Genomic DNA, 270603 nt, shown 5'->3' with positions numbered 1-270603 from the left:
CTAGAACCCAGTGTGCCGGCGCCACAAGGCGGAGGATTAGCCTAGTGAGCCGCGGCGCTGACCAGAAGCTTTCAACAGTAGTTCATAGTTTCACAGATCCACCCTCTCGTGTTCCTATTATGGTATATGTCATTTTCACACAGAATGGCGCCAATCCTTTGTGCTGAACTTGCTACCATTTTGTGTTTCTTGGAAACATTCACTTTACTTATTTGAAAGGCAGAGTTACAGAGAGGGAGAAGGAGTGACAGAAATAGTTCTTCCACCCACTGGTTCACTCCCCAAAAGGCCATCATAGCCAGAGCTGGGCCATGCCGGTGCCGGGAGCCTGGAACTCCATCCAGGTCTCCCGTGTGGGCACCGGGATCTAAGCACTTGGGTCACCTGCTGCTACTTCAGGTGCATTAGCAGGGAGCTGGATGGGAAGCAGAGCAGCCAGGACTCAAACCAGTGCTTGATATGGGATGTCGGGGTTGCCGGCAGCAACTTAACCCGCTGTGCACAAAGCCAACCTCGTATTATTATCATTATTATTTCTCCTGCCCTCCCGCCTCCTGCCTTCAGCGATGGGATGATGCAAGAAGGCCTTCCCCTGATTCAGCTGCCCCATCTTGGACTTCCCAGCCTACGGAAACAGGAGTCCAGTACAATTCTGTTTACTATAAATGACCCAGACTGGGTTGTTGTGTTGCAGCAGCAAAGAATCGGACTGCGACAGTCATGCAGTTTTCATCCTGCGGCAAAACCACCTTGACGACACTACTCCCAGGAGCCTGCCACTGGCGGAGGGCATTCTCCATGTCAACAGTATCCAGGGGTTGTGGCGCAGCAGGTACGACTGCCGCCTGCAGTGCCGGCATCCCATATGGGCACCGGTTCGAGTCCTGGCTGCTCCACTTCCAATCCAGCTCTCTGCTATGGCCTGGGAAAGCAGTAGAAGATGGCCCAAGTCTTCTGGGGAGACCCAGAAGGAGCTCCTGGCTTTGGATTGGTGCAGCTCCAGCCATTGCAGCCATCTGGGGAGTGAACCAGTGGATGGTTCAATCTCTCTCTCTCTCTCTCTCTCTCTCTCTCTCTCTCTCTCTTTCTCTCTCTCTCTCTGTAGCTCTCACTTCCAAATAAATAAATAAACATTAAAAAAAATATCCAGGGTCAAGTAGTATTTTAAATGACCCTAGGAAGCAGGTAGATGCTTCGCTGAGCAGCGTGGCATGGGAGGTGGCGGTGGATCAACACCCTCAAAGGCAAACTCAAGACACAAAAGTTGCCAACCTGCTCTCCAAAAAGGCTGGTCCCCTCAGCTGCGGAACTGTTGTTTTACTGATAACAAGGAAGTCAAGCAATGGATGAAGTCAGATGTGAGGAGGTCTGGGTTGTCCTGCATCCTGGAGCCTGGGGACTTTGAAGTCACATGGACCAGGCAGAGAATACAGAAGAGGAAAGAGGGCCCAGGGAGGCTGGGACCTGCCCAGGGAACAGGGCGGGGGACAAAAGTCCAAACCAATCCCAAAGCACAGCTGCTGACGTGGCCCAGAGGGGTTTAAGGATCAGGAATGGCTGAGCTTGGGTTGTACACTGCTGCCCGCGGGCGTGTCTCTGACCCCTCCTGCCTCTTATTTCCCTCCTGGTTAGACAGGGGTTATGGGTGCAGGAGGTAAAGAGCCATTCTCTACCAGGTGCAGAGTACCTGCTGTCAATAACTAATCACTGTCGGTGGTGTCCACCTTGATTGCCGGACCAAGGCAGTGGTTTCCAGGTTCCTCTGAAACTCTGCCCACCAGCGAGACACCTGACTCCTACCACCCAGCACCCACTCACCCAACTGTGCAATTCCACGTATGCATAGATTAAAATATTTTTGCCAAAATAAACTTTCATTCAATTTCCTACTTTTCTTGAAGTCCCCTCATACGAACATCACTTTCAATCAAGAGAGGTGTACCAGAGAGTCCCCAGGTCTCCCTGACACCAACACCAGGAAATGAAGGTCCAGCCACAATTTCTCAAGGGAAAGTCCTGCAAATCCCTCCAAGTTTCATTTCCCCATCTGTGTAACCTTGGCAGTGAGCGCAACCGTGTCTAACAACGGGAACTTGGGAAGTTGGTGTCAAGCGCCAACACAAAAATCTTGCTGAATTTTAGAAAATTTCCACCTCTTGGTTGCAAAAGTGGGTCCGAAGCTTATGCATTGCACCTTCCCTGGGGACGGCTTCTTCTGGTGGGGGTGTCTGGACGCTGGCAACCCCACCCTGTTCCCTATTTCACGTCGAGATGTGTTCGGAGTGCCTGAGCCTGGAAGGGAACCAGAGCTTCCACCCAGACCAAAGCAGAAGTCTTAAGTGAGCACTTCCCTCCCAGGAGCACACAGAACCTGACCACAGCGCGGCCAGGCTGGCCGCTGTGGCCGAGACCACGCACACAGCACAGGTGAGAGGGAAGCGGAGTCCAGCCATGGGAGCCCACAGCGGGGGAAGTTCTCCGAGCTGCTACTTAGCCAGGGGCGCCTCAAACGCTTCCAAGCACGCAGCTCATTCCTCCTCTTTCCCCCACGTCATCTCACTCTCTTGCTTCTGCTGCCAGACGCTACAGATGAGTTGAACAACCGAGCCTTTTTCTCTGTCTGGGGTCTTTATCCAGAGAGCAGAGGGCGGGAAGCTGTGATCAGAGATGGAGGACTGTGGGGTTTACCCAGTGGAGGACTTCACAGGGTCACGAGGGAAGGCCAGACATGACACCCAAAGGCTGGAGAGGCAGCCTCTGGAGGGGAAGTTAGGCAATGGTTTGTGAACAGCCAAATCTAGAATATCCACTTCGGGGTCGACTTTGTGATATAACTAGTTAAGCCACTGCCTTCAATGCCAGCAGCCCATATGGGCGCCGGTTCAAGCCTCAGCTGCTCTGCTTCCAATCCAGTTCCCTGCTATGCACCTAGGGAAGTAGTAGAAGATGGCCCAAGTGCCTGGGCCCCTGCACCCACATGAGAGGCCTGGAAGAGGCTCCTGGCTCCTGGCTTTGGCCTGATCCAGCCCAGACCTTTGCAGCCATTTGGGGAGTGAACCAGCAGATGGAAGACTTCTGTCTCTCTCTCATCTCTCCCCCTCTTCTCTGTAACTCTACCTTTCAAATAGAATAAATCTTTTTTAAAAAATAGAATACTCATTTTATTTATAAGCCCAAATTAATAGTCCCCTCTGCTCCAGGTTCCGCATACTACACAGCAGCCAAAGATGGCCCAAGTTGTTTGAAAATCACAGTACCGCACTAAGTTTTGAGCCCAGACTCTCGGAGGAGCTCCCTAACGTGGGATGGTCGCTGCGGCCAGTGGGACAAGGCAGGATACAGCAGAGCAGTCACAGGGAGGGAGCCACTCTCGGAGTGGGAGACCCGGAGCACAGGCCCTGCTGGCTCTGCTGTGCTGGGCGAGGGAAAGACAGACAGCAGTGCCCTGGGCTGCCCCCAAGGTCACGGTGGATGCCTTGGGCCCTTCCTCAGTGCCCTCCTCTAAGGACTCCTGCACACGTTTGGACAGGGACAGCTCTCCCAGGCGACATCCTGGAAAAACCGGCCTTGGCTCAGTCAAGAACACTGGCAGTGCCCACGCTGCGGAGCACGGACGCCTTCATGTAGTGTCTTCTCCCTGGAAGTGGAAGGGAGTCCACCCCTGCTGACCACGGCACCTGGCTTTGGCCGCTCACTGGCCTTTCATAATAAGCGCAAAAGAGCTGAGGGGCGTCGGGTCCCCGTGTGGGTCAGTACTCAGACCTGCTTCGTGTCCCCCATTCCTACCACGGACCATGGCACCCAAGTCCCCTCTCAGAGAGCCAGGACATTAACAGAGTTTCACACACCCAGGCCACTGCCTCGTCCTGAGTCTCCCAGTTTAATAAGGGAAAAGAAGAAATGCCAAACTCTGTGGTGTGCTTAAAATACACTACGGAGCTGAACAATTACTCAGGCAAATACCAAGTTATTTTCATATCTCACTCATAGCAAACACATAGTACGTTTCCAATTTGAAGTGTTTCCAGTCGCAGAACTGTTCATGGGTTGTTGTAAATGTTGTTTATGTTTTGAGGTATTGATTACCTAAAACAAAATACATTACTGTCTAGAGAGCATAACAAGGAGATAATTTATTCTTAAGAAAACTGTTGTGGGACTGGCGCTGTGGTATAGCAGATAAAGCCTCTGCCTGCAGTGCCGGCTTCCTATATGAGCACCAGTTCAAATCCTGGCCACTTCTGTTCCAGCTCTCTGCTATGGCCTGGGGAAGCAGTAGAAGATGGTCCAAGCCCTTGGGTCCCTGCACCCACGTAGGAGACCTGGAATAAGCTCCTGGCTCCTGGCTTTGGATCAGCCCAGTTCCAGCTGTTGCAGCCAACTGGGGAGTGGACTAGCAGATGGAAGACCTCTCTCTCTCTCTCTCTCTGCCTCTCTGAAACTCTGCCTTTCAAATAAATAAATAAATCTTTTAAAAATAAACAAATAAAATACACTACAATGCAATATAATGATGCCAACCCCAAGTGAACAGTGGGAAGCATTGTTGTGTAGTTTAGTCTATGGAACCTGAGCTTTAGTTTTAGAATTAAAATGTTTTTGACGTATCCATCCCTGTGACTCTACAGGTGCCAATCCCACTAGGAAGTCATCTCAACAGTTTAACTTTGAGACCCAGACAATTCCTTCTCCATCACCTGTGGGCTTTGCTGCCCAGCACCTCATGGCTGGGTCCCTGTGCCCCTGACCCTGGTGCCCATCAGGTCCCCAGGACCCTGGAGGGAGGCGTATTTTGGCCACAGGCCAAAATGGAGCTGAAGCTCAAGAAGATTCCAGTCCCCTGCCCCGGCAGATGGTTGAGGATGAGGCTAAGTTGGTTTTCAGTGGTTGAATAGTTACTAGTTGGAAAATGGTTGTACACTTTTTAAAATACATACATATATATATATATATATATATATATTTGAAAGGCCGACTTGCACAGAGAGCTCTCCTGTCTGCTGGTTGACTCCCCAGATGACTGCAACAGGCAGAGCTGGGCCAGAGGAAGCCAGCATGGAAGCGACCGGCAGTGTCCCGGGCGTCACCTAAGGAGGCAGCACTGGCTGTGCTGTGCAACACCTGTACCTGGGCCTTGGGCCAGGGCGAGAGGCTTGCAGGCTCTGGGCGGGCCTGGAGAGGAGGAAGGGAGCTGGCCTGCTGGAAGCCAGAGGAGAGGCTGCGCAGAGATGTGGACGAGGGCCTGCGGGGGGCAGCGGGGGCTGCGCTGCTGGGGAAGACACGGACCAAGAGGAGCACAAAGTTGGCCTCCAGCACCTGTAAGGCAACTGCTACTGTCTCACACACACGCCACGTGCAGGCGGCCACCGTGGGGCCCGCGGGGAGCCTGTTGGAGTCCCAGCTACGCCGGCTTCTGGTCCAGTTTCCTGCTAACGCGTACTCTGGGAGGCAGCAGATCATGGCCCAAGGACTCGGGTCTCTGCTACCCACTTGGGAGACCCAGGTGGAGTTCCTGGCTTCAGCCTGGTGCAGCCCTGGCTACTGGGGCTATGTGGGGAATAAACCAGCAGATGGCAGATTCTCTCTCTCTTTAGTGTGTCGTTCACAGGACTTTCCCCGAGGGCAAAGCTGCAGGAAGAAGGCAGTGCCATGGACCTCCCCACCCACTTGCTCTCAGCCTCTTTGGTGACTGGAAACTTGGTGGCCTGCTTACTGGAAGGCAGGAAAGCCCCTTTCTGTATACAGACAAGGTGGGAGGGGGCTGTATTTGTAACCTTTTTGGGCAAGACAGGCCCCATGCCTGTCTCTTGGCGCACACACTAAAACTCACACCAATGAGGAGGTGGGACCCAGGCGGGTGACCCATGGCACAGAATGAAACTCCGCAAGTGGGAGGAGAGGTTGCAATGAGGATGGAGACAGGGCTGTGGAAACATCCCACTTCAGGGCTGGCACTGTGGCTCAGCAGCCATAAGGGCACCGGTTCCACTCTCAGCCGCTCCACTTCCAATCCAGCTCCCTGCTAATGCGCCTGGGAAAGCAGTGGAAAATGGCCCAAGTGCTTGGGCCCCGGCACTCATGTGGGAGACCTGGCGGAAGCTCTTGGCTCCTGGCTTTGGCCTGCGTCAGTCCTGGCCATTGCAGCCATTTGAGGAGTGAACCAGTGGATGGAGGATTGATTGCTCTCTCTCTTTCTCTCCCCCTCACCCTGCCCACCTCCCCCGTTAACTCTTTCAAATAAAATAAATAAGTCCTTAAAAAAAATCTCTCTATCCCTCCCTCCTTTCCTGACTCCTTCCATCTTTCTTGTTTCCCTTTTTTCCTGTGTCAGACAACTGGAAAAAGACAGAGTTCTACCTCAATGCCTGCAGAAAAGAATTTGGTTGCATTTTCTTTCTGCACTGGACTGCAGCCAGCTGCCTGTCCAAGACGTCATCTCCTTGTGGGAAAACAGAGCACATCCAGGTTCTCTGAGCGAGCCTCCCCCTCCCGCGCCTCCCCCGCGTTTCAGACCCTCAGGCCCCCAGACCAGACCCTTCTGGCTACCAGATCACCTGCTGAACCAGAGCTCCAGTTGTTTGTACAATAAATACTTGTAGTGCAATTTTGATTGAACTGCCAGGAATCAGACTAGGTTCTGGGAAGTCAAGAAAGACTTAAATAGTGCCTCAATCTTCCAGGAGGTTGTGTGTCTCCACTGACTATGAACAGTGGCCCTGGAGCTAAATCCAAACACAGCTTCAGAATGGCCCTAGCCCTCGAGCCTCTTCTCAGGGTGGAGCCAGCCCCTTCTGGGAACACCGTATGGCTTATCTCTGCGCATCTTTGCCCTGGCTGCGCCTTTGGCTTAGTCATCGTCTCAGCTGTTTAGCCCATCAACCTTTTGCTGGAGCTTTTGAGTTTAACCCCATCCTCTTCCTTTAGCTTACATCTCTGTGCAATCAAGTATCCAAGCATGAGACCCAACTCTGGGGGCTGGTGCCATGGCACAGAGGGTTAAGCCACAGCCTGCAGTGCTGGCATCTCCTATGGGTGCCAGTTCAAATCCCAGCTGCTCTACTTATGATCTAGCTCCCTGCTAATATGCCTGGGAAAGTGGAGGATGACCCAAGTCCTTGGGCCCCTGCACCCACTTGGGAGACCTGGAAGAACTCCTGGCTCCTGGCTTAGGCCTGGCCCAACCCTGGCTGTTGTGGACATTGAGAGAGTGAACCGATGGATAGAAGATCTCTCTCTCTCTCCTTCTCTCTCTGTAACTCTACCTTTCAAATAAATTAGTAAATCTTAAAATAAAAAAGCCCTGTCACTTTTTTATTTTTATTTTTATTTTATAAAGGTCTTCCTTCCGTTGGTTCACTCCCCAAATGGCCACTAGGGCTGGTGCGCTACACTGATCTGAAGCCAGGAGCCAGGTGCTTCCTCCTGGTCTCCCATGCGAGTGCAGGGCCCAAGTACTTGGACCATCCTCCACTGCCTTACTGGGCCATAGCAGAGAGCTGGACTGGAAGAGGAGCAACCGGGACTAGAACCTGGTGCCCATATGAGATGCCGGCGCCACAGGCGGAGGATTAGCCTAGTGAGCCGCAGTGCCAGCCAAGCCCTGTCACTTACCTAAGCCTTCCTGTTCTAAGTTACTTTTTTTTCTTTTTTAAAGATTTGTTTATTTATTTGTTTGAAAGGTAGAGTTACAGAGAAGCAGAGGCAGAGACAAAGAGAGGTCTTCCATCTGCTGGTTCACTCCCCAAATTGCTGGAACAGCCAGAGCTGAGCTGATCCAAAGCCAGGAGCCAGGAGCTTCTTCTGGGTCTCCCACATGGGTGCAGGGGCCCAAGCACTTGGGCCATCTTCCACTGCTTTCCCAGGCCACAACAGAGAGCTGGATCAGAAGTGGAGCAGCTGGGACTTGAACTGGAGCCATATGGGATACCAGTAGCACAGGCAGAAGCCTAGCCCACTATGTCACAGCACTGACCCCTCCAAGTTCCTTTTTTTTATAAAGGGAAATTAACAGCTCCTGTCTGAGCGGTGCTTAGAGTTATTATAAAAAGCAAATGAAAAGTTTAAATAAATAAATATCAAGGGGGCTGGCACTGTGGTGTCACCGCCTCTGACACTGGCATGCCGTATTGGGTTGGTTCTGGTTCTGGATGCTCCACTTCCAATCCAGCTGTCTGCTAATGCACCTGGGACAGCAGTAGAAGATGGCCCAAGTGCTTGGGCCCCTGCACCCATGTGGGAGACCCACACGGAGTTCCTAGCTCCTGGTTTTGAGGCCATTTGGGGAGTGAACCAGTGGATGGAAGATCTCTCTCTCTCTCACTCCATTACTCTGTCTTTCAAAGAATAAAATAAACCTTTTTTTAAAAAAAAAAGAACAAAAATGAGATTGATTGTTTCAAAATCACTTTCCTTATATGGTGGGAACAGGGAGACAGAACAATAGAAAAACAGCCAATTGCTTACATGAGGTTATTTCAGGTAGCTTTTGGTTAATTACATGAGGCCGTCCATGGGGCTGGGGTCTGTGCACCCTGCAGACGTAGGTAGAATGTGCTCCCCAAGCAAGCTGTCAGCCCGCTTCCCAGTTCTCTGTCTCCTGTTTAAAGCTGACACACACAGCCACTGGCTCTCTCCAGACAGGGTCGAGCATCACTCCTCGATTAGCAAGCACAGCTACTAACCTAATCAGCCGCTGGACGCACTTCTCCCTACCAACAGCAACTGAGCAACCTTGGGTGGATCTGTCCCAGCGGTTACCGGACAAAACTGTCCCTCCTTAACCCTGTCATCCCCATAGAGCAGCTCTCATGCGAGGGGGAAGTGACTTCCTGCGTAGATATGGAAGGGCTATATTGTCATACTTCTATTTTTGGCCCATCAAACTGCAATAAAATCTTGGAGAGTAAAACTACAACTGTTCCATCAAGAGAAACAGCATGTAAGATGTTCCAGAATGGTGAGGGTAGAGATAATGTAACCCACACACATACAAAGGAACATCAATATCTTAGAAGCACCCTGGGAGAAGGAGGCACTAAGATTCCTAACAGTAAGGTAACCAACCTCCTTAACATCACAGGTGACCTAAGAACCCGGGCCAGGGGCCCAGAGCAGCACAAACCCCTCCGCCTCCCATGAGGAATGCTCTTTACGGGCTACGATGACCAGACTAAGAGGCATGGGGTGTAAGACGTCTGCACCCGGAAGACTCGAGGGTGCTGGGCTCTAGGCCAATTGATACCACACTCAGAGGAAATCTTTCTAAACCAAACAGTGATTGAAGAGACCTACCAGGCCCTCTCAACAACTAACACTAACATCAGTCAAAAGAGCACCAGGGGCCCTGATCGTGCTAGGCATTACCGCCTGGTGGCATCCTCGCTGGGCCGACGTATGGAGCGGTCAGTGCTCACCTGCAGGCCTCGACCATCACCGCCACTGTGGGTGATGTAGCCCAAGAAGCTGGCTTCAACTTCCGAGATTACAGAGGGCTCTGAGCTCACCAGCCAGATGGTCCTAGACCACAGACTTGCTTTGGACTGTGTGCTAGTCCAACAGGGAGGAGTAGGTGCGTAGTGAACAACTCTTGTTGCTTCTCTATCAACACCTCAAGAACTGTAGACCACAAGCACATCACAGCCTACAGCAGACAGTACGGTTAAAAAGCTGTTAGTTAAACCCACCTGACAGGTCAGCTTTGGGAACAACTGAAATCCTGGCTGCCATCCGCAGCCTGGGTACTTCCTCTGCGGGGCCCGTTCTGCGCTACGCCTTACTCGAACGTTTGGCCCATGCATCTCTAACTGCCTTGTCAAGTCTGTCTCTCAGAGGTTAGATCCATCAAGATGCAGATGGCCCTTCAGATGGAACCCAGTGTGGACACTGCATCCTGCCACAGCCACCTGGATGGCCACCCCCACTCCCGACCTCCCACACCCTAAGGGCCCCAGGACGACGACCCCATCAGCAGGAAGTAGCCAGAGCAACACTCTAGTCCCTACAGTAGTAGGGTGTGGATTAAAGAAGACGGGATATGAGGCCATTCAGTGGGGCTGTGGGCCCCTCAGACATCCTTCACAAACAAGCCGTCTGCTGTGGCTGGAAAGCCTGGCTCCAGACCGACCGGCATCACCCCCACCATAGCTCCTCGTGCTGCATGTGTGACCTTGCAGCTTTAAACCACACCTCCAGGGTGGGTGCAAGCTTTCACCCAGAGCTGGCAGGGGAAGGGGCTGGGCCCCTGGGGAGAGCCGGACCGGTTCCAGGAGATCCAGGCTATCTTGTGTGACCTTAAGGCTTTAAATCACACCCCCAGGGTGGCTGCAAGCTTTCACCCAGAGCTAGCAGAGGAGGGGGGCTGAGCCCCTAAGGAGAGGGACCGTCTCCAGGAGACCCTCCCACTATCTCCATGAGCCCCAAGCCAATTAAACCCCAAGACAATCAACATAGGTACATGAAACCCCCATGCAATGGGCACCCCCAATAGGATGATCCAAAGAACAGACAGTAATGCCTTAAAAACCCGGGCCCCTCCCTCAAAGCTAGCATCCCACTCGGGCACCCCGCCTGCTCTCCGCTCAGACCAGATGCTTTCTCCATCGCTTGCCAATCAAATACAAGTTTCTTTCCTGTCTAACAAAAGTTTCCGGCTCTTTGCAAATTATTTCCTGGCTGTTTATTTCTATACTAAGCTGAGGAAAAGAACCCACGAGGCTCTCTCCAGCAACCGCCCTCCCCTCAGAGACTGCTAACGTTAGAGCACAAAGAACCTTATTACCATGGCAGTCAAAATGAAAATGGAAAGCACCCTGGCAATTGCAACCAGCGTGCGTGGGAAATCCGGCTGCTATCTTTCACTGTCCTGACTTCTTTTTTTTTTTTTTTTTTTTTTTTTTTTTTTGCATCTGGCAAGGTGGAGGCTGTCCCTGCCCATTGTTCTTTTTTTTTTTTTTTAATTTTATTTAATGAGCATAAATTTCCAAAGTACAGCTTATGGACCACAATAGCCTCCTCCCCCCCGTGTCTTCCCTCCCATCCACAACGCTCCCCTCTCCCACTCCCTCTCCCCTTCCCCTTCACATCACGATTAATTTTCAATTGTCTTTATATACAGAAGATCAATTTAGCGTATGTTAAGTAAAGATTTCCACATTTGCTCCCACACCATAGCAAGAGTCTTGGGTGATTGCTGACGTCATAAATAAGAGTGCCAATTGTTAAATCAACAACGGGAGTCACTGGTTTCATGTCCTGACTTCTGAGGTCAGGCAGCGGCTCCGTGTTGGCTTGGTGAGGTGCAGCTCCAGCACGAGCCATCTCATTTCGATTTGGTCTGGTCTGCTGGACGCTTAGACACGGAGCAGGTCATTCATCCCCAAACAATGGCCTCCTGTAATGTCGCTGAATAACACCAACTCAACTCTAACCAGGAACTCTCCACTCCAACCAACCAAACGTGCTTCTTTATCTTGCTTCTGCAAATTCCATGTGGAAGTTCCCCCTTCGGCCCTTCCTGAGAAGACACCAGCAGACATCTGCATCTGGTGCTGCCCGTATTTGTGAATCACCGAAGGCTCAGATAAGCTCTGGATTTCCATGCGCTCCAGCTTTTCTTTCATCATCCAACACCATCTGCAATCCCCCGGAACAGATGCTAAGCAGGTGCGTCTTGGGTGCCGGCTTCAAAGCACAGCACCCAAGGTTGTCTCCCTTGTTTAGCACCAGGAAACCTGAGCCCGCCGACACGTCCTCCCAGTGGATCTGTTCTCATTCTAAAAGTCAGCAGATGGCACTGAAACCACATGACCACAACCAGATCACAGGAAGGGGAAGGTGAAAGGTCATAAGTGATTAAAAACGTGAACTTGACTCAGCGTATTCACATGATGCAGCTACAGAGAAAAGTCATCTCCAGGGTCCAGGCACTCGTTTGCATCTAAAAACTCCAAAGGGAACAGTTCTGATTCAGTTCTGATTCTTTTTTTTTTTTTTTTTTTTTTTTTGACATGTAGAGTTATAGACAGTGAGAGAGAAAGACAGAGAGAAAGGTCTTCCTTCCATTGGTTCACTCCCCAAATGGCCACCACAGCCAGCGCTGCGCTGATCTGAAGCCAGGAGCCAGGTGTTTCTTCCTGGTCTCCCATGCGGGTGCAGGGCCCAAGCACCTGGGCCATCCTCCACTGCCCTCCCGGGCCACAGCAGAGAGCTGGACTGGAAGAGGAGCAACCAGGACTAGAACCCGGCACCCGCCCATATGGGATGCCGGTGCTGCAGGCAGAGGATTAACCTAGTGAGCCACGGCGATGGCCCCTCTGATTCTTGAAATCATTATTTCCAATCCATTTATTTACATTGTAAATGCATCTCTATTTTATCAAACTAGTTTAGTTCTGTTTATTCCTAACATAATTAAAAAAAAAAAAAAAAACAGAATTCACCTCCTTGCAGCACCAGTTGTTAGGACCAACTCTCTAAACGCCATGTTGTTGAGAATAGCTTCAAACACCCAGTGAAAAGGAGTTATAATGGATGACAATTCACCTTAGCTTGACTTCTGGGCATGACAGGCTTATCACAGCTGGGAAAGTTGGTCCTCAGTTCAGGATACGTCTGCTATGCGTTATCACAGCAGGTGTGTCAATTGCTTCCACAGGTGAAATGGTAGCTGCATTTGACTCTTACTTTGTTGTTGTTTTATTTGTGTGAGAGGCAGGCAGAAAGGGAGGCAGAGAGAGGCAGAGACAGCTTGCTCCCCATACGCCAGCGAGGGCCGACGCTCGGGACAGGAACGCAGTCCAGGTTTCCGGGATGGGTGGTACGAATCCGGTCTGCTGCCTCCGGGCATCCACATCAGCAGGAAGCTGGAGTCAAGCCTGGAGCCAGCAGTGAGCTCAGGCACTCGGCTGTGCCGGGAGTGGCACTGAGCATGGCGGCAGCAGGTGGTAGCTGGGAGTATGCGCCGCACCGGCTTCACCAGGACCTATCACGTCTTAGGTATTGCATGGGGCAATCAGACACATTCCCACGTTTAACCCCAGGAGGAAGGCCCTAACATCACCCTCAGAGGCGCGTCAGCTCTCCCAGGGGAGATGGGTTTGATTCGGGGGACGCAGGAGTTAACCCCAGTTAAAACGTAAGCTAAGGATCTCACAGGGCAGAGGTTTTTAGATCTTTGTAACCCCAGCATCTGGACCAACATCAACATTCCTATGTGTTTACTAAACAAGGTTGTTGGGGAAGAAACCACTTGAAATAGCAGCTGGTTCTCCGGCTGCTGTGACCTGGGCTGTGAGACAAGTTACTGCCCTGTGGTTAAATACGGAGATAACTACAGGAGAAGTCATTTGCTGATGGCTAAGGCTGGAAACCCCGGAGTCATTAAAAATAGAGCACTTTTCCTTCTCTAAAATTTACCAATTTATATGTTGGAGAAATACCCAAGGAATCCTGAAACCACCAAACAACACAAAAATGAGAACCCTCATCTCACAGCCTCATACACTGCCGCTAGGAAAGAAAGTGCTTCTCGGACTCTGTGAGCCACCAGCACGTTATCAAGCCCGAAGGGAGATTGTAAGAGCCACCAGATCTGAGAGAAAGCGTGTGGCTTCAGCTTGTTGATTGCAGGAAGCCGTCAAATGCCTGTTTGGCCAGGCAGGATCTGAATCTAACGGAGTCCCTGGACACCACGTGGTATCACAGAATTGGTCGGCACGTGGAAGAAACCACCGAAGGGTTTTCATTCCTACTTACTGACAGCGTTGCTAAGTTTGTAGCTGTTTTTCCTTATCAGTCATGAGGACATGACTTGCTGTGCGGAAATCATGCGCTTTCTCTCAAAGCACCCGCGGGCTGTCCTAAGCAAGAGCTCAGCTCTCGGTGTGTTAATGTCAGGAGACGCTGAGCACCGTCACCTCTGCAGAAAGAAAGCACGGGGGGGCCAGTGTGTGGCACAGGAGGGAAAGCGGGGGTCAGGCTGTGGCTAGCGGGTAAAGCCTCTGCCTGCAGTGCCGGCGTCCCATACGGGCGACAGTTCGAGTCCTGGCTGCTCCTCTGCCAGTCCAGCTCTCTGCTATGGCCTGGGAAAGCAGTAGAAGATGGCCCAAGTCCTTGGGCCCCTGCAACCGTGTGGGAGTCCTGGAAGACCTGGGCTCCTGGCTTTGGATCGGCGCAGCTCTGGCTGTTGCAGCCAACTGGGGAGTGAGCCAGTGGATGGAAGACCTCTCTCTCTCTCTCTCTCTTTCTCTCTCTCTGCTTCTCCTCTCTCTGTATAACTCTGACTTTCAAGTAAATAAATAAATCTTTTTTTTTAAAGGAGGTAAAGTGGCTGCCTGTGACGCCGGCATCCCATGTAGGTACCCGTGCCTGTCCCGGCTGCTCCACTTCCGATCCAGTTTCCTGCTAATGGCCTGGGAAAGCAGCAGAAGATGGCCTCAGCGTTTGGGCTGGCCCCTGCACCCACGTGGGAGACCTGGAGGAAGCTCCTGGCTCCTGGCTTCGGCCTGACCCAGCCCTGGCCATTGCAGCCATCTAGAGATTGAACCTGCAGATGGAAGATCTCTCCGTGGTGTGTGCATGTGTGTGTGTGTGTGTGTGTGTAACTCTGTTTTTCAAGTAAATAAATCTCTAAAAAGAAAGCCCCTGCCTCCAAGCCAGTATCCCCAGAGTGAGCCTCCAGAACTGCATTAGCCACATCAAGGCACTGCTCCCGGCACCCCCACCCCACCCTCAGAGAGCACAGCCTGGAGGAAGACCCCAGCCGCAAGCGGCTTGAGCAGAAAAGCAAGCCCACGACTAGGTGTTGTCGGGCCTGGAGACACAGGGTGGCCGCACAAAGAGGTCGTTCCATCTCTCCAGATCATCCCTGCACCAAGAGGAACCTTGCTCTGTGGGAACAGAGCCAGCAGGAAGCCCCTGGGAGCCCCACTCAGGCCGCAGACCCTCGCGTCATTTGCTGCTGGGCATCCTCGGGCCCTCGCAGGCCCAGAGCCGCTGCGGGCTGCTGTTTGCTACACCCCTGCACTGCCTCAGCCCTGGTGCCCCTCCTGCTCAGGCCCCTGCTGCGTGGGCCATTTGAGACCCCACCCCGCACACCCCGGGAGAGAGGAAGGGAGGAAGGGAGAGAAAACCAGAAAGAAAAAAGAAGAGTGAAGAAAGTCTATAAGATTTACGAAGCGCCAGTAAGTTAGCAAACCTTTACCGGAGGGAAGTTCTAGAAGGAGAAGGGTAGGGAAACGCCATTCAATGGAATAATTGCTGAAAACTTTCCAGATTTTGGAAAATATACAGACATCCAGAAGTTCAAAGGACCCATAATAGGTGTGACTAAAAATTATACTTTCTGAGGCATGCTGTCGCCAATTGTCAAACCCATCAGCTAAACCGGCACTGCGGCTCCGTGATGAAAAGCCGCAGCCTGCAGCACCGGCATGTCCCAGCTGCCCCACCTCCTATCCAGCTCCCCGTTAAGGGACCCATGAAAGCAGTGGACTATGGCCCCAGTGCTTGGGCCCCTGCACCCCGGTGGACCCAGAAGAAGCTCCCGGCTTCTGGGTCCTGGCTTCGGCCTGGCTCAGTCTTGGCTGTTTTGGCCATCAGGGGAGTGAACAAGCAGATGGGAGGTCTCTCACTGTCCTCTCCCTCTGTAACTTTGGCTTTCAAATAAATAATAAATAGATCTTTAAAAGAAACAAAACTACAGTGAGAATTTGAAAATCTACAGCAGAAAAAGTGACGTGTCACTTACAAGGTTATACCTATTCGATTAGTGGCAGACTTCTCGGTTGAAATCTTACAGGCTAGGAGAGAATGAGGTTAAGTGTTCAAAGTGCTGAAACTGCCAGCCAAGAATACAATACCCAGTACAACTACCCTTCAGAAATTACAGAGAAAGAGACTTTCCACAACAAGCAAAATCTGAAAGAATTCATCATCACCAGACCACTCCCACAGAACTCCTTAAGGAAGTTCCACATTAGAAGTGATAAGGGGGCCGGCGCCATGGCTCAATAGGATAATCCTCCACCTAGCGGCGCCGGCACACCAGGTTCTAGTCCCGGTCGGGGCGCCGGATTCTGTCCCGGTTGGCCCTGCACCCCATGGGAGACCAGGAGAAGCACCTGGCTCCTGGCTTCAGATCAGCGCGGTGCGCCGGCCACAGTGCGCCAGCCGTGGCGGCCATTGGAGGGTGAACCAACGGCAAAAGGAAGACCTTTCTCTCTGTCTCTCTCTCTCACTATCCACTCTACCTGTCAAAAAAAAAAAAAAAAAAAAAAAGTGATGAGGGGCCAGCACTGTGGCGTAGCAGGTAAAGCCACTGCCTTGCAGGCATCCCATATGGGTGCCAGCTCAAGTCTCAGCTGCTCCTCTTCCCATCCAGCTCTCTGCTGTGGCCTGGGAAAGCAGCAGAGGATGGCCCAAGTCCTTGGGCCCCTGCACACACGTGGGAGACCAAGAAGAAGCTCCTGGCTCCTGGCTTCGGATCGGCACAGCTCTGGCTGTTGCAGCCATTTGGGGAGTGAACCAGCAGAGGGAAGACCTCCCCTCTCCCTTTCTCTACCTCTGATGCTCTGTAACTCTGCCTCCAAATAAATAAATAAATCTTAAAAAAAAATAAACAAGAAGTGAAGTGACAAGAACAACCATCATGAAGACACAGAAGTACGAATTTCAATAGTAAGGCAAATACACAAAAGAAAAGAAACAAGAAAATCAAATTATTCATATTTTATTTTTCCTGTCTATTTAGCGAAGATTATTTTTACCTGTATTGATTTGGACTATAGTTTTATAATTTTTCCTTGAATTCTAGTTTTTGAGATCAAGGATTATGATGGGTTTCTTAAAATGAGTTAGAGGCCGGCGCCGCGGCTCACTAGGCTAATCCTCCGCCTTGCAGCGCCGGCACACCCGGTTCTAGTCCCGGTCGGGGCGCCGGATTCTGTCCCGGTTGCCCCTCTTCCAGGCCAGCTCTCTGCTGTGGCCCGGGAGTGCAGTGGAGGATGGCCCAAGTGCTTGGGCCCTGCACCCCATGGGAGACCAGGATAAGTACCTGGCTCCTGCCATCGGATCAGCGTGGTGTGCCGGCCGCGGCGGCCATTGGAGGGTGAACCAACGGCAAAGGAAGACCTTTCTCTCTGTCTCTCTCTCTCACTGTCCACTCTGCCTGTCAAAAAATAAAAAAAATAAAAATAAAATGAGTTGGAAAACATATTATCCTTCTCTATTTTCTGAAAGAACATATTATTGTGTTTTTTTTTCTTTCTTAAATGTGTAGCAGTGAAACTATTAAGACTTTAGTTATCTCCACGGGAAGATTTTTAAAATGAATTTAATTTCTTAGATACATACAGGGCTATTCAAAAATTTTATTGTTTCCATGTGAATTTTCCAAATTTCTGTTTTCAAAAAATGTGTATTTCACATAAGAAGCCAAAGTTGTTGGCATAAAATTGTTTCACATCCTTTTAAAAAATTAAAAGTAGAACTATCCCATACAATGCAGCAATATCATTAGTAAGTATGTATCTAAAGGAAATGAAATTATTGGAATTACATTTGTTGAAGAGACATCTGCACCTATATTTTTTTTAAAACCATTATCACAATAGCAAGACATTGGATCAACTTAAGTATCCATCAACAGACGAGCAGATAAAAAATATGGCATAAATACATAATAAGACATTACTCATCCATTTTAAACAGCTGAAGCCTCATCATTTACAATGATGAACCTAGAGGACACTTTGTTCAGTGGAAGACAAATATCACACGATCTCACATATGGACTCCATACAGTTGATCTCACGGAAGTTGAGAGTAGAGAGGGCGGTGCTGTGGTATAGCAGGCTAAGCCTCCGCCCATGGTGCCTGCATCCCATATGGGTACCAGTTCACGATTCAGCTGCTCCTCTGCCAATCCAGCTCTCTGCTATGGCCTGGGAAAAGCAGTGGCGATCTGAAAGAAGCTCCTGGCTCCTGGCTTTGAACTAGCTCAGCTCCAGCCATTGAGGCCATTTGAGGAGTGAACCAGCTGATGCCAGACCTCTCTCTCTCTGTCTACAACTCTACCTCTCAAGTAAATACATAAAATTTTTAAATAAAAAAAGAAGTTGAGAGTAGAACTACTACCAGGGGGTGAGGAGGGGAGAGGCAGGGAGAGTGGGGAGAGGTAAGTCAATGGGTACAGCATCTCAGGAGAACAAATCCATCCTGGTGTATTATATATTTTCAAACAGCTAGGGAAGGATTTTTAATGTTCTCACCACAAAGAAATGCTAAATATTTGAGGTGATGATATGCTAATTACTCTAATTTGACCATCGGACAATACATATCTGTATTGAAATATCATAATAGACTCTGTAAACATGTATATATAATTATATCAAATAAAAATTTTTAAAAGAATCTACATTATTAAAAAAAAATTGAAATAAAGGCAGCTTCCCCCTCCAAAAAGTAGAGCAACTTAAAGGTTGCCCTTCAGCTTTCCAATGGGCAGCGGGCGTTCACCTAGGAACACACCCGCTCAGCTCCAAGAGCTCTCGCTTGTCTCAGGAGGGAGATGAGTGACTGAGAATCCGCACACAGGGAAAGCTCACGAGGCACACAGGAAGAGATGCGGCAGCAGTGTTGGCACGTGGTCAACGGAAGCCTGCCGCTCCCGGGCAACCAACAAAGAACGACAACGGCAACGTCTGATCGGAACAGGTCCAGCAGCGGCCTGAGCGCACACTCGAGTTAGGCTGCGAGTGAACACTTTATCTCAGTTGTTTGTGGCTGATTGATAAAAGACTTACAGAACACTTCGTGATGTCCCTGCTCTAGCCAGGAAAGCTGACTCATTCCCAAGAGTTACATGTACAAGGTATTTTGAAAAGGTCATGGAAAATTGAATTAATAGATAAGCTTATTTGGGGGCAGGCATTGGGCATAGCAGTTAACATCTTGCTTGGGATACCTACATTCCATATTGGAGTGCTGGTGTCTGTTTTGTGCTGCTATAACCGAAGTCTCGAGGCTGGGCGATATACAAGGAACAGAGACTGATTTCTTACAGCTCTGGGAACTGGGAAGTCCAAGGTCAAGGTCAAGGGCTTCACATCTGGGGAAGGCTCCTTTGCTGCAGCACCACCGGGCTCTCACCTCTGCTCGCCCAAAGCAGCCGGTTTCCGACAGATGAGCCCGCTCTTCCCGGTGCCACGGTGTGAAAGTGCACCCGGGCAGCTCCCCGAACTCCTGCCCGGTGCCACTCTCCTCTCAAGGGTTACAGCCTTGCACTGTCTGCCCAGACCCAAGAGCAGCTGCTCTGGTCTCTCCCAGTTTTCGTTCTCTTCGATAAACTCATGTGATCGCAGACTTTTTGAACTAGAAAATTCCCCAGAGATCATTTAACCTCTAGTTATATGGCTAAAGGACACAATTCTTTACAGTTTATGAGGCAACTGCACATCTGCATTTCACTGGATTGCAACCATCGCGTGAAACAATAGGTCAGGCTGATATTCCCTCTCTCTCTTCGTAATATTGATTGATTTATTTAAGAGGCAGAGTTACAGACAGAGAGATGGAGAGACACAGAGAGAAAGGTCTTCCATCCTCTGGCTCACTGGTTCACTCCCCAAATGGCTGCAATGGCTAGAGCTGCGCCAAGCTGAAGCCAGGAGCCAGGAGCTTCTTCCAGGTCTCCCACATGGACGCAGGGGCCCGAGTACTTGGGCCGTCTGTCACTGCCTTTCCCAGACCATTAGCAGGGAGTTGGAGCGTAAGTAGAACAGCCAGGAGTCGAACCAGCACCCACGGGCGACAGTGGCGCTGTAGGTGGAGGCAGAGCCTCGTACTCCACAGTGCTGGCCCTTCTCCCACCTTTCTAAGGCCCTGAGGAGTTCAGTGGTTTAGGACAACATTCGGTGTGATAGGAAACACCGCATGACTCCTATCAGCCAGGACAGGCTAGGTCTCACTGCAATAATCCCCTAGTCTCAGTGGCATCAACCCATAGAAGGTCACTTATTCCTCAGACTGTAGGTCCATCACGGGGACGTGAGGGGCGCTCGGGGCGCCAGGCCAGGGGATGCCGGCCAATCTGGATAGGCGGTGGTAGCACAGCCAAGGAGGCCATACTGTGAAACATCGGCCTCTACCAGCCATGCCCCAAGTCGCTGCCTCGCCCCAGTTCCCAACATATTCGATGCTGAAGCCGGTGCTCAGGCCGAGGCAGCAGCGTGGTGGACTGGGAATCTGAAGTGGACACCGAGGAGCCGTCCCAGCCTCTGTGGATCCTCACCCTGGGCACACGCCGCGCCCTACATCCCCTCAGTCCTTCCTCACCCTCCGCCGAGGCCAAAGCGAGCGCGCCGAGGGCCGAAACAAACGTCCCTCCCTCCTGTCCTCCTGTCCCCGGGCTCCGCCGGGCTTCCTGCGCGTCCCGTCCGTGCGCCGTGCCCGCGGCCGCAGATGTCATGGGCTGGCAGCCCCAGCGCAGCGGCCCTGCCCCTCCCTCCGAGGGTGGACGCTGCGGCCATCTCCGGCCGGACGCTGGGGGAGCTGCTGTCCCTCCCCAGCCCTCCCAACACCGCCCGGCCGGCGCAGGCCCCGCGGCCCAGGGACCCCCCAGCTCCTCGGAGAGCTCTCCCGCGTGGGAGGCCGGTTACCCTCGTCCGGCCCCCAGCCCGCCCTGCCCGGCCAGGCCCGCCTTCAAGTTTAAGGAAAACGAGGCGCACCTGCAGCGAGCACGGTGCAGTACCGAGCAGCTCCGCCGAGGGGCGCGCGTCTGGGCAGCCCCGGGGCGCATGCGCCGTGCGCAGCGAGGGGGCGCGACCCGGGTGGGGCCGGCACTGGGGTCAGCCCGGCAGGGCTGCGGGCGGGGCGTTCCGCCGGGCGTCCCCCAGCGCTTGCCCGAAACGCCCCGAGCAGGTCGCCCGGTGGCTGAGGCCTAGGAGGCGGGTGCCCCTGGGACGCCGGGCCCCTGGGAGAAGTGACCGCGCTGTGCTGGCCGGAGCGTGGGCGGTCGCTGTCGCGCGGACAGGACACCCTGGCTTTTCTGTCAGCGGACCTGGGGTGGCGCCTGCCTGACCGCTTCCCGCGTTGCTTGTTTGTTTTTCTCATAAACATCCACGGTGTCGGCGTTTCCGGCAAAACTGAAACAGAAGGAACCCCTCCTTGTACACAAGGAGAACAAGAAGGAAAAAGCGGCTCCTCGTCCAGCCAAGGATCGGGAAGCTGGCGTGCGGCCTCAACCTCACCTCCTCACCAAACCCAGCGAGGCTGTCGCTTCAGGAACGAGGACCGGGTCCCCGACGGTCCCACACGCAGAATGGCTGTCCAGGTGCCTGCGTGTGACCGCCCGGGGGGAAGGCCGTCCTGTGCATGAGCAGTCCTGCCGGACGTCGCAGGGACGGACCTAGATTCGGCCACGGGGTCGCGGATGGGGCGGAGTCCTGGGTATTCATAACGTAGAATAGAATTTGAAGGACAGCCACAACATGAGGAAAAATGCGACAGGGATACTGTTAACAGAAACCCGGAGTGAGAAACCCCCCTGGATCAGGGACAGCGGCGTGTGACCGCCAGTGGGCTCGTCTGGAAGCGGGCATCCAACCCAAGCCTCTTACAACATGGATAGGTTCATCAGCGCCATGCCTGCACTGTCAGCACTGGGGAGTTTAAACTGCAGCCATGTGATGTGTATAGGTTCATCAGCGCCATGCCTGCACTGTCAGCACTGGGGAGTTTAAACTGCAGCCATGTGCCTTAGCACCACGCTTCCAATGGTCGCTGGGTCCCGTACGCTTATAAGAGACACTGGGGCAGGTTTGTAGGACAGATTTATGATTGGAGTTACAGAAGCAGAACTAAGGACATCTTCCCTTGCCAGACAAGATAAGCGCGCACAGCTGCTTCCCCAGATAACTGGGAACAGCCACTTTTGAAGGTTAGTGTCGAGGTCTGCTTTCCTTTGTCTCTGGTGTTATTTCTTCTGTAATACTGCCTTTAATAGAGTTATGTTACAGTCAAGAAAACTGACACCCAAACAGAAAAGTACAATTCATAGGAGGGAGAATTCGAACACATGACAAAGCTCTCACCAGCAATCGAAGTGCAATAGGTGTGCATCCTTGTTTAATGCACCATGTGGTAGATGTTTATAGCTTCGATGAAAGAGGGACTGTATACCTCTCCCTGTCAGTCTCTTGCCTCTTCTGCCCATGAGCCAGGATGCACAGCCCGTTTGTACTTTCTGACTCCTACACAGTGCTCCAAAGTGTGCATTACATTTTCCTGATCTGTTTCATCTGAGATGGACATCAAGGTCCAGCTCTTACTGCTGCAGGTGAGGCTGAGGGTCCTAGTCCCTGTCCTTTCACAGACCTGTGCAATGCACCAGGAGAAGTGTACACCCAGAAGGGAGTCTGCTGGAGCCCAGCACAAACACCCACTCTCGTCACCGCCAGATCATTTCCTGGTTTGCTTGGATCAGATCACGTTCCCATGAGGCCTCCTGTTTCCCTACTTCCTGGCTGACACTGGGTGCTGTCCATCGTCCTAACTTGACACCCATCTGATGGATGTGGAACACTATCTCATGGCGCTTCTATTTCTCTGATCATCAGTTCACTACCTTATTCTGTTTGATTTGTAGGAGTTCTTTATATATCCCAGCGTTGATTCCTTATTATTCGGTGTCTACTACTTGTATAGATAGAATCTTTCCTTTTTGTTTCTTGTCAATACTATTTTTTTTCCAACTCAAAAACAACTACAGATGCTAGGACAATCAGATAACCACATGCAAAGAAATTAAGCTGGATTCCACCTCATATCATTTACAAAATTTAAAAATGGTCAAAAATCTAAATATGAGAGCCAAAACCGTGAAATTTTAGAAGAAACATAGAAGTTTATTCATGACATTGGGTTTGGCATTGTGTTCTTAGCCAAGACATTAAAGGTATGAGCAACAAAGGCAAAGAGAACTGGATTTCACTGAAATGGAAAGCTTTTGTGATGACTAGTATCAATAAAGTGAAAAGACAACAGTGGAAAATATTAACAAAAAATATCTCTGATGGGGATTTATTGTCCATAGTGCATATTTTTTAAAGAGTTATTTACTTAGTTGAGAGGCAGAATTACAGAGAGAGGGAGAGACAGAGAGAGGTCTTACATGCCCTGGTTCACTCCCCAAATGGCCACAACAGCCAGAGCTGGGCTGATCTGAAGCCAGGAGCTTCCATTAGTAGACACCTGGATCAGAAGAGCAACTGGGACACGAACCAGCACCCACGTGGGATACCGGCCCCACAGGCAGAGGCTTAACCTACTACACCACAGTGCCAGCCCTGACAGCCCAATTTTTTTTTTTTTCAAATGGGCAAAAAGCTTGAGATTTCTCCAAAGATATGGAAATGGCCAACAAGCACACGAAAAGATTCTCAAATTTCTTTTTGCTGAGACAAGCAGATCAAAAACACAATGAGGTATCACCTCATACCCACCCAGATGACAAGAATTTGAAAAAAGAAAATAACAAGTGTTGCTGATGTGTAGAGAAACTGGAAGGCAAACCCACTGCTGGTGGGAATGTTACAGTTTAGTCACTGTACAAAGGACTTACATCTGACTCAGCAATTCCATATGTAGGGGTACACCCGAAGAATGGGAAACAGGTATTCAAACAAAACATGTATATGTGTGTTCATAGCAGCACTAGCCACAAATAACTAGAAGGGGGAAACAATACAAATATCTACCAATGGATGAGTGGATAAATTGTGCTATATTATATCTATACAGTGGAATAGTATTTGGTCACAAATAGGAGTAAGGACTGATACATATTATAGCATGAATGAGCATTGAAAATATTACATTAAATGAAAGAAACCAGACACAAAAGGTCATATACTATATATTTCAATTTATATGAAATTTCCATTATAGGTTAATGCATAGAGAAAACAGATTGCTGGTTACAAGAGGCTGAAGGGGGGAGAACTGAGGAGTGACTGTTTAATGGATACAGAGTTTCCTTTTGGCATTAGGAAAACTGCGGACAGGGAGGGAGAACTGAACTGTGTCCTTTACAATGGTTAATTTTATGTTATATGAATGTTACCTCACTAAAAAAATTCACAAAAATCCACAATCAAGTTGGCTATATGCCATAATTTAAAGTTATATCACTCATATATAATCAAATTACTTATTATTGCACTATAAGTGCCACATTGATATGTAAGATGAATGTCAATCCTCAATGAGCTTAAAGTGTAGTTGAATTTAAGCATTACCCAGGGAGATTAATAAAATGATTATCATGAGAGCAGTGCCCTCAGTGTGCAGTGAAAGGTGAAAGATGTACAGCTGGCTATGGACAAAAGGAAAAATTCTGCATGGCCTTTGAAATGAAATCGATGCATTCAATAGAATTTTTACTGTTAAAATTGGAAGTGGGGAGATACTACAACATGAAGAAAGGTGATATCTTTACAAGAGGATCACATGATAAGTTTAAAGGCATCAAATAATCAAATCTGGCTGTCATAAAAGCCACATAAATTGGGCACAGGTTTCAAAGGACAACAAGGTGTTTTCAACTCCCAGCACTTAATGCAATGTTTGGCACATACTGGGTGACTGGTGAATGTAAAAAAAAAAATGCATCAAAGAAAATTTTTAAAAGTCAATGCAACAGGAAACTATAAATAGTAGCAATAATATCTAGCAACATCTACTGCCATTGAGACAGTCAGATTACGGGAAGTTTGTTGACAGATTTGAGATGCCGAGAAAGTACAATGTGATGAGAATGAATTGCACATGCAATGAGTGGGGAATGTATTTGGAGACCTCTAGGAAACCTTTGCATACCATTCTATGGAATGTGAACTACATCCTAAATACAGGAAACCCTATGGCCTGTTGCCGTAGGATATTGCTTTAGTAGTGGTAAGTGAGTGGCCAGTATGGGGAGAGCTGACTATGCAGCACCAAGAAATGGTTCAGAAGAATGAGGAATCTGCCTACGTCTCTGCACGTGGAGACGCAGAGGGGACCATGCAGACACAGAAAGAGGAACATTCTCGCGGGCACAGAAGTGCACTCCTATGGAGAAGAGAACCTGCCACAGAACAGGAGGCTTTTGGTTCTGTTATGCCTGATGAAAAAAAGGAAGGGGTGGTCAGCACGGAACACGGGTCCAGATTCCACGCAGCATTCAAGAACCACCATGGCTGAAGTTGCCGCGGCGGCCTCTGTGCCTTCTTCATTCACCTCCACAAAACTCCTGTGTACAAACTTGGACAGACACAGGTCTCTTTCAGCCGACATGGCTGACAAGTCGGACTTGCCCTGTTGGAAGACATCGACCATTCCCAACTGCTGAAACACCGATTCCATGTCGTAATTCTCTTGCAGTTTAAACCTCGGCAGGAAAACTTCAACTTCGGTACTCTTCATACATTCTGGCTTGGTCCAGGCTGTGAATTTCTCAAAAGTGAGATTCTTCTCCACCTGAAAGATCCAAATTAGACTTAAGGATTCAGACGTCAGTGGGTATCTCCAAGTGCACGCACTCCCATAGGCAGGCAGTCCCCTTCCGCTTGCTGATGTGTGTTGATTAGTCACATGGCACAGGGGCTCTTTCATCTGCCAGGAAGCTTGTGAGCTCTCTGACTTGTCGTGTACCCCTTGTGCTATTCCATACACGACTTCCTTACCAAGCAGCCCGGAGGCAGGAAGACTGGGCTGTCTTCTCTCTACCCAGCAGCTTCCGAGATACCTTTTACTCTGACAAGTATACATGACCAGATGGACGATGTTCTGTTTTCAACAATGCTTAGTTTTGAGGACAACCATTGCTGGTAAGAAAGACTGGGCTCTCAGTACAAGCCACCCCAGAAGGGAAATCTGCCCTGCATTGGTATTACGTGTGATTTCTGGAGTCACAGGAGGTGGACAGACCCCTCGGGTCAAGAGCTCCCATTGCTGGCCATTCGGGTGAGGGTTGACTCGACCTAGGCACCAGTCCTGACATGAGCAAGCAGGGGGCGGCACCAGGTTGGGCTGTCTCTGCTCCCTTCTCTGAGCAATGAACTCCATTCCTTCCTGGCCACCACCATTCTCTCCCCCCGCCTTGCTGGAACAAAAATGTAACATTTTTTCTTTCCCCATTTCTGATTCTTAGATTTTTTAAAAAAAAATTCATTTGTTTGGAAGTCAAAGTTACAGAGAGAGAGAGAGAGGAGAGAGGAGAAACAGAGAGAGAGAGTTCTTCCATCCACTGGCTCACTCCCCAAATGGTCACAATGGCTGGGGCTGGGTCAGGCTGAAGCAAGGAGCCAGGAGCTTCTTCCGGATCTCCCATGTGGGTACAGGCGCCCTAGCACTGGGGCCATCCTCTGCTGCTTTCTCAGGCCATTAGCAGGGTACTGGATTGGAAGTGAAGCAGCTGGGACTCGAACCTATAGGATGCCAGCACTGCAGACAGCAGCTTAACCCACCATGCCACAGCGCCGACCCCTGGTTCTTAGATTTTTTAAAAACATGATACTAAAAACAATGATTATGGTAATAATGGCTCACATATATAGTGGTTTGACATTTGTCAGTGTACTAAGCCTTTTTCCTTGAGTTATCACCATTTCTTTCTCTTAAATAACCCTATCAAGTAGACCTTATCATCAGTCCCATTCTATCTCTGAGAAAACCGAGACCAAGATGTGTTGAGTCACTTGGCAGGGCCATCCAGAGAAGAGAGAAATCCCAAAACTAAGTGCCTGCAAACTGTGCTTTGCCACTGACTTGAAAAGTAAATGCAAATGTGAAAGCAATGCTAGAGTGTTGTCCTAGTAAGAAGGAACACAAAGGATGACACACATGGAGGGTGTCACTGGATTTTCCAGTGGGATTCAGAGCGGGAAGACCCTCAAGCCCTCCCAGCTCACCGTGCTGAGATCCACGCCGCTGTCTGGGAGCAGAATGATCATGCTCAGCTCCTCCTGCTCGTAGGGCAGCTCCAGCACCTGCGCCTGCACCTCGCTCACGTAGGACATTTTAAACTTGGACTCCTGATACATCATCTGCACCGGCCTTTGCTCCTTCTGGTGGAAACGAACAGATGAGTGTGGAATTTTAAAACACGTTACTGAAAGAGGCAAGGAAGAGTTTCCAGTGAACTGCAGCGGATGCCAGGAGTTTTTCAGCACCAAAGGGAACTTTGAAAAGTTCATGGACAATCAGATTAAAAGATGTTCATTTTGTTGCGGAAAAAAATATATTTGAAACCCATGTAAGCAAGGGGTCTTCAAAAATTACTTGGGAAATGTGACTTATGATAAAAGTAAGTGGATTTTCAAAATTCTTTTGTACCACAATAACCTTTTCTTTTACTTTCATTTGGAAGTAACCTTTAGCTGTGCTCTAGCTAGCACTCACAGAATGTCAAGCAGCTCTGTCTTTTCACCGTAAGTCATCAAATGAAAGCGGGTAACCGTGCAAAGACACTCTATTCACCAAAACAAAATCAGTTCCTTCGGGGAAAGGTGTTGAGCCTAGTGGTTAAGACACCATATCCCATCTCTGAATACCTGCATTCAATACCTGGTCTGGCTCCTGACTCCAGCTTCCTGCAAATGCAAACCCTAGGACACTGTGGTGATGGCTCAAGTGACTGGGTTATTACTCAATAACCTGAGAGTTCCTGGCTCTCAGTTTTGGCCTGGTCCAGCTCCAGCTGTTGGAGGTACATGAGGAGTGAACCAATGGATGGGAACTCTGTGCGTCTCAAATAAATACATAAATAATGTTTTTTAAAATGTGGTACCTGGCATTTCCAGAGGAAGTCAGATTTCCTCATTTAAAGTATGCTCAGCCAATTTATCTAAGCAAACAATATGATCACATGAAATTAGGTAGAGAATTTTTCTATTAAATTAGAAAAAAACTTAATAAAGGAGGATGAAACAGTTTCCCAACAGTGTTATTGGAGTATAAACAGATATACCATCCCAGAAAGCAGTCTGGCAACAAAAATACAGAGGCTTCTTCATTGACAAGGGAGACAAGCCTTCTAAATCTATCATAAAATCCAAAAATCATTAAGTCAAACCATTTTAAGTGGAGGATCATCTATATATACCCACATATATTTTCATTCATTTTAACCCAATTGTCCCAAATCTCATATTCTAAGGGAACGATTTTTAAGGAAAACCTTCAGTTTTCAGGATTAGGTGCTCTCAAGAGAGGTATGAAAACTCTGAGACAGTACAGCAGTAATAAAATGTGCACAATTAGAGGCAGCAAATATTTTTATTTCTTTAACTTTCTTCTCCTGAATCTATAAATCCATTGAGAAATATACTGTTTCTATTATTTTTAACCCAGTCATCTATGCTCTTACAAAGTCAAGCTTTTCCATTAATTTCTTCATCAAACTAGCATGATTTCTTTTGTCAAGCTTCTCCCTACCTCGTTGATCTTAAAAGGCATTTCCTTTGTGCAGCGTTTATAAAACTTGCTGTCCCACCTTCCTTTGAAGTAGATGGCACTGACGAGAACCAGCTTGGTCTGGGCATTAATGGAGTTTGCCGGCAACAGCTCATTAATTTTACCTGTTGGGAAAAGCAGACACCACATTTAGCTGCCTTTTACAGATGTATGATGGATAAACTACGAGAGTTTGCAGCTAGGTAGGACTGCGCCTGAGATACTGGCAGATCCTAAAGTATTCATCAAGAACCAAGCATTCTGCGTCTAGGGATGTTTCAAATGGCCATTGGGTAAAGTACATGGATTCCTGCGTCTCATAGGGGAGGGTCTGGCTTTTAATCCAAGCTCTGCTTCCCATTCTAGATTCCTGCTAGCCCACCCTGGGGGAAGCAGGTGATGGCTCAAGTACTTGTGCCCCTGCCACCCATGGGAGAGACCTGGATTGAGTTCTAGGCTTTAGCCGGGCCCAGTCTTGGCTGCTGACCGACCGCATTTGGGGAGTAAACCAGATGAATGATCTCTTTCTCTTCCCTCTCTCTCTTTTTGTCTACCTTTCAAATAAGATGAATATCAACAAAATAGCTTGAACATTAGTTTTCCGAATGTGCTGAGACTGGATTATTACTTACAGAATTGAGAAACAACACCTGTGAATGGTATTCTTTGTTACCAACACCTCTGGAAATCCACCAAGTTGAGGATGCCAAGGGACTTCTAAGTCCTCCAGCAAAAAGCAGGCTGGGACAAAGCAGGAACACTATAGCAGGTCAGAGAACAGGACATGGAAGTCGGGCTAGAGGGGCCACAGTTACTTCCTATGGTTAGGACACTCTCCGAAATCAAAAAGAACCCCAAGTGGAGCTCTTTTCAGTCTTTGGAAATGATCAGCCCTGAGAGAGGGCCTGGAGTTGGCCAATCAACTCTAGGCTTCTCAAGTCTAATTATAGGAGCGTGAATGGAAGGCACAAAGGAAGCAGAAGTCATTGTAACTTGTGAAGACAGTGGCGATGAAGGCCTCAGGGAACCTGGAAGCAGCAGCCCAAGTGCATGGCTCAGTCTCCCTCAGAGACATGGTGGGGTCACTGACTGGTGCACATTACAGGCTAGTGAAAGGATGTTTTATTAGAAGTTACTAAGCTGGAAGTCCAACCTAAGAGTTTCCTTTTGATGTCTGCAGCAGGCATTCTGGTCCTAGGAGAATACACAAAATTCTGTTGGAAACCTGAACATGTGCTAGGAACCTTTATGAATCCACTGGAGCTCAACTAATAACACAAGGTTAACCACCGGAAACAGCAGTGAAGTCCGAGGAGGAAGAGGGAGAGGAGAGGAAGAGGGGGAGGAGAGGAAGGAGGGCGGGTGGGAGCAGCCCGCAGCAACACATCCTTCTGACCTTCTGTCTTCTTGGAGACCCAGGTGTTTATATGGTTCCTGGATTTCTCTGCAGCTCTGGCAAAACAAAGCTGCTCCAGCTCAGCGTGGTAGAAGTGAACGCAGGCTTCCTTAAACGTCTTTGGAGAGAAAAGCATCCAGTGAGGCCGCCTGGCTGAACGAGATGCCAGCAAGCTGCCAAAAATTCTGATCTCACATTCACTTTTTAGTTAAAAAGAGCATATGCATCTCCTAAAAGTGGTCCCATCCTAGTCTAGCATGTGTGAAAATATGAGTTTGCAACTAGGTAAGGACTGAGTCTCCAACTAACAGAGATGAATATAGCAATTTTACAGTCACATTTTAAAGAAGGCAAGGTGCAATTGTGAAACTGGCATCCTTAAAAAAGAAAAAAAAAGTTCACTAGACGTTTCCCAAGTTCTCTAAGGTGTTTCTCCCAGGCTCTACGTGACCAGGTATTTTGAATACAACTGTGTTACAATTCTACTGATTGGACTTACAGAGAGGAATTCACAAGTCTTCTCTCCAAAGAGCCTGTTGGCTGTTCTAAGCAGGTACTGCATGCCCGGCCTGTTCAGGTCGGTGAGAAGTGACTGGAAGCCCTGGTGCACATCCTTCTCCGTGGTCAAAGAAAGCACCTGTAGAGAAAAATCATTAAAAATGACTTCCTTGCTCTTGGGTCTGTTATGCTCCATAAAAGTATCCCTTGAGAGGAGGCTGTTTTTATTTTAATGGACCATTTACTGCATGCTGGAGGAGTGACACTCTTGGGAGTGGGGTTGGAGTGGGCGAGAGAGGCCCAGAGAAGGGGTTTCTAAGTTCCACACCCCACAAAGAGCACACCTTCCACAGAGGAAAACTTGCCTATAAAACATATCCCAAAAAAGACATAGTTAAAGGCACTAAAAATGCAAAGAAAAATGGGCAGAAATACAACCACAATACATATCTCCAAAAGGAAGGAAGGCTCTGAAATGTGTAATGTGATTAGTAAGACTAAAACATAGTTATTAAGATTGTACCCTCAGCCGGCGCCACGGCTCACTAGGCTAATCCTCCGCCTAGCGGCGCCGGCACACCAGGTTCTAGTCCCGGTCGGGGCGCCGGATTCTGTCCCGGTTGCCCCTCTTCCAGGCCAGCTCTCTGCTGTGGCCCGGGAGTGCAGTGGAGGATGGCCCAAGTGCTTGGGCCCTGCACCCCATGGGAGACCAGGATAAGTACCTGGCTCCTGGCTTTGGATCAGCGCGGTGCGCTGGACGCTGCGTGCCAGCTGCGGCGGCCATTGGAGGGTGAACCAACAGCAAAAGGAAGACCTTTCTCTCTCTCTCTCTGTCTCTCTCTCTCACTGTCCACTCTGCCTGTAAAAAAAAAAAAAAAAAAAAAAAAAAAAAAAAAAAGATTGTACCCTCAAGAGACTAATATTTTTTAAAAAATGCAACACTAGGCTCTAAAGAGTCTTCAAACCTCACTCCCTGGTGATGAGACGGAAATGATCATAATGAGTAAGCTTGCAGTAAAGGCTCATCAAGGGAAGAGAAAGTCATTCTGAAACAAGCAGCCACCCTCCCACGAGGCAGGTGCTCAGACATGACACACATGTCGTCGGATTCTTCTAGGACTCCTGCACACCCCGTCAACCCAGGGACAGGGACTGGTTCTCTAACCCCTTCCAGATGGCCACGGAACATCTGTGGAACAGCAGGAATGAGCCTTCACCGTCTGGTCTGGCGTGTCATTAAGCACAGGCCTTGTGCGTGTTTCTGTTCATGTATGGCCTGACTGAGCGAGGGACACAGGCTGGGACACAGAGGCCGTGCGACAGGCATCAGCCTCCCTGCCAACGAGCAGTTATAGCTGCAAAGTCTTTGCCCCCAAACTGAGAACCACGTCGGCAGCTTAGGCTTCACATAGTTGCGGTATCACTTTCTAAATACAAAGACAATGCAGGACAAAAACTTGACAGCGTTCTCCAGGTCACTACCCGGGGCAACACTGTCCCCACACAAAGAAAACCTCAGTGGAGGAGGTGCGTGTCTCTCCTTCCCCTCGGCACCTCCCTGGAAGACTCACCCCTCTGAAAACAGTGCAGGCCCCTGGCCTGCCCTCCTTCCCGGGCACGAGTAGGAAGCTGGAGACAGAGCGAAGCAGCCACAGCCTGGCCCCCACCGAGGGCCACAGCGGGCCAGCTTACCTGGGCCACCTGGGCCGCGGTGTTGCCCTTTGCCCCCAAGAGGACCATGGCCAGGGCGGAGGAGATGCTCATGGGAGAATAAAACACATTGTTCGAAGGGTTGTCTTGACATAATCCCTTTAAGAGGCGGATGGCAAAGGTGCCATTGGCTTCCGAGAGAGCGTCCATGCTGCAGGGTCTAGATGCAAAGAAGAGGGAGAAAGCACTGTGTCTTCACAGCCCTGGGCGCACTCAGACCTGGAGGGCTACTTTTGGTCTCCATCTTTTCTTTAAAAAAAAATTATTTATTTATTTGAGAGTCAAAATTACAGAGAGAGAGAGAGAGAGAGAGAGAGAGAGAGAGAGAGAAAGGTCTTCCATCTGCTGGTTCACTCCCAAAATGGCCACAACTGCCAGGGCTGGACCAAGCCAGAGCCAGGAGCCAGGAGCTTCCTCTGGTCTCCCACATGAGTGCAGGGGCCCAAGCACTTGGGCGATCTTCTGCTGCCTCCCCAGGCACATCAGCAGGGAGCTGGGTCAGAGTGGGGCAGCTGGGACTCAAACCAGCCCACACGGGATGCCTGCACTGCAGACAGCTGCCCCACAGCAATGGCTTCTTGGTTTTCGTCTTGATGCTCAGGAACTTTGAGGCCTGGGAGAAATCTACTCCAGGTTGTTCCTCATTCGAGCAGTAAATCCGGATTCCAAGGTAATTCATCAACCAGCTTGAGCCCCTCAGGAGGATGCCCAGGCCTGACTTACTTGATCAAACAGACAGACAGACACAGAGGACAGAGCTGGGAGCAGTGAGCTCTGGTGTCACCCGTACTGTGTCTGGCTCCTGCATCATTTTGCTTTCAGTCTTCTTGCTCATTTGGAAACATGGATTTGGGAGCTTTACTCAGAGTCACAGCCAAAGCCCTGAGAGTGGGCTGTGCATGAGACAGGGGAGCCCTGATCCCTGTAGAAACACAAGGCAAGGAGGGAGCTGAGAAAACTGTGAAAGGAGAGGAAGTAAAACCAGCCAGAACAGGAAAGCAAAAGTGGACATGCAGGGGCAGCTCTGGCCTCAGGACAGTCCTGTCACCCTCCCCCAGCCCCCGGGGTCCTTGGGAACGCCAGCCTGAGTCACCAGCTGGGAGAACCCCTGACTTCTTCCTCCCAGCTCTCCCTCCTCCCCCAACACCCACTGCCAAGGCCTGCCCTCTGCCCCCAACTCCCTCCACCCTACCTACTTCTAACCCTGTGCCTGGTCTAGGTCACCCAGGCTCCTCCTGAGAGCCCCTCACCCCCTGCCTGGGAACCTCCACTCCAGTGGGCCTGTGCTCACTAAAACACAAGTCCAGTCAGCTAGGGCACTGGCCCCGAACAGTCAAGGAGAGCTACCCAGCACGTGCACACACACACACACACACACACACTATGCAGCATCCTGAGAGAAAGGCTGCATCTTGATCCTCTGACACCCCCCCCATACCCCCACTCCAAATCAAGGCCACACCCATGGCCTTCAAATGAGCTCTAAGCTTGGGGCCAGGGTTGTGGGGCAGTGGGTTACTGCTGCTGCCTGCAAACCCAGCATCCCATATGGGGGCGCTGGTTTGAGTCCCGGCTGCTCCACTTCCACTCCAGCTCCCTGCTAATGTGCCTAGGAAGGCAACCGAGGATGGCCCAAGTTGTCACCCACGTGAGAGACCCAGATGGAGCTCCTGGATATTTGTAGAGTGAACCAGCAGATGGACAATCTCTGTGTGTGTGTGTCTCTCCCTCTGTAACTCTGCCTTCCAAATAAATACATAAATCTTTAAACAAACAAAATCTCTCTAATCTTGTTTCATGTAAGTGGCCTTCCCTTCACCCAACCCCTTCCCCTACTCCAGCCTCTCCCTCTGGCCACCCTGAAGACCTTTCAAAGCCACCCCTGAACCTTTGCAACCTGTGGATCCCACAAAGGCCCCTGACCCTACAGGCTTCTTTGCAAGCCGTCCTGCGGGCCGGCGTGTCCCTGCTCAGCCCTTACCTTGATTCCTTGTGTCCTTGGCGCTAGCCCAGGAGACCCGACGCGCTCGCAGGCAGAGGCCGCCGCTGGCACCACTGATTCTGAGGCCCTGGAAGCTGGCTCTGGGGAACAGGAAGGGCTTCATCAATTTGGGGTAAATTCTGGGAGGATTGAGGTGGACCGGGAGTGACTTTTAGCGGGCAGAGGTAAAGCAGAGCGGAGGGGAGAGGCGCGCAGAGAGAGAGGACGCAGCCGCAGGGGCTGCGAGGGACACCTGGAGAGGCCCCTCGGAGAGGACCCTGCAGAGGGGCGGGGTCCGCGGCCCACGGGGGACTGCGCAGCAGACAGCCCAGCTGCGCCACCGACCGGCTGGGATGGCCAGAGGCGATTTCTGTAAACAGCGCCACTGCCCCGCCTCCCGGGTCTCCTTGTCGAGAGCTGGCTCCCCCTGCCTCGGCCGGTGCTCACCTGCCGCCTCCTGCCTGGCTCCCTCCGCGCCCGGACGCTACCCCTGCCGGCGCACGCAGCCTTTATACCCCAACCGCCCCGGCCCCACGGAACTCTGCTGACCCCGCGGTGGGCGGGCGGAGCTGCGAGGGGGCGGCGCCCGGGTGTCGGGTCGCTGCGGGCGCGGGCGTCTCCGGTGCTGGCGCTCACTCGGCGCCCGGGTCGCCTCCTCGCCTGCGCGCGCCTGGCCTGAGCGGACCGGGCCCAGCCTGGCCTCGCCGCTGCGCCCCGGCCGGACACTCGGCGTCCTTGGCGCCAGGGTGACTCCAAAGCGGCATCGGAAAAGCTAGGGCGTCGTGGCGCCGGCGGGGACGTCGGGGCTGGGCGGCGGGGCGGCCCCGAGGATCGGGGGCAGGGAGGAGACCCTGACCCTGGCCTTCCTCGGTCCAGGGGCGTGGCAGGCTCCGAATCTAGGGTGAGGAGTGTGGTGCATCTTCCACCTGTTCCCTTAAGGGAATTCCATGGGAAGACCGCGTCTGTCATGGTCCCACCTCCCATCAGGACGTGTCCTGGGTCCGGACAGCGGGCGGGTGTCCTGACTCGCAGGCGGCGCCGCTGGCCCAGCCGTAGGTGGCCAGGCTGGCCGCAGGCCCACAAGGCAACAGACATCATCAGACTGGCTGGGGACCTTTACCGGGAACTTCGAAAAGTTCATAGGAAATGGAATTAACAGGTAAGGGGGTTTTTGGTACAAAATTTTTTTGAAATTTTATATGCAGGGGACCTTCCAAAAATTCATGGAAAATGCCTACCATGAAAAAAACCTACGCATGGATTCCAAATTTCGTTTTTGTGTCCCAAATAAACGTCTTTTATTTCGGTTTTTTCCACGAAAGTTTGAAGTCCCCTGCTGGTGCGTCCCCCATCAGGGAGCTCAGAGGCAGGGACAATGCATGACGTCATTGGAAATCCAAGGTGCCAGCTCCGTCCTCCTGCCACAAACAGCTGGGAGCGTGGAATGCTGGCGGGGTGGTGTCCAGAGGGAGGGAGGAGACCAAGCGACTGTTTCCCCGAAAGGCAGAGCTTTTCCCAGAAGCCTTGGCCCTCCACAGATGTCAACTCAAGTGGAATTAGGGCCTGAATTGGAGTGAGGCAAGCCAGGGACTTGAGTTGTTCTAGAAGCCTGAGCCAGCCGGCGCTGCAGCTCAATAGGCTAATCCTCTGCCTGTGGCGCTGGCACACCGGGTTCTAGTCCGAGTCCTGGTCGGGGTACCGGATTCTGTCCCGGTTGCTCCTCTTCCAGGCCAGCTCTCTGCTGTGGCCCGGGAGTGCAGGGGAGGATGGCCCAAGTGCTTGGGCCCTGCACCCCATGGCAGACCAGGAAAAGCACCTGGCACCTGGCTTTGGATCAGCGCAGTGTGCAGCTGCCATTGGAGGGCGAACCAACGGCAAAAGGAAGACCTTTCCCTCTGTCTCTCTCTCACTGTCCACTCTGCCTGTGCGCTGGGTTGCTCTCTGCTCCCTGCCTCACCAGGTGATCTCCTCCTCCTGTACTTGCCATCTGCCATGCGGTCCTCACCAGAGTCTGAACCAAGGAGCTGCCGCCCCCCCCCCCGTAGCTAAATAAATTTATTCTTTTTTTAAGATTTACTTATTTATTTACTTATTTGAAAGGCCAAGTTACAAAGAGGGGAGGGTCTTCCTTCTGCTGGTTCACTCCCCAAATAGCTGCAACGGTTGGAGCTGGACCAATCCAAAGCCAGGAGCCAGGAGCTTCTTCCAGGTCTCCCACATGGGTACAGGGCCCCAAGGACTTGGACCATCTCCTACTACTTTCCCAGGCCATTAGCAGAGAGCTGGATTGGAAGTTGAGCAGCTGGGACTCGAACCGGCGCCCATATGGGATGCCTGCACTGCAGGCAGCGGCTTTATCTGCTATGCCACAGTGCCGGCCCCTACATTTCCTTTCTTTATAAAGTTAGCCTCTTTCGGGTATTTCATCTAATACAGATTCTGAGATAAATTAAAGATATTGAAACGTACTGGAGCAGTGGACATTTGGCTTAGCCATTGAAGAACCACATGGGACACCCGCATCCCTAGGGGGTACCTGGGTTTGAGGCCAAGCTCTGCTTCCTGCTAATGCAGACCCTGGGAGGCAGCATAGATGGCTCAAGTAGTTGGATTTCTGCCGCTCATATGGGAAGTCTGGATGGAGCTTCTTGCTCCCAGCTTGGCCTGGCTTAGCCCTGGCTGTTAGGGCCTTTGAGAATGAGATCTCCGTGTCTCTCTGCCTTTCAAATAAGATGAAAATGGATTAATAAGTAATATGTTAAATTTATATCTTCCATATGACCCAACCATTCCACTATGTATCTACTCAAGAGAAATGAAAGTCTATGTCCATGCGAAGACTTGTACATGAACATTGATGGCAACTTGAAGTGCCCAGCGTTTATCTCAACAGTACTATTTTTCGGAATATTTCCTCAAAAAATGTTAAGACTGTGAGAACATGTTTAGGATATTCATAAGAGTAGGACATAATGTAAGTAATTAAAAATTTTAAGTTATCATCTACAAATAGATTTATTGAAAGCATGGACAGTCATCCAATGGAATATTATGCACCTCAAAATTGATAGACAATTATCTTTTTTTTAAAGGTTCATTTATTTATTTGAAAGTCAGAGTTACACACAGAGAGAAGGAGAGGTGGTGGGGGGGAGGGAGGGAAGAAGGAAGGGAGAGAGAGGGAGAGGTCTTCCATCCACTCACTGGTTTACTCCCCAACTGGCAGCAATGGCCAGAGCTGAGCCCATCCAAAGCCAGGAGCCAGGAGCTTCTTCCGGGTCTCCCACGTGGGTGCAGGGGCCCAAGGACTTGGGCCATCTTCTACTGCTTTCCCAGGTCCTAGCAGAGAGATGGATCAGAAGTGGAGCAGCTGGGACTCAAATCGGTACCCATATGGGATGCAGGCACTGCAGGTGGCGGCTTTACCCACTACACCACAGTGCTGGCCATAGCACCGGCCCCGACAATTATCTTGACAAAGGTTTATAGTAAAGGTTTAGAGTAAGTAGAGGTGGAAGTAGGCCATGGAGATATATGATCAATTTGTATAAAATATAAGCTTATATTTGCACACATTAGAGAAGGTTTATAAACCAGGAGGAAGCACCTGGCTCCTGGCTTCAGATTGGCGCAGCGCGCCGGCCATAGTGGCCATTTGGGGAATGAACCAACAGAAGGAAGACCTCTCTCTGTCTCTCTCTCTCTCTCTAACTCTGCCTGTCAAAAAAAAAAAAAAAAAAAAAAAAAAAAAAAAGGAGGGGGGGAGGGTATCTCTCCTGGGAATGAAATATGGTTGCTGTCCCTATCTGCTTCTATGTAACCATTCAGGTTCTGCTCGTTAGTACAGAGCAATGGTGTTTATCTTGGGGGACAGCTCATGGCTCAGTATGTGTGTGAAAAAACATCACCGGTAACTGCATAGGCATGCTCAGTATTATTATGAATTCCTGTGGTGCCACGTACCATTAGAATATCCAGTCAGAAGTATGCATGTAGGGAGACAAAGGGGCTAAAACCCTATATAAGGAAATACCCCTCTTTGTTTAGGGCTCAGGATTTTGGATAAGAAATTCCACTTGGGCCTTATGCCAGCATAATAAAAGACTACTTTCTGTTAAAAAGCCTCAGAACACAAATCCTGCTATGGTATGTCTCCCTCTAAACCGGACGGCCCACCTGGAATCACACACTATCCATGTACAAGTACGTGATGTCCTCTGAGATGGGGAGCTGATGCAGACGTGTGACAGTTAGAGTACCTGTTCCTGTTCCCACGACTGACTTAAATCATTGCCAACAAAAGCTGGGGAGGTTCTCAGAAGACCTCGCCAAATTTGCTGAGGGATTTTAGGCCCTAACTGACCTTCAGTTTGACCCAGAATGATCTACACATTGTCCTGTCCACTTGTACCCTTGAAGGAAAGCAGTGGATCTGGGCTGAATCCCAAGCCCATGCTGACTCCTTGCCAGTCCAGCAGCCCAAGCAGTCTGATGTGGCAACCCCGGGAAGTTCCATAGCTGGGCAAGGTCATCGAGATTTGAAGTGCCAAGATCAAGGAGAACTTCTCTAGTGGCTGGAATGAAGAAATACGTATTCTGAAACCCATACCTTCCTTATCCAGGGAGGTAACGCAACATGAAGAAGAGAATACGGTCTTATTCCAGGGATGACTGCTTGACTGCTGGAGGCCTTAAAGGGGTCCTAACATAGACCCCATCACCCCTGAAGGGAGCCCTTCACCAGCCCATCAGCTCCAGACATTCAGAGGAAACTCCAGAGGCTGGCGGTGGGACCTCTGCAGGCTCACCCGAGAGGCCCGCACACTGTCGGCCTGGTGGGGCGGCGGCGTTCTTCAGCAAGAAGCACCCGAGACAAGCTTCGGTGAACATGTCCGCTGCATTAACGAGCAAGCACACCTTTTAAAGGGCAGGCAGAGGGGGTGTAGCTAATCAGGGCAACACTAACTTTATAGGGTAGAGCTGATATTGGCGCCGCTATGCTACTTCAACCAGCTTGAAGGCCAGAGCAGAGAGCTGGATCTGAAGTGGAGCAGCCAGGACTCGAACCAGCGCCCATATGGGAGGCTGGCACTGCAGGTGGTGGCTTTATGTGCTTTACCACAGCGCCAGCCTCTGGACTTTATAATTAAACATTATTTCTCCAGGCTAAAAGGAGAATCAACTAATAATTTTCAGGCCTTTAGTTGAGAAAGATATTACAGGCCAAAAGGGGTTATATTTTTACTCTGGAAAATTTCCCAGTTATAAAGCTGGTTTTGTGGCTCTGTTTTCCTGGAAGAGGAGACCTTGACCAGCTGCATAGGGTCACCCGTCATTAAAGCTTGCCTCAAGTCTGGACCAATAGAAACCAAGTCCTTGCTGTTGATCCCTGACATGGTGGCATCCAAAGGCAGTGTAGAAAAGTATTAAGATTGAGCTTTAACATCTGGTAGCACTTTTTCTTGTGTTCAGAATTGCATGCCTGTGAGTTTTGGAGCAGCAAAGAGGCATCATTGTCCCTGGCATTGCAAGAAGTTTTCTGTGAGGATGGGACCAGCACAAGATGAACTCAATCCAAATGACAAGTCCAGTGACAGAAGACAGATTTGCTGAAGTGTGAGAAACCAGAACCATCAACAACAATAAAAAAGTTATAATGGCCGGTGCTGCGGCTCACTAGCCTAATCCTCCACCTGCGGCGCTGGTACCCCGGGTTCTAGTCCTGGTTGGGGCGCAAGTTCTGTCCCGGTTGCTCCTCTTCCAGTCCAGCTCTCTGCTGTGGCCCGGGAAGGCAGTGGAGGATGGCCCGGGTGCTTGGGCCCTGCACCCACATGGGAGACCAGGAGGAAGCACCTGGCTCCTGGCTTCGGATCAGCGCAGCGCACCGGTTGTAGCAGCCATTTGGGGGGTGAACCAACAGAAGGAAGACCTTTCCCTCTGTCTCTCTCTCTCACTGTCTAACTCTGGCTGTCAAATAAAAAAAATTATAGTTTTTATTTTGTCTTCTTCCCCCACTAGAAGATTTACAGAGGGCACGAAACCATTCAGAAATAGATTAACAATCTAGAGATCTTAAAATCAGTTATTGATATTTCCTACTCAAAATCTTTCCCATCTTATTACTTTAAGAAATCAACAGTATATCTGAAAAATACTTTCCTATCTGGTTGGTTTATAAGGTCCCTCCCAGATAGAAGATAAAGAAGGCCCCCAAAAGGAAACATCTCTCTGGATTTTTCCAGCACTGTCCAGAGGGGTGGAATCTGATATCTTAATACTCAGTTTAAATAATTTTCTTTTTTTTTAAAGATTTTATTTACTTATTTGGAAGGTAGAGTTACAGACAGTGAGAGAGAGAGAGAGAGAGAGAGAGAGACAGAAAGGTCTCCCATCAGTTGGTTCACTCCCTAAATGGCCGCAACGGCCAAAGCCAGGAGCCAGGTGCTTCTTCCTGGTCTCCCATGTGGGTGCAGGGGCCCAAGGACTTGGGTCATCCTCTACTGCTTTCCCAGGCCACAACAGAGAACTGGATGGGAATAGGGGCAGCCAGGACTAGAACTGGTGTCCATATGGGATGCCGGCGCCGCAGGCAGAGGATTAACCTATTGCACCATGGCGCCGGCCCCAGTTTAAATAATTTTCAAAAATATCTACTTCATGATCAGATAAGCCCCAGAGAAGGCACTGGATTGCAGTGCTGGTCTGATGACCTGGCAGACACACACACAGAGACGTCCAGTTCCTAGGTCACAGGGACAACAGTGTGAGGCCACACCCGGCCACTCCAGCTTCCCTTCCTTTGGAAATGAATGTTTACAACAAGGAGAGCTCTCACCGATGCAGTCATTGTGTGTTTACGGATTCTTCTGTATCCTACTCAAGGAGCAGCCCCAGGAATGTCTGCCAGGACTCACTGAGGAGCCACCGAGAGCAAGACTCGGAGTGTGGCCCTTGGATGAACTCATTTCCTGTTGCTGAAGTATCCAAATGCTAGGTACTTTATACAACACAGAGATTTATTTGGCTCATGATTCTGATGACCGGAGGCTCCCGGAAACATGGTGCCAGTGTCCTGGCAAGAGCCCCAGGCGTATCCCAACGTGGCAGATGTGCCCAGATCGCTGGATCCCCAAATGCCGCCAGAGACTTGAACACACCGAAATGCAAGAGCAGGGTTTATTTCGGAAGTACAAGCTGCAGCAGGGACCCCATCTACTCAACCGCGCAGCGGAGGGCAGAGGAAGGCCTCGAGCCGTGCTTGGGAGCCTCTTTTAAAGCTGGGTTATGTCACTGAGGGGTGTGGGCTAACAGTGGGCTGGGGTCATCTCTGGTACTTCCTGATCCAACGAGGCTGTTCCTGGTTGGGTCAGTCCCAGGGGGTTTCCTTATATGGTGACCCTAGCAAGCTGTGCTGTTCCATTGTAACTTTCAGTTTCCCCAGAGTGAGGCTGCTTTTCCAGTAAGTCAGGCCTGCCTCTCCGAATGGAGGCACTTTTTCGAAACAGCTACTCCGGCCCTTCAGCAGAGACCAGAAAGGGAGATGTGCAGGAGGATCCAAGTGCGTGGCGGGGCCTTGCTTTACAAAACCCACTCTTGTAAGAACCCAACAGGTCCTAAGAGACCTGCATTAATGTCTTCAGAGGCCACCCACTGTCCTCTCCTGGGTTCTACCACCTCTCAGCGCCACCACACTGCAGACCAGGCCTTCAGCACGTGAATCAGTCTCTCCCTCCCTCTCTTCCTCACTTTCCCATAGGAAAAGGGGTTTGATGTTATTGTCTAACACGAGATTTCCCAACCTCAGTATTGTTGACCTTTGGGGCCTATTATGGGCTGTGTAGCATTTGTCTCCCCAAAACCCATGAAAACCATGATTTTTTTTTTGACAGGCAGAATGGACAGTGAGAGAGAGAGAGACAGAGAGAAAGGTCTTCCTTTGCCGTTGGTTCACCCTCCAATGGCCGCCGTAGCTGGCATGCTGTGGCCAGCGCACCACGCTGATCCGATGGCAGGAGCCAGGTGCTTTTCCTGGTCTCCCATGGGGTGCAGGGCCCAAGCACTTAGGCCATCCTCCACTGCACTCCCTGGCCACAGCAGAGAGCTGGCCTGGAACAGGGGCAACAGGGACAGAATCCGGCGCCCCGACCGGGACTAGAACCCGGTGTGCCGGCGTCGCAAGGCAGAGGATTAGCCTAGTGAGCTGCGGCGCTGGCCAAACCATGAGGTCTTAATGGTTGGCTGGTAGGACTTGACAATGTAATGGATGACAGGTAGAGACTTGATCTAATGACAGCATCTGCCGGGGGGTGTTTAAGTCATGGCGGCAGCGGGGGGTAGGGTTGGGGGGGTGCTCAGAGGATGGTTCTCATGAGAGGATTCATTGTTTCAGTTCAAGTTCAGCCAAGGTGCTCTCTCTCTCTCTCTCTCTCTCTGATTCCTGCTCCCACACCTGCCAGTGACCAGCCTCCCTCCGACAGGCTGTGGGGTTGCCTGATCCTGTAACCCCAACTATAAGTTGAAACACATCTTTTCTTTCCTATGCAGCTCCTCTCAATTATTTTAGTTAAAGTGACAAAGAATGGGCTGACGCAGGACCAGGTACTTCTTTGTTGAGGTGCCGTCCTGTGCATTGGTTGAAAGACACCCTGCTTTCCACTGGGGTTGCTGAAAGATGCAGAGGGCCCCTGGCACAGACACCAACTACGAGGCCCACGCCACAAGCGGGCACTTTGGTTGAGGCATTGACTTGGGTTCAGCTCCGTGGGGCAGCTTCCAGGTGAGGGGCAGCAGGATTCGGCCACATGCACCTGGAACGCAGAAGGAAAAGCTGTCCCTCAAGAGGCTTCATTACTAAATCAAGTGATTGCTGCTTGTAATTTCATGTAATAATACTGTTGTAAGTCTAGCAGCCACCATTTATTTCATGAAGCCTATTTAAACACACACTCTGCTGGTCTGTGTGTGTGAGAGAGAGAGAGAGAGGGAGAGAGAAGGAGAAAGAGACAGACTGTCCTGTCTGAACAAAGGAACACACCCCATCAATCTTCACCTTACAGGAACTTCCCTTGAGCCCTCACAGTCGCCTCTCACCTGCATTCTGTTGCAGTGTTTAAGTGGTAACATGACACGCTCTAGCACCCCCATCATGACACACACCCACACACTCCACACCTGTGTGCCTGCAAGGCCTTCCAGCTCACTCTGATGGCAGGCAGACACTGGAACATTTTCACAGAGCAACTCTGCCGCTCTCTCCCCAGTCGCATTTGGGCGACCCACACCCCCAGCCATCAGGGTTTCTTGCCTTTCCTCTCAGTGCCCACCCAGCCCTGGGACCTCTCACTGCCCACACCCTCACGGCCCTGAACTCCTGCGATGTGGGCAGCCACAGGCAGTGGCTCCCTTTGTTTACACTTAAACATATGGATGGAGACTTCCCGGCACAGACAATTAGACTAAGGAGATTCCGGGAAGAGACAGGAAGAACCTTATCTCACTGCTAAACCTCTCACAAGAGATGATACAGATAATCAGTCACACCTGAAACCTGCATTTATCACCTAAGTGTTTTATTGTACCCTTGTAATCAATAATTAAGAACCTTATCGGGAACTCTGTGTAACCTTAAAAGCCTTTTTGATATGTAAATCTTTTGTGCTCCTTCTTGTAAACAACTGGTCACGTTTAAATACTACTGGATTTGTTGAATAAATGAGCCTTGATCCGGACTTGTCTTGGCTCCATTCTTTGCGTCCTTGTCCCTGCATTCCCACTGTCTGTTTCAGGAAACCCGGTTCTTTGTGCTGCAGCCGGCACACTGCACCCCCCCCCCCCCCGAAGTAACTGCACCTCCACCCAACCCTGTGGAAAATAACCAGGGTTCTTGCAGGTTGACTCAAGGCAGCTGGCTGGAGCAGGCCACTGCCCAGCAGCCACTGCTTTGTGTCCAGGAGCCACAGGCCCCCACCCAGCTGTGGCCGATTGACGGCGCTGCACACCCCGGGGCCACCGTGCCCTACGCCTCACCTCCGGAGGGAGGAAGTCCAACCTCTCTTTGTGATGTCTCCCTCTGTACCTCCAGCCGTGCGTGGAACACATGTGATAACCTAGTGACCGGGCACCCCTGTCCCTTTAGGGTACAGGTAAGCCTTCTCACAATGCCCTCAGTCTTTCTGAGTACACATGACTTTTGGAAGCAGTTCCTATTAAATTTGGAATTCCAGGCTGGCTGGTTTGAGTCCCAAGTGCTGGCTGTGTAACCCATCAGTTCCTTTCTGCACACAGCTCAATTCATTGTTTCCATGACACCCATGCTATTCCAGCATCCCCGGGTTCCCCACCTGATTACACTCCTGTCAGGGATCCTGCAGCTGCTGCCACTGCTGTCACTACCTGTGCACACCACCTTCCCTCTCTCTTGAGGTCAGCAGCGGAAGGCATCGTCCCTGCTGGCTGTCTTTGTGGGTCAGAGTGGGCGGTTTCGGTGGTCAGTGTGTGCATGCAAGAGTAGTTCAGCGCTGTGGCTTTACAAAGCTGACTAAAATCAATACCAGAGGTTAGAGGTTCTCAGCAGTTTGCCTCCAATGATGGCATTTAAAATTTTTTACAAAGATTTTATTTATTTATTTGAGAGGTAGAGTTACAGACAGAGGGAGAGACAGAGAGAAAGGACTTTTATCTGCTGGTTCACTCCCCAAATGGCCCCAATGACTGGAGCTGATCCGATCTGAATCCAGGTGCCAGGAGCTTCTTCCGGCTGTCCCATGCAGGTGCAGGGTACCAAGCACTTGGATCATCACCCCCACTGCTTTCCCAGGCCATAAGCAGAGAGCTGGATCGGAAGAGCAGCAGCCGTATGGGATGGCGGTGCCGCAGGCAGAGGCCCAGCCTACTACGCCACAGTGTGCATTTTTGAGTGTCCATCCCTCATTTATCTTTCACATTGTGTGTGGTAATGCACCTGACACTGTTAACACTATGAAGGCTATAAATACAGAAGTGGAAATTCAAAAGATACAAAAACTGTCATTAAAAATACTCATCTCTGGGGTCCTCATCTCTCACCTGTCTAGAGCTGCGGGCATTCCCAGTCTCTGGGGCCTAAATACCTGGGACCCATGGCCTGGTCAAGCTGACATGTAAAATTAGCTGTCACAGTGGTTCCCCTCTTGTAGATCAATATTGGGAGGAGTTGTGTCAAAGATAACAAAATAAGATGCCAGGCAAAGTGGTAAGGACAGATTTTAATCAATCATACAAGCATGTTAGTACAACAGGGAAGCGGGGCCAATGTAACATGAACTTGACTTTGATTTCTGCAGAGGCAATGGGGTTTTAAAAGTGATTTATTTATTTGAAAGAGTGACAGAGAAAGAGATACACACACAGAGAAATCCTCCATCTGTTGGTTCACTCCCCAAATGGCCCATTTGCTGGGGTTAAGCCAGGCCAAAGCCAAGAGCCTGGAACTCCATCTGGGTTTCTGATGTGGGTGGCAGGGGCCCAAGCCCTTGGGCCATCTTTCACCGCATTCCCATGTGCATTAACAGGAGGGTCAGAAGTGGAGCGCTGACTCCAACCGGTACTTATATAGGATGCCAGCATTGCAAACAACAGCTTAACCCCCTGTGCCACAACGCCTGGCCCAGTGGAGGTTTCAAAGGAAGGATGAGGGTGGGGGCAGGGGAACTGCACAGCAAGCAGAATCGGGGAAATAAAAGCCCCCAAAGGGTTGGACGCAGTAAACATGCGGGGCGGCTGTGTAGTTACCCAAGCCAGAATCCTTCCTCCCCAAGGTGACCTGGGGGCAGAGGCCCTGTCCTTCCTGGTGATTCCACGAAAGGAACGGCCTCTGGGTCCTTGAGAAGCACACTCCTGGGCTGCGGGAGTGGTGCACGTGTGCAAGGGGCTTCGGGGAGCTCATGACAAAACTGGATTGAAAGATGACACGTGGGGCCAGTGCTGCGGCAAAGCTGGTAAAAGCTTCCACCTTAGAGACTCCGCCACTCCACTTCCGATCCAGCTCTCTGCCATGGCCTCGGAAAGCACTGGGAAACACCCAGGTCCTTGGGCCCCTGCACCCACGTGGGAGACCCTGAAGAAGCTCCTGGCTCCTGGCTTCGGATTGGCCCGGCTCTGGCTGTTGTGGCCATTTTGGGAGTGAACCAGCAGAAGACCTTTCTCTCTCCCCTGCCCCTTTCTGCCTCTGCCTTTACGTCTATATAACTCTGCCTTCCAAATAAATAAATAAGTGGTAAAAAAAGAAAGATAATGTGTATTTTCTTGAGCCCCTCATATAGCTCAAAGGGACAGGAAAAATTGACAAGTGGAAGCTCTTTTTAGTAAACGCTCTAAGAACAGAGGTTGGGGGACCTGTCCTCAGATGTCAGACACAACAGTGAATTCGGCAGTCTTGAGTTTCCTTAGGCAGCGCATTAAGGAATTCAGCCTTGAATTGTGTTTTCAGTTTTTTAATATAGCTGGAAGGAAATGACGAATCATTTATGATGAGAGAAGGCCATTTGTTTAAAAAAAAGAATGACTTATTTTAAAGGCAAACAGGAGAGAGAAAGAGAGAGAGAGAGAAAGAGAGGCCTTCCATCTACTGGTTCACTCCACAGATGGCCACAATGGCCATGGGTCAGGCCAGGCCAAAGCTGGGAGCAGCTGAGACTCGAACTGCTGCCCGTACGGGAGATGGTGTTGCAGGCAGAGGCCCAGCCTGCTGCCCACGGAGTTCACAGTTTTCACAGCCCAAGGCGGAGCCCCCGCCGAGAAGCGGGCTCTGAAGGGCCGAGCTCCAGTGTGGTCAGGGAGAGGCTCTGCCCCCCGGTGCCTCCCCACTCCAGATCAACCTTGACCAGCTTTACAGTCCCTAGGGGACTGCCAAGCAGGACCCCGGGATCTCTGTCCCGGACTCCGGACTCCGGGCTGTGAGGCCAAGGCAGGCCTTATCTGATAGGATCCAGTTAGGACCAGTCCTGAGCGGACAGGGTCCGCCTCCACTGCATGAGGGGCCATAGCCCCACCCCCCACAAGATTTCCAGCAGGCTCTCAGGGTTTGTTTTTTTTTTTTTAATTTATTTGCATGCGTCTCATAAATACATTAGGAACACAGTACTTCTTCCCATACACTGGGAACACAGTACTTCTTCCCACACACTGGGACCACAGTACTTCTTCCCATACACTGGGAACACAGTACTTCCCATACATTAGGAACACAGTAGTTCTTCCCATACACTGGGAACACAGTACTTCTTCCCATACATTAGGAACACTGTACTTCTTCCCATACATTGGGAAATCAGTACTTCTTCCCATACATTGGGAACACAGTACTTCTTCCCATACATTGGGAACACAGTACTTCTTCCCATACATTGGGAACACAGTACTTCTTCCCATACACTGGGAACACAGTACTTCTTCCCATACATTAGGAACACAGTACTTCTTCCCATACTTTGGGAACACAGTACTTCTTCCCATACACTGGGAACACAGTACTTCTTCCATATACTGGGAACACAGTACTTCTTCCCACACATTGGGAACACAGTACTTCTTCCCACACATTGGGAACACAGTACTTACTTCTTCCCACACATTAGGAACACAGTGCTTCTTCCCACACACTGGGAACACAGTACTTCTTCCCATACACTGGGAACACAGTACTTCCCATACATTAGGAACACAGTAGTTCTTCCCATACACTGGGAACACAGTACTTCTTCCCACACATTAGGAACACTGTACTTCTTCCCATACATTGGGAAATCAGTACTTCTTCCCATACATTGGGAACACAGTATTTCTTCCCATACATTGGGAACACAGTACTTCTTCCCATACACTGGGAAATCAGTACTTCTTCCCATACACTGGGAACACAGTACTTCTTCCCATACATTAGGAACACAGTACTTCTTCCCACACACTGGGACCACAGTACTTCTTCCCATACACTGGGAACACAGTACTTCTTCCATACACTGGGAACACAGTACTTCTTCCCATACACTGGGAACACAGTACTTCTTCCCATACATTAGGAACACAGTACTTCTTCCCATACATTAGGAACATAGTATTTCTTCCCATACATTGGGAACACAGTACTTCTTCCCATACATTGGGAACACAGTACTTCTTCCCATACATTGGGAACATAGTACTTCTTCCCACACATTGGGAACACAGTACTTCTTCCCACACATTGGGAACATAGTACTTCTTCCCACACATTGGGAACACAGTACTTCTTCCTATACATTGGGAACACAGTACTTACTTCTTCCCACACATTAGGAACACAGTGCTTCTTCCCATACACTGGGAACACAGTACTTCTTCCCATACATTGGGAACATAGTATTTCTTCCCATACATTAGGAACACAGTACTTCTTCCCATACATTGGGAACACAGTACTTCTTCCCATACATTAGGAACACAGTACTTCTTCCCATACATTGGGAACACAGTACTTCCCATACATTGGGAACATAGTACTTCTTCCTATACACTGGGAACACAGTACTTCTTCCCATACATTGGGAACACAGTACTTCCCATACATTAGGAACACAGTACTTCTTCCTATACATTGGGAACACAGTACTTCCCATACATTGGGAACACAGTACTTCTTCCCACACATTGGGAACACAGTACTTCTTCCCACACATTGGGAACACAGTACTTACTTCTTCTCACACATTGGGAACACAGTACTTACTTCTTCCCACACATTAGGAACACAGTGCTTCTTCCCATACACTGGGAACACAGTACTTCTTCCCATACATTGGGAACACAGTATTTCTTCCCATACATTGGGAACACAGTACTTCTTCCCATACATTGGGAACACAGTACTTCTTCTCATACATTAGGAACACAGTACTTCTTCCCATACATTGGGAACACAGTACTTCCCATACATTGGGAACATAGTACTTCTTCCTATACACTGGGAACACAGTACTTCTTCCCATACATTGGGAACACAGTACTTCCCATACATTAGGAACACAGTACTTCTTCCTATACATTGGGAACACAGTACTTCCCATACATTGGGAACACAGTACTTCTTCCCACACATTGGGAACACAGTACTTCTTCCCACACATTGGGAACACAGTACTTACTTCTTCCCACACATTAGGAACACAGTGCTTCTTCCCATACACTGGGAACACAGTACTTCTTCCCATACATTGGGAACACAGTATTTCTTCCCATACACTGGGAACACAGTACTTCTTCCATACACTGGGAACACAGTACTTCTTCCCATACACTGGGAACACAGTACTTCTTCCATACACTGGGAACACAGTACTTCTTCCCATACATTAGGAACACAGTACTTCTTCCCATACATTGGGAACACAGTACTTCCCATACATTGGGAACATAGTACTTCTTCCCATACATTGGGAACACAGTACTTCCCATACATTGGGAAATCAGTACTCCTTCCCATACATTGGGAACACAGTACTTCTTCCCATACATTGGGAACACAGTACTTCTTCCCACACATTGGGAACACAGTACTTCTTCCCACACACTGGGAACACAGTACTTCTTCCCACGGTACCCGCCCTGCCACCCGCTCTCCCAGCCCTCCCCGTCTTCCCTCCTTGTTCCCCGACCTGTTCTCACTAGGATAGTTTTCATTTGCAGGGTGGAACAAAAGATGCGCTCGCCTCTCTCAGTGCGCCCCAGGACGGCATCCGCGATGCAGTGTGGCAGGTGACTCGGAGTTCAGGGTGTCTACAGGGACAGCACGCCGGTGGTTGCAGACTTCGGGGGCTGTTTGGGACAGCACGCCGGTGGCTGCAGACTTCAGGGGCTGTTTGGTTGTTGCAAGCAGGGCCTGCTCTTCACGAGAAGAAGTGCCGGTTTGTGGCCGGCCGGCTTCTGGCTCTGTTCCTCTGCCTCCCTGATAACGGCCAAGGCCACCAGACCCCGGTTTCTTCTGCCTGCACGCGGCTGCAGCCATGGCGCCAAGGTCAGCGACACCCTGCTTGGCCCCGACCGGGGACAGTTAAATAACTGAACCGTTAGATTTTTCAAAAAAGCTAAAGAGAAACTGGCTGACTGGCTGACGTCTCGCTTCTGTATGCCCGCTTCCTGCTTCCACAAGCCCGCGCACGCAGTTAACTGCCTGATAAAGTAGGTTTGCCTTTGACCCGCCCCAGCCCTGCGACGCGGGGCGTCCCCGCCGGCCTGCGCGACAGGAGTCGCCGGCGGGCTCACAGGCTCCTCACTTGCCCTCCGAGGTCCCGCTGCGTTTCAGCCGGTGCGCCCCACAGCAGCAGGCGCGGAAGGGCCCCGAGGATGGCGGCCGACGGCCCTCGCGGCTCACGGAGCAGAGCGCAGGGGGCGTGCGCACGCGGTGTGACCAGGCGGTTCAAGGCGAGGCGAGCGGGACTCCTCCAGCCCCGCCATTGGACGTCTCTCTCCAATGGCGGACTAGACACCACGCCTTCCCAGCATGCACCTGTCCATCCGGGTCCTCGGCGCATGCTCAGACCCCACCCTCTGCGTCTCCTTAGGGCGCCACCCTTACCTCATGAGAGAGGCTGAGACGAGGGCCGCTGTCTCCCCGGGACCAGACCACAGGTACGGCTCTCGTGTTCTCCCTGGCCCGCTCGTGACGGGTGCATGCGTGGGGCGGTCCACACTCGCGCGCGACCGTGTCTATCCCCTCACGTGAATAGATCCAGGCCTAGCGGGCGCCTGGAGAGGACGTTAAGGCGCCCACGCCCGCAGGGCCCCGAGCGGACTTTGGGGCGGATTCCGGGAATGGCGGCCCCACAGCTGCGGGGTCTGGGGCTGAGGGCGCGGAGCCGCTGGCTGGGTCTGAGCGAGGCGGGGCGCGAGGCCGACTGTTAGGAAACTGGCGGTTGTAGCCAGGTGGCCGCGTGGCCCGCTGCCTGAGCCAGGCTCCACCCCCACCCTGATGCGATTGGCTGCTCCTGCTTCCCTGCCCGCCCTCGGCGAAGCTGTGAAAGGGCCTGTTCCGGCACACGTGCCCTCTCGGTCCTTCTCTCCTCTCCCGGTTCCTCTCTCCAGCCTCCTCCTCTGGGCTCTGGGCTCTTGGCTCCTCTCTCTTTCCCCTTCTCTCCTCTCTCCGGTCCTCCCTCCAGCCTCCTCCTCTGGGCTCTGGGCTCCTCTCTCTTTCCCCTTCTCTCCTCTCTCTCCGTTCCTCTCTCCAGCCTCCTCCTCTGGGCTCTTGGCTCCTCTCTCTTTCCCCTTCTCTCTCTCTCTCTCCGTTCCTCTCTCCAGCCTCCTCCTCTGGGCTCTGGGCTCTTGGCTCCTCTCTCTTTCCCCTTCTCTCTCTCTCTCTCCGTTCCTCTCTCCAGCCTCCTCCTCTGGGCTCTGATCTCTTGGTTCCTCTCTCTTTCTCCTTCTCTCCTCTCTCTCCCCAGTCTTCTCTCCAGCCTCCTCCTCTGGGCTCTTGGCTCTGCTCTCCTCTCTCCTCTGCTCTGCTCTGCTCTCTCTTCTCTCCTTGCCAGCTCTTCTCTCTGTCTCTCTTACAGTCTCCTCTCTTTTTCCTTCGCCGCCCCTTCACTCCAGTCTGTAGGGTGTTCCCCAATAAACCCTTTCCCTTACTCCGGTGTCCGGTGTGCTTTGCGACGGCTAACATTAAGATATAATACCGACTCCGTGGGGTTGCGTGGGCCGTGCTCACGGAGTTCGCCCACGTCTCTCCTCGCTGCGGTACCATCTGTTCTGATGGTCGCCCAGCCTCCTTAGACAGCGTCTGAGCCGCTCACGTAAGATCCACCCGCGTCCCCCTCGCCGCGATGAGCTGAGCGCTGCCGCCAGGTCTGTCCTGAATGCGAGAGTCCGAGTGGACCATGGTTGTCTCCAAACGCTCAGGCCATGGCCAAGACGCAGGCACCGCGGTACAGAGAAGTGGGCACCGTGTTTGGCCTTGCGGCGAAGACGGCGGCTGGGATGCCCACATCTGGGTCACAGGGCTTGGGTGCAAGTCCCAGCTCCACTCCCAGCTTCCCGGTACCGAGCACCCGGGGAGGCTGCAGGGGTAGTTGGTCACTGGGTCCCGACCACCCACGTGGGAGACCTGGCTTTGCTGCCCAGCCCAGGGCCAGTGCAGACATTTGGAGAGTGCATCAGCGGATGGCAGATTCTGTCCCTGTTTCTCTAGAATTGTTTTGTAGAGAGGGACTGAAGAGCTAAAATTGTATATGTGTGGGTGTAAAAAGTTAAGCTTAAGCTTACAGGTTTAAACCTTCCTGGTGCAGCTGTGAAAGTAAAACAGAGTGAAGTAGCACCTTGACAGTAGGGACTCCATTTTGGAGCACTTGAGACTGCATTCTGGGAAAGCCCCCCCCCCTCCCGGTGAGACTCGGGTCTGAAACTATGATCTCAAATAGTCGGACAATAGCAGTGCACCACATCACCCTTGGCAACACACAAAAACCCCCTAGCATGATTGCTCAAGCTTAAAAGTAAAAAGGTTGCACCTGGGTTACCTGGACTAATAATAAAGATGTGATTTGTCTATGTCTTAAGATCATAATTGCTGATTGTAAGACTTTAGCAACCGCTTAGCAACCGTGTATTCTCTTCCCCTTCCTGGTTTTGCGGTTTTTGCCTTTATAAACCCTAACCTTTGGTTATTCGGGGCTGCTCTGCTCATGATGATCAGACAGCCCCAGCATGCTGGATAATCAATAAAGCTTCCCCTTGCTGTTTGCATAAGAGATGTCTCTTGGTGATGTTTTTCGGGCGGTCGACTCTAACAGGGCATGTGGTGACTTGCCAGCTCAGGAATGTGCAGGGCCCAGCAGGCCTCAGTTGAGAAGGGTCAAGGTGACTACTGTGCCGGACTTTGTGTTTGAAGGAAGATGTCGAGTGCCGTCAGGGTGCTGTCATTCCTCCAAGGGTGGTTCCTAGCAGTACTACTTGACTCGGGTTGGGTGGTGGTGAGGGAGCTCTGTTTGTCTTCTAAGTAGATCCTTCCTTCTGTGATGTTCTACAAAAAGTGTTAAATAGGAAATACAGGCCTCATATATGGCTCGTCACTGCAACAGCCATACACCTTCATTTATCTGGGAAGTCCCACTTATACCTGTTGCCCATGTGTCCTGCCTGGTTCAGCCCTTGTCCCAGGCTTTTCATTTTTAATGATGTATTTTTTTTTTTTTGACAGGCAGAGTGGACACTGAGAGAGAGACAGAGAGAAAGGTCTTCCTTTACCGTTGGTTCACCCTCCAATGGCCGCCGCAGCTGGTGCACTGCGGCCGGCGCACCACGCTGATCCGAAGGCAGGAGCCAGGTGCTTCTGGTCTCCCATGTAGATGCAGGGCCCAGGGACTTGGGCCATCCTCCACTGCACTCCCTGGCCACAGCAGAGAGCTGGCCTGGAAGAGGGGCAACCGGGACAGAATCCGGCGCCCCGACCAGGACTAGAACCCGGTGTGCTGGCGCCACAAGGCAGAGGATTAGCCTATTGAGCCACGGCGCCGGCCATAATGATGTATTTTTATTAATAGTGGCAGGAGACAGTCTGATAGATCTTCAAAGTATTTCCTCCTTGTCTATAGGTCATATGTTCTAAGACCCTCAATTGGTGTCTGAAATAGCAGATACTACCAAATCTTACATGGAAAGATATCCAAAAAGGTTCATATAAAATTGGAATTAAAAGATAAATTTAGGGCCCTAGCCTGAAGTGCAGGCATCCCATATGGGCGCCGATTCTAGTCCTGGCTGCTCCTCTTCCAATCCAGCTCTCTGCTATGGCCTGGGAAAGCAGTAGAAGATGGCCCAAGTCCTTGGGCCCCTGCACCCACGTGGGAGACCTGGAAGAAGCTCCTGGCTCCTGGCTTCGGATTGGCACAGCTCCAGATGTTGGTCATCTGGGGAGTGAACCATCGGATGGAAGACCTCTCTCTCTGCTTCTCCTCTTTCTGTGTAACTCTGACTTTCAAATAAATAAATAAAAAACCCACATTAGTTAATTAATATAATTAATTTATAATTACCATAAAGAGTTGTTCATTAGAGAAAGGGAAGCAGTAGTGTCTGAAAACAGGCAGCTTGGGGACCTCATACCTTTCCTGGCCTCCCACCCCCCACTCACACACACATTTCCAGCTGAGATTCCAATTTTGAAGAGGGCATGGCTCCCATAGGAACCTGACGCTGGGCACTGAGCTGGCCGCTGTTGAGGGTGTAGGCAGGCTGAAGCTAGACTGCAGAGACCACACGCCCTGTAGGATTCCATCGCTTGAGGCTGCAGCACCGTGACTGCAGAAATGGCCATTACAGGGGAGGAGCATGAGAATGGCTCACGGTGCTGTGTGCGGGCTGCTGGGCCTCTGCATGGTGCTGGAAGCCAGTGCCCTCTGTTGGCAAAGCCCTGCATTGTGCCTGCTGGGGAATAGTAATGTTACAGAATCCAGATCTGTTACTGATACGCTAAAGTATTGATTGATGCAGTCTTCTCTGACGAACACTTGGCTGTGAGGTGGCTCCTTCTGTGAGCAGCCACCATATGGCAGGGCCAGTGGGTAAATTTTATGCATATTTAAAATATGTACAGGAAAATAGAGGCCGTAAATTGTTGTAGAAAAAGCTCAAACTGTTGCTACAGTGGTTTTGCCATTAATCACATAGTGAAAATTTCCAGTTATTTATTTCCTTTATGACTTGTTTATTATTTTTAATTGGCACATAGCATTTGTACCGATTTATGGAGAGCGGTACAGGAATTTGGTAAATATACAATGTATAATGATCAGATCAGGATAATCAGGATTTCTGCCTCCTCAAATATTAGTCATTTCTATGTTTTGAGAATTGCACTCTTCTAGTGGTTTTAGTGCCTTTATCTAACCTCTTTGTAGCCTTGCTTTTCCCTTCCCATCCCAGGCTCTAGTGACCATTGTTCTGCTCTGTTCTGAGATCAGTCTTTCAGTTTCCAGAAATGAGTGTGAGCGTGTAGTATTTTCTGTCTGTGCCCGGCTTACTTTAACTTCACACCATGGCCTCACGTTCCATCCACTCTGATGCAAATGGTAGCATATCACTCTTTTATGGCTGAATAATATTCCATGCTGACTATGTACATTTTCTTTATCCAGTCATTCTTTTTTTAAAAAATTTTTTTAAAGAGTTACAGAGAGAAAGAGGGAGAAACAAGAGGAAGAAAATCTTCCATCCACAAGATCACTCCCCAAATGTCTACTGGGTCAGGCCAAAGTCAGGAGCCGGAAGTTCCATCCAGGTCTCCCACATGGGCGGCAGGGGCCCAAGCACCTGGGCCATCTTCCGCTGCCTTCCCAGGTGCATGAGCAGGGAGCTGGATGGGAAGCGAAGCAGCCGGGACTCAAACCAGTGCTCATGGTATGCCAGCATCATAGGTGTCAACCTGCTGTGCCACAGTGCCGACCCCTCATTGAGGTTTTAATTTGCATTTCCCTGAGGGCTAGTAGTACTGAGCATTTTTTTGTAGTTATTCTTCTTTTGAGAAGTGTCTATTCAGAGCATTTTATTTTAATTGAATTATTTAAGGTTAAGTTTTCTGAATTCCTTATACAAAGAAACTTGAAAGAATTTATGGAAAATTTCAATTTAAAAGTAAGTTTATTTTGGTGCAAAACAATGAAATATATGCATAGTTTTTTCATAATATGCATTTTCTATGAGCATTTTGAAGACTCATTATGGATGAATTTCAGAATTGTGCCAAAATAAACTTACCTATTGATTCAGTTTTTTACAAATTCTTGAAATCCCCTTGTATATTCTGGATATCGGTCCTTTGTCAGATGAACAGTTTGTAATTATTTTCTTCCATTCTGAAGGTTTTCTCTTCACACTATTTCTTTTGCTATGCAGATGCTTATTAGTTAGATACAATCTCATTTGTCAATTTTTGCTTTTGTTGCCTATCCTTTGGGGGGGGGGTCTTAATCTAAAAATTATTGCCTATACAGGTGTCTTGAAGTATTTACTCTGTTTCCATCTAATAATTTCATAGTTTCAGGTCTTACATTTATAGCTTTGATCTATTGTGAGTTGATTTTTTAAGTATGAGAGATAGGGGAGAAGTTTCATTCTTCTGCATATGAATAACCAGTTTTCTTGCAGCATTGTTAAAGATTTACTTATTTATTTGAAAGAGTTACACAGAGGTAGAAGAGGCAGAGGCAGAGAGAGGCGGGGTGGGGGTCTCTCATCTGCTGGTTCACTCCCCAATTGGCCGCGACTGCTGGAGCTGTGCAGATCGGAAGCCAGGAGCTAAGGGCTTTTTCTGGGTCTCCCACATGGGTGCAGGGGCCCAAGAAGTTGGGCCATCTTCTACTGCTTTCCCAGGCCACAGCAGAGAGCTGGATTGGAAATGGAGCAGCCGGGACTAGAACTGGTGCCCATATGGGGTGCCGGCACTGCAGCGGCGGCTTTTACCCACTACCTCTCATACCATTTCTTGAAGATACTGCACTTTCTCCAATGTGTGTGTTTGGTGCCTTTGTCAAGAATCAGTTGGCTGAAGATGCATGGATTTATTTCTGGGATCTCTGTTCTGATCCAGTGGCCTGTGTGTTTGCTTTTATGTCTGTACCATGTTGTTTTGATTACCATAGTCCTATAGTATGTTTTTAAGTTTTTAAAAATAATTTATTTGCGAGGCAGAGTTACAGACATAGAGGAGAGGCAGAAAGAAAGGTCCTCCATCCTCTGGTTCACCCTGCAAATGGCCTCAATGGCCAGAGCTGGGCTGATCCGAAGCCGGGAGCTTCTTCAGGGTCTCCCACGTGGGTGCAGCGGTCCAGGCACTTGGGCCATCTTCCACTGCTTTCCCAGGCTATCTGAGGGGATCTAGATTGGAAGAGGAACAGCCAGGGACACAAACCAGTGTTTATATGGTTTACTGGTACTGCAGGCAGAGGCTTAAACTACTAAGCAACAGCAGCAGTCCCTATGGTATGTTTCAAAATCAGGTGTTTGGATACCTCTAGCTTTGTTCTTTCTGTTCAAGACCACTCTGGCTATTTGGGGTCTTTTGTGTTTCAGTATGAATTTTAGGGATTGTTTTCATCTAATTCTGTGAATAACGTCATTGGTATTTGTTGGGGATTTCCTTGAAACTGTAAATTGTTTGGGGTTAGTATGGAAATTTTAACAATATTAGTTCTTCCTATCCATGAACATCGAAGAGCTTTCCATTTTTGTGTATCTTGTTCTGTGTCTTTCATCAGTTTTTGAAATTTTCATCTTGGAGATCTTTTACTTCCTTGTCAGATTTATTCCTAGGTTTTTTCTTTATTTGGGTTTATTTTTTTGTAGCTATTGTAAGTAGGATTGCTTTATGTGATTTATTTCTCAGCAAAGGCTCAGCCCAACTGTGGGCTGGCCAAGGCTGTGGCTGAGGGGGCTGTGAGACTTGAGTCTTGGCCAGCGTGGGCTGCTGGCAACTGGCAGCATGGCTCTAGCCCCCAGTGTGTCGCCACGCTGCAGCAGTCTGGGCTCTGGGGGATAAGGGGAGGATTCAATGACCTTCTCTAAAGGAGAGCCACAGTGCAGAGTGCAGGGAGCTGTCCTAACTGGACCCAAGCCTACAGCATCTGTGAACTTCTCCTGTCACTCGGCTTGCCAGTGTCTGTGGTGCTGTGTCCTGCTGGGACTTCCTCCTGTAGTGGGGAGTCTCCTGCTGGGACTTCCTCCTGTAGTGGGGAGTCTCCTGGCTGGGGCACCAGGGTCGTGGTTGCCAGTGTGCATTATTCTACTTTCTACACTGCTGCCCCAGGTCTTACACACTGTCCCAGTGTCTTACAGGGTTCCCATCTCTCCCTTGCTGAGTTCTAGGGCTTCCACCGCAAAATGCAGTCTTTTGTTGGTTGTTCTTCGTTCTTCTTTGTGAAGGAAGGGGCAAACATTGAGCAAGCATATCTATTCATTCACTTGCCAGGCTCCTAAAAAGGATGTTAAATTACTGCAAATTCACAAAGAAACCATCACACTTCCTTTCAGCATTTATTTCCCTTTTCCACTTATAGCTGCTCTGTGCTCTCCTCAGCTACACACACACACACACACACACACACACACACCCGTGAGTCAAGCTGCCCCAGAATGCTCTATCCAGAGATGCAGCAGGCATCAATGTACGTGGAGACGAGGACTGGAGGCCTGGGGGGAGGCAATCCTAAGAAAGCCCAGAGCAGCCCAGGCTGCCTTTGTGCAATAAATTAGAAGAGTCTGAGTTTATTTTTACTAAGAAAGGGCCAGTTTTACTTAGCAATAAGAGTTTTCAAGCGTGCATGGCCAGAGAGGACAGCATTAGTTAGCTGTGACCGCTGCCTCTGCTGCTTCCTGTCTTTCCAGAGTCTCCAGGTGACAGCAGTGAACCCAGGCAGCTCCTTCATTTATCCTTCTCTTTAGTGGGTATGTTTCCTGTAATTTTACAGTTGTGAATTTCAAGAAAACTAGTACAATTTTTAAATAATTCACCTATTTGCCCTTGACACTTTTTTAAATTATTTAAGTGACTATTTGCTAAAAAAGGGGGAGGCAGTAAGTGAAACTGAGAAAACTTTTCTAAAGAGAAGAAATTGTATCTGGCCTTTTGTCTACAGATAAAATCAGCAGCCTGTGTGTTTGTCCTGTCAATGGGATGGGTGAAATTAATTTAATCATGATGCAAGAACTTTGGACTCCTTGGACAAACTCATACTTTCATACAATTGGAGGAACAAGGCTACACTTGCCAGATAGTCCACTAAAAGTCTTTCCTCTTTGTCATTCTGTGTGTATCTTGGGTAAGATTAAGTAATTTGTGCCTTGAGTACAACATGCAGAGTTGCACGGGCATTTGAATCCAGGTCCACCTGACTGCAAGGCAGGTATCATTCCCGAGCTGTCAACAGCCTCAGGGAGGGAGTGAAGGAGAGCCTGGCCACAGGGTACTCACAGAGAAGCGGGCCTCAGCCCAAGGTTCCCTGCTCCTCTCCTAGACTGTGTGCCGTAGTTTCGGGAAGAGCAATGTGAAGTGCAACTGCTCTGTTGTGAGGAGTGACTCCAGCGCCAGGAGTTTCATGCCTTGTCTCTGAGCACCATCTGCACGACCGGTCATCTGCTCAGCCGAGCCCAGAGGGCCAGGCCTGGACTCTGCCTGTGCTGGTTGCCGAAGGCTGAGTCATTTTTAAAGAAGAGTGAATTGAAATGGGAAGAAGCTGGAGGAGGACGCATAGGATGGGTGTGAATGAGAAAGAAACGACTCTCCCTGTCTCTGTCTCTCACTGTCTAACTCTGCCTGTCAAAAATTAAAAAAAAAAAGGCCGGCGCCGCGGCTCACTAGGCTAATCCTCTGCCTTGCGGCGCCGGCACACCAGGTTCTAGTCCCGGTCGGGGCGCCGGATTCTGTCCCGGTTGTCCCTCTTCCAGGCCAGCTCTCTGCTGTGGCCAGGGAGTGCAGTGGAGGATGGCCAAGTACTTGGGCCCTGCACCCCATGGGAGACCAGGATAAGTACCTGGCTCCTGCCAGCAGATTAGTGCGGTGCGCTGGCTGCAGCGCGGGCCGCGGCGGCCATTGGAGGGTGAACCAACGGCAAAGGAAGACTTTTCTCTCTGTCTCTCTCTCTCACTATCCACTCTGCCTGTCAAAAAAAAAAAAAAAAATTAAAATAAAAAAAGAACGAGCTTTGCACTTCCATGTTCCCCACCACTTCCACAATAGTTAAATATAATAAAAGCCTTTTGGGGGTACAGTTTTTAAATAATATTTTTGTGATTATACAAAAGTATACACAAGAGGACTTTTAAAAAGTTCATGGAAAAATGGAATTAAAGATCATTTTGGCCAATGTTGTGGCATAGCAGGTTAAGCCACCACTTATAGTGCTGGCATCCCATGTGGGCTTTGGTTGGAATCCTGGCCACTCTACTTCTCATCTAGCTCCCTGCTAATGTGTCTGGCAAAACAGTGGATGGTGGCCCAGATGCTTAGGTCCCTGCCCATGTGAGAGACCCAAATATAGTTCCAGGCTTCTGACTTCCGCCTGGCCTAGCCCCAGATGGTCCAAGCACTTGGGTCTCTGTAAACCATGTGGGAGACCTGGATGGAGTTTCAGGCTCCCAGCTTCAGCCTGGCCCAGCTTGGCCATTGTGATGACTTGGGGAGTGAACCAACAAATGGAAGATTGCTCTCCCTTCCTTCATTCTTTGTAACTGCCTTTCAAATAAATAAATCTTTAAGGGAAAAAATGGTTGGTCCCAAAATAATTTTTAAAATGTTTATTTTTCAACTACTTGAAAGGCAGAGTGACAGGGAGAGATGGAGAGAGAGGGAGGTGGAGAAAGAGAGAGAGAATCTTCCATCTACTGGTTCCCTCTCTAAATGCTCACAACAGCTGGGGCTGGGCCAGACTGAAGTCAGGATTTAGGAACTCCATCCTGGTCTCCCATGTGGGTAGAAGGGACCCAAGCACTTAGCATCATCTGTTACTTTCCTAAGCATGTTAGGAGGAAGCTGGAGTGAAGTAGAGTAGCCAAAACTCAAACTGGAACTCTGACATGAAATGTGGGCATCACAAGCAGTGGCTTAACCCACTGAGCCACAGTGGCCTGCTGTTTTTTCATACTATGTGTTTTCCATAAACTTTTTTTTTTTTTTTTTGACAGAGAGTTAGACAGTGAGAGAGAGACAGAGAGAAAGGTCTTCCTTTACCGTTGGTTCACCCCCGAAATGGCTGCTACGGCTGGAGCTATGCCAATCTGAAGCCAGGAGCCAGGTGCTTCCTCCTGGTCTCCCATGTAGGTGCAGGGGCCCAAGGACTTGGGCCATCCTCTACTGCCTTCCTGGGCCACAGCAGAGAGCTGGACTGGAAGAGGAGCAACTGGGACTAGAACCCGGTGCCCACATGGGATGCTGGCGCCTCAGGCAGAGGATTAACCAAGTGAGCCACGGTGCCGGCCCTCCATAAACTTTTTGAAAGCCTCTTATATGGATGGATTTCAAAAAGTTTGGCACGAGAATGAACATTTTTGTTATTGAGATGCAGAGAGGCAGAAAGCTGTCATTTGGCTCCCTCCCCAAATGCCCACTACAGCAAGGCCTGAGCTGAAGCTGCAGCAAAGAGCCAGGAATGCAATCCAAGTCTCCCACAGAGGTGGCAGCTACCCAGTCATTTAAGTTATCACTTGCTACCTCCCAGCATCTGCGCTGGTGGGAAACCGGAACTGGGAGATGGAGCTGGGAATCTAACCCAGGCACCTGGTACGGGATGCCAGCATCTCAAACCAGCATCTTACCTGCTCGGTCAAATGCCCATCCCTGAGTTTATCTTTTTAATTCCATTTTTCTACTAACTTTTTGAAGTCCCTTTCTACTCAGTTGAAAAAAAATCTTTAAAATTTTCTAAATAAAAAATTATATCTTTTAGTACCATTTCATAAAAGATGTGGAAGCACTGTTAGGATGGTTGTCCCTTTTCCTGAAGTACAAATACCAAGAGATAATTCTTCAAAGGCAAGTGAACAGAAAGCTGAAGTGAAGTCTGTAAGCACCAGAGAGCCTCTTAGGGCAGGACGTGCACTGTGTTGTATCCTGGAATGGGTGCCCATCCTCACTGTGCACTGCCCATATGGTGCGAGGTCCTCATCCTGAGGAAAGGGAAGATGGGTGCCTTGAGGCTTGCATGCTCACAGAGCACTCCCCTTACCCCACCAGTTACCTGCCGCCCTCCCTGCCCCTCTGCAGGATGGTGTGGGCTGGCATTCCTCCCCAGGAATAGGATGTCAGGCTGGCGCTGCTGGCAGGCACTCTCAGGGGCTCCCTCTGCAGTGGAGGCATCGCATAAACACGCCCCACGTTGGAGTCCTTGTTCCAAGTCCCTGTGTCCTGGTTTCCCTCAGAAATACCAAGAGCACTACGCAAAGGCTCATAATGCTGGAACCTTGGTTGCCAGAGCAGCAATGTTGGGAGGCAGTGGGAACCTTTAAGATGCAGGACCTGGTGGGAGGTATTTAGGCCATGGGGCTCGACCCTCAGAGGGAGTAATGCAAGCCTCACGGGACTGTGTTAGTTCCTGTGAGAATGGGTTCCTCCCAGTGCACACCTCCAGGCACCATTTGCCACTGCGCCATGCACCTCTACCACAACAAAGCCCTCACCAGAGCCGAGCAGATGCTGGTGCCGTGTTCTTGGACCCCCAAACCATGAGCTACATAACTGTTTTCTTTATGAAGTATTCGGCCTCACGTTTTTTGTTTGTTATAGAAAATGGACTAAGACAAAAGACAAGTGACAAAACCAGCAAGCCCTGCCCCCACTTCTCTCTTCTGATCCCGCTCATAATTTCTGATGACTAAGCACCTTTCTGCCACCATGGCTTGGGAACTGCAGAGTGAGTGTGTGAGTAGCATCACTGAAGTGGCAGGGGCCCAGGCTCCTGTGGGCTGCAAATAGGCCACTGGAAGTCCTTCTTCCACTGTCCCCCGGAAAATGGCACAATTCTTCCACCTGAACCTGACCCACCAACTCATTCTCATACTGCTGAATGGGATGATTGCATTTCCAGCAAGGGACACAGGTGGCTGCAGACACCTTAGGCACCATTTGCTGTCGGTAATACTTGACAGGAAGGGGAGAGTCATCCAGTGTTTTCTTGTGAAGGTGTTGTAATCTACATTCCTGCAAAGGGAAGCTGTCTGGTTGTCTCGCCCTCCGGTGGCAACGTAACATTTTCAGGAATGTGGGTAGGGCGCATTATCACTGATTGCCAGGAAAGCAGAAATGCATGTGGGAAAAGGGGCCGATTGCTCACTGGCCTGAGTTGCCTGTTCTCTCTGCATCCCAGCAAACTGCCAGAGAACACACAGAAGTCCTAGAATCTGGCTCCCTGTTGAGGGTTTTCCAGACCTGAACCTCCTTGTAGCTCTCCATTGTACTCTCACTAAACATGGGATAGGATTCCATTGGCAGTGAAAAAAAGCAAGCAACATGTATGACTTCTGCCTGGGGAAGGCACACACAGCCAGCCATGAGGACTGCTGTCGGCTCACAGCGAAGCTGTTGGATCTTCCGCACTGCAGGATGTGGGTGATGCCTGGTCCTGAGCATGAACACAAGAGCCGGTATGACCACAGATCAGCAGAGAGGGATGGTTTCAACTTCTAGAAAACCATCTCAATGAAAAGACAGACACATTAGCATCCTGAACCTGGGACTCCACACAGGCCTTTATTTTTAGACTGTCACCAGCACGATGATAAGGACACTTGGGTACAGGCACACTGGACTGTCAGGAAAAGTGGGTTGGTGGGGGAAGGAGAAGGCTGTGGCAGCAGTGACCCTCCTCATGGAGAGGAGAACCGGCCACAGAACAGAATCCCGTTGGTCTTGCTGTGCTGGATGAAGAAGAGAAAGGGGCGATCAGCACAGAACTGGTTGGGGATCCTCAAACACCGCATCATCATGATGGCGGCAGTGGCAGCCGCGGCCTCTGTACCCTCCTCGTTGACCTCCACAAAGGACTTGTGCACAACCTTGGACAAGTGCAGGTTTCTCTTGGAGGACATTCCGGAGAAGTCTGCATTGGCTTGATCAAAGGCATCAGTCATACCCAGGCCACGCAGGACTTCTTCCATGTCGTAATTCTCCTCCAGTTTAAACCTAGGCAGGTAAACATCCACCTCCTCTTCATCCATCATGTCTGGCTTCGTCCATTCAACAAAGTTCTCATAAGTAAGTTCTTTTTCCACCTAGAAGAAGAGAGCCGAAGATTTTAAGACCTAGGGCAGATGTGGCCAACAGGGCCAGGTGCTACAATGGAAATAATGCTCTCTAGCAGGTGTACAGGGTGGCTGCTGCGGGCCATGTTGCTGCCTCGAAGCCAGAGAGTAAGGAGTCTGTGTTCCTCTAACTCTGCCTTTCAAATAAATCCTTCAAATAAATAAGAAGGGGGAGCTATCTCTGCAGCACAGTGGGTTAAGCCACCTCTTGTACCACCAGCATCCCATTTAAGCACTGGTTCAAGTCTTGGCTGCTCTGCTTCTGATCCAGCGCCCTGCTAAGGTGCCTGGGAAGGCAGTGGAAAATGGCCCAAGTACTTGGGCCCCTGCCACCTGTTTTGGTAGACCCAGATGGAGCTACAGGCTTCTGACTTTGGCCACCGTTTGGGGCATGAACCAGCAGATGGAAGATCTCTGTTTGTTTGTCTCTGTAACTCTGCCTTTCAAATAAAAAATTTTTTTTTAAAAAAAAAGGACTCCAAGTGTGCTTCTCTGGCGTTCCCAGGGCTCATTACCGTTTTCAGGTCGATGTGCTCGTCTGGAAGCATGATGATCATGTGCAGCTCCTTGCCAACGTAGGGGAGCATCAGAATTCTGGTGAATATTTCTCCTATGTAGGTAATTTTAAAAGTAGACTTTCTAAACATCATCTGCACAGGCTTCTCCTTGTTCTGTCAAGGAAATGGACAAATGTTCAAACAAGACCCAGTAGTCACACTGGACAAATCTGAAAGCGGCTAGCTTTTGCTGCTAGAAACACTTCCTTGCTTTGGCGTCCAGGACTTCCCACCAGACCCTCCCTGCCAGCTCATCTTCACCTCTATCTCCACACAGTAGGGGCCCAGGGCTCAAGCTCGACCCTGCTGTCCTGGTGATCTCTTTCAGTCTCACAACTCGAAACATAATCCCCAAGTCCACGGCCCCAGCAGAGACCGCCCCTCCTCTGTACTCCAGACTCATGTTTCACTGCTTACCTGACACCATATGCATACATAAAGGCAATTCCCAATGTTACATGTACTGCTGTAGCGCTCTCTACAGATCTGCCCAGACCAGGTGAGAGTAACACCATCATCCTGCTGTCGACCCCTGTGGAGCATCCTTGACCCTGTCACTCTGCATCTAAGTCATCAGCAAGTGATACCAGCTCCCTTTAAAATGCAGCTAAAATCCAACCTGTTCTTTCTGCTGCCACTGCCGTCCACCTGGCTCTGGAAGGTCTCCATGCCAGCAGCCAGAGGGGCCCCAGAAAATTTAAGTCAGATCACACTGCTCTTTTGACTATAGACACCCTTCCTTCCCCTTGTACTGAGAGCAAAGCTGAGTCCTTAACCTGTCATCTGGACAAGAGCCTGCCCCCAGTGCCTCTCCAGTCTCAGCTCCCACACTCTGCTCATCTGCCACAGGCACAGGGGCCTCTCTGTGGTCTCTGCAGCAAAACCAACTCACTCATCGCTGGAGACTGCACCTTTGCCTCTCTGGTTTTTACTCAGATATCACCTTTGTGGTAATGGCTTCTTTGAGAGCTCCCACCCTCAACACAATTTCTCATTCCCTTCTTGTGTACTCTGGGCAGCACCCAGCACTGTTTAATACACTCCTTTCCTCTCATGCTGTCTGCCTCTGCCCAGCACAATATGAGCTGCTTACATAACTGGCACAGGACACAGGACACAGCACAGCGCCTGTATGCAGCAGCTGCTCCATCAACATCTGCTAAATGAGTGAACAAACAAGTGGGAATCTAGAAGGACTAGGCAAAATTAGTACATACTAATAGAAAAAAAAAAAAAAGCTGCATGTGATGTGGGTGCATCCCCAGTCAGAAGGTAAAAAAGCCCCAAAGTCAGTGACTATGTTCCACCCCCAATCCTTAGATCCCGGCCCTCTGCACTTTAACACTAGCAACCCCTGCAAATGTCCTGGATGTTATGTGACCAGCACAGCCAAAGTACTGTACAGTCTCCATTTCCCTGGTAGGGCACAGTACTCTAGGGCACAGTACTCTGTATTAAGTTGGACAACCCAAGATGTTCTGCTGTGGCTGTCTCCACCTTGTCAGCCCCCCTGAGCTGGCCCTCAGCAGCACTGGCCTCCTTGTCCTTGGCTCCCCAGTCACTTCCTTGAACCAGCAGCCAGCACGGTTTCACTCTGACTAGCAGAGCTTTGTGGAGCACACAGTGTCTGTCACAACCACTCAGCTCTGTCACTGTAGGATGAAACAGGTAAGCAAATTAAGCGTGGCTGTGTTCTGATGAAACTTTACCTAAAAAATAGTCTCCCTGCTGGCTTGGACTCAGAAGCTGTTTACTGTACTATCTTGGGGAATTTCTCCCTGTTTCCTCCAGGGCTAAAGCCCCCAGTCTTGTGATACAGAAGGATCTGGTTTTAGTAACAGGCTGATGCACTGCATACCCAACTGTGTAGGCCAACTCCTTTTCACTTAGAAATGAAATGAAAATTGTATCAATAAACATCCCTCCCCTGCACTGAGCTGATACAGTTAACACCCTGTGCAGTCCCATCCCCTGGCTTTCTCCACTGGTGAGACAGCAAGAGCAAACTCATTCCGCACACCCAGCAGAAGCCACACTGAGTGGCTCAGGCCCTGGTGACAGAGCACCTTCCTTTTCTGATTACAAAGGCAGAACCTCAGGAGCGCAAGGCTGCTGCTGTCCACCCCCCGTCGTTCTGCCCTTCTGCCTGGACACTGGAGGCAGAGTCTGCACCATCCGTGAGCAGGAGGAAGGGGTCTCATGCTGAGGACAGCAGGGCAGGGAGGGAGCTAATTCCCTGACAACATGGCCCCCAGGCCACATTGTCCCCTGTCTTCACCCACCCCATACTTCCTGTTTAGGGAGACAGATGTCTCTGAACTTCTAGAGTGAGCTGGGGTTACAGCTGAATGAAGTCCCAACGTACATTTTGTTAAAGATTAGTTTCACAGAGAGAGATTTTTTTCCAGGGGAAACGAGGACAGTTGGTTTCAGAAGAAAATACATTTTTTGAGAAACTGAAGGGTCAGGCTCGAATTTGCCTGGAAGATTTAACTTAGGGTCAGTGATGAAGAATACACTGTAATCAATTTATTCTAACTGCTCTTGAGTATGTACAAAAGTCTCTATGAACTAAAGAAAAGGAAAAAAATGAACTGAGGTCATTAAGATGTCGCTTCCCATACTGGAATGCCTGGGTTTGAGTCCCAGCTGTACTGATTGCAGCTTCCTGCTAGTGTGCACCCTGGGAGCCAGCAGGTGAGGGTGCAGTGCTTGTGTCCTTGCCACCCATGGGAGACCTGTTGGGCTTGAACCAGCCCTGGTTGTTACAGGCATTTGGAGAATGAACTAGCCAATGGAAGATCTTTCTGCCTTTTAAAAAGAAATGAAAACAAAAACTTTTGAGTAAACCAAAGTGGTTAAGACGCCATTTGAGATGCCAGCATCCCATACTGCAGTGCCTAGGTTTGAGCCCCAGCTCTGCTTCTGATTGCAGCTTTCTGCCAGTGTGCACCCTGGGAGGTAGCAGGTAATGGCTGAAGTGCTTATGTCCTTGCCAACCACATGCGAGACCTAGATTGAGTGCCAGGCTCCTGGATTTGGCCTGGACCAGCCCCAGCTGTTGTAGGCATTTGGGGAGTAAACCAGGGAATAGATGATCTCTCTGTGTTTTTCTCTCTCTTCCATTTAAATAAAAATGAAGATAAATTTTAAAATATTTAAAGGATTCAACAAGAGAAAGGTTAGGGCCATCAACAAATAATACCTGCAAAGTTGGGAGTGGCTAAACTCAGCCTGTTCTGTGTTCATGTCCTTTTGTTCACTTGTTTTTGGACAAAAATATGTACTTACATTATCCTTACTCTCAAAACAAGATTGAAGAGCACCCCTGGTTCAGTGTTTGCTGAGAACCAATCACAGGCCAGGCATTCGTATGACAGCTGCCTACACTCAGACTGTAGCAGCCTTCTCCCTGTGGGAAAGCAGCCATTCACCCTGCAGAGCCTGCAGGGCCATGGTGCTGGCTTGGGGAAGGGCCTAGACACCGGACCCTGAAGAGAACTATGAAGGGCATCCAAGAATGCACCCCTGGACAGCTGCAGGTGGAATGAGGAGATTGGCAGGATTCAGGTCCACAAAGAGCCTTGCACACCATATTTCAGAGTTTAAACTTTATCCCAAATGGTCTAAAAAGCCAAGAAGGACTGAATTAAGCCTGAGAAAGACACCATCAGATCTGCCACGTGCAGAACACGCTGGCATAGCATGTGACAGTGTGGGGACCTGAAGAGTGCGGCCTCTTTGGATGGTGCACAGGAGATGAAGGGTGAGAGGCCGAGGGCTTGGTGGGGGAGTCCTTGTTGCCAGGCACCCAAGGCTGTACCCAGCTCAGGTTATACTCAATCAGGAGACTTGAGGTGGCCTTCTTGCATATTTCAGAAATCAGTGTGAACACAGGGACAATTTCTGGGAATCTCCTTTGTTTACGCATGATATTCACCTTGCTGACTTTAAACGGTCTCTCCTGGGTATGCTCCTTGTCAAACTGTTTTTCCCAATTTCCTTTGAAGTAGATGGCATTCACGAGAATCAGCCTGGTCAGTGAATTCATTGAATTTGGGGACAGCAAGTTGGTAATTTTATCTGAAATGGAGAATTAAAGAACCAGTCAACTAAAAGAGTTTGCTGATATATCTATCAGGAATGACATTTGCAAGGTACCATCTCCTTGAATAATCAAGTATGTGGATAAAGGACTTTACTGATCCCTAAATAGAAAGGAATATTTATCCCTAAAATAAGCAACAAAAACTTTAAAAGTTCTGATAAGGAAAATGCAGTCATTTGAATAAAATGTAAAATAAACAAGTAGATGTTAATATGTGCAGGAGAAATTCATAACACGTGAGATAGAAAGGAATGATTTGTGCCTGTAACTTAAAGCATTGCTTAAAAAGATGAGTGGTTACAACATGTTCTTTAGGGGCTGGATTTGTGGCATAGCGGATGAAGCCACTGTCTGCAACGTGAACATCATGTGAGTGCTGGTTCGAGTCCTGGCTGCTCCACTTCCAATCCAGCTCCCTGATAATGGCCCGGAAAAGCAGCAGAAGATGGCCCGAGTACTTGAGCCCCTGCACCCACATGGGAGACCTGGAAGAAGCTCCTGGCTTCAGCCTGGCACAGCCCCGGCTGTTGTGACCATTTGGGGAGTGAACCAGCGAATAGAAGAGCTCTCTGTGTCTCTTCCTCTCTCTTTGTAGCTCTGCATTTCAAATAAATAAGACAAATCTTTTTTCAAAAAAATTATCCTTTAAAGAACAGTTTAAATTAAGAGCCACAGGCAGATGAGACTTGGCTGGGCAACCTGACAGGGCATGGAAACCAGGGCATGAGCTACACCACACCATGCAACAGCTCGAGGTCTGCCATGCAAATGCTTCTTTATGCTGTTTGTGAAAAGAAAGATTAAGTATGGATTGTTCCAGAAGAGAAGTTCTGAATATTGAGAGACATCACAGATGCAGATTGATGAGAAAGAGAACAAGTCACAAGTTGACTATTTCACAAGTTGACTATTTCACAAGTGGGTTTGTAGAATTTGCAGTTTAGAAGGAACAGCAATCATTCCTATTTACACACGATCCTCTTGTGAAGGATTGTGAAGGAACTGACAGTAAAACGTTACAGTATTGTGAAAGTAACAGTACACATTCACCTTCTGTCATTTTGGCCACCCAGCTGTTGATGTGTTTTCTGGACTCCTCTGTGGAGTTCATGAAGTCCAGCTCTTCCAACTCTGCTTGGTAGAACTTTTGGCAGGAATCTTTAAAAGTCTGGGATACAGAGAGCAAGTTACTCACATGGCTACAAAAATCATAACATCAACTGCTCACTTCTTTAGGGCCTCAAGGCACAAAGTCGATAATCATGATTCACAGATTGTAATTTGTAAAGAAATATGAAGTTGAAACCCAACTTCTCAATATTCAGCAATATTTAATCTTAGCATATAAACTGAGCATAATGGTCTCGATATCAAATGAACCTCACAAGTTGCTGGGTCCTAGAAGGGGATGGCTGGGGATCTGGGAGGTGACTGACCCTGAGATGCAGTGACTACAGAGTGCATCTGACCAAGCCCAGCAGGTGCTGAGTGAGGGGCAGCCCTGCAGGAACCACAACCGCAAACTCAAGACGCAGAGCACGGGAGAGGGAGGAACTCCACAGCGGCTCGTCCACCACAGCTCCTCATGATGATGGAAACGCTCCAGGTCAGTGTTGTCCAAAACAGTGCCGCAGCGCTGCTGAGTACCCGAGACACAGCTGCGGCATCTGGGAGCTGAGTGGTTCTCTCCATTTCCATTTTAATTAAGTGCACTGTGACTTAAATAGCTGTGTGTCCATTGGCTGTTGTGCTGGATGGGTCAACAGTGAGCAACTCTCAAAACCAATTCATACTATTTTGCTAATAAATCCTATTAAGTGATAATGGTATTGGTGAACACCTATATTATGCCATATTAAAGTGAGAAATTCGATGGAAAATAAATGAGCGGAAATAACTTGTTAGGTAGTGGGCCAGTGTTGTGGCACAGAGGGTTAAGCCACTGCTTTCAGCACCAGCATCCAATATCAGTGCTGGTTCAAGTCCTGGCTACTCTGCCTTCTATCCAGTCCCATGATGATGTGCCGTGGAAAGCAATGGAAGATAGCCCAAGTGCCCGAGCTACTGCCACCCATGTAGGAGACCTGGACAGAGTTCTAGGCTCTTGGCTTCAGCATGGCCCAGCCCTGGCTGTTTGCAGCCATTTAGAGAGTTAGCCAGCAGATGGAAGATGTCTGTCTTTCTATCTTTCTCTCTCTCTTTCTCTGTCACTCCAGATGTCAAATAAATGAAAATCTTTAAAAAATTAAATTAACTTGTTAACATTGTTGACAATGCACTATGAAGAATTCTGTAATCTTTCTTCTGAATAGCTATGGCTAAATATTTAATTCTACTCTTGAGAACTGTTTTTATATATTGGGATTTTTAGTTTCTCCTTCAATGTAGCCTTAGACGATGTGACACAGTAGAAGACCTGTTCTGTGATTTATTAGCTGTAAGGCCTTAGAGAAGTCCATCAATGTCTCAAGGCCTCCAACAAGGAGACAGCGATAGCTCCATCTCATAGTGCTACTTGGAGGACTGGATTAATTATTGTCATGACTCCTGTCTTACATATTGAGCAACATGATGTTGTTCAATTCTCAGCATGTTTCTGGCATTTGACTACATTCCTTTGACACCAATTCATTTTAAGACAATTACATGAGAACCTGAAACTAGTTTGAAAACTTATGGGAAAAAAAATCATAGAAAAGAATAAGCTTAATATCCCAACATGTACAAGAACTCTTAGAAATCAATAAGAAAAAAGGGATGCAGCCCAATATAAAATGACAGAATATATAAACAGAATTTGCAAAAACAAAAAAACCCCACAGTCTATGTATCCTTTATCCAAAATGCTCAGGATTAGAAATGTTTCAGATTTCAGATGTTTGGATTAAGGATGCTCAATCTAGATGTGCTCCAAGAACATAAGAAAAGTTATTCAGTCTCATAAACAAGCAAATTTAACAGGTTAATAACTTGTAGCGTTGATAGTGGGTAGAAATGGGCATTAAAAGTTTAAAACTGTGCTTCCTTCCTCCCTTGTAATCCATCTTGGGCCAACATATGCACATAGGTTGCACATATGCAGCATATGGGGCGGTGTCGTGGCACAGTGGGTTAAGCCTGCATCCCCTATCTGGAGTGCAGGTTCAGGTCCCAGCTGTTCTGCTTCCATTACAGCTTCCAGCTAATACACCTGAGAAGGCAGTGGATAATGCTTCTGTCACCCATGTGAGAGACCTGGATGAGTTCCTGGCTCCTGGCATAGGCCTGCTGCAGCCCTGGCTTTTGAGGGCATTTGAGGAGTGAACTGGGGGATAGAAAATATCCCTCTCTGCCTCTGTGTCACTCTGCCTTTCAAGTAGATACATTAAAAAAAAATCACATATAAAACATGCATTGTCTATAATGGTCTAAATTGTGTTTGACTTAAATGCCCATCAGTTAGAATGGTTTATCATATTCGGATCCATCAATTCTTAGGGATTATCAATGGTTAAAAAAGTGTGAGAGAGAGATACAATTTAGGGCACTTCAAAAATTTTGTGAAAAAAAAAAGTTAAAAATAAGCGTATTTTGTTGTAAAAATTTTTTGAAATCATGCATAGTATTTTTTTCTTTCTTTTTTTACTTTTTTTCTTTTTGACAGACAGAGTGGACAGTGAGAAAGAGAGAGAGAGACAGAGAGAAAGGTCTTCCTTTGCCGTTGGTTCACCCTCCAATGGCCACCACAGCTGGCGCACTGCAGCTGGTGCACCACGCTGATCCGAAGGCAGGAGCCAGGTGCTTATCCTGGTCTCCCATGGGGTGCAGGGCCCAAGCACTTGGGCCATCCTCCACTGCACTCCCGGGCCACAGCAGAGAGCTGGACTGGAAGAGGGGCAACCGGGACAGAATCCGGTGCCTCAACCGGGACTAGAACCCGGTGTGCCGGCGCTACTAGGCGGAGGATTAGCCTGTTGAGCCGCGGCGCCGGCTCATGCATAGTATTTTCATGATACATATTTCTCACCAGCTTTCTGAAGACCCCTCATATGTATGGATTTCAATTTTTTTTCTGCACCAAGATAAGCTTCTATTTCAATTCCATTTTCCATAGACTTTTTGAAGTGCCCTCATATGCTGAGATGCAAAGAATAAAAGAACAAATTATGAAACAATATGTATGGCATAATAGCATTATGGTGAGGAAAAATCCACAAAAGTTTGTATGTATGCAGAAAGACACACATCAAGTCCTTTAATTTAATTTTAAGTTAATTAAAAGCCCTTATCCAGGCAGGGGAAGAGAGGGGTGATGGGTGTGGAGAGAGGTTGATGAGGACCTTTGCTTCGCCTGCTTTATTTGCACAGCAAGAATGTACACAAAAATACTTTTTGTTTACTTCATGATATAAACATTACTTACATAATTTTTGTTTATTTCATGAAAAGCATCATGACAGTCTGTGAGCAAAGAGAACCTGGGAGAACTGTCGCCCTCCTCTGTATTTATGCTGCATTTATGCTGCAGCCCGTAGTCCCCTGGTCTCCACCACCTTTGCTCAGTGAAAACCAGCAAGTGCAACTTACTGAGAGGAATTCCCACGTCTTCTCTCCAAAGAGTCGGTTGGCTGTTCTAAGCAGGTACTGCATGCCTGGCCTGTTCACTTCGGTGAGAAGTGACTGGAAGCCCTGGTGAACATCACCAGCTCCGCCACCCTGGGTTTTATTTAAAGAAAGTGCCTGCAATCCAAGACAGAATGAAAACACAATTTCAGAAGATGAGTACAACATGAAACTCGGACTAACAACTGTGCTGATGGGTCCTGTTGCAGCTCATCCAACTGCAGGTGTCAGGTGTCTTCACACCCCTCCCTGCACCCTGTCAGCACTGGTATGAGAAGTGCCCTCCACTGTCCAGGCTCTGCATGCTCACTACTGGCAGCTGGGCTGCAAACAAGGCTGCCCACCACCCCTCCTACCTCTGCAAATGGAGGCCACTCCTGACACTGAAGTGGAGTCTCTCCCCTGCCCTTGGTGCTAGGCTGAGTCCATCATTGGCTCTGACCAGCAGATTTCAGCAGACTGATGCTGTTCCACATCTGGACTCCTAAGCAGCTGCCACACCTGCTCTCTTGTGTGCCATCCACCATGATGGAAGGAAGCCAAGTTAGCTGGCTGGAGACCCCATGGAGGGCCCCAAAGAAGGTGCCACCACAAGGGGAGAGTTGCTTGGAGAACTGAGGCTTCAGCCAACAGCCAGCCCTGATGTTCTAGGCTGGAGAGAGGCCTTCTCGGACCTCCCAGCACAGCTTCCTGCTGAAACAGCTGCACAGGTGACCCCAGCTAGCACCATGTTGAGCAGAACTGGTCAAGCCACAAACTCTGAGAAACAATGTACCTCTGTTATTTCTAGCCACTAAGTTTTGGGAGGATTTGTTTCACAGCCACAGATGGTGGAGATCTTCCAGGATAAAAACCTAAGACATGGGGCTCTGGCTTGTAGTCCGGAGACTGTATTGTGCCTCCCATACCTCCTGCTGTGGAACACCCTGTGTCCCCTCACACTCCCTATGTTAAAGCCCTAACCCCTAGAACCTCAAAATATGACCATATTTGGATAGGGTCTTTAAAGAGATAATTAAGTTAGAGGCAGATCATCAGTGTGGGACTTAATTTGATCTGACTGAGGTTCTTGAGAGGAGATGAGGACATGGACACAACTGCAGGACCAGGAGAGAGGTCTCAGGAGAAACCACCCTGCTGACACCTTGATCTGGGACCCAACCTGCAGTAACTGTGGTTCCAGCCACCCAGTTGGTGGTATTTGTTACACAGCTCTTGCACACTGGCACACCTCCTCACATCACTCCCAAAGGGACTGTGCACTACAGTTGCCCCTGCCTGCCTCACCATCACATGTCAGGGGGTTAGAGGAGGCAGACTGTCCCTTTAGTTCACAAATCTCTGAAGAGCCTCTACCGGTCCCGTTCTGGGACTCCCATCCTGAGTGTCTGACCCCCTGAAAGGATGAGACTTCAGGGTTCTGGGAGGGCTGGGGTCCGAGTACCTTACCTGAGGGAGGATGGGGAACTGTATGGGGCCAAAGGGCTGACAGTGGGGGCTCCTGGGTAGCCTGGATGAGCCATGCCTTGGTGTTCAAGTCCCAGTTGAAGAGCAGGTGACAATCCCCCAGAGAATCAGAGGACTCAGACTGAGACACACTCAGGCCATGTGGTGATAAAACCATTTACTCCTCTGAGTCAAACACACTCTCTCTGTCCCCAGGATACAGGGGTGGCATATCCTTTTGTGTCAGCTCTCTACCCACACCCTGTGGTGTCAACCTTCAGTTTCTGTCAGGAGCAATCCCTGTGTGATTGAGGATGTAGAGGACTTGATTGACAGCAGACAGCATTTCCTGACATGTCTTCCTGACATGGGTTAGGTACCTGGGTCATCTGAGCTGCGGTGTTGCCCTTTGCCCCCATCAGGACCATGGCCAGGGCTGCAGAGATGCTCATGGGCGAGAAAAACACATTTTTCGAGCTGTCTTCACCCAGCGTTTTCAAAAGGGTTAGGGCGAAGGTGCCATTTGCTTCTGAGAGAGCATCCATAATGGCAAGCCTGGAATGGCAGACCACAATCAGTAGCACATAGAGAAGGCTGGCACATCACCACATCTCCACTCTCCCCATGATACTCACCGTAATCCCAGGGCCTGCAAGCAAGTGGGGGCACCCAGAACCCTGTCTGAGTCTTTTCCAAATTACTTCGTGTGCTTCCAGTGTTAAGTGAAAAACAGAGAGTCATGTTTAGAGACTGTCCTCTTTTGTGGGAACTTGCACTTGTGCATATGGTGAAAGCATGAGAGGTGGCACATGTGGCTCTTCCTTGGAGTCACTTCCCAGGGGGGAGAAGGTGTTTCTGGCTTTTGCTTCATGTCTGCATTCTCTGGTGTGTTCTGGTGTATTATGGGTACTGTTTTATCATTTGAATATCATCCAAAGATGATAAATTATCTCACAGTGTTTTTGTGGTGTGAGAGAAGGGATTCCCATTTGGGGGTAACCAAAGCCTTAAAAGACAATCCAAGGGGCTGGTGTTGTGGCATAGTGGGTTGGGATACTGCCTGCAATGCCAGCATCCTATATGGGCACCAGTTCAAGTCCAGCTGCACCATTTCTGACCTAGCTCTCTGCTAGTGCACATAGGGAAAGCAGCAGAAGATGGCCCAAGTGTTTGGGCCCCCAGTACCCATGTGGGAGACTGGATAAAGCTCTTGACTCTTGGCTTTTGTCTGGCCCAGTGCTGATTGGTGGGGCCATTTGGAGAGTGAACCATCCCATGGAAGTTCTCTGTCTCTGTAACTCTGCCTTTCAAACAAATAAATCTTAAAATGTGATAGCCTTACAAACAAGTACCCTTTGACCCTCAGTTCTCCTAGGAAACAGATACGTGGCAAAGCCTGGATCTGAGGCCATGCTCTAAGGGACCCCCCCCCCCCCCCCGAGCCTCAGGCATGGCATGCCTTCATCATCCTGGACCATGAGAGCACACGACTGTGTGTTCTCTGCTCCTCAGCCTCGTCTCCCAGCAGGCTGGGTGTGTGCCCATCTCCACTTCCAGGCCCAGGCCCAGAGGTCAGGGCTTCCACAGCCTCTGTGGAGCAGGCTCCAGCGCAGGAAGCCAGCAGGGCCACAAGGGCAGGCTGCAGACGGGCTGTATTCTGTCAGCAGTGAGTCACAAATGGTGATGGCAGCAGGCCTTCAGAGACACCTGTTGTCAGCTCCTTGCTTCACAGCAGGAAAAGCAAAGTGACGGAGCCCAGCTAAGGAGCAGACAGCATCACTTGGGCCCAGAGGCCTTTCAGCTCCTATTCAAGAAGTCCTGACTTCAGGAAATGACTGAAGGAATTAGGGGAGAGAAAAAGAGGCAGTTTTGTTTGTTTGTTTAAAAAGCATTGTGTTAAGCTACTGCTTGGCACATCTGTATCCCTTATAGGAATGCTGGTTTGAGTCCCATCTACTCCATGATTCAGTCTAGCTTCCTGCTAATGTGCCAGCAAGGCAGCTGCTGATGGCCTGAGGACTTGGGTGCCCACTCTGCTCAGGGAGTGATTGGGAATGTTTTAGAATGTCTGTGTTTTCACCTACATGGGAGACCCAGATGGAGTTCCTGGCTCCTGGCTTCAGCCTGGCCTATCACTGGCTGTTGTGGGCATTTGGCAAATGAACTTTTGGATAGAAGTGTGCTCTCTCACTCTCTCTCTAACTCTGCCTTATAAATAAATAAATACATTTTTTAAAAGAAAAAAGTCCAGACAGAAGGTACAGAAATGTGGCAGAACAAGCTGGGGAGGGTGGTGGCTGTGGGAAGCAGAACCTGTCTGCTGTGACATGGTTCACAAATATTTACTAAATTCTCCTGTCCCCAGTGAAGGATGTTGCATTCTAGGACCTTCCCAGTGGCTCCCCAGGCAGTGGGTGGGAACCCCCAGAACATGTACAAGGAGCAGCAAGAGTCGGTGCACCCTGGAGTGCACAGGAGAAGGAAAGAGGCACCCAACTGAAGGGCCTGTGAAGACAATGAAAACTGCCAGATCTCCACGTGGTTAACCGGCTGTCTGAATAAGGGCCCATAGACATTCCAGGTGCTAATCCTTGGAACCTATCAATGTGCCCTCAAACAGCAAAAGAAACTTTGAAGCTGTGTCTAAGGATCTTGAAACAGGAGATTATTCTGGATCATTCCAAAGACCCCTAAATGCAATGATAGATTTCCTCATCACAGGGAGGATCAACCCAGCAAAAGGAACCTCAGGTAGACAGGCAACCTGGACAAAAGATTTCAGTTGGGAATAGCGAAGAGTTGAAAAGTGGCATGAAAATCATAGGGACACCCCAGGAAATACAAGTGCAGAGAACTTTCAACGATAAGGAGGAATCTCATGAACAGCTTTGAACAAAGTCCATGGATCAAAGGAGCTCACTGCAAGAGTTGATGTATGTTTGTTGCTAGCGACAGCCATAGTTGGCCATCTGTGCTGGCCTCGGTGCCTTGTCTTATCTGATATACCACAGGGCAGTGGTACTTCTTATGATAAGCCCTGCTAGCTCTGTTTGCAAGGTGTAGTGACACCTGCAGATGTTTTGTGGTGCAGGCATGACAACTTCTTCTTTACTGCCCACCCTACTGTATTTTGATTAGGGGTTTTCATTGTGCACTGCCCTGGGAAGCAGAGATCTGACACTATAGAAAACTCCAGGGTGAAGAATGAAGCAAGATGCCTCTGTTGACTGTGAAAACAGCCATGGTTTGAATGTATTGCCCAAGGGTTCACTGTTGACATTTCATCCCCATTGCTGCACAATAAGAGGATGGAAACTTAATCCAACTACAGTGTTAAGAGGTGGGGTCCTTGGAGGATGATTAGGATTAAAGACATCAGGTGGGCATCCCCATAATTGGCTCCACTAGAAGAGCAAGAGACATCAGAAGACATATACATACATGCACACTTCTGTGTCTCACCATGTGATGTCCTGTGACCCTGTCAGCGTGAAGGCCATCACCAGATATGGTCTCTTGAACCACCTCAACTGTGAGCTAAATAGGCCCCAGCCTCAGGTATGCCTGGCCCTGCCGAGGCCCTGATTTTGCCTCAGTAAGACTGCAGACTCCTGACCTCCAGAATGCTGATAAAAATCATGTGTTGTCCTATGCCATTGAGTTAGTGGGTACTTGTTACAGCAGCCACAGGAAACTCACACAACAGCTAACATACATGCTTAAGTCTTGCTCACTATCCTTGCTTCAATATTTTGCTTGCCAGTTGCTCTTTGTTCATTATAAAAACCAGGTGGAGCCTGGGCAGTGCTGGTTTGCTAAGACTCCATACACATCTAAGATTATTCATCCTTAATGACAGTACAATAGAATGGATGCATTACTCAAGTCCTTTTGGATCCTTTAATAATCAGAAATAACTCCAGGACTTTGCAGAGCCATGGGAATATCAGTGCAGACAAAGGTAGTCATGACATGAAACCAAGCAAAATTGTGCCTACTTGTGGTCCTTCAGATTCTAGGTCAGCAAGAGCTACCTGTTCATCAGTTTCAGCAAACACTGGGTAAAACAGGGAATTTCTGAAGTCAGAATTAAGAATAGAAGTGGTACAGATTCAAGACTCAAATATCTGCCAACTCCTCACTGCACTGGGTCTTTTGGGACACATGTGACTGTCCCTAAGATGGTTCAGCTCACCAAGGGAGGCTGCCAGGCAGGACAGCTCCTCAGTGACTGGGAAAAGGACCAGGGTTGTCACCCACGCAGCTGGCCTGGGGAAGGGCCAGGACTGCTTACCACCAGCACACATTTCCCCCTTAAACATCGAAGGATTCTCAATTCCAGTGGAAATGCCAACCCGGGAAAGGCCATCAACGAAGCTCTCTGTCTCTAGTAAAGCCCTAAATCATCGGTCAGATGCAACCTTTATGTCAATAACCTCAGGAAAGGCAAAGCTGCCTTCTCCTCACCTGAAGACACACCTGCCAGGTCAGCACCGTCTGCCCAGCACACAGTTCACCATCTGGGGCCAAAACCAGGGCATGTCCTTTTCATCATGTCAGAGGGATTTCATGCTCAAAGACCTGATTTCTGACATGAACCCTCTCACCTGGTACCTGTGTTCCCTTTCCTCTCCACATTCAGTAATCATTAACATCAAGTGCAGAACAAAGAGCAAAAACATAGCTCAATTTTCAAAGCCCACAGTGAGGTCAGGAATAACGTTCCATTTTTCTTTTTTTTTTTTTTTTTTTTTTTTTTTTTTTTTGACAGGCAGAGTGGACAGTGAGAGAGAGACAGAGAGAGAAAGGTCTTCCTTTGCCGCTGGTTCACCCTCCAATGGCCGCCGCTGCAGCCGGCGCACCGCGCTGATCCTGGCAGGAGCCAGGAGCCAGGTGCTTTTTCCTGGTCTCCCATGGGGTGCAGGGCCCAAGCACCTGGGCCATCCTCCACTGCACTCCCTGGCCATAGCAGAGAGCTGGCCTGGAAGAGGGGCAACCGGGACAGAATCCGGCGCCCCAACCGGGACTAGAACCCGGTGTGCCGGCGCCGCAAGGTGGAGGATTAGCCTATTGAGCCACGGCGCCGGCTAACGTTCCATTTTTCAATAGGGGTTGACTGCTGATAGCCATGGACAGTAGGATTATACTCATTTTCTATATTTAAAATATTGCTAAATCAAAAAGATACAAACCAGTGAAGCCCTGGGGGTTTATCCAGGAGCTACAGGAGAATCTATTGGTGGAAAATATGTGAATTGTGAAATTCACTGAGCAGCCCACTCCTGGCAAAGGCCCTTAGGTCAGAAAGGAGGTTTCCCTAAGAAGACAAGAACCATCCACTTCAGCAGCCGTCATGACAGTTGGTGACAAAACGTTAACAGAGAAGCAGAGCTGCTAGCCAGTGCTGGTGGTAACTGTTGTGACAGCTCTGGTCAAGGCAAATACAACTCATGAAACAAGAAGGAGAATTATCAAGAGGAGGCAAAGTGAACCTGGTTAGCAAACTATTTAATAGTTAATCTGAAAAAAAATAGAATTAATGAAATACCCTGGAAACTGGTAAGAGATTACAGTAAAATGGGGTCCAAAGAAAGTTGATAAAGCAGACTCCAGTAGAAGGATGTGCAAAGGACTTCAGCAAATTTACAAAAGAAAAAAACCCTAATCACCATATAAAAAAGCTTACATGTCAAAGAAAAATAATAAATATTATTTTCTGGACAAAACATTGTGCCAGGTCCTATATTAGCACTTTTCTTGAATGATCTTACAACTCTATGAGGTAGGTGCTGTTAACCTCTGCATTCTACAAGCCAAGAAACTATGCCTTAACTCTTAAGTTTCTTGCTCCCAGAGGGCCCACACCTACAGGTAGCAGAGTAAGGGCTGGAGACCAGATCTGTATGGCTCTTAGTCACTGTGGCACAGTCTTTCCCCTAAAAGGGGAGAACATTCAAGATGGGGAGCAAATTAAAACATGAGCTTCATAAGTACAAAAAGCATTCATCTCCAGTACTGACTAAATGGGATAATCATTCCTTCATCTACTAGGCAGTGATACTGTGAATTGGAGTGTAATTAGAATTATGTACAAAATATAAATAAAGTAGAGGAATGAAGGAGCGGGCATTTGGCCTAGTGGTTAAGACATCCACATTCCCACAAGGGAGTGCCTGGGTTCAATTCCCAGTTCCAGCTCCTGACTCCAGGTCCCTGCTACTGCAGACCCTCAGAGGCAGTGGTGATGCCACAAGTGACTGGGCCCCTGCCACCCATGTGGGAGATGTGAATTTTGTTCCCAGATTGGGAAGTGAACTAGCAGATGGGAGTTCTCTCTCTCTCTCTCTCAAATCAATAAATAATTTTAAATAAATAAAAGAATGAAGAAAAAAATGCCATGAAGACATCCATACCATCTGAATAAAAAAAAACTCACTTCCAAGAATTTCATTGAGTATAAAGCTCTCAGGTACTAATCAAAATATTATGCATAAAAACAACTATGGCCACAGAAAAATCTTCAAATGCTAATAAAAAAGAACCAGTCAGATTCTGTCACATTCATGAAAGGATATTAGTAGAAGTATTCATTTTTAATAATCACAGTCATATGACGGAAATGTACAAAATTATTTTTTCTGAAATATTTAAGCATTGGTGAATTTTTTTTTGAAAGAGTTTTTTTTTTTTTTTTAACTTGGTAGATGAACAGAGAGAGTTCTCATCTGCTGGTTCACTCCCTAAATGCCCATAACGTCCAGGGTTGGGCGGAGCTGAAGCTGGTAGCCAGGAACTCAGCCCAGGTCTCCTATGCAGGTGGCAGGGACCCAATCACTTGACGTGCTGCCTCCCTGGTGTATAATAGCAGGAAGCTTGAACTGGGAGTGGACACAGGACTCAGATCCGGGCACTCTAATATGGGGTGCATTAACCACGAGGCCATACTCCTGCCCAACACTGGTAACATTTTAATGTCAGATTTCACTAATCTTTGGAAACATTTGAACTTCCATTTATCTGATAAATCAGAACTAAAAAAGCTCATAATCTTGTCTCCTAAAACTTCCAAACATGTTTAAACATACCCAAAAGAGTAAAGTGATTTTTTAAAAACTTACTTCTACACCTCTACTTAAATCCATCCAAAGGTACTAATATTAATGTATTTAATTTATATTTGGTGTATCTTTGTATGCCTTTCCTACAGTAATAATAATGTTCACTTTAATGATTTCCTGAGATTAATCAGAAGTAACATGTCCCTCTCCACAAAGATAAGAGGGTGCGGCTGCCTGGTTCATGGTTATTATCCCATCCCAGCTGCTGCTTGGCACAGGGTGTTCACTCTTTGTAGATAAGCACATTTGACCTGATAGGAAGCTCTAGCCGCAATCCCACCGTCATTAGGATTTTACAAAGTCTTGGCCAAACGCCAAGTTTCAGTTCCTTGTAGCCTGGTGTGTTACAACGGAATATGATCTGAGTTTTCCTCCATCTCATTTGCAGAGCTCCACATTCTATCATGTGGGTTGGCACTAGGTCTTTCAGCTTAAATGTTAGGCCTGTAAGTTGATTTGTGTAACTCTTAGGCTTGTTAACCCAGGAACCAGTAATAACCACTTTTGTAAAGCAATCCTAGATGTAATGTCTGAATTTATGTCTTTTTATTTATGTTTTGAAGAGCAGAAAGAGAGAAACAGACTAAGAGAGCTCCCTTGTGCTTGTTCATTCTCCAAATGCCTGGACCAGGCTGAGACCAGGAGCCGAGGTCTTGATCCAGGTCTCCTAAATGGATGGCACAGCCCCGAGTACTGAGCCATCGTCTGCTCTCTCCCACAGTATGTATTTGCAGGGAGCTGGAATTGGGAATGGAGTTCAAGCACTCTGAAATGGATGTGGGTATCTTAACCATTAGGCCAAACACCTGTCCCTTTGGGGCCTTTTTAAAGCTTGTCATTTGTCTCATCTGAATACATTACTGGACTCAGCCTTTTTACACATATAGCTCAGTTAACTGATGCTTGTTTTCTCCACGGTATCCACACTTTCCTAATGTGGTTAGTGGAAATACACAAATTGGTGGCTTTTTCTCCAGATGCTGGTCTCAGATACTGGTTTTAGGGGTTGGCGCTGTGGAGTAGTGGGTAAAGCCACTGCCTGCAATGCCGGCATTTCATATGGGAGCCAGTTTGAGTCCTGGCTGCTCCACTTCCCATCCAGCTCTCTGCTGTGGCCTGGGAAAGCAGTAGAAGATGGCCCAAGTGCTTGGGCCCCTGCAAGCATGTGGGAGACCCAGAAGAAGCTCCTGGGTCCTGGCATTTTTTTTTTTTTTGACAGGCAGAGTGGACAGTGAGAGAGAGACAGAGAGAAAGGTCTTCCTTTTGCTGTTGGTTCACCCTCCAATGGCCGCTGCGGCCAGGTGCTTCTCCTGGTCTCCCATGCAGGTGCAGGGCCCAAGCACTTGGGCCATCCTCCAATGCACTCCCAGGCCATAGCAGAGAGCTGGCCTGGAAGAGGGGCAACCAGGACAGAATCCGGTGCCCCGACCGGGACTAGAACCCGGGGTGCCAGTGCCACAGGCAGAGGATTAGCCTATTGAGCTGCGGCGCTGGCTGGTCCTGACATTTTAACCACAGCTCCAGCCATTGCAGCCAACTGGGAAGGGAACCAGTTGAATGGAAGACACCTCTCTCTTTCTCTCTCTCTGCCTCTCCTTCTCTGTGTAACTCTGACTTTCAAATAAATAAATCTTAAAAAAAATATTTGCTTTATGGCAATAACTGGATTTTACAGGCTCAATTAAATTATTTTGTAGTACATAGTATCAGCCTTCTGATTTTTTTAATGAAGAAGAAGAGTTATAAAGAACAAAAACAACCTGAATACTCAGAGAGCAAATGAGTTTTGGTGCTGCCACTATTGTTGGGCACATCAGTGGCAAACCTGGATAGATGTTTCCTTCTCAGCCTCTCATATATCACGCTGTAAATTAGATCCCTGTTTCAAGCTCTGTTACACCCACTCTTTCTTTCTTTCTTTTTTCTTTTTTTTTCTTTTTTTTTTTTTGGACAGGCAGAGTTAGACTGAGAGAGAGAGGCAGAGAGGAGAAAGGTCTTCCTTCCGTTGATTCACCCCCCAAATGGCTGCTATGGCCTGCGCGCTGCGCTGATCCACAGCCAGGAGCCAGGTGCTTCCTCCTGGTCTCCCATGCGGGTGCAAGGCCCAAGCACTTAGGCCATCCTCCACTGCCTTCCCGGGCCACAGCAGAGAGCTGGACTGGAAGAGGGGCAACCCAGACAGAATCCAGTGCCCTGACTGGGACTAGAACCTGGGGTACCGGCGCTGCAGGCGGAGGATTAACCTAGTGAGCTGCAGCACAGGCTCCTCTTCTAAAAACACACCTTTACCTAGGGGCATTGCTCTGGGCTACAGTTGCCCCACTCCTCTGTCTTTATACACAGCAGCTGCAGTGCCAGTGTCCAGCAGCCACACTATCTACACGATTCCATTGTGGACCCATTGCTCTGCAGTGCGCTGCATAGCTGCCTCTTCTGGAATATCCTTACGCCCTTCCTAGGATGGAACAAACTGTCCAGTAACTTTTTTTTTAAAGACTATTTATCTGAGAGGCAGAGTTACAGACAGAGGGAGGGAGACACAGAGAGAAAGATCTTCTGTCCCCTGGTTCACTCCCCAGATGGCTGCAAAGGCCAGAGCTGCGCCAATCTGAAGCCAGGAGCTTCTCCCAGGTCCCCCATGCAGGTGCAGGGGCCCAAGCACTTGGGCCATCTTCCACTACTTTCCCAGGCCAGAGCAGAGGGCTGGATTGGAACTGAAGCAGCTGGGACTCAAAGCAGTACCCATATGGGCTGTTGGCGCCATAGGCAGAGGCTTAGCCTGCTACGCCACAGCGCCAGCCCCCCCAGTAACTTTCTAAGAGCACAGAAAATTCTGATGTCCTGCATGTCTGAAAGCACCTTCATTCTACCATCTTGTATGGCTGAGGGTGTGGCGGGGTCCCTGGGGATTTCTGAGGCGTCATATCGTGGCTCCCCAGCTGCCAGCTTGCTACTGGCAAGTCTGATGACATTCTGCCCCTGGTTGTGTTGACATGCACTCCCAACCCCACTCCTTGGGAGCTTTGAAGCCTGACCCCATCCCTGACATTCAGAAACCTCACAGTGATGGACCTCTGGGGGCACAGTTTCTTCCTTTCACTAGGCATTGCACCCGCCCTTTCAATCTAGCAATGTAAGAGGTTTCTTTCCCACTCTAGGAAAAATGTTCAAGGCACTTGCTCATTCCCCTCAAACTGACCCTCTGTTCTTTTTCTGTACTTCCTATTAGTCAGGTACTAACACCCGTCTGGGACTTCCCAACCTTCTTCCTATCAGGGCACAAACAGAAAATGCTTTGACTACGGCACTTTGGGGCAAGGCTGCTCCTAGCAGAGGTGAGTGGCGGAGAGCTCCACCACCCTGCTCAGCCCTCCAGCCACCCAGAGTGGAGGGTTCCAAGTCCCCCCCAGGCACACGTTAGGAATCTTGCCTCCGATTTTCTTCCTTCTCTTGCATTTTCCACCACAATAACTTCATTCTGTTTTCCAGAAAATAGTCAAGACTTCACCTTCCAGTTCTTCTGCTGATTTGGGAGTTAATCTTCAGCTATTATATTTTCAGTCTCCAAGGATTCTTATTCTCTGGTATCCCTTCTTCACAGTCTCGGGTTCTAATTTCTCAGAGAATATCAACTGTAGTTCCATTGAGTTCTCTTCTCTGCCCTCATTGTCTTTCTCTGGGGTCCTTTTGTTACTGTGGTTGGTGTGTGCTTTATTTTCTGTAGATCTCTCTCTTCTATACCTGAGTTTCCCAGAACTGCCTGATGACCCTTGGGTGTTAGCCCATATTTAAGAAGAAAATACAAAACACTGTGGAAATTCGGGTCATGTGCAGGAGGCGTCAGCTGGTGACTTCCCTGCGTGCAGTCACAGGGGTCAGAACTGGCACGTGGAGGAAGCTCCAGGTCTGGCGGCTGGGCGTGCCCTAGAAGCAGGTGGAGGAGGAGTGGGGGGGGGGTTCATGCTGGACCACAGCCCCCCATTCCAGCAGTGCTGGCTCCTCCATGGACACTGAGCTCCCTCCTCTAGACACTGTCCTCCTCCAGCAGTCTGCGGTCTCCGCTTGCCTCCTCTCTGATCTTTGTCCTCGTTCCTAGTGATGCAAAAGGCTCCTTGACTATTGTCTTAGCCAGGTTTTATGAGAAAGGAGTTAAACACAAATGGTTACAAGTACGCAAACCATGTGGTCAGCAGAATCAACCAATATTGGAATACTAAAAGCTGTATTTCTTCAGTTATTTAGTCCCTCTTTTAATCATCAAATATGTGCCAAGCATTGAGCATAGATTATTGAAATCCTTGTTTGTCTTGAAACTTGCATTTGAAAGTCACCTTCCACTGAATAGTCATAATCATAAAACAATTTTCACTTTACAATAATATATAAATTTTAACAATTATAAAAAGATTAAAAAGGTCCTGAGCTTAAAAGAAAAATAAACCCAGATTTAAACTTTACCACTTACTAAGACATTTCCAATAGCAAAGAAAATTTTAGACAGTCTAGTGAGATTGTCACAGTGAAGCTGCTGTCTTGTGAATGTGTCTTACAAGGATGCCTGTTTCCCAGCTCAGACTGCAAACTCGATGCCCGGCAGTGGGTTTCCAGGCACCTGCCTCTTCAGCTGCAGTATATAACAACATAGCCAAGTGCCCTTACATGCACATGACAAAGTCATTGTATATTCTAGAATTATTTACTGCTTTAAAAGCAGGATCTTTAAATATAAAAACAGTATTTAATCACAGACTGATATTAAGTTTTCTTAATGACTGGTTTGATATATATTTTAAAAAAGTTATCATAGGATCGTTTGTGCCTCACAGCATCCCCAGTAACTGTGCAGTGAGTGTTTACCACTGACCAAGTGCTAATCCTCTTTGTGGTGTCACTACTGAATTGTGCTGCTTTACTTCTTCGATGTCTTCATTCCCTACACAATCTGGACCACTCAAAGTCGGTGTCATGGACACCTGAGCCCCTGCTTTATCCCACCTTCGTTTTCTTGAGGGAGGCTGTCTGGTGGGGGGGGGGGTGCGTGCATGTGTGTGTGTGCATCTGCTGTGTGTCTACTATGGAAACAGGGGAATTATACATTCTTTTCCTGCTTCCGATGCCTGGGCTGCATCCCAGGTCCAGCAAGCTTGGAAATGGAAGGCACGGGGTCTTCAGTGGGCCCGCACAGCCTCCACGTGGGTGCTCTTACCAGAAATACAGAAAAGAATGTTGATTCTGTACACTGATTTCACTCTACTGCTACTGGTTTGAGTTAACTGTAATACTCTGAGTTGTAATAAAACGCCTTGGGCTGGAATTGGCCTTATACAATTTTAAGAACTTAGTTTACATGGCCAAGTGTCACCCAAAGTGTACCCTTTCACTGTGACGGCACCCAGTGACAGGGGTGCAGTGACTCGGCGGTCACGAGGCACAGTGACACACCGGCACATGCTGACAGCAGCAGCCGCTCGCCTCAGCCCGGCACTACCAGGCACTTAGTACTTCCAAGCCCCTCGCCTAGCCCTAAACCACAGCAGCCTGGGGGCACAGTCTTCCCGGTGCCACCACACCCAGCCGCGCCTGACCCAGCTTCCCGACTGACGGCACGCAGATGCTCCTGCCCCACACGTCTGCTTTCAGGGAGAAAAAAGGGAAGAAATGCCAACTTCAAGTAGACCCAAATGGGACCCAACTTTCTCCCGGTCCTCTTAGCTCTAAGACACCAGATCGTGGTTCGTTTTGCCTGCGGTGAGTTTAGTTTACAATAAATAAAGACAGAGCAGCAAGGGGGCGCGCAGTGGTCCTCACGGTTATCAGCGCAGCCTGAGCGACCTCCAGACTTGCGAATTCGCCAGTCCAGAGCGCAGGCCGGCCTGGGGTCCGCTTTCCACGCCGGCACCGACTCCGACTCCGCCGCCGCCAGCCCTCCGGCGTCCCCAACGCCCGGCGTCACGAGCCCGCGCGCGCCCTCTCGGTCGCGGGGCGGGAGTGGTCACCTGCGGCCAGGAGCGTCCCCTGCCGTCGCTCCGGGGGGCGGGGACCACCTGCGGCGGCGGGTTGGGTGGGGGCCGCCCGCGGCCGCGGGAGGCTGGGGGCGCGGGGATCACCTGTGGCCCAAGGACCCGGCGCAGCAGCCCGGCCGACTCCACGCCGCCCCCATCCCGCGCCGGCCGCCTTTGCCTTTCCCCCGCGCGCTGGGGCCTGCACGCCCCCGATCCGGGCGGGTCTCGGCGTCACGGGCCCGGCCCGCGGGCCAAACAGCTCCCCCGCGGCCGCCACCGGGCTCCAGGAGGGAATCCGAGCCCGGACGCTCTCGCCCCATCCCCCGTCCGGGGCTGCAGGGGTCACGGCTCCGCGCAGCGGTCACGCCCCGCTCCTCCGGGCGCTGAGGTCCCCGCGTCCCAGGCCCAGCACTCGCCCCGGGCTTGCCCAGCAGCGCCTGCCCGTCCCCGTCGCTGCCCCGGAGACCCTCGCTTGCCACAGCGGGTCCCGCAACAGGCACCTACCGCAGAGTCGCGCGACACGGCCGGCAGCTGGAGGAGCAGCGGGAATGAGGCGCCAGAGCCGCCCTGGGCCTCAAATACCGGCGGGCTGGACTGCGGGCGGAGCCGGGGACGCGGGCCAGGGCGCCGGGGCGGGGCAGGAAGCGCGGGAAGGGAGAGGCTCCCAGGTGTGCGCCAGGTAAACGCCACCGCACTCGGACCCCTGCCCCCGCCGGCCCCCGCCGGCCATCTGCGCGTCGGCAGGCTCCAGCCGGCCGCTGGCCACCGAGAGGCCGCGCGTCGATTCTGCGCGACCGGGGAGGAGGATCCGAGCGGCGGCCCTCCCGAAGTTTCCCGACAGGGGGCGACCGTGCGCCGCTCCAGCAAGATGGTCGCGGTGCCCCTGGAGAGACCGCAGAGTACGAGGGCCTCGCTGACCACGAAGGCCTCGCTGACCACGAAGGTGCCGGCTCCTGGTACAGGACAGTGAGAGCAGAAGCTAAAAAGGAGCAAGGCCCTCCCATCACCTCTTGTGTTCAAGCCTCCGACGATAGATCATACAAAAGATGAAACCCAGTCGGCCTTCTGGGAGCAGCCTCGGGCCATTCCAGGGGCTCAGGGGCCTGGAGGGGGCGTGCTAGCCCGTCTAAAACGAGCCCGGGGACAGCCTGTGGCCAGCAGGTTAAGCTAGGCTGCCAGCTGCCGTCCCTTCTGCGCACCAGTTCTCCGATCTGGCTCCTGCCAGTGATCCTGGGAAAGCAGTCGAGGATGTCCCAAGAGCTTGGGCCCCTGCACGCACCTGGGAGGCTCCTGGCTCCTGGCTGCGGCCTGGCCCACCCTAGCAGTTGCAGCCACCTGGGGAGTAAATCAGTGATGGAATCTCTCTCTCCTCTCTCTGCAACTCTGCCTTTCAAATAAACAAATACATCTCTTTTTTTAAATAAAGATTTCTTTTATTTTCCTGAAAGTCAGAGTTACACAGAGAGAGAAGGAGAGGCAGAGAGAGAGAGAGGTCTTCCATCCTATGGTTCACTCCCCAGATGGCCACAACAGCCGGAGCTGCGCCAATCCGAAGCCAGGAGCCAGGAGCTTTTTCCGGGTCTCCCACGTGGGTGCAGGGGCCCAAGGACCTGGACCATCCTCCACTGCTATCCCAGACTATAGCAGAGAGCTGGATCAGAAGAGGAGCAGCTGGGACTCGAACCGGCGCCCATATGGGCCGGTTCAGGCCAGGGTGTTAACCCACTGCACCACAGCACCAGCCCTCAAATACATCTTTTAAAAAGAAAGAAAGGGGCTGGCGCTGGGGCATAGTGGGTAAAGCTACCGCCTGCCCCCTTTGCCCGCTCCAATTCATTTACCCCAATTGTATTAGCTTCAGATTTATCCTCCTCTCTTCTCTGGCTCTCTCCCTCTGTAACTCTGCCTTTCAAATAAATAAAATGAACCTTTAAAAGCAAAACACATGACAGTACCAAATTTACAGAGCAGATACACAAAAGAAAATCCATCTTTATCATAACAGGAAACTAGCAAAACAAAAAGAAAAAGTAAGAGAGGCATAAAGAAACAGAGAATATGTAAAACAACCAGTAAGCAACCAACAAAATGAGTATTAATTTTGAATAGACATGGATTAAATTCCCCAGTCAAAAGGTATAGGTTGGATGACTACAAAAACAAACAAACAAACAAAAAAAAAACACCAAGACCCAACTGTGAGTTGCCTACAAGAGACTCACTTCACAGGTAAAGATACACATCACATAGCAACTGAAAGAAGAGGGCTGAAAACTATACCATGCAAGTGGAAACCCCAAACTCTATCAGATAAAACAGGCTTTAAATCAAAAAGTGCAGAAAGAGACCACATATATTTCTCACATATATTGATAAGAGGATCAAGAAAAATATACAAGATTCACACATTCATATGCACCCCCAGACTACCCAAACATGTAAAGCAGATACGGTGCTGTTGACACTTGGAGAGCAAAGGAGACAGTGTGGCCTCGCAGGAGCCAGGCCGTCCTTGCCCTCCTCCACCCTTGCTGTACACGTCTCTTCAGCAGAGACACCTCAGAAGGCGTTGCGGTCTGCTCGTCTCTGCCTGCATTTGGCATAGACTGAACAAATGCTTCCAGATGGCGCCTGTCAATCATTCCCGGCTCAGCATCCTCCTAGAGTGATGGCCCTAACGTGAAGTTGCTTATATAAAGTTATTTTATAACTTGTTTTCATAACCTAATGTGCTGATGGGCTTATGAGGGAACATTGAGTCAGGATGAAAGTAGCCAGGCTTGTGGTTTTATAAAATGTTTGTCTTTATTTTGTATGAAAGGCAGAGAGACACAAAGAGAGAGATCTGCCATCCATTAGTTCCCTCCCCAAATGCCTCCAACAGCTAGGGCTGGGCCAGGCCAAAGCCAGGACCCCAGAACGCAGTCTGGGTCTCCTGTGTGGGTGGCAGGAATCCAAGTACTGAAGCCATTGTCTGCTGCCTTCGCAGGGTGGGCATTAGCAGGAAGTTGGAACAGACACGGGCAGGTGGGACTCCAGCCAGGCACTGCGATACGTGAATGTCCCAAGGGGCATCTTCACTCCTGTGCCACACACACACACACACACCCTGGTTTTTGACAATGACAATGGTATGAATATGCAGTGCTGGAGTTCACGTGACAAGGGCTGGTTAGTAACGACCCCTGGCAGCCCAGGCTGCAGAGACTCACGATGGAAGGTCGACAGTCACTCCTCCAGCAGCTGGGCCTCTGTTGTACACTTTCCCCCTCTTCTTTACTTAGGAGGATTTGAACAAGCCTCAGGCGCATTCTTGGTGCTGGCCTCCCGATGGCGAGTGTCGCTGTCGCTAGGGACCCAGGGTGGGGTCGGAGAGAGGAAGGAAGGTAGGCAGCAGGCACATCGTTGACACCTGACGCGGTGGTTGTCCTCGAGGCTTGTCAGCGCTGGACCCTCACCCATGGAATGTCCCCCGGTGGCTGTCCAGGAAGCTGGGCTTGAGGTGGCCGCTACGCGGTTTCAGCACCAGGTGCTGAGTCAGATTTGGCCGAGGATAAGTCACCACCGTGAGAACGAAGAACTGCAGCTGAAACCGCTCTGCACCGCCGTGAGGGCCCTTGGACTTCCTCTCAGCACAGCCTGGGAAGGAACTCCGGGCTCCGGCCTTGCAAGTGCTGTGTCCACTCTGCTCCCTGCCCCTGCTTTGTTGCAAAGAGCTCAGTGCTTTTGGGGACTGGAGCCAAAGAACCCACTTTATTTTCTCCAATGTCTGAGTGGGAGCAGGGAGGCAGAGCAGAACTGGGAGTCAAATAAAGAACTGATGTGCCTCAGAAGCGATTCCGAGAGCTTGTGAACGTTCGGGTGAAGCCATCCTGAGGACAGGTAGAGACAGAGACAGAGGTTGGGATACAGGTGCAGAATGAATCCAGGGAGGAATGCACTGGGCCCCGGGGGGCTGAGGATCTGATGACAGAAGCCAGGAGCCAACCTGATAGCAACCAGCACTGTAAAAGGTGGCCAGGAAGAGTGCACACAGGGAGGGTTAGGAGGAGGAAGACTGAGGAGAAAGTGAACGAGGGAGACCCAGGTCAGTAGCATCCGCAGCTGATGTGAGAGGAAGGATGCCGCTGCCAGACCCTCCCCCCCTCCCCCCCCCCGTTAGTTACCCTAGGGACCGTGGTGGGGCTGAGCACTGAGCTGGGCATGGAAAGAGACAGGAGGGGGCTGGCGGCCTCTTACAGCGCCCCCTCCCCCAAATAATTAATTTATGTATTTGAAAGCACTACGGAGAGGCAGAGAGAGAGAGAGAGAGAGTCTTCCATCCACTGGTTCGCTCCACAAACGGCCGCAAACGGGCGCTTCCTTGGTCGTACTTCGTGCTCCCTTTGAAGAGGGATTCCCTTGATGGCCCACTTGGAGGTCGCAGAGGCTGTAATTCCAAAATGTGGGCTTTGTGTCGCAGACTGAACACAGAGGAGGGCAGGAGACGGGTGTGCTTGTGATTCCTCCTTGGTGGAGGGTGGGCAGGGCGTTTCCATTTGTTTTAAGATTTATTTATTTAGGGCAGGCGCCGTGGTGCAGCGGGTTAAGTTGCCTTCTGCAGCACCAGCAACCCATGTGGGCACCAGTTCGAGTCCCAGCGGCTGCACTTCTGATCCAGTTCCCTGCTAATACGCCTGGGAAAGCAGCAGAAGGTGGCCCAAGTGCTTGGGCCCCTGCACCCGTGTGGGAGACCCCAATGAAGCTCCTGACTCCTGGCTTCAGTCTGGCCCAGCTGTGGCCTTTGTGGCCATTTGGAGAGTGAATCAGTGGATGGAAGATCTCTCTGTCCCTGCCTTTGGCTCTGCTCTCTGTACCTTTCAAATAAATGAATAAATAAATCTTATTTTAAAAGTAAAGGAATAAATAAATCTTTTTAGAAAATATTTATTAGAAAGGTGCAGTTACAGGAAGAGAGAGAGAGAGATCTTCCACGCACTCCACTAGCCAAATGCCCAGAACCACCGGGAGCCTGGAACACCATGCCGTCTCCCACGTGGGTGGCAGGAACCCAAGTTCTTGATTCATCCTCTGCTGCCTCCCACAAGCATTGGAAGCTGAGGTAGGACTTGATCCCGGGCACTCCAATATGGCTTAACCTACTGCACCACAGCCCCCGGCCCCACTTTTATTCTTTATAAACGAAGGTGGGCAGTTTCACTTTCTCAGTGCCCACTGTGCTAGTCCATTTTCTGTTGCTATAACTGAAAACCTAATATGGGGTATTTTATAAAGAACAGAGGAGTGGCCATGTGGCAGAGTGGTTGTGTCACTACGGGATGCCTGCGTCCCACATCAGGGTCCTGGAGTCCTGTCTACTCCACTTCCCACCCAGCATCCTACTAGTACACACCCTGGGAGGCAGCAGGTGATGATTGGAGTGCCTGGGAGACCAGGACGGAGTGCCTGGGAGACCAGGATGGAGTGCCTGGCCTCTGGCTTTGGGCTGGCCCAACTCTGGCTATTGTAGGCATTTGGGAAGTGGACCAGTAGGTGGAGGATTTCTCTATATGTCTCTTTCTGTCTCTCTGCCTTTCAAATAAAATAGAACAAACTCTAAGAAGAATAGGGATTTATGTGGCTCATGGTCCTGGAGGCAGGGAGGTCCCAGGTTGACGTGCCACATCTGAGGAGCACTGTCTCCCTGGTTGGGGTGGGGGGTGGCTCTGGGAAACCCAGAGGAGCACACACTGAGAGGGACACATACGAAAGACAAGGAGCAAACTGGGCTTCGGAACAGGCCGGCTCTCGAGATAAGCCAGTAACTCATGAATCCATGCGTCCGTTCATGGCACAGCCCTAGTCACTGCTGCGAGCGTCCACCTGGCCCCACCTTTTTTTTTTTTTTTAACTATTTATTTACTTGAAAGGCAGAGGGAGGGAGGAGAGGGGAGAGAGAGAGAGAGAATATCCTCCATCTGCTGGTTCACTCCCCAGATGGCTGCACCTGGGACTGTCTGAAGCCAGGAGCTTCCTCCAGGTCTCCCACGTGGGTGCAGGGGCCCAAGCACTTGGGCCATCTGCCACTGCCTTTCCCAGGCACCTTAGCAGGGAGCTGGCTCGGAAGTGGGGCAGCTGGGACTCAAACTAGAGCACGTACAGATGCAATGCCAGCAGCACAGGCGGCGGCTTTTCCTCGCTACATCATGGCACCAGCCCCTGGCCCCACCTCCTAACACCCCACAGTGGGAAATAACTTCAGCCTGATTTTTAGCGAGGACATTCAGACTCCAGCACCAACCTAGCTGAAGTAGGATCCCTAGCTCCTAAGCAAGAAAGTGCCTGTGCAGTGAGCCCTACGGACAGAGCAAGTGGGCTGGGTGAGGGGCTGGAGCATCAGGTCACCCTCTGACTCCTGCACCCCAGAACACATTCTCTTTCCCCGTAATACACTGGCTCTCCCACAATATCACGCCCTCTTACACCCTAATGCACACGCTCTCTCAATCCTGAACACACACCGTCTCGTACTCCCTATTGCTCTTCTCCAAAGGCAACACGGGATCTTCACAGGGACTGCTGGGGTTCCCACACTCCCAGCTTTCCAAGCAGCTGGACAACACAGTCCTTTCGCTCATTTGCAGGCTGTAGTAACTTCACTGGAGGCCCCAGCAGGCGTGGGTGAAGTGGGGACGCATCCGTCCCGAATACAGCTTTCTTTTCCTTTTCACATTCTGACTGAACAAAAGTGAACTGCTGGCCTTGTGACTCATTATAGAGTGTCGGTTCAATTCCACGGGTAGATAATGCTTGTTGGAAAATTCCAGAAACGCCTTGAGCTAGCCGGCTAGAGTTGCAGAGTAACCTGACCCACCCCAGTCAGCAGGACGGCAGAGAAATGGTTGAGACTGCAGATCCCAGGTAAAGAGGGGTAGGGAGGAAGTGTGGGCTCCTAGCGGAAACAGCCAGGCTTCTATCCAGCCGGGCGCCACCAAGCGGCCCTGGCGTGCCTGGACGGCCGCCTCCCCCGGGCCCTTCCGTGGTTGACACATGGCTGAAGCTGTGTCCCCAGTGTAAGGTTTGGTCTCCTTTCCTTTCTGGGAGAAGCTGGGTGTTCAGGCAGCAGCCTGCTTAGCCTGCCGCCTCCCCTGGCTACTCGCAGCCTGAGTAAACCCCTCTCTCCGTTTCTTTCACCTGAGTTCTTATCCTCGGAGTTACTGGAGTCTCTCTCTTGGGTTGGACAGGGCACCAGTGACCCACTGGCCGTGCTGTGTCTGTTTCCTTCAGACTTGCACTGAGCCAGGAATGCCACCAGGTGCTGGCAATGCAAAGCCTGAAGACCCCCGCGTGTGCTGGAATGGTGCTAAGTGCGAAGGCAGGGAACACGAGAAGTAGCGGGGGGGGTCAAGGACGCTGTCCCGGGGCTCTGACAGCTGAGCCCAGGTCTGCAGAAGTTACACTGAGGAGCCTTCTTTCATCATGCAGATAGTGGGAGCTGGGTGGCCACGTGGCAGAGCCACATCTTAGCACATCTTAGCAAGCCTGCTGCGCCACACTGCCACCCGTGGACACGGGTGGGAGCGAGACCCAAGGCGAGGAGCACCAGGCCAGCAGCTGTAAAAAGGGAGAAGGCACAGGACATGGGGATTGCTGGGAGAGAGCGTGAGGAGGGAGGAATCCCGCGTGACGCTTAGGGGACTGCCCTGCACCAGCTGGGACCACAAGCAAGACAGGGAGAACGGGGACGCTCCGTGTCTCCCCAGCCCCAGACTGGTCCCGGCGTGCGGTGCCTGCCGGCAGCGGACAGAGGAGGCGGGGTTCAAAGAGTTGGCCCGGGGCCCCTGGACAAGTGGAGGAAGCGACAGGGTGAGTCACCGAGGGTGGCCACGGGGTTCTGGGCAGAGCAGGGGGGCAGTTCCGGGAAGGGCTCTCATGGGCAGGCGGCTGAGCTAGACCGAGAGAGAGGACAGGGTCCGCACTAAAAGCAGCTGGGATCCCCGGTCTCCCACGAGGCCTGCGCTGGGTGGCCGGGCCCCAGGCACAGCCCTAGCCTGAGCGAGGGCGCTGCAGCAAGACTGCGGGATCCCTCACCCACTCCGGGGGCGTGGTTTCCTCCCGCTAACCCCGTGGCGTCAGCCGCGCCCCGGGCCCGCCAGGCAGGAGCCGGCTGCTCTGAGGTCACCGCCCCACTGCGCCCAGCAGGTTTCACCGGGAGGAGGGGCTGCGACCCTGGGGATGAGGCTGGGGCTGTGTCTGGGGGCCGGCCTAGAAAGGATCGCCGGGGGCCCAGGCCGGAGAGAGGAGGGCCAGGGGACGCCTAGTACCTGCCCAGGAGGCCCGGCTCTCAGTGTCTGCCACAGCGCCCTCTTGACTTGATTCAGCACTAGCCTCCGCCTGTAGTTCCGCTCGCTCCTCGGTTTCCAGTTTCCAGCAGAGGGGGCCGCCGCACTTGGCAGGCGCCAGGGAGCGCGCGGCGCGTCTTCCGCCGGGAACAGGAGCAGGGTCCGGCCCCGCAAGGAGCAGGGACCCGCGCTGCATCCGCGCACGCCAAGGTCCACGTACGTGCTGGGCCTGGCGCTGTCCGCGGAAACCACCGCGAAGGCCACGCTCACGCACGTGGACCAGTCGTACCCGCCCAGGTCACAACGAGACGGGCGGTGTGCGTGGTCGGGGCTCAGCAAGTCCAGGAGCCCCGCGTTCTGCTGGGGCTCCAACGTTTGGTTAGATGTTGGAGACCCTACCCATACCTTAGAGCGCTTCTACAACGCATTCCCAAGTAAGCCCCAGATGTCAGTTCCCCGAGTGCAACCGCAACGTGGTTCACATTCTCCTAGATCTCAAAACCCTGCTCCGTGCGTCTTAAGAGGTTTGGGCTGGCCAGTCACTTCAACTGTTCTCAAAGAAGTCAAGATCTAAATGATTGATAAGGCAGAATGATAGGGAGGGAGGGGCGCCATCTTCCATCCGCTGGTTCACTCTCCGAGCGGCCACAACGGCAGGAGCTGGTCCGGCAGCGGCCAGGATGCTGGGAAGCCATCCCCTGTCCGGGTGGGTGGCAGGGGCTGGTCCGGCAGCGGCCAGGATGCTGGGAAGCCATCCCCTGTCCGGGGTGGGTGGCAGGGGCTGGTCCGGCAGCGGCCAGGATGCTGGGAAGCCATCCCCTGTCCGGGTGGGTGGCAGGGGCTGGTCCGGCAGCGGCCAGGATGCTGGGAAGCCATCCCCTGTCCGGGGTGGGTGGCAGGGGTCCAAGCACTTGGCCATCACTGCCTTCTTAGGCCTGCTAACAGCTGGATGGGAAGTGGAGCAGCAGGAACGACCGCGCTGGCACACGGATGCCTGGCACGGGCAGCAGGCTCTCTCCCTGCGCCGCAGTGCCGGAGCCCATCTTCCTGGCAGCTCCCGCTGGGTCCCCGGCTGAGCGCCCTGGGGTGGGGTGCCGGGAGCACTCCCCCACTTCTGCACCCTGTGTCCTGGGCAGTGGTGCCCTCGTTCCGGTAGGTGCACTTACACGGACACGTCGATCACAGCCACCTTCCTGTTCTTGGGGCTCGCTGAGCGCTCTCTGGGCACCCGCAGCGTCCCTGCTTGGACTCCCGCAGAGTGTGTCTTTAAAACGCTTTTTTCTGTTCTAAGGGATCTGCATGGGAAGGGCTCGGTTGCCTCCTGCAGCACCCTGTGCTAAGTACTCTACTATGGATCTTCAGTTTCAGCCGGACTCGTGGGCAAGGAGGAAGCGTCCAGTGCTGGCCTCCGCCGGGCCGGCTCTCCCTACAGGGAGTCCTGCACAACGCGGGGCAGGGCACAGGGTGCAGCCTGGGGAGGGGGAGGGGCTAACGTCAGGGGCGGGGCGGGACCCAAGCGTGGGCGTGGGCGGGCGCCGGCGAGACAGCAGCCGGGGGGTGGGAGAATGGGCGGGGCCCGAGGACGGTGGAGGGGGGCGGGGCGCCGGCCAGACGGCTGCTCCGGGAGCAGGGTGTGGGCGGGGCGTGGGCAGAGACGTGGCCGGGGGCGCGGTGTGGGCGGAGCGAATGGGAGTGGCGTCCCGGGGGCGGGGCGGAGCAAGTGGGCGGGGCGGAGCAAGTGGGCGTGGCGTCCCCGAGGGCGGGGCGGAGCAAGTGGGCGTGGCGTCCCCGAGGGCGGGGCATGGGGCGCCGGCGGCCTCCGGTCCGCTAGAGCGCAGCCGCCGCGCCCCTATTCGCGCGGCCGGAACCCGGTTCGGAGTCCGAGCGCGTCTCCCGCGCGGGTCCTGTCGGCGGCTCCTCCCGTGGGGCGTGCGCTGGCTGGAGGGTGAGTGTCCCACGGGCGGGGGACCTGGGTTTTGGGGGGAAGATTCTTGCGATCGCGGGGCTTTAAGGTCTCGGGGCTCTTGACCTCCCAGCCAGACCGTGCACACGTGGGACCGTTTAGAAGCCGGCATGGCTCCGACCTCTTCCTGAGCGCCGCCGCTTGCTAGGCCCAGGCAGAGCCGGACGGAAGAGAAGGAAACAGGCGCTGGCGCTGTCCGCCTGTGATGGAAGCGGGGGCTGGCGCTGTCCACCTGTGATGGAAGCGGGGGCTGGCACTGTCCGCCTGTGACGCGAGGACACAGAGGAGCCCCGAATCCCTAGTGCAGCTGGGCCGCCGGAGCTGCCTGTTTATCAAGGACGCTGTAACAGCCTGAGGGAGAACAATCCTCCTCTTTCTGGAAAAGCCAGCGTCTAAACCTGGCGCCTCTGGGAGTCCCGGCTGGTGAGAGGCGTGGAAAGGCACGGTGTTGAATCATGCACACTTCTGGCAGCACTCTGTACAGTTCTGGAAAACAATGGAAATGCCCTAAGTGCCCAGGAGTAGGGAAATGGGCACAAAAGGGCCTGCACACAATGGTGTGGCCACACAGAGAAATGCTGTGTGGCCGTTAGAGTGACCGGCAGGCGAGGGGCCCTGCATCGACAGGACCAGGAAATAATAAGATGAGCCCGGGGAGCGGTGGCTTCTGTGTGCTGATTAGGTCGGACCCGTGTGTGCATCAGAAACAGCGGCAGCGCCCACGGACGCGCTGCCTGCAGGTCGGCCTCCACGGTGCTCTCCTTTCCTGTGGGCCTGGGTGCCTGCCTAGACTCCAGCACAGGGGTCTTCCGGAGCTGTGGATGGGGGCTCGGGAGCAGCCGAGGCCCACAGGAAGAGCTCTGGACTCCCAGGGCTGGCTTGTGGTCTTTGCCGGCTTTTCTGTACTCTTTCGAGCAAGGCGCTCACTGCCTGGCCTCAGTTTCTTGCTCTGTGCCCCAGGGAGAACTGGATGAAGTGAGGAGTCAGGAGCTCATGCCTCTGGTGGCCAGGAATGGGACCGCAGTAGTCAGCTGGTCCAAGCCAGACAGCAGGGAGCGGAGAGACCTGGGGACCCTGGAGAATGCGATGGCAGGAAGCCTTTCCGGCCAAACCAGGGTGCCTGGGCCCTCGCTCTGGGACTCTCAGGATGAGGTGTGTCCAGAGGCTGCAGTGACACTGGCGACCTTTTTCTTTTTAAAAAGATTTATTTTATTGATTTGAAAGAGTTGGGGGTGGGGAGAGAGAGATCTCCCAGCCAGTGGTTCACTCCCCAAATGGCCGCGACAGCTGAGCCAGGAGCTTCTTCAGGGTCTCCCACGTGGGTGCAGGGGCCCAAGCACTTGGGCCATCTTCTACTGCTTTCCCAGGCCACAGCAGAGAGCTGGATCAGAAGTGGAGCAGCAGCCGGGTCTCGAACCGGCGCCCTCATGGGATGCCAGCACTGCAGCGGCAGCATTACCTGCTATGCCTCAATGCTGGTCCCAACACTGATGACCTCTTTAAAAGGGAAGTCAAGTGGCCAGCACTGTGGCATAGCAGAGAAAGCCACTGCCTGCAGTGTGGCATCCCATATGGGTGCCAGTTTGAGACCCAGCTGCTCCACTTCCACCCAGCTCTCTGCTAATGGCCTGGGAAAGCTGCAGAGGATGGCCCAGTGCTAGGGCCCCTGCACTCAAATAGAAGACCTGGATTAAGCTCCTGGCTCATGGCTTTGGCCTGGCCCAGCTGCAGCCATTTGGGGAATGAACCAGCAGGTGGACGATCTCTCTCTTTAACTCTTTCAGATAAATACATAAATATTAAAAAAAAAAAAAGCCAAAGAGAAGTCAGTCACATTGTCCTGCTGAAGAGGTCGCAGAGCCTTTGCTGCGCTGAACGTAAAATCCTCCGTGCTGCCAGCTGAGAGCCGCCTCTTCAGCGCCCACGCACCCTCCTGACCGCGTCTCCCACCACGCCGCTCTCGTTAAGCCACAGTCATCTTTCCGGCTGGTTCTTGAACTCTTCTGGGCAGTTCCCGCCGTAGGCCCTTACTTGCCGCTCCTCCTGCCTGGCCCCCTGTGCCCGCAGATCTTTGCCTGGCTGGTTCTGTATCACCATTCCTCGTCTTTGCCCAGGGACATCTTCCCGGACCACCGTCTAGCAGCAGGTGCACCCCTGCCATCTTCCCCGTGGAGTGCTTCACTCTCTCGCCACCATCACTGACTTGTCGCGGTCACTCAGCACGCCCAGGACTGTTTGTTGTCTTCCCCTCCACCCACACCTGGAGTTTAAAGTTCCTTTCTCGTCTGTCTTGTTCACCCCATGGCCGAACCACCTGGCCAGGGGCTGCTTCCACCTTTTGCCTCTTATGCACGCTGCAGCTGTGAACCAAGGGTTCTTTAGATTCTGCTTCCAGCTTTGTCGGGTGGCTACCTTAGTGGAATTGCTGACTTGCACAGTAACTTCATGTGTATTTTTTCAAGGCACCTCAACTGCGTTTCTTAGCAGGTGCGTCATTTTATGTCCCACCAGCGTGCAAAGGGGCCCAGTTTCTCCAAGTCCTTGCCAACCCTCCTTGTCACTTTCTGTGTTAGTAGTTGCTTTCCAAGAGGGTCTGAGGTGGTATCTCGTTGTTTCGTGCTGACGGCCATTTGTGAATCATCTTGGAGAAATGTCCGTGCCTGTCCTTTGCCCAATTTTGAGTCACATTTGTTCCCTGATGCAGAGGGGAGGGTGGTTACCGGAGCGAGTCTTGTGGGTTCTCTTCCTCAGCTTCGTATGGAAGGAAAAGGCCAAAAGAAGCAGACATTTTATTTGGTTGGCAAGCGACAGTGAAGCGTCCGAGAGGCCAGGCGGGGTGCCCAGAAGCGACACCGGCTTTCAGGAAGTGCACGGGGTTTTTCAGGTCTTGCTGTTTTTCGTTTTTTCATGGGGTCCTCCTATGGGGGTGCCTGTTACAGGACAGGGGTTCTTTTTTTTTTTAAGTTTTTTTTTTTTTTTTGACAGGCAGAGTGGACAGTGAGAGAGAGAGACAGAGAGAAAGGTCTTCCTTTTTGCCATTGGTTCACCCTCCAATGGCCGCCGCGGCCGGTGCACCGCGCTGATCCAAGGGCAGGAGCCAGGTACTTCTCCTGGTCTCCCATGGGGTGCAGGGCCCAAGCACTTGGGCCATCCTCCACTGCACTCCTGGGCCACAGCAGAGAGCTGGCCTGGAAGAGGGGCAACCGGGACAGAATCTGGCGTCCCCACCGGGACTAGAACCCAGTGTGCCGGCACCGAAAGGCGGAGGATTAGCCTAGTGAGCCACAGCGCCGGCTTTGGACAGGGGTTCTATATAATGTATGCCCATTGGCTTAGGGCCCATGAAGATAGTGGAGGTCCCTTGGAGACAGCCTGGCCCCCTCATCTGCCGATTCTGAGTGGAAGGGTGCAGCTAACTTGGTTAAAACCACAGGCTCACACAGACAGGACGGGGGAGGGGCAGGAGCCTAGCAGGTCTTGAAGCACGCTGTGGCCAGCGCCTTGCGACTCCTGGAGTGAAGCCCGTCTCTTGGCTGTGGCCAGCCAGGGCTGCGGACACAGGCCTTCCTCCTGCCTCAGGCCGGCTGGGGAGAACTGGCATTTGCAGAGTGCTGGCACGTGCCGACCACCAGGCACACACCACCGTGGCCCCGACTGCCGGGGATGGATGTGTGGGCACACGTAGGTGCAGGGGCTCGGGACGGGAGCCACAGGCACAAAAGCAGAGCCGGAATCTGGCCCAGGCCCTCAGAGGCGGATGTCTCCGCTGGCCTAGGGAACGTTTGAGAGCTCTGGTGGAGGGGTCTAAACCCAGCCCCCGTACTTTCGGGTCAGGAAAGAGGCGGGTGGGGGCTCACTGCTATCCCTGCCCTTCAGCTGCTCCGCTGCCTTTGTTAGCCAGTGGGACAACCCCGGGAACCAGGAAGGCTGAGAAGGCACAGCTTCTGCCTCCTACCCACACTGACTTCCTGGGTCTGCCTTCATGGAAGGGTCTGAGGTCACTTTGGGAAAAAAAAAAAAAAAAAAAAAAAGGAAGGAAGGAAGGAAGAAAAAACATACATAGGGGCCAGTGCTGTGGCGTAGCGGGTAAAGCCACCGCCTACAGTGCTGGCATCCCATATGGCGCCAGTTTGAGTCCCAGCTGCTCCTCTTCTGATCCAGCTCTCTGCTATGGAAGTGCATAGCCCATGTGCTTGGCCCCTGCATCTGCGTGGGAGATCCAGAACAAGCTCCTGGCTCCTGGCTCTAGATTGGTGCAGCTCCAGCCATTGTGGCCATCTGGGAAGTGAACCAGTGGATGGAAGACCTCTCTCTCCCCCTCTCCCTCCCTCTCTCCCCTCCCTCTCCCTCCCCCTCCCCCTCCCTCCCTCCCTCCCTCCCTCTCCCCACCTCTCTCTGCCTCGTCCTCTTTGTGACTCTGCCTTTCAAATAAATAAATAAGTCAATATATTATATATATATGAACTGTGGCGTAGTAGGTTGTCTCCGCCTTTGATGCCAGCATCCAATATGGGCACCAGTTTGTGTCCAGGCTACTCCTCTTCTGTTCCAGCTCTCTGCTAATAGCCTGGGAGGGCAGTAGAGGACAGCCCATGTGCCTGAGCCCCTGCACCTGTGTGGGAGACCAGAAGAAGCTTGTGGCTTTGGATCAGCCCAGCTCCTACCATTGTGGCCATTTGGGGAATGAACCAGCAGATGGAAGACCTCTCTCTCTCTCATTTTTTTTTTTTTTTTGGATAGGTAGAGTTAGAGAGAGAGAGAAAGGTCTTCCTTCCGTTGGTTCACTCCCCTAATGGCCGCTATGGCCAGCGCTACGCCGATCTGAAGCCTGGAGGCGGGTACCTCCTCCCGGTCTCCCATGCAGGTGCAGGGACCCAAGCACTTGGGCCATCCTCCGCTGCCCTCCCGGGCCACAGCAGAGAGCTGGACTGGAAGAGGAGCAACTGGGACAGAATCCGGCACCCCAATAGGGACTAGAACTCTGGGTGCCAGCACTGCAGGCAGAGGATTAGCCAAATGAGCCACAGCGCCGGCCATCGTCTCTCTCTTTCTCTTCTTTTCTCTGTCTGTAACTGTGTCTCAAATAAATAAATCTTTAAAAACTATATATAAATATATATATCAATTTTGACATACTGCAAAATCTAAATCATCAAGGATTCCATGCCTCTTTTGAGAAGCCTTTTTTCCCCTTAATTTTTACTTATTTATTTTTATTCGTTTGAAAGACACACATAGACACACACATACAGGGACAGACACAGAGAGAGCTACCTGCTTACTCACTCCCCAAATTCCCACAGTGGCGTGGACTGGGCCAGCGTGAAGCCAGGCGGCTGGAACTCCATCCAGGTGTCTCACCTGTACTTAAGCCATCACCTGATGCCTCCCAGGGTGTACATTCGCGGGAGGCTGGAATCTGGCGTAGACCTGGGACTGGAGTCCACGCATATCATCTTCACCAAGCAGAGGCGTGGCCTAGACTCAGCACATTCTTCCCTGCCTCTCCCACTCTTGTTGTCTTTAACAGATTGCTGGGTTCCCAGAAGAGGGCAGCTGCCTGGAACACAGAGAAGGAATACATCTCCCCACGCCATGGCAGGTAAGGACTCCTTATGGGAGAGGCGGGCTTTAAACCAGAAGTGGGATCCTATGCTGTTTACTATGAACAGTTCAAACAGCAGGGACAGACTTGTGTGAACCCCATTTTGTTTCTAAGATGGGCCTCTGTCTGCAGTTACCTTGTTTTGTCTTTCTTGTTTTGTCTATTTCTACCTGCACCCAGAATCTAAATCCCTTAGAGTGAGGGGCCAGGCCTCACCGGCCTTGGCTGTGCCTCCAGTCCCCAAAATCATCCCTGGGACATAGTAGGCACACACAAAAAAATAGTCTCCAAGTTACACCCTGGGGAGCTGTGGGTGGAAATTGAGTTTGATTCCATCTTTAGTTTTGCATCTGCTTATCATGCTGGTGGACACACACACACAATTTTGTTTAAATGTATCCTTTTCTGTTTTTTTTTTTTATTTTTTGTCTCTTTTTGCTTGTTTGATGAATCCATTTAGTCATATTCCAAATACGGAGCTTCATTTTCTTTTTTTTCTTTTTTTTTTTTTTATAGATTTATTTATTTATTTGAAAGTCAAAGTTACACAGAGTGAGAGGAGAGGCAGAGAGAGAGAGGTCTTCCATCCGATGGTTCACTCCCCAGATGGCCACAACGGCCGGAGCTACGCTGATCCGAAGCCAGGAGCCAGGAGCTTCTTCCAGGTCTCCCAAGCAGGTGCAGGGTCCCAAGGACTTTGAGCCATCCTCTACTGCTTTCCCAGGCCATAGCAGAGAGCTGGATCGGAAGAAGAGCAGCCGGGACTAGAACCGGCGCCCATATGGGATGCCAGTGCTTCAGGCCAGGGCGTTAACCCACTGCACCACAGCACCGGTCCCTTTTTTTTTTTTTAAGATTTATTTATTTATTTGAAAAGCAGAGTTACAGACAGTGAGAGAGAGAGAGAGACAGAGAGAAAGGTCTTCCATCTGCTGGTTCACTCCCCAAATGCTGCAGCAGTCAGAGCTGCACTGATCCGAAGCCGGGAGCCAAGAACTGCTTCCAGGTCTCCCATGCGGGTGCAGGGGCCCAAGGACTTGGGCCATCTTCTACTGCTTTCCCAGGCCATAGCAGAGAGCTGGATTGGAAGTGGAGCAGCCAGGACTTGAACTGGTATTCTTATGGGATGCTGGCACTGCAGGCTTTACCCACTATGCCACAGTGCCACTCCCTACACACATAATTTTTCCTTTTTTCATGTGATAGTGTAACATGGAAATCCTTTTGTTTTAGAACATATAAATGCACTTTATTTACTGTTTATATGAAGGTTTTTTGGCCTTGGCACTGCTGACATTCTGGGCCCGATTAGCGGAGCTGTCCCGTGCAGTGTTCAGGTGGGTCGGTGGTGCCCCTGGCGACTCCTCTCCTGTTGTGTTGACCAGGAATGTCTCCAGATTTGGAGAAGCGTCCCCTGCAGGCCACACTGGCCCTAACCGAGGAACATTGGTGTATTTCCTCTGTGTCCATTTTCCTATTAAGCCCCTGGTAGAGTTTAGTCTGTTAAGCAATATAAAAATGTTAACCATTAATCTTGTGCATGCAATTCGACCTTCACCCACAGCTGAATGCCCAAAAGTGTTTCTTTCAAACTAGCAACAAAAACAAATGATGGTTTTCTTACCAAGGTCCTACACGGCCAAGGTCACATCAAGAACTGGTCCCAGGTGTTATGGGCGAGTTTCATTGCACCAGCCACCGAGCTGTGTCCCCGAAGAACTCAGTCTGTAATTTGCATGTGGGACATCCTGCTTCAGAGGTGAGGGCTGTTACTGATCAGCCAGCGCCCGTAGCACCTGGCTCTTTCAGACTCCTCTCCAGCAACAGTACAACACTGCAACGTGGGCTCCTGGTAGCCCTGCCCTGCCCTCCCCTTTGGGCCCGCGGGCCTGTTTCTTCCTGTTTGGCTTCAGTGTCAGATTTCAGTGGATGGAAGCAGAACTGTGCAGGCTGACAGGTGCTGACACCTGCCCATGTAGCTAACACCCCAGGTTAATCCCAGTCCCTTCCTATCTTGGTGTTAAGGGGAAAATGTCTCACAGAGGATCTTCATGTTAGACCAGGCTTTTAAATGGTTTAGTTGTTGTTGTCTGTAAAGATTTATTTATTTGAGAGGCAGAGTGACAGAGAGAGGAAGAGAAAGAGCAAAAGAGATTTTCCATTGTTGGTTCACTCCCCAGCTGGCTGCCATGGTCAGAGTTGGACCAAAATGAAGCCAGGCGCCAGTAACTCCATCTGAATGTCCCACATGAGTGGCAGGGGCCCGAGTATTGGCCATCAACCACAGCCTTCCTAGGCACATTAATGGGGAGCTGGGTTGGAAGTGGAGCAGCCGGGACTCAAACTGGCGCTCTGATAGGGGATGCCAGCATTGCAGGCCGTGGCTTAGCTCGCTGTAGCACAACCCTGTCCCTAGGTGTTTGTTTTAGGAGATATAATTATGTTCAGGTTGAGCAACCCTAATCTGAAAATCCGAAATCTGAGATGCACACTGGTACTTAGAAAGTTTCAGATTTTAGAACATTTCAGATTTTGGATCTTTGGGTTAGGATGTTCAACCTAAAAAAAAAAAAATCCATGCAAATATTCCAAAACCCAAAAAACTGCTGGTCCTATGCAAATTCAGATAATGGATACTCAGTCTGTCTTAGTAAAACCAAGTATGATATACTTGGCTAAAAAAATCCATTATTTTAAACTGTGACCCATGGAAAAGAATACCATGGTATTTCTTGGCTTCGCCCACATTCACACACCTAAGCATTTAATTTTCATCTTAGTCCTCACTGAATTTTGACCCAGAGAAACTGCTCTTCGAGGAGAACCGTTTCTGCTCCCGCTCTAGGTAAGAAGGTGCTGATCGTCTACGCCCACCAGGAGCCCAAGTCTTTCAACGGCTCCTTGAAGCGGGTGGCCGTGGAGGAGCTGAGCAGGCAGGGCTGCGCCGTCACCGTGTCCGACCTGTACGCCATGGACTTCGAGCCGAGGGCCACGAGGAAAGACATCGCTGGTGAGGCAGGGGGAGAGGGCTCTACATCTGGGAAACTTCCTTCTTTGTGTTTTTTCACTAAAAAAAAAAAAAAATTAGGAAAGCTGAGCATCAGGCTAAAGGAGTCTGCAGTGTCCGTCTCTTTGCCGTGCCTGTCTCTCTGCCGGCAGGGAGCCGGTGTCTGGTGCCGTGTGTCCTCCAGAGGTGGTCTCGGTGTGATAGCTGTCTGCAGTACTCCATTGCACAAGTGTGTTGTGTCCCCAACTACAGGGCACGTTTGGTCGTGTCTGGTCCTTTGCCGTTAGGAACAGAGCTTCAGTGTGTCTTCAAGGCCTTGTGTTTGGCTGTGTACACAAGTGTATCCAGAAGCAGACTTGCCGGACCGAGGGGACGTCTGTCCACTGTTCGTGTTCCTGGATGAAGGCACGCTGTGCCGGTTTACCCTCCCACCAGCAGGGCTTATGAGTGCTCACTTCCTCACTGTCACCGGCAGTCTTCTGATGAATACCAGACTGGCAAGTGAGAAAATGGTCTCCCATTATCGTTCTAATTTGTTCTTGCATTATAAGTAAAGCTTAGTATTTTAATGCTTGTATTTATTAATGTTCATTTATAGGAACAAGGCAGAACAGCAATACTTAATTAAAATTTAATAAACATTTAAAAATATTAAAATTTAATATTTTAACAGAGTATTTGTTTCTTGCATATGCTTTGTTCATTTTCCCATTAGGTAGCTAGTTGGTCTCCTTTCTTACTGATTTTAAAGAACTCTTTATATATTAAAAGTAGTCTACAGTGTAGAATATGAATTGGAAAGGCTTTAAGCTGTTTATTTGTTGTCATTTTATTTGAAAGGCAGACAGAGACAGAGGGAAGCCTCCCACCTGCTGGTTCACTCTCCAGATGCGCACAACAGCTGGGGCTGGGCCAGGTCTAACCAGGAGCTGGGACCCAGTTCAGGTGTCCCACGTCGGTGTCAGGACACCTGCTGCCTCCCAGGGTCTGCATTAGCAGGAAGCTGGACGTGGATGTGGAGCGGCTCCCCGGGACTCAAGCCCAGGCACTGGAGCACAGGACGCAGGGGCCCCGAGCAGCGTCGTAGCCACTCACCAAACACCTACCTGCCAGTGTTTCTTCCTCATTTGGGTTTTGTTTTGTGTGTTTGCTTTTTGCTTTCCTTATGGTGGCGTTTTCTACTCAGGACTTTATTTACTTTTATTTAGTTGACTTTGTAAAGATTTATTTATTATTTGAAAGGCAGAGTGACAGAGAGGCAGAGGCAGAGAAAGAGAGAAGGAGAGGTCTTCCATCCACTGGTTCACTCCCTAGCTGGCTGCAATGGCCAGAGCTGTGCCGATCCGAAGCCAGGAGCCAGGAGCCTCTTCTAGGTCTCCCACGTGTGAGCAGGGGCCCAAGCACTTGGGCCATCTTCCACTGCCTTCCCTGGCCACAGCCAAGAGTTGGATCAGAAGTGGAGCAGCCGGGACTTTAACTGGTGCCCATATGGGATGCCAGCACCACAGGTGGCAGCTTCACCCACTACACCACAGCACTAGCCCCTAGTTGACTTTTTAGCAAAAGTCTTTTTTGTTTATGAGTTCTGGATATAATTTACATAAAATGTAAATTATAAAAAATGTTTTATAGTTTCTTCTGATATTTGATATGTTCTACTTTTCAAATTTAAATATTTGATCTAGTTCAGCTTTATTCCTGTGTAGAACTTGAGGAACTGGTCCAGTTTGTTGTGCAAGTACCGACCCAGTTGTCTGATCACTACTTCCTGCCAGACCCAGCTTTTTTGCCCCTAATTTAAAATGCACCTTCATTCAAATCAGAATTCTCATGTTGGGGGCCGGTGTGTAGCACAGTGGGTTAAATAGCTGTCAGTTCAAGTCCTGGCTGCTCCACTTCTGATCTGGCTCCCTGCTAATGTGCCTGGGAAACCAGTGAAAGTTGGCCCAAATGCCTGGACCCGTGCACCCATGTGTGGAGACCCGAATGAAGCTCCTGGCTCCTGGCTTCAGACTGGCCTAGCCCTGGCTGTTGTGGGAGTTAACCAGCAAATAGATTGATTTCTCTCTTTCCCTCTCTGCCTTTTAAGTGAGCAAATAAGCCTTTAAACAGTTCCCCCTTGTAATGGCATTCTGCTCTTTCTTTTTGCTTTTCCCTTGTCTATTCATGACTCAGTAGCACATGATCTTAATTATTTTGGCAAACAATTTTTTAATATTTATTTACTTATTTGAAAGGCAGAGTTACAGAGAGGCAGAGACAGAGAGAGAGAGAGAGCACTTCCATCTGCTGGTCCACTCTATAAAAGGCCACAACGGCTGGAACTGGGCCAATCCAAACCCAGGAGCCAGGAGCTTCTTCCAGGTCTCCCACGGACTTGAACCATCTTTTTTTAATATTTATGTTATTTATTTGAAAAATGGAGTTACAGAGAGAGGTAGAGCCGGGGCGGGGGGGGGGGGGGGTGTCTGCTGGTTCACTTCCCAGATGACCACAACAGCCAGAGCTGAGCTGATCCAAAGGCAGGAGCCAGGAGCTTCTTCCAGGACTCCCACATGGGTACAGAGGCCCAAGGACTTGGGCCATCTTCCACTGCTTTCCCAGGCCACAGCAGAGAGCTGGGTTGGAAGTGGAGCAGCCGGGTCTTGAACTGGTGCCCATATGGGATGCTGGCACTGCTGGTGGCAGCTTTACCCGCTGCACCACAGTGCCGGCCCCACAATGTTTTTAATATCTCAGAGCTAAGTCACCCTCATTTCCCTTATTTTGTATTTTTCGTAAGTACATTTGCTTTATTTTCTCATGAGATCTTTTGAATTAGCTTTTCAGAATCACAAGGAACCCATGGTATTTTTGCTGTGGTCTCATTCCATTCATAGGTGAATGCAGGAAGAATTGGCACTCTGTGCTGGAGTGACTTCATTTGTCCAGGTCTTTTTGCCAGCCCCACGTCTATGTAAACGTTTTCTTCAGGCAGCTTGTCTGTCATTATTGTTAAGTGGTTGGTTGTCTTGTGAGGGGATTGTTTGTGTGTGGGTGTGTGTGCAGTCAACCACTACTAGTTCTTACTGTGTGGAAAGACTTGCAAGCTGACTCTTTGGGGCTTTCCAGATACACAGACCATCTGCAAACACTCTTCCCTAAGTTCCTTCTGTTTGTGATTGTGATAACTAGCTCTCTGGTTTCTATATTCAGGACTCATGGCCATAAGCCGACGTCCTTGTCTTTGTTGTCGTCTTTTTAAAGGAGTCAGTCTTCTCCTGGTGAAGGGCAGAGCAGGGACTAGAAACAGAGAGACTGCTGGGATATGGTGCTGCTGACTTTCAAAGAAATAATGGTGCACACAGTTAATGTCAAAACATATTTAAAGATGTAGGTACCAGGATATAAAATGTGCCATCTTTTCCCACCTGCTCAGTCCTGCACCACAGCCCTACCCTTTTGGTGTGGATCATTATAGATCCCAGTATCAACAAACACACATGCAGGTGCAGGTGCGAAGCCCTGGGTACACAGTGAGCGCTCTGCACCTTCAGATCCCACGGCCGCACATCTCACTGACGTGGGCACCCAGCTGCAGACACCAAGCACACGTGGGTTCCTCTTGGTGTCACTGTTCCCTAAACAGTAGAGATGCAGTTGTTTACACCATCGCTAGAACGCCTTGTACAGCTGTTGACGTTGCGTTTTCATCAAGGGATTCCGGAGAGGATTTAAGGTGGTCAGGGGGATTGCGGAAGTTCAGTGCAGACACGAGGCCGTTTTCTGTAAGGACCTTGGGCAGCCGTGGACGTGACGTCCGTAGGGGTCTGGAACTTGTCACTCGCAGACACTGAGGGACAACTATGGATGTGAAGGGCCCGAGGGGGTCTCAGGCTCTCCCGTAATGTGGCAGCCAGAAGCCCATCTAATAACACAGCCTCTTGCCTGTAGTAGTCACTCACTTAAGTGGCATTTTATACATAGGAGCACTCTTTGAATGAAAGTCAAATGCAAGCAGGTTGAAATGACCTGCTTGCTAAGGATCCTAAATTTTTTAAAATTGTTCCTGTGACTCTTCCCAAAGTGACCTAGGGTTTGTGCACCCCAGGTGGTGGAGTGGCTCACTCCTGTCCTTGAGTCAGCCCCGTGGCTTTGAGGGGTTGACCAAGCCTCTCGCAAGTCTCAGTCTCCTCTCGGCAGATGGGAGCCACAGTGACCCCGTTGCTCCGAGGACAGCTGACACGTGTGGAGTTCAGGACGCGCTAGGCAGGACGTGCCCAGCCAGGGCCCTCCCGGGCTTTCTCTTCCGCAGCTGCCCTGGAGCCTGGGTGCTGGCTGGGTCGCAGCGGGTGGCTGACTTGCTTGGAGGAGTCCGGGTACTCAGGTTGCTGGGATGGGCCCCGCGTGCTCTGCTGGGAGTGACAGCAGTCGGCCGGTTTCTCCCCAGGAGCCGTCTCTAACCCTGAGGTCTTCAGCTACGGGGTGGAGGCCTACGAAGCCTGCAAGAAGAGGTGTCTGACCAGCGACATCCTTGAGGAGCAGAAGAAGGTTCAGGAAGCAGATCTGGTGATTTTTCAGGTTTGTTTTCCCTCTGGGGAACATGTCGAGTCGGATTCATCCTAGGATAATCGCTTTCCGAAGCGGGGCCGTGTTTTCCGCACGCTTCTGCACTTGGTCAGGACACCTAATTACAGGTTACCTAGTTCCAGCACTTCCTCTGGCTGGGTGCAGAAGTCCGTGTGGCCAGTATCACTCCAAACGCTGACGCCCGAGCAATCGGAAGCATGGTGCAGGAAAGGAGTGAACCACGCAGGTCCTGCTGCTTCCCTTCTCCTCCGTGCCCAGCCCCAGACGAGCTAGGACTGTGCGGGAGCCAGCGCGCTACACCCAAGTGCTTGTCAGCCCCTGCCCCGATCACACCGATCAGTCAGGGGAGACTCTTCCGTTTCTCTCACTGGCTGCTGCCCGCACACACATCTGCCGCCTCCCCAGCATTTGTTCAGAAACTGTTCGACAGAGCTGGCCCCGGGAGCGGCCTCCGGCGCGCTCACTCAGGGGGCCCTTCCTCACTCGGGGGCCTTCCTGGCGCAGTGGCCAGGGCCTCTAGGGCAGCAGGTGTGCCTCGGGAGCACTGGGTTGCTAGAAACCCAGCTGAAACTAGAAAGGGGGCATTTCTCACGAGGCTGTGGTCGCCTGGGGTCTCGCTTTAGTCCCTTTCAAGTTGCTGTAACGTGGTATTGGAGACCGGGGCATTTCTAAAGAAAAGGCAGAGTTCTGGAGGCCAGGAAGGGCCAGCCCCTTCTCCTGTGCCATGGAGGGAGGCAGAGCGCCAGAGGGTTGGACTCGCTTTTTGATAACAAGCCTGCTCTCCTGATAACTAGCCCAGCCCTGAGATAAGAGCGCTAACCAGTCCCTGAGGGCAGAATCCTGGCCTGATCAGCTCCCAAGGGTCCTAGGTCCTGACACTGTTCACTGGGCGTTCAGCTTCCAGCACATGAACTCCGGGGGACACATCCAGGCCCTGGGCCCCCATCCCCGCTCCCGCCCCCCGGCCGAGGCTGGGCTGCAGGCACAGAGATCCGGGGCTCAGTGCCTCTGCTCCCTTCCCGGAGCTCCCACCTGCGTCTCCCTGTACCTGGCTCTGCTTTCTGTCCCTGCGTGCGGGCACTGGGTTCCCAGACCCAGGATTTCCCAGCAAGGGACCTGATGGCCGCAGAGAGTGTCCGTGTTTCCAGCCCTGCTTGAGGGGAGGGGTGGGAGGGACACCATTGTCATGGGGGGTGCAGGGAGGGGAGCAGGGGGCATGTGACACTTCCCAGTGTGTCCAGGACTGGTGGGGTTCCCAAGCCCTTCGTAAAGTAACCCTGTGGGGGGGGGGGAAGCACCTCTGCTGCCTCCCCAGCCCAGGCTGCCCCTTGACCTCGCCTCCCTGCCGCCACCCCTTCTTACTGAGCAGCATTGATCATTAAGCTGGTCGAAGTGCTGTGCAATCTTCCATCCTCAGCAGATGTGGGTGGACTCACCGGGCCCCAGACCTGGGTGACCTTGGGGTTTATCGTCCACACGTAGTAGTCAGGCCAGCACCCAGGGCCCACGTGCACCGGCAGCACTGAGCTCAGCCATCCCCTTGGCTCAGCTGAGCAGGTGCCACCCACCCCTCCTGCCGCTTTTCCATTCATTCAGCACTCACAGAAGGTCTGCTCATCACTTCTCCTAGTGCTGCTGTTCTTGTCAGAGCCATGACTCACTGGGCACTTGTTCAGTCCTGGACACCTTCATGTGTCCCTGGGTCCTAACCTGCATCCCGTGAGCCCAGCAGGACTAGGAGCCCTGTCTGATGAGTCAGGAAGGGGAGGCACAGAGCAGTCAAGTGACTTACCCACATCACACAGCAATAGGTCACGGAGCTTGAATTCTAGTGTCAAGTCCCGAGTTTGGTTTATGTTGATAGCACATGAAACATGGGCCTCCACCATTCATGGGAGATTATTGCCTGTGTGCATTTTCCTTCTAGATGATACGCTGGATGTGGTGGTGGGGGTCCTGTGGTGAGCAGGGAGGACTTAGGTCTTCCTGCTGGTGTGTAGAACGCAAGCAAAAGCCTTGGCTTGTGTGGCATCCACGCAGCTGGAGCGCCTCGGTCTGACTCCCACATGCAGCAACTCCCCAGGCACGCGGAGGGGCAAGCTCTTTTCCACACTCCTCCTCTTGGCCCCTGACTGGCCCAGGCACAGAGAGCACTGCCCCAAAGCTACTGTCCAGTTCTCAGCTCTCCCTGGCTGCCCACGGAGCCGCATCAAGGGGCTGTCGGTGTGTGTGTGTGGGGGTGATGGTGTGTGTGTGTGGGGGGTGATGGTGTGTGTGGGGGGGTGATGGTATGTGTGCAGAGCCGCCCATCACAGCGAGCAGGACCGTTGTCAACCCCACCTACTGCGGCCACGCTGCGCCCCTCAGAGCTGACCGTGTGGCTTGCCACCTCCTGCCCAGTGCTTAGGACAGCAGGGCTCATTCTGCACCCCCAGACAGAGTCGTGAAATCCGGAGACAAGCGCTCATCTCTCCCTGGTGTTGTGCCCCCAGTTCCCGCTGTACTGGTTCAGCGTGCCAGCAATCATGAAGGGCTGGATGGACAGGGTGCTGTGCCAGGGGTTCGCCTTTGACTTCCCAGGAATCTACGATGCTGGCTTTCTGAAGGTATGTACGCTGGCATAAAGCTTCCTGCAGATGACAGGGCGGGTGGAAGTGGGGTACCTGTCCAGTTCCAGTTTGCTCTCTTGTTTTCAGCGAGTGCTGGTGGAGCACAATCCGTGTGCAAACCACTGTGGTGCTGTATGTAGCTGAGAAAAGCATTATTGACAGATTCCTGGAGCTTTTTGGCTGGCGTGGGGGAGAGATCCAGGCACGCGCACAGCCACTGCACTCGTGACAAAGTAGGGACTGGGGCAAGGTGTTGGGTAAGGCTAATGTGGGCGACTCGACATGGGTGACCAGCAGCCAGCCCTGGCTCCAGAGGGGCCATCTTATACAAAGTCCAGCCCTGGCCTTGCATGAGGGCACCTGCCTGCCTGTGAGACAGATCATGGAGTCACCTGCACTGCAGGGGGAGGCATGCCTAGAACAGGTAGATGCATGACACATGGTGCCAACGAATTTCTTTTTTTAAAAAATCGATTTATATATTTGAAAGGCAGAGCTAGAGAGAGAGAGAGAGAAGGAGACAGAGCGATCTTCATTCCATTGATTCACTTCCCAGATGGCTGCAGCAGCCAGGACTGGGCCCTGAGTCAGGTGCTTCATCCAGCCCTCCCCCATGGGTGTGGGGCCCAAGCACTTGGGCCGTCTTCCAGTGCGGTGCATACGCAGGCCATCAGCAGGGAGCTGGGTCAGAAGTGGAGCAGCCGGGACTCATCCGGCGCCCCGTGGGGTGCAGGGGCTGCAGACGGGGGCTTAACCTGCTACACCACAGCAACAGCTCCCGGGCCACGAACTTCTTACAAAAGTGATTTCCTACTAAAATAAGCGAAGTTTTTAAATTCTAAAACCACCTCAGGAAAGAGGTACATAGAAGGAAAACAGACCCAGGGACCACCACCTGCCTTGCACCACGAATGCCACTTCCATTCCCTGAGTGGCTGCTGTGCGCTGGGCCCGCCCGCCTCCTTCCTCAGCCGTTCACACTGTGCCCCTGGCACGCACGTCCTGCCAGAAGTCTGGACGTGTGTTGGCCTCTGTTCTCTCGGTGCGGTGGCTCCGACCGCTAGGATGCGGTTGGGCCCTGTGGGTGGGCTGCCCGGGACGGGAGTGTGGTGTGGGCGCATCCGTGCGGGACCTGACCCCACATTTCCCTCCTGGCCGCTGCAGTCCTGGGGACTGGAGTCAGGCGGCACTCTTGCCGTCTCCTGGCATTTGCTTTCTCTCTTGCAGGGTAAATTAGCCCTGCTTTCCCTGACCACAGGAGGCACGGCTGAGATGTACACACGCACCGGGGCCAGCGGCGATTTCCGGTACTTCCTGTGGCCACTCCAGGTACGCAGGCCTCGGGGGGGGGGGGGGGCGGGGGCGGCGTTGCACCTGCTGCCTCTCCACACCGTCTCGACTCCGTCCGGATACAGAAAATCCTAACATTTTGCCCATGGTCATGTTTACCTGGTGACAGTGGGAAGGCTGACCCATAGGTGAACACACAGCCGTCCCTGGGTGTCCGTGGGAGTGGGCTCCAGGGCCCCTGCGGATACAGAATCCACAGGTGTTCAAGGCCCTTGGCTAAAATGGGACAGTGTTTGTCTAGAACCAACACATGTGCACCTGCAGACTTGAAGTCACCTCTGGGTTACTCATAGTCCCCGCAGGCAGTGTCAGCACTGCAGAGCCGCTGCTGGGAGCTACTGTTCAGGGCACAGTACTAGGAAAAGCACCTCTGCGTGTTCAGGACAGACACAGTTTGGTTTCCAAATAGTTTCAGCCTGCGATTGCTTGAATCCACGGAGGCAGGGCACAGAACTGAATTTTGGGTTAGGTTGGTCCCAAGGGGTGTGTGTATGTGTGTGTGTGTGAGAGAGAGAGAGGGAGAGAGAGAGAGAGAGCAAGAGCGAGCGCGCGCGAGCATGAAGGAGGCTCAGTGGTGCAGCTGCAGAGCTGCCCCCATGGGTTCCAGTGGCGCTTGGTGAAGGCAGCGCCTGTTAGGCCCTGGCAATAGGTACCCTGAGCCCTACATTCCCAGTGGCCACGGGCTGCCTCTGCAGCCTTGCTGACCCCCACACCTGGCCTCTGCAGCCGTGCTGACCCCCACACACGCTGGCCTCTGCAGCCGTGCTGACCCCCACACACGCTGGCCTCTGCAGCCATGCTGACCCCCACACACGCTGGCCTCTGCAGCCGTGCTGACCCCCACTGGGGGCAGAAGAGCCCACAAGCAAGCCCACCTCCCTGCCCTCCTCCTGGGACTCCAAGCTTCCCCACCCTGCCAGCTCCAAGCCCCTCCTAGGCCTGCTTTCCCAGGTGTTCCTCATGTTGCCTGCGGTGCACCCTGGGCCTGAGGAGTGGCTCTCTCTGCCCAGGGCAAGGCAGCGGGCAGGAGGAGTTCTGGCCGCCACGGGTGTCCACGGTGAATGTGAGCTGGGGGTGGGATGGGGGATCCTGACCCGGGAGACCCAGAGAGCTGCGCAGGGACGTTTGTCAAGGCGGGAGCGGAGCTCGCAGAGCCGCCTGTGTGAGCTCGCTCCCCTCCCTGTGAGCTCTCCGGTTCACTGCCTGCCCGTGAGTCTGCTGGGATGTCGGTGGTCTTTATTATTTGTCAGTGAAATTAATCCCATTGTGTCTTCAGAACATTACATTTTCTTTGTGTGGGCAGTGTGCACAGATCTTTAGGTTGATTACTTGCCTTTGTTGTAATGGGACCATCCAATTCTCTTTTTTTTTTTTGACAGGCAGAGCAGACAGTGAGAGAGAGAGACAGAGAGAAAGGTCTTCCTTTTGCCGTTGGTTCACCCTCCAATGGCCGCCGCAGCCGGCACGCTGCGGCCGGCGCACCGCGCTGATCAGAAGCCAGGAGCCAGGAGCTTCTCCTGGTCTCCCATGGGGTGCAGGACCCAAGCACTTGGGCCATCCTCCACTGCCTTCCCGGGCCACAGCAGAGAGCTGGCCTAGAAGAGGGGCAACCGGGACAGAATCTGGCGCCCCGACTGGGACTAGAACCTGGTGTGCCGGCGCCGCAAGGTGGAGGATTAGTCTAGTGAGCCGCGGTGCCAGCCCCCTCCAGTTCTGTCTTCTGTTTTCTTTAAAGATTTTATTTATTTATTTATTATTTATTTAATTTATTTATTTATTTATTTATTTATAAGTCAGAATTACACAGGGAGAGATCTCTCATGTCCTGGTTCACTCCCCAGATGGCTGGGTCAGGCTGGAGCCAGGAGCTTCATCTGGGTCTCCCATGTGGGTAGCAGGGGCCCAAGCACTTGGACCGTCCTCCACTGCTTTCCCAGACACATTAGCAGGGAGCTGGATGGGAAGTGGAGCAGCTGGGAGTAGAACCGGTGATCATACGGGATGGCAGTGCTGCAGGCAGCAACTGTACCCACTGCCCCACAAGGCCACCGCAGTCGTATCTTCTAAGATTACTTGTGTATGGATGCAGGCTTTGACTTCAGATTTTTTTTTTTTTTTTTTTTTTTACCCAGTCTGTTTACTGATTTCTCTGACTGATCCTGATTACAGTGTTTGAGCTGGTTTCTAGTGACAAAGTCATGTTGTCTGAGAAAAAGAGATGTAGCAAATGGGGTGTGGCTGGTCACTGACCACCTGGTGCTGAGGTCAGAGGCAGGTGTGGGGTTTGAAGGCTGAGTGCCATCTCTCCACGGGCCGGTGGTCTCTCATGTATTGTCATCCAGTCTTAAATTTTTGCTTTTGAAAAATCTTTACCTTTTTTTTTTAATTTTGCAGAAGTATATACTGTTGTGAAAAATGAGATGATGTGAAATATAAAAAAAAAGTCCATCCACTTAATCTCTCTTCTCAGAAATAATCACTTTTAATAAATGTTGTACTTCCCTAGGGCCCATATATGTATATACATAGAGACTTTTTATTATTAAGTTCTTTATTCTCCTATAAATGGCATGCCACCAATACTGCTTAAAATCCATTGCTTTCATTTCAATAAATATCTTGAACAATCTTCCATGGTGGCACATTGCAACTAGAATAGCTTATTTTAGAATAATCCCTAGTCTGAATGCACTGTAATTTGCCTGATGAATGAAAACTGTGACATTTGGTGTCTGAATCAGTAACAAAGATTACACTTGAGTCTCGGTTTGAGGATTCAAGCTGCACCAACTTCTTTTTTATTTAAAAAAATATATATTTATTACTTATTTAAAAGGCAGAATTACAGACAGAGAAGGAGAGACAGAGATCTTTCTTCCGCTAGTCCACTCTGCAAATGGCCACAATGGCCAGGGCTGGGCCAGGCTGAAGCCAGGAGCATCATTTGGGTCTCCCATGTGGGTGCGGGGGCCCGAGGACTTGGGCCATCTTCCACTGCTTTCCCAGGTGCATTAGCAAGGAGCTGGATCAGAAAGGGAGTAGCTACAACTTGAGCCAGTGCCCATAGGGGATGGTGGCATTGCAGGCCGTGGCCTAACCCGCTGCCCCACAGCACTGACCCCTGCCCCAAGCTCTTCACCCCACCCTAAGGTCTTAGGGAAGCCAGTGTTCAGCGGCCTCTGGCAGTAGGGTTGATGTACAGTGTGTGGAAGGACTGTTTCACACCCTCTCTGATCACTTTCTCGTATGGTGTGCAAGTTCCTAACGGGTTCTTTCCTTCCTTTGTGGCTCCAGCATGGCGCACTGCACTTCTGTGGATTTCAGGTCCTTGCCCCACAGATCAGTTTTGCTCCTGAGTACGCATCAGAAGAAGAAAGAAAAGCCATGGTGGCGTCCTGGGCCCAGAGGCTGAAAACCATCTGGCAGGAGGAGCCCATCCAGTGCACTCCCCCCTGGTACTTTGGGCACTGACGCTCTGTGGGCCCGATTGAGCAGGCGGCGCTGCCGCTCAGTGGGACAGCAAAGCGCACCGCTGGATTTAGTGGGGTGTGCGAGGGTGTCTCCCGGCTGTGGTTCAGCAGTCAGCCGGCTCTGCGGACGCCTGTTCTGACTGATCGTCACTCAGCCGCGTTTTCTTTTCTCTGGTTCTGTCGCTGTCTCATGGTGATGCTGATTTTCAGATAGTTCTCTGGGCCTGGAGCTGGGCTTGTTGGGTTTATTTTTCCACTTGGTTTTGTTTTATGACTCAAGTGGAGAGTTTCTACTTTTATTAATAGGGAAGTTTAATCCATTCAGAGCTATTTTAAAAATGGATACATAATGGTAACTATTTATGGGTTCAGTGTGATATTTTGGTACACGTATACAATGTGTAATGATCAAATCAGGGGGATTAGCCTGTGTATTACATGAGACACTTTTTGTGGTGAGAACATTGCAAATCCTCTCTCAGCAATTTTGAAACATCCAATAAATGACCGTTAGCTGGTCGCCCTACGGCTCTGAGGGCACAGGAACTTCTTCCCTCTGTCTGGCTATAACTTTGTGCCTTTGACCAACCTCTCTCTATCCACTCCTTACTCTCTTTTTTTAAGATTTATTTATTTATTTATTTGAAATGCAAAATTACAGAAAGGCAGAGGCAGAGAGAGAGAGAGAGAAGTCTTCCATCTGCTGGTTCACTCCCCAGATGGCCGCAATGGCCAGAGCTACACTGATCCAAAGCCAGGAGCTGGAAGATTCTTCCGGGTCTCTCACATGGGTGCAGGGGCCCAAGGACTTGGACCATCTTCTGCTGCTCTCCCAGGCCACAGCAGGGAGCTGGATCGGAAGTGGAGCAGCTGGGACTCAAATTGGTGCCCATATGGGGTGCTGGCACTGCAGGCGGCGGCTTTACCTGCTGTGCCACAGTGCTGGCCCCGCCGCCCCTCCCTCTTAGCTATTGTTTTAGTGTTATGTTTGGATTTACGTCTTCCATCTTTCTTTCACTTGCATTATGACTGTGAAATTTTAAGTGAACAGTGCTGAGCATACATTTAAAATAACAAGGTGCCTGTCACAATGGAAATTTCAAAACCTTGGTGGATGTCACTCTGCCACTGTATGCATGTTGTGTAACACTCCTTTAATCCCCTGAGCTCAGCACCACACAGGTAGTTGGATGAATCTCCTTAGAAGCAAGTGCTGTGGTGTAGTAGGCTAAGCCTCCGCCTGCGGTGCCGGTTCGAGTCCCGGCTGCTCCTCTTCGGATCCAGCTGTGGCCTGGGAAAGCAGTAGAAGATGGCCCAAGTCCCTGCACCCGCGTGGGAGACTCAGAAAAAGCTCCTGGCTCCTGGCTTCAGATGAGCCCAGCTCCAGCCATTGGAGCCATCTGAACCAGCGGATGGAAGACTTCTCTCTGTGTGTCTCTCCTTCTCTAACTCTGCCTCTCAGTAAATAAATAAAATTCAAAAAAAAAAAAAAAAAAGCAGCAGCAGTGAGTTGAGGCAATCAGAGAATATCACCGCCACCACCGTGCGCCTCCTCCCCTTCGTCCTCACTACCCAGGACGGGGACCCTTCTTTCTCCACTTCCCAGCAGCCCCGGCCGTCCCCGTCACCAGATTCACCCACAGCTCCCCCGGGAGTCAGCCCAGCGCCCTGTCCGTCTGCCCCGTCATCAAGTGCATCCTCTTCCCCGGCAGCCTTCAAACAAACACCGTCCTCGCGACACCTTTCACAGAGCCAGCATCTGCGCGCTCGGAGCCATTTTCTCCTTTTCCCCATAATTTCCCCCGTTTATTTTTTGGCGCCACCTTCTGGTCTTGGAGTTCCGTTTCGGAGACGACTTCTCCCAAGGCGTCCCTGGACGGCAGCTCCGCGAGGCGCTCTGAGGGGCTCTTGTCCTCAAGCCGCTGGGGTGGCCCCGCGGGCCCCCGTGGCAAGGCCTCTCCTCTAGCCACTTCCTGAAGCACCCTTGCAGTCTTCCCCCATGTCCCGTTTGTTCACACATCTTTTATTTTTAAATATTGGGTTATTTGAAAGATAGAGAGATGGAGAGACAGAGGGAGAGGTCTTCCATCTGCTGGTTCACCCCCAGATGGCTGCAACAGCCAGTGCTGGACCAGGTCGAAGCCAGGAGCCAGGAACTGCTTCTGGGTCTCCATGTAGGGCGCAGAGGCCCAACACCTGGGCCGGCTCTGGTGCCTCCCCAAGCCCCTTCACAGGAAGCCAGGTCGGAAGCAGAGCAGCAGAGACTCGAGCCAGCATCTCAACAGGGGGTGCCAGCATCACAGGTGGCAGCTGAAACCGCTGCGCCACAACGCTGACCCTGCACACGGCTTGATGACTTGCAGGGTCTTTGTTCCCTGCGCGTGCAGCTCACGGAGCACACATCCTGGGCGTGCAGGCTGCCCCCGCAATCCGGGAAGCAAACACCGGATGCCTCTGTCGGCCTCGGGCAGAGGGAAGAAGCCTCTCACCCTCTCGGGCTTGGAGTCTTCAAGCAGATCAGCCAGAGCTCGGCCCATTCATGGACAGGATGTCAGCCACCAAACCCTCTTCCAAGCAAGGTTTGGATGCACCAGTCAGCCGGGCCTTCATTCCTCCCCGACCCAGAGGGGTGGGGGCGGCAGAGAGAAGGGGCCGCCTGGTGGCTCCAGCCTCGACTGTAACTGGAGCTCTCCTCGAGTTTGGTTCAGCGGCCATGGCCGGCCTGCACATCCTCAGGATGGAACCCTTTGATGATGACGACTCACAAAGCCGATGCTTGTGGTGGGGGCGAGATGCTCCCTGGGGTCCGTGCACGACCCTGAGCTCCCGGTTACCCCCGATCTGGGAACCCGACCACCTGCACGTGCACTGTGCATCTTCTACCATCATCCAGAAGCGCGAACGCAGACCCACAGCAGCTGCAGAGCCGCCGCCGCCTCAGCTCCGTGGTGTCTGTGAACTGGACTAGGATCCAGGTCCTGTCTGAGGATGTGGCCGTGTGCAAGTCTCTGTCTCCACGGCACCGTCTGGGGCAGCCTGACAGGTGCACACTGGCATTTCTGCCTCCAACAGGGAGCCTTTCTTTCCCTTCTCTTGGGGATGAGTGGGGAGAGCGTGTGCTCATGGAGGTTTCTCAGTGTGCTGCGTGGGTGCAGGGGATCAGGGGTGCCCTCTCTGAGAAGCCGTAACAGCCTTGCCGGTAGCAGTGAGCGCCTGGTGATCTCGGGCACACCAAGCCTTCCGTCCACGGCTGCTGCCCAGAGACGGCTTTTCCCCCTGGGGTTCCGGGTGACACCTTGTCTGGGAGTCTCCCCACAATCCCTGCGTTTGTACCTGTTCGGCACTCTCCTTCCTTCCCAGCTGGGTCTTCGCTCCTGTTGTGTCCCGCCTGGCCCAGGGCTGGCTGGCTCTGCCTGCTCTGGACATCTCCAGTCCATGCTGAAGGCCAAGTCCACCTTTGCATGTCCACTCTGCCCTGCTCTTTAGTGGTCGGTGCCCCTGACCGTGCCCCGGGGAGCTGCTTCCCAGTCACACCCTGGTTTTCCTCTGGGAATCCGCCCTTTTCCTAACCTTGTGGTTTTCATGAGAGCGGCCCCTCTTCTGGACCCAGGAGTGGCATTGGCCAATCAGTGTTCTATGGCCCAGCAGTAACTGCAGCCCTGGCTCTCAGCTTTAATGAGATTAGACTTAGGGGCCAAGTGGACCTCATAGGAAAGTCTGCTGCTGGGAGAGTTGGGGGTGTGACAGTCAAGTTGTTCAGGAGCCACGCCATTGAACATCCACGCGCCGGGGAAGCCCACACTGAGAGCTTGTTCAGGCCACGTAGAGACAGCGTCGGATCACGCCTTAGAGCACCTGGGTCCACCTGCTGGAAGCAGAGTTGGATTTTGCAGTTCTCTGGTTGTGTGAGGCAGTCATCGCCTTTTTGCTTAATCAGGAGTGGGGAACCTTTCTTTTTAAAGATTCTTCCAGCTGCTGGTTCACGCCCCAAATGGCTGCAATGGCTGGGCCTATGCCAGGCTGAAACCAGGAGTCAGGAGCTAATACTGGGTGTCCCACGTGGGTGCAGGGGCCCAGGTACTTGGGCCATCTGCTGCTACTTTTCCCAGCTGCATTAACAGGGAGAGGGATCAGAAGTGGAGCAGCTGGCATTTGAACCAGTGCCTGAATGCAATGCGGGCACTGTGGGCAGAGGCTTAACCTCCTGTGCCACAGCAGCAGCCTCCTGGTTGGGTATTTAGACGTCATTCACATCCATATAGGATTATCAGCTTAAAAATCAGCCTGCTCCAGATTCACTGAATTCCATGTCCTGCCCGTGGTTGCCTTGGCAGGGCCAGACCAGTTATTTCGTGGACCTTACACGGCCCACAGAGCAGACGTTCCCAACCCCTGGAAGTGGTTTCAGTTGGGTTTGTATCGATTACAAGCAACACAAGCCTAAATGATTCAGTAAGCATGGTTACCATCTACATGGAGACATGAAGTTTCCCAGTGAAAGAAGCATAACTCAGTTTTGGAATATGATTTTAGTTTTTATTTATTTATTTGAAAGTCAGAGTTACACAGAGAGAAAAGGAGAGGCAGAGAGAGAGAGGTCTTCCATCTGCTGGTTCACTCCCCAATTGACTGCAATGGCCAGAGATTGGCCGATCCAAAGCCAGGGGCCAGGAGCTTCTTCCAGGTCTCCCATGTGGGTGCAGGGGCCCAACGACTTGGCCCATCCTCTGCTTTCCCAGGCCACAGCAGAGAGCTGGAACAGAAGTGGAGCAACCAGGACTCAAACTGGTGCCCATATGGGATGTCGGCACTGCAGGCAGTGGCTTTACACGCTATGCCACAGCACTGGCCCCTGGAATATGATTTTAATATAAAAACATTCATATGGGCACATCAGAATTAAAATCAGATTCAAAGTAGTATAATATATCAAACTCTTTCTCACGAACTGGATGAAGTGTGTAGTATCTAGTAAAGGGGAGGAAAAGAAGAGGGGAAATGTTCTGCCGGAAGTTGTGGGTGGGCCCAGGCGGATGCAGCGTCGGGCGTCCAGACCCGGTTCTGCCAGTGTCTGGCTGAGTGGCCCCGAGCAGGTCAGCGACATCTCCAGGCCTCGGTTTCCCCAGCTGCGAGGCAGGAAGGCTGGTCTTGCGCAGTCACCCACCCGATGTGCCAGGTGCCAGCAGGTGCTCAGTCCTCCATAAATCATGGTTTCGCTGAGATCTCAGGAACAGGGTTTATTTATTTTAATTAGTTTTTGGCAGATTCACTGTGATTTGTAGATAGAATTCTTTTTTTTTTTAAGATTTATTTTATTTATTTAACACGCAGAGTTACAGAGAGAGAGACAGAGAGAGGTCTCCCATCCACTAGTTCACTCCCCAGATGGCGGCAACAGCTGGAGCTGCGCCGATCCAAAGCCAGGAGCCAGGAGCTTCCTCCGGGTCTCCCACGCAGATATAGGGGCCTAAGGACTTGGGCCATCTTCTACTGCTTTCCTAGGCCATAGCAGAGAGCTGGATCAGAAGAGGAGCAGCCAGGACTAGAACCGGCGCCCATATGGGATGCCGGTGCTTCAGGCCAGGGCGTTAACCCACTGTACCATAGCGCCGGCCCCCATACATAGAATTCTAAGAACATAGTGATATTCCCTTTCCCACTCCCTCCCTCCCCCACTCCCTCCCACCATCTTTCCTTCTCCTTGTCTTTTGTTTTTCTTTTTAGCTTTTGAGATGATATATTTTTAAATTACACTACAATAAAAAGGCGTAATACTTCACCAAGTCAGTTTAATAAATAAAAAGCAAAAAGATGCTATTATGGTGGGAATATAGACAATGGCTATAAACAATAATTGAATGGCAAAATGACCATTTCATTCATTTATTGTAAATTTTAAAGTAATCACAGATTAAAACTATAGTAGTATAGAGGCCGGATAAAGCCACCACCTGCAGTGCCAGCACCCCATATGAGCACTGGTTCCAGTCCCAGCTGCTCTACTTCTGATCCAGCTGCCTGCTGATGGCCTGGGAAGGCAATGGAAGGTGGCCCACGTGCTTGGGCCCCTGCGCATACAAGGGAGACTGAGAAGAAGCTCCAGGCCCCCAGGCAACATCCTGGCTCAGCCCCGGCTGTTGAGCCATCTGGGGAGTGAACCAGTGGATGGAAGATTCTTTCTCCTCCTCCTCCTCTTCTCTTTCTGTAACTTTGCTTTTCAAGTAAATAAAAACAAATTTTTTTAAAAAAACCTAGTTTTATAACATTCTTAATCATTGGTTTGACAGCTATAAAACAAATTTTACAAAACTATATTTGCAGCAATATGGATAGGTTTCTTGATGTGGAACAAGGCAAGGATGTCCACTTTCATGACTCTTGTTCAGTATAATACTGGAAGCTTTAGCAAGAGCAATTAGGGAGGAGAAAGAACGGGCATCAAAATTGGAAAAGAGGGAGTCAAATTATCCATGTTTTCTGATGATGTGATGTTACACATGGATAAACAAAAACTCTACCAAAAAGCTGTTACAATTGATCAACCAGTAAAGTTACAGGTCACAAAATAAACACACACAAAAAAATAGCTTTTTTGTGTTCTAATGATGAACTCACAGAGAAATCCCATTCACAATAGCTACAAAAGAAAATAAAATATTAGGAATAAGTTTAACCAAAGGAGTGAAAGATGTCTACAATGAATATTACCAAACATTGATGAAAGAAATCATCAAGGACACTAAATTGGAAAGGTATTCCTTGCTCATGGATTGGAAGAATCAATATCATTAAAATTTCTATTCTACCTAAAGTAATTTATAGATTCAATGCAGTTCCTTTCAAAGTGCCAATGGCATTCTTTACAGAGTTAGGAAAAACAATCCTAAAATTTGTATGGAATCACAAAAGACCCCAAATAGCCAAAGCAATCCTGAGCAAGAAAAACCAAGCTGGAGGCATCACAATACCCAATTTCAAAGCATACTACAAAGCTGTAGTAATTAAAAACAGCTTGATACTGGCATAAAAACTGATATGTAGATCGATAGAACAGAACAGAGAGCCCAGAAATTAATCCACTTACATACACCCAACTGATTTGAGTGCTCAGCCCATACAGTGGAGTAAGGTTAATCTCTTCAATAAATGGTGCTGGTAAAACTGGATTTACATATGTAGAAGAATGAAATTACCTATCACACATACATACCTATTACCATATCCAAAATCAACTCAAGATGGGTAAAAGACCCGAATTTAAGACCTGAGACTACAAAGCTGCTGGGAGAAAATGTAGGGAAACACTCCAAGACACTGGTGTAGGGGATGACTTCTGGGACAAGACCCCCAAAGCACAAGCAACAAAAGAAAAACCAAACTAATGGGACTACGTCAAACCAAGAAGCTTTTGTAGAGCAAAGGAAATGATCAATAGAGTGAAGACACACCCAACAGAATGGGGAAAAGTATCTCCAACCACCTATCTGACACAGGATTAATATCCCAAATACATCAGAAACTTACAAAGCTCACGGCAACAACAGCAAAAAACCAGCCAGTCCAGTGGAGAAATGAGCAAAGGACTTCAGTAGTTCTCAAAAGAAGAAATACAAATGGCCATCAAGTAAATGAAAAGCTGCTCAAAATCATAGCCATCAGGAAAACACAAATCAAAAACACAATGAGATATCACCTCACCTGGTCAGAATTGCTGAACTCCAAAACACTGAGAGTAACAAATGCTGACAAGGATGTGGACAAAGGGGAACACTTATACACACTGTTGGTGGGAATGTAAATTAGTGCAGCCACTGTGGAAAACAGATAGACTTGCCATATAATCGCTTGTTTTCTGCTCTGTGGCAGACAATGTTCTGAGAAGCCCTCCTACAATACAACCTAGACGCTAGAGAAATCACAACAAATACATGTTTAAATACATCACCAAGATGACAGGAAACCGAGGGAAATAGCCAGATACATGCCTCCAACCTCCCACCCCACAACAGCAAAAAAACTAGTTGCTGAGGGCGGAGTGGTAAGCAGGTGTGGTCTCAGGCTGCCTGAGGGTCGTAACATTGATACCAACAGCTTAACAAGACTAGACCTCGGGTGTATGGGCAGCTTAACTGAGACCCTGCATCCAAGCTCCCCACCTTCATGAGCAGGTGGGTGGAAATACAACTGCCCTGAAGGGGAAGCAGCCATCTGTCTCATTCTCCACTCCTGCACCGTAGGATCTGGGATTGGAATTTGTTCAGTCTACATCTGCAAACTCGGGAGAAATCCAGTGGCCCCAAATGACAGCAACCTTAGTACAGAAAAGTAAACAGAAATTGTCTCTGGAGAAAACACCTCTTGCCTGCCAGGATTCCCCCTGAGGAAGATCTGCCGAACGTAAGCCCTCCCCAGTCACCAAACACACAAGGAAACAACATCGTGGCTGGGGATGAATGAAAACACCAAGCAACAGATTCTAGTCACTCGTGAGGATCAATACTGGCGTTGTGAAATATGTAGCACAAAATAACCATGGATAAAATGTTTAAAGAAAGACATGTGCAGGTGATCAGACCCATTTTTAAAAATCTGGATACATGGGGTGGGCGTGTGGCCTGGCAGTTAAGATGCCGGAGTCCCGTTTCAGAGTGTATGGGTTGGCGTTCCAGCTCCACACCTGACTTCAAGTTCCTACTAATGTGCAGCCTGGGAGGTGGCAGGTGATTGCTCAAGTGACTGGGTCTCTGCTGTCCACATGGGAGACCCAGGTTGCATTCATAGCTCCTGGTTTTGGCCTTGCCCAGCCATTGCAAGCATTTGGGAAGTGAGACGGCAGATGGGAGCTCTCTCTCTTTGTCTGTTTCTGTGCCTCTCAATTTTTCAAGTAACTGAATAGAACTTCTAGAATTTAAATATATAGACATTAAAGACTCGCTGAGTAGGTTAAACCGTAGATTAGATACAGATGCAGAATTAGTGAACCTAAAAATCTGAACAAATAAGGAATGAAATGGATAGAACGAAGGTTTAAGAGGCTTGAGGATGGAGTACTTTTATTTGGATTTCTAGAATGAGGAAATGGAGGGGCTCCATATTTCAAAACAGACAAGAGCTAGGAATCTTTTGGATTTATAAAAGATATTAGTACTCAGATTTAGTAAGTGTTACATATCTCAAGGAGGATAAATAAAACAAAACCAGTATCCAGACACAGTGTGGTGACACAAAAGAAAATGCAAGGAACAGATAGATCACCCATAAGGGAAAAACAGCTCAGCTGACAACAGATTTCTCAGCAGCAGCAATGGAAACCAAGAACAGTGGAAGGTATCAACAATATGTTGATGAAAAAAGTAACTAAATCTAGACTTCTCCTTCAACTATTAGCATAAAAGATATAACAAAATCAAGAAATACAGTTTTCTATGAACAGACTTTACGGAAGGAATTTCAGGGAATTTTGTTGCTGTTGGAATGGCAATGACTGGGCAGGGACAGAAGGTCTGAATTGCAAGAGGAAGTGGAGAACAAAGGAAACGGTAAACGTGGGTGAGTCTGAACAGTGACTGTAAAACAGTGACAGACACTCTGGTTCACAGTTTAACAGTCAGTACAGCCATAAACGCTGGGCAATGATAACATTAGGTGGAGGGTGTAATAATACTTAATGATTAACTTTAGATTTTAAGTGAGATGTGTGTACTCAAGTTTCAAGAGGAAGCATTAAAATAATGGAAATCAAAGACCAAATTAATAGAGAAAAATGAGGGCCAGTGCTGTGGCGTAGCAGGTAAAGCCACTGCCTGCAGTGCCAGCATCCCATATGTGTGCCAGTTCAAGTCCCAGCTGCTCCTCTTCCAGTCCAGCTCGGTGTTATGGCCTGGGAAAACAGTAGAAGATGGCCCAAGTGCTTGGGCCTCTGCACCCGTGTGGGAGACGTGGAAGAAGCTCCTGGCTCCTGGCTTCTGATCGGCGCAGCTCCAGCTGTTGCAGCCATCTAGAGAGTGAACCAGCGGATGGAAGACCTCTTTCTCTCTCTCTCTCTCTCTCTCTCTCTCTCTCTCTTTCTCTTTTTCTCTTTCTCTCTGCCTCTGATTCTCTGTAACTCTGCTTTTCAAATACAGAAAAACAGAGTGAGAATAAAATATGGTTATCTAAAAGAAAATATGAATTTAAGAACAGTAAAAGTAAGACAACTTGTAGGTATAAAATATGTACAGCTCTAATATATCTGTAATCTCAAAATGTGGTAAATGAATAAGTGTTAAGAGTCAAAATAGATTTAAAATTACAGTTAGCTATCTGTAGTTTACAGAGATATATTTCAAACAATGATAAGTAATGGTAAAAAGATAGCATAAATATACCAATAAAATACTAACTTAAAAGAAGACAGAAGGGCTGGTGCTGTGGCATAGTGGGCTAAGCCTCCATCTGCAGTGCTGGCATCCCATATGGGTTGTGTCCTGCTGGTCCTCTTCTGATCCAGCTCCCTGCTGTGGCCTGGGAAAGCAGCGGAAGATGGCCCAAGTGCTTGGGCTTCTGCACCCACATGGCAGACCTGGAAGAAGCTCCTGGCTCCTGGCTTTGGATCAGCCAAACTCTGGCCATTGAGGCCATTTGGGGAGTGAACCAGCAGATGGAAGACCGTTCTTTCTATCTCTCCCTCTCTCTGCTTGTAACTCTACCTCTCAAATAAAAATAAATATAAAAATCTTTTAAAAAAATAGGACAGGATAGCTGTATTAATATCAAAAAAGAGGCAACAAAGCAAAAACCATTATTAGAGATAAAAGTCTCTGTGTAATGATGATTTCATTATGAAGCTATATTGATTCCAAGCTCTTATGTATTTAATAAATTTTGAATTATAAACATTGAACTATAAAAAGAACTTGACAAGTCTATCAGAGTGGGAGATTTCAACTCTTAGTAAGTGGTAATCAAGCAGATTCAATTAAAAGGATGCATATGTGAGCAAGATGGATTTAGTAGGTCTATAAAAATCACTGCACCCAGCACTAGGAAATTTCATATTTTTCTCAAGCATTCATTGACAATATAAATGTTCTGATCTGGACAAATTTCAAAGAATTCATAAAGAAAGCACTCTAATCAAAATGTAATTAAATAGGAGTCATAAAATAGAACTAAGAAAATACAGAACTAGAAATTTGATGGCCCTCTTTTCAATAACTCATGGATATATGTTGAAATTGTAATGGAAGTTCTTAGAAGCACTTAAAGCTGAATGTCAATGAAGATACAGTTGTCCCTTGTATCTGGGAGGGATGGGTTCTGGGAGCCCCACCGATACGAAATGGCTGCTCCTTGGCGTCCTATTTAATATGCCTGACACACATCCTGCCGGATCCTGTAGATCACTCCGGATGACTTATAAGACCTAATGCAGTGTGAATGTCACGTGAGCAGTTGTTACCCCATGTTGCTCGTAGAATAACAACAAGAAAAAAGTCTGCGTGTTTTCGGTACAAATGAGATTTGTTTTTTTCCCTCCTTTCAACCCAAGGCTGTGGAACCCACAGGTACACAGGGCTGACAGTACTTCGTTTTCAAAACTTGGGCGATGTATCTCTAACAGTATTTTGAAGGATATTTATGTTCTTGGATTCTCATTAGCAAAGAATAAAGGCTCCAAATAGCTGTATAAAAGAACGCGCACATGCATGCACACATACTCACAAATACAAGTTTATTCCATGCAAGAGAACACACACACTCAGTTAACGAGCACAGGCTAAGATGCCAGCTTAATTATGCTGTCAGCAGATTTAGGGCACAGTGCTGGGCCTTTCTACATGCAGCGGTCAGGAGGAATCCCGAGGTCCAAGCATTCCTGAGGACGTGCGTGCTGCTGGTGTGCAGTGTGCAATGCAGCCCTTTCAAAACTCTGCTGTGCAGAATTAGGCGTTGGTAGTCTTACAGTCTAGGAAAAAAATTAGCCTCAAGCACACACATATGACATACATATCTCATAATTCTCAAGCTGAGTGAGAAATGAAAGAGGGTGCAAAGTATCGCTTTCTACTGCCAAATAAAAAGTCGGTTGGGGATTCACGCTCGTGTACTAAAATGGTATCAGCATATTCAGAAGAGTAATGTGGTAGGAAGAGGCGTGCAGGTCTTTCATGGGGTTTATTCTCTGTCTGTTTCCAAGCCAGGTCATGGATACTCCAAGCATTCATTTTATTGTCTCTAAATCAGATTATATAGCATTTACGTTCATATATGTATGATCATTTGTTGCATGAAAGAGTAATACTATTAGAATAAGTCTAGATAAGCATTGTTTTTAGAAACCTTGTTGCCAACACCCATTGGCAGCATGCTGTGCTCTGAGGACAATGGCGGAGTGCAGGTGAGTGACACCTGGAGGCCCTCGGGGCCTGCTGGACCATCAAGGGCATGCACACTCCAGCAGACTGAAGCCAACAAGGTTGTGCAGGGCACAGACTCACAGGGACCCTAGAACGGCAGAGTCGCAACCATGGGTGCTGGTGGATTTCCAGTCTGCTGACCTCTCAAGGGCTGGAAGCAAAAACCCCCAGCATTTCTTTCAATGTAGGGTGCAAAGGTGGGAGTCCAGCTGAGGGAATTTGGAGATCTGTGGTGTTAAATGAAAGGAGACACAAGCTTTGGACCCCACAGGAGTGTAGCAGATGGCTCCAGGTACATTTGATGTCAGACGGGCTGGTTTTGCTTTAATTTTTTTGATGTACAGACAGACCAAGAGAAGTCTTCCATCCGCTGGTTCACTCCTCAAATGACTGCAATGGCTGGAGCTGGGGCGATCTGAAGCTGGAAGCTAGGAGCTTCTTCTGGGTCTCCCAGGGGCCCGAGGAGTTAGGCCATCTTCCACTGGCCATCTTTCCCAGGCCATAGCAGAGAGCTGGATCGGAAGTGGAACAGCTGGGATTCGAATCGGCATCTATATGGGATGCCTGCACTGCAGGCAGTGGCTTTACCCACTACACCACAACACTAGCCCCTGGCTGATTGTCTTAAATATGCCCTAATGCATAGACAGCAGGGGGCCACAGAGCCCTGTGATGACCCATGGACCGTGCCCAGTGATGCTGGTGCCCCCTGAGGGTTGAGATGTAAACCCCTCCTGACCAAAGTGCACCCTGGGCGGGGGGCGGTGCTGTGGCGTAGTGGGCGAAGCCACGGCCTGCAGTGCCGGCATCCCACATGGGCAGCGGTTCAAGTCCTGGCTGCTGCACTTCTGATCCAGCTCTCTGCTGATGTTCCTGGGAGAGCAGCGGAAGATGGCCCAAGTCCTTGGGTCCCTGAGCCCATGTGGGAGACCCGGAAGAAAGTCCTGGCTCCTGGCTTCAGATTGGCCCGGCTCCAGCTACTGTGGCCATTTAGGGAGTAAATCAATGGATAGAAGACCTCTGTGTTTCTGTCTGCCTGTGCCTCTCTGTAACTCTGCCTTTCAAATAAATAAATACAATTTAAAAAGAGAGGTTTGGTGGGATGACAATCCACAGCTATGAAGACATTCTTTGCATTCTCCAGATGGGAGCCATAAATGAAATCTTCAGAGGAAAAAGACATGGTCCAAGACACGAAACATGGGATTTGGGGATGAGGGTTAAAATCCTTAACAATAACACTGCTTGATTCTCAACTCCTATTCCCGGGAGAGTGAAATGGAGCCGATAGTTTGCGTGTTATGCACGACACTCTCTCCTTTGTTTCTGGACGGATCGTTCACAAATCTGGGCTCTGTCCTTGTCATTGTTGCTGCCCCAGCTCGTTTCAGCGTGCAGTTTTAGTGCAGCTCTAACAGCAGAGCGTTTGACACTTTGTTTTCCAGAAAGACGACAAGCCTTGAGGGACTTTTGCCGTGACAACCCTTCACACCGGGACTGGGAGAGGTGACAGAGTCTGTGAGATGTCCCCAGTGCAGATCTCCCCGTTACCTGAACCCCCCCCCCCCGACAGATGATGCTCAGGCCTCAGGATCTCAGGTTAGTTCTTTGTGCTTTGGGTTAAGTATCAAATTCCTTCGGGTTTTCAGAAGACAAAACCAAAAACATTCCTAACTGATTGATATTTGTCCGGCTGTGGCCAGGCCATGGCTGAGAGCAAACGTCAGTGTCCTTTTGGTTCCAATGTTCAGCATGAACCAACGCCTTCATAAGCTGAAACACGGGAAGTTACAAATGTGTTAACCCTGGGGCAGGCGTGTGGCACAGTGGGTCAAGCCAAACGCTTGCGTCTCCTACCGGAGCGCTGATTTGAGTTTCAGCATCTCTGCTTCTGGTGCAGCTCCCTGGTAGTGTGCCTGGGAAGCAGCAGATGATGGCTCAAGTGCACGGAGCCCTGCCTATGTGGGAGACCTGGTTCCTGGCTCCTGGCTGCACCTGGCCCAGCTTTGGCTATAGAGGTCATTTGGGAGTGAACCAATGGATGGAACGATTCTCTCTCTCTCTTTTTCATAAATACATAACTATTTTTAAAAAAGATTTATTTATTTATTTGAAAGGTAGAGTTACAGAGAGGCAGAGGCAAAGAGAAGTCTTCCATCTGCTGGTTCACTCCCCAAATGGCCACAATGGCCGGAGCTGGGCTGATCCAAAGCCAGGAGCCAGGAGCAAGGAAGCTTCTTCTGGGTCTCCCACATGAGTGCAGGGTCCCAAGCACTTGGGCCATCTTCCACTGCTCTCCCAGGCCATAGCAGAGAGCTAGATCAGAAGTGGAGCAGCCAGGACTCAAACCGGTGTCCTCATGGGATGCTGGCAGTGCAGGCAGTGGCTTTACCCATTACACCACAGCACCGGCCCCATACATAACTCTTTTAAAATACGTATTAACCCCTCCCAGCCTCCTGTGCATCCTGGCTTAGCAGCACAGGGCACTGCAGAGTGTCACAGGTTTCCCAGGGAGGCTTGGATCGTGCCCCGCTAGCCCAGGACAGATCCAATGCAAAATCCAAAGTATGGCTTCATGTGACCATCACTCTTGCACCATTATAAATATAGGAAAAAATTATAAGTCAACCTCTGTAAGTTGAGTATCTGTATTTCCAGGATAGGAGTAAAACCCTGCACTTGGAATAGTCAACTTATATCCATCCTACTTTAATAAGGGGTTTCTGTTTCATGTTGAGAGTATATGATTTAGTCCATCCTATTTTCCAATCCTATGTGTGGGGAGCAATCCGGACTAGACTATGTTACTGGAATTGGGACTTATTCTATGCATCTGCTCTCCCACAGTGTGGCGCTGGGAGAGGAGAAAACAGCTTCTACGCAACTGCCTCCAGTTCAGCCAATAAACTGTAGGACTTGCTCCTGATTGGAGGAGAGCAGCGTACTCGGCGTGTGGGCAGCCGAGTTGGGATTGGCGGAGGAGGACTATAAAGGAGGAGAGAGACGGCATGCACCAGGAACATCTAAGGGGAACATCTAAGGGGAACACCTGTGCAGCCCCCGAGAGAGCCGGCCGGCGGTGTGCTGCTCCCCTGCGGAAGTGGGGAATGTGGCAGGGGGAACCGCCCTTCCACGGAGGTGGAAGGGATAGTAGCCAACCCGGGAAGAACCAGCAGCAAACCCGGGGAGGGCCGAGCAGACGAAAGAACAGCGCAGGGTCCTGTGTTGTTCCTCCACGAAGAGGGGGAGCGACACTATGCACTGTAAAAATCAAATAAACGTGAATCTTGCAAATTATCAGTGAAAACAGTGTTAGATGAACACTATTTTAAGAGTCTATAGTAAAAAATCTCACTATCTCTCTACTTTGAATATAACAACTATTTGACCATGGCTTTCTTCCACTATGATCGAGAGGAATTCCCCTGAATTGGTTTTCTTCCCCTGTGGTGGTGGGGAAACGCTCTCACCCGTGTGCAGTGAGGACCAGGTCTGCAGTGGGTTCTTCCCGAGAGATGAACGAGCAGGCAGAGCTGCAGCCGTTGTGCGCCCTGCACGCGTGGACTTGGCTGAGGCCACAGTCACATCATGCGTGTGCCATGCATGCGTGGACTCAGCTGAGGGCTGCCGTCACATCATGTGTGTGCCCTGCACGCGTGGACTCAGCTGAGGCCGCAGTCACATCATGCGTGTGCCATGCATGGCGTGGACTCAGCTGAGGGCTGCCGTCACATCATGTGTATGCCCTGCACGCGTGGACTCAGCTGAGGCCACAGTCACATCATGCGTGTGCCCTGCACGCGTGGACTCAGCTGAGGGCCGCGGTCACATCATGCATGTGCTCTGTACGCGTGGACTCGGCTGAGGCTGCAGTCACATCACGTGTGTGCTCTGCACGCGTGGACTCGGCTGAGGCTGTGAGGGCACATCACGTGTGTGCTCTGCACACATGGACTCAGCTGAGGCTGCAGTCACATCATGTGTGTGCCCTGCACGCGTGGACTCAGCTGAGGCCGCAGTCACATCATGCGTGTGCCCTGCACGCGTGGACTCAGCTGAGGGCTGCTGTCACATCATGTGTGTGCCCTGCACGCGTGGACTCAGCTGAGGCCGCAGTCACATCATGCATGTGCCATGCATGCGTGGACTCAGCTGAGGGCTGCCGTCACATCATGCGTGTGCCATGCATGCGTGGACTCAGCTGAGGGCTGCTGTCACATCATGTGTGTGCCCTGCACTCGTGGACTCAGCTGAGGGCCGCGGTTGTCGCTCCCCGTCTTCGTGGAGGAACGACACAGGACCCTGCGTTGTTCTTCTGTCTGCTCGGCCCTCCCCGGGTTTGCTGCTGGTTCTTCCCGGGTTGGCTACCGACCCTTCCACCTCCGTGGAAGGGCGGTTCCCCCTGGCCACTTTCCCCACTTCCGCAGGGGAGCGGCACACCGCCGGCTGGCTCTCTCGGGGGCTGCACAGGTGTTCCTTCAGATAGATGTTCCCGGTGCATGTTGTCTGTCTCCTCCTTTATAGTCCTCTTCCACTAATCCCAACTCTGCTACCCACACGCCGAGTACGCTGCTCTCCTCCCATCAGGAGCAGGTCCCACAGTTTATTGGCTGAACTGGAGGCAGCTGTGTAGAAGCTGTTTCTCCCTTCTCAGCGCCATATTGTGGGAGAGCAGATGCATAGAATAAGTCTTAATTCCAGTAACTTAGTCTAGTCTGAGTTGCTCCCAGTTGCTCCCCACAGCGGTCACATCATGCGTGTGCTCTGCACGCATGGACTCGGCTGAGGCTGTGAGGGCACATCACGTGTGTGCTCTGCACGCGTGGACTCGGCTGAGGCTGTGAGGGCACATCACATGTGTGCCCTGCACGCGTGGACTCAGCTGAGGCTGCAGTCACATCATGTGTGTGCCCTGCACGCGTGGACTCAGCTGAGGGCTGCCGTCACATCATGCGTGTGCCCTGCACGCGTGGACTCAGCTGAGGCCGCAGTCACATCATGCGTGTGCCATGCATGCGTGGACTCAGCTGAGGGCTGCCGTCACATCATGTGTGTGCCCTGCACGCGTGGACTCAGCTGAGGCTGCAGTCACATCATGCGTGTGCCATGCATGCGTGGACTCAGCTGAGGCCGCAGTCACATCATGCGTGTGCCATGCATGCGTGGACTCAGCTGAGGGCTGCTGTCACATCATGTGTGTGCCCTGCACGCGTGGACTCAGCTGAGGCCGCAGTCACATCATGCGTGTGTCATGCATGCGTGGACTCAGCTGAGGGCTGCGGTCACATCACTGGGGAGTTACTGGGCCACATTTCATCTCTAATTCAGAGAACTCCTTTTGCCTAATTCAGTAACTGTCCTTCCGTGACCGGAATGGCACGGTAAGAGCTCCACATGCGTGTTTGGGGAAACAAACTGGTGGTGCCTTTAACACCAGTGTGCTGCACTCGTACCAGTGGTCCACGTGCAGGCCAGTGAACACCTTGGGCCACTTCTCGAGAGCTGCCAGCCAGGCTTATGGGCCTGAGATGGTTTTTTAATGACACTGGAATACAGCAGTCTGCTTTGACCTCCAAATCTGCACTGGTCCTATTTTCCCTTCTCAAGATTCTCCCAGAGTTCTATGGAGTTGTCACACAGTAGAAGTGTGTGTGTGTGTGTGTGTGTGTGTGTGTGTTCTCATAGCCCCGGAGGCTGAAAGTTCAGTGTCAAGGAGATAGGTTCTGGTGAGGGCCGTCTTCCATACCACAGTTCCTCATGGTATTTCTTTCTTTTTTTAAAAAAAGATTTATTCATTTATTGAAAGTCAGAGTTACACAGAGAGACAGAGACAGAGACAGAGAGAGAGCGCGCGATTGAGATCTTCCATTTGCTGGTTCGCTCCCCAGATGACCACAATGGCCAGTACTGGGCCAGGCCAAAGCCAGGAGCCAGGAGCCAGGAGCCAGGAGCTGCATCTGCATCTCCCACATGGGTGCAGGGGCCCAGATACTTGGGCCGTCCTCTGCTGCCTTTCCCAGGTGCATTAGCAGGGAGCTGGATTGGACAGGGAGCTGCTGGGACACGAACCAGTGCCCATGTGGGATGCCCGCATCGCTGGCAGTGGCTTTACCAGTTACAGCACAATGCCAGCCCCCTCATTGTCTTTCTCATAGTGGAAAGAGGGAGAGGAGTCTCTCTGGGGTCCTTTTTATAAGGGCACTAATCCCATTCATGAGGACTCCACCCTCATGGTCTGATTACTGCCCAAAGAACTCACATTCTTTTTTTTTTTATTTTTATTTTTATTTTTTTGACAGGCAGAGTTAGACAGAGAGAAAGGTCTTCCTTCCGTTGGTTTGCCCGCCAAATGGCCGCTATGGCTGGCGCTGCGCCGATCTGAAGCCAGGAGCCAGGTGCTTCCTCCTGGTCTCCCATGCAGGTGCAGGTCCCAAGCACTTGGGCCATCCTCCACTGCACTCCCGGGCCACAGCAGAGAGCTGGCCTGAAAGAGGAGCAACCGGGACAGAACCGACGCCCCAACCGGGACTAGAACCAGGGTACCGGCGCCACAGGCAAAGGATTAGCCTAGTGAGCCGTGGTGCTGGCCAGGATTCACATTCTAAGAGTATCATGTTGGATGTCAGGATTTCAACATATGAATTTTGGGAGCATACAAACTTTTGGTTCCTAACTTAAAAGGAAGTGCACAAAATATTGTGATTGATTACTACGGTGTTATCTGATATCAGGTTTCAGGTCTCTCTACTGAGGCAATCACACTGATAGATTTTTCTCACAAATTCACTCTTGAACAGTGCTGTTCTCTTTCTCTTTTGCATCCAAACAACAGATTGAAAAAGAAGGCAAAGCAAAGTTAAAAAAAAACAATTTTGGCACTAGGACAGATTCTAGTTTTCTCCTTCAAGACAAATGAGCATTTTTAAGTCTTAGACAAATAAAATACAGCGTCACAGTTTTGATCCCTGAAGCTGTACAGATTTGAGTTGAGGTCCAGGTGTGCACATTATTAGCTCTGTGACATCAGGCACATGGCCACCCTCTCTGAAAAATGGAAACAGTGACCTCACCGGGGTTACATGTATGACTTCAAATGTAACAGCAGTGACCTCACGGGCTTACGTGTATGACTTCGAACGTTAGTATGCTAAGGCGCTCAGTGTAGTACACTGCTTGGCACGTGGTGGAATCAGCAGTGCACCTCTTTCTCCAAGTGACACTCCAGCCCTCGAGTCTGTAGGCTGATGCTGTTCCAGTACCACCTGTCCTAGCCAGCCTTGCCTTCCTGCCATTAACAGTGCCCGAGAGGTCCTTGTCACCTCTCAGCTGGAGTGTCCCGAATGTGACAGAGACAGAGTCATGACACCTCAGTGTTCCCAGCCTCTTCTTCCAGCACGGAACCTGAGCTGTCTACAAGTCTGGAAGCGGAGCAGACTCCGCCAGGCAGGTGCGCATGGGTCCACGTGCAAGAGGGGGGGCAGGCGAGTGAGTGACGGCTGGGGAGCCGTGGGTTTGCAGGCTGAGGGGCTGCACAGGGGGAGTCGACAAACACCTACTCAGCACCCATTAAGCAACTGCTGCTGGCCCACGAGTGAGGAGTGTGAGAATCCACAGGGTAGGTAGGCAGGACCCTGCTCTCCAATGGTTCCCACCCAGGGGGCGTGGGCCTGCTGTGTCACTTTGCCTTTTGAATTGTGCTCCCTTCAGCATTGTTTGGAAGCACAAGGAAAGACTGGCCGTGCATTTTAATAACTCTGGTTACTGTGCTGTGTTCCTTAGAATGGGAAGCCCTGATGAGGTGTGTCTCAGCTCGTTGCGTGCAGCTGTAACACAATGCCCACACTGCTACTTTATAAAAGACAGAGATTCTCAGTGTTTCCCATAGTTCCAGAGGCTGAGAAGTTGAGGATCTGTTGAGAGCCCACTGCTGCATCACCCTGCGGAGGAGGCAGAAGGCAGACGACAAGGGCGGGGGGCGTGCGCAGAAGACACAAGGTGGGGGGGGGGGCTCATGCTTTGGTAAGGAGCTCAGGCCTGTGGGTTTGACCATTCCCGTGACAGCGCCCTGAATCCAGATGTCCATGCTGGTCCTGTGGGGCCTGGAACGCTTTTGTTATTCTATGGTCATCTCCTAACGAGTTGTCTAACCTCCAACCTTGGCCTTCTCTACATTGCTGCCCACAGGTCTCACCGACACACAAATCTGCGAAGGTTCTAAGTTAACCGTCCAGCTCCAACACCTTCCGTTGTTGCCCACTGCTTCCAGAATGAATCCGAATTTCTTAGCATGGCAATTAGGACCTTTTGGAGATATGGCCCTACCTACCCTCTAGTCTGGTTCCTGTGGACCCTCCCTGCCTCCCTTGAATGCCACAAATATCCCAAGCATGGCACACATGAGCCTCCCACTTGGGCACAGAATTCTTGAGTCAGCTGAATGCTTTCTCTCTACAATGACCTCGTTCCTTCTCATCTTCAGTCTCTTCTGCCTGGAAAATCCTGTGTACCCCTCGAAGTCCACTTCCAGGATATCCTGTCCGGGAAGTCTTCCTGACCTGTCCAGGTGGAGCTAATCTGTCCACCCTCCTTGGTGCTACCTGCTGTATCCATTAACTACCTGCATTGTTGCCTTGTGTGTTGGTTATTGGTTGAAAGTGACTGTGGCTGAATTTTCCCAAGTTGATTGGACAGACGTCACTGGCTGAGCAGGTAGCCCCTTCTTCCAACACGGATCCCTGTCCTTTGGTGCTTTTCACCCACCTGTTCCCTCTAGTTTAGCACGCGCATCCTGTCCTCGGAAACAGCCTGGAAGCTGCGTGGTCTTGGACACACTCACACCTCATGAGCTCACGCAGAGTTGAAGAGGCAGGGCCCCTGTGTCCCTGATGAGGGGCGTGAATTCTGACGTGGCCGGGCTGCCCACCGTGTGTGGGGTGAGCCTGCTGAGGTGTGGCACACTCTCCCCAGCTTCTCTCTGCAGCCCAGGGTTCTTCAGTCTAAGAAGAGGTCTCTGCCCAGAGATACAAGTCAGGAGTAGGCCACAGTTCAGGAAGCTGCGGGAGTGGTATTTAAGGTTCCTTTTTCCTCCTGTTAGAACTATGTAGCTTTCTAAACTTCAGGCTGCAGTGTGGTCAGTACTGGCACCACACGTATTCCTAGGAAGTACATCAAGAAATGGTGCTCAAAATCCATTCTGTGCAGGCAACGAGATGGCTGTAGTCAGGACTCCAGGGTCTTGGTTGGCTGCTGAGTGCCCAGGCCCTTGGTCCAGTGCGATGGCTCACGCGGTGCCCACACTGCGGCTTCCACGGCTCTCAGTGCGGGCGCTCTTGTACCTGGCATTGCCGAGACGGAATGTGCAAGGCCACCAAGGCTGCAAACCAGCCTCGTGCCTAGAAGATTCTAGAACTTAAGGGAGACCTTCGTGGTTTTTCTGATGAGTGCACATTCTCCTCTTTGTAAGAAAACAAAATCGATCAGTGGCACAGGGAGTCCTCCTTCTCAAGGTATCGCTTCCAAACACACGCCTTGGCCAGATCTGAGTCAGCAAGGCCACTGCTCCACGCTCTACAGCCCGGTACCCTGGACGCTGTGTGTGGGAGCCCGAAGGAAGGCAGGTGGGCTCCTGGGGGCGCTGTGGACTCTAGACTGACCCTCAGGGAGCTAATGGGCCTGACCCAGCTGCTGCACAGTACTGGGCACGGCTGGTGCTGGAGTGTGCACTTGCCTCCCTCTGGTGGCTGACTCTGGACTGAGCCTCGGCTTCAGGACGGCACTCAGGCTGGTTAAGGACTCTGTGTCCTCCTCTAACTCGGGGATGGGGATGAGCCGGTGGATGCGTCTGTGTGCCTCCCGCCCTAGCCCAGAATGCTAGCTTGTTGTTAGCTCAACACTGATGGTAACGATGGCTAATGCCTGTAGCAGGCTCGTCAGGGGTGTGCGCAGGAGAAAGGTGGGCTTACTGGGTTTATTAAGGAGCTTCATGAACTTTAGATTTCCCAGATTCTTCCACCTGGTAGACTTCCACTCTTCCAGATACATTCATTGTTTATTTATTTATTTTTCTGTGTTATCATTCAACAAGTGTTTATTCAACAAGTATACATAAAGAGGAAAAACACTGACCACATTCTAAATGAAGTATTTTTTAAAAAGATTTTTGTATTTATTTGAAAGGCAGAGTGACAGAGTGGCAGAGAGAGGGAGAGAGAGGGAGAGAGAGGGAGAGAGAGGGAGGAGAGGGAGAGAGGGGGAGAGAGAGGGAGAGAGAGGGAGAGAGAGGGAGAGAGAGGGAGAGAGAGGGAGAAAGGGAGAGAGAGGGAGAGAGGGAGAGAGAGAGAATGTGTTTTCCATCTGCTGGTTCACTCCCCAATGGCCACAACAGCTGGAGCTGAGCTGAACTGAAGCCAGAAGCCAGGAGCTTCTTCCAGGTCTCCCACACAGGTGCAGGGGCCCAAGGACTTGGGCATCTTCCACTGCTTTCCCAGGCCACAGCAGAGAGCCGGATTGGAAGTGGAGCAGCTGGGACTTGAACTGGCGCCCATGTGGGATGCCGGCACTGCAGGTGGCAGCTTTACCCTCCATACCTCAGCACGGGCCCTATAAATGATGTTAAACTAGGAAGGACACAGGCACGTACACCAGAAATGACAACGAGTGGCAGGGATTTTGTTTCTCCTTCCACCCCTGACTTATTCCTGCGGTGACAGCGTTTCTGTTCAGTGACTGGAGTTGGTCCTCCTGGCTTATTATCCACGTCTGCTCTGGCTCTGACTCCAGCTTCCTGCCAATGCAGATCCTGGGTGGGGCAGGGCCAGTGGTCACGGCTCAAGGCATTGGGTGCTGCCACCCACACGAGGCCTGGATTGAGTTCCTGCTGCCCAGCCCAGCCCAGCCCAGCTGTTGTGACCATCTAGGAGGTGAAGGACCGATGGAAGCTCTCTCTGTCACTCTCCCTCTTAAACAAATTTAAACAAATTTTTTGTAATTCTTTAAAAAAATCTCTTTTGCTCCTCTTCCAACTGCTACCTTTTCCAGGATAAATGAGCCCTGATTTCACCCACCCTGGGACAGGGGCCAGAGAGGACACCCACATCCGCTGGGCCCAGGAGAGACTATTGTTACATCCTGTGGCCTCTGCACCTGTTAAAGCCGTGAGTTTCTCTCTCAAAACCGTTTGTGTCCTGGCACCCGAACCTCCCCCCACCTCGGAACAACGCAGCCACCCCTGGGTGTTCAACGATGGACTGTGAGAGCTGGTTCTCGGGTCACAGTTACGCCGCCACTTGGGATGCTCACGCACCCTGAGTGCCTGAGGTCAAGTCCCAGCCCTGCTCTGACCGCCAGCTTCCTCAGCGAGCACCTGGGGAGGCAGCAGGCGATGGCCCAAGTAGCTGGGTCCCTGCCACCCATGCGAGACACTCGGATTGAGCTCCTGGCTCTTGGCTTTGGCCTGGCTGTTGCTAGCCTTTGGGGAATGAATCAGTGGATAGGAGATTCTCTCTCTCTCTTTCTTTCTCTTTAGCATTCAAATGAATGAATAAAATATTTTTTTCGAAAAGAGAGTTGATTCTGAGCATAAAAACAATCAGACTTGGGAAATGATAACGTATTCTGCCCTAATCTCTCTCGCGCTCTCTCTCTCTCTCTCTCCCTTTCTCTGTAAGTTTGATGGAGAGTCCACAGTGCCTCCTAGTGCAGCCGTGTGAGAACTGACGGACCGAATCCATCGTGACGGGGTCCAGGACAAGCCCTTCTCGGTGTGGTTTCTGCTCTGTACTCACCATCCAGGGCTGGGTGACAGCTCTGTGCATCGCGGCTGAAACACAGCTGTGTTGGAAACAGTGGTGGGCAGCTGTGTTGGAACCACTTCCGGCAGGCTGGCCCCAGGTGGGAGAGAGGCCTCCTCCTGGGAGGAACCCGTGTCTAGCAGGAAGCCGCCGGCCGGTGGTTCTGAGCTGCTCCCCTGGGGGAAGTGAGGACCTAGGCTTTGCTGCCCACGGGAAACCCCCTTCTCCACTGCACATCCGCGTCCCGGGCCCTGCCCCAGGCGGGATCAGGAAACTGCAGAGATCTTTACGGGAAAAGCCCTGCGTTCTGTGAACTTTGTCCTCACGCTCAGGAGTGGGTTTCTAGTAAACTGGCATTGGCCGACATGCAAGGGGCAGCGTCTAACCCAGGCTTTCCTACTTCTGTGACGCTGGCGGGGAGTGGAGGCTTCAGGTGGAGCTCAGGACACTTGCGTGGTGTGAGGCCCTCGGCTCCCAGACGAGTTTCGCTGCTGCGTTTGCATCATGAACGAGAAAAGCAGTGGAGGTGTCGTGAGGACCCAACCACGCCACACTGGACACTCCCTGGGTGTTCATGGACCTTTATCCATGTCTCCTCTAGAGTGAGCCGAAGTTCAGCGTGGGGGGGTCTGCACAGCCACCACACCCTGTCCGTGCCACGCTGCCTTGGCGTCTGTCCCCTCCGGCCTGGACAGTCCTTGCACACCTGTACTCCCCTGCTGCTTGCCTGGCCACTTCAGACCAGCTCCAGCAGGAGCAAACCATCTCCAGTAGCCTCCACGCTTGCCCTCCTGGGGTGGGTGTCTTCGAAGCTTCCTTGTAACTTAGTCATTCTGTACTGCAGTTGGTGAGTCTGTATGAAACCTCTGCGGCTTAACTTTCTACATGGCTTCGACTGCTACCATTTAACGGTGTGTAAAAATGCTCTTGATAAACAATGGACCCACATGGTAATGAACTTCCATGAGCTAGTGTTTACACAGCTCATGCAATCTTCCCCCGTCTTCACAGGCTACCCTGACGCCATCTGGATTCACATCCCCAGGATACAGCCTGGGCCTAGTCTCCACTTACAATGATTTTTCGTCACAGATATGATCACGGAGCCATCTTTTCCACTACTACTATGACTTTTGTTTTTTCTTCCAGAAAGTAAAGACATAATTTATGAAGAAAACTTGTCACATACACTTACTACTTTAGCCTCATTCTTGAGATTTTATCCTAAGGGAGTTATTTTCAAAAATCACCAAATTATAGATTTTTTTAAAATGAAGAATCCTAAATATGGGTTTGACTAAGTCCAATATGTCCCTTTGATTGAAAATGCTATAAACTCAATAGGAAAAAGTGTGGTGTTATGTGTGCCATATAAAACGCTGTCGTAGAAAGTGTTGCATGTGGGGCCAGCGCTGTGGCGCAGTGGGTTAATGCCCTGGCCTGAAGCACCGGTATTCCATATGGGCGCCAGTTCTAGTGCCAGCTGCTCCACTTCTGACCCAGCTCTCTGCTATGGCCTAGGAAAGCAGTAGGAGATGGCCCAAGTGCTTGGGCCCCTGCACCCAAGGGAGGCCCGGAAGAAGTTCCAGGCTCCTGGCTTCGGATCGGCACAGCTCCCGGCTGTTGTGGCCAATTCAGGGAGTGAACCAGTGGATGGAAGACCTCTCTCTGCCTCTGCTTCTCCTTTCTTTGAGTAACTCTGACTTTCAAATGAATAAATCATGAAAGAAAGAAAGAAAGCAAGAGAGAGAGAGAGAGGAAGGAAGGAAGGAAGGAAGGAAGGAAGGAAGGAAGGAAGGAAGGAAGGAAGGAAGGAAGAAAGAAGGAAGGAAAGAAAGAAACTGTTGCATGTAAGCAAAATAGGACTACACAACTGTCAGGCCAGGCGGGTTCTAGGATTGCCGCTTTCATGAGCCTCATTTAGCCTATTCCATCCTATTTCATGGATACCGGCAGAACAAGACTTCCGGGTGAGAAACAAGTGTTGCTCCTCGCGGCGGAGCAGTCCCTGGTTGATATCCTTTCGTGTTGCTCCTCCCGCTCCCGAGTCCCAGGACTGCATCTAAAGGACACACCATGAACACCTGCACACGAAGCCTGCACTACAAAGGGACCGGAGCCTGGCGACACGCTGCTTCCCAGGGCGCAGAGCGTGTCTGCTCTTCCTGGAGGGTAAGTGGACTCACCCCTGCAGGCTGTGGGGCTCCGGACTCTGCCCCGAGGAGCCCAGGCACACAGCTCCAGCTGTTCTCCGCGTGCCCAGGAGGAAGCTGCAGAGAAGCCGAAACCGTGGTAGTTTGGCTTTCCCCAAAATAGTGCAGGCACTAGTCAGGGGCGTGCGACTAGAGGAACGGGAGACACACGGTTCCTAGTGTGATAAAATTCTCCTTCGTCTTGCTGTTTGCTCTTGTTAGATACGTAAGTAGATATTCATATACCAGCACAGGACGCACACTCTGCTCAGTCTCTGTTTTCAGAAAACCAAGGCAGGGAATTCCGTCCTCCTCCTGCCACCATCCCTGCTTCCCTCCCTAGTGGGAGACCCCCCTCTGCTGCTCCCTGTCCGTCCTACAGGCCACAGGGCGGGCACTAGAGCTCTCAGCGCTCCGCGTGGCAGCGCAGCTTTGCACCTCCCCAGAGGGACCCTGTGACCTCAGCCCTGGGGCTGTGGCTTTAGAACCTTCTGTGCAGGGGTGACAGGTGCCCTCATCTGGCTTCTACGCGGAAGTGTTTAAGGGTTCCCCCTTAGCGTGACGAATGGCTGCTGAATGTCATCGAATGTTTGGAAGCGTGTTCCGATGCCCCGGGGAAACTCACTTTGGTTATGCTATCTTGTCCTATTTCTGTTTGCTAGTAGTTGGGTTACAAAGTTTACACTGGTGCTGATGAGTCAGATTCGCCCGTCATTTTCTCCTCCGGTCCTTGTCGGATTTTAGCACAGAGCTGGGAGGGGGATCTCTTTTCTTTATTCTCTGGATTAAGAGTCAGATCTTTTGTTCCCTGAATGTTTGGCGGCACTCACCACCACGATTGTCTGGATCTGAGATTGTGTTTTGTTTGACGGGAATAAAAACCAAGTCCTGATTCTGGCCCTGGATGAGATGGAGGAGCCTGCTCCATCCTGTCTCTCCACTGAGTGCCGCCTGGAAGCCCTAGTAGGTGCTGAGAGCAGCTGCTTCAGGGATCTGAAAAGCAAGTATCAGCAGGAAGATCTTGCAAGCCCAGAATCCAGGTACAGCCAGCCTGGCAGTGTGTGCACCCCCGTTTCCTGTAGTATCCCTCAGCCTGAAATCGCAGCCAAAAATTCTCAAGGAGAAACAACTCTAGGAGAAGCCCCCTAGTTCTGCCTTGAACGGAATTCCTAATATTCAAGCGGAGTGTGACATCCTCCGTTTTTTTCTTTTCTTGCACACTCAAGTGTGTAAGAACCCTGCGGTGGCAACAAACGGAGCCTGCGACAGCCAGACTCCGAAGAAGAGAGCTGTGCCATCCGATCAGGGACTCTGCGGCCACCGTGGAGTCGGGGCCAAGGCCCAGTGCACGCCCCTCTTTCACCACCTGGCTCTGGACAGAGGCGCACTTGCAGCACTGGGCGCAGCAGGCAAGTAAAGCCCTGGCTTTCTGTCTGCAGTGTGAATAGAAGCCCCCTAGAACCAGAAGTCCTGAGGGGACCACAGGGAGACCAGCGGTGTCAGGAACTCGAGGCTGATCGCTGGATCACCCACATGTGGCTCTGAACCCAGGCGGCGTTATCAGAGACGTTCGACTCAACACCAAGGTGAGCTTACTGCTCCGATTACAGACTGCCCACTGGGCTGCTCACACGAGACAGGTCTGAACGGCACCACAGAGGCTCTGAGAAAAGTGTCCACTGGCCTTCCATTTTTTTTTTTTTTAATTTAATTTTTTTTTTTTTTTTTTGACAGGCAGAGTGGACAGTGAGAGAGAGAGACAGAGGGAAAGGTCTTCCTTTTGCTGTTGGTTCACCCTCCAATGGCCGCTGCGGCCAGCGCACCGCGCTGATCCGATGGCAGGAGCCAGGAGCCAGGTGCTTTTCCTGGTCTCCCATGGGGTGCAGGGCCCAAGCACTTGGGCCATCCTCCACTGCACACCCGGGCCACAGCAGAGAGCTGGCCTGGAAGAGGGGCAACCGGGACAGAATCCGGCGCCCCGACCGGGACTAGAACCCGGTGTGCCGGCGCCGCTAGGCGGAGGATTAGCCTAGTGAGCCGCGGCGCCGGCTTGGCCTTCCATTTTAACTTGTGGCTTGCAACTACCAGGGTGATATCTTGCTAAAACAAAAATGGCATTCCTATAGAATTAAAGCTCAATATTTCAGAATATCCCAAACATACATAACCCAACCCCACATTACTTGGCAACCAGAGAACTGGGAAAATCTCAACAGGCTGTAGTTAAGCTGCTGCCTGTGATGCCTGGCATCCCACATGGGTGCCAGTTCGTGTCCTGGCTGCGTCATTTCTAGTCCAGCTCCGTGCTAATACACCTGGGAAAGCAGCAGAAGATGGCCCAGTGCTTGGGCCCCTGCATCCACATGGGAGACCTGGAAGAGGTTCCTGGCTCCTGGCTTCAGGAGAATGGATGGAAGACCTCTCTCTCTGTTACCTCCACCCCCACAAACTCCCACTCTCTATACTATGACTTTCAAGTAAATAAATCTTTAAAAAAAGAGAACAAAACATACCCAATACAACCAGAAGGAAAATAATAAAAATAGGAGTAGAAGTCAGGCCAGTGCCACGGCTCACTAGGCTAATCCTCCACCTGCGGTGCCAGCACACCAGGTTCTAGTCCTGGTCAGGGCGCCGGATTCTGTCCCGGTTGCCCCTCTTCCAGTCCAGCTCTCTGCTGTGGCCAGGGAGTGCAGTGGAGGATGGCCCAAGTGCTTGGGCCCTGCACCCCATGGGAGACCAGGATAAGTACCTGGCTCTGCCTTCGGATCAGCACGGTGCGCTGGCCGCAATGTGCAGGCCGCAGCGACCACTGGAGGGTGAACCAATGGCGAAGGAAGACCTTTCTGTCTCTCTCTCACTGTCCACTCTGCCTGTCAAATATATATATATATGAGTAGAAGTCAAATAACTTAACAGAAAATAAAGTTGATGTTTTGAAATGATCATTGAAGTGGATAAATCTGTAGAAAGACTGACAAAGCAGAAGATACCAATGACCAATACCACAGGCAACCCTTATCCAAACAGGATACACTGGAAGAGCCCTGGGGATGCCTGAAGCCTTCGTGTCTTTTTGTGACAACTCAATTTTTTTTTAAGATTTGAAAGTTAGAGAAGACACAGAGGTCTTCCATCCCCTGGTCCACTCCTCAGATGGCAGCAGTGGCTAGGGTGGGGCCAGATGAAGCCAGGAGCCAGGAGCTTCTTGATGGTCTCCCTTGTGGGTAGCAGGGGTTCACACATTCAGGCCATCAGCAGGGAACTGGCTCGGAAGTGGAGCAGCTGGGACACGAACCGGCGTCCGTACAGGATGGCGGCACTGCAGGCAGCAGCTTGCCTGCCACCCACAACGCGCCCCTCGCTTCTTCGCAGTGCTGTGCAGGGATGCACCACAGGTTTCTGTTGTTTCTAACATTCGCCCATGAAGGATTCCTGGGTTGCCTTACAAGTCTCGGCAATCGCGAACAAAGCTGTGATCCAAAATCATACACAGGTGTATGGACTTAAGCTTTCGATTCACAAATACCAAGGTGTAAAACCGCCACCCTGTATGGAAAAACTGTAACTTTGGTAAGAAATTGACCAAATTCTTTTTTGACAAATTTGCATTCCCACCAGGATTAAATCAAGAGTTCCTGTTGCTCCACCACCTCACCAGCAACTGTTTATATCAGTGTTTTAGGTTCGAGTCACCCCACTAGGCGCGAAACAGTAGCAGGGTCAGTATGCAAGCCCCTGGTGGCTTAGGCGGCTAAGCCTCTCTGCACGCGCCCATCTGCGGCGCCGCCTCCGCGGACCTCTGCCCGCTCTCTTCCTGCCGCGTTTTCCCGTTATCTGCCTACCAGGTAGCAGTCCGCAACCGCCTCTCCCGGGCATTCTCTGATCCTCTGCTCACGTTCCCGATGCGCACACGCCGTATACATCTTCCTACAGGCCGCAAGCGTGTGCAGGTAACAGCGCACCTCGCTTCAGTAGACACCGACAGCAGGTGCTTCCCCCTGGGGAGGGCCACGGAGGACCCAGCACGCTTCCTCCGGCCGGGCCAGCGTGGGCGCCGGGCCGCACGCCCACTCCCCGCGCAGGCCCCGGCGGTCTCCGTGTCCTCGCGATCTCCGGGCCTCCGGGCTCCTCTCGAACCCGGGAGCCAGGACCCGCGGGCGCCCGGCGCGGCGCGCACGCCCACTCCCCACGCAGCGCTTCCCGCGGGCCCCGGGCTCTCCGTGTCCCCGCGATCTCCGGCTCCCCTCGGGCGCCCGGCCCCGCGCGCACGCCCACTCCCCACGCAGGCTCCCCGCGGGCCCCGGGCTCTCCGTGTCCCCGCGATCTCCGGCTCCCCTCGGGCGCCCGGCCCCGCGCGGCGCGCACGCCCACTCCCCGCGCAGGCTCCCTGCGGGCCCCGGGCTCTCCGTGTCCCCGCGATCTCCGGCTCCCCTCGGGCGCCCGGCCCCGCGCGCACGCCCACTCCCCACGCAGGCTCCCTGCCGGCCCCGGGCTCTCAGTGTCCCCGCGATCTCCGGCTCCCCTCGGGCGCCCGGCCCCGCGCGCACGCCCACTCCCCGCGCAGCGCTTCCCGCGATCTCCGGCTCCCCGCGGGCGCCCGGCGCGGCGCGCACGCCCACTCCCCACGCAGGCTCCCCGCGGGCCCCGGGCTCTCCGTGTCCCCGCGATCTCCGGCTCCCCTCGGGCGCTCGGCGCGGCGCGCACGCCCACTCCCCACGCAGGCTCCCTGCGGGCCCCGGGCTCTCCGTGTCCCCGCGATCTCCGGCTCCCCGCGGGCGCCCGGCGCGGCGCGCACGCCCACTCCCCACGCAGGCTCCCCGCGGGCCCCGGGCTCTCCGTGTCCCCGCGATCTCCGGCTCCCCTCGGGCGCCCGGCCCCGCGCGGCGCGCACGCCCTCCTCCGCCCGGCGGGGCAGGGGGCGGGGGCAGCCGCAGTCCACGCCCTCCCGCGGGCTCGGTCACTCGGCGCGCGGACGGCTCGGCCACCGGACCGGCCTCCCGGAGCGCGGCAGCGGAGCGCGGCCGGACGCGGCGGCGGAGGGGCCCGCGGCCAAGGGGCCGGGAGCGGTGAGCTGGCGCGCGCGGGGCGCGGGCGGGCCGGGCCGCGGCGGCCACTGCGCACCCGCGGAGCGCTGGCCCCGCTGCCCCGCGTCGGGCCGGACGCCCTCGCCCCGCTCGGGGCTGCGGCTGCAGCAGGGGCGGCGGCGGCGGCAGGGGCAGGGGCGGCGGCGCGCTAACTCGCCCCCGCCGCTTCTCCCCTCCGGGCCTCGGGAGGGAGTTCGCCGCGAAAACGAAAGTAAATCGCTCCGGGCCGTGTCTGCCGCGGCGCCGGCGGGGTCCCCGGAAGGGGCGGGGCCTCGGGCGGGGGGGCGGGGCCTGCAGACCCGGAAGTCGGTGCTGACCGGCGTGGTCCGCACTGGGCGTTCCCGCCGGCTCCAGGGCTGGGCTGGTGGTGCTCGCTGGCCGCTGCTGTTAGAGACGCTATTGCAGGGCCTTTAGGAAAAAGGGCGCGTCCTCACAGGGCTGTGGAAATGTCCCTTTGAAAGGGTCTTGAGCTTTTTTTTTTTTTGTAAATGGATTTATTTATGTATTTATTTGAAAGCTAGAGTTAGAGAGAGGGCTTCCATTCATTGCTTCACTCTCAGGTGGCCACAACAGCCAGGGCTGGGCCAGGCCGAAGCCAGGAGCTTCATCCAGGTCTGCCCCGCTGGAGCAGGGGCCCGGGCCCTGGGCCGTCCTCCACCGCTTCCCCGGGCCCGGGCCCTGGGCCGTCCTCCACCGCTTTCCCGGGCCCGGGCACTGGGCCGTCCTCCACCGCTTCCCCGGGGCCGGGCACTGGGCCGTCCTCCACTACTTCCCCGGGGACGGGCACTGGGCCGTCCTCCACCGCTTCCCTGGGGCCGGGCACTGGGCCGTCCTCCACCGCTTCCCCGGGGGCCCTGGGCCATCCTTCACCGCTTCCCCGGGGGCCCTGGGCACTGGGCCGTCCTCCACCGCTTCCCCGGGGCCGGGCCCTGGGCCGTCCTCCACCGCTTCCCCGGGCCCGGGCACTGGGCCGTCCTCCACTACTTCCCCGGGGCCGGGCACTGGGCTGTCCTCCACCGCTTCCCTGGGGCCGGGCCCTGGGCCGTCCTCCACCGCTTCCCTGGGGCCCTGGGCCGTCTTCCCCTGCTTCCCCGGGGCCGGCCCTGGGCCGTCATCCACTGCTTGCCCGGGGCCGGGCACTGGGCCGTCCTCCACCACTTCCCCGGGGCCGGGCACTGGGCCGTCCTCCACCGCTTCCCTGGGGCCCTGGGCTGTCCTCCACCGCTTCCCCGGGGCCGGGCACTGGGCCGTCCACTGCTTCTCCAGGGGCCCTGGGCTGTCCTCCACCGCTTCCCCGGGGCCGGGCACTGGGCTGTCCACTGCTTCTCCAGGGGCCCTGGGCTGTCCTCCACCGCTTCCCCGGGCCCGGGCACTGGGCTGTCCTCCACCGCTTCCCCGGGCCCGGGCACTGGGCCGTCCTCCACCGCTTCCCCAGGGGCCCTGGGCCGTCCTCCACCGCTTCCCCGGGCCCGGGCACTGGGCCGTCCTCCACTACTTCCCCGGGGCCGGGCACTGGGCCGTCCACTGCTTCTCCAGGGGCCCTGGGCCGTCCTCCACTGCTTCCCAGGTGCGTTAGCAGGGAGCTGGATGGGAAGTGGAGCAGCTGGGACGCAGGCTGGTGCCCTCAGGGAGGCTGGCGCTGCAGGGGTCCGCCCCGGGCCTTTTGTGCACGTGGGGTCCCAGCGGGTTTAAAGATGATCCCTGTGGTCCTGCCGGCAGCCGGGCAGGGGAGTGTGCCGGCTAAAACTTCCCGGGCGTCGGTGGTAACTGCTTTCCTGGGAGTGCCGCGGGCTCCTCGGGGTTCGGAAGCCGCAGACTGCGCCCCACTCCCAGTGTTTGAGGAAGCCTCCTGAGGATGGGTGGGGGAGGCGCTGCGGTTCTGGGGCTCCTCCCGCCCTCGGGGCTCCTGTTTGTCTCAGACACAGCTAAGGCTGCCGGCCTCGGCTGAGGGTGCTGAATCTTGTGACTCAACTCTGGAAGCTGTCGAGGCGGGTGTGAACTTGGAGTGGTGGTGTACTCGTCTGCATTTTGTGACCACCGGGAACTTGTGGGTGAACTTGGAGTGGTGGTGTACTCGTCTGCATTTTGTGACCACCGGGAACTTGTGGTTAATTACAGGTGTGGGGGACCAGTGCTGTGGCTCAGGGGGTTAAAGCTGCATTCTAAAATAAATAAATAAATAAATAAAGCTGCATTCTGCAATGCCGGCATCCCATACGGACACTGGTTCAAGTCCCGGCTTCTCCACTTCCAGTCCAGCTCCCAGCTAACGCGCCTGGGAAAGCAGCGGAGGATGGCCCAGTGCTTGCGTCCCTGTCACTCACATGGGAGACCCAGATGAAGCTCCTGGCTCCTGGTTTTGGGGCTGGGCCAGGCTGTGTGGCCATTTGGGGAGTGAACCAGAGGATGGAAGATTTCTCTCTCTCTTCCTCTCTCTCTCTAACTGCCTTTCAAATAAATCATTTAATTAAAAAATTGACAGGTAGAGTTAGAGTAAGAGAGAGAGACAGAAAGGTCTTCCTTCCGTTGGTTCACTCCCCAAATGGCCGCCACGGCCTGTGCTGCGCTGATCCGAAGCCAGGAGCCAGGTGCTTCTCCTGGTCTCCCATGGGGTACAGGGCCCAAGCACTTGGGCCATCCTCCACTGCACTCCTGGGGCACAGCAGAGAGCTGGACTGGAAGAGGAGCAACCAGGACAGAATCCGGCACCCCAACCGGGACTAGAACCCGGGGTGCCGGCGCTGCAGGCAGAGGTTTAGCCTAGTGAGCCACAGCGCCGGCCCCGCTGCAGCTTTTCTATACACAGAAAATTTATTATTAATGATAAACCAGTAATAATGATCAGCTTTTAATTTTCCTCTCTATGTAAGAAAAATTCCTGGAATATTAATATCAACCTCAAAATTGGGCAGACTACTACTATTTGGTGCTTTTTTGAAAAAAAAAAAAAAAAGATTCTACTTTATTTATTTGAGAGAGTCACAGAGGGAGAAACAGAGAAAAGTCTTCCATCCTCTGGTTCATCCCCCAAATGGCCACAATGGCTGGAGCTGGGCCATTCTGAAGCCAGGAGCTTCTTCCAGGTCTCCCACGTGGGTCCAGGGACTCACACACTTGGGCCATCTTCTTCTGCTTTCCCAGGCCACAGCAGAGAGCTGGATGGGAAGAGGAGCAGCCATTTGCGATGCTGGTGCAGTAGGCTGAGGCCTAGCCCACTATACCACAGCGCCGGCCCCTGTTGGGTGCTTATTAACCCGTAACGTGTTAATACCACCAATGTGATCCGGGAATTTGAAGCAAAATGCATAACTTCTCATGATTGGTTGAATATTACATTGTCAGAAATGATTGGCCATGCTAATCTATAGAATATTGGTCTTTTTTAAAGGTTTATTTATTTGAAAAGTAGAGAAGGTGAGAGAGAGAGAGAGAGAGATCAGTCTTCTGCTGGTTCACTTCCCAGATACTCCATGGCCTTGGATGGGCCAGATAAAAGCCAGGAGCCTGGACCAACATCTGGGTCTCCCAGGTGGGTTGCAGGTGCTTAGGCAATTGAGCCACTGTCTGCTGTCTTCCCGGGCGCATTAGCAGAGAGCTGAACTGGGAGTGGAGCAGCCAGGCCTGGAATCAGCACTTTGATATGGGCTGCCAGTGGTAGAGGGGGTGGCTTCCCCACTACACCACAGCATTGGCCCCAGAATATTGATTGTGAACCATATTTTTGTGTATGTTTTCAAAATTTTGCCTGTATGTACTCCATGTTTCTGACTGTAGCATACTCACCGAATATAGGTGAGCAAAGCAGTAAGACTGGGTCTTTATATTTATTTTTCTAAAGATGAATTATCCTTTGCCTGTCTAGAGAGGCGTTCTGTGGTAGGGAACTGACGCTGGAAGTCGGAGTGAAAGGCAGAAGTTGGTTTCCAGGAACTGCCCCTTGTAAGTGACTCGTTCCGTTCCAAATCTGAGTTTCTTCATTCTGTGCATTGAGGTGATGGTAGTCGAATTCACATGGCAGAGTTGGGATACGCTGATATAAATGATAATGCTTGATTAAGTTCTGTTGCGGTGTTGCTTCTCGTTGGTTCTTTGCTCAGAGCTCTTGTTTATCTGGGCGAAGCATCAAGAATCTTGGAGCATCACAGAATCTTAGAGCAGTGCTGTGGTCACGTTCGATTCCTGGCCGAAACCAGAGTTCTGTTAGCGAGGAAGAGGGGATCCAGTAGTCAGCTGTTACTACTACAGTGAAACCTGACAGGCTGTGAGGAAGAGTGCAGACCGGTGCCTCCTCACACGGGGCCCAGGACAGACAGGAGGCAGGGTACAGATCTGCAGCCAGACCAGATGTATTCAGGGAAAGCAAATCTGCAGAGGTGGGTGACCCACTGCTGGCATGCGCAGAGTGGACACAGCCGTTCTCACATTCCGTCTCGCACCCTCTTGTCTTTACTGCCAACCCCGCATTCTTCCCCAGGTTTGGAAAGACCTGTGTGGAGGACTTCGCCTCTGCCTGCCGCCCCCTGCCCCCAGCCCCTGGGGGCTGGGCCCTGTGCCGCGTGTTCAGTCTGTGTGCACGGCACAGTGGGTCACCCACCTCTGGGCTCTGTGCCGCGTGTTCAGTCTGTGCACGGTGCAGTTGGTCACCCACCTCTGGGCCCTGTGCCGCGTGTTCAGTCTGTGTGCACGGCACAGTGGGTCACCCACCTCTGGGCTCTGTGCGGTGTGTTCAGTGTGTGTGCACGGCACAGTGGGTCACCCACCTCTGGGCCCTGTGCCGCGTGTTCAGTGTGTGTGCATGGTGCAGTGGGTCACCCACCTCTGGGCCCTGTGCCGCGTGTTCAGTCTGTGCACGGCGCAGTGGGTCACCCACCTCTGGAGCCCTCTGCCTGTGTTCTTCCGCTGTGTCCAGGCTGGCAGTCGGCCGACCTCTGCGAGTTTACCTCTCTGAATGCAGTCGGTGTGGCTGTGAGTTTGTGTTCCTGTCTCCTCTCTGTTTTGCGCCCTGATTCCTTACACTGGACGCCCTGTGTGAGGAGGCACCCGTCTGCACGCGTTTCCTTACACCAGCTGCTTATGAAGGTAAGACAGACTTATTTTGGCTCATGATTTTGGAGGTTCACTGACCAAGATTGGGCAGGCCCCATTGGTGTGTGTGTGTGTGTGTGTGTGTGTGATCTTCAGTGATGGTGTTCTTGCTGGCAGAACCCTGAGTGTGCATAGAACATCACCTGACTGTCTTACGTGGGTTTCCTAGAAGCCATGAGGATTTAATCATTAGGATTGCTCCACCCTAGGAAACCAACCCAATTAGTCAACTGCCAAAGGCACCACCTTCAAAAACCCCAGCTGAATTATGTTTCTACTCTTTCAGTTCTGTGAACGAAAGACCTTGGGGACTAGAGTTTTATCACACAGGCCTTTGGTGTGATAAGTAGCAGCAATGAGGTAGGAAGCCCGTGTTTTCTATCACACTGCTGTTATGTATGGTCACCAGGAAAAAGTGTGTGGGGGGGGATTATTTAGAAATTAAAATGAACCCTACCACTGAAAGGCCAATATGAATATTTTGATGTATAGCCTGCCCTGCTGTACGTCTGTGGGTGGCACCTTCCCAGGCATGTTAGCAGGGAGCTGGATTGAAACAGAGTAGCCAGGACTTGAACAGGTGCTCAGACACAGAATGGGAAAGCCACATGCCTCCCCTAGACTTTCTCATCAAGTTCAAAATAACTTTGGTAAGTGATGACATTTACCATTTAGTCCGTCCTTGAAGAACTGAAAGTCCTAGGAGTATACAGGTCAGTATGGGCTTTTGTCTATGATTTATTTATTTATTTTAGATTTTATTTATTTGAGAGGTAGAGTTACAGACAGTGAGAGGGAGAGACAGAGAGAAAGGTTTTCCATGCGATGGTTCACTCCCCAAATGGCCCCAACGGCTGAAGCTGGGCTGATCTGAAGCCAGGAGCCGGGAGCTTCTTCCGGGTCTCCCACGCGGGTGCAGGAGTCCAAGGACTTGAGCCATCTTCCACTGCTTTCCCAGGCCACAGCAGAGAGCGGGATCGGAAGAGCAGACCCCAGACTAGAACCAGTGCCCACAGGGGATGTCTGTGCCTCAGGCAGAGGCTTAGCCCACTGTGCCACAGTGTGGGGCCCCTTATGTCCACTATTAACAGAAGAAAAATGTGTGCCCTTTCAAGGCAGTTTCAAGATCAGGAAGCAAAAAGGAGTCAGTTGAATTAAATCAGTGCCAGGTGGGTGCCTGCTGGTTTGCCTCAAAGCCTTGGGGAGTCGCCCTTGAGAGAGAGAGGCAGGGGCAGGAGCAGGACTCTGGTGAGGCCTCCCCGGGGTACTTCTGCGGGAGCTGTGGAGAGCTCAGACCCTGCCGGTCCTGAGCAGACGCCTCGAGCAGCCCTGAGCGCTGTTGCCGTGAATTTTGCTCTTGCGTGTCCCTTTTACTTCCACTGGATCACTAATGCATCCTGGTAGCCAGTGCTTTGGCCGTGCTTTGGTCTCAGGATTGTACCGATAAAGCCACTTTCATGTCCTCTTACGACTCTCAGGAAGGATATTTCAGGCTCTCTCTCTTTTTTTTTTTTTTTAATTTAAGATTTATTTATTTGAAAGGTGGAGTTACAGAGAGAGAGAGAGAGGGAAAGACAGATCTTCCATCCTCTGGTTCACTCCACCAAATGGCTGCAGTGGCCGGGCCTGGGCCAGACTGAAGCCAGGAGCTTCTTCCAGGTCTCCCCTGTAGGTACAGGGGCCCAGGTACTTGGGATGTCTCCCACTTTTCCCCAGCTGCACCCACAGGAGCTGGATCGGAAGTGGAACAGCTGGGACTCGAATGGGTGCCCGTAGGGGATACCGGCGCTGCAGACGGCGGCTTAGCCCGCTGTGCCACAACGCCGGCCCTGCTTCAGGCTCTGATCCCCGTTGTTTAAAATTTCCATGGAAAGCCCTGCTCTTGTCTGCCCCTGGTCTGGATGCAGCAGTTTCGGCTCCCACAGAGCAGGCCTGCTCCCTTTTAATTTTCAGTCCTGAGTGTGTCAGTTGGGCCCGTGAGATGCCTGTGGTGTTCGCTGTCGCTCCTGCTGTTTTCACAGGTCATCTTCCATCAGAGTGTGAACGAGACTCGTGCTTCTCCCTGTGGGTTCACATGGATGATCTGCTGCGGCAGGCCTGATGGTCACGCATCGATCCCTTCCTAAAACGTGTCATCCGTGTTGGGGCGTTTCCCATAGACCTGTTGTGAAGCACCCACCGTTTCACCATTCTTCCACCCACACTTCGCCGTAAATCTGATGTTTGTTCTGGCAAAATGCATGTTGCTCTGATGGAGTTTTGCAAACTCCTGTTAATCTTAGCGCCTCAGACTAGATCCTTCTCACACATGTTACGGCAAGCAGCAAGGGCTTCCTGGTACCAAAAATTTTGAAATCCATGCATGTGTTTTTTTCATAGTACATATTTCTGTGAACCCTCTGAAGATCTCTAGTCTCTCTGTGTGTGTACAGATACACTGTTGCTACAGACTTTTTGAAAATTTATTTGCATAGTTATGTAACATTCTAAGGAATGTGTTATAATCCATTTAACATGTGCTTTATTTTTGCAGTTAGGTAATCCTTTTTTTATTTTTAACTTTTTATTAGTGTGGTTTTTTTTTTTTTTTTTTTTACTATTTGTGCAGTAGAGAGACACGGTGCTGTCCCGTTCACTGGTTTCCTCCTCGGCTGTCTGAAGAGCCAGGGCTGGGCGAGGCTGAAGCTGAGAGGCAGAAACTCAATCCAGGTCTCCCACGTGGCGCCAGAGACCCAACCGCTTGAGCCGTCTCTGCCGCCTCCCGGGATTTGCCTTAGCAGGAAGCTGGTATTGGGGCCCGTGGCCGGGTCTCGAAGTCAGACACTCCACTCTGGGGACAGATGCCCACTCCAAAGTAGTCCTTTTTAAAAGTCACCCATCTCAAGGCCGCAGCTCACTAGGCAAATCCTCCGCCTTGTGGCGCCGGCACACCGGGTTCTAGTCCTGGTCGGGGCGCCGGATTCTGTCCCGGTTGCCCCTCTTCCAGGCCAGCTCTCTGCTGTGGCCAGGGAGTGCAGTGGAGGATGGCCCAGGTCCTTGGGAGACCAGGATAAGTACCTGGCTCCTGCCATCGGATCAACGCCGTGCGCCGGCCGCAACGCGCCGGCTCTGGCGGCCATTGGAGGGTGAACCAACGGCAAAGGAAGACCTTTCTCTCTGTTTCTCTCTCTCTCTGTCCATTCTGCCTGTAAAAAAAAAAAAAAAAAAAAAAAAAAGTCCCCCATCTCGTGATGCGCTGCCGTCTGTGAGCTTCTGGTAGGCACCCAGGACCCTGCCTGCCGTCTGTGACGCTGTCTGCCTTCCCGAGCTCCACGGGCTCATTCTCAGACACGAGCAGCCTTAACTCTCAGGGAGAAGTCCTGGGGCTGTGCAAGACTTAGGATGGCTTCCCCCAGGAGCGACATCCTGCTGACACCCAAAGGATGGGCAGCGTCTAGCCAGGCAAGAGGCCGGGAGAAGAACGTGGCTGACCGAGGTACAGAGGGGGTGGAGCACACTCCCCCCGAGGTGGGGGACGGCCACGCGGGTCCGCTTTTCTCTGTGGATGCACAGTAAGTGCTGAGCAGGCCCCACACTGATCCGCCTCTCCTGTGCCCTCCACCTCCGTCCCCTGCCCCACGTCCCTGTCACATAGACGGTGGAGACCTGCAGGGCACCCGGATCCGGCGTGGGTAAATGCGGACGGCCAGCCTGGTAGAGCCGGCGGCTTCCTTCTCACAGCCTCTGCAGCCCCGGGAGTGGTGTTACCATTTCCCTCTGCAGAGGGGAAATGGAGGCATTAGTAACTTCCGCAAGGTCACGGGGCTGAGCTAAAGGACACACTCAGCAAGCGGACGGGTGGTGCTCCCACGGTCTCACCTACAGCGCGCGGCGGCACCCGCTCGCCCTCAGCCCCGTCCCCCGCCCCTCCCGGGGGTGTGCTTCTGTCCGTGTGCTCCCTCTTGTTGGCCACTGTCTTGCCTCATGGGGAACGTGGCCCCCAGAGCCAGACTGAGGAGCCGACGCGTGGGCCTGGTCTGGGTAGACAGGGCCGCCTGCGGTCTCTGTGTGTTGAGGGCTGCAGGCCACTGGACAAGACGGGGAGGGAGGGGAGGCCGAGAGCATTCCCAGAAACACCTGCCCAGGCTGCTTAGACACTCTGTACCCTCCAGCAGCCTGTTATGAAAACCGTTCAAGAAGTTGCCGAGTGAGCACTCTTCACGGGAACTCCGCCCCTCTCAGTGTGGTTCGACCCTGCTTGGTGCAGACCTGGCTGTCCCCCAGGCTGGGTGGGTTTTTTTTTTTTTTTGGGTGGAGGGGATGTATTTCAGAGTACACATCCCCCTGACTACCTCACCGTGCTTAGAACTGACGAGGGTTCAAAATACTTACAGACTTCTCTTCTGATTGTAAGTTTTACTGCAGTTCTTAAAGAGTACCGATGTCCCTTGGAGCCTGTGTCGCATCGGTTCCCAGAGACCCTGCCCGTCACCCTGTGGACACCAAAACTCAGGGATTCTCAAGTCTTTGGTATAAAATGCCATAGACTTTGCCTTTAACCTAAAACTCCTCCCGTATACTTAAAGTGATCTCTAGATGGCTTACCTAGTACAATGTCGGTGCTATGTGCTTAGTTGTTGTACTGTTGTTTAGGGAATACTGACAAGAAGAGGAGCCTGTGTGTGTCTAGTACAGATGTATTTTGTTCCAAATACTTCCTTTTTTCGAATGATGTATTTATTCGAAAGGTAGAGTGACAGAGAGGAAGAAACAGAGAGAGAGATCTTCATCCACTGCTTCGCTCCCTAAATGGCTGCAATGGCCAGGGTTAGGAGCCAGGGGCTCCATCCTGGTTTCCCACGTGGGTGCAAAGGCCCAAGCACCCACGCACTCAGACCATCTTCTGCTGCTTTCCCAGGTGCATTAACAGGGAGCTGAAGTGGAGCAGCCGGGACTCGAACTGGCGCCCATATGGGATGCCAGTGCAGCCAGCAGCTTTACTTGCTATGCCACAACGTTGGCCCCTTTCAGATATTCTCAAGCCACAATGGCATGGATGCAGAACCAGCGGGAATGGAGACCCAGCTGTGCCCTTGCTCAGTGTTGGCAGATGCGAATGCCTGTGCACCCCCAACCGGCCTGGGCACAATAGATCGTTACCATCATCCCGGAAAATTCCCTCATGCCCCCTCCCGCTCAGTCCTCCCCCTGCTCCCGGGCGACCAGTGTTCTCTTCACAGCGGGCTGCTTTGGACTGTTCTAGAACTTTAAATACGTGGAGCTGCACAGCACGTGTTGTTTGTGGACAGTTTCTCTCACTGAGCATCATGTGATCGCGTTTCATCACGCCGTGTTCTGCATCGCTAGCTCAGTTCCTGTCTGTTGCCGAGTGAGGGTTCTGTTGTGTGAATGGAGCGTGGGCTGTTGTGAATGAAGCTGCAGTGGGCACTGTGTAGTTTTTTGTGCATTTCCGGTTTTCTCAGGATTGGAACTGCTGGGTCACAACCAGCTGTGTGCTCAGTTTTTTTTTTTTTTTTTTTTTTTGGACAGGCAGAGTGGACAGAGAGAGAGACAGAGAGAAAGGTCTTCCTTTGCTGTTGGTTCACCCTCCAATGGCCGCCGCCGGCTGGCGCGCTGCGGCCGGCACACTGCGCTGATCCCATGGCAGGAGCCGGGTGCTTCTCCTGGTCTCCCATGGGGTGCAGGGGCCAAGCACTTGGGCCATCCTCCACTGCACTCCCTGGCCACAGCAGAGAGCTGGCCTGGAAGGGGGGCAACTGGGAAAGAATCCGGCACCGTGTGCTCAGTTTTATACAAAGCCACCACACCCTTTCCCACCGTGGTTGCACTATTTTACTCTCCTGCCACCAGTGTGTAAGAATTCCATTGGCAGCCGGCGCTGCAGCTCACTAGGCTAATCCCCCACCTTACGGCGCTGGCACACCGGGTTCTAGTCCCGGTCGGGGCGCCGGATTCTGTCCCGGTTGCCCCTCTTCCAGGCCAGCTCTCTGCTGTGGCCAGGGAGTGCAGTGGAGGATGGCCCAAGTGCTTGGGCCCTGCACCCCATGGGAGACCAGGAGAAGCACCTGGCTCCTGGCTTCGGATCAGCGCAGTGCGCCGGCTGCAGTGGCCATTGGAGGGTGAACCAACGGCAAAGGAAGACCTTTCTCTCTGTCTCTCTCACTGTCCACTCTGCCTGTCAAAATAAATAAATAAATAAATAAATAAATAAATAAATAAATAAATAAAAAAGAAAGAATTCCAGTGGCTTCCAGTTTTGTCTGCTGGGTCTACCCATAGTACATTAGGAAATGTTTTTCTTGTGTGTTCTACCATCTGGGGAAGGAAGGTCATGTTAAGTTTCATTTTTGGGAATCCCGAGTGCACAGACATTTAGGTTTATTAACCTGAAGTTGCCAGCGGCCTGCAGCCACCTTCTACATGAGAAAGTTCTTGGTTTGGAGAATCCTGGCCATGCCCTTAAATCGAAAAGCCCAGGCGTATGTGAAGACAGGCTCCAAGTGGTGAATTCACACAGAGACGTCTTGTAAAGAGCCCATGCCTCGTCCGAGACAGTCACACTCTGGCCTGTGCTGTCCTGAGGGTGGCACTGAGGGTGCCGCGTTCCGTGGCAGTCTGTTGCAGCCCTCTCTCCTTGCATTCCCTGACCTCAGCTCTTGTCCCTGGTCGGGCTTTAAGCCCTGGTGTCTGGGTGGCCAGGTTGGCAGTGCCCTGCGAGGGCATGACGTGGGGCCTCTGCCTTTATCCAGTGCCTGCTGCTTTTCCATCCCGGAGCTCTGTCCTTTCCACGGAGCGCAGCCGCGCCTCAGAATACGTTTGTATTCCGGTCTCCAGCGTATAGGTGCTGTGTGGCAGGGAGGTTTAGAGGGCTTCCTAGTGGCCCCTGTTGGCAGAAATGAAAAGCTGGGGGCATAAACACCCCCGTCTCCCGGATTCTTAGAACTAGAAGCCGCCCCTCTCGGAGGCTGATAATGCACAGGCCCCCGCGCTGGCGGGAGGTGGGCCGGACTTCTGAGTAACGATGTTTTCGCCCTGAGACGCCCTCTCTGTTTTCCTTACAGGACACAACCTGGGAACGGGGGGACGTGGTGGATCTGGGGGCGTTCTGAGCCCGCACACAGCAAGCAGACATGTCTTTGGATGACATTAAAATGAAGTCCAGTGACTTCCTGGAGAAGGCGGATCTGGACAGCGGCGGCTTCGGGGAGGTGTCTCTGTGCTTCCACAGACTCCATGGCTTAGTGATCCTGAAGAAGGTGTACACAGGGCCCAAGCGTGCCGAGTGAGTTGGGAGCAGGGGTGGGTGGGACACGGCTGCGCCCATGAGTGGCCAGCTCTCGGGACGAGGCAGACCCTGGCGGGAGTCTCGGGTCGTGGACCTGCGTCAAGGAATGAGAACTCTTAGGTTGTTGTCGTCACTGGTGAGGACTCGGGCTGCTCAGACAGAAGCTCACAGCCGATAAATAATGGACGATCCGGGAGGTGATGAGAAATGGGAGGAATTCCTGAAGCTACTCACTTGCTTCACCTTTTTGGTGCAAACCAGCCCTGGGTATGAAAACAGACGGTTCATTCATGAGAGGTTCTGGTAGCCTTCTCTTTCAAGTCATCAGGGGAGAGTTTTCCCTCCCATTCTCCTTGTTACAATGGGTATGGCAGAGGCCATGTTTCTTTTTATTATTTATTTATTTATTTATTTATTTATTTATTTTGACAGGCAGAGTGGACAGTGAGAGAGAGAGACAGAGAGAAAGGTCTTCCTTTGCCGTTGGTTCATCCTCCAATGGCCGCCGCAGCCGGCGCGCTGCGGCCAGCGCACCGCACTGATCCGATGGCAGGAGCCAGGTACTTATCCTGGTCTCCCATGGGGTGCAGGGCCCAAGCACCTGGGCCATCCTCCACTGCACTCCCTGGCCACAGCAGAGAGCTGGCTTGGAAGAGGGGCAACCGGGACAGAATCCGGCGCCCCGACCAGGACTAGAACCCGGTGTGCCAGTGCCACAAGGCGGAGGATCTTTTTATTTTTTTAAGATTTATTTATTTATTTGAAAGGCAGAGCTACACAGAGAGAGAAGGAGAGGCAGAGAGAGAGAGGGAGGTCTTCCATCTGCTGGTTCACTCCCCAGTTGGCTGCAACGGCCAGAGCTGCGCTGATCCGAAGCCAGGAGCCAGGAGCTTCTTCCAGGTCTCTCACGGGCGCAGGAGCTCAAGCACTTGGGCTCTTCCACTGCTTTCCCAGGCCACAGCAGACAGCTGGATCGGAAGTGGAGCAGCCGGGACTCGAACTGGCACCCATGTGGGATGCCAGCACTGCAAGCGGTGGCTTTACCCGCTACGCCACAGCACCAAGGCCATGTTTCTTACTGCTCTTTCTTGTGCATTCTTTTCTTCATGCACCAGCACTGTTGCTTGTGCACCTGTCATTCCGTCACATATCCTGAGCACCCACTGCCAGTCCCTGTTAAGGCGCAATATAAAGGTGCCTCCTAGTGTGTTCTGAGCCGGGGAGCCATCAGTACAGACCCAAGCGTGGCAGAAGTGCGGGAGATGGGAAGCGTTGGAGGCGCGCGCCGAGCTCCTTGGGCCTTGCCCTCCTGAGCCTGGCGCCTTCCCTGCCCGCAGGTACAGGGAGATGGGAAGCGTTGGAGGCGCGCGCCGAGCTCCTTGGGCCTTGCCCTCCTGAGCCTGGCGCCTTCCCTGCCCGCAGGTACAGGGAGATGGGAAGCGTTGGAGGCGCGCGCCGAGCTCCTTGGGCCTTGCCCTCCTGAGCCTGGCGCCTTCCCTGCCCGCAGGTACAGGGAGATGGGAAGCGTTGGAGGCGCGCGCCGAGCTCCTTGGGCCTTGCCCTCCTGAGCCTGGCGCCTTCCCTGCCCGCAGGTACAACGAGTCTCTGCTCGAGGAGGGGAGGATGATGCACAGGCTGAAGCACAGCCGGGTGGTGGAGCTCCTGGGCGTCGTCATGGAAGAGGGGAACTACTGCCTGGTGATGGAGTACATGGAGAAGGGCAGCCTGATGCACGTGCTCAAAGCCGAGGTACAGGACACGGGCGCCAGCCCTCCAGCGCGGGGCTGCCGTGTGGCCGTTTGCTTACAGCGCACTGCTATAACATAATCCCTTCGTGAGTTGCTTCATAGTTTGGATTTGTTTAAAAAAGATGCATTTATTTTATTTGAAAGACAGAGTGACAGAGAGAGGGAGAACCAGAGAAGGAGCTCTTGCATCCCCTGGTTCCCTCCCCTAAATGGCCACAGCGGCCAGGGCCGGGCAGGCTGAAGCCAGGAACCAGGAACTCCATCCGGGTCTCCCTCGTGGGTGGCAGGGGCCCAAGCACTCGGGCCATCTGCTGCTGCCTTCCCAGGCACATTGGCAGGGAGCTGGGTCAGAAGCCGAGTAGTTGGGACTTGACCCATGCTCTGACACAGGATGCCAGCCTGGGCTTAACCCACTGCAGCAGAGTGCTGGCCCTGTTTGGATTTTTTGAAGTCAGTCCCTTGTTAGATTTTCTTTGCCTGTCCCAGCCCAGGGAGTCGTTTCTCCATCCTCTCAGCCTCTGACAGCCGCCGTGTCACTCACTTGGAAGGTCCTCTGGGCCTTTTTACCGTACCTGTCAGCCTGTGTCTGATCGAGTTCCCAGGTGGGCTCTGTCCTAATGAAGCCTGTCATCATGTGGGTACATGCTTGATACATAGCAGCTAAAGCCGGCTTGTGAAAGCATGCACGCCATGAAGAGGGTGACAGATGTTGATTGATTGATTAAGCATGTGTGCTGTATGAGACTGCAAGAGAAGATGGGAGATTGAAGATTACCTTTTGAAACAATTCAAGAAACTTTTATAGAACATTAGCAACAATAACACAGTATAATATTTAAAACAGGGAAATAAAAAGGGTTTACCTAAACCAAATAGTTTTTCAAAAAAAATTTGTAAAGATTTATTTATTTATTTGTCAGAGTTACACACAGAGAGAGAGAGAGGTCTTTCATCCACTGGTTCACTCCCCAGTTGGCTGCAGTGGCTGGAGCTGGGCTGATTCAAAGCCAGGAGCTTTTTCTGGGTCTCGCACGTGGGTGCAGGGGCCCAAGCACTTGGGCATCTTCCACTGCTTTCCCAGGCCACAGCAGAGAGCTGGATCGGAAGAGGAGCAGCTGGGATATCAGCTCGTACCCATGTGGGATGCTGGCTCCACAGGCAGAGGCTTCACCTACTGTACCACAGCGCTGGCCCCGGACCCCCCCCCCCATTTTTTTAAAGATTTATTTATTTATTTGAAAGGCAGAGTTCCAGAGAGGCAGAGAGAGGGAGAGAGAGAGAGAGAGAGAGAGATATCTTCCATCCACTGGTTCACTCCCCAAATGGCCACAATGGCCAGAGCTGGATCGAGCCAAAGCCAGGAGCTTGGAGCTTCCTCCGGGTCTTCCACATATGGGTGCAGGGGCCCAAGCACTTGGGCCATCTTCCACTGCTTTCCCAGGCACATTAGCAGGGAGCTGGATTGGAAGTGAAGCAGCCGGGACTTGAACTGGCGCCCATATGGGATGCCAGCACTGCAGCTGGAGGCTTTACCTGCTACGCCACAGCACAGGCCCTGACCCCAAATTTTTTATGCACGGAAATAAACATATCTTTTAATTCTATTTTCCATGAACTTTCTTATTTAGTTATTTTATATTTTATTTATTTGAAAGGCAGGGAGACAGAGAAGGCTCCTATCCACTGGTTCATCCCCCAGTGCCCACACCAGCAAGTAGGGCCAGCTTGATGCCTGGCCCAATCCAGGCCTCCTGTGTGGGTGGCAGGGACCCAGCTACTTCAGCTGTCAGCTGCTGCCTCCCAGGGTGTGCATTAGCAGGAATCTGGAGTCAGAGGTGGAGCTGGGACTTGAGCCCAGGCATCTGATGGGGATGCGGCCGTTCCAAGTCGCATTTTGACTCTTGTTCCAAACACCTGCCACTCCATGAGGTTCTGAAGTGTCCAGTAGTCTGCAGTGGGAGCGTCCTAGCCTTGCACAGACGAGAAAGGCTTGCAGTGTGAGGACACGTAGAGACTTTCTTTAATAGTATATTTTTTAAAAAAGATACATATTTTTTAAAATTTTGAGGGGCAGAAAGAGATGGATGGATAGAGCTCCCATCCGCTAGTTCACACCCCAGTTGTTCGCCCAGGACTGAAGTCAGGAGCCGGGACCTCACCCAGCTGTCCTACGTGGGTGACAGACCCGACTACTTCATGCGTCAGCTGCTGCTTCGCAGGTGCTGTGTTAGCAAGAAGCTGGAATTGGGGGTTGGAGCTGGGAATGGAACCCGGGGATTAGGACGCGGGAGGCTGACCCCCAGGTGCCCGCCTCGGACCCTGTCACGCTAACCTAACAGCTGCACTGGCCTGTTTGCTGACTTCTCCACTTCACAGATGTAACATCCCCCGTTTTAGATCAGTATCCCGCTTTCTGTAAAAGGAAGGATCATTGCAGAGACCATCGAAGGGATGTGCTACCTGCACGGAGAAGGTGTGATTCACAAGGACCTGAAGCCCGAGAACATCCTCGTCGATAACGACTTCCACATTAAGGTAGCCAGAGCCTGCAGGCTTCTAGGAGGTCCAGGAGTCTGAGCCTCAGTCCCTGCCCTGAACCCGTTCCTGTAAATGGCAGATACAGGAAGACTAGCCTGCGTGCACGTGGTGGTGGTGGTGGCGGGGCCAAAAGGCTCCGCTGCGGGTTGAAAGGAAAGACAGGGTTGATGGGCTTGGGCGGTAACTGAGAGTGGAACCGGCGTCTTCGGAGAGAAGTGGAATTGGATGGGATGGGGAGGAACCACTTTGCTGGCTTTTGCTCTCCTGCTCTGTCAGACTCTAGATGGAAACATGTCAGGCTTGCCTTGCTGACCCTAGAGTGGGCCATTTTCCCCATCATTCCCCCGGGAAATCTGTGTGGCTAGGACTCTTCTCTGGAAGTACAGGGGTGTGAAGGCATGCTTGGAAAATCTCCAGCATTCAGATCTGGCCTAGAGTCAGGTCAGTAGCAAGTTGGGCGTTTTGGCATCAAGAAACATCTGCTTTGAAATTTAGCTGATTTATAGTTTCTGTTTAATGCCATCTGCGCTTTGAAAAAATCAGTATCCGTTTACAAACTCTTTTCCCATTGTGGTAGAGCAGACAAGCGAAAGGAACTGTACCTTTGGCCACTGAAGGCTTTGGAATCCCAGCGCAGGAGTCGAGGGACGTGGCCCTCGGGAGGAACTCGGGACCTGTGCCTGCCGGTCCCCCTCTCCGTCAGAAGATGCTGCCTCTAACGCTTCGCTCTAGCTTGGACACATTTTTATTCCTGTTTCTTTCATGATAGCTCTTTAGTAGCGTATTTCTCACAGTTCTGGGTTCACATCTCTGAATTTTAGTTTTCATAGTTCTTAAATGGATTTGAAAGGCAGACCTTTCCCATCTTCTGGTTCACTCCAGATGCCCTCAACAGCCGGGGCTGGGCCAGTCCAGAGCCCGGAGCCGGGAGCCCAAGCCAGGTTTCCCATTGGTGGCGGGGACCCAGGCGCTTGAGCCGTTACTTGCTTTCTCCCAGGACGCATTAGCAGGAAGCTGGAATGGAAAGCGGAGCTGGGACTCGAACCCAGACACTGGTACAGGATGCTGGCACCCCAGGTGGCGTCTTCATTGCTGCACCACAGCCTTCCCTCAAAAATGTGTGACTTTTATTGACTACTTATTATTTATTTATTTATTTATTTATTTTTGACAGGCAGAGTGGACAGTGAGAGAGAGAGACAGAGAGAAAGGTCTACCTTTGCCATTGGTTCACCCTCCAATGGCCGCCACGGCCGACGCACCGCGCTGATCCGATGGCAGGAGCCAGGAGCCAGGTGCTTCTCCTGGTCTCCCATGGGGTGCAGGGCCCAAGCACTTGGGTCATCCTCCACTGCACTCCCGGGCCACAGCAGAGAGCTGGCCTGGAGGAGGGGCAACCGGGACAGAATCCGGCGCCCCAACCGGGACTAGAACCCGGTATGCCGGCGCCGCAAGGGGGAGGATTAGCCTGGTGAGCCGCGGCGCCGGCTAACTTACTTATTTTTAAGATTTATTTATTTATTAATTTGAAAGGCAGAGTTCCAGAGAGAGAATGACCCCCTCGCCAAATGGCCACAATGGCCAGGGCTGGGCCAGACGGAAGCCAGGAGCCTGGAGCTGCATGCAGGTCTCCCCCTGGGTGGCAGGAACCCGGGTGCTGGGGCATCTTCCAGTGTTTCCCGTGCACTAGCAGGGAGCTGGATTGGAAGCAGAGCAGCTAGGACTTGGACCAGCACACACAGGGATGCTAGTGGCAGCGGCTGAACCCACAGCACCGGTGCCGGCCCCAGTATGTGCCTTTGAGGCCGTCACGTGGGTTCCCAGAGGCAGAAGTGGAACTGTGCCCTCGCTGTGCTGCTCTGTCCCGCTGCCCTGCCGCCTCCCTCTCTGCTCCGTGTCTGACCTTGTGTTTTTCTCTCTGCCTTTCCATCTGTTTTCTCCTCCTCCCCTTCCCGGCTTAGGTTCAGGCCACCAGCTCAAAGCCGGCAGCACCACAGTGTGTCCTTGGGATCCTTGGAAACTCGCATCCCTGGGCCTCTGGACGCCCTGTGGGGAAGTAGAAGGTGTGGTATCCGGTTACCATCTGCAGAGGAGAACTTACCGTCTCCCCTCCCCCAGCGTCCGCCGCAGGCAGAGTCCAGAGCAGATGCAGAGCCCGCACGGAGTTAGAACAAGTGTGTCCGGGGCAGCTTCTGCTTTCTGCCTCCCTTTGTTGCGTAAGACCTGACATACCAGAACTTCACATGAGTACTTATTTTTTTGTTGTTAAGATTTATTTGTTTCATTTGAAAGGTAGAGTTATGGAGAGGAAGACACACACACACACAGTGCTTCCATCCACTGCTTCATTCCCCAGATGGCCAAGACAGCCCAGGCTGGGCCAGGCGCAGGCCAAGAGCCAGGAGTTTCATCTGAGTCTCCCATGTGGGTGGCAGGGACCCAGGCACTTGGCTCATCTGCCGCTCCCTCCCCAGGCACCTTCACAGGGAGCTGGAGCAGCAGAGACTCAACCCAGTGCTCGTGGGGGATCCGGCATTGCGGGCAGCAGCTTAACTCACATGAGCATCTCCTTTTTTTTTTTTTTTTTTTTTTTTTTTTGAAGGCAGAGTTGGACAGTGAGAGAGAGACAGAGAGAAAGGTTTTCCCTCCATTGGTTCACCCCCAAGTGGCCGCTATGGCCAGCGCGCTGCACCGATCCAAAGCCAGGAGCCAGGTGCTTCCTCCTGGTCTCCCATGGGGTGCGGGGCCCAAGCACTTGGGCCATCCTCCACTGCCATCCCGGGTCACAGCAGAGAGCTGGACTGGAAGAGGAGCAACCGGGACAGAGCCAGCGCCCCAACCAGGACTAGAACCCGGGGTGCCGGCGCCGCAGGCTGAGGATTAGCCTAGTGAGCCGCAGTGCTGGCCCCATGAGTATTTCCTGAGGGAGATTTCCCACGTGGCTGAGGGAACATAAAGTTTGTCCTTGAGTCTGTTCAGAAGTAGCTGTTTTAAACCTGCCCGGTGCACCCATCAACCCTGATTGACGTGTGGCCTTCCCAGAATAATCCCTGGGTCTGACCTCACTCGCAGATCGCCGACCTTGGCGTTGCTTCCTTTAAGACGTGGAGCAAACTGACTAAAGAGGAACACAACGAGCAGAGGAAAGTGAACAGCACCCGCAAGAAAACTGGCGGCACCCTGTGCTACATGGCCCCCGAGCACCTGAATGACGTCAACGCGAAGCCCACAGAGAAGTCGGACGTGTACAGCTTTGCCATCGTACTCTGGGCAGTCCTTGCCAATAAGGAGCCGTACGAAAGTAAGAAGCTTGTGCAGGGGCACTTGTCGTTAGGAATCGAAACTGAAATCCACCAGGAGTTCTGTTGAGTGGCAGCTCGATCCGTGAGACTGTAGGTTCCCTGAGGGTAGGGCCTCGCCTGAGCCGTGCACGGCTGTTTCCTCAGCGTCTTCACGCACGGTGCCTGGGACCTACCAAGTGCCCTGTACGTGTTTGTGGATTGGATGAGTCACTCCGCTGTGGGTTACCACGACAGGTCGTAGGACAAACAGGAGCCTCGCGCATGCACCGAGCTTGGGAGGTGCCGGACAATTCCAGGGTCTTCCTGGTGGCAAAGCCTGGCTTGTTAGCGCTTATGAGAACTTGGCTTGCTTGCTTTTTTTTTTTTTTTTTTTTTTTTTTGACAGGCAGAGTGGACAGTGAGAGAGAGAGAGAAAGGGCTTCCTTTTCTGTTGGTTCACCCCCCGAAGTGGCCACCACGGCCTGCACACCGCGCTGATCCGAAGCCAGGAGCCAGGTGCTTATCCTGGTCTCCCATGGGGTGCAGGGTCCAAGCACTTGGGCCATCCTCCACTGCACTCCCGGGCCACAGCAGAGAGCTGGTCTGGAAGAGGAGCAACCGGGACAGACTCTGGCGCCCCGACCAGGACTAGAACCTGGTGTGCCAGTGCCGCAGGTGGAGGATTAGCCCAGTGAGCCGCGGTGCCGGCCCGAGAACTTGGCTTTCACACAGAGAACGCTTCGTGCTTTCACTTGCTCCTGCACTGGAGAATTTTTTTCCAGGACCCACGAGGGCAACGTTGGGAACATAAGGATAAGTCCTGGTTTGTACAGGCGGAGAGTGCACAGGTAGCCGTCCTTGCATCTGCGAAGTGTGTAAACAATGGACGCCTCCCTGCACACCCTTCTCGGGAGGGTCATGTCCTGTGGTTCAGGTGTCATCTCTTCCACCAGTTCCTCTGACTGTCTGGCCCTGGCCTGGTTCCCCACTCACCTGTTAGAGCTACCGCAGGTAGCAGAGGAACCCCGAAGCAGCTCTCCTCCGACAGATGCATTTACAATGCCGTCCTTGCACCCGCGCAGCTGCGTTCGTCTGTAGTAAGCACGCCGCCATCTGTCTGCTGCCGCTTGTCCCCACATGTCGCTCCCCCTCTTTGTGGAGGAACGACACTAAGCCCTGCCTAGGCTTCATATCCGAGTCACGGCACCATTATGTCGCTCCCCGTCTTCGTGGAGGAACGACACAGGACCCTGCGCTGTTCTTTCGTCTGCTCGGCCCTCCCCGGGTTTGCTGCTGGTTCTTCCCGGGTTGGCTGCCAACCCTTCCACCTCCGTGGAAGGGCGGTTCCCCCTGCCACTTTCCCCACTTCCGCGGGGGAGCGGCACACCGCCGGCCGGCTCTCTCGGGGGCTGCACAGGTGTTCCTTCAGATAGATGTTCCCCTTAGATATTCCTGGTGCATGTTGTCTCTCTCCTCCTTTATAGTCCTCCTCCGCCAATCCATGCTCGGCTGCCCACACGCCGAGTACGCTGCTCTCCTCCAATCAGGAGCAGGTCCTGCTGTTTATTGGTTGAACTGGAGGCAGCTGTGTAGAAGCTGTTTTCTCCTCTCCCAGCGCCATATTGTGGGAGAGCAGATGCATAGAATAAGTCTTAATTCCAGTAACTCAGTCCAGTCCGGGTTGCTCCCCACACCACATCCCTCCAGGCCTCAAGGCACGACTGCAGCTCTCTCGTGCCAGCACTTCTCTGACCCCACGGCCTCTGTTCAGCTCCAACCCTCCTTCTTTCTGCTACACTTTCCTGGTGTAGTCGGCCATCGTGTGGCAGCCAACCACGATAGTTCTCCCAGACAGCAAATGCGACCGCTTAACTGCCCTGCTTTAAAGACCTGCTGAGCCTCTGCAGGCCTTCGGGGTTGGGTTCAAGTTCCTCGGTGCGGACCACAAGCCCTTTAGGATCTGGCCTCTGCCTTGTCCCGTACCCTCTCGCCCCGTTGTCAGTCATCACTCTGGTGGAGGAACCTCTGAAGTGCATCCTGACTTCAACCCCCCATCCTCTCCTGTCTTGTTTCCCTGGCCTGGAAGCCTCCTCCCCGTACCCCCCCATCCTCTCCTGTCTTGTTTCCCTGGCCTGGAGGCCTCCTCCCCATATCCCCCTGCCCCCTTCTCTACTGGATGCCTCCTGCTTATTTTTCTGGACCCAAGAACGCCTTCTCAGCCTTCCATTCTAGTCATGGTTGCATTACCAGACCCAAAAGGCCCCGTCACTCTGGGTTTTAAGTCACTCGTTGATCAGCCCCGTAGAGGCCAGGCCTGTGCCACATTTGCCTTTGACTTACAGGCTGGAGAACGCCAGTGGCTTCGCCTGCGTGATCGCGTTGTTCTGCCAGCAGGCAGCTTTGCTGCGAATTCTGTCTTTGTTTGCGGGACTAAGATGTAGTTCGATCATCCCCTGATGAACGGTGGCAGCTCTTTGTCACAGCCGTTCCGGTCCTCTGGAATGAGGCACGCACACCACACGCACCCTAGGCAGCGAGACGTCAGCAGTGTTGTCCCCCCGTGTCCCCCTGCCCCTTCCCTGCCTGCGAGAGGGGCACCACCTGAAAGCGTCTCTCCCTTCCAGATGCCATCTGTGAGCAGCAGCTGATTCTCTGCATAAAGTCCGGCAACCGGCCCGACGTGGACGACGTCGCCGAGGACTGCCCCGGGGAGCTCATCCGCCTCATGGAGCTCTGCTGGGAGGCGGACCCGAGAGCGCGGCCCACGTTCCCTGGTGAGCACGGCCTTGGGGCTGTGGGGTGCATCCGCATCCCTGTGTGATGGCTCCCCAGGAGGACCTGGGAGACCGGGTCTGGGTCTTCAGGAAACCAAGTTCCACTTAGTTCTCGTGTCCTGCTGATTGCCTCAGTCTCAGACACGGAGCTCTGAAAACATGGCGTTTCTCTCAGAAGCATGAGGGCGTAGAAGGCCTGTTGCACGCTCTCTCTCTCTCTTCTTTTTATAATTAACTATTTTTTATTGTGTTAACATGTATATATTACAAAATGTACTGTCTTAACCATTTTAACTACGTGTGGATACTTCAAAAATTTCCTGGGAAATGGAATTTAAAATTCAGTCAGGGGTGAGCATTAGCCTAGTGGTTAAGACACTCATATTGATAACTTGGGTTCAATATCCGCTCTGGCTTCTACTCCAGCTCCCTGCTCATGCAGACCCTGGGAGGTGGTGGTGGTGGCTGTAGTGATTGGGCCCCTGCCACCCTTATGAGAGACCGGGAGTAGGTTCCTGGCCCAGCCCTGGATTTGCAGGCATCTGGGGAGGGAACCAGCAGATGGCAGCTCCTCTATTTCTCTCTCTCCATCTCTGCCTCTCAAATAGACTTTTTTTTAAGATAAGTTTATTTTGGTGCAAAAAACTTTTTAAAAAATTTATTCATACACATCTGAGAGGCACAGTTACAGAGACAGGGAGAGACAAAGAGAGAAAAATGTTCCATCTGCTGGTTTACTCCCATATGACCACATGGTCAGGGCTGAGCCAGGTGGAAGCCAGGAGCTTGGAACTCCATCAGGGTCTCGCACCTAGGGGGGCCCAGGCACTTGGGCCATCTTTCACTGCTTTCCCAGGCACGTTAGCAGACGGCTGGTTTGGCAGTGGAGCAGCCAGGACTTGAACCCGTGCCAGTATGGGTTGCTGGCATCACAGGACGCAGCTTAACCTGCTGTGCCACAGCACTGCCCCTCCCCCCCCCAAATTTTGCAATCTCTGCGTACTTTTTTCATAATATGCGTTTTCCATAAGCCTTCTGAAGACTGCTTGTACAGTTCAGTGGCGTTAAGTACAGTGGCACTGTTGGTGAAGCCGTCACCACTGGCCAACTCCATAGCTTTCTCATCTTCCCAAACCAGAACTCTACCCATTAAACACTCACTCCCCCCAGTCACCTCTGTTTTACTTTCTGTCCTCGATTACGCTACCCATCTAAGTGGGGCCATATTGTATTTGTCTTTCGTACCTGGCTTATTTCACGTAGCATAACGTACCCTGTGTCCGAATTTCATTTCTTTTTATGGCTGAGCAGTATTCCGTGTGGGTGTGGACCACGTGGTGTGTTCTGTTCGTCAGTCCTGGTTGCTTCAGCTGGTCTTCTGCTTCCTGGCTGTTTTGACTTCTTTCCCCTCCTGTTAGCTGGATATGCAGGTGAGTGTTCCATCCTGCAGGTTGGCCTAGGTTGCTGTGAGCCGGGTGAGGAGAAGCGTGTGGTCGGAGGCACGCGGCAGCCTGCAGAGCGCTTTGCCATCCTGTGTCTGCTGTGAGAGCCCTGGGCCCCAGTCCCATCGCGGGGTCTCAGGGCGCTCTGGCCGAGCTGTCCATTCGGGTGCCAGTCAGCCTTCCTGCTTGCCTGGCTTGGTGTCTTCCCTTCTCAGTCCTTCTTCACCTGCTGAGATCAAAGTTCCTGTTGGGGGTGGGGAGCCTCTGTTGCGCAGATTAAGACACTGCGTTGAGACGACTGCATCGCATCCCACACAAGGATGCCTGGTTCCCGTCCTAGCGGCTCTGCTTCTGGTCCAGCCCCTCTGCTGCACACCCTGGGAAGCAGACAATGGCGCAAGTCCTTGGGTCCCTGCCGACCACGGGGAGACCTGGGCTGAGTCCCGGGGTGCTGGCTTCCACCAGGCCTCGCCCTGGCTGCTGTAGGCGTTTGGAGATCATGACCCAACAGGTTCTCTCTGCCTGTCAACTAAAAGGAGGGAAAAGTGTTCTTCTTTAGAGATGACTCTGCATTCATATGCAGTTACAAGAAATAACACAAAGCTACTCCTCTAAAGGAGATCCCCTACCAGACCGCAGTCCCGCGTCACCGCAGGGCGTTGGCACCGGCAGTCAGCTGCGGCACAGCTCCCTGACCAGGACGACCCCTCGGGTTGCTTTTTGTAGCCGTGCACATTGCCTCCATGCCCTCACCTCCTTTCCTCCATCAGCCACCAATTTATTCTCCACCTTTATAATTTTTTCATTTCAAGAATGTTATATAAATGGAGCCCCCCTGCATGTCCCCTTTTGGGGTTGGCTGTTTTCCACCGAGCGTAATTGTCTGCAGGGTCCTCCACGTTGTCACATGCATCAAGATTTCACCCTCTAATTGCTGAGTGGTATTCCGTGGTGTGGCTGTACCTCAGTTTACCTGTACCCCCCCCCCCCCGGAAGACTTGTTTCCAGTTCTTGCTACTGGAGCTAAAACTACTGTAAATATACATGTCTGTGTTTTTATGTGAAAATGTCTTCAAATCTCTGGAGTAAATACCCAGGGGTGAAACAAGCAGCTAACTCATGTGGTGGTTCCAGGTCTCTGGTTTTTGTTTTTTTTTTTTTTTAAAACTGCCAATCCATTATCCAGAGTGGCTGTATCTTTTCTTTTTTTAAGATTTTATTTATTAACTTGAGAGGTACAGTTATAGCAGTGAGAGGGACAGACAGAAAGGTCTTCCATCTGCTGGTTTACTCTCCAAATGCCCTCAACAGCCAGAACTGTGCTGATCGAAAGCCAGGAGCCAGGATCCTCTTCTGGGTCTCCCACGTGGGTGCGGGGGCCCAAGGACCTGGGCCATCTTCTACTGCTTTCCCAGGCCATGGCAGAGAGTTGGATCTGAACAGGAGCATCTGGGACTAGAACTGGCACCCATATGGGATGCTGGCGCTCCAGGCAGAGGATTAACCTAGTGCACCACAGGGCTGGTCCTTGGCGGCGCCACTTTATATTCCCACCAGCAGTGCGTGAGTGATCCAGTTCCTCTGCATCCTTGTCAGCTTCTGGTGTTGCCACTGTTTTTCAGTAGCAACTTCAGATAGATGGGGGGTGGTAGAGAAATAGAGTTGGTAAACAATTATAAGTAGTATTGTATGTTTAATTTAGGTGCCCGTGTGTTCATTGCTAGTATTTAGAAATAAAGTTGATTTTGCCACGTTAATCTTGCTGAACTCTCATTTTAGTTCTAGGAGGGATTTGTTTCTGCCATTTTTAAGGGGATTTTCATGTCATCTCCAAATAGGGGCAGTAGGCTAATGTTGGTGCTTGTGGATGTATCCTGGAGATTGGATACAGTAGAAGTGAAGACTGCAATGACTTTATCTGTGGTAATTGTGTGAATTTTAAAATTTTTACTTATTTGAAAGACAGAGTTACAGAGAGAAAGAGAGAGAGATCTCCCTTCACTGGTTTACTCTCCAAATGACCACAGCAGCCAAGGCTGGACAAGACCGAAGCCAGGATCTAGGAGTTTCTTCTGGGTCTCCCACAAGAATGCAGGGGCCCAGGGACTTGGGCCATCTTCTACTGCTTTCCCAGGCCACAGCAGGGAGCTGGATGAGAAATAGAACAGCTGGGACTCGAACTGTTGTCCATACGGGCTGCTGGCGCTGCAGGCAGTAGCTTTACCCACTATGCCATATGCTGCTGGCCCCGACTGTGTGAATTTTTTTTAAGATTTATTTATGTATTTGAAAAGCAAAATGAGAGAGAGAGAGAGAGAGAGAGAGAGAGAGAGATAGATGTTGATCTTCCAATTGCTGGTTCATTCCCCAAGTGGCTGCAATAGTGGACCTGGCTGAGGCCAGGCGCCAGGAGCTTCTTCTGAGTCTCCCACATGTGCAGGGGTCCAAGCACTTGGACCATCTTTTGCTGCTTTCCCAGGTGTGTTAGCAAGCAGCAGGATCAGAATTAGAGCAGCCAGGACTTGAACTGTCATCCATATGGGATGCTGGCCTCGAAGGCAGTGACTTTACCTGCTATGCCACAATGCCAGTCCTGACTGTGTGATTATCACAACCAGATAATACAAGAAGAAAACTTACATGCCACAATCCTCATGAATATATAATATAGTTTTTCTTTCTTTTTTTTTAAAGATGTATCTATTTATTTGAAAGGCATAATTAACAGAGAGGTAGAGGCAGAGAGAGCCTCCGTCTGCTGGTTCAGTCCCCAAATAGCTGCAATAGCTGGATGGAGTTGGGCCCATCTGATGTCGGGATCCAGGATCTTCCGGGTCTCCCACGCGGGTGCAGGGGCCCAAGCACTTGAACCATCTTCCACTGCTTTCCCAGGTCATAGCAGAGAGCTGGATTGGAAGTGGAGCAGCCGGGTCTTGAACTGGCGCCCGTATGGGATGGTGGCGCCGCAGGCGGCAGCTTTATCCACCATGCCACAGCCACAGTCCCAGCCCCAGTAACTCTTAATAAATACTGGCAAATACTTATTTCTTCCTTTGTGGTGTATATTTATGTCTTCCTTCACGTCGGGGTCCACCGCGTGGCCTGAATTCTGCTGAAGGCATGCTTTGCCAGGTTGTGTCAGCAGCGGCCAAGGTCATTTGACATGATGCGGAAGCAGCTAAGGAAGTGCTGTGGGCTCCGTGAACTGCAAGTGGGACGCTCACCCCAGTTGGTAACCCGTCCCCCTCAGGCCCCCCACCTGTGGCTGTTCTCTAAAGCCCAGCTCCCATGTAAACAACACACTCCCCATTGTTCCTTGTTCCACTGTGCTTAAACTCCCTCATCAGGAAATCCTGTGTTCACAAAACTGGACGTTTTTATGATTAATGAATCACGTCACTGTTGATAACAGGTATTTGGAGTAGCCAGACATCTGGGTCTCTGCCTCTGCCCCCGCCCGGCCGTGGACAGTGGCTCCCTGGTTGCCCAGGGGGAGACTCTTCAGTCTGAGTCCGCTTCCTCCTTCTATGCGACCTCGTCTCTCCCGGGTTAACCAACACCCTGCCGTGCTGGACACGGCGTCTACGAACACGTTTCTTCCTTTCGGATACGCATCTCTCTGTCTGATACGTGCCATCCGTCGCCTTTCCTTGCTTTATTTCCTGGCTAGAACTTCCAGTGCTGTCTGGAATAAGGCAACGAGGGCAGACACCCTCACCTTGTTCTCCACCTTAGAGGGAAGGCGTTCATTATTTTTTCACCATTGTGTATGATGTTAGCTGTAGGTATCTCTCCCCTACTTTTCTCTCCTAAAAGTAGATTTTTTTTATCACCATAAGAAATTCATCATACATAGTCCTATTTTTCTGCAGTTTGCATCACGCATTGTTGTTGAATATTGTTCAATGCTTTTTCTGCACCAACTGATATGACCATACGATTTTTCCTTCTGTACCCTGTTAATGCAGTGGACTGCACTCATTGATTTTTTAAAGATTGATTTATTTGAAAGAGTTGTGCAGAGAGAGAGAGAGAGAGGTCTTCCATCCAATGGTTCACTCCAATTGGCCGCTACTGCCGGAGCTGTACCGATCCGAAGCCAGGAGCTTCTTCTGGGTCTCCCATGCAGATGCAGGGGCTCAAGGACTTGGGCCATCTTCTACAGCTTTCCCAGGCCACAGCAGAGAGCTGGATCGGAAGTGGAGCAGCTGGGACTCAACCTGGCACCGGCGCTTCAGGCCAGGGCGCCACAGCACTGGCCCACTGATTGATTTTTTTTACTGAAGAAATCTTGCATCTCGGAAATGAGACCTACTGGTCCTGGTGTGTAGTCCTTCTTACACACTGCTGATCCATTTGCAGTGCCCTGTGAAGAACTGCTGTGTGCCCATTCCTGAGGGTTTTGGTCTCTAGTTTTCTTTTTGTATTACCTGTCCGGTTGTGATGTTAACGATTCACACAGTCACCACAGATAAAGTCATTACAGCCTCCACTCTTCTGCTGTCATCCGATCTCCAGGTCACTGCCGGCGGTGACACTGGCCGTGGCGGTCCCCGGGCTCTGTTCTGAATTACGTTCCTTTCACTGTTGTCTAGGTCTTCCTTCTCACACAGGCCATGTCTTGCAGGTCTATGTTTGGGCTCATTTTTTTCTCTGCAAACTGTAAATCAGTGCCGCCACCAAAATGGGTTCTGAATCCAAATACAAAGATGGCATCCAGTGGAGTCTTCTCCCTCTTCACTAGCGTTCCCCGAGCTTCTGTCTCAGGCGCTGTTGGCTTCCTCGGGCGAGGGGCCGTGATCGTTTGCTGAAGTGATAGTGATAGTGGTCGTGAACTTCCAGGTCCAGACAAGTGCTGGTCACGGTGACCCTCTGCCCTCAGGCAGCCAGGGAGGAGCAGAGCCCAATGCTGACTTTATAAAATGACTTCATACGGTGAACTGGAAGCACTCCCTGCTTTTCTGTTTTCTGGTAGAGAGTGTGTAGAGCTGATACTAATTCTTGAAAAGTTTGGTAGAATTCTCCCACGTAACCATCTGTGCCTGGAGAGGTTTCTGATTGGGTAGTCTTAAAGTTTGGAGTCGATTTCGTTAGCAGTTATATTCACATGATTTGTTGCAGTAGTTTGTATTTTGAGTAAGTGATGCATTTCTTGTAAGTTGTTAAATGTATGCATGTGAAGCAGTTTTTGGTATTCCTTAGTATCCTTTGTTTGCATACTGATAGCCTCTTTCATTCTTGGTATTAGCAATTTGTGTCTTTTTTTTTCTGTATCAGTCCTTGTGAACAGGTTTGTCAGTTTTACTGATCTTTCAAACAGCTAGTGTTTTCCATTGATTTTCTCTACTTTTTCTGTCTTCTGATCTTTGATTTCTGCTCTTAGCACCATTGCCTTCCTTCCGCTTGCTTTGTGTTCGTTTGGCTGTTCATTTTCTGGGTTCTTCAGGAGGGAACTTACATTATTGTTGGAGAACTTTTCTCTCTCTTGCTGTCTTTTTTTGTTGTTTTGTTTTCTTAAATTTTAATTTATTTGAGAGGCAAAGAGAGAGAGACAGAGACGGAGACAGAAACAGAGACAGATAGAAGCACAGAGAGAGCTCCCTTCTGGTCACTCCCCAGATGCCCACATGGCCGGGACTCCGAGCAGGAACTCTGTCCAGGTCTCCTATGTGGGTAGCAGGAACCAGCTGCTTGAGCCATCATCAGTCCTCCTAGGGTCTGCATTAGCAGGAAACTGGAGTCGGACACTGGAGTCGGTATCAAGTCCAGGTACTGCAATATGGATGTGGGCATCTTAAGGCTAAGTACCTCCCACCTCTTCTGTTTTCTGATGTGTGCATTTATTGCCGTGAATTTCTTTCTCAGCACTGCTTTAGTTGTGTCTCACAGTTTTAGATCTGTTATATTTTGATTTTCATTTCCATTGATGGATTTTTTTTAAATTTAATTTTATTTATTTTAGAAGGATAGAGGAGAGGGGGCTGAAACAGACCAAAGCCAAGAGCTGGGAACCCAGTCCAGGCCTCCCACATGGGTGGTAGGGACCCAGCTGCTTGGCAGGTTGCACATTATCTGTAGGAAGCTGGAATCCGGAGTGGGGCCAGTACTGAAACCCAGGAACTCCAGTATGAAATGTGGCTGCTCCAAGCGGCACCTTGACGGCTAGGCCAACAGCCGTACCTATCTCAATACGTGTTTTTTTCATTTCCCTTGAGATTTTTCTCTTTGATCCTTGTATTGTTTACAAGCATGTTGTTTCATTTTCAAAAGTTTGGAAATTTTCCTGTTATCTTGATTCTACTGTGATCAGAAAACATGTTTTGTATGTTTCAAGTCTTTGAAATGTGTTGGGATTTGTTTTAAGGCTCAGGATATGGTCTGTCATGTTACACGTGTTATGTCATGTTACATGTTATGACATGTTATGTTACACATGTTATGTCATGTTACATGTTACACTGGCACTTGGGGAGAATATCTGGTTATGCTGCCCAGGTCACTTGGACTGTTCGCTAACTCTTGGTTGCATCCTGTTGTTGGTTGATGGTATTGTTGAGTTCTTCTGTATCTAGAAATTCTCTTAACTGTCTAGCTCTTTTGATTGTTGAGAGAGGGGTACCCAAGTCTCCAACTTTAACTGTGAATTTGTCTGTTTCTGCATTTGGTTCTATCATCTCTTGCTTTCATATTTTGCAATCCTGTTGTTTGGTGCCTACACATTTAGGATTGCCATATCTTCTTGATGGATTGATCCTTCAGCGTATAGATATCCCGTTCTGTCTCTAGGAATTTTCTTTGCTCTTAGTCTATGTTATTGAATACAGTCACTCTGCCTTCCTTTGATTAATGATTACATAGTTCATCTCTTCCCATCCATTTGCTGTAAGATGCCTGTATTACCACAAGTGCGGTGAGTTTGTTGTAACAACATGCAGTTGGATCATGTTTTTTTTTTTTTTTAAGATTTATTTATGTATTTGAAAGAGTTAGAGAGAGAGAGAGAGAAAAGAGAAGAGAGAATCTTCCATCTGCTGGTTCACTGCCCAGATGGCCAAGACAGACAGGGCTGTGCCAGGAGCCTGGAGCTTTGTCCCGGTCTCCCATGTGAGTCCAGGGGTCCAAGCACTAGGCCATCCTCTACTGCTTTTCCCAGGTCATTAGAGGGAGCTGAATCAGAAGTGGAGCAGTTGCGACGTGAACCAGCACCCATTTGGATGCCAGTGTCACAGGCAGCAGCTTTACCTGCTGTGCCACAGCGCTGGGCCCCAGATCATCTTTTTAAAATCTCTCCACCAGTTCCTTTCTTTTAATTGATGCATTTAGACAATGTACAGTTAATGTAATTATTGGGCTATTGGGACCCAAGTCTCATTTTATTGTTTTCTGTTTCTTCTCTTTTGATTTTCTTTTCTGTTTTCTTTTCCCCGCATCCCTATGAGTTCATGAACATTTCTGTAGTTCTTTTTTGTGCACATCTGAAGACAGGTCTCCCATGTGGGCTGCAGGAACCCAATTACATGAGCCATCATCTGCCGCCTCCCAGGGTGCACATTTTCCATGAAGCTGGAATGGAAAGCGTAGCTTAGAACTGAACTCAGACACTCCAGCATGGTTTATGGGTGTGCCAAGTGCCCATCCTGTATAATTTTTTCAAACTGACATTCTGAGTATCCCACTTTGTGTGCATGGTTTATCACAGTCTACTGATGTTGGCACATTACTAGTTTGAGTGAAGTGTAGACGCCCACCTCCTTTTACCTCTTGGGTGCTGGTGCCCCAGATAGTCCTCCTGCCTAAGAGGAAACATTTGCTTGTACATTTAGAACTGTTCAACCTGGCGTCAGCTGCCATGGTTTGGGACACTCAAGAGGAGGATGAAAGTTTGTTATATTTACCTTTTGTGTCTTGTTCATGATTCCATTTCTGATGCCAAATGTGTCACCAGCTGGGTGTCTTGACGTGTAGTTCAGTTCTGCACTGAGTACCCAGGTCATCATCAGATTTCGCGGGTTTACGGGCTCAGTCCCCAGGACTGCCCCTGCTTTGATGCCAGCTGCAAACTGGGTAGTGAGGCTGCTTGCAGTGTGCCCAGCTCCCCGAGTCAGGTGTTCTCATGCGGTTCCTTAGCAAGGCTCAGAGGACTGAGGAAAACATTTTCCCTGTGTTTACCTGTTTACTAGGGGTCTTCAAAAATTGATGAAAAATTATATGACAAAAGCTGTATGGGTTTAAAAATGTTTGCAGCAAAATAAACGTTTCTTTTAATTCCATTTTTCCACGAACTTTTTGAAGTATATCCTCATTTCATAATGGATACAACTCAAAACAGCCAAGTAGAAGACACTCATAAAGCAGCAGGTGGGGAGGGAAGCTTGGCAGGTGGGCCACGCCAGCGCCCCTCACCCGGAAGTGCCTCAAACCACTCTCGAGGGTTTCTCAGAGAAGGGTTATTCTGCGGGCAGGCACTGAGGCACGGCCTGTGACGCTGCCCTTGGGCTGCCTGCATCCCATGTCAGAGTGCCTCTTTGACTCCTGGGCCTGGAAGCTGGCTTTTCCCTTTCAAGCTAATAGCTCTAACCCTTTGCACAACATCTTTCTTTTGCATATCCTACCCTGTTACGAATCTTTGATGCCAGAGGCACAGACACATGGAGTTCCCCCATCCTTGTTCACTGGGGAGGAACCCGCATCAGCTAGGACTTAGTGGCTTGGCCAGCGGGACTGCACACTGGAGGGCAGAGCCCGTGGTCCCAGTGGGGTCCTATCCCTTATTCTGTCTGCGTGGTGCTTGGTCTTAGTTTCTTCGTCGGAGTCAGTGATGTGGGGGTTAATCATTTATTTTACCCCTTGGCGCACAGGTTAAGGTAAGTAATTCAAAGACAGTAGCTTGCTCATATTTAAATTTTATTTTAGAAATATTTAAGACATTTAAAGTACTATTTTTTTTCATGTAGATATTGAAGAAAGATTTAGACCTTTTTATTCAAGTCATTACGAGGAATTCGTAGAAGAGGATGTGAAGAGTTTAAAGGTAGGTACCACAGCAGAAGCTCAGCACGTTAGCCTCTATCAGAACCACATTACCAACCACGAGAAGTGAAGTGGTGTGATTTGCTACTGAGATTTTGCGATGAAGCCACCATGTGCAGACATCGTCATGTCGGCACACTAGACCCGTCCCTGCAGCAGAGCCGATGTGCGTGGTGACGTGAAACAAAAGCGCAGTGTCCCTGGGAAAGAGTGGAAAGTACAGGGAGCGGAGTGGTCGTTCTGAGGAATTCCTGAGAGAGCGAGAGACAACAGAGCTGTATCTGCCAAGACGTCTTAGGAAATGTTAACCTAAAACCCAGCGCTGAGGGAGACGTCCTGGAGGAGGTGTGGGAGTGACCGCAGAGGCGCCTGGGACGCTGACAGAGGCCGTCCTGTGGAAACCCCACAGTGCCGTCTATAGGAGTTGGCTGCCGACCCCTGTCCCCTGTGTGCAGCAGTGGGCGGCAGCGCCATCTGCCTCGGGCTGAAGCTGTGAGTTTGGGGTCAGAGGTCAGGGAGCTGTGTCAAAACCCAGTTAGGAACTGAGAGGCACGGATACACTCAGGAATCAGTGTACTGCCCGAACTTCCCGCTGCATCCCCCCATGAGCATGAGAAACATGCCACAGTACATGAAACGGGCGAGCAAACAGACTTCAAACTACAACAGAGAGGCAGGAATTGCCAGGCTTTTGAGAAATGTGCAGACTATAAAAGAGGCATATCCAGTGCAAACTGAGAGGGCAGCCAAAGTGGTATCAGCATAAAGCATTATCGCAAAGACTCAAGAGTATTTCTGAATGATTAAAGGTCCGATTGACCGGAAGATGCAACAGCTTTAAATATGAATGTACCCGTCATCACATGGCCTTACCGTGAAAAAAGCAAAAAATGACAGAACTCGGATAAATGCATAAATCCACGGGCTTTGATGCTAGCATCTATAATTGATAGAACAGAGACAAATCAGGAAAGATGTAGAATATTTGAAGAACAAGATGAGCAAAAAACAAAGGCTAATAAAACTGACTAAACTTAAGAGGCAAGATTGAAATGATGACTAAGGAGATATTACAGTAGACCCTACACACATCAGATGCTATAGAGAGACAGTTATTAACAACCTTTTGATAATTAATTTTAAAATTTAGTTAAAATGGACAAATTTCTAGGAAAGAAGTGTAACATAGCAAAACTGACTGAAATAGAGAAAGGTGAATATGAATATGTCACCATTCAACAAGGTTGATGGGAGGTGGGCGTGGCCTAGCAGGAAGCTTGTCCTGCTTTGGGGTCCCTGGGTGGGATGTTAGTTCTGCTTTTGACTCAGCTCCCTGCCCCTGCAGACCCTGGGAGGCAGTGGTGATGGCTCGCGTGACTGTCTTCCTGCAACCCAGGTGGGAGACCTGGAGTGAGTTCCTGACCTGGGCTTTGGCCTCAGCCAGGGACGTTGTGGGCATGTGGGGAGTGAATCAGCAGAAACTGCAGGAGTGAGTGTGCACCCACCCTCTAAAACAAACAAACAAAAAGCAGAAAAGCCCACAGCTTTTAAAGAGGTTGCATCATGATCAAGTCTTCCTACAACCAAAGAAAGCCCACGGCCACGCAGCTTCATCAGCGACCTCTACCACTACTCAGAGATGAAATGATCGCAGTCTTCACACATCTCCAGAAAATCGAGAGACTCTTTGAGACTCATCTCATGCCAGCATAAACTTGATTCCCAAATCTGAAAAAGAAGGCATAAGTACGAGAAAGGAAAATCACAGCCAATCTCCCTTAATAGAATAGAAATAAAAATCTTACATAAAATGTAAATAGACTGAGTTCATCAGTGGACAGAAAAACAATTGGACTTACTCCAAGAAACCAAAGTTAGTTCAGGAAAGTCTGTCATTCTAAGGAATTATCTTATTAAAAGGAAAAGGAAAAAAAATGCCTCTTTTCAATGGATGTAGAAAAATCAGTTGTTAAAATGCAGCGTATATTCATAATTAAAAATATTAGCAACTCAGGAAAGGGAGAAGTTCCTTGCCTGGTAATAAGGTATCTGACATGATCACAGCAAATACTGTTCTTACTAATAAAATATTAACAGCTTTTGTTAGAGGCACTGTGTGAGACTAGAATGCTGTCTCCACCATTTCTAGTGAGTGTGCTGTAGTGGAGGCCCTAACTACTGCCATAGAGCAAGAGAGAAGAGGGTTGCAAAGGAGGGACCAGGATTGTCGTTATGGGTAAATGATGGGATACCTACATATAACATTCAAAAGAATCTTTTTGAATCCATAATAGGATTTTTTTGGTTATAAAATCAGTACAGGAAAAAAATTAATTTATGTTTTACCCACCACAAATAGTTACCAAACGTACTTTTTAGAAAGAAAAAAAAGAAAAAGAAATTGCACTCTTATCTGTACCATACCAAAAAACTCCAGGCCGATGACTTACATAAACGGGAAAAACAAAAGAATACAGCTATTGGAAAATCTCATCGGAGAAATTCCTCCTGCTCTAACGTTAGCAAGTCTTCAACAAGATACAAAAGCATTAACTGTAAGAGCAAAAACTGATAGATTTGATGAAAGAACGTACTCCTTGAATAAGAACCCGTTATGGGATGACCAGCCACGGGGTGGGGGTGGGGGGACGGCTGCGGCACACGTGTAACTGACAAGACTCCAGTGATATCTAGAGAAATCTTACAAATCCCAGAGAAGAGGATTGGGAGTCCCACTGAAGCGTGGATGACCTCTCTGAACCTGCACTCCGTTTGGGTCTGGTAGTTAGCAAGTGTACAGTGCAGTGGTATTAAGTGATTTAAATGATTGTGCAGCCATCACCACTATCCATTTCCAGAATTAAAAAAAAAAAATCATTCCAACAGAAACTCTATTACACAGTGACTCCCATCCCTCGCTCTGCTGCCCATGGAATCGGCTCTGTTTTCTGCATCTGAATTTGCCTGTTCTGGGAAGTTCATGGAGATCAGATAGAATATTTTTCCGCTGGGTCTGGCGCATTTCACTTAGCCGAGTGTTTTCAAGATGTTTGCGTTTGGTAGCACTATCAGAATTTCTTCCCTTTTACGGTGGACCGACATTCCCTGCAGTGCTGCACCTCACTGTGTTTACCCATTTACCTGCTGATGGGTGCTCAGCTTGACTGTTGTGAAGAACCACGTGGCGAATGTGGCTGTTGACATCCCTGCTTTGCACTCTGAGGACAGTCCTAGCAGTGGGATTACTAGCTAAGAAGATACTCTGTGTTCCTGTTAAGGAACCGTCGAGCTGTTTCCCACAGTAGCTGTGTTGTTCTACATTCCCCGGCAACAGGGTACCAGAACACCATTTCTTCCCATCCTTGCCAACACTTGTTACTGCCTGCTTTTTGTTTTGTCAGAGCCATCTCTGATGGTGGCTTTGATCTGCCACCATTGTCATTAGAGCAGTCTCGTGGTGGCCTGGATTTGCATTTCCCCAGTGACTTGACGAATGTTGACTATCCTTTCCTGTGCTTGCCGGACATTTGAAAATCTGGATGAATGCCGGGTCTTTAGCACAAGTGTTTCTGGGTTGTGTTTTGTTACTGAATTGCAGCAGTTCTTTATCTGTTGTGGATGTCTGTCCCTTACTGGTTATGTTTGATTTACAAATGCTTTCCGACTCTGAGGGACGTCTCCTTACTTTCTCGATAGTGTCTTTGATGCAACGAAGGCGTGAATTTTGATGTGGTACCGTGATGTGGTACAGTTTATTTTTACTTTTGTTGCCCTTGATTTTTATGTCATTCCCAAGAAATCACCCCCAAGACCAATGCCATGCTTTTCTGCTATGTTTTCTGCCAAGAGTTTTATAATTTTAGCACTTTTTATATTTTTGATCCATTTTGAGTACTTTTTGTATATGATATAATTAAGGGTTCAAGTTCATTCTTTGATATGTATATATCTGGTTTCCCCCTTGAGTAATCCTGGCAAAACTGTCAAAAGTCAGTTGGCTGGCGCCGCGGCTCACTAGGCTAATCCTCCGCCTGTGGTGCCGGCACCCTGGGTTCTAGTCCCGGTCGGGGCGCCGGATTCTGTCCCGGTTGCCCCTCTTCCAGGCCAGCTCTCTGCTGTGGCCCGGGAGTGCAGTGGAGGATGGCCCAGGTGCTTGGGCCCTGCACCCCATGGGAGACCAGGAGAAGCACCTGGCTCCTGGCTTCAGATTGGTGCAGCGCGGCTGTAGCGGCCACTTGGGGGGTGAACCAACGCAAGGAAGACCTTTCTCTCTGTCTCTCTCTCTCTCTCACTGTCTAACTCTGCCTGTCAAAAAAAAAAAAAAAAAAAAAAAGGTCAGTTGACCATAGATGGGAAGATTGATTTCTGGGTTCTCTTCTGTTCCATCGGTCTACCTGTCAGTCTTTATGCCAGTACCATATTTGATTACCATGGCTTTAGAGTGAGTTTTGAAATCAGGAAGTATGAGTCTTCCTCCTACTTTGTTCCTCTTTTTCAGGATTGTTTTGGCTGTTTGGCAGAAGCACCAATTTAAAAAAAAAATTCCTGCTTGTATGATCTGTATGAAATTTCCACCTTCTGAAAAGACTGATTCTCCTCGCAGTGATTCTGGAGCTCAATGTTCCCTGGTGTTGTGCTTCTCTTCACAGAAGCGGTATCCGGAGCAGAGTGCAGTCGTGAAGAGAATGCAGTCTCTCCAGCTGGACTGTGTGCCAGTGCCTCCGAGCAGGTCGAATTCAGGTAACCTGCACCGAGCTCAGACGTCTCCATTCATCCACTGGCTCTTTCCTCTCCTGAACACTGTACAAAATACTCCAAAAAGTGCATGGAAAATTGAGTTAAGAGATAAGTTTATTTTGGTACCGACAAGTTTGAAATCAATGCATAATTGTTTTCTTCATCTTTTAAAAATGTTTTCTTTTTTAAAATTTTTATTTATTATTTTTTTTGACAGGCAGAGTGGACAGTGAGAGAGAGAGACAGAGAGAAAGGTCTTCCTTTGCGGTTGGTTCACCCTCCAATGGCCGCTGCGGCCAGCGCGCTGCGGCCGGCGCACCGCGCTGATCCGATGGCAGGAGCCAGGTGCTTCTCCTGGTCTCCCATGGGGTGCAGGGCCCAAGCACTTGGGCCATCCTCCACTGCACTCCCGGGCCATAGCAGAGAGCTGGCCTGGAAGAGGGGCAACCGGGACAGAATCCGGCGCCCCGACCGGGACTAGAACCCGGTGTGCGGGCGCCGCGAGGCGGAGGATTAGCCTAGTGAGCCGCGGCGCCGGCCCAAAAATGTTTTCTTAATACTTTGTTTCTTTTAATATTTTCCATGAGCTTTTTGAAGAGCCTTCATGTGGGAAACAGAAGAAACTCTGCCTTAAAGGGATCCATAATGTATTCAAGAATCAAGTGAAATATATTGGAAATAGGAAGTAATCAGTATTCTCACTAAAATGACCAGAGCTTCCTAAACAGGAGCGGCATAATACGTCTGCTAGGGAGAACGTGACAGGGGAGAAAGTGACAGGGGAGAACGTGACAGGGGAGAAAGTGACAGGGGAGAACGTGACAGGGGAGAAAGTGACAGGAGAGAACGTGACAGGGGAGAACGTGACAGGAGAGAAAGTGACAGGAGAGAACGTGACAGGAGAGAACGTGACAGGGGAGAACGTGACAGGGGAGAACGTGACAGGGGAGAAGGAAGGGAGAGGTCAGAGGTGACTGGATCCAGGGCAGAACCGGCAGATTGTCGTTATCATTTGCATCATGACAAGAGGGAAGCTGCGTGTTAGCTGTCGGACCTGGGGCAAGTTACTTCCCACTCCTGTGCCTCAGCCAGGAAAGCTTCTGCTTTCATAGGGCTTCCAAGGAATGGAAGCCTTCCTAGAAGTGCTTAGGACAGAGCTACGGCTGTCTTTTCTACCGGCACCCCTGTAAGGAGCCAGCCGCCCTCCCTGCTCAAGCCAGCCTCTGTCTTCCCTGGTCCCTGTAAGACTCGCTTTCCTGTTGCTTGGTCCCGCGCTCCCTCGCTGTTGGCCAGAGGCTGTGTGATCTGTGGAACTTGGGGGAGGAGGACCCTCTGTGTGCCTTGTTCTTGCTTCTTGCTTGTTTTCAGCTTCGTGACCCTGTTCAGGCTGTACTTTATTTTTCACGTTTTCTGAAGCCCATTACAATGTGGATCGTTCCCTCCCAGCCACGGAACAGCCCAGCTCCCTGCACAGTTCCCAGGGCTTCATGACGGGTCCAGTGGAGGTGTCCTTTTTCTCTGCCTGCCCTGAGATCTCGCAAGAAGAGAATGAGCCCAGCCTGCAGAGTAAGCTCCAGGAGGAAGCCAACTACCATCTTTACGGCAGCCGCATGGACAAGCAGACGAGACAGCCGCCCAGGCAGAGTGTGGCCTACAGCAGAGAGGAGGAGAGGAGACGGAGGGTTTCCTATGACCCTTTTGCTCAGCAGACACCCTATGAAAATGTTCAGAAAACAGGAATAAAAGTCCACAGTTACCCTGGTACAACCAGTCATAGCAATGCAGCACACCAACCAACAGGACTAACCAGCCAACCCCAACTGCCATATTGGAACAATGGAGTCTACAGTCTACATGGTTTTGGAACAAGGCCTTTGGAGCCGGGAACAGCAGGTCAAGCAGTTTGGTATGGGCCAAGTCTAAGCCCAATGTCAAGTCTGTATAAAACTCCAGTGCCTGAGACCAACCTACTAGGAAACACGCCCACCATTCCATTCAGCTCCTTGTCGCCAGCAGGTAAACGCATCTCTATTGCTGACAATGAATGCCCCGTAGCAGCATGATGGACATAACGAGGAGGGTGGTGACATAGGGCGAGTAGTGGGAGCCTTCAAGTGCAAAGTGAGCCTGGCCACCGTGGAGTGGTCGTGGGAATAGTGCAGTCTGGGCCCAGGATCCATCACGGCGCCCCCACACGTTGTTACAGGTCCTGATGACTTCTTCCATTCTAACCTGCACCACCTGGTGGCCATGTTACACCCAATCTCCGATAAATGGGAAGATAGCTGCTTATACGCTAATCTCACTCACTGTTTTCTAAGAAGTATGAAGGTAGCTCATTTTCACAAAGTTCATAGGAAATGGACTCAAAAGATAAGTTTGTTTTGGTGCAAAAACCTTGGAAATCCATGCACAGTTTGTTCAAACTATGAGTCTTCCATGAATTCTCTAAAGATTCCTCTTGGACATCTTTATTTCTTTTCATAGGTAGCCCAAACACTGCCATTTGTGATGAAAGATTTTCTTTCCATCCCCATATCATTATCCCATGAAGTACAAGTTCATTGATAGTAGCTACTGACAGTCTAGTAGAAAGAACTGAATATCCAGCGTCAGTGTCAGAGAATCCCAACACTACCTTAACTGCTGATTGGCATCTGTCAACCATATCCATACAGTGTCCTGGAAATCTTGAAATTAGCAGTAGAGGAAGTTTTGAGAACTACAGAACTTTGTTACATTCTATTTCAAAAGGCAGAGTTCTCCCAAAGCTTCTTTTTTTTTTAACTTTTATTTAATGAATATGAATTTCCAAAGTACGACTTATGGATTACAATGGCTTCCCCCCCATACCGTCCCTCCCACCCACAACCCTCCCACCTCCCACTCCCTCTCCCCTTCCATTCACATCAAGATCCATTTTCAATTATCTTAACATACAGAAGATCAGCCTAGCACACATTAAGTAAGGATTTCAACAGTTTGCTCCCACACAGAAACATAAAGTGAAAAATAATAGATGATTTTTTTAAATGATGATGAAATCAGATCAGACCTATTGTCATGTTTAATCCCAGTGAGAGTCAAGTTGGGAATTGATAATTTTTTTTTTTTACAGAAGATCAGTTTAGTATGCATTAAGTAAAGATTTCAACAGTCTGCACCCCATAGAAACACAAGGTGAAATATATTGTTTGAGTACTCATTATAGCATTAAATCCCAATGTACAGCACATTAAGGACAGAGATCCTACATGAGGAGTAAGTGCACAGTGACTCCTGTTGTTGACTTTACCAATTGACACTCCTATCTATGGCATCAGTAATCTCCCTATGCTCCAGTCATGAGTTTCCAAGGCTATGGAAGCCCTCTGAGTTCTCCGACTCTTATCTTGTTTAGACAAGGTCATAGTCAAAGTGGAGGTTCTCTCCTCCCTTCAGAGAAAGGTACCTCCTTCTTTGAAGACCTGTTCCACTGGGATCTCACTCACAGAGATCTTTTTGCCAGAGTGTCTTGGCTTTCCATGCCTGAAATACTCTCATGGGCTTTTCAGCCAGATCCAAATGCCTTTAGGGCTGATTCTGAGGCCAGAGTGCTATTTAGGACATCTGCCATTCTATGAGTCTGCTGAGTATCTCACTTCCCATGTTGGATCACTCTCCCCTTTATTTATTCTATCGGTTAGTGTTAGCAGGTAATAGACTTGTTTATGTGCTCCCTTTGACTCTTAGTCCTTTCATTATGATCAGTTGTGAACTGAAATTGATCACTTGGACTAGTGAGATGGCATTGGTACATGCCACCTTGATGGGATTGAATTGGAATCCCCTGGTATGTTTCTAACTCTACCATTTGGGGCAAGTCAGCTTGAGCATGTCCCAAATTATACCTCTCTTCCCTCTCTTATTCCCACTCTTATGTTTAACAGGGATCACATTTCAGTTAATTTTCAACACTTAAGAATAACTGTGTGATAATTACAGAATGAAACCAGTCATATTAAGTAGAACAGACAAAAAAAAAAATACTAAGAGGGATAATGTATTAAGTTGTTCATTAACAGTCAGGGCTATGCTGATCAAGTCACCGTTTCTCATAGTGTCCATTTCACTTCAGGAGGTTTCCTTTTTGGTGTTCAGTCTGTTGTCACCGATCAGGGAGAACATATGGTATTTGTCCCTTTGGGACTGGCTTACTTCACTCAGCATGATGTGTTCCAGATTCCTCCATTTTGTTGCAAATGACTGGATTTCATTGTTTCTTACTGTGGTATAGTATTCTAAAGAATACATATCCCATAATTTCTTTATCCAGTCTACCGTTGATGGGCATTTAGGTTGGTTCCAGGTCTTGGCTATTGTGAATTGTGCTGCGATAAACATTAGGGTGCAGACCGCTTTTTTGTTTGCCAATTTAAACTCCTTTGGGTAAATTCCAAGGAGTGGGATGGCTGGGTCGAACAGTAGGGTTATATTCAGGTTTCTGAGGAATCTCCAGACTGACTTCCATAGTGGCTTGACCAGTTTGCATTCCCACCAACAGTGGGTTAGTGTCCCTTTTTCCCCACATCCTCGCCAGCATCTGTTGTTGGTAGATTTCTGTATGTGAGCCATTCTAACAGGGGTGAGGTGAAACCTCATTGTGGTTTTGATTTGCATTTCCCTGATTGCTAGCGACCTTGAGCATTTTTTCATGTGTCTGTTGGCCATTTGGATTTCCTCTTTCGAAATCCCAAAGCTTCTTATGAAAACGTTCTGGATTTTTTCTATGGGTTTTGTTAAAAGATGCATGGAATCGGGCATCAAGTGAGATCTACATTACACACAATCAAATAAGTGAAATGTCCTTTTTTTTAAAAAATTTTTTTTATATTTTTGGAAAGGCAGAGTTAGAGAGAGACAGAGAGCTCTTCTATCTGCTGGTTCACTTCCCCAGTTGTTGCAATGGCCAGGATTGGGACAGGCCAAACCAGGAGCCAGGAACTCCTTTGGGGTCTGCCAGTTGAGTGGCAGGGTCCCAATACCGGCGCCATCTCCTGCTGCTTTCCCAGGTACATAGCAGGGAGCTGGTGTGGAAGTGAAGCAGCCAGGATTCGACTAGTGCTTGTATGAGATGGCAGTGGTGCAAGTGGTGGCTTAACCCCCTGCACCACAACGCTGACCCATGAAATACCCTTCTATTTCATTTGTGTTTTTCAATAAAACTTTCCATTAGTGCTACTATATCATTTTATTTATTTTTTAAAAGTTTTTTGAAAAAGGATCTATTTTATTTATTTGAAAGGCAGAGTTACAGAGAGAAAGGGAGAGACAGTGAGATCTCCCATCTGCTGGTTCACTCCCCCAAATGGCCGTGAAGCCAGGACAGGAACTGGTGCTCATATGGGATGCCAGTGCTGCAGGTAGCAGCTTAACTGGCTATGCCACAACGCTGGCCCCTTAAAAAGATTTCAAAAGGTAGATAGGGGCCAGGGCTGTGGCGCAGTGGGTTAAAGCCCAGGTGCAGTGCCGGCATCCCATATGGGTGCCAGTTTGAGTCCTGGCTGCTCCACTTCCAATCCAGCTCTCTGCTGTGGCCTGGGAAAGCAGTGGAAGATGGCCTGAGTCTTTGGGCACCTGCACCCACATGGGAGACCCCAGCAGAAGCTCCTGGCTCTGGATCAGCTCAATTGCTCTGGCAATTGTGGTCATTTGGGGAGTGAACCAGTGAATGGAAGACCTCTCTCTCTGGCTCTACCTCTCTCTGTAACTCTGTCAAATAAATAAAATAAATCTTTAAACAGAATGAATCTGACAGTTAGAGCTCCCATCTGCTGGTTCACTCCCCAAATACCCACAACAACTAAGACTTAGAGTGGAGCCAGGAGCCAGAACTCCATCCAGGTGTCCCAGTTGCTGCTGCCTGCTGGGGTCTGCACCAGCAGGAAGCTGCAGCAGGAGCCAGACCTGGAGTCAGGGGTTGAACCTGGGTACTCCTGCCTGCGTGTGAGTGTCCTAACTACCAGGCCAGATGCCCACCCCACAACTTCTAAGCCTTGTCCCACTTTGTGCCAGGCAGTGGTCTAGGGCCTGGAAAGATACAGCAGTGGGAGAGAGCCTGAATCCCTTCCCTCGTGGAGTTTAAATCCTGGTGGGTAAAAGGCAGGTCATCAGCCAATATTTAACTTTCATTTTGCTCTGAACTCTGTCCGAGTAACCCAGTCACACTAGTTCGGTGCCAGAAGTCTGTTTCCACTCCTCCTCCCGTAGCTGCCCTGCCAGTCGCAGATATCCAGGGGTCCAGCCCTCAGTGAATCTGAGATGCTCCCAGTGCAGGAAGAGAGTGAGTCTGTAAGAATAACGGAATGATCTGCGTTCCTGCCCCGAAAGATGACCCTGCAAAGCCCCGAGTTAATAAATGAACAAGTTGAGTTTCTCTTTGCAAATGTAACGGGATTCTTTTATTTGCTTTTGTTAGTCCTGACCCTACATTGATTAGAAATAATTTTCTTTGCATTGTAAGGAGGCTATGTCTGAATCAGGGAGCCCAGAAAGAAAAGAAACACTTCATCATTTCAGTGAAACAGGGCCCGAGTCCCTTCCTTTTACTAAGTGTGCTGCCTTCAGTAAGAATTGAAGAGGAGAGCTCACTGAACTCTGAGGGTGGAGACCTGTCGTCCGTGCAGCCCTCTGTTGGTGGAGACCTGTTGTCCGTGCAGCCCTCTGAGGGTGGAGACCTGTTGTCCGTGCAGCCCTCTGTTGGTGGGAGACCTGTTGTCTGTGCAGCACTCAGTTGGTGGGAGACCTGTTGTCCGTGCAGCCCTCTGAGGGTGGAGACCTGTTGTCCGTGCAGCCCTATGTTGGTGGGCCCTTGGACTGTCTCCATCTCCAGGCTGCTGTGAAGGGTGCTGTTGTGAGCATGGGTGTAAAGATGCTTCTTCACAATCCCACTTTCAGAAATGGAATTGCGGGATCACACGGGAGTTTTTAAGTTTCTGATGAACCTCTGCACTCTGTGCACAAGGGTTTTGTTCTCTGCATAGTCTTGTTAACACTTGGTATTTTCTGTTTTTTCCTTTTTTATAAGTACCATCCTCGTGGCTGTGAGGTGGGTTAGTTGCATTTTAAGAAAAATTTAAAGACAGGCATAGGTGATGAAGTTCAACGTCTGTGAAGGGACGCCCTGTTGTAACTCTTGCTTGTGATTTAAATGTCCCTCGCCTGTGTGTTTCTCTCTGTTCAGAAGAGTCTATGAAATGCACCATATACAACAGCAGTGGCATTCAGCTTGGAGCCTGTAACTACATGGAGATCGGCGGGATGAGCTCACCACCACTAGAATGCTTGTGCACAAACTTACAGGAGCCAGCTTCTAAGTACCAAGCCATCTTCGGTAAGGGTCCCTTACGCGTCCACCAACTGTGAGCTCTCTCACCTGTTCAGAGGGATGTAGTGGAATCTGAAAACTGCCCCATGACTCTCCTGAAAGCTACCCCGTTTTCTCTGTAAAAACCACAGATTCACTCCTTTGTCATGTATTTATCTGTAATATGGGACGAATCACAGTATCTGATTCATGGCTTTGTTGTAAAAATGAAATGAGTTGATGTGTGTGTCGCTCCCCCTCTTCGTGGAGGAACGACACAGGACCCTGCGCTGTTCTTTTCGTCTGCTCGGCCCTCCCCGGGTTTGCTGCTGGTTCTTCCCGGGTTGGCTACTATCCCTTCCACCTCCGTGGAAGGGCAGTTCCCCCTGGCCACATTCCCCACTTCCGCAGGGGAGCGGCACACCGCCGGCCGGCTCTCTGGGGGGCTGCACGGATGTTCCTTCAGCTAGATGTTCCGCTTAGATGTTCCCCATAGATGTTCCTGGTGCATGCCGTTTCTCTCCTCCTTTATAGTCCTCCTCCGCCAATCCTAACTCGGCTGCCCACACGCCGAGTACGCTGCTCTCCTCCAATCAGGAGCAAGTCCTACAGTTAATTGGTTGAACTGGAGGCAGCTGGGTAGAAGCTGTTTTCTCCTCTCCCAGTGCCATATTGTAGGAGAGCAGATGCATAGAATAAGTCTTAATTCCAGTAACCCAGTCTAGTCCGAGCTGCTCCCCACAGAGGAGAGCAGATGCATAGAATAAGTCTTAATTCCAGTAACAGTCTAGTCCGAGCTGCTCCCCACAGATCCCCCTTTCTTTTTATTTTTTTGGCGTTGATACGCGCCTGTCTTCGGTGTCCCGCAGCACACACTCTGCTCTACTTGCTAGAATTGCCACAGGCTCTTACAAGTCCTATCAATCAGGCAAACCGAATCCGGGTCCTCTCTTCGCCATGTTGTGAGGAGGTTTTTAGGCGCTGATGCGTGCCTGTGTTCGGTGCCCTGCAGCGCATACTCTGCTCTGCTAGAACTGCCTGCAGGTGTTTACAAAACCTATCAGGCAAACCGAATCCAAGCCTTCTCATTGCCTTTTGTGGGGGAGACTTATTAGTGTTGGTTTGTGCCTATCTTCGGTGACCTGCAGCTCACACTCTGGTCGAGCTGCTCGCTGGCGCTTACCGCCTTAAATCAGGCAGACCGAATCCAAGCTTAATATTGTTGTATTGTGGGGAAGCCTTACTGATGTTAATTCGTGCCTGTCTTCGGTGACCTGTGGCGCATAAGCTGCTAGCTGCCTGCAGGTGCTCATCGCCTCACTTGATTAGGCAGACCGAATCCAAGCCTTCTAATTGGCATGTTGAGGGGAGGCCTTATTTTTCTCTATTTCTCTATCTCCGGGCATTCCTACCTCTCCCATTTCACTTCTATCTTCCAGCATTCCCATTTCTCTTTTACTTCACTTCCAAACTTCTGTTTTCTCTTATCCCCGCGGCTTCCCGGCGCCTCGCCCTGCCGGCAGCTTCACGGCTCCGCGCAGCTTCCCGGCGCCTCGCCCCGCCAGCGGGCTCCGCCCCGAGGCTGCTTCTCCGCGCCTCGCCGGCTCTGAGCCGCTTCAGCCCGCGCCTCATCTGCGCGGCTTCCCGGCTTTGCGCGGCTTGGCTCCGCGCTCCGCGGTCTCCACGCCCTTCGCGTCCGCACCACGGCCTACGCCAGCCCCGTTCCCTATCTATTCACGCCCCGTGCTCTCTGCACGCGGCGGCTTCCGCGAGTAACACAGCGTAGCTTGCGTCTCCACCACTAGCATTCAATCCAAGTTCCCCGGGCTAGCCTGGCGAATTCAACCCAGCGTACGTCTCCGCCCCACGGTTTGGCTTCCCGTCCTTTGCTCCCCGGGCTAATCAGACGGATCCCAATCTGGCTTGCGTCTCAGCTTCTGGTTTCAACTTTTCGCCCCCTATTCCCGGGCTAACTTGAGAACCCCAAAGTGGCTTTCGTCTCCGCCTCGGCCTGCCCCCCGCGGCTTCAATTTCCCTAACATTTTTCTCTACCCGGTATGTTTCCCTAAGTTTTCTTCCAACAATATTCCTCCCTCATTTCTCCTGGCCTCTCCCCACAGTCCGCATCCGAGTCTGTTTGTTCTAGCTTTCACTTTCGCTTTCGACCTTAGAGATTTCTCCCAGCTTCCCCCCGTAGTCCGTATCTGAGTCTATGCCTAGGCTTTCAATAGCTTCTTCCGGCTCCTTTTTCGTCCGGCTTTTCCCTAGGCTGTTTGCTAGTTTCTCTCTCCGATATTTTCCCTAGTTCTTCCCGTTTCTTCCCTCTTAAGTTTGCTATCCGACCTAGGTTTCCTAATCCGAGTCAGGTTTCCTCCTAAGTTTCATATCCGTCCTAAGTTTCCTATCCGAGTCACGGCACCATTATGTCGCTCCCCCTCTTCGTGGAGGAACGACACAGGACCCTGCGCTGTTCTTTTCGTCTGCTCGGCCCTCCCCGGGTTTGCTGCTGGTTCTTCCCGGGTTGGCTACTATCCCTTCCACCTCCGTGGAAGGGCAGTTCCCCCTGGCCACATTCCCCACTTCCGCAGGGGAGCGGCACACCGCCGGCCGGCTCTCTGGGGGGCTGCACGGATGTTCCTTCAGCTAGATGTTCCGCTTAGATGTTCCCCATAGATGTTCCTGGTGCATGCCGTTTCTCTCCTCCTTTATAGTCCTCCTCCACCAATCCCAACTCGGCTGCCCACACGCCGAGCACGCCGCTCTCCTCCAATCAGGAGCAGCTCCTGCAGCTTGTCAAGTTGGTGAGAGGCAGCTGGGTAGAAGCTGTTTACTTCTCTCCCAGCGCCATATTGTGGGAGAGCAGATGCATAGAATAAATCTTAATTCCAGTAACAGTATAGTCCGAACTGCTCCCCACAGAGGAGAGCAGATGCATAGAATAAGTCTTAATTCCAGTAACAGTCTAGTCCGAGCTGCTCCCCACATGTGTGAAAGAGCTTAGAGCTCCTAGCACGCAGTTCTGTAGAAGTGTTAGACTTTCATCATCATCAAAGAAGGTTCTACACGAGATAAACACTGCTTTCACTAGCACTTCTGTAATAAAACCAGAGGGCTGTCTTCCGTAGGGCTCTGCTGTGCAGACCCATAGCATTAGTCCTGAAACAGTCTGGGGAAAGCAGTCGTGAGTCTAGCATAATTTAGAACACAGGTTTTTGATTGACCCTGGGATTGGCGGATTCTGTCCGTAAACAGCCGGATAGTAAGTAGGCTAGGTTTTGTCCCTGAGGTCTCTTTTGGAACTACTCAGCTCTGTTGTGCAATGCAGAAGCTTCCACACACTGCTTCTTGTGCACATGAGTGAGCAGGCCTAAGTGCCAATAAAACTTTATTTACCGAAAAACAGACAGGAGGTGAGACTGGACCCACAGGTGATAGTTTACCAACCCTTGCTCAGAGCCATTTAAAGGACAGCTTTTAGCATATCTGGAATAGAGGTTCTTAACCTTTGAGTAGCCAAGGGTGTCTGAGAATCTGATGAAACCCAGAATCCCTCTCCTAAAAGATATTGACAAACTTTGACAAATGTTATCTTGGTCCATGGACTACTGACATCTAGTGGTAGCGGTGGGAGCTGCATTATGGTGGGCAAGGAAGACTGGGAGTTGAGTGGGGGAAATGAGATGTCTTTTTCTGTTTAGCTTTTCGAGTTTGGATGAAAGTCAGGAATATAAGTGTTTTTGTTTCCTCTTATTAATTATTTTATGCAGGGTTAAGGGGAAGAATCCAGTAAGCACGGAGAAGAGGGAACAGCAGTTGGAAGGGGAGGCTAAGGATGGATCTCAAATAGACATGGAAGCATTTAGACTCCTTATCCCTTGAAAGACAAGGGAAGGCACGGAACAAGACTCACGCTTGTTGGTTCACATCGGATGGTCAGGTTCATTCTTGATGGCCTCAGTTTCCACGACTGGATAGGAGGAAACTGTGGGGTGAAGTGTGGCAGGGGAGGGCACAGGGTCAAAAGGTTAGTGGCCTTGTCTCTGGCCAGGTGTAAATGGGAAATGTGCAGAAGGAACAAAGGTGGTGCTTTTCTCCTTTACATCCAAGAGGTTCTGCTATGAACAGGGCTGCTGACTTGGACTGTAGGGAGCACCCAGCCCAGTGAGCATGTGGTGGTTTTGACCACAAAGCCATCAGCGGTAGTTCAGGGATACACCTGCTAAGAGGAAGTGAGCGCCCTATCCCAGTTCACTGCAGGACTCCCAGGCCGGCAGCACGCCGGTTTCCTCCAGTGAGTCACCACATCATTGAGTTCTCTTTTTCACCCTTTCCGACAGCTCTATGATTAAGGAATCCCCTTCTTCGCCTCCCAGGTTTCTCTAGCTGTTTGGGAGCCAGAATGCACGAAAGGGGTGTAGCTTGATGCTGTCTTCTCTCTTCCATTCGGCAGATGACACCACGAGTCTGACGGACAAACACCTGAGCCCCGTCAGGGACAACCTGGGAAAACACTGGAAAAACTGTGCCCGGAAGCTGGGCCTCACCGAATCGCAGATCGACGAGATTGACCATGACTATGAGCGAGACGGACTGAAAGAGAAGGTTTACCAGATGCTCCAGAAGTGGCTGATGCGGGAAGGCACCAAGGGGGCCACCGTGGGGAAGCTGGCCCGTGCACTGCACCAGTGTTCCAGACAGGATCTCCTCACCTGTCTGATACAGCTCAGCCAGAAGTAGCCCTGGGGCCGGGCGGGAGGTCCTGGCAGCGGGAGGCAGACGCCTCACTCAGCGAGGAGCCCATTGCTAAGAGCTGCCCAGCGCGTCCAGAATTCTGTTCGCACTGGGACGGGTTCCGTGTCGACATGAAAAGCATTTCCCGCACTTTCGGAGCTGCAGGATGGGAAGAGAAATCCTGGCAAGCGGATTCCGGAAAGCAAGAAGACCTCTTCATGGCCCAGAACCAGTCAGAAGCAGCTCCTGGTTGGCTTTTGAAAGGGAGAGAGAGATACTTGAGGGAGATCGCTTTCCATTATGCTAATCATTCTGTTTCCTGGAGTTTTGTTTGAGAAAGGAAAAAAAAAATCAGAGCTCCCTTCTCCACACAGGCTTCTGTTAAAACCCAAGAACTGTGGGGTTCTACGTTCTGCTCAATAGGCACTTCTGAATCGCGGCCACAGTTCATCTGCAGACGGCAGAGTCTGTTAACTTCACCGTCGAGCACTCTGTCGGTCACCGCAGGCTTTATGAATTGCACGCAGTCTCCTCTCCATTATACGCACTTGCACGTTAGCTGACTTTATACTCAGTTAATGGGTAAATGAACCGAGGGTGTCCTGTGGAATGCTGCGGGGCGGGGGAAGTCGGGCGGGGCGGGGAAATCATCAGGTGTTCCAAGAAACTGCTAACTGTGACGACTGCAGAAAGCCTTCGTTTTTTCCAGTTCTTCCCTGGTGTCCTGGTCTTTCTGCACAGCCCGGGTCCCTTGAGGAGAGAGTGGGTATATGAGGAGCAGTAATCTCTGCCCCCAGGCAGGACTGGGGCTTGGGGACTGGTCCCTGGGGAGCCGCTGCCTCGGTTTGCCACAGTGTACTGTCGAGGTGCTTTCTCTGTGCTAAGAAGTAGACAAGGGACAGCGGCAGAGGCTGCTCACTGTGCCCTGGCACTCGGCCTTTCCGAGCCCACTGGAAACCGGGAGGCAATGCAGGAGCCACAAACGGAAGGTGCCCAGGGCCCCCTGGACAGCGGGAATGCCATTGACCTCACTCTCCCGGGAAGGGGGGGAAGGGAACAGGGGTGGCCATTCCAGCTGTCAGAACGGATGCCGGGGTTCTGGGTTGATAACGTGTTGGTTCTGATTCTGAATCCCCTCCAGCTCCAGCAGACACAGCCGGCCAGCCACACCCCCACCCCCAGAAGGAGGCTGCAAAGCAAGGTTTCTCCCTCAACACCCCTGGCATCTTGATCAGGATAGCTCTTTGCCGTGGGCTGTCCCGTGGCTTGTGGGATGCTTGGCAGCACCCTCGGCTTCCACCCACCAGGTGCCCTGAGTGCCGGTTTTCCCCGCCTCCTCCCCTGAGGTGTGACACCCGTCTCCAGATGTGGCTCCGTGTTCCTCGGAAGGGCACAGCCGCCTCCGTGGAGAACAGAGCTCAGTCTCCTGTCCACACACAGATCCGGGCTCACCACCCAGCTGCCACTCAGCGTTAGGCCTGCAGAGGGCAAAGAAAGTGCCCTGACTTCCCCAGCAAGGCCTGGGTGTTTCCCTTTAAAAACGAATTCCCTGTACCTTCATTCTGATGGTGTTCTCAAGTCTCCACATTCAGTGATCAGTGTTAAGAGAGAGAAATAAGATTTTAATGGACCTTCTAGAATAAAATGTTACACCTCTGAAGTCGTACACTGACATACGTGTGACAGTTTGGAAGTCCCCACTGTTGGTTTACTGCTCAGGCCGGCGTTCCTGTGCCCACTCCTGCTGTCTAGTCTGAGTAGCACTTGGTCCCTAAGTGCCTGCAGACATTTAAAGCTTAAGTCAGGATAATGTCACTGCGAGGTGGAGGCCTCTTCCAGCGATGTTTGAAGGCAGGCCTGGAGGGCGGGCCTGAGTCACTAAGGCTGTGCCCTTGGCAGCTCCTTCCTCAGAGACGTTTGGTTACACAGCCTGGGTTGGTCCCAGACGCCCTCTCTCTGCATCTTGGCGCACCATGTGATCGGCACACTCTCAGCTCCTGCCACTGGTCAGCCCCAACAGAGGCAGAAATAGGGGAGCCACCTGACCCTGGACGTGAACCTCCAAAACCGGGAGCTGAACGTACTTTGTAAAGTTAGCTGCTCAGGTGTTTCACTGTAGCCACGAAAACCTAAGCAGGCACTGCCCTTCACCCCGCTGATGGCGCCCAGGGGAAGCTTCCAGACAATGAACAGGCCGACAACACGGCTGTCCTTCACGGGCTCCAGGAGATCCTCACACGCGAGGTTATCCATGGTGAACGAGAGCCTGCTTGGCAGCTTTCCCGCTTGCTGCTGTGGGCATAGTCTTTGCTCTGAGTCTCGCATCCACGTCAAGGGCTTCAGGAAGAAAAGTGGTTCTTCCTTAGCGTTGATGTAATATCTATTTACAGAGAAAGTTTCTCTTACTGTTTACATTTTCACGGTTTTAGAAGCAGGGGATTATCATGGAATCAGTGAAGGGCTGGCCTTCTGCAGTGAGCTCCACAGTAGGCAGTAACCCAAGGTCAGCATTCTGGAGTTCTGAATTCAGATTCCCCCGGCTGCTCTTCGGCCGTGTGGCCTAGGGCCTGTTTCCTCAGGTGGTGGTGGCAGCAGCACACGAGGTCGATGGGAAGACGAAGGGGGTGCATCCTTGGATGCTGGCACAAGAATGGCAGTACACTGTTGTGCCACAGTGTGCGTGAAGGAAGTCCTCAAGTACGTGCTTAGTAAACCGTGAGACCAACAACTTGGAAGCTCAGTGCTGCCATCTTTGCTTGACAGTAGGATGGCTGGGTTTGAGATTGTGCACTTGTTGGGGCCAGCACTGTGGCGCAGCAGGTTACCACGCCGGCATCCCATATGGGCACTGGTTAGAGACTCGGCTGCTCCACTTCCTGTCCAGCTCTCTGCTGTGGCCTGGGAAAGCAGTAGAAGATGGCCCAAGTCCTTGGGCCCCTGCACCTGCGTGGGAGACCCAGAAGAAGCTCCTGGCTCCTAATCGGCGCAGCTCTGGCCGTTGCAGCCAGCTGGGGAGTGAACCAGCAGATGGAAGACCTCTCTCTGTCTGCCTCTCCTCTCTCTCTGTAACTCTTTCAAGTAAAATAAATCTTTAAAAAAAATAAAAAACTGTACACTTGTTTAAAGTTTATTTATTGGAAAGGCAGAGCGACAGGGACAGAGCGATCTTTCTGCTGGTTCACTCCCCGGATGCCGCCACTGCCAGGGCTGGGCCACAATGAAGCCAAAGCCAGGAACTCCATCCTGATGGCCCACATGAATGGCGGGGGTCCAAGCAATTGGGCCATCTGCTGCTGCCTTCCCAGGCACAGTAGCAGGGAGCTGGGCTAGACTCGTAGTAGCTTGAACTGCTGCTCCAGTGTGGGAATTGAGAGTCCCAAGCTGTGGCTTAACTTGCTGCACACAACACCTGCCCCCAGACAACTACTATTTTTTTTTTTTTAATCTTCATCGCAGAAGAATTCCCAGTCAACATTTCAGGAAAAAATAAGGAATACTGACCCTGCTAAAGATTGCAGGAGGTCAAATGATATCCATGTGAACTCAGATATTGTGTATTGCTTTGCAGGAACTGATGGGGGTAGACTTAAGTCGAAAGTAGACTACAAGCATTTTTTGCATATCCTGTAGTTAGACTAACCTTGCGTTTGCTGCCCGAGAAGCTGCAGTTGGCCAGTGAGGATGCTGCAGGCGCTGGAACGGTCCACAGCTGTAACACTTGGAAGTACTGTTCCTATGGAGCTGTCCCACGAGGAGGCTCTGGAGGAAAAACAGCACGCGGGAAAGCCGAAGCTGGAGGAATCCAAGCCAAAGCTGCAGCCGTGGCCACAAGTCTGCCACCGTGTCCGGTTAAGGCAGGCAGAATGGCAGCCAGTTAAAGGGGCAGCTTTTTCCCCCACTTAACTTTGAGAGCTTGTTTGGAGGTTCTGGCAGGGGTGCGCAGCTACCTTGACCCTTGACCAAGACCGGTCCTCCTCTAGCGGGGAAGGGGAAGGTCGCAGCTTCGGGAGGGACGCACGTGGAGCCGTGAGGGAGGAAGGGGACACCCGCCTAGCCAGCCAGGTCAGCCGAATCAACCCTGGCGACCAATCGGGTGACAGATGTCGCGGCCAGATGGCCCTCACATCCGTCCACTTAACTTGGAGTTGCAGACGTTTAAGTGACTTCCACCTTCTCAACCATTTTTAACTGCACGGTCCAGTGGCATCAACTACGATCTCGGAGTTGCACAACCATCACCGCCATCCACCCACCAACTCTCTATTTTGCAAATCTAGAAGTCTGCATCCAGCAAACTGCCACCCTCCACCCCCTCACCCCGCGAGTGTGCACAGCCCGTCCTGTTCTGTCCGTGGGGTCGCAGTATCGGTCCCCTCACCCCGCGAGTGTGCACGCCCCATCCCGTTCTCCTGTCCGTGGGGTCATCGGTCCCCTCACCCCGCGAGTGTGCAGAGCCCATCCTGTTCTCCTGTCCGTGGGGTCATCGGTCCCCTCACCCCGAGTGTGCATACCCCATCCTGTTCTCCTGTCCGTGGGGTCGCAGTATCGGTCCCCTCACCCCGAGTGTGCACAGCCCGTCCTGTTCTGTCCGTGGGGTCGCAGTATCGGTCCCCTCACCCCGAGTGTGTACACCCCTTCCTGTTCTCCTGTCCGTGGGGTCGCAGTATCGGTCCCCTCACCCCGCGAGTGTGCACACCCCATTCTGCTCTCCCGTACCTGGGCCGCAGTATCGGTCCCCTCACCCCGAGTGTGCACGCCCCATCCTGTTCTCCTGTCCGTGGGGTCGCAGTATCGGTCCCCTCACCCCGAGTGTGTACACCCCTTCCTGTTCTCCTGTCCGTGGGGTCGCAGTATCGGTCCCCTCACCCCGAGTGTGCACGCCCCATCCTGTTCTCCTGTCCGTGGGGTCGCAGTATCGGTCCCCTCACCCCGAGTGTGCACACCCCATCCTGTTCTCCTGTCCGTGGGGTCGCAGTATCGGTCCCCTCACCCCGAGTGTGCACGCCCCATTCTGCTCTCCCGTACCTGGGCCGCAGTACGGGGCCTTCGTGAACGGCTCCCTCACTGCAAGGCCCTAAGGGCCGTCCCGCGGCAGGTGCGTCACAGCCCCCGCCATCGCGCGCACCTGCCCCGCTCCGCGCCCTTCGCTTACGTCAGCGTTATGACCGGTACAGCGCTCTCAGGCCCCTGCTCACTCCCTCGGGTGTACCCCAGACGGGGAACCGCTGCCTCCCACAGCAATTCCACGCGTAACGTTAACGTCATCTCCTGGCTCCCACAGCGGCCGTGCCGACACTGCTTCCGTTTAAAAAACACCTGCAGCCACCCTGATGGAGAGAAGGGAACGCAGCCCCCACCCCCAGCGCCTCACGCCCTAGCCGGCCGCAGGGCCGCGGTCTCGCCTCCCCAGCCCGCTGTGCACGCCGCCACGGCCACGGCACCACGGCGACGGACAGGGTCGAGGAGCCCGTCTAGACAGGGGTTCGCGAGGGTTCCAAGGCAGGCAGGGCTGGGAGAGGCGTGGCGGGCTACGCGCGTGGCGGCTCGCCGCACCTGAGGGAGGACAGCCTTGGCGTCCGGGCGGGCTGTGGGCGTGGCTGTGGCGTCCGGGGGCGTGGCGTTAGGGGGCGTGGCAGGGCGCGGCGGCTCGCCGCACCTGAGGGAGGACAGCTGTGGCGCCCGGGCGGGCTGTGGGCGTGGCTGGGCGTCGAGGCCCGAGGAGCCAGAAGCGCGTCGTGGCGTCAGGGGGCGTGGCGGAGCGGAGGAGGCTGGGGCGAGGGCGGGCTAGGGCCCTGCGCATGCGCACTGTCGGCCGTGGCGCGACTTGCGACCATGGCAGTGGCGCTGGGCTCGCGAAGCGCCTTGCGGCTGCGGCTGCTTCTGTCACAGCTGAAGCCTGGGATCCGTGTTTCCCGGGCCGGGCCCGCAGCCGCGTTCGGGTAATGGCGCGCGCCTCTCATCCGGAATCCCCTCGTGCGCGCGCTCGCGGGGTCGGGGGGGCGGCTGGAGCGGCGCGCGGGCCTCAGGTGGGCTGGGCGGCGGGGGGCGGTCCCTGTACTTGGGGTCGCAGTACGGGCCTTTCGTCAATGGCTGGCAGTCCCCGGAGGACGCCTTCTCTCCCGTCTGAGATCCGAGCCGGCTGGAGACCTGGGCGCCCCGTGCGCCCTCACCTCCAGTTCCCCGGGCGCCCCGCGCGCTCTCTCACCTCCGAGTGTCCCGGGCGCCCCGTGCGCTCTCACCTCCGAGTTTCCCGGGCGCCCCGTGCGCTCTCTCACCTCCAGTTCCCCGGGCGCCCCGTGCGCCCTCACCTCCGAGTTCCCCGGGCGCCCCGTGCGCCCTCACCTCCGAGTGCCCCGGGCGCCCCGTGCGCCCTCACCTCCGAGTTCCCCGGGCTCCCCGTGCGCTCTCACCTCCGAGTGCCCCGGGCTCCCCGTGCGCTCTCACCTCCGAGTTCCCCGGGCTCCCCGTGCGCTCTCACCTCCGGGTGCCCCGGGCTCCCCGTGCACTCTCACCTCCGAGTTCCCCGGGCGCCCCGTGCGCTCTCACCTCCGAGTTCCCCGGGCTCCCCGTGCGCTCTCACCTCCGAGTTCCCCGGGCTCCCCGTGCGCTCTCACCTCCGGGTGCCCCGGGCGCCCCGTGCGCTCTCACCTCCGAGTTCCCAGTGCGCCCCGTGCGCCCTCACCTCCGAGTTCCCCGGGCGCCCCGTGCGCTCTCACCTCCGAGTGCCCCAGGCGCCCCGCGCGCGCTCTCACCTCCGAGTTCCCTGGATTCCCCGTGCGCTCTCACCTCCGAGTTCCCTGGATTCCCCGTGTGCCCTCACCTCCGAGTGCTCCGGGCGCCCCGTGCGCTCTCACCTCCGAGTTCCCTGGATTCCCCGTGCGCCCCACGCGCGCTCTCACCTCCGAGTTCCCTGGATTCCCCGTGCGCTCTCACCTCCGAGTTCCCCGTGCGCCCCGTGCTCTCTCACCTCCGAGTTCCCTGGGCGCCCCGCGCGCGCTCTCACCTCCGAGACCCCTGGGCGCCCCACGCTCTCTCACCTCCGAGTTCCCGGTGCGCCCCGTGCGCCCTCACCTCCGAGTTCCCTGGATTCCCCGTGCGCCCCGTGCACCCTCACCTCCGAGTTCCCTGGATTCCCCGTGCGCCCTCACCTCCGAGTTCCCAGTGCGCCCCGTGCGCCCTCACCTCCGAGTTCCCTGGGCACCCCGCGCGCTCTCTCACCTCCGAGTTCCCTGGGCACCCCGCGCGCTCTCTCACCTCCGAGTGCCCTGGCCGTCTGGCTGAGCCAAAACCGAGTCCGGCCGCCGTTGCTGTGCGCTCCGCTTCCCCGGGGGTCCGCAGGAAGTTCGCGGAACACGCGCCTTGTGAGCGGACTGCGTGGATTCCAGCGTTTTGCACCACAGCAGACTTCTTAATTCAGTTTCCCGCAAGCTTGTTGGAGTACTCAGGCGAACCAGGACTAGGAGAGAAGCTCGGAACGGCGTTTAGGCGCCGTATGGAGAGCGTCGCTTTCTCCGACTTGGAAACTTTAACTTGAAAACTTGCTTTGGAAGAAAGGAAGGCAGATCTGATGCGGTTTTTAAGTTTTTCTGTTGTGGTTGATAGCTCGAGCTTTGCATTTGATGTGTTTTATTGCTGCTTTAGAATTATTTGAAGATTTTCAGGACTTTTGATGCAGATAGTGGGTGCCACTGTAAAGATCAACCGTGAAATTGGCATTCTGGCCAGCTCCTGCCTCCGGAAGCGTTGAGATTAGTGTGATTGTACCAGTATCCTGGTTTCCGTGGGTGGTTCAGTGGTTGAGAGAAGGTCCCGTACATCTAGCTGCACTGTGTTCTTTCAAAAATGTCCCTGAAAATCGGGTTTCTCTGGGGTTTGGACTGCTGTTTCATAGACACAGTTGCAAGTTGATAGAACAGGCTGGGGAAGAAGGCAGTGGCATTGGTTAATCCTGTGAACAGGCTGCAGCCCAAAGCAAGTAGCCAGAAGCACTCCTGTAAACTGCTTCAGGGTCTGGCGCTGTGGCAAAACCGGAAAAGCCGGCGGCTGCATCGCTGGCGTCCCATATGGGCACCGGCTTGATTCCCAGCTGCTCCACTTCCAATCCAGCACCTTGCTAATGGGCCTCTGCACCCACATGGGAGACCTGGAAGAAGCTCCTGGCTTCCCTCTGGCCCAGCCCCAGCTGTGTGGCCATTTGGAAGTGAACCAGTGGATGAAAAATCTCTCTCTCCTTCTCTGTAACTCTGGCTTTCTCAAGTAAAATCAATAAATCTTTAAAAAAAAATGGTACTGCATCCTCCATGGTCAAAATTACTAGATTTTTTTAAAGGGCTGGAGAGCTGCTCCAAGACTCACCAAGATAAATGCTGAATTAAAAAAAAAAAAAAACCTGCTTCAGCCCATGCCCAACACGCAGCTGAGTTGTGTGGCCAGATGTGTCGTTTGGAACTTTGACCCTCATTTCACAGTCTCTAAGGTGATCCGTTCCTGAGCCAGGTTCTACTTGAAGTTGAGTGATGCGGACAGTTGCAGTATTAATAATTGACAGAACCGGGTATTTCCCCAAGTCACCCTTGGGATGCCCGGCCCCAGTGGCCCCCGTGCCTGAGCTTTGGTGGGGGCTGTGGCTGTGGGGTGGGAGAGAAAGGCTGGCCTTTGGAACTGATGGCTCTGTTACTGTTGCTCACTGTGTGAATGGGCAGGTTCCCTAACCTCCCTGAGGCTCCTGCCTTGCAGAGCTTCTGTGAGGATTTGAAACAATGTAGAAAGCCTGAGGCAGAAATACCCAGTGATTAGCAGGTGCGACCAGTTACAGTGCAAATAGTCAATATCTGAATAATGCCAGATACAAAGTAAGTAAAAAGTCATCAAGGTTCTTGTAAATTCAAGCTTCAAGGTAGCTAATATATTGTAACTACTGAGTACTTTGGACGAAATACACAGAAAAAACATGCTGAACATACCCTCTTTTATTTATTTCAAAGGTAGAATTACAGAGAGGAGGAGACAGATTTTCCATCTGCTGGTTTACCCTCCAAATGGCTGCACTGGCCAGGGCTGGGCCAGGCTGAAGCCAGGACCCTGGAGCTTCTTCCAGATCTCCCACATGGGTACAGAGCCCCAAATACATGGGCCATCTTCTGCTGCTTTCCCAGGCGTATTAGCAGGGAGCTGGATCAGAAGTGGAGCAACCAGGTTTGGAACCAGTGCCCATACAGGATACCCGTGTTGTGGGCAGAGGCTTAGCCTACTACACCACAGCGCTGGCCCCTGGACAGGCACTCCTGGGACTTTGAAAATGTGGGTGTTTCTGAGTAAGTGGCTCCGCTAGCCTTGTCGCCCTCCGCAGTCAGCTCCCTTTCTGAGGGGGCGGCTCAGGGTCTTCACTACCACTGTGCTGTTCTTACCTCCTCCGCTTCCCCGACATTGCCTCTCAGCCTCCCGGAAAGGGGGGTGGAGGTCAAATCCGAGACAGGAGAGGGGGTGTGGGGGGCTGGTGCGGTAGGTTAATCCTCCGCTTGCAGCGCCTGCATTCCATGTGGGCATTGGTTCTAGTCCTGGCTGCTCCACTTCACATCCAGCTCTCTGCTGTGGCCTGGGAAAGTAGTAGAAAATGGCCCAAGTCCTTGGGCTCCTGCACCCACGTGGGAGACCTGGAAGAAACTCCTGGCTTCAGAATGGCCTAGCTCCGGCTTTTGCGGCCCTGCTCAAACCTGAGTTTGAGCCCCACTGACACAGGGAGAGGCAGGAAATACCCTGGTAAAAGGGGGCCATGTGAGCAGACGTGGAGCTGCTGGCGCAGGAGTGTGGAGCTGGTTCCTTGTGCCCTAGGTCTCTGTCCCCCAGCTTTTCCTGTAAAACCCTGCACACTGCTGGTGAGTGCTGGTAGCAGGCGATCTGTTTCTCTTTCCTTCTAGGTTCCGAGTTGCAGGTGAGCCTGCCTGTAGTGCCCAGCACAAAGCATTCATTCAGGAGTTATGTGAATAGATGAGGAGTGCAGCAGAGATTTGGTACTGTAGAAAGACGACCCCACAGCCGTGCCTCCAGAGCTAATGAGCTGGACTCTGCCCTGGCCTGTGTGGTTGATGTCTCCACAGGTGATTCTAATAAACACACCTGCTGCAGGGCACCTGGGTCAGAGACGGGATGTGGGGGCGGGGAGAAAGGGGTGAGAGAGAAACAGGCGGCGTTCACTTTGTCCTTTAAATCTCCTGAAGTTTTCTTTTTCCTTGGAGTTGGGAGGAGTTGGTTTCTTGAAAGTACTTGGAGGCATAAGCACATCAAGGCCACTGAAGCACTGAGTTTTTTTTCTTTGTTTTTGCCAGTGTGCACTGAACTGGTAACACCACGCCTGGCCAGGCTCTCGGGGGCTCTCCATAAACTGGAGCAGAAGTACTTCAGAAGAGCTTGTGTGCTGTGGAAACAAGCAGCGCTCAGGAGCTCTGTTCTCTTTAAAGAGTGAACGTTCTCCTGTGTTTGAAATCGGTTTGCTGCTGTTCATAGACAGCCCTCCCGCCTCTTCCCCCACCGGGAGAATCGGGCACGGGCCTCGCAGCCTCCGTCCGCGCCGAGGGAAGGGCTGATGGGATAACGGCAGCTACCTGTGGTGCGATGGGCGTCTGGGATGTTGACGACAGAGCGCCGGGGACCTGGTCTTCCCCTTGGATCTTGGTCTTTCCCTGCACAGCCCTGCGACGGTCAGCCCGCCACCAGGGCTTCCCAGTCCCAAGGCCGCGCGCTGGCTCGTTGCCGCCTGTGTCGGGCCTTCCGTCGTGTGAGTGCTTCCAGAAGTGCCTTCCCCGTTACATTCCTTTTTCAGAATTTTACCACCTTTGGAGGTTCATCTCCAACCTCTACTCAACCCTGATGTGATCTGTCTCTGTCTTCCAAGTGAACCCTCCAGGTTGTCTGCCTTTGAACTCTGGGTCACTTGGTTTTGTTTCTGTGTTCCGTTTAGACTGCCAGAAGGATATGGGACGGCAGTAGTTACAATTGCATGGAAAGGAACCGGGCACAGACACAGCCCAGGGCAGAGGGCAGTGGCAGGGGTTTGCAGGAGACTTAGGGATGGCCATGAACGTGATCCAGGGCTGGAGGCAGCCACGCCCGTTCTTACAAAAGGATGGGCTTTGGGCATTGAGAAGGGTGAGGGAGGGAGCTTCTCATGGTAGGCGGGGCCTTCAGAAAGTTCATGGAAAATGGAGATTATGCATGAACTTGAGAAAATTTTGCACCAAAATAAACTTGTCATTTACTTGCATTTTCCCACCAGTTTGTGGACGTGCCCTCAACAGGGCCCTCAGCGCTGGAGCAGTAAAGGGGATGGGGACCTTCCGCGTCACTGCCGCGAGCCATGGCAATGCCGGCCGTTCAGGTGCCCCTCTCTGCTTTCCCTCCCTGAGGGGTTGCACAGCGAACCGTCCTGAGCCTTTGCTCCTGGGCCCAGTGTGGCAAAGCAGGTGCGCCGGTGAACCTGTGTCAGTGGAGCGCGCTCGTTGGCTTCTTGACCCTAAGATAGTAAAGTCACTGTCACAGGAAACAGGTGTTCATCATTAGCATTGGCAGCATTGCGGTGTCAGCGGCTTTCGTAGTGCCCCTGCGCGGTGTTTCTGTACAGGATGGCTTGTAGGCATGGCCTGTAGGTATGACGCCCGGTGCTGTCTTGGTTTCTCAGAGACGGTGTAGTGAGTTTAGGTGTACCCCCATCACCACCCCTCTGTTTCTGCATCCTTCCCTGCTTGAAGTTGGTGAGTAAGATGAAACCTAGAGGAAACAGAACCTCAGTTTTTTAACAGTGTTTCAGTCAGTAATTATCTGGACTAGGCAGGGGCTGAAAGAAAAAGGAAGTCGCGGTTGATTTAAATGTGCTAGCCAGGAGAACAGGGGCGCCCCTCTGGCCCCTGCCCACAGCCACGTGTCCCTTCTGCACGCCCCTCAGCCGTCCACCTGACACCGGTGGGGAGGCCTGGAAGGCTGGTGCGGGAGCCCCGCACGCGCATGCGCTCTTGGTGTCTGTCCCTGGGTATTCTGTTCTGGGGCGCCCAGAAGAGCAGCGGAGGAGAGGCTAGCCAGAACACCTGCTTTGGCACACGTGCCATTCAGATGAGACAGGGCCTGGGGTTAGCCCTGCTCTGAGGCTTGGCCAGTCAAATGCTGAATCAGGGCAGGGCTAGCAAGCTGGGGACTTGAGCTGGAGTCAACTCCAAAACATTTCAGCTTCTTAAAAACCAGTGTGGCCAGCCGGCACCGCAGCTCACTAGGCTAATCCTCCGCCTGCAGCACTGGCACACTGGGTTCTAGTCCCAGTTGGGGCTCCGGATTCTGTCCCGGTCACTCCTCTTCCTGTCCAGCTCTCTGCTATGGCTCGGGAGGGCAGTGGAGGATGGCCGAAGCCCTTGGGCCTTGCACCCGCATGGGAGACCAGGAGAAGCACCTGGCTCCTGGCTTCGGATCGGCGTGGTGCGCCGGCCACAGCGGCCATTTCGGGGGTGAACCAACGGAATGAAGACCTTTCTCTCTGTCTCTCTCTCTCACTGTTCATTCTGCCTGTCAAAAAATAAAATAAAAAATAAATAAAAATAAAAACCAGTGTGGCCATGTCAGTGTGGGGGTCATCCCTGACCGTAGCCCTCCTGTAGCTGGCCAGGTGACACAGGAAGCCCTGCTCCTACAAAGCAGCCTTGAGATCAAAGCCTTCCCTTTGGACTCCTGGACCCGGCCTTGTTGTGGGAATGCCACCAAGAGGCTGAAAGTGCTGGTGGCGCGCTGGGTCCAGAAGGTGCTCCCGGTCGGTGTTCCTCCGCCGCCCCTTGCATCTCCCTGTGTGGAGCCCCCGGGTCAGTCTGCACGTGGGCACTGCTGGCTTGCCGCTCACCGCGGCTGTGCCCCGGCCTGTGTGGCCACTGACTTCAGGAAGCCTCGTGGTGCGTTTGTAGAGGAGCCCCAGGCTGGGTGCCGAGGCAGGTTCAGACATGAAGACACGGTTCTTCCCAGAAGTACAGACCCAACGTACTTTTTAGGGCTGGAAAACAGACACAGAATAGTCCAAGAAGCCTGAGGGTGAAACTGCATATAAAAGACCAGGCTTATTTATTTATTTGAAAGGCAGAGTTAAAGAGAGGTCTTCCATCCACTGGTTCACTCCCCAAATGGCCACAACGTCCAGGGCTGGGCCGGGCTGAAGCCAGGAAGCCAGAAGCTTCTTCTGTGTCTCCCACATGGGTGCAGGGGCCCAAGCCCCTGTGCCGCCATCTTCTGCTTTCCCAGGGCATAGCAGGGAGCTGGATTGGAAGTGGAGCAGCTGGGACTCACACGGGTGCCCAGGTGGGATGGCGTGTTGCAGGCAGGGCTTCACCTGCTATGCCACGGTGCCGGCTCCAAAAGACCAGGTTTGTTAGACTTGTACTGCCAAATCATTTTCTCTGAGGGTGAGTCTTTAATTACTGCTGTTTTTCTTGTAGCACCGCAGTGACGTCTGCCAAAGTGGCTGTGAACGGCGTGCACCTGCATTACCAGCGGACCGGCGAGGGCGAGCACGCGGTCCTGCTGCTTCCGGGGATGCTGGGTCTGGATGCTTTCCTGGTGCTTCCGCATGCTGTGTGGTCGCTGGGATGCAGCCACAGTGCCGGCCAAGGGTTATTTCCCAACTCAGTGCTTTGCTGAATGTTTCAAGTCATATTTGCTACAGTCACGTTTAAGTGCCTTAGAAAAGTGCATGACTTCCTACTGCATGTATTTTTTTCGTTGCTTTGTCTCTAGTTTTTCCCATAAGCACAGTGAGAAGCCACAGTTGCCTGTAATTGGGAAGGTGGCAGGGGTGTGAGAAGGGAACGATGAGAGAACAAGGTCAGTGGGTGTCCGGCCCTCCTAGAGTGCCTGGCGTCCAGCGGTTTCCCAGGATGTGGACTTCCGGTGCTAAAACCAGGACAAGTGGAGCACCCTGTTGTTGAGAATTTGTTCAGTTAAAGTAAGAGGTAAAAAGAAACCTTCAAGTCCTTTTGAAAATCAAAGATGTCCATATTACCCTGGCATTATGTAGGGCAAGGGGAGCCCACTGGGTCTCGGGCTCCTGCCCCAGAACAGGTGTTGAAGTTCAGGGGAAGTTGCCAGCGCCGCGGCTCACTAGGCTAATCTTCCGCCTTGTGGCGCTGGCACACCGGGTTCTAGTCCTGGTCGGGGCACCGGATTCTGTCCCGGTTGCCCCTCTTCCAGGCCAGCTCTCTGCTGTGGCCCAGGAGTGCAGTGGAGGATGGCCCAAGTACTTGGGCCCTGCTCCCCATGGGAGACCAGGAAAAGTACCTGGCTCCTGCCATCGGATCAGCGCCGTGTGCCGTGTGCCGGCCGCAGCGCACCAGCCGCGGCGGCCATTGGAGGGTGAACCAACGGCAAAGGAAGACCTTTGTCTCTGTCTCTCTCTCTCACTGTCCACTCTGCCTCTCAAAAAAATAAGACCAAGAAGTTCAGGGGCAGTTTACGGTGGTCCCAGGACGTGCCGTGTGTGGCTTTAAGGGGTTTTATTTTATTGCTTTATTTTTAATTCAGTTAAACAACCCTGGCATATACTCACTTCCTTGTGATTTGCTCCTTTCTCCTGACAATTAAGGGCAAACATTTTTCGGTTGATTGGTGGTCCACCTGAGCCCAGCTGACTGGCATGGTGCTGTGGCTAGTGCGGCCTGTGTGTCCACGGCAGTGTTGGGGAACGTGGAGCCTGTGGGCTGTATCAGTCTTGCAGAACCATTTGGTCTGGCCCTGCTAAGGCAACTGCAGGTGGGACTTAAATTCAATAAATCTATAGCAGGCTAATTTTTTTTTTTTTTTTTTTTTTTTTGGATTTAAAAGCAAGATTCATTAGAGTCGAAGACATCCAGGCAGAGTGGCAGGGAGGAGGGGCAGGCTAATTTTCAAGTTGACAATTTTGTGTGGCCCACGGTTGATGTTATAAATATCCAGATGGTCCTTGGCCCAAAAAAAAAAAAACAAAAAAACAAAAAAAAAACAAAATGTTCTCCATCTGATGGTGTTTAGTACCTTTTTAAATCCATAATTATTTGCAAGTAATGAAGGAGGGCATTTACTCTGATGGCTGGCTGTAAGCCGGAGTTACCTGTAAAACCAGTGACTTCAGACTTCCATTATTTCTGCATTGCAGCCGTTATCCAGGCACAAGATGCTTTTTCTAATTAGTTTCTGTTGGTGTAGAGCATCGGCATGCTTCCAGAACCCAAGCCAGTGAAATTCTCACATCCTGGCCCCCAGCACCTGTCGCCCTCTCCACGGGCGTCACAGGTCCTGGGCACTGGTATCCGTGGACATACGCTTGGGCTCCCCATTCATTCTTCGAAGGCTTAGTTTCCCGTTCTTGGCACCGGGCTTTCTACGTGGGGGTGTGCCAGATTCCTGTGGTTGTCTCCAGCCTGTTTTCCCTGCCCCTCCCTATTCCCTCCTGCCCCCTGTAGAAGCCCTGCAGGTCAAGGACCTCCAAGAAGGCTCCTGTGTTCGGACAGTCCTAGCTTGACAGTCCATTGATTTTTTTTTCTTTGTTTTTTCTGAATGATTCACCTGTGTGAAATGAGCCTGCACCACCTTGAAAGACACTTTTGAATACAGCCAGGGCACCGGGCAAGGTGTTCAGTGTGCATCTGTGGCCTGAGCTCTGTTTGCTGGAAGTCGAGTGGATTTTACAAGTGAAATGCTGACCTGGCCTGGACCAGGCTCTGGGAGAGAGTGCAGTGCCTTCACACCATGTGTAGTGGGTGTGAACATACACACCTGTGTCACCCCATGGGCAGGCCAGGGGCTGCCAGTCAAGGCCGCCACAGGCTCTGTTTATTATAGTTCTGTGCTGTTTTAATCAAACAAACTTAAATTGATTTCTTCCCTTCATGCCTCCCCTAACCCCTATCGAGGTGTTTCAGTTTTCTGATTTTTTTTTCAATTTTTTGTAGATTTATTTACATATTTGAAAAAGTTACAGGGAGAAGGAGAGAAAGACAGATCTTCCATCCACTGGTTCACTCCCCAAATTGGCTGCAATGGCTGGGGCTGAGCCAGGCTGAAGGCAGGGACCGGGAGCTTCATCTGGGTTGCCCACGTGAGTGGCAGGGACTGGCACTTGGACCATCCTCTGCTGCTCTCCCAGGCCATAGCAGAGAGCTGGATCGGAAGTGGAGCAGCCGGGACTAGAACCAGAGCCCATATGGGATTCCGGCACTGCAGGTGGCGGCTTTACCCACCATGCCACAGCCCCATGAGTTTTTGTTTTTGTTTTTTTAAATAAAAATTTTTTAAATAAAATAGCCTATAAGCATACATCTGTAAGTTAGTTTCTAAACATTTTCACTAATTATTTCAAAAAAAGAAAACGAAAATTAAGCTCAAGGGGTATGAAAAATGCTGAAATAAAAAAGGAACAAAGGAAGTTAGAGCCTCGTTTCTTCTGAAAATAGATAGCCAGGCAGCGGCGGAGCAGGGCGTCAGCGACAGATCTGAACTGCGCCAGGACAACAGTTCCACCTCCCAGTGAATGAATTCAGCAGTGACCGGCCTGCCTTGCTGATGGCCAAGTGGAGACTAGCTGTAGTGCTTCTCTTTTGAGAGACAAAGAGCTCCCGTTTGCTGGTTCACTCCCTAAATGCCCACAACTGGGCCAGAGCCAGGAGCTAGAAACTCAGTCCAGGTCTCCCACATGCATGGCAGGCACTCAGCCACTTGAGCCATCACCTGCTGCTTCCCAGGGTGCACCGGCAGGAATCTGGTGTCAGGGTCGGGAGCCGGGAAGCGAAGGCAGGCATTGCGGTGTGGGACGCCGGCCTCAGCCACAGGCCCAATGCCTGGCCCCAGCGCTCTGTTTTAGGGTGATTATTGCTTCTCTCGTGCTGTGCCATGTTTGATACAGTGAGAGCATTCGGCTGAGGTAACCTTAATGCTGTTTTTAGGAAGTGGCGAGACTGATTTCGGACCCCAGCTTAAGAACCTAAGTAAGAAGCTGTTCACGGTGGTAGCCTGGGACCCTCGGGGATACGGACATTCCAGGCCCCCGGATCGTGACTTCCCAGTGGACTTTTTTGAGAGGGATGCCAGAGATGCCATTGATCTGATGAAGGTGGGTCCCAGGGAAGCACCCAGCGGTGGGGGATGGCCGGGCACCTTCATTCACTTTGTTTGATTTTGTTGTCCTTTTTCTCTTTTACAAAGATAATACCCTGTAAGAAATTTCAAAGCAAATGGTTTGCACGTCCCTAATCCCAAAATATAAAATCCTTACAGTGTTCCAGAATCTGAGACTTGTTGAGGCAGACATGGTGCCACAAGTAGAAAATTCCACACCTGACCTACAATAGGTTGCAGTCAATGTAGGTGCACTAAAAATATTGTAGGAAATCACCTCAGGCTAGTGAAACTGGATCTATGAAACATAAATGAATTTCACGTTTATACTTGAGTCTCATTCCCAAGATACTCATTATATAACTGCAAATATTCCAGAATCTGAAAAAAAGAATCTGAATCTAAAATACGTCTTGGTCCCAAGCATTTTGGGTAAGGGTCTTAACTTCTATAAAGAAGAAAGATCCCACAATCCAGCCATCTGGAGACCCTACTACCGAGACTTGAAAGACTCTACCTTTCTGGCCCATTTTTCCTACATATTTAAATACCCAGGTTAGTACTGATGGTGTCATGCTGTACCAGTGTTTTTGCAACTTGCTGTTTTTATCGAGCAGTTTGTCATCAGGCGGTTCCGTATCAGTAAGTAAGCATTGCATCAGCCTCTCACAGACACAGGTCACAGGAGCCCCCCTTGATCCATGGTTTTGGTTTCCAAGATTTCAGTCTGAAAATTCTAGAAGAAAACAGCTTATAAGTTTTAAATCGTGCAGCACTCTGAGCGGGGTGATGATTCGCCTGGGACATGAGTCCATGCTGTACTGTACACTGCGTAGAGAAAAAGAACTGCTCACAGGAGCCAGTGCCAGCTGCAGTCAGACATCCCCCTTGTGAAGGGAGCCTGCTGTGTCTCATCATATAAAATGTGCTGTGTCCTCACCCATTTTTTCCTAAGGTAGATAAGTAACAATCTTTAAGTTACCTTCTTTCTCCCTGTGATCATGCGTGGCGTGAGCATTCTGTTTGTGGACATTTCAGTCCTCACTTTTTGCTGTACTGTACCATGTCATGGAGCCCAGGACACATGTACAGGGTCCATTACGAGTTTATGAGGTGGCATGCTGGATGGTAGAAGATACAAATGTTCGTGCTACAAGGTCTTGCCAAGTTATTATCTCTAGTAGTCACAGCAGTTTATATCCTGTCAGTAAGCGTCTTGGACGAGTGTTTGTTCATTCCTTCACTGTTGTACCCGAAACGTCTGATTCCAACCAATTAAGACCACCAGGAGCCGAGGCTGGTGCAGATGCAAGAGCTTCATTTCAAAGTCGAGTTGGTCCAACGTCCGCACCAGGTGCAGCTGGGTGCCCCTACCCTAAGGTCGTTAGGGTTTTTATAGTTGAACGTGCAAGTTCAGGTACGCAGTATCTGATAGGCTCGTGCTCTAAATTCATACTTGTCCTAAACTGGCGACTATTCAAGTGAGTAAGCAGTTTGTTGTTGTTTTTGTTTTTGTTTTTCTCTTTGACGTTTAGCACAGGATCCGTTCTTCCTGGCAAGTACTTAGCCAGTGAGTTCAGCATAGGGTCAGGGTTCTTGGTATTATTTTACACAAGCATCCCACAGGCCTGGCCACCTGGTCTTTATCTTGTTGGCTTGGCCATCTGGTCTTTGAACCAGTTCCCAGGATTTGAAGAAAACTCAAAGGTAAGGGGAGGCTTGTTATTGTAAGATGTTAACTTTCAACATGGCTGAGTTTAAGTTTAACTCCTTCACTTCTAGGCAGCATCTCTTGGGTATATTGTTGGTCCACTTCCTTTTTAGCCCTGGTTAATTCACCTGAGCCTAACCTAATTTCCCCATGACGTTCTCTTCCAGCCGGCCTGTGACCAGCTCTTCCCACGGTTGGGCTCAGTGGCACAGCCAGACGCCGGGCTGCGCGTCATCCGGCAGCTCTGGTCACTGCTGTCCTGGAAGTCCTTGCTCAGGCACGTGCGTGTGCACACGGAGTACTGTCAGATCCAAGCGCGCTGGTCCCTGCTGCTTCGAGTTTCTCAAGGTTTTATCCCACCGGAAGCCGTAGTTCCCTCGGATTCCAGACCCAGCCCTGCAGTCAGGTTTCAGGAGTTGTATTACTGCAGACTCATTGGGAGAAAGCGTGACGCCACCCAGTGTTAGACGAGGGCGCGCTCCACACCACCCACCTGTGTTGCTGGTTGCTCCTGACGCCTGGGTTCCTTCGGCAGGGCAGAGGGCGGTAGTAACCTGGGCCCTGCATTCTGTTGTGTGCCACAGGCGCTGCAGTTTAAGAAGGTGTCTCTGCTGGGCTGGAGTGACGGCGGCATAACCGCACTCATTGCCGCCGCCAAGTATCCGTCCTACGTCCGCAAGATGGTGATCTGGGGAGCCAACGCCTACGTCACTGATGAAGACGTCAGGATTTATCAGGGTACGTTCCGCCACCACAGGGCCTGCTCTCCCCACCTTGACCCGTGTCGGCAAGTCGCAGCCTCTCTGTTTTCCGCCTCCCAGCTCTGTGGAGGAAGCGTGCTGAGTGCTCAGAAGCAGCGCAGTGCAGCACCTGGGCTTTAAAGCTTCCTGTTTCAGAAGCGGGACTTGAATGACTCGGGAAAAGCCCGAGTGCGGTCAGCCCCTGCGTCACTCCGATACTGCCCTAAGGAGGGACGGGGCGAGGTCAGTGTCGCCAGGAGCCCTGTTAAAAATAACCGCGCTGGATTGAAACGCGAAGCCTCCTCTCCAGGTTGAAGGAGCTGCTGTGCCTTCTGCGGTTCGAAAGTCGTTCTTCAAGCGTTTCTTAGAGGTTTTTAAGAGGCACCACACAGGCGCCGCACGCCGCAGCCTGTGGCCAGCCTGCGCTGGATCTGCTTTGCACTGGTGCTGTGGGTCAGAGAGCAGCCTGCAGCGCCCGTGCCCTCCCACTGCCCGTCTGCTCCCCGGGCTGCGCTGGGAGCCCCGGGACACATGGGGACAGTCAGTTACCAGGCAGCGTCAGCCAGCAGCTCAGGAGTCGCTCAGCCTCCAGCTGCTGCCCTAACTGAGACCAGGCTCTCAGGAGGAGGAGGGGTGGGCCAGGGTCTGGGCTGCCCCTTACCACCTGCTGGCAGGGCCGCCCAGGCCCCTCCTCTTCGGCCAGTTGCTCTGTGTCCCGAGTGTTTCCAGAGGACCCCAGATGGCCCCCCAGGCAGTTGGGACAGGGTGGGTAGGCTGTTTCCTGTCCTGCACAGGCGTTGCATAAGGCCCCAGCCTCCGGAGCCCAGGGATTCACTCTCCTGGCCTTTTACAAAAGAAGGTTGCAGGGCCCTGGGTGGCGTGTCACCTTCTCCATGCTTGTGTGAGTCACGTGGCTGTGTCCGAGCCTGAATGCAGCGTTCTGGTGCGGAACCTTGGCTCTTCACCTCTTTCTGCCTTGTAAAAGAGACAGGAGACTCGGAGGTAGTCCTCCTGCCCATCCCCACCGTGTCCTGCCTGGCTCAGAGGAAGAGTCTGCCTTGTGCAGTGCCCTGGTGTTTTCCCGTGGGTCTCTGCCCCACCTCTGCTGTTGCAGTGCCTTCTCACCACAGCAGAGGGAGTGAGTTGCCGGCCCTCGTCTGTAGCTGACACCCTGGACGCCATAGCCTTCTTCAGACGCGTCGAAAGAGCCACCTGGGCTCTAGGCGTCTGTGCTTTCTCCTGTCTTTCCTTCTCCGGTCCCTTCTGGCCCCTGGCCCCTCCAGCCCACTGCAGGCCACACCACAGGAACCGTTCCCATGGAAATAAGCACAGTCCCCCTCTGGTCTAGGCCAACAAGCACTTGTAGGTTGTTTCTGTCCTTGTTACCTTTAAAACTGTGGGGTCTGTAGTGATAGCTCCTCTTTTTTTCCCGCCTGATATTGTAATCTGGGTCATCTGTATTTTTTTTTCCTGGCCTATCTAGCTAGAGGTCTATCAACTTCATGGATCTTTTTAAAGAATGAGCTTTTGGGTTTACTGACTTATTTCTGCTGCTTTCTGTTTTCAGTGTCATTGCTTCTACTCTTGATTATTTTCTTTCTTCTCCATGCTTTGAGTTTTAATTTACTTTCCTCTCCATTGTCTCAAAGTAGAAATTTAGCTTCTTGATTTGAGGCCTTTCTTTTTTTTTTTTTTCTAATCTAAGCATTATACACTATCAGTTTTACTTTAAGCACTGCTACAGCTAAGCTTCCTACACATTTTGATATCTTGTACTTTTGTTCAGTTCAAGATACTTTCTGATATTCCTCCAGACTTCCTCTCTGATCCAAGCTTATTTAGAAATATATTATTTAGTTTCCGAATTTAGAGATTTCCCAGATATTTTTCTGTTATCTGTATTGAGTTTATTATCATTAGATTCAGAAAATATACTTTATGTGATTTCGATTCTTTTAAATTTCTTAAGGCTCATGTTATGCCCCAGGATATGATCTGCCTTGGTCCAAAATTGAACTTACTGGGGCCAGCTTTATGGTACAGTGGGTAAAACCTGTGCCTGTAGCACTGGCCTCCCATGTCAGCATCATTCAAGTCTCGGCTTCTCTGCTTCCAATCCAGTTTCCTGCTGAACTGCCTGGGAAGATAGCAAATGATGGTCCAAGTGCTTGAGCCGCTGCCACCCACATGGGAGACCAGGGTGGAGTTCTGGGGTTTCGGTTTTGACCTGTTCCAGCTCTAGCTATTGTGGCCGTTTGGGGAGTGAACCAGATAATCAAAGATATTTCCCTCTCTCTCTGTCCCACTCTCTGTCCTTCCACCTTTCAAATAAGTAAAACTTTAAAATGAGCTTCTTATTTCATGATGAATCCTTCACCCTACACACACACCTCACTCACCTGTCCTTTCCCTGAGTCTCTATCCACAGACACGAAAGCCAGAACCCAGGGTTGTCCCTCGAAGGCCCCTCCTCTGCCCTCTTGTTTAATGTGGCTGCACTCGGATGCCACCCAGCCTGTCCCCACCTCTCCCTTCCCCACCGTCCACCTGGCCCCCGTTCTCCTAGTGTAGCTCGTCTGCTAGCGTGGGAGAGTTTTCCTACTTAAAGTCCTGGAGTAACGTCAGTGAGGTCCAAGCGGCCTGGCTGCCCGTGCCAGTACTGCCCACCCGGCCCTTCTAGACACGTCTTCCTTTTCCCTCGGCCCTCTTGTGCGTGTCCCACACCATATCAGTTGCCACTCCTGACGCCAGCCTTCGCCTCCACACTGCTTTGCCCCATGCCTTCTGATACGCCGGCTCGCACTGGCCTCCCCTCCAGCCAGGCTCCTCAGCAAGCGAGTCCTCCCCCCAGCACCCAGCTCCAAGCACCACCTCCATGCAGGCGTCCCTGAACACTTGACCTGCTGGGTGCCCGTCCCTCTGAGACCCTGAGACGCTGCACTGACGTGCACGGTGGCCCTTTGTCCTGTGCACCGCCATCCCTTCCCTCCCCTGCCTCAGTCGCTGTAAACTCCAAGTGTGCGGTTGCTCTGGCTCTGTGCACTCGCTCAGCCCTGTGCCTAACGTGTCCCGTGCAGTGCCTCTCTGCTTTCTTCCCACTGCTTTGTTCCCCGGCCTGACCCCCCCAGTCCAGCAGAGGCAGTGCCTTCTGGGAGCCTGCGGGAGGGACACTTGGCTGCCCTGTGGTTCCATGCTCACTCTGCAGCCTGTGAAAATAGGCTCATGATGTGTGTGCTGCTGATCACTCCCGTCTTCTGGAAGGTTCTCCGAGTTAAAGTCCTGGCCACTGTGTTCTCTGCGTGGATGCCTCCTGTTCCTGGCTCTTCTCTGGCTTTGTGTCCAGTGGTTGGTCTCTCATTTTACACCCATCCCAGGACTGGTCTCCTCTTACTCCCAAATCCCAGGCACTTTCTGCTGGATTTTCTCATTTGGTCGCCCCACACACACCTGAAATTTGGTGTGTATAAGACTAACCCATGATGTTTCCTCCAGACCTGTACCTCCTCTAAAATTTCTCACCTTGATAAGTGATGCCCAGCGGGTTACATGAGCCCCCTTATCTGTGGTTTCCTTTTGTACGGTTCCAGTTGCCTGTGGTGAACTAGGGCTGAAAATATTACATAGAAAATTCTGGAAACTATAAGTTTGAAGTGATCTTTATTATAATATATCATTACAGTTGTTCTATTTCATTATTATTCATTGTTGTGAATCTCTTATCATGCCTGTTGTAGAGCTCTATGATAGAAACGTACACGCAGGGAAAAGCAGCGTCAGGCAGGACTCAGTACTGTCCTCCTTTCGAGACGTTTACTGAGGGTCTTGAAACCTGGCCCTGCAGAGAAGGGAGATGACGGCACCGCTCTTGTGGGTTCTTGACTGGACCGCAGGGCCCGTGAAGTCAGAGCCCATACCTGACTCGAGTTGTGCCAGCACTAACACTTAGTTGGCCTCAAATAATGTTCTCTGGATTAATTCACTAACTAATGCTGTGTGAACACACTTTCTCCATTACAGTTCCACCGTTTGGTTCCATTACATGCTTAAAAAAAATTGTATCCTTGGGGATACAAATTCTGTTTTGAATCAGCAAACTGATTCAAGTGGCTAGTCTGGAAACTTCACTGTGAAACATAACTGCTACTTAGTTTTTTATGGTAATTGTGCTTGGGGACAAAACTCTCTCTCTCTCTCTCTCTCTCTCTCTCTCTCTCTCTCTTTAAGATTTATTTATCTATTTGAAAGGCAGTTACAGAGAGGCAGAGGCAGAGAGAGAGAGGTCTTCCATCCGCTGGTTTATTCCCCAGTTGGCCGAAATGGCTGGAGCTGCATGGATCTGAAGCCAGGAACCAGGAGCTTCTTCCAGGTCTCCCACACAGGAGACCCAAGGACCTGGGCTGTCTTCTACTGCTTTCCCAGGCCATGGCAGAGAGCTGGATCAGAAGTGGAGCAGCTGAGACAGGAACTAGTGCCTATATGGGATGCTGGCACTGCAGGCGGCCCCAAAACTAGCTTTCTCTTTAAGTCAGTTAGCAGAAGTAAATAAATACAGAAAGTGTTGTCAGATGCTTGCCTATGCCCGGCACTGTGGTGATCCCATTCTGTATTAATTTACTTACGCTTTATTCCACAGTGTTGTTCGAGTTTCATTTCTCTGGTGAGAGGTCTGTAGCTTAGAGGGGTGAAGTGCTTGCTGTCACGGAGGTAGTCAGTGCAGGGTGGCGGCTCCAACCCAGGCAGTCCGACTCCCAGACTGTTGTTCTTAACCTGATGTGAACATCCGGCTATTCCAGCTCCAGCTGGACTTCCTGCCCTTTGGGACTGAGACGCTATTTCCACAGGGAGTTGAAGCCTTGTCCAGGTTGACATTCCTAGGGAAGTATTTTGCTACACATGCCTGCTGTCTTGTTTCGGTTTTCAGAAAAATTTGCACATTGAACATCAGCCAGCTTGGTGCTTCAAGGGTCTGGCCCCTTGCATCATAGGAATATTTCTTTTTACGAATTTATTTTATAATTTTTATTATATATGGGGTATTTTAAAAGTTCATGAAAATGAAATTTAAAATAAATTTATTTGGATGCAGGAAATTTTGAAATCTGTGCGTATAGTTTTTTTCATAATATGCATTCTCCAGGATTTCAGATTTCAGGGGTTTCAAAATTTCTTACACCAAAATAAGTTTCTCATTGAATTCCATTTTCTACCAGTGAAATGGAGTGTCTTTGTATTTGATAAATAGAGTGCAGCACGTGTGATGAGGGTGAGTTATGACAGCCACGAGCCCACCCTGGGGCCAGGATGGGCCTTGTTGTGTCTCTGTGCCTCCTCCCTCGCCCGCTCCCTCCCTCGTCTGGCTCTACACGTCAGCCCGGTGTCTTTTTGAAAAAAGTTTCGCTGCATACGTTTATATTCTAAACCATATCTAGTCTCCGTGTTCCTGAGCTTTATGAAAACGCGTTCATCCTGTGTGTTTGCACTGACCTCCGAGGTTCGCTCATGACGCCGCTGGTGGCGCCAGTGCGGTGGTTTTCACTGCTGGTGTGCAGTGCGCTGGGCGGATTCGCCAGGTTGTGCTTACCAGGTGCTTCTGGTTTGCTGTGAACATTTCTGTGCTGTGCCTTTGGGCGCAGGAGCAGCAGTATCTCTGGAGGGTACGCCCGCCCACCCGTGAAAGTGGACAGATGCACCACAGCACAAGTGACAGATTGTTTCCAACAAAATAAATCTGCACTTCTGCCAGCATACAGTGATTCTGTAACTTACATCGGCAACAAAAACCCGAAATTATCAGACTTTAACTTCCTAGCCAATCAAGTGAGTGTGAACTGTCATCTTACTGTAGTCTTCATTTACTATCATTAATAAGATGGAGAATGTTTGTGTTTATTCACCTTTTGGGTTATTTCAGTATGAAACCTGTTCGTATCTTTTTAATTATGTAATATTTTAAAATGTATTTTATTTGGGTAAAAGGCAGACATAGGGAGTTTCTATCCACTGGGTTATTCCCCAGATACCTACAGTTAGGAGCCAGAACCCAATCCAGGTCTCCCCCATGAGTGGCAGGGACCCAACTACTTAAGCCGTCACCTTGCATCTCCCAGGGTGGACATCAGTAGGAAACTGGAATTGGAGGAGAAGCTGGGACTTGAACCCAGGCACTCCACTATGGGATACTCGCATCCCAACCAGCACCTTCGAGGCTAGACTGAAGTTGCTCTCCCCCCGCCATGTACAAGTGTAATACAGTGTTTCTAACAGGTGCGCCATATGAGGTGCAACAGCAGAGCGAACAGCCAAGGGCTCCGCCCGCTCAGAACACTGCAGTGTTATTACAGTGTTTCTGATGTTCAGATTTTGTTCATGGTGGTTTTTTGATAATGGAGTTAATAACCCCTTGAAGGGTAGTTGTGCTGCAGACACCTTTTCACAGCTGTGGCTCTTTCCCCTTTCTTTGTGGACAGCGCTATTTCATGTTAACATGCGGAGGTGTCCCAGTGTTGGTTTCCTGCTTGGCACACAGAGTGCTGTTGGTTGCTGTGTAGATTCCCCAGCGGTCACTCGCCCTGCACTTCCAGCCCGGTGTGTCTCGCTAGGCGTCCCTTCCTCGAGGCCGATCCAGTGTTTGCCTGAGGGCATCTGGATTTGGCCCTTGTTGTTGAAAGACAGGCGGGGGATGCAAGGGGACAGCAGTTGCTCTCCCCGGCTCTGCAGTCCCCCTCAGCTGCTGCTGAGCCCTTCCTGTGGGTCCGCGTGTCCTCCTTTGGACTCGCCTGTCTTTCCTCTCTGTTTCTCAGAGCTTCCCTTTACCCGGGACGTGTTGTTGGTTTGCTGAGTTGTGTCTCAGTGCAGATTTCATTCCGTTTGTCCTGTTTGACTTTTGCCCATGGTTGCTTGCATCCATTCTGAAAACACTCCCACCTGTCATGTCTTCTCCCTTCGCCTTCGTCTGGAGTGTGTGCTTTGTCGTAGACCTCGTCTTTCTGTCTTCCGCGTCTCCTTGTCTCTGTGTCGTGTGTTCTGCAGAGTTCCTTTCGCTCGCTCTCGCCGTTTTCTAGTGCTGTCATCAGCTTTAGAGGACTTTGTTTCTCTTGTGACCTTTGCCCTTTGGCCAGGAGGCGACACTTGCGTACTTTGAGACTGAAAACCTACACACAGCACAGTGAGCATCCTTTGAATGCTTCCCTTCTGAGAAGGCTTGCGCCTGTGAGGGCCAGTGCGCAGAACCAGCCTGGGCCATTCCTCCTCGGCTTCAGGCAGGAATCGCAGGCTTCGCGCCCCCAGCCAGCACTAGCAGTGTTCCTGCCCCGCATCTGAGTCACCCTGCCACCTTTGTTCTACTTCAGGGTTCCCTTTCTCTTACAGACATACTCACATACCTTCAGCTGCCAGGTCCATTAATTGTTTTTTTTAATAAAGATTTTATTTATTTATTTGAGAGATAGAGTTACAGACAGTGAGAGAGAGAGAGACAGAGAGAAAGGTCTTCCATCTGTTGGTTCACCCCCCAAATGGCTGCAATGGCCGGAGCTGCACCAATCTGAAGCCAGAAGCCAAGGGCTTCCTCCGGGTCTCCCACATGGGTGCAGGGGCCCAAGGACTTGGGCCATCTTCCACTGCTTTCCCAGGCCATAGCAGGGAGCTAGATCGGAAGAGGAGCAGCTGGGACTCGAACCGGTGCCCATATGGAATGCTGGTGCCACAGGCGGTGGATTAACCCACTGTGCATGGCACCAGCCCCTGGCCCATTAATTGTTAGAACTGCAACAATGTGGCCAAACTATGTTTTGTTTTTTTTGTTTGTTTGTTTTGTTTTGTTTTGTTTTTGACAGGCAGAGTGGACAGTGAGAGAGAGAGAGACAGAGAGAAAGGTCTTCCTTTTGCCGTTGGTTCACCCTCCAATGGCCGGCGCGGCCGGCGCACCACACTGATCCGAAGGCAGGAGCCAGGTGCTTCTCCTGGTCTCCCATGGGATGCAGGGGCCCAAGCACTTGGGCCATCCTCCACTGCACTCCCGGGCCATAGCAGAGAGCTGGCCTGGAAGAGGGGCAACCGGGACAGAATCGGGCGCCCCAACCGGGACTAGAACCCGGTGTGCCGGCGCCGCAAGGCTGAGGATTAGCCTATTGAGCCGCGGCACCAGCCCAAACTATGTTTTATGAATGATGTAGTCATTCCACTGCCAGCAGCCTGTCTGAGGTTGTGGTCTCCAAATCCCCAGGGAAAGTATCAGCAGGGAAGTTTACTATTGAGTGTCTTCACATTATCCTTTTTTTTTTTTTTTTTTTTAAGAAAAAGATTTATTTGAAAGGTAGATTTACAGAGAGGGAGGGAGGAAGTGTGGGGGTGGGGGGAATCTTCCATCCTCTGGCATCCTCTGGTTCACTCCCCAAATGGCTACCGTAGCCAGGTATGGTCTAGGCCAAAGCCAGGAGCTAGGAACTCCATCAGGGTCTCCCACATGGGTGGCAGGGTCCAAGTACTCGGGCATCTTCTGCTGCTTCCTCAGGTGCATTTGCAGGGAGCTGAGTCAGTACCCACATGGGATGCCGGCATCTCGTAGCTTCTCTCCTCTCTCTCCCACTCCCAGTTCCCCTTGTTCTTCTCCCCAGACATCCCCCTCACCTCCTCATTTCCAGACTGCTTCTCTACGCCCCGACTGCCCTCTCATGCAGAGCAGTTCTGCCCCTGCGCCCTCTGCAGTCACTGGGTGTCCCTCTGAATGCTTACGGCCACCTGCGGAAGCAAGGGCAGGCGGCCTCCGTGCTGGGATCCGGCCTCCAGAGAGCAGGTGTAGGTGTGACTGGCAGGTCATCCTCCACGCAGCCGCTGCATCTGGGGAGGGCGCTGTTTGTCTGCAGGTGCGTACCATTGTAGACTGATGGGAGTTCATGTCACTGCTGTCAGGTGGTCTCTCCAGGTGGATTGTTTAGCAAAGGCACTATAGAATGCTCAGTCAGCAATATTTAACGTGCTCAAGAGCATTCGAATCTTTAAATTACCAGTGTTTAAAGAAATCAGGAAGAGGTTAGGCTAAGTTACTGCATTTGTTGACTCGTTTTAAAAGTAGGTTTTAGATACTGGTTCTTTCCTACTAATGATTCCTCTCTAACAGAGTTTGAAATAAGTAGTTAGCCTTTTATACCCACTTTTTCTCCAGTAGCAGAAATTAGAATAAATCATTTGCGTGTATTTTTTCATGTACGGAGATAGGACATTCAGGGAAAAAAGCTCCTCTTAAAAATACCTCGTTGTCTCCAAGTCCGCCGCCTGCATCCGCAGCCCGTCAGCTGGAGGTAGACATGTCTGGGGGGACTGCACCTGTCCCGGACGTGTGCAAACTGCTTTCCTTGTCCTTGTTCCCTGGTGGTGCATTCCTTGTCCTTGTTCCCTGGTGGTACATTCCTTGTCCTTGTTCCCTGGTGGTACAGCAGCTGCTTACGCGGCACTTGCAGCATGCGAGATTGTACGCGGGAGGACGTGTGCAGGTTATGTGCAGTTACTGAGCCGTCTGCTGAATGACTTGAGGGTCCAGAGAGTCTGGTGTGTTCAGTGGTCCTGAAACAAGTCTCTCGTGGATCTCACAGGTGACTGATGTCTACTCAGGCAGTAGAGGAGAGTTTTCTTTGATTTTAGGCCCTTAACAGAAAGCCTCAAGTGCAGATCTAATTCCATTCCTTGGGTGTTTGTCGGGGGTCTGATACACTTAATGTGGATAGAGGGTGGGCCCCCGGGTGCCAGGGGGAGCCTGGCTGACACTCGAGTAAGACACCTGGCTGGATTTGAGTCCCAGCTGCTCCATTGCTGCTCCAGCTCCCTGCGAATGCACCTGGGAAGGCAGCAGCAGATGGCTCAAGTCCTTGGGCCCCTGCACCCGTGCGGGAGACCTGGATGGAGTTCCAGGCTCCTGGCATTTGCCTGGCCCAACTCTGACCAATGCAGCCATCTGAAGAGTGAATCAGTGGATGGAAGATCTCTCACTGTCTGTCTCTCCCTCTCTGTAACCCTGCCTTTCGGATGGATGGATGGATGGATGGACAGATAGATAGATAAAAAAGACAACTGGCTGACGTGAAGAGTGAGCCACGAGGTGCCAGGCAAAGCTTTCCAGCATTGCACATGGACTGAGCGGTGAACGGCCCAGCGGTGGCCTGTGCCTGGGATGTTTAAAGGTGACTGACATCTTCGTGCGAGACTAAACGTGTCCTTCTGTTCTCCAGGCATCCGAGATGTCTCTAAGTGGAGTGAGAAGGCAAGAAAGCCCCTGGAAGCCCTGTACGGCTATGACTACTTTGCCAAAACCTGTGAACAGTGGGTGGACGGCATACAGCAGTTTAAACGCCTCCCAGATGGTAGGTGCATGGGCTGTTTGACGGCTCCTTTGTCGGTTAGAGAGGATGCTTGAGTTGCCCATCGTGTTCCCGAGTCCCCATGATCCATGAGTCGCCTGTTGCCCTTGCACACCAGTGTATGGACAGAACGCTAGTCATCGTAGACAATGCAAGTGCTTGTGTCACAAATCTGCCTTCAACTGGAGACAGGACCGCACGGATAAAGGCCCTTATTGTTGCGTCTTTAACAGCAGGCTGTTCCTTTTCCTTCTGCTCCCTTGTGTGTGTGATGACAGAGTCATCCTCAGGAAGCTTCAGTTTCTGTTTTGCTTATTGATTTTCATCCGCCTGAAAGAGAAGCAGAAAGAGGTCTTTCCCCACGTTACTCCCCAAATGCCTGCAACAGCCAGGGTTGAGCCAACAAACCAGGAGCCAGGAGCAGAGTGCAGGTCTCCACGTGGATGTCAGAGCCGTCACCTGCTGCCCCTCAGGATGCATTAGCAGGAAGCTGGGTCAGAACTGGAGGTGCAGGAACCCGGAACAGCACTCTGACACAGCGTGTGAGTGTCTGCAAGTGGCGACTTAGGCTGATGCACCCCGACGCCTGCCCCAATTTCTGTTTCCTAATTCTAATTTCTAACTCGCTATAGAACAGCCACAATATAGTCTGTGTCGTGCCACCCGACTACATCCTCTGACACCAGGACAGACAAGGAGGCACTTTCTGTCCTGATCTTCAACAGAATTAGTGTGAGGAATGGGGCCCGCCTGTGGTGCAGCAGGTTAAGCCTCTGCCTGTGATGCCAACATCCCATATGGGCTCTTGTTTGAGCCCCAGCTGCTCCACTTCTGTTCCAACCCCCAGCTCACGCGCCTGGGAAAGTAGCAGGAGATGAGCCAGTGCTTGCTCCCTGCTATCCATGTGGGAGACCTGGGTGGAGTTTCAGGCTCTTGGCTTTGGCCTGGCTCAACCCTGGTTGTTGTGACCATTTGAGGAGTGAACCAGTAGACAGAAGGTCTCTGTCTCTGTCTCTCTCTCTCTGTCTCCCCTTGTCTTTCAAATAAATAAATATTTTAAGAAATTAGTATGAAGAAGAAAGTATTTAGTTACTTTCCTGTCTTCAGAATTGTTATATGACCTTAGCTACAAACACTAGCCCCCTTTCTTTATCTGAAAACCTAACAAGGTTTCTGCTAACAGCAAGAATAGACGTCTCGCATAGATAGTCTGAGTTAAAGCCTATTTGCATACAAGTGTTTGTTTGCAGTCTCTCATTCTTCATCTTGGTTGGAAGAACAGAGGAGTTAAGGGCTAACCTTGGAGCAGGTCCAGGCCGTGTTTGCAGCACCAGCTCTATCTGCTAGATGATCCTTCCCAGCCCTGTCACCCGACAAAGCTTTCACAGTGAAAAGGACGTTTGGAAATGTTAGTTTTTGGGTTTAAGTTCGAAATCGCAAATGCGTGCTTCATAGTGATCCTGTTCTGCTTGTGGGAACAGTCCCTAAAACAAACAGCAGCATCCCCATTTGGTTATTCAATTAGCAGGAGCGGGTCACCCCAGGGACAGGAAAGGGCAGCTTCAGGGACGAGAGAGGCATTTCCCTGGCCACAGGTCACCCTTGCGTTCCTCGTGACGCAGGCGGAGACGGAGAGGAGGAGGAGGCGGCAGCCAGCCGAGTCAGTGCCAGACTCTCCGATACACCTCTGTGTTTAGCCTCAGTGACAGCCCCAGGGATTCATGGTCGCTCTGTTTTATTGTAAGCTCAGTGTGGTAAGGAGCCGCCAAGCCTCTACAGTCAGGGCTGGAGCTCGGGTTGTTCTGTAGCTGCACAGTTGGCACCTCCCCCTCTCTCAGATGTGTGTTTGGCACAGAGGCCTGAACGATGAAGAACGCCTACTTGCCATTAGCAAGTTGTGTCTTCATCATGTCCCTGTGGCCAGGGACTGGTCAGGGCCCTCACAGCCACCATTTGAGAGGTGACTCCAGGTAAGAGCTTACCGGGTGTCCAGCATTGGCCACTGCTTTGCAGTGGGGCCCGACTGCCCCTTCGTAACGTAGAGTTGGGCGGTCTGTGTTTGTTCCATTCCCCTGCTGTTTTACATGAATTATGAGCCTCAGTCAGGCGGAGCTGAAGAACCAAGCAGGAAAAACAGCAGAAGAATCAAAAAGGAAACACAAAGCACAGTGGCTGCAGGCACAGGCAGATGCGACCCCCGTTACAGACAAGGGAGCAGAGGTGCAGCGAGGGGCGTGGCGCCCGCCTTCCATAGGCACAGATGCGACCCCCGTTATAGACAAGGGAGCAGAGGCGCAGCCGCGTTCCGTAGGCACAGATGCGACCCCCGTTATAGACAAGGGAGCAGAGGTGCAGCCGCGTTCCGTAGGCACAGATGTGACCCCCGTTATAGACAAGGGAGCAGAGGTGCAGCTGCGTTCCGTAGGCACAGATGCGACCCCCGTTATAGACAAGGGAGCAGAGGCGCAGCCGCGTTCCGTAGGCACAGATGGACCACCGTTATAGACAAGGGAGCAGAGGTGCAGCTGCGTTCCGTAGGCACAGATGCGACCCCCGTTATAGACAAGGGAGCAGAGGTGCAGCGAGGGGCGTGGCGCCTGCCTTCCGTTCCCCGTCAGTCGCCGAGAGTCGCACTGAGGCAGAGCCCTGGCACTGCTGTCTTGCAGGTAACATCTGTCAGCACTTGCTGCCCCTGGTTCAGTGCCCCACCTTAATCGTGCACGGCGAGAAGGATCCTCTGGTCCCACGGTTTCACGCCGACTTCCTCCATGAGCATGTGAAAGGGTCACGGTGAGTGGTCACTACATCAGTTCCCTGTCGCCAAACCTCATCCCAGGAAGGAAGGAGGCAGGAGGCTGAGGCGTGGGCACAGGGCGGCTCCCACGCAGTGGGCGGCCCTTCCCGACCCCGCCCTGGGGGTCCCCGCGCCTGGGAGGACTGAGGCTCTCAGAGAGAGGTCTCTCCTGGCTGCTCTGGCTGGCAGATGGGCTCACAAGTTCTGCAGCATCGATGACTGTTGGCATTTAGATCCAGCACTGTTCACTGAAACAACTTCATATTTCCCAATTTCCAGTTCAGTTCAGTTTTTTTATCTTCATAAAAGCACTACCCACAGTTTAAAAAATATACACATAAATACCAAAATAAGAAAACAAGTTGCTCTTGGCTTGCTGCCCATTTAAATACTTTACCATCATAAGCATTTTTATACACAGATGTAGTCCTATTTTATACTCAGCTCTGAATCCTACCTTTTCCCTCCACTTAAAATCATGTTGTAAGCTTCACATGTTTGTTCGGTCTTGAATGTCTCCACACCATAATGAGGACCTGTCGGCCACAGACACCGAGTACAGCATCCACCATGACACACAGGTGACTCTGATAACATACCTGGTAAAACAGCAGATGCGTATCGCCAGTTTTTATTCTTACTTCTGCCAGGCAGTCTTAGACATCAGGGGACTTGTAGAACACCCCAGAACTGGTTGGAGGAGTTGCTAGAGAGCCCCAGACCTGGGTCTGCCCGTGCCGTGCACATCAAGCCAGTCGCTGGCACCGGGGTGGTAGGAAGAGGTAGTTCATTGCAGTGCACAGAGGAGGGAGCCAGGCAGGCAAAGCCCAGTTTCCCGCCTCCCCAAGGGGGTGAAGGCAGTGAGTCTCACCGTTCACAGGCGGGGGTGCGCAGTGCTTGTCAGCTCGTGTGGCTGCTGGCTGGCGCACGGTGCACGTGGCCTTTGATTGGTCAGTGCTAAGGGCTGGCATGTTTCCGTTGGCGTAGCAGGGTGGGCTGCGGTCTGTCTGGGTCTGGGGTGCACTGGATATCGCTTCGTGTTGTCAGGGCCTGTGAGTCGCGGCCTCGCTCAGCAGAGGCTGGCACTGAGATGTTAGCTGGGTTAACTGGAGGGACAGCGTCCGTCTCGGGTCTCGGCTGCGGCTTATGTCTTACAGAGCGGCCGCAGGCTGAGGGAGAGACCACAGCAGGAGGCGTAGTGAGGCCCTCATCAGGCCAGCGGAAGTCGTGTTGCTCAGTCCCGTTCATTTCTGTATACACAGAAACCTGTGTGCTAAGTACTGGCTGGTACGGGAGCCAGCTTTCACTGGTGCTGTTACCAAGCTAGAAATTCCGAGTTGAGTACGTTCTTTGTTTCCTTTACACACAGAGGATGCACATCCTGGAGGTGAGAATGAGGAAGATGGGGGAGCCCTGGACTGACTATTTTTCTAACCAAGAGACATCCCAGTGAGCCTGGACCCCTCCCCAGGCTGCAGGTGTCTCTGAGCTGCCCCAGGCATCTTGGAATTCAGTGGAATCCTTTGGAAGTTGGATTTAGAATAGCAGTGTGAGAAGGTGCTGCCTGCCCCCCCCCCCCATCAGGCCACTGCTGAGGCCTGTGAGGGCCAGCGCTGCCCCACAGGGTTCGTCAGGGTCCCTCAGCCCCCGCAGCAGCAGGAAGGCAGGCCCAGAGCCTTCCACTCCGTGTCACCGTCTTCTGCGACGTGATGCTGACGAGCGGGCTCTCCAATGGTTTGTTACTCTGCAGTGACAATCATTGTAAACCCTTATCATTCCTGTATCTATACAGCGTTTTCAGAAATTGAAAGGCCTCTCTTTTTTCCATACATTTTCTCCTTTCTCCTATACCACTTCAGCCACAAATCAAAAGAAATATACACGGGCATTTATAATAAGTAATCCTTTGGCCAGATTAGAGAGTAAGGAAAGAATAAGGAAAGAAGTTATGGGTGGACATAAAGGCTAACAGAGATGTTTATTGCTTTACTAGGAAATACAAGGTACTTTCTTTTTTTTTTTTAACAAATATTTTTAAAAGATTTTTATTTATTTATTTGAGAGGTAGAGTTACAGACAGAGACAGACAGACAGAAAGGTCTTCCTTCCGTTGGTCCACTCCCCAAATGGCCACAACGGCCAGAGCTGCGCCGTTCTGAAGCCGGGAGCCAGAAGCTTCTTCCAGGTCTCCCATGTGGGTGCAGGGGCCCAAGCACTTGGGCCATCTTCTACTGCTTTCCCAGGCCACAGCAGAGAGCTGGATTGGAAGAGGAGTAGCTGGGACTAGAACCGGCGCCCATATGGGATGCCGGTGCCACAGGCGGAGGATTAACCTACTATACCACGGTGCCGGCCCCACAAGGTACTTTCAAACTAGACTTTTGTAAGAGAATAATGCTAAGTCATATTCGTGGTGGAAAATTCAAGTAGCGTACTTTTTACTTTTTTAGACTGACTTTATTTGAAAGGCAGAGTTAGAGAGAGAGGGAGATGGAGACCTTTCATCCATCGGTTTGCTCTCAGAATGGCTTCAGTGGCCAGAGCTGGGCCAGGCTGAAGCCAGGAAGCAGGAACTTGATCCAAGTCTCCCATGTGGGTCCCAGGGGCCCAAGCACTTGAGCCATCATCCACTGCTTTCCAGTTAGTAGAGAGCTAGGTTGGAAGTGGAGCAGCCAGGACTGAACTGGTGTCTGTTACGGGATGCTGATGTCACAGGTGGCGGCTTAACCCACTGCACCACAATGCTGGCCCCCAAAATTTTGCTGTAAGTCTCAGTTTTTGGTTTTTTAAATTTATTTATTTATATATGTATATATATGATATTTCCCTATAGCATTGTATATATTTTTTTCTTCTTTGACAGACAGAGTTAGACAGTGAGAGAGAGATACAGAGAGAAAGGTCTTCCTTCTGTTGGTTCACCCCCCAAATGGCCACTACAGCTGGCGTGCTGCGCCTGTCCGAAACCAGGAGCCAGGTGCTTCCTCCTGGTCTCCATGCGGGTGCAGGGCTCAAGCACTTGGACCATCCTCCACTGCCTTCCCGGGCCACAGCAGAGAGCTGGACTGGAAGAGGAGCAACCGGGACAGAACCAGCGCCCCAACCGGGACTAGAACCCAGAGTACTGGTGCCACAGGCGGAGGATTAGCCTAGTGAGCCACGGTGCCGACCAGCATTGTATATTTTTAAAGATATTTTATTTAAATATCTAATTATACTTCACAGCAAACTTATGAAAAACATATTGTCCACCTTACAGGTGAGAAATCAAGACCAGGAAATGTTAAACAGTCGTCTAAGTTTGTGTAGCTAGTCAATGAGAAACCCAAAACCTTTTTTTTTTTTTTTTTAAGATTTTATTTATTTATTTGAGAGGTGGAGTTATAGAAAGTAAGAGGGAGAGACAAGAGAGAAAGGTCTTCCTTCCATTGGTTCACTCCCTAGATGGCCACATCAGCTAGAGCTGTGCCGATCCTAAGCCAGGAGCCCGGAGCTTCTTCCGGGTCTCCCATGCGGGTGCAGGGGCCCAAGGACTTGAGCCATCTTCTACTGCTTTCCCAGGCCACAGCACAGAGCTGGATTGGAAGAGGGGCAGCCAGGACTAGAGCTGCACCCATATGGGATGCCGGCACCACAGGCAGAGGATTAGCCTGCTGTGCCACGCGCCGGCCTCCAAAAGCTTTCTCCTCCTAGCAAGTGCTTTCCAGCCGAGCACAGCTGCTTCGCATCAACACCCTTTTTTTTTTTTTTTTAAGATTTATTTATTTGAAAGACAGAGACAGATCTTCCATCTGCTGGTTCACTCCCCAGAGGGCGGAGCCGCACAGATCTGGAGCCAGGAGCCAGAAGCCTCCTCCAGGTCTCCCACGCGGGTGCAGGGGCCCTCCACTGCTTTCCCAGGCGTAGCAGAGAGCTGGATGGGAAGTGAAGCAGCTGAGACTCAAACTGGCACCCATATGGGATGCTGGCATTATAGGAGGTGGCTTTGCCTGCTTCGCCACAGCACTGGCCCCTCAGCGCACTCTTATTATGACAGGGGTGCCTGGAATGATGTGCTAGGGAGCCTGGGTAATTGTGGGCCAGCTCAGAAATGACAGGTTCGTGCACAGTGACATGCACAGTGAATGCAGTGTTCCCTTGAAGCAGGGTCAGTAAGAGTGAGGAAATGTAGTTTAGGAATTCTGTTTCAGACCCATCTCCTAGCAACAAATGCATCAACCTAGGAGAAGGACTCCCTTGCCGTGCAGATGTTACACTTCTGTGGACTGTTTTATAGACAGTCCTTTTCTTTAACAATATTCTTACCGACAAATGGGTTGAGTGTTTTCAGGAGTGACCATCTAAAATCAGCTTGTGGGGCTGGGGTTGTGGAGTCGGTACAGCCACCGCCTGCCACACCAGTGTCCCATATGGGCACCAGTTGGAGTCCCGGCTGCTCCCCTTCCCATCCAGCTCCCTGCTGTGGCCTGGGGAAAGCAGCGGAAGATGGCCCAAGTGCTTGGGCCCCACCACCCGTGTGGGAGACCCAGCTGAAGTTCCTAGATCCTGGCTTCAGCCTGGCTGAACCCTGGCAGTGTGGCCGCTTGGGGAGGGAGTCAGTGGATGGAAGACATCTCCCCTTCTCTCTGTAACTCTACCTTCCAAATAAATAAATCTCTAAAAATTAAAGCAAAATAAAATTGGCTTGTATTTTTCACTGGTTGCCTCTCTCTGCCTGATTCTGCCGAGAGCTTGGTAGGTTTGTGTTGCCCCGTGTCGGCCCACAAAAGGAAAGTGGATTTGCTGAATACCAGAACCCGGCTGTGACCTGTGCAGCAGCCGCGTGACAGCAGGGAAGCAGCTCAGTGTGGCAGTGAACTTGGTATTTCATTACCTTGTCAGTGCGTTGTTTTCTTAATGGAAGGATTGGGGATTTTTTTTTAAGTTGTTTTGACTTGAGTTTTCTCATCCATTAGTTCACTCCCCAGATGTCCACAACACTTGGAACTGTGCTGAGGCCAAAGCCGGGAGCCAGGGACTCAATCCGGGCCTCCCACTTGAGTGGCAGAAACCCAGTCACCTGAGCCAACACTGCTCCTCTCCGAGCTGCATCAGCACACAGCTGGAGTGAGACGGAAGGCAGGTTTCCAGTGAGGACTGCAGTGTGGGACGTGGCCGTCGTAACACTTGGCCTGACACCTGCCCAGGCGCATGTTAGTTGTCTGTCCTTCTGTAGATATTCCCCAAGAAACACCAGGCAGCCCTTCCCTCCTCAGAAGGAAGCCGAAGGGGAGCCGGGGTTGCTCAGCAGACCGGCTGTGCCCACTTGCCGCCCTCGCTTCCCTCTCTGTGGGAGAAGAGTGAATGATTGAGCCTCTCAGACGCGCGTTCAGAGGGTTCGGAGATCATTTGCATTCAGTGGTTTTATTTGTGGAAAACCGAATTCCTCCCATAAGAAAAAAATGGGATGCAAAGCTCTGAGAGGCAAGAGAGCTGCCCAGACTGCAGCAGTGACGGGAGCGGACGTCAGCCCTCGGCCTTTGCACGTCCAGCCCTGCCCCTACCCTGCGCATCACCAACGTCGCCCCATACTGCCTAGTAAGCCTGTCTGGCCTGGGCTTGGCGTCGCCCAGAAGGCCCGCCTCAGCTTGCTTTCAGGAAATCCTTGTGGAGCAGGCTTGGCAGCCGTCAGTCCCCGGGGCTGAGGTGGATGGCTGGGAGAGAGCCGGCTCAGAAGAGGATGTGGCCGCACAGCGGGTCACGCCACGTGTGTCAGCCAGGGCTGCTGAGACTGCTCTGAGTGCTTGCCAGCGGAGGTGGGCGCAGTCCTGGACTGGACAGGGTTTGAAGAATGATCTCTCCACTTTGCAGCGGTGCCAGAGCACGTCCATACAGCGTTCTTTCCTTGCAGAGTGGTATTACGTGAATTGCACGAGATAGTCCGCATCTTACTAGAAACCGGGCTTTGTACTGGGTGGCTTTGCCCACCTGTAGGCGTGTGTAAGTGTAAGTGTTCCGAGAGTGTTCTAGGTAGGCGGGCTAAGCTCTGAGGTTCGGTAGGTATGTTAACAGCATTTTCAGCGTGCAGAGGCTCCCTGGTGTGTGACCCCATTGTAAGCTGAAGAGCATCTGTGTTTGCTCGTGGCTCCAGAGTCCAAGGTGAAGGTGTGGGCAGAGTTGGTTTTTCTAGGGTTGCCCTCTCTGAGTGTCTTCATGTGGTCTTCCCTCCGAACCTCCCCTCTTCTCTGAAGGACTGTCCCACGCACTGTGGCGTAACCACATCAACTCATTTCAACCTCATGACCTCTTTGAAGACTACATCCATTTAAGGTCACACTCTGAGCCCTGGGGTTAGGGCATCAACAGTCGATTTCGGGGGAGGGACAGAAGTCAGCTCAGAGCAGTGCTGGCTTGGGTCCCAGGCATTAGAAGCTCAGCAGAGATCCGGATCGGGCGTCAGACCCAGCTGCACATGCCTGGCTCCTGCCCAGAATCCCTTTCCATCCCTCAGCCCTTTCTGTGCTGGGCCAGATGCACTTGGCCTTCTGGTCACAGCTTGAACATCTCCTGGGTTTAAGCTTCCTCGTCTCCACCTCCTCCAGTCACGCATATCTCTAACCATGCAGCTCCTTAGTCCTAACTTTTTCACAGATGTGACTGTGCAACTGTAATATTCCTGTGTTGGACACTTCGCCTCTCCCAGGGTGTCGCCTAGAACATCTTAAAGCACGTAGTGTACGCAGAAAGAAGGAAAATGAGAGCAGGAGGCACTCGGAGGGCCGAGGTCCTGTGGTGAGTGTGGCCACTGGAGCAGGTCCAGCTGTGTGCTGCGGGCCAGGCCTGAGAGCCAGATCCGGGAGGCGGGCCCAAGGCCTGGTCCATGTGTACAAAGACGTGGCACCTCGGGCTGGGGTTGCCTAGAGGGGAGAGGTGGAAACAGAATCTGGCCGGAAACCAGAGTCAGTCCTGGGGCTGTTGAGCCGCGCTCATGGCAGTGGGGTAGGAGCGCTGCACAGGTTAACTCAGACCAGGGTTAGGCTGTGGCCTGGTGACAGCCTGAACGCCTGTGTGCACTGTCTGTGCCTGCGCCTCTGTCTCCTCGTGTGTAAAATGGAGATGATGGCACCTGTCGACTCAGAACATCCTTCTGGGGAATGAACAAGAAGGCGTTTGTGCGTTTAAGACTTGCTGAGAGCTTGGCACGCAGCGGCCACTTTGGTGGGGGGATTCTGGCTGGGGTGCAGGCGGCAGAGTCCCCAGGAGACATCAGGGGAGAGCTTGCTACCAGGCCAGGGCGAGTTGCCCGTTTCAACCTCCAGCACTGTTGCAGTAGTGCAGGGTTGGGGGCATGCGAGGGTCTCTTCAGAGAAACAGTGTGCGTGTGAAGATTCCTCATAGAGAACTGGCAGCTCTGCAGTTAGGGGAGTTAACAAGTCTCAGGTCCTCAGTGTGATTCGGCAAGCAGGGGACCCAGAGGAGCTGCTGGGTAGTTCCAGTTAAGTCCAGAGGCCTGAGCACCAGGAGAGGCGATGGTGTAGTTCTGGCCTGAAAGCCAGCAGTCTCTGGGCCTGGGAAGAGCCGTGTTTCCACTTGAGCCCGAGGCAGGAAACGCAGTGCCCCAGTGTGAAGGATTTATTTATTTTTTATTTATTTGGAAGGCAGAGTATTAGGAAGAGAGATTGGTTGGTTGATTAATGGATTGATTTCTGTCCAGCGGTTCACTCCCCAAATGGCCTCAACAGCCAGGACTGGGCCAGGCCAAAGCCTGGAGCTCCATCCAGCTCTCCCACAAGGGTGGTGGGGGCCCAGGTACTTGGGCCATCGTCTGCTGCCTTACCGTGTACACCAGAAGCAGAGCGACTGGTACTCAGACTGGCACTCCAGTGCGGCATATCACAAGCAGCGACTTAACCCCCTGCTCTGTCTTGATAGCTAATGTTCTTGCTTGTCCGTCGTCCTGTTGGCAAAGAGGATACAAGACAAGTTTGAGTCTAGTGGATCCTGTGTCAGACCAAAAGGAGGAAGGGACCCAAATGACCTTGAAGTGGCTTCCCAGGCGTCAAGGAGAAGGGTTGCTTTCTATTCACCGAGTGCCCATCCTGTCCAGCAGGTCAGTCAGCGTCCTGGGCAGCTCGCCCATATTTGTAATGAAGGTCATCTCGTTTTATTTCCTCAAGACCTGGAGATGCCTGTAGGAGTGAAGACAACACTAAATGGCTAAAAGAAGGGATTTACCATTAGTGTCTCTTCCCTTCTTTACTGGGAATTAAGAAAATCGTAGGCTGGGGCCTGCATGGTGGTGTAGGAGGTAAAGCCTATGCCTGCGAGGCGGGCATCCCATGTGGGCACCAGTTCAAGTCTTGGCTGCTCTGCTTCTGATCCAGCTCTCTGCTGTGGCCTGGGAAAGCAGTGGAAGATGGCCCAGGTGCTTGGAGACACCTGGAGGAAGCCCCTAGATTTGGCCTGGCCCAGCACTAGCCATTGGAGCCATTTGGGCAGTGAACCAACAGATGGAAGATCTCTCTCCTTTTCTCTATAGTTGTGCCTTTCATATAAATAAGAATGAGTCTTTATTTTAAAATTTAAAGAAACAATCATAGCAGCCAAAGCAGAGCACATGGCCACATTGGGTATCTGTGAGGGGACCTGAGGCTTGGCAGGTGGGGTCTCTGCCTCCGAGTCAACATAGCTTAGAGTCTGGGCTGCAGCTCAGCCTGGACTGTGACCTCAGCATCCTTGGCACTGGTTCTTTTCTGTCTCCAAAAAACAAGGCCTTGGGGCCAACGCTGTGGTGTAGTGGGCTAAGCCTCTGGTGCAGGCATCCCACATGGGCACTGGTTTGAGTCCCAGCTGCTCCACTTCCAATCCAGCTCCCTGCTAATGTGCCTGGGAAAGCAGTGGCAAACAGCCCAAGTGCTTGGGCTCCTGGACCCACGTGGGAGACCCAGAAGAAGCTCTTGGCATCAGATCAGCCCAGCTCTAGCCATTGTGGCCATTTGGGGAGTGAACCAGTAGATGGACGACCTGTCTCTCCCTCTCTAACTCTACTTCTCAAATAAAATAAGACACATACACATACACACACCAAAGGAAAAAAAATAGGCCTTGAGCTGCTGCTTTTGTAGGGTGGATGGGATCCTGGCTTTGTGCATCCTGTGCAGCCTCTCTTTTCTGAACAGCCGTAAAACTGGGCTAGAACATTCCGGTTGTTATTAATGCAGCAACTTCCCCAGGGCCTCCGAGGGATACCGACCGTCGGTCCTCCACAAGTTATTCTCTCTGTACTGCGTTATCCCCACCCCAGTGCGGTCAAGTTGCAAGAGGCCCAGCGTCTTCCAAAGACAGTTCCCTTCCCAAGTCCTCCCAAGTGCCACGGAGCCCCCCATGTTGAAACGTCCGAGAATTGGGCAGTGCAGTAGCTGGCATTTTGCCCCAATATAGTCCTTTTAATATCCAGTTGTCTTTGTAGAGAAACTGGTTTGAACCTGTGCTGATATCCTAGCAGCACTGTTTACCACTTGGGAAGTAGGCATTTAGCCTAGCAGTTAAGACAGCCACATCCTGTCGCTCCCCCTCTTCATGGAGGAACAACACTAAGCCCTGCCTAGGCTTCATATCCGAGTCACGGCACCATTATGTGGCTCCCCGTCTTCGTGGAGGAACGACACAGGACCCTGTGCTGTTCTTTTGTCTGCTCGGCCCTCCCCGGGTTTGCTGCTGGTTCTTCCCGGGTTGGCTACCGTCCCTTCCACCTCCATGGAAGGGCGGTTCCCCCTGCCACTTTCCCCACTTCCGCAGGGGAGCGGCACACCGCCGGCCGGCTCTCTCGGGGGCTGCACAGGTGTTCCTTCAGATAGATGTTCCCCTTAGATGTTCCTGGTGCATGTTGTCTCTCTCCTCCTTTATAGTCCTCTTCCGCCAATCCCAACTCGGCTGCCCACACACCGAGTACGCTGCTCTCCTCCAATCAGGAGCAGGATCAGCTCCTTGGAGGTCATCACTCAAGTTGGCAAGAGGCAGCTGCGTGGAAGCTGTTTGCTCCTCTCCCAGTGCCATATTGTGGGAGAGCAGATGCATAGAATAAGTCTTAATTCCAGTAACTTAGTCTAGTCCGGGTTGCTCCCCACAACATCCCACACCAGGGGGTCTGGTTCAAGTCCCACCTCTAGCTCCTGACCCAGCTTCCCGTCAGTGTGGACACTGAAAGGCTTCTGGTGACAGCTCGAGGGACTGGACCTCTCTCACCCGCCACGTGGGAGCCCTGGGTTGAGTTCCAGGCACCTGGCTTCCACCAGGCACAGCCCCAGCTGTTAGTGCAGCAGCAGATGGACGTGCATTCTCAAATAACTAGAAAATAAGTTTAAAAATTTTTACAAGTTTGTGGCCACTAGGTAAAATGCAGAAGTCAGCAAAGCCTGCCATTTAATAATACACTTAATAGAAATCACCAACCAGCGGCCGGCGCCGCGGCTCACTAGGCTAATCCTCCACCTGCAGTGCCGACACACCAGGTTCTAGTCCCGGTCAGGGCACCGGATTCTGTCCCGGTTGCCCCTCTTCCAGGCCAGCTCTCTGCTGTGGCCCAGGAGTGCAGTGGAGGATGGCCCAAGTCCTTGGGCCCTGCACCCCATGGTGCACCAGCCACGGCGGCCATTGGAGGCTGAACCAACAGCAAAAGGAAGACCTTTCTCTCTGTCTCTGTCTCTCTCGCTGTCCACTCTGTCAAAAAAAAAAAAAAATCACCAACCAGCGTCCTTGAACCACAATCCTATTGAAAAGTAGCAGCCTTTTGAGCGCAGTGAGAGTTGCCACCAAGACGATGCAGCGAGCCAGGTGGCTCCCTGGCCCCAGGGCTGCTGACTGGGCCCGTCTTCAGTCCTCGGGAAGTCTGCGCCTGGCTTGTATTCAGACTGACTCGTTCAGTACCCCAGAGATGGCAGGCAGCTTGGAACACTGGACAACGGCCTGGAGAACGGATTTGTACTCCTACACTACACACACCAAGAAACTCACGTCCATTTGTATTATCTTTCCAACCTTCCTGTCAAGATAGACTTCATTGAAATGTGTTTATTTTGACCACAAATCACCTCTGCCACGGACAGTTTTCAAATGATTGATTGCCTATGGGATGGGAGAGAGGAGCGAGACTGCCAAATATGATGGCCTTACAGTCACCCTCCAGGCTGTCAACCTCCAAGGGGATTCACACTCATGTCTACATTTGTGCAAAACGCATACATGCTATATCCCCAAAAATATATTCATGGGAAAGATGTAGCAATTTTATTTTCATGAAATGTTTGCGTGGGGAAGGGGTTCCAAGTGATTCCTTTGATGAGAACGCGATTTGGTTTTTTTTAGGTTACATCTGATGCCAGAAGGCAAACACAACCTGCATTTACGTTTTGCAAACGAATTCAACAAGTTAGTAGAAGACTTCCTCCAGTGACACAGCCGAGTCTCCATGGTTCTCGGTGGGCGTGGCCTTCCATCACACTGTTGCCTCTAACTGGGATGTCACAGCTCCCCCCTCCCCTCCCCCACACAATCTGACCCCAAACTGAAACAATGGTACAAAGATGACCTAGATTTGACAGCTGCAAAAAATGAAATTAACATTAAATTGTAAATTTCTAATGTTGTCTTAAAAAACAAATCCCTGCTGTGATTTACCTTCAAATACTTTCAGCATAACATTGTAGTGTGAATTCGGCGACCATAGGACAGCCGGAATGCACCTGTTCTGTTGTCTAAGGGATGTAGCATCACCCCCCTCTGCACTTGCATTTATCACACTGTACAAAGAGAAGCAGAAAACTAGGAGACCTTCCTAGCCTGAGGGCTTGGCTCTCCCGCTTCCCAGGAGTCCGAATGACAGCACATAAGGGGAGGTTGGCTTCCTCCTTAAACCGCCCTTCCGCATGGACCCCTTGGAGAGACCATTTTAAATCTTTGGGCCATTGGAAAGAGTCGTGACTCTTCATCGTTACCAAAAGGGCAGGAATGCTATTAATGAATAACAGACAGTATTCTTATATTGCTGTTCAAATTAGACCCTGAAACACTAAGAGGAATCAAAGTGAGAAAAAGACAAGCATTTATACACATGCACTTTTATTAGTATCGATGTCAGCAGACAATAAATAAAAGAATTCCACATCATTACATCAACGGTGAGTTTGACAGAGGCAAAACTGAGCACCATAGTAGACAAATAGACCATGCTGGAGGACCACACTTCACTGAGGTGCACGACGCACGTGACAAGTTCTCAGGCCTCGTCCTCGCCCTCCTCCTCCTCGAACTCGCCCTGCTCGTCGGCCGTGGCGTCCTGGTACTGCTGGTACTCGGACACCAGGTCGTTCATGTTGCTCTCGGCCTCGGTGAACTCCATCTCGTCCATGCCCTCGCCCGTGTACCAGTGCAGGAAGGCCTTGCGCCGGAACATGGCCGTGAACTGCTCCGAGATGCGCTTGAACAGCTCCTGGATGGCCGTGCTGTTGCCGATGAAGGTGGCCGACATCTTGAGGCCGCGCGGTGGGATGTCACACACGGCCGTCTTGACGTTGTTGGGGATCCACTCGACGAAGTAGCTGCTGTTCTTGTTCTGCACGTTCAGCATCTGCTCGTCCACCTCCTTCATGGACATACGGCCGCGGAAGATGGCGGCCACCGTCAGGTAGCGGCCGTGGCGCGGGTCGCAGGCGGCCATCATGTTCTTGGAGTCGAACATCTGCTGGGTGAGCTCGGGCACGGTGAGCGCGCGGTACTGCTGGCTGCCGCGGCTGGTGAGGGGCGCGAAGCCCGGCATGAAGAAGTGCAGGCGGGGGAAGGGCACCATGTTCACGGCCAGCTTGCGCAGGTCGGCGTTGAGCTGGCCGGGGAAGCGCAGGCAGGTGGTGACCCCGCTCATGGTGGCCGACACCAGGTGGTTGAGGTCGCCGTAGGTGGGCGTGGTGAGCTTGAGCGTGCGGAAGCAGATGTCGTACAGGGCCTCATTGTCGATGGAGTAGGTCTCATCTGTGTTCTCCACCAGCTGGTGCACGGACAGCGTGGCGTTGTAGGGCTCCACCACGGTGTCGGACACCTTGGGCGAGGGCATGACGCTGAAGGTGTTCATGATGCGGTCGGGGTACTCCTCGCGGATCTTGCTGATGAGCAGGGTGCCCATGCCCGAGCCCGTGCCGCCGCCCAGCGAGTGGGTGAGCTGGAAGCCCTGCAGGCAGTCGCAGCTCTCGGATTCCTTCCTCACCACGTCCAGCACCGAGTCCACCAGCTCGGCCCCCTCCGTGTAGTGGCCCTTGGCCCAGTTGTTCCCAGCCCCGCTCTGGCCTGGAGGGAGGAAGGGACAGGGTCAGGTTCTGACCTAGAAGAACTCAATTCTGCCGTCTGCACTGTGGAGAAGGCAGGGCTGGTCTAGAACATTCTTCAATACCAATTATACCTGCAAGTTCTGTATTCATGATTCTCAAAGGTTTGGGGAGCACAACAGGAAATGAGGCCTTTAATTGGAGAACACGGGATTAACAACGTATTTTATCCATATATTTAAAACATTTCTACAAGTATTCAAATCAGGTACAGTGAGTTGGGAAGGCGAGGGCACAGATGGTGAGAGGAGGACAGGCGAGCAGTGAAGCCTCCCTCCCACCTGTGCCCGGCGTCTGGCTCCTTGCAGTGCCTGCTGTCATTACTGAAATCGCCGAGGCTGTGCTGCAGTTCAGCCCTGCCCGTCACAGGCCGCTGGGGCGCGGAGGCCCGCAGCCTCTGCAGGCTGACAGTGGGCGTTCGGCCGTGGAGAGCGCCCAGGCCCGGGAGACCCCAGCTGTCGGTGGAGTCGGCTCTGAACCCAAGAACACGAGTGGAGGTTGGAGGCCAGTGAGTCTCTGTCCCAGCTCCCCCTGCCTGAGCACTCACCGAACACGAAGTTGTCGGGCCTGAAGATCTGGCCGAAGGGTCCCGACCTGACCGAGTCCATGGTGCCGGGCTCCAGGTCCACCAGGATGGCCCGGGGGACGTACTTGTTGCCTGCAGGGAACAAGAGCTGACTTAGGCCTGGGCTCAGTGGAGGAACCCGGGCAGAACTCATTAGACGGACTTCCAGCATCAGACCAGTGGAGGAGAGGAGGGCGGGCTTTCTGCTTAGGGACAGGACATGCTGAGCAAATGTGCTGGGAGCGGCGAGGTGTGGCTTTCAGCAGGGACACCGAAAATGCAGCAGCATGGCATTCGTGTGCGCCTAGCACGGTCCCCCAGGCTCGGCCTGCAAGGCAAAGCTGGCTGGGCGAGCATCCGGCACTCACCTGCGGCCTCGTTGTAGTACACGTTGATCCTCTCCAGCTGCAAGTCGCTGTCGCCATGGTAACTGCCGGTGGGGTCGATGCCGTGTTCGTCACTGATGACCTCCCAGAACTGCAAGCAGAAGCAGAAGGGATGGCTGAGGGGCCTCCCCGGTCTCCGAGGCTGGCCCTCCCCTTGCTGCCGCGTCCTTGGAGCAGCAGCTGTGCACTGCAGCCACGCGGGGAGTCCAGACCGAGAGCAGGGACCGCTCGCCCCATGTCCCCGCTGCAGAGACACCCGGAGAGCCGCAGGGCATCGCCCTGTTATGTCCAGACTGAAGGGCTGGGGGAGCCGCAGGAGCCCCCACTCCAGGGGAAGCCGTGGGCCCAGCGGCTGCCCCCCCCCCCAGAGAGGGTGGGTGCCTGCCATCCTGGCTGATGGACAGGTCCTGAGGATCCTGCCCAGGTGCCCCCCAGTTCCCCCCCACCGTCTCGGCGTCTCGGTGTCTCCAGAGATCCGTGGCTCCTGGCACAGACCCCAGGCAGCCGTCGGGCAGTGCAGGTGTGTGCCACTGACCCACACAGAGCCTCCAGTGCTGGCCAGGTTTCGAGTGGGAGGGGCTGGGCAGCAGGAGCCTGGGAGGGTACCTGGCTGCGGTGGGAGGGGCTGGCCTTCCGGAGGGCGCAGACTCCATTGTGGAACTGCAGCAGGAGAGGGGGCGGGGAGGCTGGGGTGGGCAACATGGCGGTCGGGAGAGACCACGTCCTTGTGCAGGCTGCCGCCCACACCCTGCACCGTGCCCGCTGCTGCCTCCCCTCCGCGCTCAGGAATTGCAGCTCCACGGGGCCGCGCCGTCTCCCTCTATGTCATCACGTCTAGACGGTCTGTTTCGGAGGGTTTCCCTAAAAACCCGGGTCATCGTAATTACGACCCGAAGAGAGGCCTCTGCGGCGTTGTCAGTGCAGTGACACTGCAGTTTTCCATCAAAGCACAGAAAATGCACCAGTGCCCTCTGCCGCGCGGCTCACAGGTACGTGGACTGCAGTGCAGATGGACGCTCAGAGCGCCACGCAGCTGCGCCGCGCAGGGCCGCGTCCCGGGGCCGCAGCGGCCTTGATGAGAGGCGCGCACATCTGCGCCCGGGCAGCTCGCGCGGCGTCCGGGGCCTCCCGGCCGCGGAACGCGCCCCCGGAGCCCCCGCCCCCACCTGAGCCCACTCACCTTGGCGCCGATCTGGTTGCCGCACTGGCCCGCCTGGATGTGCACGATCTCGCGCATGGTGCCGGCTGCGGAGCGGGAGAGGCGCTGGCCCTCGGAGCTGTGAGCGCGGCGTGGAGCGACGAGACTGGCAGCGCGGAGACCTGCCGCTGCGCCCCCACGCTCCGCCTTTTATGCCCGCGCCCCATCGGGCCGCGGTGACGTCATGGGGCGGTGCGCGGCGGTGCGCCGGGGACTGCGGCACCGCGAGAGGGAGCTGGGGCGCGGTGCGAGGTGCGGGGGCGCCGGGCCCGGAGGCCGACGGTGGTGCAAGGGCGGTGCCCGGCCCCGCGCCCCGCTCCCGCTGGCCACCCCTTCTCGGACGCCCGGGCGTGGCTGCACCCCTGCGCGAAGTCTACTGGCCTCGCCGCAGTGCCCGTCCCACGCCCCCTCTCTCGACCCTGCAGTGGGGATGGAGGCCCAGGTCCTGGAGCCCGCGGAGGGACAGTCCCCAATCTGGGAGAGGCGTCTGGTTCTCTTTGGAGAGGGGCGCCCAGGGTCGCAGAGGCGCCCTGCGTGGGTCTCCAGCTGTTCGCCAGGGGTGCTGTGTCCTGGGCAGCGCGTGTGCCTCGGTCCCTTGCTGTTCTGGGTGGGGCTTTGCAGGTGTGCACCTTACATGCGCTAGGGCTCCCAGACCCTGCTCCCCCCAAGAGCGGCACTGGCCCCTTGAGGGGCTGCCAGCCCATGCGGCTTGCTGGCCACCAAGCGCTCCTCTGAACTGAGCCGCGTTGTAGGTGTCAAATGCACCCCAGATTTCACGGGCTCCCCAAGATAAAATGATGTGCACTATTCTCTTGCTAATTTTAAATATTGATTACATAGCAAAATAATAAGGTTTGGGATATATGGTGTTAACTTTTTAAAAATAGGACTATCTGAAAAAAGTTAAGTGACGCAGGTGGCTTGCATTTGCCTGTGGACCTGCTGCCTGCCATAATAACCAGTATTCTACCCCAGCTCACAGGCCACAGGGGAGACAGGAAGACCTGAGTACCCCCAAAGCTAGAAGGTGAAGGAATCTAGAACTTTCTTTCTTTTTTTTTTTTTTTTCAGAGAGCAGGATCTTCCATCCACTCTCCCAATGGTTCACTCCCCCAAGTGACCGCAATAGCCTGGGCTGGGCCGGTCCAAAGCCAGGAGCCACGAGCTTCTTCCAGGTCTCCCACATGGGTGTGGGAGGGCCCAAATCTTGGAGCCATCTTCCACTGCTTTCCCAGGCACATTAGCAGGGAGCTGAATTTGAAGTGGAGCAGCTGGGACTTGAACCATATGGGAAGTCGGTGCTGCAGGCAGCGGCCTGACCCACCATGCCACAGCACCGGCCCCCAGCTCTAAAACTTCTCTACAAGGAGAAAGCCCGGGTGAGTGTGACGGCTTGAACAGGGCGCAGACAGGACCGCGGGCAAGGATCATCAAGGATGATCCTGGACAGTGGCTGGGTGAGTGGGGGCCGCCGCCTTTTCCTCCCTGGGACCGGCTTCTCCGGGTCTGAAATGATGCTAATTATAGGTGCCCCGCAGCCAGCTTTGTGAGCAGGAAGGGAGAAGCTCTATATGAAAGGCCATCGAGTTTATGGAGCAAAAAGCCCTCCATAAAACCCGGCATGATGCTGTCGTTATGAGCATGCGTGTCTCCTGCCCTGCTAATCACTGCTCTGTCTCGGAGCTGGTCCCCTCGGCCGGGAGCGTCGTCATCACCCCAACTTTGGCGCTGGTCCTGGGCAGCCAGGCAGCACCCAGAGCCTGCTCTCAGGGTCCTAGACTCTCACCTCCTCCTCCCTGTGGTCCCCATGCTGCCAGCCCCCCCCCCCCCACACACACACACAACCTCAGTGCAGTTCTCCGGGGGCTCGGCCTCCACCGCCTTCCCCTACATCCTGGGTCTTCACGACCAGCCAGGCCTCCCAGGACCACTCCAGAGACTGCTCTGCAGAGAAGCGCCTCCTGGGCTCTGTGGTTGCATCCCAGGTGGAGATCTGGGGTGAAAGATGGGCAGAGGGGAAGACCTGGAAGGGGCGGCCTCGGGCACCAGAGATGTTACCGGTCATGAAGGGGAGGCCGGTGCAGGAGCCGGTTTTGTGGGTTCTTTTCCTCAGCTCCGTAGAGAAATAAGAAGCCGGGAAACAATGTGCAAAGAGGCAGACACTTTTATTCGACAGAAAGGCGTCTGGTCCGAGAGGAGACGGGGCAGCACACCAGACAGGACACTGGCCTTCAGCAAGTGTGCGGGGCAGCATGCCGGACAGGACACTGGCCTTCAGCAAGTGCCCGGGGTTTCCGAGGCATTCTCAGGGTGCCATTGGACGGGGGTTCCACATACTGTGTGCTGATCGGCGTGGGGCTCATGGAGATGGGGGGTCTCCTTGGGGGCTCAGCCCCCTCCCCTGGCAGCTCTGGGGACAAGATGGCAGCCACCCTGAAGGTGCCATTTAAGGTCTCAGGGTCACACATCAGCACAAGAAGCTGTTAGTGGGGCAGGTGCCGGTCAGCCTGGCCACAGGCATTCCAGCCACAGCCAGCAGCCTGCTCGTGCAGGACATTTTACCTCTATCAGAGGGGCCCCAGCCCCCCAGCCCCACTGGGCCCCTCCCAGGTGGGCTCTGGCTCGCCCCCACCCCCGCCCATGGAGGAGCCCGCTCTGCTGCTCCCCAGCGCCAGCCTTTGGCAAGCGCCTGTCCCTCTGCAGAGTAATCTGTGGCCCGCGTGCCGGGAAGCCGAGAGGCACCGCCTGTGAGTAGACAGACGGGATGCACCGTACATCAATACGTGGCGGCGTTTATTAGGGCAGGCCCAGGCCTTTTCCAAGCCTACAGCCTCACCTCCCAGCACCTGCCCCGAGATCTGGTAGTATGTCATCAGGGAAACACACAGGCAGCCTTGAACACAGCGCCTGCCCCGCCCAAGGTGACTCATCTGAGGGCCCTGAGTTCTGCGCTCCTCCCTCGCTCTGTGTCCCAAACCCCACCGCGCTGTCGCAAAGCCTTGCGTTCTGTACAGCCCCAACGCAGATAATAACAGGGAGACAGGAAGCCAACTAATGCTCCCCTTGCCTGGCGTAGGCTTCTGAGGAGCACTGGGGGAAAGTTGTTTGCTCCGTCTCGCCTTTCGCCTGTTTTTCTTCCTGCCTAAAAAGGAGCAGGTGTTCTGGCTGTCGGGCAGGGGAGGACAGGAGTCAGACGTTGTCCAGCCACAGGTTGCTTTTGTCACCACCTGGGTTTGTGCTCGGCCACGCCCACCCAGAGGGCATCTTGGGGCAGGGATGACAAAATTCGGACTCGTGATTGTGGTCCTGGTAGAGGGCTCGGCTTAACCAGCTGCACCCCAACTCCAGCCTGTCGAGTGTGTCCATTCTTATCGCAACCGCCAGTCTGGGACTTTGAAAGCTGAAGATGCCATTCCTGGTTAGATGTCAAATCTAAGTCACACTCCCCAGACTGATAGGAATATAATATGCACTTGACTGTATGTGGTATGTTTGCTATACATTCTCTGATTATAAAATTAGGAAATTTAGAGGCCGGCGCTGTGGCGTAGCTGGTGAGGCCGCCTCCTGCAGGGCCAGCATTGCTGGCATCTCACATGGGCGCTGGTTTGAGTCTCAGCTGCTCAACTTCCAATCCAGCTCTCTGCTATGGCCTGGGGAAGCAGTAAAAGATGGCCCAAGTCCTTGGGCCCCCGCACCTGTGTGGGAGACCTGGAGGAAGCTCCTGGTTCCTGGCTTCAGATCAGCACAGCTCCAGTCGTTGTGGCCGCCTGGGGAGTGAACTATTGGATGGAAGACCTCTCTCTCTCTCTCTCTCTCTCTCTCTGCTTCTCTGTAACTCTGCCTTTCAAAAAAAATAGATAAATCTTTTTTAAAATTAGAAACTTTTGAAAGTACTAAAGAACACAAACATTATGCTTTTAGTGCCCAGTGGTAAAACCTCCCTTGCAGATACACCTTATTATTTATTTATTTTAAGATTTGTCTTATTGTTTTGAAAGGCAGAATGACAGAAAGAGAACGAAAGAAACCTATCTGCTGGGTCACTCCTCAAATGGATGCAATGGCTGGGGCTGGGCCAGGTCAAAGCCAGAGCCTGGGAGCTCCATCCGGGTCTCCACGTGGGTGGCAGGGGCCCAAGCACTTGGGCTGTCTTCTGCTGCTGTCCCAGGTGCATTAGCAGGGAGCTGGATCAGAAGCAGAGCAGACAATATGTCTGTTTCAGACTGCAGCTTAACACGATGCAGCGCAGTGTTGGCCCCTGCTGATACGCTTTAAAGAATGAAAGGAGGGGGCTGGCACTCCAGCACAGTAGGCTAAGGCTCCGCCTGCGGGCGCTGGTTCAAGTCCCAGCTTCTCCTCTCTGATCCAGCACCCGTGCAGGCTTTAGAGAGTGGGGCAGCAAAGGGTGCAGGTGGGAAGAGCTTAGGTGGAGGGGGCGGCCCAGGCCAGGCAGGCGAAGGCACCAAGTCAGCAGGTGAACTGCCTGATCAGAGATGGATGCGAGAGGCAGTCTGTAGGCCGTCTCACCGTGGGCCATCTCACCATGGCCGTCTCACCGTGGCCGTCTCACCGTGGCCGTCTCACTGTGGGCCGTCTCAGCCGTGGGCAGTCTCAGCTGTGGCTGTCTCACCATGGGCCGTCTTGGCCATGGGCCATCTCACTGTGGGCCATCTCACCGTAGGCCATCTTGGCCGTGGCCATCTCACCGTGGGCCATCTCACCGTGGGCCATCTCACCGTGGCCGTCTCACTGTGGGTCGTCTCAGCCGTGGGCGGTCTCAGCTGTGGGTGCAAAGGCCTGGCAGGGAGAGGGGGAGCAGGGTCCATACGGCGGGGGTGAGACATGGGTTGCAGTGAGACCTGCACTGTGCTGACTCAAAGAAACTTCACATGCTACTCCAAGCTCGGCCTAAGACAGACTTTTTTTTTAAAGATTTATTTTATTTACTTGAGAGGTGGAATTATGGGGCAGAGGGAGGAGAGAGAGGGATCTTCTTTTGGCTGGTTCACTCCCCAAATGGCTGCAATGGCCAGGCCAAAGCCAGGAACCCAGAGCGTCATCTGGTCCCACGTGGGTGCAGGGGTCCGAGCACTTGGGCCATCCTCTGCTGCCTTCCCAGGCCACAGCAGGGAGCTGGATGGGAAGTGAAGTGGAGGGACGCACACTGGTGCTCGTATGGGATGCCAGGATCACAGGCCGCCGCTTAACGCGCTGTGCCGCAGCACCCGCCACAGGCCTGTCCCTGCCCTCTTGTGTGCCAGGTGCTTTGCATAAGTGTCCCCTTCATCCTCACCGCAGCTCTGAAGCGGGTACTGTGACTACCATTTTATGTGCGAAGAGATACGTGCCCACGGCCACACAGCTAGTAAGTAGAAAAGTCACCTGGCCTCCTAAGACGGGCCCAGCTGATCCCGAAGACCCTGTTGTTTCAGTGGCCGGGATTCGCCCGCCCGCGTATACACACACCCTTTCCCAGTTGTCAGTCAAACGCTAATTTAGCTACTGCTGTCATGGGAGTTAACGAGCGTAATTAAGGTCCCAAGTCAGCTGACCTCAGGACAGCGAATCACACGAGCCCTTTTAAAGCAGGGGCGTGGCTCCACCCAGTTGTAGGTGGGGGATTCAGTTTGGAAGCGGTAGAGCCCCTGCTCCGATGGCCCTCCAGGGGCCAGCCTGGACCCTGTGGCAGGGACGGAGACTCGCAGCAGGATGTGTCCACGAGCCGAGCCCGGGCCTCAGGCAGTGAGCGTGCAGAGACCTGCACCGGTGAGTGCCTGGTTCCTCTTGAGCCCACGAAGGACTTTGAGCGCCAAAGGACAGCGCCCCTGGGCAGGGGGTGCTGTGGGGCTGAGCACCCTCCCTGCCCGCCTGCTGGCCTCCTGCTCCATGGCCGCCACAAGCTGCTGAATGGGTGGCAGTGTCTATGTCACCGTAGAAAAGCAGTACATGGGGCTTCTTCCTGAGTGTCCTAGGTCGGCTCTCCCACGTGGAGGGGAGAACTGGGGTGGGCCCCGAGCAGGGCGGTCCGCATCCTGGGGAGCTCCAGGGCGTGGGGAACAGAGCCCGGGCAGGAGAGGGAGCCTGGAAGCTGCTTCAGATGACCAGGGGACCGCTGGGGGTGCCAAGGGCTGGAGCCAGCGGGACCTGTAAGAGGCCGGGCATAGCACACGCCCAAGCTGTCACGCCTGGCAGCCAGGGAAGACAGGCTGCTGGGTCTCTAACGTTCAGTAACCAGAGGCTTTTTCCAAAGTGGGCTGGCAAACGAGATCCTGCAAGGTCACCACGGGTGGTGGTCGGAAACACCAGCTGTTTGGAAGGGCTCGAGGCACACGGCAAGTCCAGTGTCGGCAAGGACGTCTGTTGCAAAGGGCCCGTGTGTCTGCAGGCACGTGGATGTCAGCCACCGCTCCACCTCGGCCACTGTCCATCCCGCCTCACTGCTCTCCGAACCTCTGATGAAACAGGATTTTATTTCCTTGATGGTGGGGGAGGTACGGCTTCAGACCCGAGCGCAAAGGCAAAGACGTTCTGGCCAGCGTGGTAGGCCCTGCTCCAAGGCTGCAGCGATGCAGGCTTGACCGCGGCAGCTGTCATGCTGGCGACATGCAGGAAGCCAGGCTGGGTCCCGGTGCAGCTGCCAGGAGGCGTCTCGGCCATTAACATTAGGATTCTGTGCCATGGCAGGTGAAGCCGCTGCCGGCGACGCTAGCATCCCACACGAGCGCCAGATGGAGCTGATAACGCGCCTGGGAAAGGAACAGGAGATGGCCCAAGTGTTTGGACCCCTGCCACGCACATGGGAGACCTGGATGAAGCTCCTGGCTTTGGCCTGGCCCAGCCCTGGCTGTTGCGGCCATCTAGGGAGTGAACCAGTGGATGGAATATTTCTCCTCTTTGATTTTCACATCTTTTAAAGTTTCAAAGTACTGGTGACCCTCACAAGCATGAGGTTGATAATAAAGCCAGTTGAAGACAGATTAATAAAAGTCACCTGTTTTGGGGCCAGCGCCATGGCTCACTTGGTTAATCCTCCACCTGCGGTGCTGGCATCCCATATGGGTGCCGGTTCTAGTCCCGGCTGCTGCTCTTCCAGTCCAGCTCTCTGCTGTGGCCCGGGAAGGCAGTAGAGGATGGCCCAGGTGCTTGGACCCTGCACCCAAATGGGAGACCAGGAGGAAGCGCCTGGCTCCTGGCTTCGGATCGGCGCAGCGCACCGGCCATAGCAGCCATTTGGGGGGTGAACCAACAGAAAAGGAAGACCTTTCTCTGTCTCACTGTCTAACTCTGCCTGTCAAAAAAAAAAAAAGTCACCTGTTTTAAAAAACAAAACAGCTGGGACTATAAATATTCAAATCAGGTATAGTAGTCAGGAAGGGCGAGGGCACAGATAGTGATAGGAGGACAGGCGAGCAGTGAAGCCTCCCTCCCACCTGTGCCCCGGCGTCTGGCTCCTTGCAGTGCCTGCTGTCATTACTGAAATCGCCGAGGCTGTGCTGCAGTTCAGCCCTGCCCATCAAAGGCCGCTGGGGCGTGGGGGCCCGCAGCCTCTGCAGGCTGACAGTGGGCACTCGGCCATGGAAAGAGACCCAGGCCCAGGAGACCCCAGCTGTCGGTGGAGTCGGCTCTGAACCCAAGAACACGAGTGGAGGTTGGAGGCCAGTGAGTCTCTGTCCCGGCTCCCCCTGCCTGAGCACTCACCGAACACGAAGTTGTCGGGCCTGAAGATCTGGCCGAAGGGTCCCGACCTGACCGAGTCCATGGTGCCGGGCTCCAGGTCCACCAGGATGGCCCGGGGGACGTACTTGTTGCCTGCAGGGAACAAGAGCTGACTTAGGCCTGGGCTCAGTGGAGGAACCCGGGCAGAACTCATTGGACAGACTTCCAGCATCAGACCAGCGGAGGAGAGGAGGGCGGGCTTTCTGCTTAGGGACAGGTCACGCTGAGCAAATGTGCCGGGAGCGGCGAGGTGTGGCTTTTAGCATGCACACCGAAAATGCAGCAGCATGGCATTCGTGTGCGCCTAGCACGGTCCCCCAGGCTCGGCCTGCAAGGCAAAGCTGGCTGGGCGAGCATCCGGCACTCACCTGCGGCCTCGTTGTAGTACACGTTGATCCTCTCCAGCTGCAAGTCGCTGTCGCCATGGTAACTGCCGGTGGGGTCGATGCCGTGTTCGTCACTGATGACCTCCCAGAACTGCAAGCAGAAGCAGAAGGGATGGCTGAGGGGCCTCCCCGGTCTCCGAGGCTGGCCCTCCCCTTGCTGCCGCGTCCTTGGAGCAGCAGCTGTGCACTGCAGCCACGCGGGGAGTCCAGACCGAGAGCAGGACCGCTCGCCCCATGTCCCCGCTGCAGAGACACCCGGAGAGCCGCAGGGCATCGCCCTGTTATGTCCAGACTGAAGGGCTGGGGGAGGCTCTGGAGCCCCCACTCCAGGGGAAGCCGTGGGCCCAGCAGCTGCCCCCCCCCCCCAGAGAGGGTGGGTGCCTGCCATCCTGGCTGATGGACAGGTCCTGAGGATCCTGCCCAGGTGCCCCCCAGTTCCCCCCCACCGTCTCGGCGTCTCCAGAGATCCGTGGCTCCTGGCACAGACCCCAGGCAGCCGTCGGGCAGTGCAGGTGTGTGCCACTGACCCACACAGAGCCTCCAGTGCTGGCCAGGTTTCGAGTGGGAGGGGCTGGGCAGCAGGAGCCTGGGAGGGTACCTGGCTGCGGTGGGAGGGGCTGGCCTTCCGGAGGGCGCAGACTCCATTGTGGAACTGCAGCAGGAGAGGGGGCGGGGAGGCTGGGGTGGGCAACATGGCGGTCGGGAGAGACCACGTCCTTGTGCAGGCTGCCGCCCACACCCTGCACCGTGCCCGCTGCTGCCTCCCCTCGCGCTCAGGAATTGCAGCTCCACGGGGCCGCGCCGTCTCCCTCTATGTCATCACGTCCAAGTGACCTCCATGCTAAGGGAATGTACTTGATAGCTTCACCTCGTGATTCTATGCTCAAATAGGAGAAGTGAGACAGACGAGAAGAAACTCATGGGGAGAACATTAAGCTGTTGTCTCAGTATTCTGCAAGCCCCCAAGTCCAGTGGATAAAAGCTCTTCTCTATCAAGGTGTGGGGAACGGGACTCGCAGGAACTTGATGAAGGACAAGCAAGCTGAGGTCGGCAGCTGGCAAAGTCGCTCCCTCCCACAGGCAGCTCTGATCCCCAGGGCCAGCTGATTCTGCCCCTAGACGCTGAGTGGTGCCTGCGTCTTTTGCAGCAGGTGAAATGTGTAGGACTATGGGGAAGGTGAAAACCTCACTATCGTTACCCAAGCCGAGGTAGTGGCTAAGAAATGGGCAAGCTGCAAGCCCTTAGCCTGTTCCTGGCAGGCAAATGCTGTCGGGAATGGGGTATCATTCATGTCGAGGTTGAGGGTGTCCTCAGGGGTGGGCTGGTCTTTATGTCTTCTAGGACCCAAAGGACTCTGTCATCTGCTGAGCGTGTTGCTACACTGCCAGGAGTGACTGTCTCAGAACAGGCGTTCAGAGGTAAACAGGGATACAGTAAAAGGGCTAAGGTCAAGTGAGAGAGGGAAGCTCAGATCTGAGGCTGGAAGGGAGAGCCTGGATGCTGGACCTGGAGCATCTGTAAGTGTTGCGTGGAGAATGACAGTGGCAATTTGATGTCGTTTCGGTTTGCAGTCTATTTTTGGTGATAGTAAAGACATCAGCGAGGTCTATGGGAATATGCACAGAGCGGTCATTTCTACCAATGCACAGGTATCCTTTGGGCAGCCAGCATCGTGCCCAATGTCGGACCATCGCGAGATGTGTGCTGGAGTTCCCTGTCCTCTGGCAGGGATGGTGACTTTGACGAGAGTATCTGCAGTTCTGACGAGCTGAAGCAGAAGGTGGGGAGTGAGAGTCCTGGTGAGCTTCCTGTGCGGCCACAGCCAGCAGCCCCAGGCAGAAAGTGTGTCCTTAATTTTTTTAAAGATTTATTTGTTTGAAAGAGTTACACAAAGACAGTGGGGCAGAGAGAGGTCTTCTATTCACTGGTTCACTCCCCAAATGGCTGCAACAGCTGGGACTGCGCCGATCCAAAGCCAGGAGCTTCCTCCAGGTCCTCCATGCAGGTGCAGGGGCCCAAGGACTTGGAACATCTTCTACTGCTTTCCTAGGCCGTAGCAGAGAGCTGGATCAGAAGTGGCCAGGACTTGAGCTGGCGTCCATACAGGATGCTGGCACTGCAAGCGGCGGCTTTACCCACTACACCACAGCGTCGGCCCCAGTGTGTCCATCCTTGAGCTGCTGTAGCATCAAGTCTTACTGGTTTCTTCCCAGGCTCTTAGCCTCTTGATCCATGGCTTCTGGAGAGCTTTCTGGAGTTGGAATTCTTTGTCTCGGCTTGTAGGTGTAGTATGTCTTTTGTAGATCTTTGCATCTCCCAGTGACTAGAAAAGCCAAATCGGACATAATACAGTAGTTACAGTGTGCTTTAGGAGGAAGCTGGATTGAAAGCAAAGATGGGACTTGAACCCAGGCACTCTGATACGGGCTAAGAGCATCCCAGGCAGCCAGTTGACCTGCTGCACCACCACTCCGGCCTCTGGAGGGATTTGTGCAGTCACAAGCCAAGATCATGAGAAACCTCACTCAGAGTCACCTGGGACAGCTTTCTGAGAATCCAACCGAGATGACTGACAGGAGGGCGTAGGTCCCTGGACTCCATCCTCCAGGATGTGCACCCCAGGCTGTACACGTGTGGGTACGGTGGTTGGGAGTGGGGAAGAGCGGTTTCTAGAACTCCACAGGGGAGCCCCAAGCACCGTAATTCCCGAACCTGTTGAAGTCCTAACTGGGACTACAATTAGACTTGGAGGGTGTGGGAAGGAAATGGTTGAAGGGATTAAGGTGAACATTTGGCTAAAAATTGTTTCCACAGGTGTTATGTTATTGTGCCTCCTTTACATGAATCTAAGGACATGGATATTGAGGGGGACTGGGAAAGGCTCCCTTTTCCTAGGATTATAAATCAGAAGGCATATAAAGCTGCTCTCTAGCCAATTTTGGTTGGACATGCTGAGAATCAAGGAGATTGTGTGAGGGCACACAGGGTGGTGTTTTGCCTGGAGTGATGGTGTAGATACACAGTATCACTGTGTGGAGTACAGACTGGGCTGATGGCAGAAGTCTGCAAGATGTCACCCAGTGGTGACCGCTGGATTTTGAACCACAAAATTTCCCTTCAAGAGGTAATAACTGGGGTCAGTGCCGCTGCTCACCAGGCTAATCCTCCACCTTGCGGTGCCGGCACACTGGGTTCTAGTCCCGGTCGGGGCGCCGGATTCTGTCCCGGTTGCCCCTCTTCCAGGCCAGCTCTCTGCTGTGGCCCGGGAGTGCAGTGGAGGATGGCCCAAGTGCTTGGGCCCTGCACCCCATGGGAGACCAGGAGAAGCACCTGGCTCCTGCCATCGGATCAGCGCGGTGCGCTGGCTGCGGCGGCCATTGGAGGGTGAACCAACGGCAAAGGAAGACCTTTCTCTCTGTCTCTCTCTCTCACTGTCCACTCTGCCTGTCAAAAAAAAAAAAAAAAAAAAAAAAAAAAAAAGAGGTAATAACTGGTCTTTTGTTGGACATTAGAACCATCCTAAGACTGAAAGACATAAAATGATCTTTGTTTCTTTTGAGATACAGAGACAGAACTCCTGACTGCTGGGGAGTGCCCAGACGCCTGCAGCTGAGAGCCAGACTCCATCCCAGGTCTCCCATGCGAGGGTAGGGGCTCAGCGACTTGAGCTGACACCTGCCACCTCCTAGGGTAGCGTGAGCAGGAAGCTGGAGTTGGAATTGGAGCTGGGGGTCTAGCCCAGGTACTCTGGTGTGGGACACAGGCATCCCAACCAGTGACTTGACCACAGGCTAAATGCCAGCCCCAGTCTTTTCCCCCCAGAAACCTTTTATTTAAGGAATACAGACTTCGTACATTTCCTAGTTACAAGTTTAGGAGCATGGCGATTCTTCCCACTATCCCTGCCCTCCCACCCCTCTTCCTCACCACTCGTAATTTTTTTTACTAAGATCTAGTTTCAACTAACTTTATATACATGATTAACTATGTTAAGAGTTCAAGTAATATGAAAAACTGTTCCTCAGTTGAGCCCAGGGCTGTTCGAAGTCATTGCATCTCCAAGTGTCAATTTCACTTCCACAGGTTGCTTTTTAGGTGCTCTACTAGTTATCACGGGTCAGGGAGAACATGTGGGATTTAGCCCTTTAGGACTGGAGTATTTCACTAAGTATGATGTTTTCCAGTTTCACGCATTGTGTTGCAAGTGACCAGATTTCGGATTTTTTGTTTGTTTTTTACCGCTGTGCAGTATTCCACAGTATACCTATCCCATAATTTCTTTTTTCAAGATTTACTTATTTGAAAGTTACATAGGAGAGGCAGTGGGGGGGAGAGGGGAGAGGCAAGGATAGGGGTAGGGGGAGAGAGAGAGGTCCTCCATCCACTAGTCCACTCCCCAGATGGCAGCAACAGCGGGAGCTGTGTCAATCTGAAGCCAGGAGCTTCTTTGGGTCTCCCACGTGGGTTCAGGGACCCAAGGACTTAGGCCATTTTCTACTGCTTTCTCAGGCCGTAGCGGAGAGCTGGGTTGGAGGTGGAGCAGCCTGGTCTCAAACGGGCACCCATGTGGGAGCCAGCACTGCAGGCAGCAGCTTTACCCGCTACGCCACAGCGCTGGGCCCCACCCCCATAATGTAGTCTTCAGTTGACCGGCATCTGGGTTGATTCCATATCTTAGCTGTTGTGAATTGAGCTGCAATAAACATGGGGGTCCAGACAACTCTTCACATGCTGACTGCGTTTCCCTTGGGTGAATTCCCAGGAGGGGGATGGCCAGCCCCAGTCTAAAAACCTAAAATGCTCGTAATACTTGGGCAGTGTCAGGGAAGCACTGATGGTGTTGAGTAGAACAGCTCCGTACTTCCAACTCCTGCTGCCTGTTAATGTGCACCCTGGGAGGCAGCAGGTGATGACCCAAGAACCTGAGTCTCTGGCACCCATGTGGGAGACCCGGACTGGGCTCCTGGCTCCTGGATCAGGCCAGGCTTTACAGGCATTAAGGGAGTGAACCAGTGGATGGAAAACTAATCGATCTTTTTCCCCCTCTCCCTCTCTCTTTCTCTCTGCCTTTCAAATAAAATTTTTAAGATTTGTTTACTTACTTGAAAGGAAAAGTTACACATAGGAGAGACAGATCTTTCATCCACTGGTTCACTCCTCAATTGGCCGCAACAGCCGGAGCTGTGCCGATCTGGAGCCAGGAGCTTCTAGGTTTCCTATGTGGGTGCAGGGGCCCAAGCACTTGGCCATCTTCTACTGCTTTCCCAGGCCACAGCAGAGAGCTGGATTGGAAGTGGAGCAGCCGGGACATCAAAAGGATGCCGGCACTGCAGGCAGTGGCTTTACCTACTACACCACAGCACCAGCCCCTCAAATTTTTAAAAATTTAAAAATAAAACGCCATGGAAATGACGTATACAAGATCAGGGCACCCAGGGAATGCAAGGAGGAGGTGATTGTAACCACAGCGTCTCTCTCTCCTAGGATTGACTTTGGAATCGCCCGAGGAGCTGCCGGACCCTGTAGCCCCTTGGGCGTTGTCTTACACAGAACTGTGCGGTGACTAACGAGGAGCCACTGCTTCCTGGAGGCAGTCTTGAGGTGAGTAGACGGCGTCCTGCTGGGGAGGCTGCCACCCTGGTGGAGGAAGGTGAAGACGGTCCTGAGTGGGCCGAAACGCATGCCGTTCCGTTGGGGGGTTTTGCTGGCTCTGGGAGTGGCCAATGGCAATGGAAAACTGGCCTGGTAGAAGGATGCCAACGGGGACACGGCTCTGTGGAAATCGCCATGAGGACTTGAGGGCTACGTTAACATAGGACATGGCCGTGTCCAGCGAGGAATCTTCCAGGATCAGAAAGTGGCTGGAGTTGGCAGGTGGACGTCCTGGTGCACTAGCGTAAGTGGCGTCTTGGGCCCGTGAAATGAGCAGCGTTGAGGACACTGGTAATACGGAGATGGCTGAGGCCAGCCACACTCCTCTCACACCCTCTGAGGCACAAGCTGGCTGTCCAGTCTGCCGGCAACAGACTCACAGCCTGTGGGGGCTACGGGGCAGGCCCTGCATCATGGCCTAGCCAAGCTAACACACAAAACTGGACAGACAGTGTGCATTCGGGGATGGGAGGAATTGGTAGCTGTCGGTCTACATGATGGCCCTGGTGGTTCCCCAAGGAAACAACCACATACTCACTCATAGTTCAGTGAACTCCAGGGTCAAAGACCTACCCATGGTCTGAGATTCCCATGAGCTTCTGAGTGTCCGTCTCTTGGAATGAGAAGACAACTGAAGGTCACTAGACTGAAGAAAACCTCTGTCCAGAAGGAGAACCAAACAAGCCAAGAGAAAGGAAATGGGGGGAACTGGGAAGAAGACTGTGTCTTTAAGAAAGTTATGAACCTCCTTGCATAAGAGACAAAAGTGAACCCATGAAATAAGAAAGGAATAATGTAAAAATTAGGGAATAACAGATGATTCCTGGGTTCTGCAGAGTATAAGAGCACACGAGAGCTTAAGGCAGACACTGGCAGGTTCTGAGGCTGCAGGACACACGGTGAAGGCTCGTTCAAGTCCAGGACTGTGGACCAAGTAGGGCCGTCAGGGATCTGGGCCAGGGTAGTGTAGGGGTTTGTGCAGTAGGATCAAGTAGGATGACAGCCTTGTTTATGGCTCTGAGGTCCTGACCCGTTCAATATTCCCCAACTGGCTTTTTAAAAATCTTTATTTTTGAAAGAGTTACAGAGAGGCAGAGAGGGGTCTTCCATCCACTGGTTCACTCCCTAGATGATCACAATGGCCAGAACTGCGCCAATCTGAGGCCAGGAGCCAGGAGCTTCTTCCAGGTCTCCCACGCAGGTGCAGGGGCCCAAGGACTTGGGCCATCTTCTACTGCTTTCCCAGGCCATAGCAGAGAGCTGGATGGGAAATGGAGCAGCCAGGACTTGAACCTGTGCCCGTATGGGGTGCTGGCACTGCAGATGGCGGCTTTACCTGCTACGCCACAGCACTGGCCTCATCCCCATTTATTTTTAAGACTGGTAAAATGGGGGACTGACACTGAACCTGGACTCCATGACTAAGGAGTTTATTAATCGAAGGCTGGGGTTCCTGCTTGTCTTCTGATTTTAAGGGGTTTTGTGTTGCCAAGGAAACCGTCCCTTGTCTTGCAGAAGGACTGTAATGGGGGCAGCATGTGCAGTCCACCTGTGTGTGCCCTGACCCCAGATTTGAGGATCTGCTGTGTTTTGGATTTCAGTAGGGGAGGGTGTCCAAGGTGGGCCTTGTCTCTGCACTCATCCGCATCATAATAAAAGATGGAGATGCAGGAGCAATTCCCTGGAGAGAAGCTCCCAGGGGAAAATCCCTGCCAAAGAGAGGAATCAGAAGTTCTGGCATGACCAAAACTTGGGGGGTGAGGACACCTGCTACCTGTCAGAGGCAAAGCTGGGAGCGGGGCTTGCCATGAACTCCCATGATGACACCGCTCTTCGAGGATGAGGGTCCTGCGTGGGAATTCAGAGCAAAGAGTGGCTCCTGGATCAGCTGGGAAACTGGTGTTCTCACCTGTGCCACCCAGGCCCCCGGGGCTCCAGGGCTGCGCTGGTCACGGGGCTGTGGGAGCTGTGGGAGCGCCTGGCCCCTGTCGGCCCCCAGGCGAGGACGTGGAGAACCTGGGAGCCGTCCTGTCCTCTCAGAGCTGAGGACAAGCCCATTCCCGGTCCCTCTTGGATCTGGGTGGGCTTTTCAGGTGGGGACGTTCCTTGTTCCAGTGTCCTGGCTTCCCACACACACAACGTCCTCTCTGGCACTTTGTTCCCAGGGTGGGATGCCCTTTGGGTTGGCCCTGAGGTCATGGGGCGTGGGGGGCCGAGACTGCTGGACTGTCGTGTCCCTCGTCATTGCCCCTTTCCTCTTCATCTGTTTCTCGACACCCTGGATGCTGTATCCGGCGTCTGGTTCATGAGATTGGGGTCCCACCGCACGTGTCCAGCACTTGCTCTGAAAATCTGGGCTAGACTCGCAGATGAACCGGATGTTGAAAAAGACCTGTCCCCCAGGCATGCTGGAGTCTGTTAGGAGCTCTTTAAGGCCTGCTCCAGCCATCCCTGAGTACTGCTAGGTTCTCTTCCTTACTCTGTGTCCCCTCCCTGACTTAATCACCAGCTACAGGCTTGACATCGCATTGTTTCCATCCCAGCCACCTCCCAGGTCACCAGGGGTCTGGGACCTTGAGTCCCCACTACCTCAGTTCTAGTTAGGGCCTGTCTGTGGGTCTGCTGCAGCTCCCACAGCATGCTGGCCGGGCTGTGGCACCACCAGGGAGTCAGGGCTGGGGCCTGGGGCAGCAGGTGGACAGGACAACACAGAGGTCACCCCAGGTCAAGTGTAAGGCCGGAGTTGGGTCTGAAATTCTGTAGTGTCTTCTGAAATCCTTCGAGCTTTTGTTTACGTTGCTGTTCCAGCTTCTGTGTCGGCCACTTCTCTTGGAGGACAAAGCGTCCTTGTACCTGACAGGAGCAGGCCCCACCGGGAGTGGTTCCAGCCTGGCTGTCCTCCAGCAGGGGGCGCATCTCGGGGTGCAGGTGGTGAGCTAAAAGATGGGGGGCCGGCTGGGGCTTGGGAGAGGGGCCAGCTGAGCGGGAGGACAACTGGGTAGTGAGTCATCCACCGACCTCTCTGCTCCCGTCTGAATCAGGGTCTCTTTAAGGAACGGGCAGACTAGAGCCTACGGCTTCCCCGAGGGTAGGATTTTGGAAGAGTGTAAGTGGCCATTTTTATTGTCTCCTACAGAAGGGGTGAGTGGGGGGGAGAGGATAGTGGTTGAGGGGTCCTGTTTGGTGGCCAAGTTTCTCCATTCTCTTGCTTACGTTGTAGCAGAGCATTGTGAAAGAAAATGAGGTATTCTTGTTAGAACGTGCAGTCTAAGGGTTTCCAGGGGTGATTGGGATGGCTGAAAGACTGTGACCCAGGGAGCAAACAAAGGTAGGAGAAGGAGTGGTTCACGTCTCTGTGAAAGCCCTTGTCAGCGAGCTAGGTCAGAGTTGGAGTCCAGGGCCCCTCGTGGGTCGGTTCAGATGTGGCATCCCAAATCTGCCTCTGTGATGTCCTCGGCCCCTTCGTGTCTCCCAGACATCTGCTGTCCTTGGTGGGGGTGGGCAGGGTGGATCACAAGAGGTCTGGGGCCTCATTTTCAACATTTTAGCTTCAGGCTCGATGTGACCATTAGAACAATCCTGAAAGGGATCGACTGAAGGGAGGGCAGAGTACTCTTTCAAAGAACGTGGACGAACTCTCGAATGGAGTATTTCGTAGGCCACCTGTCGGCCACATCCCAGGACCACATCCTGACCCCTCGTTCTGGGTGTTACCATGGGAGACGGCAACAAATGATGTCACAAGTGATAGAGAAAATGGAACTGTGAAGTCAATGGGGTTGGGGGTGAGAGTCAGGGTCATGTAGGTGTTAGGACCAGAAACGTGACGGTGACTGGGTATCAGATGGCCTCTCGGACACAGCAAGGGTTCTCAGGGTCAGATGACGACAGTCTATTTGCCGTACGTAGGCAGAGGCTATGTGGGGATGGGCCGTCTCATTGGTAAAGGTGGTAAAATATGTATGGCATGATACACATTGCCAGGGAGCAAAAAGGCCGGAGGCTTACGAGGCCTTAGGAAAACGGAGGTTACACAGTGTGGAAAGTCTATGCCAGAAACAAGGAGACCGTCCGGGCACTGCACAGCTCAGGAGCAAGTCCCAGCCACTCTTAGAAACCCCCTTAATTGAATACTCATAAGGGGCAGAGCTTGGGACCGCTGTGCGCCTGGGGTTGATGGCATTAGCTGCTCCTGCATCAGTCAGTCAAGCAGGTCTCCCAGAAATGCAGGAAGAAGAGAGGGAGCTGGAAAACGAGAGAAGTGGTAACAATAGCACAAGACTGGCCTGGAAAGGCAACCTCAGAGGGACAGGAACTCCACAAAGACGAACTGGAGAGAAAAAGAACTAGGGAGAAATGTCGTTTAACTACAAGAAAGCTGAAGGGCTGACATCACAGCCCAGGGGGTTAAGGCACAGCCTGCAGGGCCAGCATCCTCTGTGAGAGCCGGGTAGAGCCCTGGCTGCTCTACTTCCAATCCCGCTCCCTGCTAATGAGCCTAGGAAAACAGTGGAAGGTGGCCCAAGTGCTCGGATCCCTGCCACCCACGTCGGAGACACAGAGCTCCAGGGTGCTGGCTTTGGCCTGGCCCAGCCCTGGCCATTGTGGCCATTTGGGGAGTGAACCAGTAGGTGAAAGATCTTTCTGTCTCTATAACTCTACCTTATTAAATAATTTTTTGAAGAACAAATATGACTGCAGAGTGCGTTCTCGGCTGTAATTCCATGTGGTGGCATCCATCACCTTCCTGCAATCCAGATGCGCGATGACGTCACTCTGATGTTGATTGTCTCGTCGGTTCCTCAGGAAAGCGGTTCCAGAGAGATTTATGCCGAGAATCAAGTTGGAGATGGACGGGAGAGTGAGGAAGCCAGGCACGGTGCAGTTCCAGAATGATACAGCCGAGGGCGCTCTGAGCTCAGATGCCCCTTCAGAGCAAACCCAGGCAAAGGGTGCCCTCCCCCAGGGACCAGCCCTCGGCCTGTGAGCCCCCAGGCGTGGGTGGCCGCTTTGTGTGAAGCCACCCTCTCCAGCTGAAACACCTCAGAGAGAGGGGCTCCCGAAGGCCCCCACTGGAGCAGCTGAGATGAGGACCTCATTGGCCCGAAGGGAGAGCCTGGCAGTAGATGGCATCATGGCATCATGAAAACTGGGAACCTGGTTTTTTTTTTTTTTTAATGTATTTATTTTAAAGAGGTATTTACAGAGAGGGAGAGAGAGAGAGCTTCCTTCTGCTGGTTCACTCCCCAAATGGCCACAACGACCGGAGCTGGGCTGATCCAAAGCCAGGAGCCTCTTCCGGGCCCAAGCATCCGGGCCATATTCAACTGCTCTCCCAGGCCGTAGCAGAGAGCTGGATCGGAGGTGGAGCAGCTGGGATAGGAACCGGCGCTCCCATGGGATGCCGGCACTGCAGGCAGATGCTTAGCCCCCTATGCCACAGTGCTGGGGTGGGTGTGGGGGTACAACTTAGAGTTGTAACTCCTTCCAGGTCTCTAAGGCACATGAGGCCAACAATCTCTACTTCATGTGTGACTGTGGGGGTGGTCGACCACCAGCCCCCGACTGGTGGGGGGATGGGGCTGAGACAGGGTCAGGTCCTGATTGCCAGAGCTGTGGGTGGAGTCTCTCCAATTGGAGGGAGCAGCATTAAAAGGCCCATTGTTGCTGCACAGGTCCATGCCTCGATTTTATCAGGAACAATGTTGCCATTTTGCTGCTGCAACCTCTGGGGCCCAAATCCCTCTCCAGTTTAGGTGGGAACCGGAGCAGAGAAACAAGGTATTTTTATTTTTCTTTTCTTTCTTTTTTTTTTTTTACAGGCAGAGTGGACAGTGAGAGAGACAGAGAGAAAGGTCTTCCTTTGGTTCACCCTCCAATGGCCACTGCGGCCAGCCCGCTGCAGCAGGCACACCGCGCTGATCCGAAGGCAGGAGCCAGGTGCTTCTCTTGGTCTACAATGCGGGTGCAGGGCCTAAGCACTTGGGTCATCCTCCACTGCCTTCCCGGGCCACAGCAGAGAGCTGGCCTGGAAGAGGGGCAACCGGGACTAGAACCCTGTGTGCCGGCGCTGAAGGCGGAGGATTAGCCTATTGAGCCGCGGCGCCAGCCCGAAACAAGGTATTTTCAAGACCCTTGGACCCTACTGCGTGGCTGTGCTTATACAAAGGGACTAAAACATTCGAGGAAAGAAATTTAAAATCTTCAGAAGGGATGAATTCATAGGGTATGCATCTTAGCTGATCTTTCAATTTACAAAAGATTGATCGTCCAGTGCCACATCGGAAGTGTTCTTACTGCAAAATTGGTCTCCTTCTCATTCATTGCCAAGACTGTTTCCATACCAAAGCTACATCCTGTTTATTCCACACTCAGGAGGTGAGTGGGAGAGAAGGGAAGAAATCCACTCTGAGAGCCATCCGGGCCCCAGCTCTGATGCATGCACACGCCCCGTGTGCGAAGCAGGTGTCACGTTCCCCTGACGTGTGAAGACGCCGGCTCAGACGGGTTTAGAAAATGGCCGGCATCTCACGATGCCAGCAAATAATCAGCAATTGCCTCTGTGCCTCCAGACAGCACATTGCCTGGCGTTTCACATCCAGGCTGTTTCCTAGGTAACCAGCTCCAGCCTCGGGAGGCACAGACAGGCGGAAGGGGGATGCAGCCTGCGCCTCCTCACCCCTCATTTCCTGCCTTCCCGGTGCCTCTGTCCTTTGTTGGGCGTTGATGTGGCAAAAGCAGAATACCCAAAAGCTCGCCCGTGGCTTCTGTTTCCAGTGAGTGTTTCCACGCCCTGAAGGACCAGCGTCCATGGACTATTTTGCCTGTGAGAGCCCTGAGCCTGCTCTAGTTTTACTCCTCCCCTGCCTGTCCCTTTTCTCTCCGCCTTTCTGTCCTTCCAACAGTCAGCCCTGATTCACACAAGCCTCTGTGTGCCCCTTGAGAAATGCCAGGCCGTCTGCCCAGCGTCCTCACCCCTCCCTGGAGCCGTGAATGGCCAGGGCAGGGGCCAAGCCTGGCACATCCCCGTGTCCCGTGACCTGTCTGTGCTGGTGCGGGGTCTGTGCTGTGTCGGTCACTGCAGGTGGCCAGTGGGATGTGGCGAATCCACTGTCCGTGCCCTGCTGCAGGCTCAGCTGGGAGGGCGGGGGGGGGGGGGGGCGCAGGGGGAGGCGGGGAGAGCGGGGGGGCAGCAGCGCCTCCCGTGATCCGATCTTCACGCGCCCGAAGCATTTCCTTTGCTCTTTGCTGAGAAGCTGCAGTGGAATCTGCTTTTATGAGCAGCTCTCTGCCGACATGAATATTATGGGATTCCAGCTCCTGGGCGTTACTGAGAGCCATTTTCTGGCACCGTTCCAGCACAAGGAGCAAGTGGGAAAGGTCTGTGGCCAGTCCCGCCACTCGTGGTTGACAGCTTCAATCACGTTTCAGGAATCACCCGTCAGGGGCCACAGGGCTGCAGGACCAGGCCAGGGGCATCAGCCTAGCCGGGTTCCAGGGATGCGGACGTTACCAGCACGCAGGGGTCTACGCCGATGGGTGAGTGCCTGGCACGGTCTCTGGACTTCTCGTTCTAGACAGGGCAGGGACGGCGCTGAGTGCCCAGGCAGGAGGCTGGTGCCAGCACATGCTCCCAGGCCGGCTGAGCCGGCAGCTGGAGATCAGGCGATCCGCTCAGCAACCAAGAAATGGAACGTTTCTTGAGTGTGATAATGACATTGTCCCGAGAGGGTAAGCTGGAACATTGGGGAATGAAGTGTCATGATGTCTATAATCTCCCTTCAGATAATTCCATTTAAAAATGGTTTACAAACCAGGAGGCGAGAGGGAGAGGGATGGGTGAACTGGAATCTCTGCCAGCCCTGCCTTGTAGCTCCGCCCCCTTACATGTCAGTCTGAGGCCCACTTTCCCATGATGCACCTGTGTCTCATCCCGGGGCCAGGAAGGAAGCAACGCCATGATATACAGGGGAAGCCATGAATCCCCCAGGGAGGGAGGGAGATAGACACACACAGAGGCGCACATTCTCTCTCTCTCTCTCTCTGTCTCTGTCTGTCTCTCTCTCTCCCTCTCCCCTACATTCAGTTGGGGCACCACCATCTCAGGAGAGACTGCCTTTTGCGCTTGACGGTGCCTGGGGATGCTTCTGCGCCTCCTCCCCTCTCTGCGCGTAGCCGCTGGCCCACCCAGGAAAGCCCTCGTGTGCACGTGTGTGTCCATTCCCTGTCTGCTAAGTAAATCCTGCTCTTGCCAGTGCCCTGGGCTTGTTTCTGCCTCGCGTGCTTAGCTCTGCGGAGACGAGGACCTGGGCCCAAGAGGCAGACGCGCAGGCCCAGAACACGACGCTCACTGACGGCCGAGGCTGAAGCCGGGTGCGGGAGCTGACTGCTTTTCTCTCCACTTCCCAGTTTTATTTTTTAGTTAAAAACTGTTTTTTTTAAGATTCCCATAAAGGCTTCTAGGCCTGAAACACAGCAGGTTTCCTCGTTGTTCAAAACTCGGGCCGTGCACTTAGCCACGATTTGGCTGGCTTCCTGGTTAGAAATGCGCCGTAGTGCAGGAAGGGTGGAACTGGCAGA

At 52.1% G+C, this 270603-nt stretch overlaps 7 protein-coding genes and 5 long non-coding RNA genes across 36 annotated transcripts; 5 read left to right on the top strand and 7 right to left on the bottom strand.

Moving 5' to 3' along the window:
- Positions 1–23898: 23898 nt before the first annotated feature.
- Positions 23899–34564, bottom strand: SERPINB9 (serpin family B member 9). 2 transcript variants are annotated; one of them, XM_089333472.1, is made up of 8 exons: positions 34333–34564; positions 34080–34180; positions 32081–32258; positions 30390–30527; positions 29891–30008; positions 28477–28619; positions 26952–27107; positions 23899–25518 (listed from the first exon to the last, which is right to left on the bottom strand). In XM_089333472.1, the coding sequence occupies exons 3-8, from the start codon at positions 32246–32248 to the stop codon at positions 25111–25113; spliced, it is 1131 nt and encodes a 376-aa protein (XP_089189598.1). In that variant the 5' UTR covers positions 32249–32258; positions 34080–34180; positions 34333–34564; the 3' UTR covers positions 23899–25110. The 2 variants fall into 2 exon arrangements, with proteins under 2 accessions (XP_089189598.1, XP_002721003.3); XM_002720957.6 differs by having other exon boundaries at positions 34527–34564.
- Positions 34565–34756: 192 nt separating this feature from the next.
- On the top strand, positions 34757–50181 carry LOC103352280 (uncharacterized). Its single transcript, XR_016234379.1, has 2 exons — positions 34757–35238; positions 49779–50181. It is a non-coding gene; the product is annotated as an uncharacterized LOC103352280 (long non-coding RNA).
- A 13100-nt stretch (positions 50182–63281) lies between these two features.
- Positions 63282–88487, bottom strand: SERPINB6 (serpin family B member 6). The gene is made up of 7 exons (XM_008274280.5): positions 88204–88487; positions 74960–75134; positions 73098–73250; positions 69582–69699; positions 68364–68506; positions 64382–64537; positions 63282–63836 (listed from the first exon to the last, which is right to left on the bottom strand). Exons 2-7 carry the CDS (start codon positions 75122–75124, stop codon positions 63432–63434), a joined length of 1140 nt encoding a protein of 379 aa, XP_008272502.4. The 5' UTR covers positions 75125–75134; positions 88204–88487; the 3' UTR covers positions 63282–63431.
- A 1992-nt stretch (positions 88488–90479) lies between these two features.
- LOC149126858 (uncharacterized) lies at positions 90480–96763 on the bottom strand. The gene is made up of 2 exons (XR_016234377.1): positions 96003–96763; positions 90480–91571 (listed from the first exon to the last, which is right to left on the bottom strand). It is a non-coding gene; the product is annotated as an uncharacterized LOC149126858 (long non-coding RNA).
- Positions 94539–134291, top strand: NQO2 (N-ribosyldihydronicotinamide:quinone dehydrogenase 2). 6 transcript variants are annotated; one of them, XR_016234376.1, is made up of 8 exons: positions 95231–95544; positions 103514–103585; positions 106434–106598; positions 111025–111155; positions 113657–113770; positions 115001–115102; positions 132437–132590; positions 133842–134291. XR_016234376.1 is itself a non-coding variant. In XM_008274279.5 (7 exons), the coding sequence occupies exons 2-7, from the start codon at positions 103579–103581 to the stop codon at positions 118592–118594; spliced, it is 696 nt and encodes a 231-aa protein (XP_008272501.3). In that variant the 5' UTR covers positions 94539–94599; positions 103514–103578; the 3' UTR covers positions 118595–119139. The 6 variants fall into 6 exon arrangements, 4 of the variants coding, with proteins under 4 accessions (XP_008272501.3, XP_051711882.3, XP_002721012.3 ...); XR_016234375.1 differs by lacking the exon at positions 95231–95544 and adding an exon at positions 97794–97965; XM_008274279.5 differs by lacking the exons at positions 95231–95544; positions 132437–132590; positions 133842–134291 and adding exons at positions 94539–94599; positions 118418–119139.
- On the bottom strand, positions 104902–105352 carry LOC149126857 (uncharacterized). The gene is made up of 2 exons (XR_016234378.1): positions 105213–105352; positions 104902–105088 (listed from the first exon to the last, which is right to left on the bottom strand). It is a non-coding gene; the product is annotated as an uncharacterized LOC149126857 (long non-coding RNA).
- Positions 134292–149897: 15606 nt separating the features above from the next.
- On the top strand, positions 149898–201718 carry RIPK1 (receptor interacting serine/threonine kinase 1). Of its 5 annotated transcripts, XM_089333463.1 has the most exons (12): positions 149926–150044; positions 153925–154001; positions 162209–162429; positions 164025–164181; positions 166578–166715; positions 169791–170019; positions 172624–172773; positions 183170–183246; positions 187895–187985; positions 189429–189998; positions 195205–195354; positions 199778–201718. In XM_089333463.1, the coding sequence occupies exons 3-12, from the start codon at positions 162278–162280 to the stop codon at positions 200062–200064; spliced, it is 2001 nt and encodes a 666-aa protein (XP_089189589.1). In that variant the 5' UTR covers positions 149926–150044; positions 153925–154001; positions 162209–162277; the 3' UTR covers positions 200065–201718. The 5 variants fall into 5 exon arrangements, 4 of the variants coding, with proteins under 4 accessions (XP_089189588.1, XP_089189589.1, XP_089189590.1 ...); XM_089333462.1 differs by lacking the exon at positions 153925–154001 and having other exon boundaries at positions 149901–150044; XR_016234364.1 differs by lacking the exons at positions 153925–154001; positions 183170–183246 and having other exon boundaries at positions 149898–150044.
- Positions 201446–209932, bottom strand: LOC149126856 (uncharacterized). Of its 8 annotated transcripts, none has more exons than XR_016234372.1 (3): positions 207241–209932; positions 203699–203817; positions 201446–203001 (listed from the first exon to the last, which is right to left on the bottom strand). It is a non-coding gene; the product is annotated as an uncharacterized LOC149126856 (long non-coding RNA). The 8 variants fall into 8 exon arrangements; XR_016234370.1 differs by having other exon boundaries at positions 207277–209932; XR_016234367.1 differs by having other exon boundaries at positions 207313–209932.
- Positions 205861–244402, top strand: BPHL (biphenyl hydrolase like). Of its 7 annotated transcripts, none has more exons than XM_070074484.2 (8): positions 205861–205997; positions 211331–211432; positions 213519–213622; positions 216996–217162; positions 219463–219616; positions 229842–229973; positions 232637–232760; positions 244108–244402. In XM_070074484.2, the coding sequence occupies exons 1-8, from the start codon at positions 205891–205893 to the stop codon at positions 244193–244195; spliced, it is 978 nt and encodes a 325-aa protein (XP_069930585.2). In that variant the 5' UTR covers positions 205861–205890; the 3' UTR covers positions 244196–244402. The 7 variants fall into 7 exon arrangements, with proteins under 7 accessions (XP_069930585.2, XP_089189595.1, XP_069930586.2 ...); XM_089333469.1 differs by having other exon boundaries at positions 213519–214031; XM_070074485.2 differs by lacking the exon at positions 211331–211432.
- Positions 244403–244843: 441 nt separating this feature from the next.
- LOC100349792 (tubulin beta-2A chain) lies at positions 244844–248389 on the bottom strand. The gene is made up of 4 exons (XM_002720954.6): positions 248248–248389; positions 247050–247158; positions 246664–246774; positions 244844–246078 (listed from the first exon to the last, which is right to left on the bottom strand). The coding sequence occupies exons 1-4, from the start codon at positions 248302–248304 to the stop codon at positions 245018–245020; spliced, it is 1338 nt and encodes a 445-aa protein (XP_002721000.1). The 5' UTR covers positions 248305–248389; the 3' UTR covers positions 244844–245017.
- A 135-nt stretch (positions 248390–248524) lies between these two features.
- LOC149126855 (uncharacterized) lies at positions 248525–269157 on the top strand. 2 transcript variants are annotated; one of them, XR_016234366.1, is made up of 3 exons: positions 253199–254034; positions 261856–261972; positions 267846–269157. It is a non-coding gene; the product is annotated as an uncharacterized LOC149126855 (long non-coding RNA). The 2 variants fall into 2 exon arrangements; XR_016234365.1 differs by lacking the exons at positions 261856–261972; positions 267846–269157 and adding an exon at positions 254953–255275 and having other exon boundaries at positions 248525–254034.
- On the bottom strand, positions 255695–257143 carry LOC138849727 (uncharacterized). The gene is made up of 3 exons (XM_089333471.1): positions 256969–257143; positions 256353–256461; positions 255695–256077 (listed from the first exon to the last, which is right to left on the bottom strand). The coding sequence occupies exons 1-3, from the start codon at positions 257062–257064 to the stop codon at positions 255782–255784; spliced, it is 501 nt and encodes a 166-aa protein (XP_089189597.1). The 5' UTR covers positions 257065–257143; the 3' UTR covers positions 255695–255781.
- Positions 269158–270603: the final 1446 nt, after the last annotated feature.

Source organism: Oryctolagus cuniculus, chromosome 5, assembly GCF_051225735.1.
Source record: "Oryctolagus cuniculus isolate XC-2025 breed Fujian yellow rabbit chromosome 5, ASM5122573v1, whole genome shotgun sequence".
Classification (NCBI taxonomy): domain Eukaryota; kingdom Metazoa; phylum Chordata; class Mammalia; order Lagomorpha; family Leporidae; genus Oryctolagus; species Oryctolagus cuniculus.
The sequence above is the reverse complement of the archived record's forward strand: the minus strand, read 5'-3'. Positions and strand labels throughout refer to the sequence as shown.

Coding starts and splice junctions, on each gene's coding strand:
- NQO2 (XM_008274279.5), top strand. Junction 106,599..111,024: donor CACGAGGAAAGACATCGCTG/GTGAGGCAGGGG, acceptor GTTTCTCCCCAG/GAGCCGTCTCTAACCCTGAG. Junction 111,156..113,656: donor CAGATCTGGTGATTTTTCAG/GTTTGTTTTCCC, acceptor TTGTGCCCCCAG/TTCCCGCTGTACTGGTTCAG.
- SERPINB9 (XM_089333472.1), bottom strand. CDS start 32,248: ATGGACGCTCTCTCGGAAGCCAATGGCACCTTTGCCATCCGCCTCTTA. Junction 27,108..28,476: donor TGCCTTTTAAGATCAACGAG/GTAGGGAGAAGC, acceptor CGTTTCCACCAG/AAGGAGCAAAGGCCGGTGCA. Junction 25,519..26,951: donor GCGGCGTGGATCTCAGCACG/GTGAGCTGGGAG, acceptor TGGATCTTTCAG/GTGGAGAAGAATCTCACTTT.
- RIPK1 (XM_089333462.1), top strand. CDS start 162,278: ATGTCTTTGGATGACATTAAAATGAAGTCCAGTGACTTCCTGGAGAAG. Junction 162,430..164,024: donor ACAGGGCCCAAGCGTGCCGA/GTGAGTTGGGAG, acceptor CCCTGCCCGCAG/GTACAACGAGTCTCTGCTCG. Junction 170,020..172,623: donor CAATAAGGAGCCGTACGAAA/GTAAGAAGCTTG, acceptor TCTCCCTTCCAG/ATGCCATCTGTGAGCAGCAG.
- LOC138849727 (XM_089333471.1), bottom strand. CDS start 257,064: ATGTTGCCCACCCCAGCCTCCCCGCCCCCTCTCCTGCTGCAGTTCCAC. Junction 256,462..256,968: donor GCCCCTCCCACCGCAGCCAG/GTACCCTCCCAG, acceptor TTCTGCTTGCAG/TTCTGGGAGGTCATCAGTGA. Junction 256,078..256,352: donor GTACTACAACGAGGCCGCAG/GTGAGTGCCGGA, acceptor TGTTCCCTGCAG/GCAACAAGTACGTCCCCCGG.
- SERPINB6 (XM_008274280.5), bottom strand. CDS start 75,124: ATGGATGCTCTCTCAGAAGCAAATGGCACCTTCGCCCTAACCCTTTTG. Junction 73,251..74,959: donor CCGCAGCTCAGATGACCCAG/GTACCTAACCCA, acceptor CTTGGATTGCAG/GCACTTTCTTTAAATAAAAC. Junction 63,837..64,381: donor AGCACATCGACCTGAAAACG/GTAATGAGCCCT, acceptor CTCTTCTTCTAG/GTGGAAAAAGAACTTACTTA.
- LOC100349792 (XM_002720954.6), bottom strand. CDS start 248,304: ATGCGCGAGATCGTGCACATCCAGGCGGGCCAGTGCGGCAACCAGATC. Junction 247,159..248,247: donor GCAACCAGATCGGCGCCAAG/GTGAGTGGGCTC, acceptor TTCTGCTTGCAG/TTCTGGGAGGTCATCAGTGA. Junction 246,079..246,663: donor GCCCGACAACTTCGTGTTCG/GTGAGTGCTCAG, acceptor TCCTCCCTCCAG/GCCAGAGCGGGGCTGGGAAC.
- BPHL (XM_070074484.2), top strand. CDS start 205,891: ATGGCAGTGGCGCTGGGCTCGCGAAGCGCCTTGCGGCTGCGGCTGCTT. Junction 205,998..211,330: donor GGGCCCGCAGCCGCGTTCGG/GTAATGGCGCGC, acceptor TTTTCCCACCAG/TTTGTGGACGTGCCCTCAAC. Junction 217,163..219,462: donor ATGCCATTGATCTGATGAAG/GTGGGTCCCAGG, acceptor TGTGTGCCACAG/GCGCTGCAGTTTAAGAAGGT.